The 288358-nt window shown below is 42.8% G+C and overlaps 13 protein-coding genes across 42 annotated transcripts in view; 9 read left to right on the top strand and 4 right to left on the bottom strand.

The window, feature by feature from the left end:
- The window catches only part of LOC139555730 (serine/threonine-protein kinase fray2-like), an 18683-nt gene extending 18276 nt beyond the window's left edge, over window positions 1-407 (top strand). For all 3 annotated transcript variants that reach the window (XR_011671013.1, XR_011671012.1, XR_011671014.1), the window contains one exon: window positions 32-407. The gene's annotated coding sequence lies outside the window, so the exon portion shown is untranslated. The remainder of the gene's footprint in view (window positions 1-31) is intronic.
- The window catches only part of LOC139555557 (SLIT-ROBO Rho GTPase-activating protein 2B-like), a 174511-nt gene extending 169952 nt beyond the window's left edge, over window positions 1-4559 (bottom strand). For 2 of the 4 annotated variants that reach the window (XM_071369177.1, XM_071369178.1), the window contains exons 1-2: window positions 4459-4559; window positions 1668-2144 (exon numbers count right to left, since the gene is read on the bottom strand). In XM_071369177.1, coding sequence (XP_071225278.1) covers window positions 1668-1734 — 67 coding nt within the window. In that variant the 5' untranslated portion in view covers window positions 1735-2144; window positions 4459-4559. The remainder of the gene's footprint in view (window positions 1-1667; window positions 2145-4458) is intronic. The other 2 variants (XM_071369173.1, XM_071369174.1) reach the window with 1 other exon arrangement.
- Window positions 4560-5403: 844 nt separating this feature from the next.
- LOC139555787 (protein FAM72A-like) lies at window positions 5404-10672 on the top strand. Of its 2 annotated transcripts, XM_071369192.1 has the most exons (4): window positions 5422-6480; window positions 6759-6836; window positions 7360-7484; window positions 8573-10672. In XM_071369192.1, exons 1-4 carry the CDS (start codon window positions 6335-6337, stop codon window positions 8665-8667), a joined length of 444 nt encoding a protein of 147 aa, XP_071225293.1. In that variant the 5' UTR covers window positions 5422-6334; the 3' UTR covers window positions 8668-10672. The 2 variants fall into 2 exon arrangements, with proteins under 2 accessions (XP_071225298.1, XP_071225293.1); XM_071369197.1 differs by lacking the exon at window positions 6759-6836 and having other exon boundaries at window positions 5404-6480.
- Window positions 10673-13876: 3204 nt separating this feature from the next.
- Window positions 13877-17630, top strand: LOC139555771 (coiled-coil domain-containing protein 63-like). The gene is made up of 5 exons (XM_071369191.1): window positions 13877-15057; window positions 15953-16116; window positions 16291-16394; window positions 16477-16567; window positions 16804-17630. The coding sequence occupies exons 1-5, from the start codon at window positions 14901-14903 to the stop codon at window positions 16894-16896; spliced, it is 609 nt and encodes a 202-aa protein (XP_071225292.1). The 5' UTR covers window positions 13877-14900; the 3' UTR covers window positions 16897-17630.
- A 1127-nt stretch (window positions 17631-18757) lies between these two features.
- Window positions 18758-22314, top strand: LOC139540600 (uncharacterized). Its single transcript, XM_071344423.1, has 2 exons — window positions 18758-18790; window positions 21055-22314. Exons 1-2 carry the CDS (start codon window positions 18758-18760, stop codon window positions 22312-22314), a joined length of 1293 nt encoding a protein of 430 aa, XP_071200524.1.
- Window positions 22315-34642: 12328 nt separating this feature from the next.
- On the top strand, window positions 34643-37510 carry LOC139555531 (prothymosin alpha-like). 2 transcript variants are annotated; one of them, XM_071369170.1, is made up of 5 exons: window positions 34643-34873; window positions 35566-35652; window positions 36055-36136; window positions 36250-36440; window positions 36572-37510. In XM_071369170.1, exons 1-5 carry the CDS (start codon window positions 34823-34825, stop codon window positions 36638-36640), a joined length of 480 nt encoding a protein of 159 aa, XP_071225271.1. In that variant the 5' UTR covers window positions 34643-34822; the 3' UTR covers window positions 36641-37510. The 2 variants fall into 2 exon arrangements, with proteins under 2 accessions (XP_071225271.1, XP_071225273.1); XM_071369172.1 differs by lacking the exon at window positions 35566-35652 and having other exon boundaries at window positions 34685-34873.
- Window positions 37511-38190: 680 nt separating this feature from the next.
- LOC139555475 (proton-associated sugar transporter A-like) lies at window positions 38191-47053 on the bottom strand. 5 transcript variants are annotated; one of them, XM_071369168.1, is made up of 10 exons: window positions 46889-47053; window positions 45411-45882; window positions 45149-45241; window positions 44803-45027; window positions 41345-42150; window positions 41097-41250; window positions 40747-40923; window positions 40364-40569; window positions 39963-40188; window positions 38191-39040 (listed from the first exon to the last, which is right to left on the bottom strand). In XM_071369168.1, the coding sequence occupies exons 2-10, from the start codon at window positions 45844-45846 to the stop codon at window positions 39015-39017; spliced, it is 2349 nt and encodes a 782-aa protein (XP_071225269.1). In that variant the 5' UTR covers window positions 45847-45882; window positions 46889-47053; the 3' UTR covers window positions 38191-39014. The 5 variants fall into 5 exon arrangements, with proteins under 5 accessions (XP_071225269.1, XP_071225268.1, XP_071225270.1 ...); XM_071369167.1 differs by having other exon boundaries at window positions 38885-39040; window positions 45411-45900; window positions 46889-47028; XM_071369169.1 differs by having other exon boundaries at window positions 38894-39040; window positions 40066-40188; window positions 45411-45900; window positions 46889-47028.
- A 36715-nt stretch (window positions 47054-83768) lies between these two features.
- LOC139555459 (membrane metallo-endopeptidase-like 1) lies at window positions 83769-107963 on the bottom strand. The gene is made up of 24 exons (XM_071369164.1): window positions 107694-107963; window positions 104864-105158; window positions 104302-104331; window positions 103902-103961; window positions 103577-103738; window positions 103325-103405; window positions 103100-103195; window positions 100455-100573; window positions 100269-100334; window positions 100034-100168; window positions 99661-99750; window positions 98907-99043; window positions 98381-98474; window positions 97950-98078; window positions 97697-97795; window positions 96995-97078; window positions 96756-96859; window positions 96587-96645; window positions 89395-89514; window positions 89116-89249; window positions 88900-88965; window positions 88661-88756; window positions 86688-86764; window positions 83769-86594 (listed from the first exon to the last, which is right to left on the bottom strand). The coding sequence occupies exons 2-24, from the start codon at window positions 105018-105020 to the stop codon at window positions 86495-86497; spliced, it is 2295 nt and encodes a 764-aa protein (XP_071225265.1). The 5' UTR covers window positions 105021-105158; window positions 107694-107963; the 3' UTR covers window positions 83769-86494.
- A 27513-nt stretch (window positions 107964-135476) lies between these two features.
- LOC139555397 (tumor necrosis factor receptor superfamily member 8) lies at window positions 135477-156964 on the top strand. 4 transcript variants are annotated; one of them, XM_071369160.1, is made up of 10 exons: window positions 135477-135588; window positions 148631-148676; window positions 153465-153569; window positions 153788-153968; window positions 154219-154433; window positions 154673-154798; window positions 154986-155141; window positions 155396-155415; window positions 155519-155771; window positions 156544-156964. In XM_071369160.1, the coding sequence occupies exons 1-10, from the start codon at window positions 135556-135558 to the stop codon at window positions 156771-156773; spliced, it is 1365 nt and encodes a 454-aa protein (XP_071225261.1). In that variant the 5' UTR covers window positions 135477-135555; the 3' UTR covers window positions 156774-156964. The 4 variants fall into 4 exon arrangements, with proteins under 4 accessions (XP_071225261.1, XP_071225256.1, XP_071225260.1 ...); XM_071369155.1 differs by having other exon boundaries at window positions 154598-154798; XM_071369159.1 differs by lacking the exon at window positions 135477-135588 and adding an exon at window positions 147213-147378.
- Window positions 156965-158179: 1215 nt separating this feature from the next.
- LOC139555433 (tumor necrosis factor receptor superfamily member 1B-like) lies at window positions 158180-187890 on the top strand. Of its 2 annotated transcripts, none has more exons than XM_071369162.1 (9): window positions 158180-158427; window positions 181148-181253; window positions 181621-181746; window positions 184985-185140; window positions 185292-185385; window positions 185542-185729; window positions 186154-186228; window positions 186345-186409; window positions 186584-187890. In XM_071369162.1, exons 1-9 carry the CDS (start codon window positions 158350-158352, stop codon window positions 187061-187063), a joined length of 1368 nt encoding a protein of 455 aa, XP_071225263.1. In that variant the 5' UTR covers window positions 158180-158349; the 3' UTR covers window positions 187064-187890. The 2 variants fall into 2 exon arrangements, with proteins under 2 accessions (XP_071225263.1, XP_071225264.1); XM_071369163.1 differs by lacking the exon at window positions 158180-158427 and adding an exon at window positions 158566-158586.
- Window positions 187891-210503: 22613 nt separating this feature from the next.
- LOC139555362 (E3 ubiquitin-protein ligase TRIM62-like) lies at window positions 210504-255845 on the top strand. 5 transcript variants are annotated; one of them, XM_071369102.1, is made up of 6 exons: window positions 210504-210876; window positions 211742-212327; window positions 239783-239878; window positions 246379-246704; window positions 249853-249968; window positions 253378-255845. In XM_071369102.1, exons 2-6 carry the CDS (start codon window positions 211920-211922, stop codon window positions 253929-253931), a joined length of 1500 nt encoding a protein of 499 aa, XP_071225203.1. In that variant the 5' UTR covers window positions 210504-210876; window positions 211742-211919; the 3' UTR covers window positions 253932-255845. The 5 variants fall into 5 exon arrangements, with proteins under 5 accessions (XP_071225203.1, XP_071225224.1, XP_071225192.1 ...); XM_071369123.1 differs by having other exon boundaries at window positions 210504-210997; window positions 246379-246635; XM_071369091.1 differs by having other exon boundaries at window positions 210504-210997.
- A 3376-nt stretch (window positions 255846-259221) lies between these two features.
- LOC139555289 (uncharacterized) lies at window positions 259222-265976 on the bottom strand. 6 transcript variants are annotated; one of them, XM_071368993.1, is made up of 3 exons: window positions 265857-265976; window positions 262577-262632; window positions 259222-261181 (listed from the first exon to the last, which is right to left on the bottom strand). In XM_071368993.1, the coding sequence occupies exons 1-3, from the start codon at window positions 265913-265915 to the stop codon at window positions 260079-260081; spliced, it is 1218 nt and encodes a 405-aa protein (XP_071225094.1). In that variant the 5' UTR covers window positions 265916-265976; the 3' UTR covers window positions 259222-260078. The 6 variants fall into 6 exon arrangements, with proteins under 6 accessions (XP_071225094.1, XP_071225101.1, XP_071225076.1 ...); XM_071369000.1 differs by having other exon boundaries at window positions 259222-261154; XM_071368975.1 differs by having other exon boundaries at window positions 262577-262726; window positions 265857-265934.
- On the top strand, window positions 265852-283724 carry LOC139555261 (zinc finger protein 362-like). 6 transcript variants are annotated; one of them, XM_071368931.1, is made up of 10 exons: window positions 265852-265985; window positions 267118-267234; window positions 271326-271389; window positions 271923-272175; window positions 272495-272620; window positions 276014-276320; window positions 276430-276654; window positions 277688-277766; window positions 280656-280814; window positions 281030-283724. In XM_071368931.1, exons 3-10 carry the CDS (start codon window positions 271327-271329, stop codon window positions 281144-281146), a joined length of 1329 nt encoding a protein of 442 aa, XP_071225032.1. In that variant the 5' UTR covers window positions 265852-265985; window positions 267118-267234; window position 271326; the 3' UTR covers window positions 281147-283724. The 6 variants fall into 6 exon arrangements, with proteins under 6 accessions (XP_071225032.1, XP_071225050.1, XP_071225025.1 ...); XM_071368949.1 differs by lacking the exon at window positions 267118-267234 and having other exon boundaries at window positions 265871-265985; XM_071368924.1 differs by lacking the exon at window positions 265852-265985 and having other exon boundaries at window positions 266856-267234.
- Window positions 283725-288358: the final 4634 nt, after the last annotated feature.

The raw sequence follows: 288358 nt of genomic DNA, 5'->3' as shown, positions 1-288358 counted from the left end.
CGCTTTCCTTTTTCATTCCTACTCAACACAGACCCCGTGCAGCAGCCTAAGACACTTGGCCAGGCATGAAACCCATGTCACAGTCACCGTCAGAACACAGGGGAACAAGTCATTGCCAGCATCTCAGATCCTACACATCATGGCTTCGTTAAGATGCTGCTTAGCAATAAAGAGCCAAACTATTTGTGAAAACAACTGCCCTGCTTTCGTGTTCTATTCCTTGTGTGTGGGGAGAGAGACAAAAAAGAAAGGAAGAGAGAGAGAACATGGCTTCTACTTCCCAGTCTCCTCCTCATTGGACCAACCAGCCTCTCTTTCTACCCCTCTCATCCCTTCTGTGAAGCAGGGATCAGTCCTTACTGGTTTGTCACTTTCACAAACACACAGAATAAAGTTAATACAATGTTTCCTCGCCTCCTCTCCTGTTCTTCCTGTCTGTTCTGTTCACGGTTTAAAACCTGTCCTGTCTCCTATATGAATGGATGGTGGCATAGTTATAGCAGGGGTTGTCATGGAAATTAGGTAAAGAGGGGAGAAAGTCCGCTATTTCAGACTGTTGGGATGCAGCTACCCTGACTAGTTTATGATGAAGTGTTGTCTGTCCCTTTTCCTCCATCCTTCCCAAACCCATGACAGAGAGGAGAGGGAGAAGATGAGGGTAAAGGGATCTTATCACTTCCTCTCCGGTGGCTGTGGTGCTGTTCATTAGGAGGGTAATATCCTGTCCTCACTCTACAGTTTCCTCTCCAAGCTCTATTACCGCTACATTTCCCCAGCTCAGATGTAAATATAACATGACTGACTCCCTCACCATGAAAATACCATGATCACCCTTACAACAAACGTCGATAAACCATCAGCGAATGAAGAGTTAACCCGCTAAACACCACCCCAACCCACCTTTCTCCCCACTCTCCCGTGAAAAATACTCCGACAAAACCACTGGTGCTCCCGTCGACCGGTTCGTGGCGACATCCGTGAACCTCGGACAGACACTCTCACGTGAGGCGATAGGCCATTAATTCACAATTTGGTCCTATTCCTAACGTTTGTCTGAATGCCCGATGTCTGTCTCTCGCACACGAAACACGGAAGACGCCGGGAAATGAATTGCTCTAAAACAGAACCACACCAGCATGCAGGGAGAGAAAACGCCCTGCGTTGTTCCACAGGCATGTCGAATCTAAACCCTGCGAGCAGGCTACACACATAATACTCAACCTGGAGAGCAAAATCCCATGTCGTATTAATGCGGTATATGAACGCACCAATACCGCATAATTCAAACATAAGGCTCTCAGATGTATTTTTATTATCTGCGGACCTATGATGGTTTGGTAAGCTAGTCTCTATAAAATGTTGTTATCAAGATGTTCTTATCAATAGAACGCTTTGATTTGACACCGCAGTAGGCTATGGTGACAATTAAACAACAATAATCTGCCTACTAAACCCATCAAAGTACCCACACTTTTTTAACCTTTGGTAAAAGTAATAAGCTATTAGTTTGAATATTTGGGTATGCTAAACAGGGATAAATGATCCTATCCACGTTGACGTATCCACGAACAGGAAAATAAATGCGACAAGCCTTTGTGGAAAGGATAGCCTACATGAGCGCAAGGAGCAGCATGTTTAACAATATTAACTTGGTATAAAAGTATTACCTTTAACTTGAGTTTCATATTCGGCTACGATCTCCTTGTCCTTTCGGAATTTGGCCGGAGACGTCATGGCTGGTTCTTCTACTCAAAAACACTAGACTTCGCAATACTGGGTTAAAGACGTAATCAGGAAAAAAAAGAGTAACTATAATATTTCGTCTGGAAGAATAACCCACTGAAAGATTGTAGCGAGTAACCCCACAGCCCGTGGAATGGTATTGTGTTCTGCCCCTTCACTCTGCCCGCATTGTGAGAGTTTGGCGCTGCCGCATTCCCATTCGTTTGGATCCTTTCCTTAATGTGTCCTCAAAACCAGTTATAGAGCAAACGAAGGATATATGCATTCCCTCCAAACCAACAATAACCAACCAGTCAGCAAGGTCGGATGAGGAGACTCCCAAAAAGTTTAGTCCTTCAGTAAGTGGCTGTCACCACGACGGTCAGAGGCTGGGCTGGCTCCGTGGCTCTATGCTCTTCCCCCTAGAGTGAGAGTGGGGTACATAGATGAGCTGGGAAGCCAATATGCAGGCACTGAGACAGATATACACTATGCATGTGTCACATTCATTTGGTTGATACATAAATGACATTGCTTGACCATACATATTCATTATCACATGTAATACTGTGTAGGCCTATGTATGGATAAAATACTCTGGCCTTTATACATTCAATCAAATGTATTTATAATCAAATGTATTTATAAAGCCCGTTTACATCAGCCGATGTCATAAAATGTTATACAGAAACCCAGCATAAAAAAAACAAAAAGCAAGCAATGCAGATGTAGAAGCACAGAGGCTTGGAAAAAAACCCTAGAAAGGCAGGAACCTAGAAAGAAACCTAGAGGAACCAGGCTCTGAGGGGTGGCCAGTCAGTCCTCTTCTGGCTGTGCCAGGTGGAGATTATAATAGTACATGGCCAAGATGTTCAAACGTCCATAGATGAACAGCAGGGTGAAATAATAATAATCACAGTGGTTGTAGAGGGTGCAGTGGTTCTCATAAAACATAATTCAAATTTACATTAACGGACACCTTTATTGGTACTGCAGTGATAGGGTCAGAAACTGGGTTTTGCAATGTGTCTGGGGTGGGTGTAGGACTGACAGGGTTGGGAGGGCAGTCAGATCAAATCCAACTGTGGTTCTCATAATAGACAGTGATGCTCAGAGTTGGTGAATGGACCATTGCCTACATACTACACTGTAATAACAAATAGGGGTAATCTGACTATACTTAATTGTTGTATGGCTACTGACAAATTACCTGATAGAAATGGAATAGATTGTTTCATGCTGGGCCCATTAATAGTAATATTGGAAAAAGCCCAGAGAACATAAAGGTAAAAATATGTCAGTCCAATGTGGTCCATGACATTGACAATATAATTTTCCTGAGAACAGTTTTCAACTTTGGTGCCTTGAGAACAGCAAACACTCAGAAAACATCATAACACTGGACTACCTTTATTAAAGACATGCTCCGGAACTCAGATGATAGCACATGGTACCTTTATTAAAGACATGCTCCGGAACTCAGATGATAGCACATGGTACCTTTATTAAAGAAATGCTCCGGAACTCAGATGATAGCACATGGTACCTTTATTAAAGACATGTCCTGTGGGCTCAGTTGGTAGAGCATGGCGTTTAAAATGCCAGGGTTGTGGGTTTGATTCCCATGGGGGACCAGTATGAAAAAGTACAACAAATGTATGCACTCATTAGTACTACAGTAAGTCGCTCTAGATAAGAGCATCTGCTAAATTACTAACATGTACATATTGGCGACTAGTTAGGCTTAAGAAATACTCCCATATTGGGCTGGGTGTCAATGTATAGCTCATACATGCATAATCTATGATAAGAAGTAATGTTTTGCCACAAAATCCCTAGTTTGAAAGCGTCCGTTTTCTGGAATATGTGCGGAGTTTTCCTTACACTTTCCCCCACGTGGGTCAGCCCCCTAGCAATTCGAGTTCCAGCCAATGAGCTTCAGCCACTAGCCATTTGAGTGACAGCTAGTAAGATCCACACAAAGCAGAGCAAGAGAGAGGCCAATGGCATGGTGCACATATCTGCACAGGTGACATAGTATGCCATTGTCAGGGACCACTTTTGGCTCGAGTGCTATTTTCAGAACTACTGGCTAAAAAGTATAAAAAGGTACGGGAGAATCTCTTTAAGGGTTTGTATATAAGCAGACTAAAGCCGTTACTAAGTGTTAATTAGTTTAACATAAACCCCATTACTGTTCTAAAATAGGCCTATCTCATTGGTTTAAACTGAATGATAGTCATTACGGGGCTTTGCAAAACATAGGCATATTACAATGTCAACCAATGAGTTATGGATAAAAGCGTCTGCTTAATGGCATATTAGTTATAACGGTTCTACTAAACTAACTTTGCAAATGAGAAACAACACCTTTAGAGGGCTGCAACATTGAATTGTAGGATAAAAACGAGGTACATTTCTATAAAGAATGAGTCTTTTTTACAGACACCCTGTAGATAAGTGAAGTTTAAAGAATGGTGAACTTAGCGATCAGTCTAGAATGAGGCATTTCGCCATTTTTAGCCATAGGAAATCTCGGTACTAGAGTAAGGCTAACGAGCTAGCCAAGTCTTTGGGATACCGTTACCTAGCTAGCTAACTTACGTTAGCTACTAGAATTTATTGTCCAAACGTATGAGTTGCAAAATGTTACACTTTTCTGTGTGTGTGCAATAAACATACAGCATTGCACATGTTTTACAATGCAAGTTGCTTAAAGCATGCACCACATTTTACCTCTTATGTCGATTTCGATGACAAATACGAGCTTTCCTATTTCATTTCCGTCCCATATGAAGCGTTTTGGGGTGTTTTTCTCACAAATTCTCCAAAATAACCCCGCCTCTTTTCATGGAACAAGAGGAGAGTTTTCCATCTTTCGATTGGTTGAATTGATTAGGATTGGCATAAAATCCTTCAAATCGACAATCAAGGAGCGGAGTCAGTTATGCTGAGCTTTTTTGGGGGGGGAATAAAATAAACAGACGTCATTGAGTTCAAGAATTGACAAGACATGAAAGACAAATAAAACAAAAACAGAAAAATGTGTTATGACAGCATAAGAGAATAAGACAATGACACTTATTCAGAATATAATCATAATATTGGACTGTAGACAAGCTTTTCTTATTATTTAGTCATTTCAGAGACTCAATTAACAACATAAAGGGTATTAAAACAAACACTTAATTTAAAATATTTGGTTTTGTGGATATATACAATTTACCAACCAAAATCATGACATTAGTTACCCATTTCAAAGTGTTCAGAGTACTGTCTAAAAATTTTATAACATTTAATATCAACAGAGTGACCAGTTTTACTCAGTATGTACTCTTCCATATCGCTCCAAAAACTAATAGTGTACAACCAACTATAAAATAAATGTGTCAGCGTTTCAGGTCCATCATTGCAGAAGGTACACTTGTCTGTAAACAATGTCTGTAAACCTTGAGACCATTGTGTTTGAGGGGTACATATTGTGCAAATTATTTAGGTGCAACTCTCTTATTTGATTAGAAATACAAATGTAAAGGGACAAAGCCAAACCCTTCGCCATTGAATGGCTGATAGTTGTGAATTCGATTATGCTGAGCCGCGGGGCAACGCGTCATATTTCCCATACACTATATTTTGAATATTCAGTTTTCATTGGCAGATAAAGCGTTTTTTATCAAAAGCAATCAATTTTGCATGTGAAACACAGAATCCTACTAATTACTCCACGTGCTTAATTACGTCGCTTTTGTTTTGAGACGATTTCGCCTTGGGCTTTGAACGGTGCACCTGGCTCACGCCCGGGAGGCCGCCCGCTTCCGAAACCATTGCAAACTTTCACACGGTGCAACACACGGGCCAGATTAATTGAATCCCCTCATTATTACTTAGCCACGGTCTTGATATATTTGTACCCAATCAGCTTTGTAGTTGTGCGATTATATTACCCAATGGTATATATTTTTTGTCCTCGAGAGCCAATCGAAATTCGACATAGTGCTGTTTTTAAAAATGTTTCAGGAAGTATCGGTAGTTACCAGGAAGTTGTAAACAATAAACACAACAGCGAAGCTAGCTGGCTATTACTTTGTACTGAATCTGTGACCGCAACGAATTAACGTTAGTTACTGAACAAAGAATCTGGGAAATTGTTTCGTTGAAGAGCAGGTTGAAGATAAATTGAAAATGGCAAGAGCTATTCTGAACATCTGATGATGCTGTGTTATTATGGTCACTCTCGTGACGTTAGCTTGTGGCTCTGTTTTGACAAGTAGATAGCTACTGTAGATTGCTATCAACCACATTACTCGCTATCAACAAGGATCGATAACTATCTAGCTAAACCTCCAATATAACATTAGACGTGGAAACGTCTAATTTGTGGCTTCTCTTTTATAATTCACCTGCTGCTAACTTCAAGCTAACTGTTGATAGCTAGTCAACGAACTAGCTAGCTATTTAGTAACAATAATAGTGAATAGTTAGCTAGCTAAATAGCGTTTTAAATAACATTAGCGTCAGATCAGCTACCATTGCTACATTGATTGATCTGTTCTGACACACATTTCCTCTGGACATTGGGATTCGAAAGCTAGAAGAACAGTATTTAAAGAGCATGTCTACCTCCAACTTCAAAAACAAATGTGTCACTCAAGTGAATTGTATATACTGTGAGAGTCTACTCTGCACAAGAGGAATGAAGGCAGTGCTTCTCGCAGACACAGAAATTGAGCTGTTCTCTACTGACATACCGCCCAACAGGTAAGCAATACAATCACTATGTTATGAAATGATCACTGAATGTGTGGAATGAGTTGTGACAAATGAGCTAATGACGGTTATGGTTTCTATGAGGATCTCTCGTCACTGTCTGTTTTTTGGAGGGGTTCATAACTTCATATGTTGAGTGTTTGTGACACTGTGAAATATATGAAATATAATGGATAAGTTCTTATCCATTATCTCCCTCTATGGCTAGAATGTTATGGTGCCCCTTTGTTCTTTAACAATCCCCATAACAACCCCACCCCCTCTTCTAGAAGTGTTGACTTTGTGGCCAGCTGCTACTCTACAGAGAGCTGCAAATGCAAACTGAGAGACATAGCCTGTCTGAAATGGTATGTATGTAACATTATTGTAAACACAGATTTGTCTGCTCACATTACACTAACCAGTTTGCATTCATTATATATGTGCTTTGTGGTTACACAATAGCATTACTAGACAGACAATAGTTGTGGCTGCTTTAGTAAGTCGCTCTGGATAAGAGCGTCTGCTAAATGACTTAAATGTAAATGTTAAATGTAAAATGCAAATGTTAATGTCTGCAAATGTCCATGTCTAGTGTTGTGCGTCAGTTGGAAAGTTGTTCATCCAGCAGTTTGTTGGGTACAGTGAGGCTTTTGTCAGGCCCCTTTTGTATCCCCAGGGCTTCGTTGTTGTACACAGAAACACATCGGTCAGTTAATAGACACCTACTGATAGTTAGCACTTTCACAGGTGCTCGCTATAAAACGCTGACATTTAAAAAAAATATATATCTTTCCCTCCCTCCATATCTCTCTTTCTCCCTCTCCCTTTTCTCTATCTATTTCCCTCTTACTCTTTACTTCCCCTTTCTCTCTCGATCCCCCTCTCCAGTGGTAATTTTGTGGGGTATCACGTGGTAGCCCCATGTAAGCCCTGCCTGCTGTCCTGTAACAATGGCCATTTCTGGATGTTTAACAGTGATGCTGTGTCCACCCTTAACAGATTGGATGCTACAGGTTAGAACTCCAAGCTCACAGACCTCTGGGTAAATCCATTTGAATGTAATCACTTTTTGACAGAACCCCTTTTGATTTGAACAAAACCTTCCATACATAGTTGCCCATTGTAGAATTGCTCATAAAGTGACTTTTTGGACCTGAGTGCCAAACATTCAAGAGATAAAGGTGCTCAAAGTTGACTCAAAAGATAGACGGTTGAGATGGATATAATTTAAAAGCTGACAAACATGGTTGTCCAACTATTTTTATAATCTCTGGAAAATAGAGCATGCTGTGTTTCCTCCGATGGCAGGCACAACACATAAGCCAAAGATTATGTGAAATAGGCTCTAAGCTACAACATATGCAAAAATGCAAATGCATTTTTAGATAATTGACGTTAAACCTTTAAAAAATGTATATAATAATATAATTTTGTTTTTCAATAGTTTGACCACTGTAAGCTTTTAAATGATAGCAAACTCAGCCATTTATATTTGTCAGTGATGAAGACATGGATGTCTCATGGTATGGTGGGGTATGCAAAATGGGTCAACTTTGAGCACCTTTATCTCCTGAAAGGTTTTGTTATTGAGGTCCAAAAAGGCACTTTATGACCACTTCTTCCATGGCCAAACATATATGGAAAGTTATTTTTTTTTTTATATCAAAAGGGATGCTGTCAAAAAGTGACAGAATTCAAATGGATTTACCCCTCTTACCTATTGATGAACAATAGACTGTATTCCGAGAGGACTGTCCTAAAACCATAGTTAGTCAAAGTAATATACATGTAAAGAAGAATTACCCTAAATGCACAGTTTGTGACAAGATACCGATACCCCCTAAGGCTAAGCAACACTGACTGACTGACACAACACATTGCAACATGTGTGGCATTATGTGTTGACTCTTCTGATCTCCACTACCACATGACTTAGCACTCATAGAAACGCAGAAGTTGAATTATTCGGAGAGATTGTGCGAAGCATGAATGCCAGCCTGTTTCTACTTCAGCCAATTTGTTATTGACTTAGCTTGTCGGCAAGGAAAGACTGTTCCTTAAACTGTCCCTGCACACACAAACGCTGCGTCTTCTGTTGCAGGTTTGAACCTATTGCTGTGGGGAGACCTTCCCGAGCTGGAGGACAGCGAGAACGAGGGATCAGACACCCCATCGGAGGAGGAGTGCATCAGGTAGAGAGAGATGGATGACCGATGGAAGAGAAACAGAAGAGAGGCCTTACCCTGTGACCATACCCCCCCCCCCCCTTTCCAAAAGCACACAATCCCCACGCATTCTACGCATTCACGCATTTCGGTTACGCGTTGGACAAGTAACCGAAAGGTTGCAACATCGAATCCTCGAGCTGACAAGGTAAAAATCTCTTGTTCTGCCCCTGAACAAGGCAGTTAACCTGCTGTTTCTAGGCCTTCATTGAAAATAAGAATTTGTTCTTAACTGACTTGCCTAGTTAAATAAAGGTTAAAAAAATAAATAATAATAATCTTATATATCGCTCTCTCTGTGGGGGGAATCAATGTTAGAACTGGACTGTTGGAACTGCCTTCTCTCTTTCAACTCACCACTGAATCCCCACTCAAACAAACTCATTAGCTTTCTGTTCCACTGGCGGATGGATGTCTTAACATTTCGCATGGCTGTTTTATACCCTTTGGGTAGCCTATTGCCATTGGACGCTGGATTAAACTTTGTACGCTGTATTTTAGGTTTTCTTCAGTCCTTTGTTTGTGCTTGAACAATCGATTACAATGATGTTGCGTTTAGGTTTTAGAAACTGACATTGTTGACCTTAAGTATTTGCCAGTTTATCTTGCGTTGGTCTTTCATGAGGAGGGCCAGTGTCACCAACAGATGGTACTAGTACATAAAGTATAGGCACGTGTTTGGTTCTAGGGCTCCTCAGTGATGGGATAGAGGGTACTCAATGAAAATAGAGTAGGCCCAATTACACACATGGTAAAGGAGCTGGAAAGAAAATACATGATCATGAAAGGAAAGTCAATGTCCACTCACTCTTACATTGTTGATATAGTAAAAACATTGCAGCAAAAACAGTGAAAGAAAATGTAACTTATATTCCGAGCAGATATCCTAACCCTGTATGATTGAACGCTGAACTGTTGTGTGCTTGAAAGAGCACAATGAATGAGTATATAGATCTGTGTATCTGAGTATATGAGTCACTTGTGTTTAGAGCTGACCTTTCCATTGCTGCAGAAGCGTTTGCTTCAGACAACGTTCTAGACTTGTATTCTAATGGCCTTGGATCTGATTTTGTGAAGAACTGTGGGCTCACTGTTATTGTAGTTCACGCTTACCCTCTCACTGGAAGTAAATGTTTCAGCTTTCGGCTTTGTTGTGATGCTTCGGTGCCCAGCAAGTACTGTCACAATGAGTGACATATCTTAAATTAGCATTTAATATACCTCCCAGTTCAAACAGCCAAGCTATGCCTGTATTAATAAGGATATGTTGAAGCTCCAATTGAAAAGTATTTGTTTTGTGGTCAAAACTGACAGTATGAAAGATGGACGTACACACCAAATACCTGAGATGGCAGTCACCAATTAAGATTCCTGTCTTTGTAGCAATTATTTATTTAAGTTATGTTCTAAGCTCTGTCTAAGTTTATTACATCTTGTGATATGATATACAAAATTAATAGCCAATTATGATGAAAATCATACAGACCAAATATTTTTTACCACTTATTTTCATTTTGTTTACAATAGTTTTTTTTTATTTACAAAATAAATATTTTGTAGTGTGCTGTATATTTTTTCTGTTTCTATTTTACATTTCTCTTGCATTTGAGTGTTTTACGTTTGGAGGCTGATAGGTTTTTTTGTTTTGTTTTTGTTTTACCTTAGTGAAGGTAGCTAGTGATCAGCTGAGAGCTTCTTATGGCATAGACCATATTTGGGAGATATTCAACGACTATCAAAACAGTGATTTTTTTAAAACAATTTTTATCTGACTTTAATATGATTCATTTAAGTAGTGTATTTTTATTTATCGATTTGTATTTATTTATTAACAAACATATTGCTGTCTTTATACTGATGTTATTTGCCCTGCTGAAAAAATATATTTTGAAATGCCACTGATCCTGAATTGGTCGTTTGAAACATTACCTTTTTTTTAATGCTTATTGTATTGATAATACACCTTTTCCAAAATATCCATTGTGTTTTGTGAACTTTTTGGTAACCAAAAATCTGCAGGTAACACAGCTAGTGTACTTAAGCAAAGTATATTCCTAACTGTGTATGTGTAATAGCCGTGGAAGTGATGTTGGATTTTTGCTTTGACCGGTCAGCCATGGCATCTCTTATTGAGTAGTAGCACAGAGCTGCCTGTCCTGCAAAATACAATACAGCACAGCCATGGTAAGAGTCCATCTGCACTCAGCAAACACCACTGTTTGTGTGTCTGTCTAGGGTACCCCAATCCCATCACAATTTTAACCCTGTACTCTAGGACTGACTTTTGAAAAAGAACAGAATAATTTAAAGTCATACCAAAGGTTTTTATAAATAAAACTAAAGCTAAATAAATAGCTTTTCTATACAATTTGTGGTTCTCTAATAGTAAGCATGATCACTCTCCCACTTGTGTAGAGCGATCTCCAGTGGTATAAAAAATGTCAGCAGGTCCCTGTCCCTTTACCGCCCTCTGTGGTTGTTCTCATGTCATAATGTCCTCCTAGAAACGGTTGCTAACAACACTGTAGAAAGAGGGGAGCAGACAAACGCGTCGACATTGAAAGTGGTATCAGTGGCTAATTGCGCGAACTACATTTTTTTTCAGTTCCTGCAGGTAAATGACTCACCCTGTAGTGTATTAGTCAATTAGCTTACAACATTTGACATACTTTTTTACTTTTTTGGAAGCTGTAATTAAGTCAGAGATTACCTATCTTTAAACCGGGCTGAGTGTCTAGCTAGCTACCAAGCTTAAGTGGTGGTGCCACTGTTTTGGCAAACTAGATATCTAACGTTCGCTAGCTAGCTGCAAATGTTTTGCATGTTCCTTTGTGCTTCCTTTTCACATGTGAAATGGTCAATCGGGAGGGATAGAAAAATGCCCTTATCATTGTTTGAAGTAGCTAGGATAACATAGATGTGCCGCAAACAAAGTGCAACCACTGATTTGTCTAGCTAATTGTTTACTGTTCCCAGAGTACAATTTAAACCATGCCTCGAGGAAGATCAGCCACCAGTGTCCACTCTGACGGCAGTGACATGGATATTGATGGAATAGGTATAGTATGTGTTTTGTATGACCAGCATAAGGGTTAGCTAATTATTTCACCAACTAACTTGTTCTCAGAAATGTCAACATTTGCATTTGGTGTACTGTGCTCCAGCGGAAACAGAGATGGGAAAACTGCAAAGACAGTTCCGGATCATGGGGGGAGACCGGCTGGCCTACAGCATCCAGTCTCAAGATCACATACGCAGACAGCGGTGAGTCCACCGGTACACCACACATCACCTTCACAGTGTCTGTGTGTGAAATACACTGTATGAATGTGTATGCTCAGCGTGTCTGTTTTTGTTTGTGTATGTGTAATATGTAGGCAGGAGATAGAGAAGCTTGAGAAGGAACAGGAGGAGCTACAGCGTAGTCTCTGTGTGTCTGAGAGCCTATCCCAGCGGCAGCGGGACAGTGAGGATGCCCAGACCCTGCGCTCCATGCTGGAACAGAGGGACGAGGTGGGGGACGAGGTGGAGAGGGAGAGGCAGAGTCAGGCAGAGCTGGAGCAGGAGGTACAGGAGGTTCACACACACGCACAGCCACACACACACAGAACCTTCACCCTCTTAGTGAGCTGAAGATGCCATGTCTATGTGCTGGGGCCAGATCTCCAGCATGGAGAGAAAGCTGACAGAGCTGAGGAGAGGCGAGGTCACTGCTACTCTCAGCCAAAAGTCCCAGTCCCGACAAACTCAGAAGGCGTCACGCACCCTGGAGAACAAACTGGATAGAGTGAGTAGCATGTCTTGTCACACTCAGGCCAACACAGAATTGGATAGCACTGTTAAACCCAGTACCACACAGTACTGTAGTACAGCCTGCTGCCTAATCTTGTCAGACACTGTCAATGATCCGTTCACTGTTATTATTTTCACATCGCTTAGACCTGTCTACTATTACTGTTGCAGGCCCTCATTCGCTTCAACGAGCAGCTGACTAAAAACAGCCACCTGAGAGAGGACCTGGAGACTCTGCGTGTGGAGCGGGTCCGGTTCCAGCAGCTCCATCGCAGACTGGACAAGGTCAGGGGTCACACTGAGACCAATCAAATCCAGGGACAGAGAGAGGTCACATGACTCCTGTTAAACCCTGCTTCCTGTTCTAGGAGCTGCAGGAGATCCGGAAAGACATCGGAGATATGGTCAGCCTCTCCACTGCTGCATATGATGTCAGGTGAGATATGAGAGTTGAATGTGTCTGGCCTGCTTAATGTGTGTAAGAATCCTTACTTACATATTTCAAGTGGAGGCTACTGTATTTGTTGCAACCAGTTTGTGAGTGTGCGTTTATCTATGGGTTTGCACATGCACTTATGTTTCATATGGTAAATATCTATGGCTCCATCTGTCTCTCTGTGCCAGGGTGGAGGCCCAGTCTAAGATGATCATGATGAGGGAGAAGGCAGTAAAGGACCTGTCTCAGTACAGCGCTGAAATGAAGGAGCTGGAGAGGGTGATCGCACACGAACGCCGCCTCAAAGAGTTCATGACCACCAAGTGCAGTGAGAGGAGTGGCCAGGATGAGGGGCAAGAACTGGGCCGCAGGCATGGTATGACTGAGCGTTAGAACACACACACAGTGACGCACGCATGCTTGTGATGTTTCATATTGGAGTTTGCTATAACATACATGTGACTTGGGGAGTGATATGTGACTTAAGAGTGATAGAAAAATACTAGAATGAAAGTGAGGATAATGATGAAAAAGATGTTACGACAGATGATGAAGATAATGGTGATGAGGAGGAGGAGGGTGATGAGTATGATGATGACTGTGTGTTTCAGCGTCAGAGTTGAAGGAACAGAGGAGGATGGACTCTGGGGAGGAGTCAGTGGACACACTGGAGGAAGTCTTCCACGGGATCCAGAATATCACAGGAGAGGAAGACCTGGACATGCTGGTCACCAGGTTCATCCAAGGTCAGTCCTGACCTTCACACACACATATTAATACAATGCAAACTCTGTCTGTTATTACCTCTGTGTGCTGTTGATATGTGTTAATGCTCCTCTTGTGGTTCTATTGCTGTGTAGTCGAGGATCAGAACTTTGCCCTCTTCAACTATGTGAATGAGCAAAACAACGAGGCTGAAGCTTTGAGGGACCAAATTAACCAGGTCAGTATGAGGTTGCTTACCTTGAATGCACAGTTCAGTCCTCCATGTATTCTGATTGTGTGCACACTTGCTTTAGTGATGCGCGGGTTGACTCAACCTGCAGTCACCGCAGTTATATCTGCAGGGCAGGTGGGTTTAGGGTCATAAAATATTGTGTGGATGGGTGGCGGGCGGGTTGAATAAAGACAAAACAATGCATAAAGAATGTATTAATTTATCATTCTTGTGCAATTCATATCTATAGGCTACATTGAGGTTTTTCTTTCATCATTTTGATCTGGTGTTCGTGCGTAGCCTAAGCTTCAGGGCCTAACTGTAGCGCCACAAATACACGGCAATCACCAAATGCTTTCGAGAACTTGGGCAGAAAAAGTTCATATCAATCCACTGAGGCAAAAAGGACAACGTCAGAGTTGAATTCAATAAGAGAGAAGCTGCGAAATGGAGAGTTGAAAATAAATAACAGGGAGGGACAGAAAAGTTATGTAATGTTTGGGAAATATTTGGTGAAGAGATGGAGAGGATGATAGCAGTGCCGGTCCCTAAACGTCTTTGCTGCGCGAGAGAAGCAGAGAGGAAAGAGAAAAACAGACATTACCCATGTCAACTAGATAGAAGCATTCATTCTATTGATTTGTGACATTATTCCTGCTAGCAAGGGTTTATTTAGTCTTCCAGGGAAACAAATAATGACAGAAGAGAAGCTGCATCCCACTGGGCACACACTGGTTGAATCAATGTTGTTTCTACGTCATCTCAATGAAATTACGTTGGACCAACGTCGAAAGACGTTGAATTGACATCTGTGCCCAGTGGGATGTACAGTATCTTGTTATAGACAAGTTGAATATCAAATAGCCTACCAAAATGTCTGAAATTATAAGCAGGTATATAGGCCTATCTAAAAAGGCTTTTCACTTTATCACATATAGTCGGGCGGTTGCGGATGGGCTATTAGCAATTACGGGCGGGAGCGGGTGAAAACCAGCTGATCCGCACATCACTAACGTGTGTGTGTCAGACCCAGAGGGAGATGGAGCAGTTTAATGTGACGGGGCAGCAGCAGAAGCAGGAGCACCATGCTTTGTTGAGAGACATTGATCAGCAACAGAGAGACACAGAGTCTCAGGCACACGAGAATGAAGTCCTGGCCAGCGCTGTGAGCAAGATCCTGGACCAGATAAAGACAGGTACTCTAAACCTCTCTCTCTCTCTTTCTCTCTCATTCTCTCTGTCTCTCTCTTTGTCTCTCTCTCTTTGTCTCTCTCTCTTCTCTCTCTCTCTCTCTCTCTCTGTCTCTCTGTCTCTCTGTCTCTGTCTCTTTCTCTGTGTGTCTCTCTGTCTCTTTCTCCTGTCACTCTCTTTGTCTCTCTCTCTTGCTCGCTCGCTCACACAAACACACACACACACACACACACACACACACACACACACACACACACACACACACGTACAGAGCTAAACATACTTACTTTCATACATCACATGTACTGTGACATGTTAGATTTACACTGAGTGTACAAAACATTAAGAACATCTGCTCTTTCCATGACATAGACTGACCAGGTGAAAGCTATGATCCCTTATTGATGTCACTTGTTAAATCCACTTCAATCAGTGTAGATGAAGGGGAGCAGGTAAAGGTAAAAAAAAGTATTTTTAAGTCATGAGACAATTGAGACATGGCTTGTGTATGTGTGCCATTCAGAGGGTGAATGGGCAAAATATTTAGGTGCCTTTGAACGGGGTATGGTAGTAGGTGCCAGGTACGCCGGTTTGTGTCAAGAACTACAACGCTGCTTGGTTTTTCACGCTCAACAGTTTCCTGTGTGTATCAAGAATGGTCCACCACCCAAAGGACATCAAGCCAACTTGACACAACTGTGGAGTCAACATGGGCCAGCATCCCGGTGGAATGCTTTTGACACCTTGTACAGTCCATGCCCCTGACTAATCGAGGCTGTTCTCAATATTAGGAAGATGTTCCGAGTGTTTGGTATACTCACTGTATGATGAAATGAAAAATTGGCCTTTATACTGAAGTCATAATGTTCTATGTTTGCCTGACTGTTTGTGATGGGGTAGGAGTGAACAGTGTGTTCCATAAGATGGACTGTGATCGCTCAGTGGTGGAGGACTTGCTGGGCTCGTCCTCTGGCATCCGGGAGAACAACATCATGACCTACCTGGGTCTGGTGGAGCAGAGGACCAACCAGCTGCTCACCATGCAGGCCTTCCTCAACTCCAGGGTAGCTAACATGCACACCCAGAATCACTCCTATTGGCCCATATCAGTCTAGCCTGGTCCCAGATCTATTGGCAAGACGGCACAAACAGATCTGGGATCAGTCTACTATCCATCTGTATGTGCACGCATATCACAGACTGTACCATGTATGTATCCCTCTCTCTGTTTCTCACAGGATCTCGATAAGGAGTATGACCCAAAAGACCTTGCCCGATTTCTACTAGGTCAGAACCCTGAGGTTCCCAGACAAAATATCATCATACAGCCTCCTGTCACTGGGTTGGTACTTTTGTGTTATGATTTGAGCTTATTTAACCTGTGTGGCTGTGTCTTACCTGGTGTGTGTGATTGTGCTCCTCAGGGATGACTATGACACAGAGGAGTCTCCTCTCACTGATGAGGAAGAGCGGCCTCTCTCCCAGGGAGAACTACGCCAGAGAATCATGAAAGGGGTGAGCTATGACAAATATTCACATTCACTTACATCTTAACACACAGACTTCCTTTAAATATCCTTGTACTATAGGATATTTCTGCTGCGAAATATTTTCTTAATTTTTTCTTCATCTTGATCACCTACGTAACTAATAAGGCTGTCAGTGAAGTTGAAACCATTATGACGTAATGCACTGTACTTTCAACATCAATGCTTTCTCCTATGTGCCTGTTATATGTACATTTTACACAGGTCCTGCTAAAGGAGGGATCAGTGCGTCACGCAGGAGCAAGGAGAAAGATGAGTGTTCCGTCCAACAGCCATCCGCGCTCCCTAGAGGCCTGAGAGGAGCGGCACACAAGGAGACAGATATATCCAGATGGTTTTGTCTAGAAGAGATACAGCTTGGTCAAAATGTACGCAGCCGTTTAGGAGAATTCATGCAGCAGTTTAGGAGAATTAATGCAGGAGTTTAGGATAATTCATGTAGCAGTTTAGGAGAATTAATGCAGGAGTTTAGGAGAATTAATGCAGGAGTTTAGGAGAATTAATGTAGCAGTTTAGGAGAATTAATGCAGGAGTTTAGGAGAATTAATGCAGGAGTTTAGGAGAATTAATGCAGGAGTTTAGGAGAATGAATGTAGCAGGTTAGGAGAATTCATGTGGCAGGTTAGGAGAATTAATGTAACAGGTTAGAAGAATTAGGTTACGGTTAGGATAAGGGTTAGTATTAGGATTAGCCAAAAAATAAATCTACTTTTGATGTCAATTTGATAAAAGCTATATCCCATCTAGATGTGACCTTTCTAGCCACCCCCACCCGATGAAGGACCTCATCCTAGGAAGAATAGCAGATTTAGTTTTCTAGTGTTATCACCTGAATTTCAACCATGATCAAATGACCAAATGTCACCATTTTAGTTCTGATTTAATATATGGTAGATAGTATTACTTGTACTTCTATATCTCCTTTTTAATAATATGATGCTGCATCATTACGGTCTGTTACAATATAAGTGTGATTTGTTTAGCTTGAACTAATTAGGTTAGGAGATATAAAGACTTCTCTCAGTCTGGCAGCCAGCTGGTCTTTTGATGTGTCATATGCCATCTGGCTTTGATTATTCAAGTCTGGTCTCAATACATCCCCTGCTGCCCTGCTCTCAGAGGCTGAAGTTCTCCAACTGAACACAAGGGGGCACTGCTTTTCCAATCATTGAAACTTGTTTAACCATTTTCATATCTACAAGTTTGATCATCAATATTTGTAGGATATGTTTTCTCCCTTTTTCAAATAGATTAGGAACTATATATAACATTTTCCTGTGATCCAAAGATAAAATTCCAAACACTTTGTTTTAATCTTTATATTTAAACACCATGTCTCTGCAGCCACTTATTCCATACAATAGGACAATTAGGAAAGGAATAGATTTATTTTAAGAAACTTTTTGTCTGAGGTTATCCAACATAATCAAGAGTCAACAAAGAGTGTTACTTTAGTTAGGCTAGCTTTGAAAGGTCTCCATGGAATGGTCTCACATGGATTACACATGACTTACATTTTTTATTTTATTTTATTTTATTTAACTAGGCAAGTCAGTTAAGAACAAATTCTTATTTTCAATGACGGCCTGGGAAAAGTGGGTTAACTGCCTTGTTCAGGGGCAGAACGACAGATTTGTACCTTGTCAGCTCGGGGATTGGAACTTGCAACCTTTCGGTTACTAGTCCAACGCTCTAACCACTAGGCTACCATGCCGCTCCATGCTGACCAGACCGCTTGCATGCGTCCGCCATCGCACGCATGCTGATTTTGTTCACCCACACCAGATGCGATCAGGACAAGCAGGTTGAAATATCATAACGAACTCTGAACCAACTATATTAATTTGGGGACAGGTTGAAAAGCATTAGACATTCATGGCAATTTAGCTAGCTAGCTTGCTGTTGCTAGCTAATTTGTCCTGGGATATAAACATTGGCTTATTATTTTAACTGAAATGCACAAGGTCCTCTACTACGACAATTAATCCACAGGTAAAAGGGTAAACCGAGTTAGTTTTTAGTAATCTCTCCTCTTTCAGGCTCTTCTTTTTCTTTGGACTTTATATGGCGGTTGGCAACCAACTTTAAGGTGCATTACCACTACCAACTGGACTGGAGTGTGGACCTCAGTTCATCTTTCAATCACCCATGTGGGTACATGTTCCTAAAAACCAATGAGGAAATGAGACAGGTGGGACATGCAGCACGTCAAGCCTCACAAATAGAACCGAGTTCTATTTTAGCGCCTGGCTACACAGACTCTCGCGAGCAGTGTGGGTGCAATAATTAATTAACATGTAACTACATTTATTTTGCAACACGAACAGTGTGGTCAGCATGTTATATGCATCTTTCTACTTTTAGGGACATCCTTGTATAAGTGAACGGGGAGGAGACATGTTAAGTCAATGTACAGAAGGTTTACATAGAGACAGATCTGATGTATACAGTACCAGTCAAACTGTAGACACACCTACTCATTCAGGGTTTTTCTTTATTTGTACTATTTTCTACATTGTAGAATAATAGTGAAGACATCAAAACTATGAAATAACAAAAAAGTGTTAAACAAATCAAAATATAGATTCTTCAAAGTAGCCACCCTTTGCCTTGATTGACAGCTTTGCACACTCTTGGCATTCTCTCAACCAGATTCATGAGGAATGCTTTTCCAGCAGTCTTGAAGGAGTTCCCACATATGCTGAGCACTTGTTGGCTGCTTTTCCTTCACTCTCCTTGGTCAAATAGCCCTTACACAGCCTGGGGGTGTGTTTTGGGTCATTGTTCTGTTGAAAAACAAATGATAGTCCCACTAAGAGCAAACCAGATGGAATGGCGTATCGCTACAGAATGCTGTGGTAGCCATGCTGGTTAAGTATGCCTTGAATTCTAAATAAATCACAAACAGTGTCTCCAGCAAAGCACCATCACACCTCCTCCATGCTTCACGGTCAGAACCACACATGCGGAGATCATCCGTTCACCTACTCTGCATCTCACAAAGACATGGCGGTTGAAACCATAAATCTCAAATTTGGACTCATCAGACCAAAGGACAGATTTCCACCGGTCTAATATTCATTGCTCGTGTTTCTTGATCCAAGCAAGTCTCTTCTTATTATTGGTTTCTGTGCAGCAATTCGACCATGAAGGCCTGATTCCTCTAAACAGTTGATGTTGAGATGTGTCTGAACTCTATGAAACATTTATTTGGGTTGAAAACTGAGGCTGGTAACTCTAATGAACATATCCTCTGCAGCAGAGGTAACTGTGTCTACCTTTTCTGTGTTGATCCTCATGTGAGCCAGTTTCATCATAGAGCTTGATGGTTTTTGCGACTGGACTTGAAGAAACATTCAAAGTTCTTGAAATGTTCTGCATTGACTGACCTTCATGTCTTAAAGTAATGATGGACTGTCATTTCTCCTTGCTTATTTGAGCTGCTTTTGCCATAATATGCACTTAGTCTTTTACCACATAGGGATATCTTATGTATACCACCTTACAACACAATTGATTGGCTTAAACACATTAAGAAGGAAAGAAATTCCACATGTTAACTTTTAACAAGGCACACCTGTTAATTGAAATGCATTCCAGATGACTACCTCATGAAGCTGGTTGAGAGAATGCCAAGAGTGTGCAAAGCTGTCGTCAAGGCAAAGGGTGGCTGCTTTGAAGAATCTCAAATATAAAATATATTTTGGTTTAACACTTTTTTGGTTACTACATGATTCCATATGTGTTATTTCATAGTTTTGATGTATTCACTATTATTCTACAATGTAGAAAATAGTACAAATAAAGAAAAACCCCTGAATGAGTAGCTGTGTCCAAACTTTTGACTGCTACTGTATATCTATCACTGGAGTAAGTGTGGTTGCATGTGCATGATTCCATATGGAGAGATTGGACAGCACTTTGTAAGGAAGAGAGACTGTTACACAATTAGCATTTATGACTTGGTTTGCACAAAATAATCCACTCTGAAGCTCCACTGTGTGACTATGAAAACAGATTATCAAAGTTAAAAGAGGAGCTATGAAAAAAAAGGGAGGGCAAGAGAGATGAGATGGAGGCGGTTGTTTGCTTTGAAATCCAACTCTTACTGAGCCCCCTCCACTCCCAACTAAATTCTCTGTGCGAATGGCTCGCTTCATTGCCATAGAAACCTTCCCTTTAATCACAACGGAACCTAATTTCCTCCTCCTGGCAAATGCTCCAGAGGGGTATCCTACAAAGCAGGATTAATGAATTAGGCAGCTAACTCTGATAAACATCTACAAATAACTATTGATTTTCTAGTTCAACAAGAAAGCTACATTTGGATACGTGTTTTTGGTTGTTGGGTCAATTAGACCATTCCTATTTCAAGGTTATCTTTTTAAAACATAGAAAGTTTTTTCAAAATATTTCAGCAAGTTAGCTGGCTAACTCATTGATCCTGCTTTGTAGTATACCCCTCTGATTGCCCTGGGACACCACCTGCACCAGCCAGTCCCTGGCCCAGTCCCAAGGCCCACTTCCTACTCTCTACGCCCTACCTACCAGCAGACCAACATCGCACTCTCTACGCCCTACCTACCAGCAGGTCACCACCGCACTCTCTACGCCCTACCTACCAGCAGGTCACCACCGCACTCTCTACGCCCTACCTACCAGCAGGTCACCACCGCACTCTCTACGCCCTACCTACCAGCAGGCGACCGCCGCACTCTCTACGCCCTACCTACCAGCAGGTCACCACCGCACTCTCTACGCCCGACCTACCAGCAGGTCACCACTGCACTCTACGCCCTACCTACCAGCAGGCCAACACCACACTCTCTACGCCCTACCTACCAGCAGGTCACCACCGCACTCTCTACGCCCTACCTACCAGCAGGTCACCACCACACTCTACGCCCGACCTACCAGCAGGTCACCACCGCACTCTCTACGCCCTACCTACCAGCAGGCCAACACCGCACTCTCTACGCCCTACCTACCAGCAGGTCACCACCGCACTCTCTACGCCCTACCTACCAGCAGGTCACCACCGCACTCTCTACGCCCTACCTACCAGCAGGTCACCACCACACTCTCTACGCCCTACCTACCAGCAGGTCACCACCACACTCTCTACGCCCTACCTACCAGCAGGTCACCACCGCACTCTCTACGCCCTACCTACCAGCAGGTCACCACCACACTCTCTACGCCCTACCTACCAGCAGGTCACCACCACACTCTCTACACCCTACCTACCAGCAGGTCACCACCGCACTCTCTACGCCCTACCTACCAGCAGGTCACCACCGCACTCTCTACGCCCTACCTACCAGCAGGTCACCACCGCACTCTCTACGCCCTATCTACCAGCAGGCCACCACTGCACTCTCTACGCCCTACCTACCAGCAGGTCACCACCGCACTCTCTACGCCCTACCTACCAGCAGGTCACCACCGCACTCTCTACGCCCTACCTACCAGCAGGTCACCACCGCACTCTCTACGCCCTACCTACCAGCAGGTCACCACCACACTCTACGCCCTACCTACCAGCAGGCCACCACCACACTCTCTACGCCCTACCTACCAGCAGGCCACCACCGCACTCTCTACGCCCTACCTACCAGCAGGCCACCACCGCACTCTCTACGCCCTACCTACCAGCAGGTCACCACCACACTCTCTACGCCCTACCTACCAGCAGGTCACCACCGCATTCTCTAGGCCCTACCTACCAGCAGGCCACCACCGCACTCTCTACGCCCTACCTACCAGCAGGTCACCACCACACTCTCTACGCCCTACCTACCAGCAGGCCACCACTGCACTCTCTACGCCCTACCTACCAGCAGGTCACCACCACACTCTCTACGCCCTACCTACCAGCAGGTCACCACCACACTCTACGCCCTACCTACCAGCAGGCCACCACCACACTCTCTACGCCCTACCTACCAGCAGGCCACCACCGCACTCTCTACGCCCTACCTACCAGCAGGCCACCACCGCACTCCCTACTCTTCCTCTTCTCTTTTCACCATTTTCCCCTTCCCTATTTTCCTTGTGTTATTCCTCTCATGCTCTTTACATTTACTTATCTACCTTCTGCCCCACTAACTTTTTTTGTGGTCTCCTCTGGTTTAAGCTATTCTTCTTACCCTTCATACTTTTTTTGGTTATTTTAGTTCACATCAAAGATTGCGATTAGTCTCAGATAAGACATAAAGCAGCTAGTTGGGACTTTCTGAGAAACATTTATACACTCACCAGACCCACATCTATACACACACACACTATTTATCCCTCTCTTTCTCTCTCTCTAATCTAAGCTTTCCGAACTGGCTTGTATCCTGTTCATTTGTTACTTTTCTATCTCACCTTCTATTCCCTTATCGTCTGTAACAGTCAATGTCCCTTATCGTCTGTTACAGTCAATGTCCCTTATCGTCTGTTACAGTCAATGTCCCTTATCGTCTGTTACAGTCAATGTCCCTTATCGTCTGTTACAGTCAATGTTCCTTATCGTCTGTTACAGTCAATGTTCCATATCATCTGTTACAGTCAATGTCCTGTTTTCTACTCATTTGGTTCTCTTGTCACAATAGGTCTAGTCAAAATGGCACTTAATTTCTTTACATAATACTTGCATGCAATTTGTCTTTACTTTCCAAATACATTTAGCTAAGTGTATGCTACAACATCTTTTCATCTCACCTGGTAGGATTCAGTGTTTGTATCGCATGTTAACAACAAGAGAGTACAATGGCTTTTTATTGCTCAGATAAACCACCTCCCTTCACAAAAAAAAACAAAGATTGAGAGACCATTTATTTACAACAACTCTGTGATCTGCACTCTCCACCAGTACCTTAAAAGACTCTCAGCCTTTTCCCTTTTCCATCGCTCTCTCTTTCCTTCTCAGTTTGTTTATTTGGGCATTGTGCCAGGTATTTCCCTAGTCTGCCTGCTGCTCCAGAATGCTACCTCCCCCTTAAGAGCCCAGAGCCCTCCCCTCTCCCCCTCCAATTCACCTACCAGTATGTGTTGCCAGACAACCAGCCGACCAAGAGGTCTGGAGCAGTCACTCTCTCTGACCAATCAGGTTGCAGTGTTTATTTTCAAATAGTTGATTGAACGTTGTCCACAAGCACTGTGTCTTCAGATACCATTTTATTAATGTTCTGTTTAAAGTTTTATCCTCAAACTGAAGGGTCAGTTTTCCAGGCTTTCTGTATTTTGGGGGGGATTTTGCGATTACCGCTATCTATCCTTGTTCCACCCTTCATAGACTAAGAAGCACATACAGGCAGTCTACCACTGAGCGGCAGCACTAGCTTACAGCTGCACAGGTCACAGGTCACAAGAAAGAAAGGCTGCCGGGTAGCAGCTGCTAAGCAATCTAGCTCGTTTACCTGTGGCTCATTTGTGACCGACTTTGTGATTGACATAGGTGTCCGGTAATGTGATTATACGTTATATCATTATCAATGCCACTGTTCTGAGTACACTAAAGTCATGATAGTCATCACTTTTCAGTAGTACATGTTCTAAATGAAAAAGCAAGCAATGTTCATATGGTCTCTTTTATGTTCCATCGACCTATGAGAGGGCATACATTCATTCATTAAATACTTGTGTGCTCTGGTAGACTTAAAAACCCTCAGTTTGTGGTAAATGTTGAAATGACAAAGTCGGCTGGAAACAGATAAAGCCCTGGGTTAGGTTAAACATTAGTCTTGATCAGCCTTCTGAGTTTCAGTTCACTTCATGCTGTCGTGTACAGGAAGTTTCCTCATGAATGATTACAGCTGCCCTCCATTTCACAGGCTGCTAAGGGGGTCTCCATTTTGTGTGTCTGAGGAGCCATGTAATTCCCCTGAGCCCCAACTTGTTTATTTCACCATGTGCACTGGAGACCACTGCTTTGTATGAAGGGTCCGTATTCCCAGTTATTACAGATTCAAACGTGTATTCTCTTATTCCTCCTTGCATGGGTCCTTTTATTCCACTTGAGCCTCCCTATCTCTCGGCCAGCCCTGCTCCTTCCTCTATAATTTCTTCGTGCCCTCTCCTCTCGGCTCCCATCGGTTCCTCCCCCACCCTATCCTCTGTGTCCCTCCTCTTCTCTGCTCTCTGCTTGCTGTGCAGATGGTTCTTTGTTGGTGCTTCATAATAGGGCTGAGGTCAGTGTGGCCTAACATTAACACATGCATATTACTCTGTAGTACACCATCATTTCCCCTTCTATGTTTGCTTTTCTACAATGTCTCCGAAACTACTGCACCACCAACGTTTTAGAATAAACAGAATGTCAGTCTCTCCCTACCTTGGTGATGAGGAAGTAGCCTTATAAAACCTAGATAAAACTCTAGCCAGTAAGTCACCCCACATTTAAACTGTAATGGCTGTGACTAAAAGGAAGATCATGTCTGAGTTACCAATAGTCACAATTTACCTATTACATCAAAAGCTAGTCTAATTTAGACGAGTCGACACATTTCAATCTAGACATGGTAATAGGGGATGTTAAATCTGATCTTCTGGAGAAGGAAATGCGAATGAACCATCTGTTCTGGGATCCCAGTGCCTCACCATTGGTCATACTTATTGGTCACCATTATTGAGCCAGTAGCCACTGATTCATAGTTCAACATTATCCTGATTGAGAGAACAAATGGGAGAGTTATTTGCATTTTGCAAATTTCTCAGAAAGCTGTTCTGAGAAAAAGTGAAAAATACATTTGAGAGCAAACAAAATATGGTTTAAAAAAAAAAATTTTTTTAAGCTTTACAAAAGAACCCTCAAGGTAAGATTTATGAATGTAGTTGTAGGTTCTGAGGAAAAGGGAGGTGAGGTGGTCCACCAATGAAATGTCTCTGGGCAGGGATTACACAGACCAATAGGCCTCAGTAAAGTGCAGGTAGAGTGAAGGCGCGAAAGCTAAAGGGAGGAGTGCTTGGGAGCAACTCTGAATTAGTGGAAATTTCCACTTTCCTTGCAAGGCAGGGGTGTGGGTGGAGCTTGAGATGGAATAAGGTGGTGTTGTACAAACACAGGGCACATGGAGTCATTCCCAGTTCTCCTTACTTTAGCCATTAACCTTTTTCTCTACCACAATCTCTGTAATAAATCTCACTATCTATGTATAGGTTACTCCTTCTACCTGCCACAGACTTTTGCACTTGGGGAGCGTGACAAAACACCAAGAATAGAGTACTATCAGGTTTTTAAAATAGCGCTCAGCAGGTAGCCCTATTGGGTTGAAGTATGTTTTGTTTCTCTCCTTGCTCTTCCATCCAGTACTTTTGCCTCTCTCTCATTTACCTTTTCTGTCTCATCACAACTATTTTAGTAATAGCCTAAATAAAAGGCGGCATCGATTCTGCAAACTGGTCCACGCAGTACCTGTACTTGTCATTTCGTTCCTCTCTCCTTTAATGCTAATTTGACAAAACGAGAGATTAAATCGATTACATGCTTCAATGTACCTGACACCTTTTAAATATCCAGGACACCTCCATGTAAGGGCCAAAGGGACACATTCCAGGAGGTATCCAGCCATGAGTTTTTGTATGTTTACAGGCTTAAAGGGAAATGAAAAAAACAAAATCAACTTCATATTCACTATCTCCAGCACCACCCCAAGATCAGTATATGTGAAAGTGGCACGTTTTGTGGGAAAAAAGATAGAGGAAGATAAGCGTTTCCAATGACATCATCGGTGTGCATCATGTGATTTTATCCAATTATGAGTAGGCATTGCTTACTAATTGCCTATTAATTGTATACTAATTGGTTGATGAGGTCATTGGAAACACTTATCTTTCTCTATCTTTTTTACTACAAAACACAGAAAAGCGCCATTTTCACATATGTTGATGTTGGGCTGGTGCTGGAGATGCTCAAAATGAAATTGAACAATTTAGAAATTTTTCTTTAAAGGAATCCGAGAATACATCATGCAAGACAAATAACGTTGGTGAAGGTAGCAATCATAGGTCTTTTCATTATTGGACTGGCAGTGGTTCCGGATTTTCTGGAAACCCGATTTGCCGTTGCTAAAGATACAGAGATTTCTGCGCATGTGCATGATTTTTAGCTGCTGGCCAGTGCCCATTCCACTGCCTACGTAGCTGCTGCTCAGTGCTCCGCTGCCATTTCCCCCTCCTTGATCAGTGATGATTATTGCATGTATTCATGGAACTGTGTATGACCAACACCACTGTTGCCACTGATAGCAGAGACTGAGGGGTCCCCGCTGGCACATCCACTGTCTCGGAATTATTCAGAGGTTCTGTACACTCTGTCACAGTATAGAAGTTAATTTATATGTTGTCCTGATTCTCTATTGGATTTGCCTGGGATCCCTAGAAAGCCATTCAGAGTGTACGGGACACCGCTGTTCAGAAGAATAGAGCCCAGTTAGCCCCCGCCAATTCTTCCAATTATGGGGACCATTCCCCCTCCTAATCCTGACCTCTGCTCTTTGATGCCCCCACCCCTGCTCTCCCCTCAAGCACCGACATTCCATGGATCAGGTTACAGTCTTTTGTCTTCCTGTTTTTCAGGTGTGATTGCGAGCAACTCCTCTTTGTGTTTATTCAGATTTTTGTGAAAATCTGAAGAAGGTTGTGGTGGAGGGGATCCTTGTTGGCCAAACCACTCACTTTTGCCTCTCATTCTAAAACTAAAGATCAACTTCTTGAGCACAAAGACTATATGCTCTCTGGTCTAGACGGTTATAAAGATTATCTGTGGCACTGCATCAGTTCATAAATAATGTTCCATTATAGCTTTCCAAGTTGAGTAGCAACTGTGAAGAAAATACCCTCACTGTGTCAGAGTATGAAATGGAATACTGCCCATGATTATGAGACCTTCTCCTGCAAACCTAAAATGATGACAGCTCTCACAACAGTAAACAGCATACAGATGTTGCTCTCACTCTCTCTTCAGTCTCTGCTTGAACTCAGTCTTTTTAAGTGAACCTCTACCTCTAGTAACCTACAGGGACCAGCAGGAGGACATTTCTGGAAGAGGTCCAGTATCTATGGAAACAAGTTGAGGTGGTAGGCATACAAAAGAGAGAGAAAAATGACAGGAAATGATCTCACAAACACTCAAACACTCCCCCTCTCTGATTGCAGGGACTGACTGCTTTTATTAGGCAGTTAGACTGCTTCTTTTCTGGATCCGGACTACTACTGTGAAGAGACACTCTAACACACACTTTCTAAAACACACACTCTACTGTACACACACACATTATTCTTAGTAATGTAATGTAGTATTATAATATTGTAATGTAATGAAGGAGCAATGTAAATGTGTATAATGCACACTGTTTTGTTTGATAATGTTTTGTCTCTGGACCCCCAGGAAGAGTAGCTGCTGCCTTGGCAACAGCTAATGGAGATTCTAATAAACTACTAAATACACACAGAGTGGGATCGTTAGATTGCAGATGTCTGTTTCAGTGCTCTGTGGTCTCCACATGGTCTTCATTTCTAAAATGAAAGGAGCACTGGAACTATGTCAGCCTTCATTGAATGCATTTCCTTTGCTATCTTCAATTGATTAAAAAAACATTCATATTTATCAGTGCATTGAGGACCAAGAAATATTGGGAAGTATTTGATTAAACTATTAGTGTTAGTATTTACCAGTTAATTACTATGTCATTTATTTATGTTGGACACAATATTTGTCCTCTTATATTTGTTCCCAGACACAAACCCCAATGGACTGAGATAACCCAGCATCACTCTGACACAGCCCGTTGATCTCTCCATGTAATTATAGCTGCTTGACACCAGTCATAATTACATTTTAGTCAAACGTGGGATTTATGACTGAATGAGCACTCTGAGGCTAAATCAAATTAAGCTTTTGTATGCTGGTGAACCAGCCAGCCAGGCTATTTTACTCTTGTGAGTGCCCTAAAAATAAAGGCTGGGCCTTCATTTAACAATTGTTTGATATAGTTAATATCAAGAGTGCACATGCATGAGTCCCTATAATTTATACCTGAGAGTAGGAATATCCAAGCTATGGATATGAAAGATGTAGTAGTGTCAGCAAAAATCCAAATAATCTCATAAATTGTCGCTCTTGTTACTGTTACTATATCCTTTTAAAGGTTGTTTCAGCCTAATACAAAAGAGGGATGTTCAAGCACATTAATCTTTCGGAATAAAAATAATCCCCATTTTGGACCACCAAATCAAAGTTTATTAGTCGCAGGTGCAGAAAAACTCTTTATCAAATTTGAAGAATTCGCTATCGTATTAGATTCCAATTAAAGGAGGGCCATCTCTCAAATATATTGTGTGTACCTGAAGAGAAGCAAATGAAAATACCCAGACTTTGACACGAGCTGTTACAACACAATGTTAATAATCCCCCACTTTTTGTGGGCAGTTAAGCATGTTCAGTGGGATGGCTCTGGGCCTGTGATGCCATGTGTAGCCACTCCCAGTGAGATGAGTGAGAAATGGAACAGAAGTGCTGGGCTCACCTTAAATGACCCTGGAGAGAGGAAACAGGCGTGATCTGAGAAATTAAGTATTGCTTTCTATCATATTTGGTGCCCACCCTACCATTTTAGAGGGGGACAAATTCATAATAGTAAAAATAATTAAAACTGTTCTTAATACCATGATACTAATAAACAACATGTAACATTCAGTGCCTTGCAAAACTATTTTATTGTGTTACAAAGTGGGATTAAAATGTATTTAATTGTAATTTTTTGTCAACAATCTATAAAACATATGTAATGTTAAAGTGGAAGAAAAATTATATAAAAAAATGATAATAATCAAAAAGTTAAACTAAAATATATTTGTTACATAAGTATTCAGCTCCCTGAGTCAATACATGTTAGGAACACCTTGGGCATCGATTACAGCTATATGTCTTCTTGGGTAAGTGTATAAGAGCTTTGCACACCTGGATTGTGCAATATTTGCCCATTATTATTTTCTAAATTCTTTAAGCTCTTTCAAGTCTTGCCATAGATTTTCAAGCAGATTTTAAGTCAAAACTGTAACTTGGCCACTCAGGAACAGGAAGAAGCAGGTTTTCCTCTAGGATTTTGCCTGTGCCATCCCGTTTCTTTTTATGCTGGAAAACTCCCCAGTATTTTCCAATGCCAAGCATACCTATACCATGATGCAGCCACCACCATGCTTAAAAATAAGGAAGCAGTTACTCAGTGATGTGCTATGTTGGATTTGCTCCAAACATAAGGTTTCGCATTTAGGCCAAAAGTGTATTCCTTTGCAGTGTTTTTTTGCATATAAGATGCATGTTTTCAAATATTTGTATTCTTCTTTTCACTCTGTCATTTAAGTCATTATTGTGGAGTCACTACAATGTTGTTGATCCATCCTCTGTTTTCAATGAACTCTGTAAAATGTAAAATGTAAAACTAATGGCCTCATGGTAACATCCCTGAGCAGTTTCATTCCTGTCCTGCAGCTTAGTTCAGAAGGATGACTGTATCTTATGATGTGTCTGGGTGGTTTAATACATCATCCACAGCCTAATTATTAACTTGACCATGCTTAAAGAGATATTACATGTCTGATTTGTTATTGTTACCCATCTACCAATCACTGCCCTACTTTATGAGGCTTTCGAAAAGCTCCCTGGTCTTTGTAGTGGAATCTGTGCTTGAAATTCAATACTTGACTGGGGGAACTTACAGTTGTTTTATGTATGGGGGACAGAGGTAGGGTTAGTCATTCAAAAATAATATCAACCCCTATTATTTCACACAGAATAAGTCCACGTAACTTATTATGTGATTTGTTAAGCCACATTTGACTCCTGAATTAATTTAGGCTCGCCTAAACAAGGGGTCTGAATACTTATGCACTGACTATATTTTAGTTATGAATTTTTTATTTTGTGTCGATTGTTGACAAAAATGACAATTAGATCCATTTTAATCCCACTTTGCAACACAATAAAATTGGGGAAAATCCAAGGGGTCTGAACACTTTTGCAAGGGACTGTATCAGAGGCAAACTGGAGTTATTGTGTTTTAGATTAGAAGCATTGATTGCATGTCTGGGTCGGGGTAGAGGGGGTTGACAAACGTACTTTGCACTATGAGTGAGTCTGCATTATACTGGAACAGATGCTCAGTGTAGCACCATTTGCAACACAATAGCCCCCACACAACACGCTAAATGAAACAGTGGCCATAAACAACAAAGTGGCTTGGCGCGGTTTGTGCGAGTGTGTGCGCATGTATTTTTGTGTGTGTGGGTGCAGCGAGGTTTCACACACACAGACACACACATGCAGACAGAAGATGAATAAAATACACCTCAAATATGTCTAATTCTAATTCATAAAAGCATCCAGGTGTTACAAAGAATCAACTTTAAACATATGTATGAACCACAGGACGCTGCTGAGAGCATGTGTTTGATGTATTTGATATCATTCTACTAATTCCGCTCCAGCCATTACCACTAGCCAGATCTCCCCAATTAAGGTGCCACCAACCTCCATTGGTGTCACGCCCTGGCCTTAGTTATCTTTGTTTTCTTTATTATTTTAGTTAGGTCAGGGTGTGACATGGGGGATGTTTGTGTTTTTTTGTCTAGTCTAGGGTGTGTGTATTGTCTAGGGGGTTTTGGTAGAGTTCATAGGGTTGTGTTCAGTGTAGGTGTTTATGTAAGTCTATGGTTGCCTGGATTGGTTCTCAATTAGAGACAGCTGTCTATCGTTGTCTCTGATTGAGAGTCATATTTAGGCAGCCATAGGCGTTAGGTAGGTTGTGGGTAATTGTCTATGTGTAGTGTTTAGTGTCAGCACTATTTGTTTATATAGATTCACGGTTGTTTTGTTAGTTTGTAAAAGTGTTTGTTTCGTCTTCATTATAAAGAGAAGATATATCATTATCACGCTGCGCCTTGGTCCTCTCTTTCACCTAACCACGATCGTGACAATTGGTATGAACCTGAAAAGGACAAAAGACATTATGGCAGCTTCATTAAATAGTAAAACAGTCTTAACGTCAACAGTGAAGAGGCGACTCCAGGATGCTGGCCTTCTAGGCAGAGTACCTCTGTCTAGTGTCTGTGTTCTTTTGCCCATCTTCATCTTGTCTTTTTATTGGCCAGTATGGGATATGGCTTTTTCTTTACAACTCTGCCTAGAAGGCCAGCATCCCGGAGTCGCCTCTTCACGGTTGACATTGAGACGGGTGTTTGCGGGTAGTATTTAATTAAGCTGCCAGTTGAGGACTTGTGAGGCATCTGTTAGTCAAACTAGACACTCTAATGTACTTGTCCTCTTGCTCAGTTGTGCACCGGGGCCTCCCACTCCTCTTTCTATTCTGGTTAGAGCCAGTTTGCACTGTTCGGTGAAGGGAGTAGTACACAGCGTTGTACGAGATCTTCAGTTTCTTGGCAATTTCTCACAAGGAATAACCTTCATTTCTCAGAACAAGAATAGACTGACGAGTTTCAGAAGAACGTTATTTGTTTCTGGCCATTTTGAGTCTGTAATCGAACCCACAAATGATGATGCTCCAGATACTCAACTAGTCTAAAGAAGGCCAGTTTTATTGCTTCTTTAATTAGCACAGTCTTCAGCTGTGCTAACATAATTGCAAAGCGTTTTCTAATGATCAATTAGCCTTGATCAACTTGGATTTGCTAACACAACGTGCCATTGGAACACAGGAGTGATGGTTGCTGATAACGGGCCTCTGTACGCCTATGTAGATAATCCATTAAAAATCAGCCATTTCCAGCTACAATAGTCATTTACAACATTAACAATGTCTACACTGTATTTCTGTTCAATTTGATGTTATTTTAATGGACAAAAAAAATGATTTTCTTTCAAAAACAAGAACATTTCTAAGTGACCCCAAACTTTTTTTGAACGGTAGTGTACATATGAGATGAGTAATGCAAAATATGTAAACATTATTGAAGTGACCAGTGTTCCATTATTAAAGTAGCCAGTGATTCCAAGTCTATATATATATAAGGCAGCAGCCTCTAATGTGCTCGTGATGGCTATTTAACTGAATTTAATAGTCTGAATAGTCTGAAAGCTGTTTTTCAGTCTCTCTGTCCCAGCTTCGATACACCTGTACTGACCTAACCTTCTGGATGATAGCGGGGTGAAAGTGGCTCGGGTGGTTGTTGTCCTTGAGGATCTTTTTGGCCTTCCTGTGACATTGGATGCTGTAGGTATCCTGAAAGGCATGTAGTTTGCCACCGGTGATGTGTTGGGCAGACCGCACCACCCTCTGGAGAGCCCTGCGGTTGCGGGCGGTGCAGTTGCTGTACCAGGCGGTGATACAGCTCAACAGGATGCTGTCAATTGTGCATCTGTAAAAGTTTGTGAGGGTTTTAGGTGCCAAGACAAATTTCTTCAGCCTCCTGAGGTTGAAGAGGTGCTGTTGCGTCTTCTTCACCACACTGTCTGTGTGGGTGGATCATTTCAGTTTATCAGTGATATTCAATAGTTCTTCCCGGCTGTATGTAATAGCACAAAAACATTTATGGGATAATAATGTAAGAAATAACACATACAAAACGAAATACTGCAAATACTAAGTTTCCTAAGAGCTAGAAGTATGGCAGCCCTCTCTGTCGGCGCCATTTTCATTCAGAAAATATTTGTTTCTAAACAACTCAGAAAGTACTACATAGTTAATCCCATGATCACCGCCTGGTATGGCAACTGCAACTGGCAATTTGCAGTCAAAACATTATTTGTAATTATGTTTTGTCCCCTTGAACATCCGCTCAACAAAAAATCGGCCCACAGCTGAATCAATTTTATTTTTTTACATTTATTTAACTAGTATAAACCATACCATAGTATAAACCAACCATTCTGTATATTCTATTATGTCCATATTACTCATATTAGTTTTTATTACTCTTTTTTTCTTCTATCTTTTACTACTACTTGTTTTTTTAAATTGATATTGTTATTGTACTGCATTGTTGAGGAGTGTTAACTCATATTACTCATATTAGTTTTTATTACTCTTTTTTTCTTCTATCTTTTACTACTACTTGTTTTTTTAAATTGATATTGTTATTGTACTGCATTGTGGAGGAGTGTTAACAGGTGAGCATCTCCCTGTATGTGTGCACTTGATCAATAAACGTGTTATTTTATTTTGATTCCCCATCTAATAGAAATGTGCCTGTTTGTATCCCAAGCTTTACTCTGGACCAATAATTGCAATGGTTTATATTTAGATACATGGATCACTATGAGATATACATGAGTTATTTACAGCGCAGATATGACATAATACACAGTTACAGTGAATAAGTGTAGGTAGCCTACTGGCTGTGTGCTTGTTATAGGCTTACACATGTAGCTATTTTATTCAAATACAAAATGCGGCACTTTGTTCCTGACCTTTATGTTTAAATAGAGACGTCTAACCAGCCAAGAGGTGTGGTTTACTTAGTAACTGGTTTCACATTAGCGTCGTTGTGCTGTAATCTGATACTTCTCTCTCTGAAGAAAAAGAGCGCACTGAAGACAAAGGGGATATGGGGCTTTAACGGGGTTTTATGCTTCTAGATAGGCGAAATGAGGGACAACATGCTTCGAATACAAATACATTAGTCAAAATCAAAACAAAAAAATCAAGGGGCAACAGTAGGCTTTTCATGAGAAAAATATGTTGTTGAATGTAAGCAATGCTTGCAGTCACACAAAGGGACGGTATTCATCAAAGCCACTTGAAGCACTTGGCATAGGCTATTTCTTACACGAAACGCCATTAAAAATGTCAACATGTAATTAATGAGATTGAATAACAATGTTTCTAACACTAAGATAAATGACATATAAATCGACATCATGTAAAAACTTTCTTCACGCTGGTAACTTCACAGCGGAGTACACCCTTTAAATGTTTGACCATTAGGAGAAAGAAAACTGGGAGGAGCTTGATAGGCGGGACAAATTGCAAAGAGTGACAGCAATCTGTCCAATTAAAACCGCTAAAACATGTTGCTTAAATTTGGATTGCCCAATCACGTTTTCAATCGACCAGCTCCATTCTAACTAATGGATTACAGTCGAGCCTAACAAACAGATGTAACTGGTTTTCATCACTCTCTTCTCCTCTTCTCAGCCTCTCACAGAAATCACTGCCAGAAACATCGAGGCATCAAACACAGTATTTATTTCGGAAACATATCATACCCTTACATTCAACTAAATATGGCTGATACCGCAGTAGACACGACCACAACTACCGAGATTTCAGCAAAGGTGAGTTCATGAATTTGACTATACGTTAGTCCACGTTACTAGCTAACGTACTCTTCACTTTAGCCTGTGTGAACACCAACTAGCTAACTTTAGCTTTTATAGCCATGTAATAACCAAATAACTTAGGTTAATGTTAGTCATTGTCAATGACTGAAACATAGTAGTTAGCAATATTGTATGTTGTTCTCAAACGTTTAACTAGTTATTTAGTTGATAAACTTTTTCGATAGCTTCATTATTTGCTTGTGACTTTGCTAGCTATGTTAGCTAGCTGGCTGGTTTGCCGTTTAATTTGCAAGCTAAATGCTAAATGTATAGTTTATTGCTAGCTAAATAACGTTATCTAAACAATCCCTCAGAAAATAGAATGCGCTCGAGCTTCACGGTTGAGCGATGGCGGGAAGGGCTCGAGTCTTTCAGAGCGCGAGTGGAGTGTTCGCCCTAATCATGTCTGGTGAACGGCGACTCAAATTCCCGATGCCTTCCATTGTAGGCACTTTGGCAGTGGTCGGACACACTCCACTTGTAAAGATCGGTGATATAAATAGAACGCCTACTATAATTTTTTTAAACATAATCTGAACTAGAGAAGGGCTGCTTTCATTGGCAACGAGTATATAGACAAATCGTTTTGGACATGCGACAATTGTACCTATCAGTGAGCTAGCAAATCAAGTAAAACATATTTTCAGGAGCTCAAAGAGAAGAAAGAGGTTGTCGAGGAGGTGGAGGAGAAGGAGAATGGCAGCGGGGACGCACCAGCCAACGGCAATGGAACAGTGAGTTGAAGCTGAAGCTTATTCCCTCGCGAGCCTCATGGCCTTTTGTCTCGGCGCCCTCATCATGCAGGTGTTGTCAGACTCCGCCCCTACTATTTCCATGCATGCTATCCCACAGCTCTTTGTTTAGTTTGTGAAATGGCACAGATGTTTTCTCAAGAGATCGCAATTGGCCCTCATTGCGTTCCCTTCCCCTACTCTCTGGGGAATCAAGTATAAACTGGAGCATGTGCCCTGTTTTAACTCTGAAGCTTGTTGGCTGTGACTCATGGGCTATTATTTTAACTTTTTTCTGAAGACTATTCTAAATTAAATTACTTGGATGTCATTCTGCATACGATGTACCCACATTTATATGACATATTACAAAGTTACTCAAATTCTTTGTTTCCTTTCCTCCAGCACACAAATGGTGCAGAGACAAAGACAAATGGTGCAGATGATTCTGAAGAAACCCCTGTGGGTGAGAAGGAAGAAGAGGATGGTAAGTTCATGTTTCCTTTTGGACTTGCAGCTGGATTAAAAAAACATGTTTGTTTGATACTTGTGAAGTGTCTGAAGCCCTTGTTTTTGCTTCATGTATGAAATTGATTGCAGGAGAGGGACTGGATGCAGCTAAGGATGCAGAAGAAGTTGCTGGTGAGGAGGTTGACCACCCTGTGAAGTGCCCAGCTGATGAGGGTGTTGACCACCCTGTGAAGCGCCCAGCTGATGAGGAGGTTGACCACCCTGTGAAGCTCCCAGCTGATGAGGTTGACCACCCTGTGAAGCGCCCAGCTGATGAGGAGGTATGCTTTTGTCAGATGATTTTAAAACGCAGTCAATATAATAGATTCACTTTTACCATGAGACTATCTTTATGACTGTTGTATATCTGGTCACTAAGTTCCCACTTAAAACTTGTATTTTTTCCCTTCAGGACCAAGTGGAAACAAAAAAACAGAAAACAGAAAACGGTGAATCAAAGGAAGCTGAAGTGAAGGCATAGTGCACAGAGTATGTACCCCTCCGCAACGCTGTCTACATGGCACGTTCAACTTCACCTTGTAGAGCTTGTGCTTTATGTATGCTTTACAGATTTTGTTTGTCCCCAAGATATTACATTGCACTGGAGTCCTAAAACATAGAGGCCTCTCCTCTCTTTTTATAAACTGTTATTTATTGGTTTCTTAAGCAAACGTAAAAAAACAAAACAACCTGTGCAAATAGAATCCGTGCTATTTTATCAGTTTGGTTATTTTGTATTCGTATGAGTTAAGCACATTCTCTACATAGTTAACTGCTGACCAGCTGATTCAGAGACAGACAGCTGTAACCTTCTCCACATGTTCAGGGTGACTTCTCAGATTCACTGAAGACCAAAGATAAGTTTTAAGCAGGGGCTAATGGACTATTGTTAGCATTATTAATTCAGGCTTTTTTAATCCTTTTTGTTTACTGCTGCTAGTAGTTAATCCTTTGCCAGGCTGATCTGTTAACACAACAGATGGCACAAATGGAAGAACGCCTCCATGATAAAAGACGCTTGACCCTGTTTGGGGGGCTGGCTTCTGCAATGTTAATTACCCCCTCTTAAATCTTAAGGCTTTGGTCATGTTCTGTATGCATTTCACACAAGTTTGTACCATTTGTACCCAAGATACTGTTTGTTTTTTTGGTTTCATTTTAGGTTATTATGTTATGTCTGGGTGACCCAGAAATTGTGTCTACAACGGTCTTTATCAACATCATTCCCACCCTGGTGGGAATTCCCACTCTTCTTGTGCAGTTATATTTCATGATTGCTATTTGGTTGCTTCGACCACTGCTTTGTATATTCTGGTTCTTGATGATTAAATAAATCAGTCTTGTCTTTTTACCCATTTTTTAAATTTTGCATAGACTGATAGTTCAGTGTAGCTTTTCACGTCTGTTCTTAAATAAGATGCTGAATAGCTTTTTAGTGTTATAACCAAATTACAATTGTGATACTAGTGTTTGAACTGAAAGTATATCTTATTAAATTGTCCTAGCCATGTAAGCATTGATGTCAGTTGACCTCATTTAGTATAAGTCTGAATATGAATGGTTTAGTTTGAGAAACAGGAGTAATTCTCAAGCTGATCGTTGTTACTGGGAGAGGAAAGGATTCTCATAATCTTAGCATCTGGGTTTTTCAATTGAACTGTCTGTACACATCAATCCATTGAAGTCCTCCTGACATGATGCAGTTTACAGCTCCACCTAGTGGTACAAACTGGTATTGTGGGTTGACTCCAGGCAGGGTTGATTGGTGACAATCACTACTCTGATAGAACTGTTATCACATGGTTATGTGGATGTGGGTTTTCAGGTCAGTGACCAGTTATAAAGAGTGGTTACATAATAGTGTATGTCTGAATGCGAAATACATAACTGTAAATCTAATACCAACATTTTACAAGTAAACTGATCATAAAGGAAACTTATATTATACATAATTATCTGCATAGATAGAAAACCTATAAGATGCTTGAAATTCTATGCTAAAGTTAGTTTAATAAAAAACCGCAGACCCCAAAAAGTCAAAATGGTTATTTTAATTGAATTCTGCCCTGAGGTTAAGTAGCTGTTACAGTAACATAATATTGGAATTATGGATGAAAAAGAACCATCAGAAGACACATTTTATTGTAAAATACTAGAAATGTTATTTTGTTGATTTGAAGCAAGTTGGAACAGGATGATGGTCCTCCATACAGGTCCTGTTTCCTCACAAGAAACCAGTCAGACACATGACATCATCATGGCATGTGTCCAGTCTGTTAGGGAGGCTTTAGTGGGAGACCCTGATCAACATTCTGCTGAGCCATCATTTACTATAGGTGACTCATGCAGGCATGAGTTTTGACAATTCATTAAAAAAGTGTCAATTACATTGTGATGTCCAAGGCAAGCAATGCCAAGCAAGCTATTTTAGCCTGTCCCAGATATATATATATATTTTTTTTTAATTGAAAAGTAATTATGATTTCACCAATGTTTTCATTGGCTGCTTGGTGAACATGGAAGACGAACTGTTATTTCAGCTGTATAGAATCTAAATGAATGATTGAGTGTGGTGTGTGAGGAGACTGGATAACTATCCCAAATGTGAGAGGATCACTCCAGTGAGCCAGTTTGGGTATAGTGTGGTGAAACAAGCCTAAACACTAAAGCATGCGCCCTAGTGGTGAAAATAAGCACTTGCTGTTGGCAAAAATGAACCCAAAATTCTTCCCTCAAAGTTGTCCAGCTCCATCATCGATAGCATAGTTCACATGTATTTTCTTGAATTATTTCTTGCCACCAAACAACAGATTTGTTGTTCTTCTTTTTTGTTCGGTTTCTGATGGAATGCCGAATCACACCCCAGTTACAACTTCTCTTCCTGGTAATGACAAGAATCACTCATTACAACGGTCACACCAGTAGCTGAGTGACAGGTCAGATTGAAGTCCATGGCTTAGTAAAGGGTTTGTCTGTGTGTATGTTTGTGAACGCATTGGTGACTGTCAAGTCAAAATGGTAAATAATGACCATAATAATCTGGTTGACTGGTGAGAAAGATGTAAACCTGATCAGAGGGCACATGCTTGGCTCTAATGTTCACATAGTGCAAACCGAGTGAATGCAGTACTATATGGCGTGTGTGTGTTGTATCGTGTGTCTGTGTGTAGATGTACAGTAGATGTGTTACTGTGCTTTTACATGAATTTAGGGCTTCAAGCAAAGGTCATTGGTGACTCAGACAGTCCCTAAACCTGCCTACAGGGGGATGTGCTAACTCAGAGAAACAGGCAGGTATACATTCTCTTGGCCATGAGATGAAAACAGAAGGCATTGAGGCTACAGCGCAAGCAGATATTAGACAAGACCAAAACAATGAACCCTCAAACATAGTTTTCATTAATAATAGGGGATGTAGAGGCTATACGTATTTTATATTTGGTGGGCAGCAGCCTAAACCTAACATCAAAATCAAGAAGTAGTGATGAAGAAAAAGGCTACTGACAGCAGAATAATCAGGCATGCACACACAGACACGCCATCAACATCACATATTTTAGTGGAAATGAGCAGAAAGAAATGCATGGACACACTATCCAACATACTTATAACAGTGGCCAATGTGTCTGTCAGTCTAAGCTCTTGAGAGGAGCTATGCTGAGCAGTGTGAGAGAGTGACAGTGTGTAGACTATGCAGTGTGTGTTGTGACTGCAGTGCGAGAGTGTGTAGAGCAGTGTGGGAGGCAGTGAGGGGGGCTAAATGTGCACAAGTAGTGGCTGGGTCTCGCTTCCGGAAGGCTCACCCTCAGGGGGGGGCAGATGGTACACCACGCAGAGGGAGGAGTACAGACAGCCCACGAATGACATCACGCTGGAAAAGTACATCACTCCCTGGGCCCCACCTACCAGTGAGGTCAGAGGTCCCATCGACACGGACACTATGATCTGAGCCAGGAAGTACTGGCAGCTGAGCAGAGAGATGTCCACCCCCATTCCTCTCCTGGTGCCTTCCTCTGATGATCCACAGAACTACACACACAGCACAGACAGAGAGAGCACATGTATAAGGCCACATAATACCTTGCTATATCAAAATTCAACAGTTGGACAACACTGACCAACACCAGGATATAAAACACTATGTCACAGAAACCACAGTCTGAACAATATTATATTCAGTGTAATCCCATTTATCTTCACTAACCTGCGGGCTCTGGTAGTATTCACACAGCAGAGAGTAAGGTAGCGTGCATAGAGTGGAGAATAAAACCCCATAGGTGATACAGAGAAACAGCACCACATAAATGTTGGTGGTGAGCGTAGCAAGGCCTGTGCCAAGGCCAAACACCAGGTAGGCAAAGAAATAGAGAGAGCGGAGGGAGAAACGTTCCTCCAGCTTCTCCAACATGGCTATGAATAGAAACAAGAGGAAGAAAACAGAAAAAAAACTGTAAAACAAGTAAATGTGATAAAGAATCAAAATTATGGATGTTGTGTGAGGTATGTATTCTGGTTCTGTGTTCTGAGTGTCTGGATGTGTGTGTTTTCTTTTTAGTGTCTGGATGTGTGTGTGTGTGTAGGACTCACCTGAGTAAAAGGCAGCACTGAATGCATAGATGCACATGCCCCAGCAGCCCATGCTGACCCCAGCATTGTAGCGTTGGTAGGCCTCAGAGTCATGGGGTGCTTTGGGGTCTCCCTCAAACACTACCTCCCCCATGAAGTCAGTGTAGAACAGCAGCATACCCTCAAAGGACAGCCAACCTTTAGGATCAAGACAGGATGGCAGATAGCTAATATTTACGTAGACAAACTCACACAGCTTCCACTGGATCACAGACAGGTGTTGTGATATCAAAGCCAAAATCACTGGTGGCTTTAACCTTGGTAGGCATACAGACAATGAAACACAAGCACAAGAGTGACATGACTCTCACCCAAAAAATGGTTAGTGCAGAGGCTGCGCAGTGACGGAGGCATCCTGTAGATGGCGATACACAGCATCCTCATTGACATCTGTGAATCTGCTGTCTCCACATTTTCACTCAGGTCACTCTCATAGTGCACCCCATTCAGCAGAATATTTGCCACCTTCATTACAGGAAGAACAGGATTCAAAAAACAAATTCTCTCAACACGATGATCTGTAAACAAACTAATCAGAGGGATTCAATTCCAGGCCGACCTGCTGACTGAAGGTCACTGTTCTTCTGCGACCATTTTCCATCCCTCCACTCTGGGTCACCATGGACTCCTCCACTAGCGCAAGGCTCTGAGGGCGCTTCAAGATACTAGCGGATGAACCTCGATGGGACCCTCCCCCGATCTGAGCCTCCCCTGCCCCGGCCTGGGATCCTACCCCAGCCAGGGTCACTGTCACTGCTACAGACTGTGAACCTGTTCCATGCTGAGATCCCTGGAGAGGTGGGGTGTCCCCTGGAGGCAGGGGTCGGGCTGCAGTGTCTGGGTCAAGGGGCTGTGGCGATGGCTGTCCAGTGTAGCAGTCGATGAGCACACTGTCTATAAAGGAGGTTCCCAGGGATGAGGCAAACTCGTTAATGCCAGTGAGAGAGTTGCCCCGACTGATAAAGCTACCATATTTAGGAGTGAGGGGGCTGAGGGGGGAGATGGGGCTGGTGAGGCTGGCACAGAGGCGTGCGTTGGTGTCAGGGTTCGAGGGGCGGGGTTCAGAGAACTGGTAGCTATTGAGCCCAGTCACTTCATCTTCCTCCTCCAATCCCAGCCCTGCCCCCTGAGGGTTTGGGGGAGAGGGGGGTAGAGGGAGGCTGGGGCTCTTCAGAGAGCCCTTCTGAGGCTGTGTCTTTGGCAGGGGCCGCTCGGGGATGCTGTTGAGGGTCATGCATGTGGCAATGACCAAAGTGACACTGGTGAACATGTATATGACTCGAAGTTGACCTCCCATTGATCTCCCGAAATCAGTGTGGTCCCAGTTAATTCCACCCACGATGTACCCGAATCCACCACCCAGACCTGCATAGAGAGAGTGGGACATAATCATCGTAGAGCCGATCATCATATCAATGACACTGATTATGCTATCACATCTTAGATATACTGTATATGCTATCACATCTTAGATATACTGTATATGCTATCACATCTTAGATATACTGTATATGCTATCACATCTTAGATATACTGTATATGCTATCACATCTTAGATATACTGTATATGCTATCACATCTTAGATATACTGTATATACTATCACATCTTAGATATACTGTATATGCTATCACATCTTAGATATACTGTATATGCTATCACATCTTAGATATACTGTATATGCTATCACTATCACATCTTAGATATACTGTATATGCTATCACTATCACATCTTAGATATACTGTATATGCTATCACTATCACATCTTAGATATACTGTATATGCTATCACATCTTAGATATTTTTTAAATTTCATTTCACCTTTATTTATTTAACCAGGTAGGCAATTTGAGAACAAGTTCTCATTTACAATTGCAACCTGGCCAAGATAAAGCAAAGCAGTTCGACACATACAACAACACAGAGTTACACATGGAGTAAAACTAACATACAGTCAATAATACAGTAGAAAAATAAGTCTATATACAATGTGAGCAAATGAGGTGAGATAAGGGAGGTAAGGGCAAAAAAAAAGGCCACGGTGACAAAGTAAATACAATATAGCAAGTAAAACACTGGAATGGTAGATTTGCAGTGGAAGAATGTGCAAAGTAGAGATAGAAATAATGGGGTGCAAAGGAGCAAAATAAATAAATACAGTAGGGGGAGAGGTAGTTGTTTGGGCTAAATTATAGATGGGCTATGTACAGGTGCAGTAATCTGTGAGCTGCTCTGACAGCCGGTGCTTAAAGCTAGTGAGGGTGATAAGTGTTTCCAGTTTCAGAGATTTTTGTAGTTCATTCCAGTCATTGGCAGCAGAGAACTGGAAGGAGAGGCGGCCAAAGGAAGAATTGGTTTCGGGGGTGACCAGAGAGATATACCTGCTGGAGCGCGTGCTACAGGTGGGTGCTGCTATGGTGACCAGCGAGCTGAGATAAGGGGGGACTTTACCTAGCAGGGTCTTGTAGATGACCTGGAGCCAGTGGGTTTGGCGACGAGTATGAAGCGAGGGCCAGCCAACGAGAGCGTACAGGTCGCAGTGGTGGGTAGTATATGGGGCTTTGGTGACAAAACAGATGGCACTGTGATAGACTGCATCCAATTTATTGAGTAGGGTATTGGAGGCTATTTTGTAAATGACATCGCCGAAGTCGAGGATCGGTAGGATGGTCAGTTTTACAAGGGTATGTTTGACAGCATGAGTGAAGGATGCTTTGTTGCGAAATAGGAAGCCAATTCTAGATTTAACTTTGGATTGGAGATGTTTGATGTGAGTCTGGAAGGAGAGTTTACAGTCTAACCAGATACCTAGGTATTTGTAGTTGTCCACATATTCAGTCCAGAGTAGTGATGTTGGACGGGCGGGCAGGTGCAGGCAGCGATCGGTTGAAAAGCATGCATTTAGTTTTACTTGTATTTAAGAGCAATTGGAGGCCACGGAAGGAGAGTTGTGTGGCATTGAAGTTCATCTGGAGGGTTGTTAACACAGTGTGCAAAGAAGGGCCAGAAGTATACAGAATGGTGTATATACTGTATATGCTATCACTATCACATCTTAGATATACTGTATATGCTATCACATCTTAGATATACTGTATATGCTATCACTATCACATCTTAGATATACTGTATATGCTATCACATCTTAGATATACTGTATATGCTATCACATCTTAGATATACTGTATATGCTATCACATCTTAGATATACTGTATATACTATCACATCTTAGATATACTGTATATGCTATCACTATCACATCTTAGATATACTGTATATGCTATCACATCTTAGATATACTGTATATGCTATCACTATCACATCTTAGATATACTGTATATGCTATCACATCTTAGATATACTGTATATGCTATCACATCTTAGATATACTGTATATGCTATCACATCTTAGATATACTGTATATGCTATCACATCTTAGATATACTGTATATGCTATCACATCTTAGATATACTGTATATGCTATCACTATCACATCTTAGATATACTGTATATGCTATCACTATCACATCTTAGATATACTGTATATGCTATGTCTACATCGTCAGAAGTGGTTTATATGTACATTTTACTGTCTCACATACCAGTAGTGAGTGTTACAGCCTATTGGTATGTATCACGTTCTCGAACCAGCCAGTAGTGTACAACATTTCCCTGACAGACCAGTTGTAAGTGTATAGCTCTCTAACCTGCCAGTAGTATGTATACTCCCACTGGGCACAAACTGGTTGAATCAACATTGTTTCCATATTATTTTAACTCCAAAAAAGCTATGTGATGACGTTGAATCAACATGGAAAACCGATTGGGTGTGAAAAACGTTTAACCTAAATCTAATGACACGGTGACATGTTTTGTTGATTTCAAGTTAAATTAACGTTAGTTGACAACTCAACAAAAATGTAAATCAAAACTATACATTGAAGTTACGTCTGTGCCCAGTGGGCTGTGTATTCCCTGACTGACTAGCAGTTAGTGTATACAGTGCTCTCAAACCTGCCAGTAGTGCATGAATATTGAGGCCACGATCCTGGTCCTCTGGCAGGCACACATCCATCATGTAGGCATGGCTGGGGTTATCTGCCGAGTCCGCACTGAAGTCCATCAGAACCACTCCACAAATAGTCAGTATGATGCCCCACTTGTGATTGGTTGCTGTGTCTGCCAACGCAGCTCCAATGTCCCGCCCATTCAGCACCAGTGTTAAACCAAGCAGAGCTCCTACAAAGGTAAAACAGAGAACTCCATCACTTCAGGATTTCAATATTAGTTTAAAAACAGGAACCCAGTCGCACCAGAGGGGGGAGAGCCATGCAAGAAGTGGATAGTGAATATTCCTTACCTATAGCCAAGACCAAAATAAACGGTCTCCGCCGGCCAAAGCGGGATGTACAGCGGTCACTCCAAGCTCCCAGGAGAGGCTGGACAAGGAATCCTTAAAACCATGAAGAAAGGAGAAGGATTTAGGGGCACTCAATGGGAAATGCAGATGGGAACATCCATATAGTCTAACTATACTATTCAAAGTATAGTTAGGTATCATATGTCTTCCAATCAAACAGGACTTTCTGTATCTACTTCATCTCTCCCTGCCACTTCATTACCCAATATAGGACTGGTGAACCACACCAGGCTGTAGAACTGGTCTGGCAGACCCATCTGTAGCAGGACAGGGGTGACATAGGCCGTCTCCATGGCATAACTGAACTCGATGCCAAACAGGACGCAGCCATTGAAGAGCAGCTCTGGGAAGGTGCGGCGGGGGGGTAGCTCACTGAGGTCCAGCTGATCCAGAGGGCAGGGGGTATTGGGCGGTGGGGGCGGGGATGGTCTGATCAGCTTCCAACACTTCGGGGGTCTCTGGAAGTTGTTGGCACGGTGACTCAAGAGGCGAGTGGTAGACGATGGAAAGCTGGCCGTCTTGGGCATGGAGCTCCTCCAGAGGCCGTCATTAGTGGTACCCAATGGCCTCTCTGATGACCTCCCTCCTGGGCTGGTCAAGAGAGGGTCACTGGAGTTGCCCATTCCTGGAGAGGACATCACTCTGCTGGGTGAGCCCAGTTTACTCTGCACACACTAGGAGATGGTCATAAGCTAAAATGCAATCAAAGTTAGAAGACAAATACTTTTTACAAGGAGGAAGACAGTACAGTTAGGAGGCATGTCAATAACATCTGTGCAGTCATCATTACATCTATAAAGCATTGAATCATCAGATAAGCCTTGGCAAGCTAATTTTAGAGGACACTCAAGATCAAATCTGCTCATAAGGCTAGTACTGTAAAACAGGAGCTGAAGACACCAAGGTAACAGGCAGTATTAAAGGACACTGCCATCACCATGGATATGCCGCTAACAGGTGTTGTACCGAAAATCTCCCCCCTCCCCTACGCGTGAACTCACACACACTCAATTCTTCAATGCTGAATAATTTTGGTTGCTCATGTTGACCAGTAGTGTGTGTCACAGAAAGTATTTGACTCTGGTGACAACATTAAGGAAATTAGAAGGGGGGGAATCAGTGAAATGCAGGCTAAATTGACAACGGAGTGAATAGCAGAAATCTCAACTAGCATGCAAGTCGCAGCAATGAAGAATTGCGTGTGTGCGCGTTCACGCGAATTCTGCAGGGGGAGATTTTCGGCACAAGACCCGCACAACGCACTGCAAATAATGCACTTATTTATACTGATGTGCTAGTGTCCCTATGTACAGCATTGTGGCATGCGGCATCGCGTCTCACAGAGCCTGTTTCCATCTTTAATTTTTCATGGATGTATTTTTCCTTGTAAAAAATATATTCTGGTAGGACCTATATAAAAAATGTTATGACACGTTCGCCTCAAATAACACACGTTTTAAGATGCTAGGCTACACATTATATCGTTGTGAAACACGTCTTTAAACATGAAAAATATGTAAAACGTGACTGACTGGCTTGATAGGTCTGTTCTTTCCTTTCATTTTTGTCATTCAATTCCTTCCAAAATGTTTGTTTTCAAGGTGGTGATTATACAATTGAATTAACTCATGATCTTGCAGGACAAGGCGTGCATATTGAAACAACATGAAAGAAAATTACCTTATCAGTGTTTCTCTCTCATGTATTTCAGCGTTCTCTGTTGGTGAACAAGTCAATCATATTTATGCTTAAAATATTTACGTTGAATTAGATAATTCATGTTTTTTTTTCCTGAGATGCATTCATCTCGCTGCTTTAACCTTCGTCCCTATTCCTCTCCCTTCCTCTGTCCCTCACACGTGACGTCAGATAACCACTCCTGTTTCCCTGCGCTAGGTAGACATGCGGCATCAGCACCAACATGCCAGAGACTTTTCGTTTCCATTATCATGAACCATATTTAAAATGATTGTCAACAACACTGACCAAGAGTTAAAAATATTATATGGATGTGTCGACCATGGCTTATCGAATTTAACATAAAAACTCATTTATTTATTACCCAAACTTATTTACATAGTTTTTTGTGCTGTCCAAACAGGTTTACATAAATATTTACATAACAGGCAATACCTTTTCATAAAAATCTTTCTGGTAGAAGTACAGTTGCATAGTAGTTTTATTTTCATAAACCAACACGAGAAGCATGAAAGCAGATGCCATACTGTTTGAGCTCCTTTGATCTCACCAACACCTGTTCATCACTAGTTACCACAGCCACAAAGGGTGGCATTTCTAAAATGTATCTTCTTTAAAATCCGATTTTAAACCTAACCCTAACCACACTGCTATCTTATGCCTATGTAACAGTATAACTTTAAACCGTCCCCTCGCCCCGACACGGGCGCGAACCAGGGACCTTCTGCACACATCAACAACGGTCGCCCACGAAGCATCGTTACCCATCGCTCCACAAAGGCCACGGCCCTTGCAGAGCAAGGTGCAACACTACTTCTAGGTTTCAGAGCAAGTGACGTAACTGATTGAAACGCTAGTAGCGCGTACCCGCTAACTAGCTAGCCATTTCACATCCGTTACACTCACCCCCCTTTCAACCTCCTCCTTTTCCGCAGCAACCAGTGATCCGGGTCACGGCACCAATGTAACAGTATAACTTTAAACCGTCCCCTCGCCCAGACACGGGCGCGAACCAGGGACCTTCTGCACACATCAACAACGGTCGCCCACGAAGCATCGTTACCCATCGCTCCACAAAGGCCACGGCCCTTGCAGAGCAAGGTGCAACACTACTTCTAGGTTTCAGAGCAAGTGACGTAACTGATTGAAACGCTAGTAGCGCATACCCGCTAACTAGCTAGCCATTTCACATCCGTTACACCTAGCCCTAACCTTAAAACGGCAATCAGCACTTGAAACAATAACAAAGTTTAACCACTCTCAGTGGTTAAACTGAGAGAAATGTAACCACTCTCAGATTAATAGACATAGCTATATATGCAAGGACTGGCCATCCATGATATCAATGATATCAAAACTATAGTTTTAACCATATTTTGAGGCTATATACAGTTTGTCAGAGGAAGGCCCTAAAAATTGTCAAAGACTCTAGCCACCCTAGTCATAGATTGTTCTCTCTGCTACCACACAGGAAGCAGTACCGGAGCGCCAAGTCTAGGTCCAAGAGGCTTCTCAACAGCTTCTACCCCCAAACCATAAGACTCCTGAACAGCTAATCAAATGGCTACCCAGACTATTTGCATTGCTCCCCCCTCTATTTTACACTGCTGCTATTCTCTGTTTACTATCTATGCATAGTCACTTTAACTCTACCTACATCGACATATTACCTCAACTAACCGGTGCCCCCGCACATTGACTCTGTACCGGTACCCCCTGTATATAGCTTCGCTATTGTTATTTACTGCTGCTCTTTCATTATTTGTTACTTTTATTTCTTATTTTTTACTCATCAATTTTTTACTTACAGCATTTACAGCATTTAACTGTAAGCGTATGCGGCGATGGGACATACATTTTTATTTTATTTTATTTGTTTACATTTACTTTGTTTACAAATATTGGAGTAAAACAATCTTATATTTGGGGTTCTGATGGGGTACAAAAGTTGAACTAAGCTCATGTGGCATTTATAAGTTATATTCTTCAAGAATCAATGGGTTCATATAATTCATTTATAAGTCAAGAAATGGATGTGGCAACTGCAATAGGCGTGGTCGTTGTACAATCTAATAGTTTACTGCTGTAAGGTTCTGTATTTATTTTCTTAGTCAACCTTGTATTCTGTTTCGTTGTGTCCTTGAACGTAGCCCTGTTTCTTTGTGTTCTTGAACGTAGCCCTGTCTTTAATTTTTGTTCATTGATTTCACCTGTCTTAGTTACTCACCTGGTCTCATCATCACCTTATTTAGTTCAGTTCTTTCTATTTGTGCCTTTGTGAGGTATTGTTCGTTTTGACTCTACTAACCCTTTTCCTAGCTCGTTTGTGAGTACCAGTTATAGCCTTCAGTCCTAGTTTTGATTCACCTGCCTGTTTATGACCATTGCCTGCCTTTGACCACGATTCCTGCCTTCTGCTAAGGTGAAATAAACACCTGCCGTGCTCTGCATGTGAATCTACACCTTTTTCTCCCTGATTATTCATTACAACTGCCATGTCTGAGAAAATAGTTTTACTATCGAGTCTCCAGTCAATTCAGTGTAAATGGCAAAGATTGAACTAAATCAAGTTGGAATGAACTTGAGTGTTTCTGGAGAGGTATGTTAAAGCGTCAATGTGTGTGAGATGATGGTGGGTTAAGCTTACTAACTAGCTGACTTGGGATTTATAAATGCATAGGCTATTATATTAAGATCAGGGAGGACAATTTTTTAAATCTTTTTTTTATGAGCCTGGCCTTATTTCTATTACAGCATATTGGATGACTGTCATTCATATTCCATTTACCCAGTTCAATGTTACATCGAAAGTTTAGGCTACAACATGACACTAACATTTTCCCTGTACCCATCATGAGGTTGCTACAACCTAGCCTATGAAAAGTTTAGAACAGTAGGTTGAGAGACAAATTTGAGGTGACATTCAATACCGCCTTGCACACTCTTGCCTGCATCTAGCTGCTATAAGGTGTAATCATTAGTCCAACAGTTGCAAACAAGTTTCTATTGGACAAATTCAGGTATGTTAAGCCCTGTTTTGTTCTGTTTGCTTCCGTTTAAGAAATGTTTAACAGAATCAGTGGAATGAATACACCCTTGATCACGTGTAAACACAGTTCACTTTCATAGCAGCCACATTGTATTCCTTCTCCCATGCGCTCTCCTCTCACCTCTTTCCTTCGCTTGTGGACTTCAATGAACAACACATCAGCTGTATGTGACCAGGTGAGAGAAGCTTTCCAAGCCAAACTGCTACACACAGCCTACATCGTTGTCACCATATTTTCCAAGGTAAAGTCATAGTCATCATAGCTAATATAATATAATTAACTCGTTAGTAAACCCGTTACAATCATGCAGTAACGTTAGTGTACAGTCAGTAAGCAGTTACACCGGCGGGCCCCAGTGGCAATAAGTTGGTAAAACTAGAAGCTTACCTTGACTTGGAAGAGTTCCAGTGTTGTATAGTCATAGCCAGCTAGTTAACATACAGTAGCATCCCTCTGTTTGAGCAGGGTGTTTCATTAGGCTGAACTAGCTAGCTGCAATTGTCTGAAAACACAACAGCTAGCTGATCTGCACATGCTCTGAGGGTGTGGCTAGGGATGCCATTTAGGCCAGTAGCCTTGAAAGGGCTAATTAAATTACTCCTCTGTGGAGACAGTAAGCACACATAGACCTCAGGGTATCGCCTCGGCAGCTCAGAGTGTTTATGCTTGAAGTGTGAGAAAATGGTGTTTAGCTCGTTCAGTAGGGCGGCGTTGGTGTCCACCACTCGACTGGCTTTCGTTTTGTAATCCGTGATCTTTAGAAGCCCATACCACATTCACTTTGTGTCCGACCTGCTGAATTGCTACCACACTTTGTCCCTATACTTGTGCCTCGCCATCTTGCTCGATCTGCATAGGTAGTATTTGTACTGTTTAACCATACAATTGTCACATTGCCATGTTTATAAGCAGCATCTCTCTCCTTCAGTTTCCCGACAAGGCTGCCATCAAGTTGGCGAGTGCACTGTTAATTGCTGGCTTCCCCTAATGTAAATGGATGTTTTGCTAAAATGTGACTCCTGTGTAAATAAAGTAATTTAAAACACTTCACCAGAGAGCATGACTTAGCCACAGAGGATCAATAGCTTCTTAATGTTTTTATTGCTGTGGATTGTTTCAAATCCCAATTGTGTAGACCTATGTCTATTTGGGTAGCCTGCAATTTGGGCAGCATGCGTTGCAATAGGCCTAGCAGATTTGTAAATTGCAGTTGTCAGTGAAAAGCATCTAAAATATGTGTGAAGATAATGTGTCTTGAGTATAATTAAAAAATGTTGAGAGAAGAAGGTGAGGGGTGTGTTGTGAAGATATGGCGCATCTCTCTCCAGAATGTACAGTTGAAGTTGGAAGTTTACATACACCTTAGCCAAATACATTTAAACTCACTTTTTCACAATTCCTGACATTTAATCCTAGTAAAAATTCCCTGTCTTAGGTCAGTTAGGATCACCACTTTATTTTAAGAATGTGAGATGTCAGAATAATAGTAGAGACAATGATTTATTTCAGCTTTTATTTCTTTCATCACATTCCCAGTGGGTCAGAAGTTTACATACTCAATTAGTATTTGGTAGCATTGTTTAACTTGTGTCAAACGTTTTGGGTAGCCTTCCACAAGCGTCCCACAATAAGTTGGGTGAATTTTGGCCCATTCCTCCTGACAGAGCTGGTGTAACTGAGTCAGGTTTGTAGGCCTCCTTGCTCGCACACACTTTTTCAGTTCTGCCAACTAATTTTCTATGGGATTGAGGTCAGGGCTTTGTGATGGCCACTCCAATGCCTTGACTTTGTTGTCCTTAAGCCATTTTGCCACAACTTTGGAAATTTTCCTCCCTCATGACGCCATCTATTTGATCAAAAATGTATCACTAGCCACTTTAAACAATGCCACTTAATATAATGTATATACTGTACTCTATATCATCTACTGCATCTTGCCATCTTTATGTAATACATGTATCACTAGCTACTTTAAACTATGCACTTTTATGTTTACATACCCTACATTACTCATCTCATATGTATATACTGTACTCGATACCATCTACTGCATCTTGCCTATGCCGTTCTGTACCATCACTCATTCATATATCTTTATGTACATATTCTTTATCACTTTACACTTGTGTGTATAAGGTAGTAGTTGTGGAATTGTTAGATTACTCGTTGGTTATTACTGCATTGTCGGAACTAGAAGCACAAGCATTTCGTTACACTCGCATTAACATCTGCTAACCATGTGTATGTGACAAATACGATTTTATTTTGTGAAGTGCACCAGTCCCTCCTGCAGCGAAGCACCCACGCAACATGATGGTGTTTTTCGGCTTGCAAGCCTCCCCCTTTTTCCTCCAAACATAACGATGGTCATTATGGCCAAACAGTTCTATTTTTGTTTCATCAGACCAGACGATATTTCTACAAAAAGTACAATATTTGTCCCCATGTGCAGTTGCAAACCGTAGTCTGGCTTTTATGGCGGTTTTGGAGCAGTGGCTTCTTCCTTGCTGAGCGGCTCAGACTCGTTTTACTGTGGATATAGATACTTTTGTACCTGTTTCCTCCAGCATCTTCACAAGGTCCTTTGCTGTTCTGGGATTGATTTGCACTTTTCACACAAGTACGTTCATCTCTAGGAGAAAGAACGCGTCTCCTTTCTGAGCGGTATGACGGCTGCGTGGTCCAATGGTGTTTATACTTGTGTACTATTGTTTGTACAGATGAACGTGGTACCTTCAGGCGTTTGGAAATTGCTAACCAAGGATGAACCAGACTTGTGGAGGTCTACAATGTTTTTTCTGAGGTCTTGGCTGATTTATTTAGATTTTCCCATGGTGTCAAGCAAAGAGGCACTGAGTTTGAAGGTAGGCCTTGAAATACATCCACAGGTACACCTCCAATTGACTCAAATTATGTCAATTAGCCTATCAGAAGCTTCTAAAGCCATGACACCCTTTTCTGGAATTTTTCAAGCTGTTTAAAGGCACAGTCAACTTAGTGTATGTAAACTTCTGACCCACTGGAATTGTGAAATAGTCTGTAAACAATTGTTGGAAAAACGAATTGTATCATGCACAAAGTAGATGTCCTAACCGATTTGCCAAAACTATAGTTAACAAGAAATTTGTGGAGTGGTTGAAAAACACGTTTTTAATGACTCCAACCTAAGTGTATGTAAACTTCCGACTTCAACTGTAAGCACTCAGCCCTCCAGAATGTGGTCAGCTGTCTCCCGCCAACTCCCGCGAATTTATTGTGTGAATTGTTTGAACTTTGTTTATTTGTATCAATTCCCATATCCCCAGTAGGCCTAGTAAATGTACCATTAATCCTTGTTTCTGTTAATGCATGTATTAATTTAAGTAATTTACCATTCTCATTCTCAGAGAGGAAACATTGTTTGCAAAGTTCACAAACTGCTACACTTGTAAGAAACTAGTTTTTGTTTATTTCATAACTATACGTTTTGACAATTTTTTTGATTGTCTTTTGTTTGGAGTGCTCCATGTGAGCAATGACGTGTGTGGTTTCTCTGTCCTAATAACATTGAAGGAGTGCACTCGCTTGGCCTCTCAAGCAACTACAAATGTATTGACACACAACTGACTTGAAATGAAAGGCAATGGGATGGTACATATTTTATTTGAGCAAATATAGCATATAAAATATATATGAATAATTATTTTGCAAATAGTTTTATTTTATTTAGATTCATTGGAAGTGTTGTCAACCTTACAAAAGGAAGCTATGTATGTAGTGTTACAACCAGTGAGAGAGTGTGGCACAAGGAGCCGTAGTTTAATTAAAATAACTTTTTACACATTTTTCTCCCCAATTGGTAGTTGCAACTCCCGTACGGCTCTGGAGAGGCGAAGGTCGAGAGCCGTGCGTCCTCCAAAAAACGACCCTGCCAAGCCGCACTGCTTCTTGACACACTACCCGCTTAACCCAGAAGCCAGCTGCACCAATGGGTCAGAGGAAACACCGTACAAATGGCTACCGTATCAGCGAGCATGTGCTAGGCCTGCCACGGGAGTTGCTAGAGTCAATGGGACAAGGACATGCCGGCCAAACCCTCCCCTAACCCGGACGAAGCTGGGCCAATTGTACGTCGCCTCATGGGTCTCCTGGTCACGGATGGTTGCGACACAGCCCGGGATCGAACCCGGATTTGTAGTGCCTTAGACCGCTGCGCCACTCGGGAGGCCCACAAGGAGCCATAGTTACATAGTCATGGCCATTTCTTTAGAAAGCAATAAACTTTCCTCCCGGTGGTTTCACAGCTGACCTTCAATGCCCTGCCTTGAGTTCCATGGTATGTGGATCCTATCATAATCCTCCTGTCTTCTGGGGCAGATATTTACATTGATGAGAAAAAGCAATGCTACAAGGACATGGGCTTCAAAAGGTAAGCTGGGCCGTCTGTGTACACTACTTATCTATGTGTACTTGGAGTGCCAAGAAGAAAAATGTGTAACTTGTTTAGATCTAACACTTGTAATCTAATCTTACATTTGTAAAAAAGTACACAGCTCTGAATGTGGTTCCTGTAACACTGAGGAAGAAGATACACGAGAGACGACGACAAAGTTCACTTTGTTCAATAACATTGGTCGACGGGGGTTATGTTCAGTTGATACTGCATGTACAGCGCATTCTCAAAGTATTTAACTTTTTCCACATTTTGTTACTTTAGTCTTATTCAAAAATGTATTAGTTTTTTCCCATCAATCTACACAATACCCCATAATGACAAAGCAAAATAAAAAAGACGTTTTTGCAAATGTATAACAAAAACAAATCTTCTCAAGTTCTGTAAGGTTGGATAGGGAGCGTCGCTGCACAGCTATTTTCAGGTCTCTCCAGAGGTGTTCGATAGGTTTTAAGTCTGGGTTCTGACTGGGCCACTCAAGGACATTCAGAGACTTGTCCCGAAGCCACTCCTGTGTTGTCTTGGCTGTTGTCCCGTTGGAAGGTGAACATTCGCCCCAGTCTAAGGTCCTGAGTGCTCTGGAGCAGGTTTTCATCAAGGATCTCTCTGTACTTTGCTCCGTTCATATTTCTCTCGATCCTGACTAGTCTCCCAGTCACTGCCGCTGAAAAATAACCCCACATCCCTGCCACCACCATGCCAGGTTTCCTCCACACTTGACGCTTGGCATTCACGCCAAAGAGTTCAATCTTGGTTTCATCAGACCAGAGAATCTGAGTCCTTTAGTCGGCCGGTGATTGTTAATCAAATAACTGTTGGTCTCACGGTTAATTGACCTTTAATTTGTGATGTGAGGTTGGACCCAGGTGCAGAGAAGAGACCAGACGAGGAATCAGTGGTTAAGGCTAAACATAAATACTTTACTGCTAAACAGTAGCTGCAGGATCACAGTACACTGCAAAAAACAACATACTAAGTCTCAAACTCACTCAGGAAACAAACGCACACGGTAAACTATTCAAGTTTCTGCAAAGGAAACCAGAACACACCTCTTTTAACAGGGAAATTCTAATGAGTTATAGGACACACCTGAGCATCATCACACATTTAGCGTCTCCTGGCTTCCACACATAGCCTACAAGCCATTTTAAAAAGTTGAATAAATCCATGTAATATTAAAATGACAGCCTACTTGAACAGAGCAATACTAGGGCTGTGGCAGTCATGAAATTTCGTCAGCCGGTGATTGTCAAGTAAATATATTACCTCAAGGTAGTTGACCGTTAATTAACATAAACACATTTAGCATCTCCTGGCTTCCACACACACAGCCTACAAGCCACTGATGCGGACCTTTGGAACATCTACATTTTAAAAAGTCTAATAAATCCATGTAATATAGTCTACACCTTTACAATAAATCCATTATTTTAGACAGGTCTAAAGAAGCATGATATGAAGAAAATGTAGTCTATTTTAGAAGAACAGAATAGCATAGTCTGAGTTGTCTTTATGTTAGGTCCTGGTGTGGCTATGCCAAATGGCTGTGAGCTACACTAGTTCATTTAGCAGAGAATATTTACTTATTCTGTGGCATTATTTCAATTATTTCATAGTATGAAGAATACAATTGGACAAAGCTGAATAAAATAGAAAGGATATTTTTTCAAAACGATTTGAGGGAGTGCTGTTATGCCCTGACCATAGAGTGATTTTTATTCTCTATGTTGGTTAGGTCGGGGTGTGACCAGGGTGGGTCATCTAGGGGATTATGTTGGCCAGGTATGGTTCCCAATCAGAGGCAGCTGTTTGTCGTTGTCTCTGATTGGGGATCATATTTAGGCAGCCATTTCCCCTTTGTGTTTTGTGGGATCGTGACTATGGATAGTTGCCTGTTAGCACTATTGTTAGCTTCACGGTTCGTTTTGAGATGTATTGTTTTTTTTGTTTTGCTGTGAGTTTCACCTAGTAATAAAAAGATGTGGAACGCAGATCACGCAGCGCTTTGGTCCAGTTATTATGATGATCGTGACAAGTGTGGCTATTCTGTGTTGAGCGGTTAACAAAGAAATAGGTACTCCTATATGCTTAATTTATAGTTATTAATGTATCCTTAATTGTTCTACAAACATTGGGCTATATGTTTTGATTTTTAATACATTGTAAGGCAGCATGATGAGGCTCTAATGATGATTTGAAAAAAGTTGCTTGAAAGGCATGAGCTCTGCTTTGTTTTTGCGCAGGCTGTACACACTCCAATAGTCTTTCATTCACAATTTTCTCACAGGCTACAAGTGAAGACAGACGCATCCGGAACACAACTGCGCTAGTCCTTAGCCAATTCTGAGGTTCAGATATTGGAAGAACTGTCCACATTTACTTTTCGTCAGCCAACAAGATGAGTACGCCTAACGAACAGCAAAAGCACTAGCTTATGTCAATCTACTATCCCCCGAAGTACAAAAGTTGAACTATTCTGTGCAATAAATAAATATTCCAAACATAGTCTGGGACAGTTGTGCGATGCGATAGAGCCCAAATTAATGCAATCACTAGCATCAAAAAAGTTTTATTATGCTATGTGGCTGACACAACAGATCAGAAAGTTTAGCTTAAAATATGGATAAACTATTAGGCTAATTCTTCACATTATAAGCGCAACAATGTGCACATGGTAGTAGCCTAAAAGCTCAAATGTTCCATTAGCGGGAAAACACCATTATCAAAAGTGACCACAAATGTGATTATGCATGTAATGCTTTTGTTATAAAGATGCATTTTTATGGTGAAAATGATCTTCCCCAAACTTGAAACTCGCCCGCTGCTTATGTATGCCAGTTAGGCTTTACAACCCCCTGTAAATCGGATTAATGTGCTTAATTTTAAGAAGTTATTTGGCCACTTTAGTTGTGATATAAACCTTATTAAAACATATAGGCCTATGGACTAGGCTACATGTGTGCGACTATGATTAGAAAAAGTCGCAAAAAAAGACATTGTTTCTTATGCTGGGCATAATTCATAAGTGATAAGTGATAAACTAATATTGTCACCCATCAGACTATTCTTGATTTAATCTTGTTTTTACATATACTAAATAATATATGTGACATTTGTTTTTATTTAGAATGGACCATTATCATGCACCTGTCTCGAAACAGAAGCAGCAGGAAAAAATTTAATCTATGAACTTAAATAGCAAATGGAGGACGCTTTTCCTCGTGGTTTATTTTCATACCAGACAGATAGGCTATTCATACTCCTGTTGTAAATATAAGCAATGTGCTTAATATTAGGAAAGTTGAAATAAATACACTGCTCAAAAAAATAAAGGGAACACTTAAACAACACAATGTAACTCCAAGTCAATCACACTTCTGTGAAATCAAACTGTCCACTTAGGAAGCAACACTGATTGACAATACATTTCACATGCTGTTGTGCAAATGGAATAGACAAAAGGTGGAAATTATAGGCAATTAGCAAGACACCCCCAATAAAGGAGTGATTCTGCAGGTGGTGACCATAGACCACTTCTCAATTCCTATGCTTCCTGGCTGATGTTTTGGTCACTTTTGAATGCTGGCGGTGCTCTCACTCTAGTGGTAGCATGAGACGGAGTCTACAACCCACACAAGTGGCTCAGGTAGTGCAGCTCATCCAGGATGGCACATCAATGCGAGCTGTGGCAAGAAGGTTTGCTGTGTCTGTCAGCGTAGTGTCCAGAGCATGGAGGCACTACCAGGAGACATGCCAGTACATCAGGAGACGTGGAGGAGGCCGTAGGAGGGTAACACCCCAGCAGCAGGACCGCTACCTCCGCCTTTGTGCAAGGAGGAGCACTGCCAGAGCCCTGCAAAATGACCTCCAGCAGGCCACAAATGTGCATGTGTCAGCATATGGTCTCACAAGGGGTCTGAGGATCTCATCTCGGTACCTAATGGCAGTCAGGCTACCTCTGGCGAGCTCTGGGCCTACCTTTTGAGTCTCATAGCAAAGGGTCTGAATACTTATGTAAATAAGGTATTTCTGTCTTTGTGTTGTCATTATGGGGTATGAAGAAAAAAGTGTATTAATCAATTTTAGAATAAGGCTGTAACATAACAAAGTGGAAAAAGTAAAGGGGTCTGAATACTTTCCATGACCTCTTTTGTCTGCTGAGTCGAAGTGGAGTGTGTTTACATGGTTTGTCTTCTGTTCTACCCTCCAGGCCAAATATGTTTTTTTTTTACTGTCAAACACCGGATAGGTACAGTGAAATGTCTTGTTTTACAGGGTCAGCAATATAAGTACTGCAACCCTGGGGCAAATTAGGGTTAAGTCCCTTGCTCAAGGGCACATCGACAGATTTTTCACCTTGTCGGCTCGGTTATTCGAAACCAGCGACCTTTTGTTTACTGGCCAATGGTCAACCTCAAGGGACTCAGGGGAACTTCACTGGGGACCTCCTATAGACTGGAGGCATGCTCATCGTGGCCAAAGGTAGGCCCAGACAAAGATACAGGCGGGGAGAAAAGGTTGAAGCACATTCCAGATATACACCAGACTGAACCATATATAGCTCAGTAATACATTATACAGCTGTAAAAGGGTGTCAGGGGTTGGCCTGTATGGGTGGACATCTCACAGCTGTTGTGAGTAGACTCTCACACGGTCACACAGAGTATCTGTGTATATGCACAGGTGCGCTTCGCGCTGCTACAACATGATAGTTGCAGGACCCTTCATAGTCATTGCGGAAATTGACCCACTACTGCTGTTTACTTTGTGCATCTACGTAATCTTACCGAGTCTAACTTTAAGATCCTCAGGGGACCTTTTAAGAAGAACGCTTTGGTCACTTTTTGTGTGTTGGTATCAGTGATGTATACTGGTTAGTACTGCTGAAGACTCTCCACCAGAGGGCAGTGTGGGACCATGTCAATTGCCCCTGACCTGGTATTTGAGGTAGTTGGCATGCATCTCAGGCCCTGTCCACCCATGCTGTGTTTGTGTACTATACAGGTGGAGAAAAAGTCCTTTTGTACTTTTCTCAGGATTCACCTGGAGACTATAGGACATTTCCAAAGCTCTCGACATCAGCCAATGTACAGGCAGGGAAGAGACCACAGGTAAGAGGAGCTGATTGTGGACTTCAGGAGGACCCAGGCTGAACACGCCCCCCCCCCCATCCTCATCAACGGCGCAGCCGTGGAGATGGTCAATAACGTCAAATTCCTCAGAGTACACATCTCAGAGAAGTTGAAATGGTCTAACCACATGGACACTGTCCTTGTGGTCAACTGTTCTGCCTGCAGCTATGGAACCCTGACCTGTCACCGGACGTGCTACCTGTCCCAGACCTGCTGTTTCCAACTCTCTAGCGACAGCAGGAGCGGTAGAGATACTCTGAATGATCGGCTATGAAAAGCCAACTGACATTTACTCCTGAGGTGCTGACCTGTTGCACCCTCGACAACCACTGTGATTATTATTATCTGACCCTGCTGGTCATTAATGAACAATTGAACATCTTGGCCATGTTCTGTTATAATCTGTTATAATCCAGAAGAGTACTGGCCACCCGTCAGCCTGGTTCCTCTCTAGGTTTCTTCCTAGGTTCTGGCCTTTCTAGGGAGTTTTTCCTAGCCACCGTGCTTCTATACCTGCATTGCTTGCTGTTTCGGGTTTTAGGCTGGGTTTCTGTACAGCACTTTGTGACATCAGCTGATGTAAGAAGGGCTTTATAAATACATTTGATTTGATTTGACACCGTAGTGAAGAAGGCACGACAGCGTCTCTTCAACCTCAGGATGCTGAAGAAATTTGGCCTGTCACAGAGGGCCCTCAGTGTTCTACAAGAGCACCATCGAGCGCATACTGTCGGGCTGCATCACAGCCTGGTGTGGCAACTCCACCGAGGAAGGCTCTTCAGAGGTTGATACATGCAGCCGAACACACTATTGGGTGAACACTGCCTGCCCTTCAGGACACCTACATCACCAGGTGTCGCAGGAAGGCCAAGAACATCATCAGGGACCCCAGCCGCCCAAGCCATGCCCTGTTCTCTCTGCTTCAATCACTCAGACGCAGGCAGTACAGGAGCATCATGGCAAAAACTGAAAGGCTGGCCAATAGTTTCTACCCTCAGACCATCAGGCTGCTGAATAGCCACCACTAGTCAACTATCTGCACCCCCACTCCTCCCTGCTACTCCCCCCATGGACCCCCCCCCCCCCCCGCTACTCCCCCCATGGACCCCCCCCCCCCCCCCCCCCGCTACTCCCCCCATAGACATCCCACCTCCCACCACACCCTCAACTCTCACTTACCTTACCTGCTACTCCCCTTATGGACAACAGCCTTTACTCTTCCCCACCCCAATGACATTCATCACTGTTGCCGTTGTTAATATGTATATTATAACTTTTTTGTTTTTATTTCACCCAATGATCACGCTATTGCTCCCCCTATGGTCATTCCACCCCACCACCTCAACAGTCTTTACTCTGCCTCCACCCCACCACCTCAACAGTCTTTACTCTGCCTCCACCCCACCCCCTCAACAGTCTTTACTCTGCCTCCACCCCACCCCCTCAACAGTCTTTACTCTGCCTCCACCCCACCCCCTCAACAGTCTTTACTCTGCCTCCACCCCACCCCCTCAACAGTCTTTACTCTGCCTCCACCCCACCCCCTCAACAGTCTTTACTCTGCCTCCACCCCACCCCCTCAACAGTCTTTACTCTGCCTCCACCCCACCCCCTCAACAGTCTTTACTCTGCCTCCACCCCACCCCCTCAACAGTCTTTACTCTGCCTCCACCCCACCACCTCAACAGTCTTTACTCTGCCTCCACCCCACCCCCTCAACAGTCTTTACTCTGCCTCCACCCCACCCCCTCAACAGTCTTTACTCTGCCTCCACCCCACCCCCTCAACAGTCTTTACTCTGCCTCCACCCCACCACCTCAACAGTCTTTACTCTGCCTCCACCCCACCACCTCAACAGTCTTTCCTCTGCCTCCACCCCACCACCTCAACAGTCTTTACTCTGCCTCCACCCCACCCCCTCAACAGTCTTTACTCTGCCTCCACCCCACCCCCTCAACAGTCTTTACTCTGCCTCCACCCCACCCCCTCAACAGTCTTTACTCTGCCTCCACCCCACCCCCTCAACAGTCTTTACTCTGCCTCCACCCCACCCCCTCAACAGTCTTTACTCTGCCTCCACACCAATGGACATGTATTTATTCACTGCCACAGTTGTTATTATGTATATAGTGCTATTTCTATTGTTTTTATGACCATTTTCATTCTATTATTTCACTAAGTCCTGCATGTCTGAGCTCCAAGCCTAAGACTTTCACTGTACCCTGCAATCATACCTGCAACCCTGTACATGTGACTATTAAACACTCTGAATCTAAAACAAGAGAGAAGCTTTCAGCATGCATCTGCCATCGTCAGTGAGTGAGCTGAGCATCATTAGGTGAGTGAGCTGAGCATCATTGGGTGAGTGAGCTGAGCATCATTGGGTGAGTGAGCTGAGCATCATTGGGTGAGTGAGCTGAGCATCATTGGGTGAGTGAGCTGAGCATCATTGGGTGAGTCAGTGAAACTGGAAAGCTTTTTTAGGATTATAATTTCCTCATATTGTACAATATGTGTGTCTCCACACAACTAGGTCTAGGCTATTGATTGATTGAAGACAAGGTCGTTTTTATTGATCTCAGTGTCAAAGTAGCCTGTCATTTCGATCATTTGTGAGGTATTAAAAAATATTCAAGTCTCCAGTCATCTAAAATGATGTAGAATTGCATGAAATGCAATTATAAAGGCCAAATTTTTCCCAAACCCGAGGCTACTTTTGCAAGCGCCTCTACTCTACTACTCTTTGCCAGTAAGCAAAATCGATGACAATGCTTTATTATAAAGGAGATCTTTTTAATGTGTTCTGGTACCTCAGAGCACCCCGAGTCACCACCCCCGGGCTCCGTTTTTGTTCCGGCACATCTCAATGTACAATTGAAGCACTGGTGAGAGGTCCAGTAATTCTCTTTTGTCCAGGCAAATAATCAAATGGAACAGCACAATTACTGAACAATTTTACTTTCAACATTTTAAAACAAACATTTCCCCATTGTTTTTCTCCCCTTTCCTATTCTTTTCCTCCTGTTAGTTCTCAATAAACAGGGGGTCATACTTCAAGGCCACTTAGGGGCTGGTCACCCGGTGATTGTTAGGGATGTCTGCATGCCTAAGAGGCCTAGCATGTGGGACTCAACCACAGGCTGCCCCCTGGAAGGGCAATGTGCTGCTAACACTTCACGGTGCCAGAACAAGCAGATGTCCTCTCAGCAGCTTGGGATTCGTCGGGAACACAGCAGTCCTTTATGTTTTATTACAGGGTTGAAGAGGTGGGGGAAATCAGGCTACAGGCTCCAATGTCGGCACTACAATCACTGTAATGCTGCTGTAAAGCCTGGAAGGAGATACATTTTTTCAGATACCAGCCATGACAAGATGGCTATCATGAATTAAAAATGACAACATGAGTTAAAAAAGCATGTGGGTGTTTGATAATCACAGAAGCACAAGTTTAGACTTCCTCTGACAATGCAGAGAAATACAGACGGAAATCCAGAAAGGACCCCACCTCACCCGGGGTGGGTGTGTTTATATGCCAACATAGGTCCACTGACCTGGCCTGTCTGGCAGTAAACACAGTGTCACTCACAGGCTCTTATCTGTGTCTGGATCAGAGCTGGAAATCCTCCAGTTCTCCCAAGGGAATCACCTCAGGCACCGGTACCTCCGGCTCTGTGCCCCTGGCCAGGGGCCCCAGGGGTGAGGCACATTGTTCTATGTTTTCCCTCAGGAAGCCAGGAGGGTCCCCCTGTACAGGGCTTGGTGGACATTGCACAGGGCATTGTGAAGTGGTCCCTACATTTTGCACTACAGTTAAGCTTCTGTGCTGCACTTCAAAGAAGCCATGTGTTTCTCTTATTAGAAGATTGAATTTAGTTAATGTCATTGAACCTTCTGTGGCATGGGCCAGTTCCTGTGGCTCAAGGCCAAGCCCTGTTCTCAATGACGTATTAAAATGAAATGATTTGAGTCAACACTTAGCTGCCGTAGTTGGCTGTTAATTCCTGCCATTAGCTAGGTTTCCAGATTTTTATGCGATTATTAAAAAAATCTGCATAAAAACAATATGCGCATTTTCCCACCAGCGATTTTTTTTCTCTCCATTAAATTGACTTGATGCAGATAAAAGCTGTGTGTGATGACGTAATGCACATAAAAATTACTTTTGCAGTTAAATTCTCATACACCGAATTAAAAATACAATTATTTTTTATCTATTGCTTTTTCGAATCTACTGATCGTTTTGGCACAAAACAAATTGCCTTATATAGAGAATGTGCTCACTCTGGTCTTTGCACGTCTGCTCTAGCCAACAGCTCGCAGACAGTGTGGATAGATTACCTACATGATGAGATTCCTATTATGGACCCATTTGTATTTGTCAAACGGCAGCCAAGCATCGATCATCATGCCACTAAGACCCTCAATATTTATTGTAAAGCAGCATCAAGCTCATCAATCACCGTGCACTTTCTCCACCCTGTGAAATTCATCATTTATTTAATCTGTAGCCTAATAAACTGCATGCTTTACGGAGTTGTAGTGGGAAGACCACACAACATACACTACATGACCAAAAGTATGTAGAAACCTGCTCGTCGAACATCTCATTCCAAAATCATAGGCATAATAATATGGAGTTGGTCTCCCCTTTGCTGCTATAACATCCTCCACTCTTCTGGGAAGGCTTTCCACTAGATGTTGGAACATTGCTGCGGGGCTTGCTTCCATTCAGCCACAAGACGAGTCCGACGAGAAGGATATCCTGCTTTCACTGGAACAGGCCCAGATCCACGCCTTTTGCATGAAGATAAGACGCAGGAAAAGGGGCCGCAGATCGGGCAGCCTTCTGAGAATCCGTAGCCGAGCGAGTGAACTGCCATCCGTTCTTCTTGCTAATGTGCAATCATTGGAAAATAAAATTGATGACCTACGATTAAGATTATCCTACCAACGGGACATCAAAAACTGTAACATCTTATGTTTCACCGAGACGTGGCTGAACGACGAAATGGACAACATAGAGCTAGCGGGATTTTCTCTGCAGAACAGAGACGCTACCTCTGGTAAGATGAGGAGTGGAGGTGTGTGTCTATTTGTCAATAACAGCTGGTGCACGATGTCTAATATTAAAGAAGTCTCGAGGTATTGCTCGCCTGAGGTAGAGTACCTTATGATAAGCTGTAGACCACACTATCTACCAAGAGAGTTCTCATCTATATTATTCGTAGCCGTCTATTTACCATTACAGAACAAAGCTGGCACTAAGACCGCTCTCAACCAACTCTATAAGGTCATAAGCAAAAAAGAAAACGCTCACCCAGAAGCGGCGCCCCTAGTGGCCGGGGACTTTAATGCAGGCAAACTTAAATCAGTTTACCAAATTTTTACCAGCAGGTCCCGTGTGGCTCAGTTGGTAGAGCATGGCGCTTGCAACGCCAGGGTTGTGGGTTCAGTTCCCACGGGGGGACCAGGATGAATATGTATGAACTTTCCAATTTGTAAGTCGCTCTGGATAGCGAGCGTCTGCTAAATGACTTAAATGTAATGTAAATGTAATGTCACATGTGCAACCAGAGAAAAAAAATCCTAGACCACCTTTACTCCACACACAGAGATGCATACAAAGCTCTCCCCCGCCCTCCATTTGGCAAATCTGACCATAATTATATCCTCCTGATTCCTGCTTACAAGCAAAAACTAAAGCAGGAAGTACCAGTGACTCGCTCAATACGGAAGTGGTCAGATGACGCGGATGCAACACTACAGGACTGTTTTGTTCCGGGATTCATCTAATGGCATTGAGGAGTACACCACCTCAGTCATCGGCTTTATCAATAAGTGCATCGACGACGTCGTCCCTACAGTGACTGTACGTACATATTCCAACCAGAAGCAATGGATTACAGGCAACATCTGCATCGCGCTAAAGGCTAGAGCTGCCGCTTTCAAGGAGCGGGAGACTAATCCGGACTCTTATAAATAATCCTGCTATGCCCTCAGACGAACCATCAAACAAGCAAAGTGTCAATACAGGATTAAGATTGAATCATACTACACCAGCTCTGATGCTCGTTGGATGTGGCAGGGCTTGAAAACTATTACGGACTAAAAAGGGGAACCCAGACGCGAGCTGCCAGGTGACATGAGCCTATCAGATGAGCTAAATGCCTTTTATGCTCGCTTTGAGGCAAGCAACACTGAAGCATGCACGAGAGCACCAGCTGTTCTGGATGACTGTGTGATAACACTCTCGGTAGCCGATGTGAGCAAAACCATTAAAGAGGTCAACATTCACAAAGCCGCTGGGCCAAACGGATTACCAGGATGTCTACTCAAAGCATGCGCGGACCAAGTGTCTTCACTGACATTTTCAATCTCTCCCTGACTGAGTCTGTAATACCTACATGTTTCAAGCAGACCACCGTAGTCCCTGTGCCCGAGGAAGCGAAGGTAACCTGCCTAAATGATTACCGCCCCGTGGCACTCACGTCGGTAGCCATGAAATGCTTTGAAAGGCTGGTCATGGCTCACATCAACAGCTTCCTCCCGGACACCCTAGACCCACTCCAATTGGCATACCGCCCCAACAGACGCATACTGCCTCTTTGTGATGGCCACTCCAATACCTTGACTTTGTTGTCCTTAAGCCATTTTGCCACAACTTTGGAAGTATGCTTGGGGTCACAAGACCCATTTGCGACCAAGCTTCAACTTCCTGACTGATGTCTTAAAGTTGCTTCAATATATCCACATAATTTTCCTCCCACATGATGCAATCTATTTTGTGAAGGGCACTAGTCCCTCCTGCAGCAAAGCACCCCCAAAACATGATGCTGCCACCCCCGTGCTTCATGGTTGGGATGGTGTTCTTCGGCTTGCAAGCCTCCCCCTTTTTACTCCTAACATAACAATGGTCATTATGGCCAAACAGTTGTATTTTTGTTTCATCAGACCAGAGGACATTTCTCCAAAAAGTACGATCTTTGTCCCCATGTACAGTTGCAAACCGTAGTCTGGCTTTTTTTCTGGCGGTTTTGGAACAGTGGCTTCTTCCTTGCTGAGCGGCCTTTCAGGTTATGTCGATATAGGATTAGTTTTACTATGGATATAGATACTTTTGTACCTGTTTCCTCTAGCATCTTCACAAGGTCATTTGCTGCTGTTCTGGGATTGATTTGCACTTTTCGCACCAAGGTACGTTCATTTCTAGGAGACAGAACGCGTATCCTTCCTGAGCGGTATGATGGCTGCGTGGTCCCATGGTGTTTATACTTGCGTACTATTGTTTGTACAGATGAACTTGGTACCTTCAGACATTTGGAAATTGTTCCCAAGGATGAACCAGACTTGTGGAGGTCTACTAATCTTTTTTCTGAGGTCTTGGCTGATTTCTTTAGATTTTTCTATGATGTCAAGCAAAGAGGCACTGAGTTTGAAGGGAGGCCTTGAAATATATCCACAGGTACACCTCCAATTGACTCAAATTATGTCAATTAGCTTATCAGAAGCTTCTAAATCCATGACACCATTTTCTGGAATTTTCCAAGCTGTTTAAAGGCACAGTCAACTTAGTGTATGTAAACTTCTGACCCACTGGAATTGTGATACAGTGAATTATACGTGACATAATCTGTCTGTAAACAATTGCTGGAAAAACAAATTGTATCATGCACAAAGTAGATGTCCTAACCGACTTGCCAAAACTATAGTTTGTTAACAAGAAATTTGTGGAGTGGTTGAAAAACGAGTTTTTATGACTTCAACCTAAGTGTATGTAAACTTCCGACTTCAACTGTATGTGAGAATGCTGTTCATTGAGTACAGCTCAGCATTCAACACCATAGTGCTCACGTAGCTCATCACTAAGCCAAGAACTCTGGGACTAAACACCTCCCTCTGCAACTGGATCCTGGACTTCCAGACGGACCGTCCCCAGTTGGTAAGAGTAGGCAACAACACGTCTGCCACGCTGATCCTTAACACTGGGGCCCCTCAGGGGTGTGTACTTAGTCCCCTCCTGTACTCCCTGTTCACCCACGACTGTGTGGCCAAACACGACTCCAACACCATCATTAAGTTTGCAGACAACACAACAGTGGTAGGCCTGATCACCGACAACGACGAGACGGCCTATAGGGAGGAGGTCAGATAACTGGCAGTGTGGTGCCAGGACAACAACCTCTCCCTCAACGTGAGCAAGACAAAGGAGCTGATCGTGGACTACAGGAAAAGGCGGGCCGAACAGGCCCCCATTAACATCGATGGGGCTGTAGTGGATCGGATCGAGAGTTTCAAGTTCCTTCGTGTCCACATCACCAACGAACTATCATGGTCCAAACATACCAAGACGAGGAAGAGGGCACGACAAAACCTTTTCCCCTTCAGGAGACTGAAAAGATTTGGCATGGGTTCCCAGATCCTCAAAAGGTTCTACAGCTGCACCATCGAGAGCATCCTGACCGGTTGCATCACTGCCTGGTATGACAACTGCTCGGCATCTGACTGTAAGGAGCTACAGAGTGTAGTGCGAACGGCCCAGTACATCACTGGGGCCAAGCTCCCTACCATCCAGGAAAGCCCATAAAATTGTCTGAGACTCCAGTCACCCAAGTTATCGACTGTTTTCTCTGCTACCGTATGGCGAGCGGTACCAGAGCGTCAAGTCTAGGACCAAAAGGCTCCTCGACAGCTTCTACCCCCAAGCCATAAGGCTGTTGAACAATAAGCAAAATCACCACTGGACAATTTACATTTCACCCCCCTCCCTTTTGTACACTGCTGCTACTCGCTGTTATTTATCTATGCATAGTCACTTCACCCCCACCTACGTCCCCTGTATATAGCCTCATTATTATTATTCGTATTGTGTTACTTTTTATTATAACTTTATATTTTAGTCGACTTGGTAAATATTTTCTTAACTATTCTTGAACTGCACTGTTGGTTAAGGGCTTGTAAGTAAGCATTTCACGGTAAAGTCTATATTTGTATTTGGCGCATGTGACAAATAAAGTTTGATATGATTTGAAGAGCATTGGTGAGGTCGGGCACTGATGTTGGTGGATTAGGCATGGCTCGCAATCGGCGTTCCAATTCATCCCAAAGGTATTCGATGGGGTTGAGGTCAGGGCTCTGTGCAGGCCACCATTTTTGTATGGACCTCGCTTTGTGCACAGGAGCATTGTAATGCTGAAACAGGAAAGGTCCTTCCCCAAGTGCTTCATTTGTAAATTGAAATGTGCCGGAACAAAAATTGAGCCCGAGAGGGAGGTGACCCGGGTGCTCTGAGGCACCAGAACTCATTAAAAATATATATTTTATAGTAATGCATTGCTTGCATTATCATTGCTTTTGCTTACTGGCATAGAGCAGTATTGTAGAGGCGCTTGCAGAAGTTGCACAAATGAAGAATATTTTTTGTAGCCTAGGGTTTGGGGAAAATGTGGCCTTTATAAATGCCTTTCATGCAATTCTACATCATTTTAGATGGGGAGACACACATATTGTACAATATGAGGAGGAAATTATAGTCCTAAAAAGCTTTACATATTCGCTGACTCACACATTGATGCTCAGCTCAATCACTGGTGATGGCCGATGCTTGCTGTGCGTTCCAGACTGTAGGCATATAGTGATTGGGCTACACGGAATCCACAGCTAGGTAATTAAAAAAAATAAACTGTTCATCTGTGGCTAAATTGTAGGCCTACTCTTGGTGTAGTATACGGAATTATTTCATGTCTTTCTGAACAGACGGCAGTAATTATATAACTTTGGCAAATGTATTTCAATTTATGATGGGTGCTGCAGCTCCTCCAGAACCCTTCGCGTGGCTACGATTCTATAAGGAAATAAACGGTGAAGTCCAGCACTGGAGAGATGAGAGTAGCAGGCTCATGTCTATCAGTAGAGAGTGGGAGAGAGATCATAGAAAGTGAATCTCATTCTAGTTCTGTGAGATACATGCGTGCTTCTCTCTCTCACTACAGCAATGGCCACACTTTGGTCTATATAGGCTACAATGTTGTGCAAATCATAAACACAGGGCAGCTCAATTACCAGGCACGTTTTCACATTACGTTTTTAGGGGGCAGCCAGGGGGATTACAGAGGAGTCAACTTGAATTTGCTGATTGCTTTAATTATAATTTTTACATTACAAACAGTGAAACATTTTTTTTCATGCTATGAGAGGTACCGGATCCTGGCAAATGGGTTCAGAAACAAAACTGTCTAAAACTGAGAGGTGCCGGATCCTGTTCTGGCAGGATTCAGCTCACATTAAGCACTGGCCTTCCATAAACTGTTGCCACAAAGTTGGAAGCACATAATTGTCTAGAATGTCATTGTCTGCTGTAGTGTTAAGATTTCCCTTCACTGGAACTAAGGGGCCTAGCCCGAACCATGAAAAAGAGCACCAGACCATTACTCCTCCTCCACCAAACTTTACAGTTGGCACAATGCATTAGGGCAGGTAGCATTCTCTTGGCATCCACAAACCCAGATTTGTCCGTCGTCGGACAGCCAGATGGTGAAGCGTGAGTCATCACTCCAGAGACCTCGTTTCCACTGTTCCAGAGTCCAACGCGGCAAGCTTTACACCACTCCAGCCTACTCTTGGCATTGTGCATGGTGATCTTAGGCTTGTGTGCGGCTACTCGGCCATTTAAACCCATTTCATGAAGCTCCCGACGAACAGTTCTTGTGCTGACGTTGCTTCCAGAGGCAGTTTGGAACTCGGTAGTGAGTGTTGCAACTGAGGACAGATGATTTTTACACGCTTCAGCGCTCAGTGGTCCCGTTCTGTGAGCTTGTATGGCCTACCTCTTTGTGGCTGAGCCGTTGTTGCTCCTAGATGTTTCCACTTCACAATAACAGCACTTACAGTTGACCGGGGCAGCTCTAGCAGGGCAGAAATTTGACGAACTGACTTGTTGGAAAGGTGGCATCCTATAACGGTGCCAAATTGAAAGCCACTGAGCTCTTCAGTAAGGCCATTTTACTGACTATGTTTGTCTATGGAGATTACGTGGCTGTGTGCTTGATTTTATAAACACGTCAGCAATAGGTGTGGCTGAAATATCCAAATCCACTCACTTGAAGGGGTGTCCACATACTTTTGTATATCTAGTGTATCATTGCTTGACTCCAAGTTTATTTCAAGGACCAGTACGTCCTCAGAAATGCAGCATAGAACACGTACAACTCAGAAGGCACAAAGAAAGAGGAAATGAAAATACTGTCTTTGTCTGTAAAACAAAAAAGAGTAGATATACTGAAATCCACCTACAGTGGAAAACACATATATATATATATATATAGCAGCACTACGTACTAGCTATGGGAAAAACAGGATGTCTTCCCCTGGATTTGAGCCTACAGACACACTGACTGCCTACTGTTTGGTCTGGAATGACATCTCCAAACTGATTTTAACGTTTCCTCTCGACTGTATTTAGAACTAAAGGGATGTTCTAGAGCGCTGGCTTTCACCTGCTGATGAATGTGAGAGAGTTATAAATGTCCTACAACAATAGCTACTGTAGCAGGCAGAATATCAGAGAAAAACATGTGGCGGAAAAGCCTACTACTGTAATCTTGGAGCACTGTGCTTAATCATACTGTGTTACCCACAGTTTACTTACAGTACCTGTCCCAGTATTTGCTGAAAAAAACATGTTTGTGGGGGAAAACTAATTTTGATTGGCTGGGCCTGGCCCCCCAAGTGGGTGGGCTGCACCCCTTTCTAGTCATGTGAAATCCATAAATTAGGGCTGATTTAATTTATTTCAATTGACTGATTTCCTTATACGAACTGTAACTCAGTAAAATCTTTGAAATTGTTGTGTGTTGCATTTACATTCTTGTTCACTACTTTTGTATATATAGGGTATTACAGTTGCTAGTGAAAGTCTACACTCCTCTTGCACATTCTTCACATTTTGCTGCCTTCAAATTTGATCTAAAAAGGGATGAAATATGATTTCCTCCCCCCCTATTGATCTACACGACCTACGCCACGTTTTTAAAGTGAAATAAAAATAAGACATTTTCCAAATGACGAAGAAATACAAAATGAGGATGTCTTGATTGTGTATGTCTTCACACTCCAGAGTTAATACTTGGTGGAAGCACCGTTGGCAGCTGTGAATCATTTTGAATAAGAGTCTACTAACCTTGCACAATTTGTAGGGAAACATGTATCCATTGTTTTCATAAACATTGCATTAACCATTTGGCCTAAATTAAAAAATATATATTTTGTCAAATCGAATAGCACACAACACAGAATGAAACCCTCTGTATTTTCAAGTATTATGGTGGCAGCATCATGTTAAGTGTCATCGGCAGGGACTGGGGAGTTTGTCAGAATAAAAAAGAATATGAAAGGAGCAAAGCCCAGGTGAAAAGGTTAAGGAAAACATGCCTCATTCTTCTGAAAACCTAACCCTGGGGTAGAACTTCATTGGACTCTATGTAAACTGGAAACCATATATCCTGAGGCTGCATTTATTGTAGCAGGGGATTTTAACAAGGCTAATCGAAAAACAAGGCTCCCTGAATTTTATCAGCATATCGAATGCTATCTGGCAAAATCTGGCAAATCTGGATCATTCTGGATCATTGTTACTCTAACTTCCGCGACGCATACAAAGCCCTCCCTCGCCCTCCTTGCGGCAAATCTGACCACGACTCAATTTTGTTGCTCCCAGCCTATAGACAGAAACTAAAACAGGAAATGCCCATGCTCAGGTCTGTTCAACGCTGGTCCGACCAATCTGATTCCACGCTTCAAGATTGCTTCGATCACGTGGACTGGGATATGTTCAGGATAGGGTCGAACAACAACATTGATGTATACGCTGTATACGCTGATATACGCTGATGTTGTACCCACTGTGACTATTAAAGCCTTCCCCAACCAGAAACTGTGGATTGATGGCAGCATTCGCACAAAACTGAAAGCGCGAACAACTGCTTTTAATCAGGGCAAGGCGACCGGAAACATGACCGAATACAAACAGTGTAGCTATTCTCTCCACAAGGCAATCAAACAAGCTAAGCGTCAGTATAGAGACAAAGTAGAGTTGCAATTCAACGGCTCAGACACGAGAGGTATGTGGCAGGGTCTACAGTCAATCACGGACTACAAAAAGAAAACCAGCCCCGTCACGGACCCCGATGTCTTGCTCCCAGACAAACTAAACAACTTCTTTGCTCGCTTTGAGGACAATACAGTGCCACCGATACGGCCCACTATCAAAACCTGTGGGCTCTCCTTCACAGCAGCCAACGTGAGAAAAACAATTAAACGTGTTAACCCTCGCAAGGCTGCCGGCCCAGACGGCATCCCTAGCCGCGTCCTCAGAGCAAGCGCAGACCAGCTGGCTGGTGTGTTTACTGACTGTTACGTTCCCCAGTTTTCTGTGTTGTGGTATGTATTTGAGTGTGTGTTTCAGGAGATAGCTTCCTGAGTTTGCCATGGCTAATTGATAATTGGAGAGCTGACCACGCCCCCTCGTCAAGAAGCAGCTGACACTAATTACCTTTGCCACCTGAGGAATATAAAAGCCAGTGTTCTGTTCAGGAAAGGAGATCATGAGAGAGATTAAAGAAAGAGAGATTTGTTTTGGAGGGAGAGAAATCATATGAGAGAGATTAAAGAAAGAGAGATCTTTTTTGGAGGGAGAGAAATCATTAGAGAGAGAAGATTTTGGAAAGATTGGAGAGAGAGATCCTTGCTTGAGAATTTGATTGTGATAAAGTGTTGGTTGTTTTCTCAGAGATTTGGTATGTACTATATAAGTTGTTGCTGAGGGAGCTGATTGGTTATGTCTTATGTGTTATAGGACGCACTGTTTTGATTATTGAAATTGTTTGTTAATAATTGTTCTGTTTCATTTGTTCCCAGGGGGGAAGGAGAAGGCACTTTGGGAGTGCTTAGGCAAGAGGCCCGCGGGCATACATATACCCGTAGTATATTCATTGTCTAGGCACACTAGGTAAGACGTGGGCGGACCACCCCCTGTATTTTGGTTAGGGCACCAGGTGGTGCTAAGATAGGTAACTAGTGGGTAGGCAGGTTAGATAGGAAAGGGGGAAGTTTTGATATTTACTTTCTTTGCTTTGGTTCCGTCCAGCCCCTTTTCCCCATATTACCGTAAGGAAATAAATCCTAGTAACGGTAAAATCTGCCTTTGTCGTCCTTACTCACGCCTACAGTCCATACCTCTTACACTTCACAGGGAGTTGAGTTGCAGCAGGGAGTTGCGTTCCCTCTTCTCAGAGGCGTGCGTAACATAATGGGGGCTCATCCGGGATTCCATTAAACCCACCGGACCCTGCTGCACTGAACTCTCTGTGGTTAGTGATTGAGGTGTGATGGTAGGTTGTGAGTTTGGATGACTTGTTTAGTTTGTGTGTTCAGTAGATTGTTGTGTACAAGATGGCTGCCTCAGCCATCTCCAAGTTCATTGAAGCGCCCTCTATTGATTGTTTGTTGAGGTTTCGGAAAGTAGACCTCTTAGCTATAGCTGACCATTATGGACTTGTTGTCCCTGAGAAAGCCCTAAAGGCTGAGCTTTTGGTGCTAGTCAGGGAGGGATTAGTAAGAGAAAGAATTCTCTCATTGCAAGGAGAGGAGACGGGTAGACCTTCCGATGCCAAGTCGGAGGACAGGGCGGAGGAAGGGGTTGCTCGTACCCCCTTTACATTGCCTCGATTCGATCCTTTATCTTCTGCTTCAGGTCGTTCAGACGGGACCGCTAGGCTGAAGGTGAGGCTGGCCCGGTTAAAAATGGAGCAAAGATAAGGAGAGACAGATGCATTTTGAGCTTGAAATTAGGAAAATAGAAGCCGACAAGGAGGTGAGGATCCGACAACTGGAGCTAGAAGCTGGCTCCGGTACGACTACACAAGCTGCTCATCATCAAGCCCACTTCGATGTGAGTAAAAATATCGCTTTAGTCCCTCCATTCCGAGAGTCGGAAGTTGATTCCTATTTCTCTGCGTTTGAGCGTGTGGCCGCTGCGCTACATTGGCCACTTGAGGTTTGGCCGCTCCTGTTACAATGTAAATTGTCTGGGAAAGCCCAGGAAGTAGTAGCTGCTCTCTCGCTGGAAGACAGTTTACATTACGAAACAGTTAAAACTACCGTGTTGCGGGCTTATGAGTTGGTGCCTGAAGCTTATAGACAGCGCTTCAGGAACCACAAGAAACCCTCTCACCGTACTTTTGTTGAGTTTGCTAGGGACAAAGAGTCTCTGTTTAATCGATGGTGTTCAGCCAGCAAAGCTAACACATTTGCTGATATTCGGGAGTTGATGCTGTTGGAGGATTTTAAAAGCAACCTCCCTGATAGAATTGTAGTTCATTTAAATGAACAGAAAGTGGTGACTTTGGCCCAGGCAGCAGTGTTGGCAGATGAGTACGCTTTGACACACAAGACTGTCTTTGGTGCACCTCGTTTTGAAGGTAGACTGATTACGTCATCAGTGCCTCGTTCAGGTCGCTTTTCCTCTGACAAGCCTTTTCAAGAAATCCGTGAATGTTTTTACTGTCACCAAAAGGGTCACGTGATTGCGGACTGCCCAGTTTTGAAAAATAAACCGAAACAGTCCCCAAAAAGGAAAAGTTTGGGTTTAGTCAAGTCTTTGGCTCGTCCATTGGATCGAGTTCTTGATTCAGCATTTGAGAAACCGGATGCTGTCTATAATCCGTTCATCTCTACCGGTCGTGTTTCCTTAACTGGAGAACAAGCTGATAAAAAGCCCATTCAAATCTTACGAGACACCGGGGCGGCGCAGTCAGTAATCATTACTGATGCTTTACCCTGGTCTCCTGAAACATATTGTGGCTCGCATGTCATATTACAGGGGATAGAGACAAAAACAGTACCTGTACCACTACACTGGGTCCACTTAGTGTCAGACTTGGTATCAGGACGTTTCCGTGTTGGTGTAGTGTCTACGCTGCCAGTAAAAGGAGTCACATTGCTACTAGGGAATGATATTGCTGGTGGTAACGTTACTCCTGTGTTAGAGGTAGTAGACAACCCAGAAATCAGAACTACAGATGAGATATTGGTTCAAGCATTTCCACATGTTTTTCCTGCTTGTGTGTTAACGAGGGCACAATCTCGCAAGCTTGGAGATGTGGTGGATTTGGCTAGTTCCATTTTTGAGAATGTTGAAGTAGAAGACAATGCACCGAGTATTCCTTCTGCAAGTCCGACAGTTTTTACTCCTGTAAAAACTAAGGAAGGGGACTGCGAAATCGCGCCCCAATTACATGACATTCTTTTGTCTGTCACCCCTGAGAAGGTGATTGAATGTCAAAAAGGAGACGCCAGTCTTCGCAAGTGTTTTGCTTCGGTAATTTCCCTAGAGGAAGCTAAAACTAGAGAGACTGCCTACTTTATGGAAGCAGGAGTTTTGATGCGTAAATGGGCAGCTCATGACACCGTTAATGACTGGAGTGAAGTGTGTCAAGTGGTTGTTCCTACACCGTTCCGACAGCAGGTGCTGTCACTCGCCCATGACCAGGCGTGGTCTGGACATTTGGGGATTACAAAGACCTATAACCGAGTCCTTCGACATTTTTTCTGGCCAGGTTTGAAGTCTGATGTGGTCCAATTTTGTAAAACATGTCACATATGTCAACTCACTGGGAAAGCGAATCAAACAGTTCCTAGAGCACCGCTCTGCCCGATTCCTGTGGTGGGGGAACCGTTTGAAAGAGTGATAATTGATTGTGTAGGTCCAATGCCGAAAACCAGGTCAGGTAACCAGTTCTTACTAAATAATGTACAGAAAGCCTATGTGAAGGGCTCAGCGAATGTGGCTGCTGACGCTCTATCACGGGTTTACTAACTGGGGAAGCGTTGGGTTTTGTTATTACAAACAATGTTTGCAAATTTTGTGGTGGGCGTGTTACGTTCCCCAGTTTTCTGTGTTGTGGTATGTATTTGAGTGTGTGTTTCAGGAGATAGCTTCCTGAGTTTGCCATGGCTAATTGATAATTGGAGAGCTGACCACGCCCCCTCGTCAAGAAGCAGCTGACACTAATTACCTTTGCCACCTGAGGAATATAAAAGCCAGTGTTCTGTTCAGGAAAGGAGATCATGAGAGAGATTAAAGAAAGAGAGATTTGTTTTGGAGGGAGAGAAATCATATGAGAGAGATTAAAGAAAGAGAGATCTTTTTTGGAGGGAGAGAAATCATTAGAGAGAAGATTTTGGAAAGATTGGAGAGAGAGATCCTTGCTTGAGAATTTGATTGTGATAAAGTGTTGGTTGTTTTCTCAGAGATTTGGTATGTACTATATAAGTTGTTGCTGAGGGAGCTGATTGGTTATGTCTTATGTGTTATAGGACGCACTGTTTTGATTATTGAAATTGTTTGTTAATAATTGTTCTGTTTCATTTGTTCCCAGGGGGGAAGGAGAAGGCACTTTGGGAGTGCTTAGGCAAGAGGCCCGCGGGCATACATATACCCGTAGTATATTCATTGTCTAGGCACACTAGGTAAGACCTGGGCGGACCACCCCCTGTATTTTGGTTAGGGCACCAGGTGGTGCTAAGATAGGTAACTAGTGGGTAGGCAGGTTAGATAGGAAAGGGGGAAGTTTTGATATTTACTTTCTTTGCTTTGGTTCCGTCCAGCCCCTTTTCCCCATATTACCGTAAGGAAATAAATCCTAGTAACGGTAAAATCTGCCTTTGTCGTCCTTACTCACGCCTACAGTCCATACCTCTTACACTTCACAGGGAGTTGAGTTGCAGCAGGGAGTTGCGTTCCCTCTTCTCAGAGGCGTGCGTAACACTGACATATTCAATCAGTCTGCTGTTCCCACATGCTTCAAGAGGGCCACCATTGTTCCTGTTCCCAAGAAAGCTACGGTAAATGAGCTAAACGACTCTCGCCGCGTAGCACTCACTTCCGTCATCATGAAGTGCTTTGAGAGACTAGTCAAGGATCATATCACCTCCATCCTACCTGACACCCTAGACCCACTCCAATTTGCTTACTGCCCCAATAGGTCCACAGACTACGCAATCGCAATCACACTGCACACTGCCCTAACCCATCTGGACAAGAGGAATACCTATAAGAATGCTTTTCATCGACTACAGCTCAGCATTTAACACCATAGTACCCTTCAAACTCGTCATTAAGCTCGAGACCCTGGGTCTCGACCCTGCCCTGTGCAACTGGGTCCTGGACTTTTTGACGGGACGCCCCCAGGTGGTGAGGGTAGGAAACAACATCTCCATCCCGCTGATCCTCAACACTGGGGCCCCACAAGGGTGCGTTCTCAGTCCTCTCCTGTTCACCCATGACTGCGTGGCCATGCATGCCTCCAACTCAATCATCAAGTTTGCAGACGACACTACAGTGGTAGGCTTGATTACCAACAACGACGAGACGGCCTACAGGGAGGAGGTGAGGGCCCTCGGAGTGTGGCGTCAGGAAAATAACCTCACACTCAACGTCAACAAAACAAATGAGATGACCGTGGACTTCAGGAAACAGCAGAGGGAGCACCCCCCTATCCACATCGACGGTACAGTTGTGGAGAAGGTGGAAAGTTTTAAGTTCCTCGGCGTACACATCACGGACAAACTGAAATGGTCCAACCACACAGACAGCGTGGTGAAGAAGGCGCAACAGCGCCTCTTCAACCTCGGGAGGCTGAAGAATTTTGGCTTGTCACCAAAAACACTCACAAACTTTTACAGATGCACAATGAAGAGCATCCTGTCGGGTTGTATCACCGCCTGGTACAGCAACTGCTCCGCCCACAACCGTAAGGCTCTCCAGAGGGTAGTGAGGTCTGTACAACGCATCACTGGGGGCAAACTACCTGCCCTCCAGGACACCTACACCACAGGAAGGCCAAAAAGATCATCAAGGACAACAACCACCCGAGCCACTGCCTGTTCACCCCACTATCATCCAGAAGCCAAGGTCAGTACAGGTGCATCAAAGCTGGGACCGAGAGACTGAAAAACAGCTTCTATCTCAAGGCCATCAGACTGTTAAACAGCCATCACTAACATTGAGTGGCTGCTGCCACCATACTGACTCAAATCTCTAGCCACTTTAATAATACAAAATTGGATGTAATAAATGTATCACTAGTCTACATTACTCATCTCATATGTATATACTGTACTCTATACCATCTACTGCATCTTCCTAATGCCGTTCGGCCATAGCTCATCCATATATTTATATGTACATATTCTTATTCATTCCTTTACACTTGTGTGTAAAAGGTAGTTGTTGTGAAATTGTTAGATTACTTGTAAGATATTACTGCATGGTTGGAACTAGAAGCACAAGCATTTCGCTACACTCGCATTAACATCTGCTAACCATGTGTATGTGACCAATAGAATTTGATTTGATTAACACTTTTATGCCAAAGACACACCAGAATGGTTTTCCATCAGGTTTTGAGTTGTCCAGCCTCAGGTTTTGAGTTGTCCAGCCTCAGGTTTTGAGTTGTCCAGCCTCAGGTTTTGAGTTGTCCAGCCTCAGGTTTTGAGTTGTCCAGCCTCAGGTTTTGAGTTGTCCAGCCTCAGGTTTTGAGTTGTCCAGCCTCAGGTTTTGAGTTGTCCAGCCTCAGGTTTTGAGTTGTCCAGCCTCAGGTTTTGAGTTGTCCAGCCTCGGTCTTGACTTACATTTGCTTGAAAGGCAGAGACAAGGGTTGAATATTGCTGTGTGCCAATCATTCCCAACAAAATTTACTGAGCTTAAGCAATTGAAAAAAAATAACTATGGACATACAGTATGTTGTAGTCAGAGTTGGTAGAATATTATTCAAAATGATTCACAGCTGTAATGGCTGCCAACAGTGGGCTCCCAAGAGGCACAGTGGTCTAAGGTACTGCCTCTCAGGGCTAGAGGCGTCACTACAGACCCTGGTTCGATTCCAAGCTATATCACAACCGGCCGTGATAGGAAGTTCCATAGGGCGGCGTACAATTGGCCCAGCGTCGTTAGGGTTTGGCCGGGGAAGGCCGTCATTGTAAAAAAATTGTTCTTAACTGACTTGCCTAGTAAAATAAAGGTTAAATAAAAATAAAAAGTGCTTCCACCAAGTATTAACTCTGGGGTGTAAAGACATACACAATCAAAATAATTCTGGTTTTTATTTTATTCTTAATTTGGAAAATGTTATTTATTTATTGCACTTTGAAAATGTGTTGTGTAGCTCTGAAGGACAACAATGTGTAGACTGTGGAAGGGGTGTGTAGACTTTCACTAGGTACTGTATGTATAAGTTGTGCCACATTTAAATTAAACTAGCAATTTAGTGGCTTATGGGATTGTAATAAAGATTTAGAATCAACGACTGCACCCTGATGTTGTTGAGTGTTTTGCAGAGCTCTGTGAACACTGTAAACACTCCTTGTAAAATAAAAACATCTAGTTCAGTCATCAGATGTGTACAGAGCTGCCAGTTGTTGGTTATATAAGACCTTACAATAACCATATCAGTTTGGACATGGAGAGCTGAAACTCACATAAACAAGCCATCAACTCCTCATTTATATATTTTTTTTGCCCATCTGGAAGAAATAGGACCATTAGATTGACGTAGGTTTATCTAGGCACAAGTTTATCTACTCTATCTAGGCACAAGTTTATCTACTCTATGTAAAATGTGAATAAACAGCATTAGAATATCCAACCTGCCTTCCATAATAAACTCCAAACACTACATGTGATGCCTAGACAAGTTAATTTAATCAATTTTACTTCATATCTTCAATAATATAGCATTTGTTTTTACATCAAGATATACAGTGACATAATAAATTGCATATTACTAATGCAATGCTTATGCAATATGCAATTTATCACAAAACAGCACAAATTCAGAACATTGTGAAGTACCCATCATTTAATATAATCAAAAGTTTGAAAATTACTCACTAGTTTGAGAAGTAAGGATTTAGCTCAATAGCTCTATAATAATCACAATGAAACATTGAAAATGGAAACATCTCAGGTAAACGATCCACTGATAGCGCTAATAGGGGATTGTGAGTCACAAAAATAGCTGTTGGTCTAGATAATTATATAGCAGTATCAGCTTTCACCTGTGAATAACAGAGAAGCACACAGCAATGACAAGGTATCATTTTGTTGCTTCAGAAATGTATTTTCTGCGTGTTCCATTTTGGTTTAGAGTTATATCATAAGGTAGTTATGCAAGAAGAATGAACATCCAATACTAGAAAGTCTATCTGTATTATTTATTTATTTAATTATCATGGTCTAAGGAATACTATAGTGGGGAAATGTCCATCTATTATCACAGGTTAAAGGAGCAATACTATATATATATATAGTACAGCTTCTTTAACCTGTGATAATAGATGGACATTTCCCCACATCTATATATATATATATATATATATATAGTACCAGTCAAAAATTTGGACAAACCTACTCATTCAAGGGTTTTTCTTTATTTGTACTATTTTCTAAATTATAAAATACTAGTGAATATATCAAATCTGTGAAATAACACATATGGAATCATGTAGTAACCAAAAAAGTGTTAAACAAATCAAAATATATTTTGTATTTGAGATTTTACGAAGTAGCCACCATTTACCTTGATGACAGCTTTGCACACTCTTGGCATTCTCTCAACCAGCTTCATGAGGTAGTCACCTGGAATGCATTTCAATTAACAGGTGTGCCTTGTGAAAAGTTCAGTGGTGACATTTCTTTCCTTCTTAATGCGTTTCAGCCAATCAGTTGTGTTGTAACAAGGTAGTGGTGGTATACAGAAGATAGCCCTATTTGGTAAAAGACTAAGTCCATATTATGGCAAGAACAGCTCAAGCAAAGAGAAACGAAAGTCCATCATTACTTTAAGACATGAAGGTCAGTCAATGTGGAACATTTCAAGAACTTTGAACATTTCTTTAAGTGCAGTAGCAAAAACCATCAAGCGCAATGATGAAACTCTCTCTCATGAGGACCGCCACAGGAAAGGAAGACCCAGAGTTACCTCTGCTGCAGAGGATATGTTCATTAGAGTTACCAGCCTTGCAGCGCAAATAAATGTTTCACAGAGTTCAAGTAACAGAGACATCTCACCATCAACTGTTCAGAGGAGAATGCGTGAATCAGGCCTTCATGGTCAAATTGCTGTAAAGAAACCACTACTAAAAGGACACCAATAAGAAGAAGAGACTTGCTTGGGCCAAGAAACATGAGCAATGGACATTAGACCGGTGGAAATCTGTCCTTTGGTCTGATGAGTCCAAATTTGAGATTTTTGGTTCCAACCGTCGTTTCTTTGTGAGACGCAAAGTAGGTGAATGGATTATCTCTGCATGTGTGGTTCCCACCGTGAAGCATGGAGGAGGAGGTGTGATGGTGTGGAGGTGCTTTGCTGGTTACACTGTCTGTGATTTATTTAGAATTCAAGGCACACTTAACCAGCATAGCTACCACAGCATTCTACAGAGATACGCCATCCCATCTGGTTTGCGCTTAGTGAAACTATTATTTGTTTTTCAACAGTACAATTACCCAAAACACACCACCAGGCAGTGTTTTGGCTATTTGACCAAGGAGAGTGATGGAGTGCTGCATCAGATGACCTGGCCTCCACAATCACCTGACCTCAACCCAATTGAGATGGTTTGGGATGAGTTGGACCGTGAGTGAAGGAAAAGCAGCCAACAAGTGCTCAGCATATGTGGAAACTCGTTCAAAACTGTTGGAAAAGCATTCCTCATGAAGCTGGTGGAGAGAATGCTAAGAGTGTTTAAAACTGTCATCAAGGCAAAGGGTGGTGACTTTGAAGAATCTCAAATATAAAATACATTTTGATTTGTTTATCACTTTTTTGGTTACTACATGATTCCATATGTGTTATTTCATAGTTGTGATGTCTTCACTATTATTCACTAATATTCTATGTAGGAAACATTAAAAATAAAGAAAAACCCTTGAATGAGTAGGTGTGTCCAAACTTTTGACTGGTACTATATATGTGTGTGTGTGTTATGTTTTTATAGACAAAATGTGTATGAAGTACAAACCTCAAAATATTTTTTGTGCAGATGGTATTGACACCACTATACTGTGCCTTATAACAGTAGGCTGTTTAAATGTAAGTTACTATTTTTAAACTTTTTCCAGAGGAAAAACCAACAACAAATACAAGGGTACATCCCAAAGTATAGTGTGCCGTTTCAGACGCAGCTTTGTATGGTCACTGGTTCTTTTAATTCCTTGCAAACTATGGGGAGTCACTTTGACTGTGATTATACTACAACACCACTCACATCCTAGTCCCAAAGCTATTGGATTCCCCTGCACTGCACTGTACACCAGTCTACAGTAAGCCATTACAAGAAGAAAACAGGCAGTGGGAAGGTAGAAAAAGTTTCAAAGGCAGATACAGTATATCATGAACATTCAATAAATCAGTCTCTGATGAGACATAACAGTCATGTTCAATTGACCAAGGCATCCTGACTGTGTTGAGCTCTCCGCAATATCGGTGTGTTTGTTTTCCTCAGCAGCGCTTTAGAACCCTTTCTTGTAATATCAAGTGGAAATCACAATAAAAATAAATTAAATGAAAATAGTTTTTGGACAAATTGTGAACATGTGCTGTCTGTCCTGGAAACCGTTGTGGAACACCTCGTAGTAATCTCTGAAATGTTGGCATTTTAGACAGCCAAGTCAGACCATGAAAGATAATAGGCCATAAAAGGCACTGCTACACACAGTATCCCATTTTAGTAGAATACATTATTCTATTTCATTCCTCTATTTCTTGCACACCCAATATGGAAAGGGGGATCCAGATGGAAAAGTAACAGATGTTTTGTCTCTTTGTAGATTTTTTAAAATATATATAATGGAGGAAGGAGAAATGGAGGAAAGGGACATGATTCCCAAAACACTGCTGTTTAGGGCCCCATGTGTATGTAGAGGTTTCCTTCCTCAGAGAATGTCTTGTTTTACAGGTGGGACGTCATGCAGCTGAGGCATGACTACACATTCCTCATTAAGTCACTAGCTAGTCCAAACCCATGACTCTATTACGGGATGTTGGGAACAGTTTTCAGTTCTTTTTTTCTATGCAGAAAACATAGAGCTTTGTATACACTTAAAGACTTCTCTGTGCACCTTTTTGAAATGTACCTCTAAATGTTCCTTTCTGACCATATCCTCATAAGGCCCAATGCTCTGAAATAAGGAACACTGGTTGATCAAATGTTTATCTCTGAAATGTAACACAAGACATACAGTAATTAAAATCACTTAGTTTCAACTTACAGTTGTGACCGTGTATTGAGTATCTATCATAAATAAGATACTGATCACTCCGTGGCAGATCATCACTATAACTCTCAAAGAAAACAGTGCTAGCCTAGCAAGTCTTTTAAGCTACTTTCCAAGCAATTACATATTTGTAGATTTCACATTTATACACACTACCGTTCAAAAGTTTGGGGTCAATTGGAAATTTCCTTGTTTTTGAAAGAAAATTACATTTTTGGTCCATTAAAATAACATAAAATTAATCATAAATACAGGGTAGACATTGTTAATGTTGTAAATGACTATTGTAGCTGGAAACGGCAGATTTATTATGGAATATCTACATAGGCGTACAGAGGCCCATTATCAACCATCACTCCTGTGTTCCAATGGCACGTTGTGTTAGCTAATCAAAGTTGATCATTTTAAAAGGATAATTGATCATTAGAAAACCCTTTTGCAATTATGTTAGCACAGCTGAAAACTGCTGTTCTGATTAAAGAAGCAATAAAACTGGCCTGCTTTAGACTAGTTGAGTATCTGGAGCATCACTAATTGTGGGTTCGATTACAGGCTCAAAATGGCCAGAAACAAATAACTTCTAAAATTCATCAGTCTATGCTTGTTCTGAGAAATGAAGGCTATTCCATGCGAGAAATTGCCAAGAAACTGAAGAGCTCATACAACGCTGTGTACTACACAGCATTGGGGCGGCAGGTAGCCTAGTGGTTAGAGCGTTGGGCCAGTAACCGAAAGGTTGCTAGATCGAATCCCCAAGAACTGGGAGGCCCCGGTGCACAACTGAGCAAGTTGGGACTGAGATGCTGGCCTTCTAGGCAGAGTTCCAAAGAAAAAGCCATTTCTCAGACTGGCCAATAAAAAGAAAAGATGAAGATGGGCAAAAGAACACAGACACTGGACAGAGGAACTCTGCCTAGAAGGCCAGCATCCCGGAGTCGCCTCTTCACTGTTGACATCGAGACTGGTGTTTTGCGGGTACTATTTCATGAAGCTGCCAGTTGAGGACTTGTGAGGCATCTGTTTCTCAAAATAGACACTCTAATGTACTTGTCCTCTTGCTCAGTTGTGCACTGGGGCCTCCCACTACTCCTTCTATTCTAGTTAAAGCCAGTTTGCGCTGTTCTGTGATGGGAGTAGTACACAGCGTTGTACGAGATCTTCTGTTTCTTGGCAATTTCTCGAATGGAATAGCCTTCATTTCTCAGAACAAGAATAGACTGACGAGTTTCAGAAGAAAGTTTTTTTTTTTTTAAATCAGCTTTTTCCACCTACAATAGTCATTTACAGCATTAACAATGTCTACACTGTATTTCTGATCAATTTGATGTTTTTTTAATGGACAAAAAAATTGATTTTCTTTCAAAAACAAGGACATTTCTAAGTGACTCAACTTTTGAACGGTAGTGTATGTTTTAGCAAAAAATTTAAGCCATCCTTTTTAGATTTTCTAAATGTTCATATAAGATTAAAGCTGCAAATGTTTAACAGTCTGTCTTCAGGTAAATTGCTTTATTTCAAAGAGTGACGTAGCCAAGCCAGCTCTAGTTCACCGCTGCTCTACATTTTCTCACAGAGCCTTTATTCATTTCATAGTCAGACTGTAATGAGAAACTTCCCACTGGGCACAGACGTCAATTCAACATCTATTCCACGTTGGTTCCATGTAATTTCATCGTGGAAAAAACGTTGATTCAACTAGTGTGTTATTATTCACTTTACCTCTTGCTTCGTGGAAAAATGTCTTGAAAAACAAATGTTTCATATCAGACAGGATCGTACAAGGCAACACGGTGCCTAAAGATACTCGGTGCACATAGATTTAAGCCACTAAATATGTGGGCTTGAAAGCGCTGTGGATTTGCCACCTGAATGACTTGACAATAAAGCACAAAGAGTTGTTTAGGAAATTCTTCAAAAAGTCAGTTAAAGCATGGAAAGCCAGCTCGGCTGAAACCTATTCTACACAATCTTAGGAATGTCCTACATTTTCCCGACTATTCATGTATCAACTGACCACCCACAGTGGAGCTTCACATTCATACATGTACACTCTTAGAGAAAAAGGTTCTGGATAGAACCAATAAGGGTTCTATGCTTGCTTCATATATGGCACCCTTATTCTTATTCACTGAACTAAAATTGGTTCCATTTAGAACCCTATATGGATCCAATTTTGGTTCAGTGAAGAACAATCCCTAAAGGCTCTATATAGAACCTTTAGGGGTGCCATATATGAAGCAAGTATAGAAACCTTTTTTGGTTCTACCCAGAATATTTTTTCCTGAGAGTGTATACAACAAAACCACAAGTAAAACTGTTCACCCACAGACAACATCTTCAAGCTGAGTAGCCATATAAGCACATACTCCTTGCAAGTGTTTTTCCTGTCTAATCGTAGTTTTAATCTGCTTCAAGTGGTGATACTAAGGTGTAGTTTGGTCAGTCATCCAGTCCATATATAAACTGTATTCTGCATTTACACACTGTTAAAACACTTGTGTAAATATCTATGTTATCTTCTGCCATGTAAATCTATCAGACATACTCTAAGGCAGGATGCCTCTGTGGTTGTTAAGCATGTTCTTTTGTTCAGTTGCCCCAGTCAAGAAATAATTAACAAGAGTAGAAGAAGGCAGGAACTGGCTACCACACCCGACATTTTATCTCAGGGTTCATGGGAGTACCCGTTTTGCACTGGAATGCCTCTGAGAATGCTCCAAAATTCTGTAGGGAGCCAAGCACCCTGTGAGAGAAGATAGGTAAAGAGTGTTAACAGATTAATGACAGAAAATAGGTTGGAATAGCCAAACGCTACATTTTTACAGTTGGTCGTTACCTGTATTCCAGGGGACTGTGGGAGTCCGTTTTGATGGACTGGCTGGCATATTCAGGCCGATAGGCACCACACCATACCTGGAGGAGGAAGATGTATCACTAATTCATGAATTCAATTTTGACACAATAAAAGCAGATACAGTATTACTGTGCCCATAACACATTTATTTTCTCAACTACACCTGTTCATATTTTACAAGTGAAGATATTTTGGGACTGAATGTAAACCATAAAATGATGAGGAACATGATATGCCAGAGAGAACACCTTAAGGGGTACCAAGTCTTTTTTTCCAAGGCGCTGTTCGACAGCCCAACTGAATAATCCCAGCAGGGATTATGCTTGACTTTAGCTTTGACCTGGTTTTGGATGAAGACTGTCAAACACTAGTCTGGCTTTGCTCTGGCATTGTTTTCCCTGGCACAGTACCGCAGTGGTCTTTATTTTGGCAAAATATTCTGGACCCCTAGGTAGGTAGCTTGATATAATTATCTGGGGTAGTTTTAAACCCTTTGGTCCAACTGTTTATTTATTAAAACCCAAGTATTTAGGAAAATATACAGTTTTGGGGCTTCGTTGTCAGTGGTCTCTAGACCAGCGTTTCTCAATGGTCCGTGAACAGCAGTGGAGGAAGGGTGGTAATATACACTATATATACACACAACTATGTGGACACCCCTTCAAATTAGGGGATTTGGCTATTTCAGCCACACCCGTTGCTGACAGTTGTATAAAATTGAGCACACAGACATGCAATCTCCATAGGAAATGTTGGCAGTAGAATGGCCTTACTGAAGAGCTCAGTGACTTTCAACATGGCACGTCATAGGATACCACCTTTCCAACAAGTCAGTTTGTAAAATGTCTGCCCTGCTAGAGCTGCCCCGGTCAACTGTAAGTGGTGTTATTGTTAAGTGGAGACATCTAGGAGCAACAACGGCTCAGTCGCGAAGTGGTAGGCCACACAAGCTCACAGAACGGGACCGTCAAAAATCTTCTGTCCTCGGTTGCAACACTCACTAGTTCCAAACTGCCTCTTGAAATAACGTCAGCACAAGAACTGTTCGTCGGGAGCTTCATGAAATGGGTTTCAATGGCTGAGCAGCCGCACACAAGCCTAAGATCACCATGCCAATGTCGGCATTGGCTGGAGTGGTGTAAAGCTCGCCGCCATTGGACTCTGGAGCAGTAGAAACACGTTGTCTGGAGTGATGAATCACACTTCACCATCTGGCAGTCCGACGGACTAATCTGGGTTTGGCGGATGCCAGGAGAACGCTACCTGCCCCAATGCATATTGCCAACTGTAAAGTTTGGTGGAGGAGGAATAATGGACTGGTGCTGTTTTTCATGGTTTGGGCTAGGCCCCTTAGTTACAATGAAGGGAAATCTTAATGCTACAGCATATAATTACATTCTAGATGATTCTGTGCATCCAACTTTGTGGATCGCTGACTGCGAGTCAGGCCTAAATGCCCAACATCAGTGCCCGACCTCCCTAATGCTCTTGTGGCTGAATGGAAGAAAGTCCCCAGAAGAGTGGAGGCTGTTATAGCAGCAAATGGGGGGATCAACTCCATATTAATGCCCATGAGCTTTGAATGAGATGTTCGACGAGCAGTTGTCCACATACTTTTGGTCATGTAGTGTAAGTTTTATGCAATAAAGGTTGAGAAACAGTGGTCTACTCCAGACAACTACATTTATTAAAGGGATGCTTTGGGATTTTGTCAATGAGGCCCTTTATCTACTTCCCCAGATCCAGATGAACTCGTGGTTAACATTTTTATGCTAGTAGATACCCATAGACCTCCAGTCATTGTGCTAACGCTAGTAAGCATTGGCTCGCGAAACTACCTCTTACTTCCTTCTTACTGGACACAGATTCATAAAAATGGTATCAACAAGGGAAAGTAGATAAAGGGACTCATTGCCAAAATCCCGAAGTATCCCTTTAAAGTGGTGTTTACTCACTTGGGCAAAGTTAAGAAAGAAAAGTTGTTTGTGGTCCATGTCCAGACCAGGTAAACGATGCTCTTCACCTTCTCTCTCCATCCACTTCATGTAGGCCTGACCACAAATACACAAAAACATTCAAATGTCAAATATAAATGAGATACTATTTAAATCAGAAATCAATTTTTGTTAGAAAGTGGTTCATCGTGTTTTCATTGTGTTGTGGGGATTGAATGGGTTTTGTGAGGGTGTCACACCTTATAGGCTTGCCGAACTCCTCCGTTGTCAGCGATGTTCTCCCCCAAAGTGCTAATTCCACTGACCTGGGGTCACGCAGAGACAGTCATTAACACACTCACAAAAAATCATTCATCGTCAATAATCTTTTCTAGTGAAGCTAAAATGAAGTATTAGTCAGTACACCCAAATAAATGTTTGATTTTCCTATCCTTCTGCTACAATGGGAAACTCACATTTTGTCCGCCTGCGAGTTTCCAGTTGAAGTTGCCATATTGTTGCACCATGCATTGTGATTGGTCCTTGAAGTGCTCAGCAGAATAATTACTCCACCAGTTAAGCATGTTACCATCCTTATCAAAATTACGGCCTGTTTTGAAAGATAAAACGTGGAATTAATTGTGATGCAGTCTCATTTAAATTTCCCCATGAATTAATACTCTATACTAATCATCATTGTGCAACACATTGGACACAAACATGGACAGTGACTATAAATATGAGGACTGCCTCACCATTGTCATCAAATCCATGGGTGATCTCATGTCCAATGACCATCCCTATTCCTCCAAAGTTCAGGGCCTGGAGCTGCTGCTTACTGAAGAAAGGAGGCTGCAGGATACCTGCAGGGAATACTAGGATAAAGAACAGAGAGAAATGGACAGAGAACAGATCAGGCCAAATGAACAAAGAGAGTCTATCATTTTGCAACCTTAGGAGCAAGCCAATTAAACAGAATTTCAGCTTCATATCTGACTAATCATCACTGGACATTACCAGTCCATGTGTTTGCGGCATTGTCTGAGTGGAATTCATTGTGGCTTGCGCCCCAACCCCATCTCTTTTAGCCACAAAGCCTGTGTGCACTGGAGCCTGAAACTAGATCCATTCTATCAACAGCGGAAAGCATTACCGCCAGTCATTATTCTCAATGAGGTTAAAGTGGCAGTGAGACAGAACACCGGGGCACGCGGCAGAGAGGGCTCACATACAGAGAGGGCTCACATACAGAGAGGGCTCACATACAGAGAGGGCTCACATACAGAGAGGGCTCACATACAGAGAGGGCTCACATACAGAGAGGGCTCACATACAGAGAGGGCTCACATACAGAGAGGGCTCACATACAGAGAGGGCTCACACATACAGAGAGGGCTCACACATACAGAGAGGGCTCACACATACAGAGAGGGCTCACACATACAGAGAGGGCTCACATACAGAGAGGGCTCACACATACAGAGAGGGCTCACATACAGAGAGGGCTCACATACAGAGAGGGCTCATACCTACAGAGAGGGCTCACACATACAGAGAGGGCTCACATACAGAGAGGGCTCACATACAGAGAGGGCTCACACATACAGAGAGGGCTCATACCTACAGAGAGGGCTCACACATACAGAGAGGGCTCACACATACAGAGAGGACTCACACATACAGAGAGGGCTCACACATACAGAGAGGGCTCACATACAGAGAGGGCTCACATACAGAGAGGGCTCACATACAGAGCGGGCTCACACATACAGAGAGGGCTCACATACAGTGAGGGAAAAAAGTATTTGATCCCCTGCTGATTTTGTACGTTTGCCCACTGACAAAGAAATGATCAGTCTATAATTTTAATGGTAGGTTTATTTGAACAGTGAGAGACAGAATATCAACAAAAAAATCCAGAAAAACGCATGTAAAAAATGTTATGAATTGATTTGCATTTTAATGAGGGAAATAAGTATTTGACCCCTCTGCAAAACATGACTTAGTACTTGGTGGAAAAACCCTTGTTGGCAATCACAGAGGTCAGACGTTTCTTGTAGTTGGCCACCAGGTTTGCACACATCTCAGGAGGGATTTTGTCCCACTCCTCTTTGCAGATCTTCTTCAAGTCATTAATGTTTCGAGGCTGACGTTTGGCAACTCGAACCTTCAGCTCCCTCCACAGATTTTCTATGGGATTAAGGTCTGGAGACTGGCTAGGCCACTCCGGGACCTTAATGTGCTTCTTCTTGAGCCACTCCTTTGTTGCCTTGGCCGTGTGTTTTGGGTCATTGTCATGCTGGAGTAACCATCCACGACCCATTTTCAATACCCTGGCTGAGGGAAGGAGGTTTTCACCCAAGATTTGACGGTACATGGCCCCGTCCATCGTCCCTTTGATGCGGTGAAGTTGTCCTGTCCCCTAAGCAGAAAAACACCCCCAAAGCATAATGTTTCCACCTCCATGTTTGACGGTGGGGATGGTGTTCTTGGGGTCATAGGCAGCATTCCTCCTCCTCCAAACACGGCAAGTTGAGTTGATGCCAAAGAACTCCATTTTGGTCTCATCTGACCACAACACGTTCACCCAGTTGTCCTCTGAATCATTCAGATGTTCATTGGCAAACTTCAGACGGGCATGTATATGTGCTTTCTTGAGCAGGGGGACCTTGCGGACGCTGCAGGATTTCAGTCCTTCACGGCGTAGTGTGTTACCAATTGTTTTCTTGATGACTATGGTCCCAGCTGCCTTGAGATCATTGACAAGATCCTCCTGTGTAGTTCTGGGCTGATTCCTCACCGTTCTCATGATCATTGCAACTCCACGAGGTGAGATCTTGCATCGAGCCCCAGGCTGAGGGAGATTGACAGTTCTTTTGTGTTTCTTCCATTTGCGAATAATCGCAGAAACTGTTGTCACCTTCTCACCAAGCTGCTTGGCGATGGTCTTGTAGCCCATTCCAGCCTTGTGTAGGTCTACAATCTTGTCCCTGACATCCTTGGAGAGCTCTTTGGTCTTGGCCATGGTGGAGAGTTTGGAATCTGATTGATTGATTGCTTCTGTGGACAGGTATCTTTTATACAGGTAAGAAACTGAGATTAGGAGCACTCCCTTTAAGAGTGTGCTCCTAATCTCAGCTCGTTACCTGTATGAAAGACACCTGGGAGCCAGAAATCTTTCTGATTGAGAGGGGATCAAATACTTATTTCCCTCATTAAAATGCAAATCAATTTATAACATTTTTGACATGCGTTTTTCTGGATATTTTTGTTGTTATTCTGTCTCTCACTGTTCAAATAAACCTACCATTAAAATTATAGACTGATCATTTCTTTGTCAGTGGGCAAACGTACAAAATCAGCAGGGGATCAAATACTTTTTTCCCTCACTGTACAGAGAGGGCTCACACATACAGAGAGGGCTCACACATACAGAGAGGGCTCACACATACAGAGAGGGCTCACATACAGAGAGGGCTCACACATACAGAGAGGGCTCACATACAGAGAGGGCTCACACATACAGAGAGGGCTCACACATACAGAGAGGGCTCACACATACAGAGAGGGCTCATACCTACAGAGAGGGCTCACATACAGAGAGGGCTCACATACAGAGAGGGCTCACACATACAGAGAGGGCTCACATACAGAGAGAGCTCACATACAGAGAGGGCTCACATACAGAGAGGGCTCACACATACAGAGAGGGCTCATACCTACAGAGAGGGCTCACATACAGAGAGGGCTCACATACAGAGAGGGCTCACACATACAGAGAGGGCTCACATACAGAGAGGGCTCACATACAGAGAGGGCTCACATACAGAGAGGGCTCACACATACAGAGAGGGCTCACATACAGAGAGGGCTCACATACAGAGAGGGCTCACACATACAGAGCGGGCTCACATACAGAGAGGGCTCACACATACAGAGAGGGCTCACACATACAGAGAGGGCTCACATACAGAGAGGGCTCACACATACAGAGAGGGCTCACACATACAGAGAGGGCTCACACATACAGAGAGGGCTCACACATACAGAGAGGGCTCACACATACAGAGAGGGCTCACACATACAGAGAGGGCTCACACATACAGAGAGGGCTCATACCTACAGAGAGGGCTCATACCTACAGAGCGGGCTCACATACAGAGAGGGCTCACACATACAGAGAGGGCTCACATACAGAGAGGGCTCACATACAGAGAGGGCTCATACCTACAGAGAGGGCTCACATACAGAGAGGGCTCACATACAGAGAGGGCTCACATACAGAGAGGGCTCACATACAGAGAGGGCTCACACATACAGAGAGGGCTCATACCTACAGAGAGGGCTCACATACAGAGAGGGCTCACATACAGAGAGGGCTCACATACAGAGAGGGCTCACATACAGAGAGGGCTCACATACAGAGAGCGCTCACATACAGAGAGCGCTCACATACAGAGAGGGCTCACATACAGAGAGGGCTCACACATACAGAGAGGGCTCACACATACAGAGAGGGCTCACACATACAGAGAGGGCTCACGCATACAGAGAGGGCTCACACATACAGAGGGCTCATACCTACAGAGAGGGCTCATACCTACAGAGAGGGCTCACACATACAGAGAGGGCTCACACATACAGAGAGGGCTCACACATACAGAGAGGGCTCACACATACAGAGAGGGCTCACACATACAGAGAGGGCTCACACATACAGAGAGGGCTCACATACAGAGAGGGCTCACATACAGAGAGGGCTCACATACAGAGAGGGCTCACATACAGAGAGGGCTCACATACAGAGAGGGCTCACATACAGAGAGGGCTCACATACAGAGAGGGCTCACACATACAGAGAGGGCTCACATACAGAGAGGGCTCACATACAGAGAGGGCTCACACCTACAGAGAGGGCTCACATACAGAGAGGGCTCACACATACAGAGAGGGCTCACACATACAGAGAGGGCTCACACATACAGAGAGGGCTCACACATACAGAGAGGGCTCACACATACAGAGAGGGCTCACACCTACAGAGAGGGCTCACATACAGAGAGGGCTCACACATACAGAGAGGGCTCACATACAGAGAGGGCTCACACATACAGAGAGGGCTCACATACAGAGAGGGCTCACACATACAGAGAGGGCTCACATACAGAGAGGGCTCACATACAGAGAGGGCTCACACATACAGAGAGGGCTCACATACAGAGAGGGCTCACACATACAGAGAGGGCTCACACATACAGAGAGGGCTCACATACAGAGAGGGCTCACATACAGAGAGGGCTCACACATACAGAGAGGGCTCACATACAGAGAGGGCTCACATACAGAGAGGGCTCACATACAGAGAGGGCTCACATACAGAGAGGGCTCACATACAGAGAGGGCTCACACATACAGAGAGGGCTCACATACAGAGAGGGCTCACACATACAGAGAGGGCTCACATACAGAGAGGGCTCACATACAGAGAGGGCTCACACATACAGAGAGGGCTCACATACAGAGAGGGCTCACATACAGAGAGGGCTCACATACAGAGAGGGCTCACACATACAGAGCGGGCTCACATACAGAGAGGGCTCACACATACAGAGAGGGCTCACATACAGAGAGGGCTCACATACAGAGAGGGCTCACACCTACAGAGAGGGCTCACATACAGAGAGGGCTCACACATACAGAGAGGGCTCACATACAGAGAGGGCTCACACATACAGAGAGGGCTCACACATACAGAGAGGGCTCACATACAGAGAGGGCTCACACATACAGAGAGGGCTCACACATACAGAGAGGGCTCACATACAGAGAGGGCTCACATACAGAGAGGGCTCACACATACAGAGAGGGCTCACATACAGAGAGGGCTCACATACAGAGAGGGCTCACACATACAGAGAGGGCTCACACATACAGAGAGGGCTCACACATACAGAGAGGGCTCACATACAGAGAGGGCTCACATACAGAGAGGGCTCACATACAGAGAGGGCTCACATACAGAGAGGGCTCACATACAGAGAGGGCTCACACCTACAGAGAGGGCTCACATACAGAGAGGGCTCACATACAGAGAGGGCTCACATACAGAGAGGGCTCACACATACAGAGAGGGCTCACATACAGAGAGGGCTCACATACAGAGAGGGCTCACATACAGAGAGGGCTCACATACAGAGAGGGCTCACATACAGAGAGGGCTCACACATACAGAGAGGGCTCACACATACAGAGAGGGCTCACACATACAGAGAGGGCTCACACATACAGAGAGGGCTCACACATACAGAGAGGGCTCACACATACAGAGAGGGCTCACACATACAGAGAGGGCTCACACATACAGAGAGGGCTCACACATACAGAGAGGGCTCACACATACAGAGAGGGCTCACACATACAGAGAGGGCTCACACATACAGAGAGGGCTTACACCTACAGAGAGGGCTCACACATACAGAGAGGGCTCACACATACAGAGAGGGCTCACACATACAGAGAGGGCTCACACCTACAGAGAGGGCTCACACATACAGAGAGGGCTCACACATACAGAGAGGGCTCACACCTACAGAGAGGGCTCACACCTACAGAGAGGGCTCACACATACAGAGAGGGCTCACACCTACACAGAGGGCTCATACCTACACAGAGGGCTCATACCTACACAGAGGGCTCATACCTACACAGAGGGCTCATACCTACACAGAGGGCTCATACCTACACAGAGGGCTCATACCTACAGAGGGCTCACACATACAGAGAGGGCTCACACTTACAGAGAGGGCTCATACCTACACAGAGGGCTCATACCTACAGAGGGCTCATACCTACAGAGAGGGCTCATACCTACACAGAGGGCTCATACCTACAGAGGGCTCATACCTACAGAGAGGGCTCATACCTACACAGAGGGCTCATACCTACACAGAGGGCTCATACCTACAGAGGGCTCACACATACAGAGAGGGCTCACACCTACAGAGAAGGCACATACCTACAGAGAAGGCTCATACCTACAGAAAAGGCTCATACATATGGGCTCATAAGACTGTTAAATAGCTAACAGAATAGCTAAACAGACTATTTGAGACTATTTTTGCACTGTGTCTATACACACTCACAGGACTCTACACACTCAAACTGACATTCCAATGCACACATATAAACCCTACACACACACGCACTCACATACAGTCACCATTTACACTGCTGCTACTCTATTTCTCATATCCTGATGCCTAGTCACCTTACCCCTATACAATTATATGGTATTGGAACTGACTTCTTACTTTCTTGTGTTCTTCACATTTTAAATGTTTGATTTATTGTGTGTTTTTGACTACCTTGTTATTTTTAGTGGTATATTGATATTGATTACTGCATTGTTGGGTTTGGAGCGTGCAAGAAAGGCATTTCACTGTACTTCACTGTACTGCATGTGACATTAAAACTTGAAACTTCACACAGCATAGCACTCACATCAGAGCCAAACCATAATAGTCACCAGGTGGTCTGTCTGTCAGCTTTCAGTAAGACTACAAATAGACCCAAAGGAATGGCTTGAAGAGTTGTGTAATATTTCACGATGGTTCAGGGGAAGAAATGTTCAATGTAATGTTTCATGTTCTGTATGTAATGCAATATTATTACAACCAAATGCAAACGAGTCCATATTCAAAATTCCTTTGATTTTCTCCAGTTAGCTGCAAGCTGCATGCATTCACATCATTTCTTAAATCAGGAGTAGACTATTTTTCAATCATTCAAGAATTTGTAAGAAATAAATCCTTTGCTAGTATAGAAACAAATACTGTAGTCACAATTATTGTTAGTAAGGGATATCCTTAAGTCAGGATTGGCCGGCGATAGATAACTTCAGATGGATGACGAACGATGCAGCCAGTGTGTTGGCTGTTGTCATATTACCTATCTGGTTTCTGTTTGGTGAGTAGAAAGCATTGACCACAGCAGCACCAATGATCCACCTAGAAAAAAACACTAGAATATAGACCTCACCATTTAAGAGGGAATGTGGAATGTGTACATGTGTTTATGTTCACGTGTGTCTACGTGAGGCTAAATGGAGGTATCTTACATGTCCGGGTCGACCGGCTCTCTCAGCTTCTTCAAACTCTTGTGTGCTTCAGCCTGCAGGTTCTCAAGGACGTTCTCAAAGTAGTTCTCCTCACTGAAGTTCAGCTGCAGACAGAGACCAGATCATCAGAAACAATCTAGACAACAATTTGTACATCCATTTCACTCTGAAAAGGAGGATTTATCATAATCCTTTGAGGCCCAAAGGTGCTAATGTGTGGGCAGGTCTCACAGACATACGTGGGCATACTCCTGGTCAAGCTTCAGATTGCTCTCTTCCAGAATGTGGTCAGGATAGCCAATATGCTCCTTAATGGCCATGGCCTGTAACATAGAGCAGTAGAACACTCAGCTGGTCAGTTCTTTCTTTTACATATTCAAAACACTGATGATGTACAGGTAACTGCCAAAATAAAGGAAACACGTGAGTAAATGAGGGATACAAAGTGTATTGAAAGCAGGTGCTTCCACACAGGTGTGGTTTCCATTAGTTAATTAAAGCAATTAACATCATGCTTAGGGTCATGTATAAAAATGCTGTGCAGGCCATTATTTTGGCTACCATGGCCATGCCCCTATAGGATGATAATGTCCCCATCCACAAGGCACAAGTGGACACAATGGTTTGATGAGCATGAAAATGATGTAAACCTTATGCCATGGCCGTCTCAGCCACCAGATCTCAACCCAACTGAACACTTCTGGGAGACTCTGGAGCGGAGCCTGAGACAGTGTTTTCCACCACCATCAAATGATGGAATTTCTTGTGGAAGAAGGGTTTCGCATCCCTCCAATAGAGTTCCAGACACTTGTAGAATCTATGCCAAGGTGCCTTGAAGCTGGTGGTGGCCCAACATCCTATTAAGACACTTTATGAATTTGTTTCTATTATTTTGCAGCTAGCTGTACATTGTATGTTTGTTTGCAATACTATGTTTGTACCTTCTCTCTTGCTTTTTCCTTAGACTGGTCATCCATCCAGCTCAACTCCTCTAGCGTCTCCACGTACGCTTCCTGGATCTTACTGATGAGGTCACTAACCTGCCCACACAAAGAGATAGTATATTAATTTACAGGGAAAGCAAACACAAACACACACACAAAGTGCAGACTAAACTGCTGTAGTGACAGTGATTATAGAAGCCGGAGCAGATTTTCCTGTTTTGTCTGCATCCTGTCTACACGAGTGACTCACCATGCGTTTACTCTCGCCAGCAAAGGTCTCTCGCACATACAGAGCCCCCACTGCGTTCTCCATGCTGCCCTGGACGTAACGCACACAGTCTCTCCACCGCGCCTCCTCTATGGTCGTCCCATACAGGGCCTGACCACACAGACAGACCGTCAGTTGCCACACGTTTATACATGAATGAGCTTTTCAATGTGTTTGTTTCTAAGGGCTCATTAAATCTGTATCATTGAAGTGTTACAGATTGCGCAATATACATTTTAAGGTAATTTCCAATTGAGCCGACATAAGCATGCAGCGTTTACCGTGAATGAATTCTTCGCTGTCGCAGGAACATTGTCTTTAAATTTCACTCACAATGTAATGCTGAATTTCCACAATATGGATTGAATGGAGCCCTAAGGGTGCTCCTAGATGTGCTCATATCTCTGTCTCACCTTTTTATAGTGTGCCCTGGCATCTTTGAAGCGGCGACTAAGGCTGCTGACTCTCTCCATGACAACCTGCCAGGTGAGGTAGTTCTGCATGGTTCTGGAGGAGGAGACATTTCACCCAATAATGTCACTCAATCACTCAACCAATGGATATACTGTACGTAACACACAGCGCTAGATGATGCAACCACAAATCTACACTTAGAAAAATGGTTTCCAAAAGGGTTCTTCGGCTGTCCCCATAAGATAACCATTTTTGGTTCCAGGTAGAACTCTTTTGGTTTCTTTTTAGAACCCTCTGGGGAAAGGGTTTTACATGGAACCCAACAGAGTTCTGCCTGAAACCAAAAAGGTTTCTTCAATGGGTTCTCCTATGGGGACAGCCGAATAACCCTTTTGTTTTAGGTTCTAGATAGCACCTTTTTTTCTAAGAGTGTACCGTTCTGCATGACTCACATGATAAATCACAGTAGATAAAATATTGATAGAGGCAAATTTGAACTATGGTCTACACATCATCAGCTCTGACCTGACAGTGTGTTTGGAGAGCACTTTGTTCATCTTCTCCAGGTAAGGGGAGCTATAGACCACCACCTCCTCTTCCAGCTCTACCTTCACAGCCACGTTGGACAACACACCACGCACAAACCTTGTCCAGTTAAAACCCTGGAAGAAATAGCATTGTTTTTGTTAGTAATATTAGTCTGAGGCTTGCTCTGCAATCTACAAGTGCATTAACAAGTGCATAACCTAACAACTAGCGACCTCGTCAAGAAGCTCTGACCTCTTGGCGTAATGGCTAAGATGTTGGGTTGACAGTCGCTGGACCCAGGTTTGAGTCCCGGTCGAGGCAACCCCCCAAATTTACTACATTGGTGTCAGAAGTGGGATTGTGCCTGTGAGGCCATCGGAAAGGCGTGTACATGTGAGGGACTTGGTATAGCGAAGCGTGGGAACACGCTCTCCCGACGGAAGGGGGTAATGTAACAACCTTAATGTATGCACTACTGTAAGTCGCTCTGGATAAGAGCGTCTGCTAAATGACTCAAACGTAAACCAACACCTAGCAAGATCATCAAGGGGTTTGGACCTCTGAGCGTAATGGTTAAGGTGTTGGCTTGACAGTCGCTGGACACGGCCTCGAGTCCCAGTCGTGGCTACCCCCTGAATTCGCTACAATATATATATATAGTATAAGGCTTTCTCTACTTTATAAGGACAATGCCATTAGATTTAGGGCTCCAGTCGTATCCACTTGAAATCACTAGAGTTGAAGCACTTACGTTGAGATTGAAGGACTCCTGCAGCTCAGTCAGGGTCATCTTTTTGTAGAGAATCGTGACATCTTGACGATCCTCTGCGGGGGATGTGGCCTTTGACATGACAAGACAGAAAGCACAGGCCTACAGTCATGTCTGATGTATTGAAGTGTAAGGTGACAAACACTGTATTTAGCCATAATGTTGATCTATTCAAGTTTTTAACATGCAGATGACATGTAGTACAGTATAGTTGATTTCATCCGTCTCTATTAGAAGTTTCTTGTTGAAGACTAATTCATTTAATAAGAGGGGGTAAATCCACCTCATTTGTGTTCCTGTCTCTTTTTAACTTCTGTCACAGTTCCAGTTCCTGTTGTGGCAGGTTGACACTCACATTTGCGATATCTGTTTCCAGCTCCAGCACTTGCACCATCTCCTCCACCACACGATCATCTTCCTGGGTCAAGTTCCTGTCTTCCCGGGCAATCCTCACCATGGAAACCATGAACTGCAGGTAGGCCTCTCGAACCTAAAGAGCCACATGACACATACACGCAAAGATGACCTTGTCTTTTCCAGTGCAATGACATTAACAGTACATTAATACACAATACTGTTTATGAAAGTACCCTTTTGTAGTTTCCATCATTGAAGTAATACTCTCTGGATGGCATTCCTAGTCCTGGCTGGTCAATCTGTAAAATAAAAACAGACTTGTTAGTTTTCTTACCACCCAATCAGAATGGGGGAAGATTTAATAAAAAAACACAAGCACTAAACTTTTGGAACATTGCGTATTCAAACACTGTCCTTACGTAGATGATGTGGCGCCGGGAGTCACGGTCATCAGTCCACACATACATATCCAGCAGGACCTTCTTGTGGTAACGAGAGATGAGGGTGGCTAGAGTGTCCTCCAGGCTCCAGGACTCCTCTGGGATAATACAATTAAACAATTAAACATAAATACAGTACCAGTCAAAAGTTTGGATACAGCTACTCATTCAAGGGATTTTCTATTTCTACATTATAGAATAACAGTGAAGACATCAAAACTATGAAATAACACCTATGGAATCATGTAGTAACCAAAATAGTGTTAAACAAATCCAAATACACTACCAGTCAAAGGTTTTAGAACACCTACTCATTCAAGGGTTTTTCTTGATTTTTACTATTTTCTACATTGTAGAATAATAGTGAAGACATCAAAACTATGAAATAACAAATGGAAGCATTTAGTAACCAAAAAAGTGTTAAACAAATCAAAATATATTTTATATTTGAGATTCTTCAAATAGCCACCCTTTGCCTTGATGACAGCTTTGCACACTCTCCGTATTCTCCCAACCAGCTTCACCTGGAATGCTTTTCCAACAGTCTTGAAGGAGTTCCCTCATATGCTGAGCACTTGTTGGCTGCTTTTCCTTCACTCTGCGGTCCAACTCATCCCAAACCATCTCAATTGGGTTGAGGTCAGGTGATTGTGGAGGTCAGGTCATCTGATGCAGCACTCCATCACTCTCCTTCTTAGTCAAATAGCCCTTACACTGCCTGGAGATGTGTGGGTCATTGTCCTGTTGAAAAACAAATGATAGTGGGACTAAGTGAAAACCAGATGGGATAGTGTGTCGCTGCAGAATGCTGTGCTAGTCATGCTGGGTAATTTTACCTTGAATTCTAATAAAACACAGACAGTGTCACCAGAAAAGCACCCCCACACCATCACACCTCCTCCTCCATGCTTCACGGTGGGAACCGCACATGCGAAGATCATCCATTCACCTACTCTGCATCTCACAAAGACAGGGCGGATGGAACCAAAAATCTCAAATTTGGACTCATCAGAACAAAGGACAGATTCCCACCGGTCTATTGTCAATTGCTCGCGTTTCTTGGCCCAAGCAAGTCTCTTCTTATTATTAGTGTCCTTTAGTAGTGGTTTCTTTGCAGCAATTCGACCATGAAGACCTGATTCAGGCAGTCTCCTCTGAACAGTTGATGTTGAGATGTGTCTGTCAGTTGAACTCTGTGAAGCATTTATTTGGCTGCAATCTGAGGTGCCGTTAACTCTAATGAACTTATCCTCTGCAGCCAAGGTAACTCTGGGTCTTCCATTCCTGTGGCGGTCCTCATGAGAGCCAGTTTCATCATAGCACTTGATGGATTTTGCGACTGCACTTGAAGAAACTTTCAAAGTTCTTGAAATGTTCTGTATTGACTGACCTTCATGTCTTAAAGTAATGATGGACTGTTGTTTCTCTTTGCTTATTTGAACTGTTCTTGCCATAATATGGACTTGGTCCATATTAGGGCTATGTTCTGTATACCACCCCTACCTTATTGCAACACAACTGATTGGCTGAAATGCATTAAGAAGGAAAGACATTCCACAAATTAACTTTTAACAAGGCACACCTGTTAATTGAAATGCATTCCAGGTGATTACCTCATGAAGCTGGTTGAGAGAATTCCAAGGGTGTGCAAAGCTGTCATCAAGGCAAAGAGTGGCTACTTTGAAGAATCTCAAATATAAAATATATTTTGATTTGTTTAACACTTTTTTGGTTATTACATGATTCCATATGTGTTATTTCATAGTTTTGATGTCTTCAATATTATTCTACAATGTAAAAAAACAGTAAAAATCAAGAAAAACCCTTGAATGAGTAGGTGTTTACAAACTTTTGACTGGTTGTATACATTAAATCTACATTAAATCTAACATTCAACATCTGGTTGGCAGAGAGTAGACTGACTACCTCTCACACAGCCAAGTTTAGATGGCCACTGCCGCAGATTTACAGTGCAGTCATAAATCTGTCTGTGCAGATGCACCAGATGCACTTCCGCATTGTAAATTCTGTTTGAGAACCTACATTTGATTACACTGGCGACAGTCAGGTTTAGTGCAGAGAAAAACGGTCTATTTTAAGAATCAGTCACAGTCCTGATTGGGAAGCTGCCCACTCAACACATCCACCCCCCCCCGTCCCCCCCGTCCCCCCCCGTCGTCGTCACTACACCTGACTGCCCTTCAGTAGAGCCAGGGGGGCACGCCTGGATGACCATGTCACATGTCACTCACAATCATATCACTCATCATTTCAGTTGGTGGATGTGGGACTAGAAGTACCCACAACAATAGTAAACTAACAAATTTTGGACCAACTGGGGACTTTTTGTTAGACGGCACTTTTTGTTAGTCGCTATTTCTAGGGCGTTTAGAGTTAAGGTTAGAATTAGTGTTAGGGTTAGAATTACGTTTAGGAGCTAGGGTTAGTTTTAGGTTCAGGGTTAGGAGCTAGGGTTAGGTTTGGGGTTAGGGTTAAGGTTAGGTTTTGGGGTTACGGTTCGGGTTAGGGGTCAGAGAAAATAGGATTTTGAATGGGACTGAATTATGTGTCCCCACATGTGTCCCCACATGGTAAGTTATACAAGACTGTGTGTGTGTCAGTACCAGTAGTGCTGTTCCAGTCCTCCGAGGCAGCAGGCCAGTCTCCTATGCTGTCAATGAGATGCATGAGCGGCTGGGAGTCGCGCTGCTCTATGAGAGCTACAGAAGACAACATGACACTATTAGCAACACACTGTCAGTCAATCTTACATACAGTACTGTTAATGAATGTTACAGGGTATGCAGCTGATTCCGAGACCAAGTTTGGTTGAGAGGATCCCTACTCACTCTCATTCATGCAGGAGCTGTAGAGAGTTTTGGCCTTCTTGAAGGCGTCACGGTCCTGATCACTATCAGTCTCAAAAACTCCTGTGAGGAGACGACCGACAGAAACAAAAATGTACCTCATTCTGTCTAGTGATGTGATCTAACACAGAAAGTAGATTTGATCCTGCAAAAAACACCGTATCTGAGCATAGGTCTCTTTTCCCGCACAATGGCTGACCCTGAGGTTCCTATGGAAACATGTCGCTGTCTGACCTTTGAGTACAATCTCCAGCCTGTCTCTGAGGATGTCGAAGACACTGTGCCGGGAGCTGGTCTCTGGGATGACATGACGCTCCAGCCAGCCCCCACAAGCATATTGGTAGAAGTTCTGACACGGCTCCACCGTCGCATCCATGTTCTGCAAGAGACGAGCGGCTGTGGAGGGTAAAGTCAGCGGAGGATGGATAGGGGAGAATGTGAATAACATAGAAGGAAAGGGAATATTATGATGCAGTTATCTGTTAAGTTGATATAAAATTGAGTGATGAGTTTTGTTTTTGGAGGACGGACAACCCCATACGCAGGCGGAACTGCTCACCTGCTGTGACGCACTCAGGAGTTGTGCAAACATTGCTGGGGCCAGAACGATACTTCTGCCCTGAAAACATCAAAAAATAAATAATATTGTCATTCCTGGCAGAGAGTAGGAATTTATTAGCAGCAGCATCAAGGGATTTTAGATTTCTCTGGCAAATCATTGCTTGATACTGTCTGTCTGTCTGTCTGTCTGTCTGTCTGTCTGTCTGTCTGTCTGTCTGTCTGTTCGTTCTCTGAAATGGCTGCATCAGCAATGACTCTGTTCTCTCGCTTTTGTCCGACATTGCTGATGAAGCAGCAGAGGGAATTAAGAGGGGATCATCCTCTGTCCAGATTACATCGTACCGTATCCTATAACATATAAACACATACAGTATTTCAACTCAAGTGTCAAGACTCACCCTCAGTGACTGAGCTCCTATTGGACCGCTCTGCATTGGAGATGAAAAGACATTACAAACACTTGTTCAGAGCAGTTACTGTACCTAGTACACACAGGAGGCTGGTGGCACCTTCATTGGGGAGGACCGGCTCGTGGTAATGGCTGGAGCGGAATTAGTGGAATATTATCAAATACATCAAACACATGGTTTCCATGTGTTTGTTGCCATTCCATTTGCTCCGTTACGGCTATTATTATGAGCCGCTCCTCCCCTCAGCAGCCTCCACTGCTAGTACAGTAGACTAGAATGCGTTGCCTAATTGTTTTCTGAAAATTGGTTGCCTATAGATTTCACAAAACACTCTGGAATAGTTGTCAAAAGATGCTAATAACGTTTTCTGTTACTCTCCTATTTTAATAACCTACTGCTTGAATGTGCTTTCAAACAATACTAATCATAACATAAACACCTGAAACATCACACATGTTATGGTATTTCTTCACTCATTTCCAGTGAGGTGAGTGTAATTAGTGGAGGTCAAACTCTATTTATATTTTGATTGTAACTGGGTTGAGCCTACCTCTCAGAGCCGATGTGTAGAGGACTATCAGTCCAGCCAGGGCACAGCTGACCAGCAACAACAGCACAGACAGCCCAGTCTCTGCAACAGTCCAACGACGCTTCCCTGGTTTGGTAGATTTTTCCATGATATCCATTTGGCTTTCGGATTTGCCCATTCTCAGCTCTCCGGGCTCTCTGGAAAAGTAGTGTGGAGAGTGACAGGAACGGGGTACAGCCAGAGAGCGTGCGGTGCCTCCCTGTGGGTGAGTGGGCTGTGTAAACTGATGCAGTGCAACGCCAGTCGCTCAAGTGACCTAGAGCGAGTGAGAAAAACATAGTTGAACCTTTGATATATCTCTTCTCCATATGAAAGTGTCTCCTTTCTATGCTAATAGTCTCATCAATCACACATTTCCATGGTTCCATTACTGCGCAACATTGTAATGAAATGATTTTGCGTGTCAAATACATGGTGTTCCCTTGACTGCTGCTGTGATGTGGTATTGAACCAGCCTTAGCTGACACTGCATGACAAATTGTGATTTTGTGTGGGGTACTTCGCTATTTTCAGGAAATTACGAGGTTGGGACATAGCGTAATATTTGTTAAATTAGACTTGAGACATTTTTAGCCTTGCAAGTGGTCCTTTTAGGCCTATGTTAGATATAAAATGGGTTTCTTAAAGCATTTTTAATGTAATTATGCATTTGTGCATTTAGATTTAAAAAAAATTATAGACCTAACTGAATAGGTGTAATGTGGCCCTTTATAATTCTACAGTTGGCTGTACACTTCTCTACAACATGCTTCCAGAGCAATATTTCCTATTCATTGCAATGGTTTATTTGAACACAATATTGCAAATGAGCATTTCTGGGGAACAAACCCTCAATTACTAATACCTTTCGGCATCACTTTGCATCTATTCACTTATCGGCACCTGTTCCTCCCATACCAGCCTCCTCCCATACCAGCCTCCTCCAATACCAGCCTCCTCCAATACCAGCCTCCTCCCATACCAGCCTCCTCCGATACCAGCCTCCTCCGATACCAGCCTCCTCCAATACCAGCCTCCTCCCATACCAGCCTCCTCCAATACCAGCCTCCTCCCATACCAGCCTCCTCCAATACCAGCCTCCTCCAATACCAGCCTCCTCCCATACCAGCCTCCTCCCATACCAGCCTCCTCCAATACCAGCCTCCTCCCATACCAGCCTCCTCCCATACCAGCCTCCTCCCATACCAGCTTCCTCCAATACCAGCCTCCTCCCATACCAGCCTCCTCCAATACCAGCCTCCTCCCATACCAGCCTCCTCCCATACCAGCCTCCTCCCATACCAGCCTCCTCCAATACCAGCCTCCTCCCATACCAGCCTCCTCCCATACCAGCCTCCTCCAATACCAGCCTCCTCCAATACCAGCCTCCTCCAATACCAGCCTGTTGCACACTTTCTCTAGATTACCTCTATTAGGAGTGACAGGAGGCAGGGCTGTAAATAAGAGGTGCATGTCGCTGTGCCCCAGTAACTCCTCTTGATGAATACTCATGGGCACATGTCTGGCACTGCTGTGATGGATGACTGGGGGGAGGGGGGAGGATGGAGGACGAGGATGAAGAGGAGGGAGGATGGAGGGGAGGGAGGGAAGATGGAGGGGTAGAGGAGGGGAGGATGGATGGGGAGGATGGAGGGGAGGGCAGATGGAGGGGTAGAGGACAGGAGGATGGAGGGACAGGATGGAGGTGGGGGAGGATGGAGGGGGAGGGAGGATGGAGGGGTAGAGGAGGGGAGGGAAGATGGAGGGAGAGGATGGATGCAGGGGAGGGAGGATGGAGGGGGAGAATGTAGGAGTTGGAGGATGGAGGGGTAGAGGAGAGGAGGGGAGGGGGAGGATGGAGGGGAGGATGGGGGGGTGGAGGGCTAGATGAGGGGAGGATGGAGGGGTAGAGGAGGGCTAGATATTTAGATATTATATATTTAGATATTGCATATTTGATTTCTAATAGTGATTTGATTGTATTGTCATCATCAAGGACCTTTTTCTAAATCAGTTTTCTCACTAATGGTGGTGCTCATTTATGCATTCAATTCCGTTGATATAGGTATTACCCTCATACGTCTTGAAGAATAGATTAGATTTAGTAATCTAGAAAAGAGTCCTTCTATTTAGGCCATGAGCCATGAGACTTGAGCACCATGCGCAGCGTTTCACTTAGTGAGCAGTGTTATGGTGTGGATCTGTATGTGTCAAAAGGAAACCTTCGGGTGGGAAATGTAATGGATTAAAATGTTCCTTTCTCTAAAGATATTTTCTCATTAGTTTGGATGACATGTTCGGTGATTGGTACCGTAGCTACTTTTCTAAACTCTCAACTCTGTGCCAGTGATTAGTGCCTGTGTGTCAGGTCAACAGTGTGAACAGTGTATGAACAGTCTAACATACTCACGTCTACACATATTGCTTTGTTTATAACTGTATAAGTACATTGAAAATATAACATTGGAATATTTCTAGTAGTTTGCTAAAATGACATTTCAGGTGGCTTTGGAGGTATTTGTTGGATGCACAAACATAGCATTCATGGTCGAAATAATCCATATGGTAGTCGACACACATGATACAGTTTCATTCAAAATAGAACAGAAAAGTGTTATCTGACTGGGAGCAAAATGAGACATATATTTTGTAATCTAAATTAAATGACCAGCAAAGATCTTACAAATAAGACTCCAGTTTAAATCCTATGAAAAGCTGAAGCTATGAAGGTATACCTGTGTATGAACCTGTCCTGGTACAAGGTGTTCAGAGGTGTGTAGCGAGGGAGTGCCTGTGAGGCAGTGCTCCTTACCTGTATCTGGTCAGTAGAACTCCCTGAGACGTCCCTTACAGCAAGCTGTATTTCCCAGACACCCCTACTGAGCTGTCACCCAGAGCTGGTGTGTGGAGAAATGAGGCTGTGGAACTGGATCCTGGAGAGACTATCTGGTCTAGTTCGCAGCTCAGGGAGGGTGTGTGAGAGAGAGACAGAGTGAGAGAGTGAGAGAGGGAGTGGAGGGAGTGAGATAGAGATAGAGAGAGGGGGGGTGAAAGAGTGAGAGATGGAGGGAGGGGAGGGGTATAGGGAGAGATGATAGCAGGCTGCCAGTGAGATAGTGACAGTGATAATAAGAAATCCTGAGGAGAAGAAGGCTGTTGGGAGGGGGACAGAGAGAGAAAGAGAGAGACAGAGACAGAGAGAGAGAGAGAGAGAGAGAGAGACTCATCATTAGAGAGAGAAAGAGAGAGAGAGAGAGAGAGAGAGAGAGGAAGAGAGAGAGAGAGAGAGAGAGAGAGAGAGAGAAAGAGAGAGAGAGAAGCAGAAGAGGGGATAGGAAGATCGCAGTAGGCATCAGTTTCCTCCTCAGTGTTTCATTTTCTCACAGAGGTTTCTATTGAAGGTTCCCAGCTGCTGAGTGAATCAGTGAAAAGGACAAAGGGATGCTGAGAGACGGGAAGCTGCCTGGGAGAGCAACTGGAGAAAAGCATGGGCTTACAGGAATCTGCGGAGGGAGTGTAGGGAATGTAATATTGTCTCCTTCGTGTCCCAGGCCGAATGAGCAGGTTAAAACCATGTTTCCCCTCTCATGGCTCTACCCTCCAGCCCCAGCCTCAGGGAGGGCACTACTGCTTGTGGGAAGTTAGTTAGCTGCTGCCTGGTGTCGCTTCTGGCTGAGACATGAACCCTGCCCTGGTGTCAGATTGAAATGGCGTGGCGCCCAGGCTCATTATCAGGCTGATTAACCACAGTAATGAACTGATATTAGAGAGATAGTGGGAGACACTGTGACCAGCTAACATCCTTCTTCATTCACAAGGTGGCACTCAAAGAAATAGGCAACATAGTGCATATGGCTGGGGGAGTGTGAAACAGACAGAGGGCTATAGGAACTATATGTATCAGATCTCACAGCAATATTTGTATTCCATTCCACTAGAAATGGGTCCTTGTGTCAAATATTCTATAATTCTGGAATCATTTAGTTGGAGGGAATGTTGTTCCTATAACTTAGAAATCATTCAACCCCCAAATGACAGAACCATCTATAGCTACATTAATAAATATGATGTGCTCTATGCATTCAAGAATTTATTGAAATATGATGGTCTCTTTTCGCTGAGATTTCCTGAACAGTCTTGATTTCAGGTTCAGCGGGAAAGAAGGGGCCAGGAGTTGCTTTTAAGTTCCCCTGTTTTCATGCCCTGGGTAAGTGTCCCCATTTCCTAACTTCATAATTCCATATGGTAACTCAGTTAAACAATACAGTGTACATGTGTGTCACTGCTAACTTAATAGAGAGGACCGTCAACAGCAGCTCATTCATATGTACTCTATTGTATGTTGATAGTCGTCTTAGGGATAGCAAGCTGTTTACCAGACATGGCTTGTCATTCTTGTTAATCCTTATATGGCTGATTGTCTGATTGTCTGATTAGATTATTGTCTGGATGCTCTCTGTACTCCACCTGTGTATGAAGTGGAGACTGCTCCCAGTGCTCGGCAAAAGCGTGTGCTAATTTTATTCAAGTGCAGGAGCTCAAATTCAATCATTAGAGATTAATTCAAAGTGTTTAAGGCAGTGTATGTTTGTGCTTGCTCAGGCCGTAAGTAAATGCTTCACTGTCTAACTGATTAGGAACTTTGAAAAACAAGCTTTGAAAGCTTTTTAATTAGGCTATTAGGAATGAAGTCAAGTCATGTTTTTGATGGAGCAGCTAGCATGAGCTTGCTAAAAGCCTGCTGCACTAGTACTCTCATTTGATCTGAATTGTGTTGGGAATTGCAGATACTGTAGGTCTCTGGGGGAAATTGAAAGATTGGGACACCTGGATTGTAGTATAAATGACACTTGTTGTTTTTATCAAGAACATACTGGACATTTATGTCTCTTTAATATAACAAATCAAAATGATATAATTTTCAGTTCCATACAAAATGTCCTCCATTTTGCACATTTGTGATGACTGTTTTTTCCCCATCATTTATCTTCCAATTCTAGAAATGTATTTATTTATGTTTCACCATGTAATGTTCCATTTATTTTTCTGGAATGTTTTATTTCTTGCTGGAACATAACAGTATATTACATAAGCCTATGATAATGGTTGTAATCATCAGTTGCAGATTTCACATTTTATGCTATTTATTAATTATATCCCTGCAGAATTCTAAAGGATTATTGCTCTGAATGTCCCCAGCTAACACACCATATATGAGCTTATCATTGCATAACTTTAGAATTAGCATTGTTTTATGTGAATCCCATTAAGTCATGCTGTCACTAAATTGATACGATCCCATGTTAAAAAAAATACATTCAGTCCCGTGTCTGTCAAACACGATTTGTCTCTGTAGACAGGTCCAAACAAACGTGTGTTCTGGGGTAACGTAACAACGATTACCTCCATGGTTAAGAGCTGGGTAAAATAAACCCATTCATTATGGTTTGACAGGAGTGAATGTTGAGGCTGTCTGCCTGTCTGCCTGTCTATCTGTCTGTCTGGTGTGACAGCGTTAGTCCCTACAGACTTGCTGTCAGGGTGGTGTCAGGCTGTAGATTCATGGGCTGATGTTCTGTCCCCTGATGTTCTGGCTCTGCTGTGATTAACCACTAGGTTCTTCCTCTACAGATTTACTGCTGTCTAATACTATATAGAGACACATGGCTCTGCAGGTTTGTCAACTCACATAAAGCACTCTTAACAAGCCCTGGTCAACATACAGTTGAAGTCGGAAGTTTAAATATACTACGGTTGGAGTCATTAAAACTCGTTTTTCAACCACTCCACAAATTTCTTGTTAACAAACTATAGTTTTGGAAAGTCGGTTAGGACATCTACTTTGTGCTTGACACAAGTAATTTTTTCAACAATTGTTTACAGACAGATTATTTCACTTGTAATTCACTGTGTCACAATTCCAGTGGGTCAGAAGTTTGCATACACTAAGTTGACTGTGCCTTTAAACAGCTTGGAAAATTCCAGAAAATTATGTCATGGCTTTAGGAGCTTCTGATAGGCTAATTGACATAATTTTAGTCAATTGGAGGTGTACTTGTGGAGGTATTTCAAGGCCTACCTTCAAACTCAGTGCCTCTTTGTTTGACATCATGGGAAAATCAAAAGAAATCAGCCAAGACCTCAGAAAAAACATTGTTGACCTCCACAAGTCTGGTTCATCCTTGGGAGCAATTTCCAAACGCCTGAAGGTACCACGTTCATCTGTACAAACAATAGTACGCAAGTATAAACACCATGGGACCACGCAGCCGTCATACCGCTCAGGAAGGAGACGCGTTCTGTCTCATAGAGATGAACGTACTTTGGTGCGAAAAGTGCAAATCAATCCCAGAAAAACAGCAAAGGACCCTGTGAAGATGCTGGACGAAACAGGTGCAAAAGTATCGATATCCACAGTAAAACGAGTCCTATATCGACATAACCTGAAAGGCCGCTCAGCTAGGAAGAAGCCACTGCTCCAAAACCGCCATAAAAAAGCCAGACTACGGTTTGCAACTGCACATGGGGACAAAGATCGTACTTTTTGGAGAAATGTCCTCTGGTCTGATGAAACAAAAATACAACTGACCATCGTTATGTTTGGAGGAAAACGGGGGAGGCTTGCAAGCCAAAGAACACCATCCCAACCGTGAAGCACGGGGGTGGCAGTATCATGTTGTGGGGGTGCTGTGCTGCAGGAGGGACTGGTGCACTTCACAAAATAGATGGCATCATGAGGGAGGAAAATTATGTGGATATATTGAAGCAACATCTCAAGACATCAGTCAGGAAGTTAAAGCTTGGTTGCAAATGTGTCTTCCAAATGGACAATGACCCCAAGCAAACTTCCAAAGTTGTGACAAAATGGCTAAAGGACAACAAAGTCAAGGTATTGGAGTGGCCATCACAAAGCTCTGACATCAATCCTAATGAAAATTTGTAGGCAGAACTGAAAGTGTGTACGAGCAAGGAGGCCTACAAACCTGACTCAGTTACAACAGCTCTGTCAGGAGGAATGGGCCAAAATTCACCCAACTTATTGTGGGAAGCTTGTGGAAGGCTACCTGAAACGTTTGACCCAAGTTAAACAATTTAAAGGCAATGCTACCAAATACTAATTGAGTGTATGTAAATTTCTGACCCACTGGGAATGTGATGAAAGAAATAAAAGCTGAAATAAATTATTCTCTCTAGTATTATTCTGACATTTCACATTCTTAAAATAAAGTGGTGATCCTAACTGACCTAAGACAGGGATTTTTTACGAGGCTTGAATGTGAAATTGAGTTTAAATGTATTTGGCTAAGGTGTATGTAAACTTCCGACTTCAACTGTATCTCTCCAGGCCCACAACTACCTGATATGACTTTTCCTTCTCATCATGGTCTCTCCAGGCTTTCTCAACATCTCTCTCCTGGTTATGATTATTGAGTGTCTGTATGGGTGGTTGTACATTAGTATGCATTGCCTGTTGCCTGTTAGGTTGTCTTTCCTTTTACAAACGCTGTCTGAGCACTGAGCAGTCTTTAATGCCTCTCTCACTGAGGCGAAACCCTAGAGCATAATTACTTTGATGATAACCAGCCATTTGTGAAGAACGAGAGTTGTCCTCGTGAGGGTCATTGAGTAGCAAGGATAATGTTTGTCTAAGTGTGACTGTTCTTGTACGCGCATTTGTGTGTGTATGTGTTTGTGTGTGTGTGTGCGTGCGTGCAAACATGTGCATGTGTATATATTTTGTATTTGCCTGTGCTCTGCAGGTATTTGTTTCTATGTGTGTCTGTTGTATTCCAGTGGCAATAATTGATTTAAATATGCCATTAATCCATTACACTGGTGGGAATTGGCCTACAGTGGCTTGCGAAAGTGTTCATCCCCTTTGCATTTTCCCTATTTTGTTGCCTTACAACCTGGAATTAAAATAGATTTTTGGGGGGTTTGTATCATTTGATTTACACAACATGAAATAAGAAATAAGACAAAAAAATGGAAAACTTGAGCGTGCATAACTATTCACCCCCCAAAGTCAATACTTTGTAGAGCCACCTTTTTCAGCAATTACAGCTGCAAGTCTCTTGGGGTATGTCACTATAAGCTTGGTACATCTAGCCACTGGGATCTTTTCCCATTCTTCAGGGCAAAACTGCTCCAGCTCCTTCAAGTTGGATGGGTTCCGCTGGGTTACAGCAATCTTTAAGTCATACCACAGATTCTCAATTGGATTGAAGTCTGGGCTTTGACTAGGCCATTCCATGACATTTAAATGTTTCCCCTTAAACCACTCGAGTGTTACTTTAGCAGTTTAGCGCCATCCATCAGTCCTTAAATTCTGACCAGTTTCCCAGTCCCTGCCGATGAAACCGTTGGATGGTATTCTCAGGGTGATGAGAGGTGTTGGGTTTGCGCCAGACATAGCGTTTTTCTTGATGGCCAAAAAGCTACATTTTAGTCTCATCTGACCAGAGTACATTCTTCCATATGTTTGGGGAGTCTCCAACATGCCTTTTGGCGAACACCAAACGTGTTTGCTTATTTTTTTCTTTAAGCATTGTCTTTTTCTGGCCACTCTTCCGTAAAACCCAGCTCTGTGGAGAGTACGGCTTAAAGTAGTCCTATGGACAGGCATTCCAATGTCCGCTGTGGAGCATTGCAGCTCCTTCAGGGTTATCTTTGGTCTCTTTGTTGCCTCTCTGATTAATGCCCTCCTTGCCTGGTCCGTGAGTTTTGGTGGGCGGCCCTCTCTCTCTTGTTGTGGTGCCATATTCTTTCCATTTTTTAATAATGGATTTAATGGTGCTCCGTGGGATGTTCAAAGTTTTTGATATTTTTTTATAACCCAACCATGGTCTGTTCTTCTCCACAACTTTGTCCCTGACCTGTTTGGAGAGCTCCTTCGTCTTCATGGTGCCGCTTGCTTGGTGGTGCCCCTTGCTTAGTGGTGTTGCAGACTCTGGGGCATTTCAGAACGGGTGTATATATACTGAGATCATGCGACAGATCATGTGACACTTAGATTGCACACAGGTGGACTTTATTGAACTAATTATGTGACTTCTGAAGGTAATTGGTTGCACCAGATCTTATTTAGGGGCTTCATAGCAAAGGGGGTGAATACATATGAAATTACCACTTTTCTGTAGTTTTTTTAATATAATTTTTTGAAACAAGTAATTTTTTTCATTTCACTTCACCAATTTTGACTATTTTGTGTATGTCCATTACATGAAATCCAAATAAAATAAATTTAAATTACAAGTTTTAATGCAACAAAATAGGAAAAACGCCAAGGGGCATGAATACTTTGGAAGGCACTGTATATGGGCTAAATTAAAATGTTTCTTACAGAAGAAATATGAAAAGCATAAACATAGTAGCAATTGAAAGGGAACTGTTTGGAGTTTATGGGAAAATTATTAGACCAAAGATGAGGACACAACAGTTCATCTGACACAAGACTGAATCCAAACATTACACTGTTGATTGTATGTGCATTTTACATTTACTGTACTTTTCACTGCATTTGTTGATAACGAAATCTGAAAATACACTGGATACATTCAGTAACATGATAAGAATATTCCTGGAAAAGGTGGGGTAGATGCAACATAAGACAAATGACAAGGGTTTGAGTGAGAGGACTAACTGGTGTCTCCAAATGGCCAGACACCTTTCCAAAGTGTGCACAATTCCTAAGTCATTTCAATGCACTTTTATGACTCAAACAATAGTCTTCAACTGTAAGGTGCTGTTTTGAGCTCTCCTGTGCCGTTAAGAAACTAGAGAAAGCATACTTGTAGTTGTTTTGTTTGGAACACAATCCTACATCCCCACCATACAGTACCAGTCAAAAGTTTGGACACACCTATTCAAGGGTTTTTCTTTATTTTTGACTATTTTCTACATTGTAGAATAATAGTGAAGACATCAAAACTATGAAATAACACATATGGAATCATGTAGTAACCAAAAAAGTGCTAAACAAATCAAAATATATTTTATATATGAGATTCTTCAAAGTAGTCACCCTTTGCCTTGATGACAGCTTTGCACACTCTCTGTATTCTCTCAACCAGCTTCACCTGGAATGCTTTTCCAACCGTTTTGAACGAGTTCCCACATATGCTGAGCACTTGTTGGCTGCTTTTCCTTCACTCTGCGGTCCAACTCATCCTAAACCATCTCAATTGGGTTGAGGTCAGGTGATTGTGGAGGCCAGGTCATCTGATGCAGCACTCCATCACTCTCCTTTTTGGTCAAATATCCCTTACACTGCCTGGAGGTGTGTTTGGTCATTGTCCTGTTGAAAAAGAAATTATAGTCCCACTGTGCCTTGAATTCTAAATAAATCACAGACAGTGTCACCAGCAAAGCACCCCCACACCATCACACCTCCTCCTCCATGCTTCACGGTAGGAACCACACATGCAGAGATAATCCATTCACCTACTCTGCGTCTCACAAAGACACGGCGGATGGAACCAAAAATCTCAAATTTGGACTCATCAGACCAAAGGACAGATTTCCACCAGTCTAATGTCCATTGCTCGTGTTTCTTAGCCCAAGCAAGTCTCTTCTTCTTATTGTTGTCCTTTTAGTAGTGGTTTCTTTGCAGCAATTCGACCATGAAGACCTGATTCAGGCAGTCTCCTCTGAGCAGTTGATGTTGAGATGTGTCTGTCACTTGAACTTTGTGAAGCATTTATTTGGGCTGCAATTTCTGAGGCTGGTAACTCTAATGAACTTATCCTCTGCAGCAGAGGTAGCTCTGGGTCTTCCATTCCTGTAGCGGTCCTCGTGAGAGCCAGTTTCATCATAGCGCTTGATAGTTTTTGGGACTGCACTTGAAGAAACTATCAAAGTTCTTGAAATTTTCAGCGTTGACTGACCTTCATGTCTTAAAGTAATGATGGACTGTCATTTCTCTTTGCTTATTTGAGCTGTTCTTGCCATAATATGGACTTGGTCTTTTACCACCCCTACCTTGCCAAAACACAACTGATTGGCTTAAACGCATTAAGAAGGAAAGAAATTCCACAAATTGACATTTAACAAGGCACATCTGTTAATTGAAATGCATTCCAGGTGACTACCTCATGAAGCTGGTTGAGAGAATTCCAAGAGTGTGCAAAGCTGTCATCAAGGCAAAGGGTTGTTGTGGAAAAATTCTTCCACAGGGACACTCGAGGTCAATCTTAAATGAATAATTGTTTACTTGTCAGCGCGCTGGATAGGTTCCAACCAACTCAATGCACCATAGTACACATGTCAATCAGGAGCTCTGCTTGGGCAGACCCAGCAGTTGTCTTATATATGGCTATACACAAACAAGTTATATTTGCATGATTTAGCATAATGAATTAATCATTACTGTTTTGTTTCATTCACGTGACCGACCAATATTGTTTCATAACATGTGACAGACCAACACCTCACGAGGCTTCTCCTTTCTAAGCTGAGACCTTGAAACTGAGATATCGTTCGTTTTCAAAACAACGTCTGGCCGTACTGCCAAATTGCAGCTACTGATAGGTGTGATTTGTTCAGTCAACCACTTGCACGAACACAGAAATTAGTTTATAGAACAGCACATGAATAGAACACAGTAATTAGTTATAAGAAAAGCACAAACATTAAAATTCCCATTACAGGGTGGCTACTTTGAATAATTTATTTAGCACTTTTTTGGTTGCTACATGATTCCATATGTGTTATTTCATAGTTTTGATGTCTTCACTACTATTCTATAATGTAGAAAATAGTAAAAATAAAGAAAAACCCTTGAATGAGTAGGTTTGTCCAAACTTTTGACAGGTACTATACGTAAAATGTATGCACGCATGACTGTAAGTCTCTTTGGATAAAAGCATCTGCTAAATGGCATATATTATATATTATCACACAATTACTGTTATTGTTTACGCAGTATGCAAAAACGGGCCATTATAAATCCCAATCTGGGTCAGGCAGGCATCATTTGTACGTAAGCTTTCTTAGTGTCCAACAAGATTTCTCTGCCCTTAACCTTGTTCTGAACACCTCCAAAACAAAGGTCATGTGGTTTGGTAAGAAGAATGCCCCTCTCCCCACAGGTGTCATTACTACCTCTGAGGGTTTAGAGCTTGAGGTAGTCACCTCATACAAGTACTTGGGAGTATGTCTAGACAGTACACTCTCCTTCTCTCAGCACATATCAAAGCTGCAGGCTAAAGTTAAATCTAGACTTGGTTTCCTCTACTGTAATAGCTCCTCTTTCACCCCAGCTGCCAAACTAACCCTGATTCAGATGACCATCCTACCCATGCTAGATTACGGAGATGTAATTTATAGATCGGCAGGTAAGGGTGCTCTCGAGCGGCTAGATGTTCTTTACCTTTCGGCCATCAGAATTGCCACCAATGCTCCTTATAGGACACATCACTGCACTATACTCCTCTATAAACTGGTCATCTCTGTATACCTGTCGCAAAACCCACTGGTTGATGCTTATTTATAAAACCCTCTTACTCCCCCATATCTGAGATATCTACTGCAGCCCTCATCCTCCACATACAACACCCATTCTGCCAGTCACATTCTGTTAAAGGTCCCCAAAGCACACACATCCCTCGGTAGCTCGTCTTTTTAGTTCGCTGCAGCTAGCGACTGGAACGAGCTGCAACAAACACTCAAACTGGACAGTTTTATCTCAATCTCTTCATTCAAAGACTCAGTCATGGACACTCTTACTGACAGTTGTGGCTGCTTTGTATGACGTATTGTTGTCTCAACCTTCTTGCCCTTTGTGCTGTTGTCTGTTACCAATAATGTTTGTACCATGTTTTGTGCTGCTACCATGTTGTGTTGCTACCATGTTGTTGTCATGTTGTGTTGCTACCATTCTGTGTTGTCATGTGTTGCTGCCTTTCTATGTTGTTGTCTTAGGTCTCTCTTTATGTAGTGTTGTGGTGTCGTGATGTGTGTTTTGTCCTATATATTTATTTTATTTTTAATCCCAACCCCTGTCCCTGCAGGAGGCCTTTTGGTAGGCTGTCATTGTAAATAAGAATTTGTTCTTAACCGACTTGCCTAGTTAAATAAGGGTTAAATAATATAAATAAATAATTGAAAACGTGTTCTATTGCCAACATGACTACCTAAGTTATAAAATACGATCTTACAGGGTTTGGCTTTCACAAGGCAATTTAGAGAAACAGATCGCAATTTTGGTGTGCATCAAAAAGAGTCATGAGTGCATTCAGGTGTGTGTTCTGTGACAAATTTTCTTCAAATTAGACAAACAGGCTCATTCTGTTCAGAACAACACAAGGTTTGATGTCATGTCATCTCGCAGTTGTACATCAAACATAGTGATCATAAACGTTGACACTGTATATGACATAAGTTTTATGATATGGAAATGTGAAGTGCACATTTGGAATCGAGGGTATTTGGCTTGCTTTTATGACATCAAAGCTGTATTTATAATCATCGTCCTATCTTATCTTATATCCTCTTAATTTACATAATTTCAAAATATGCAGGAGTTGCACGATTAGCAGAGGGATGGGGGCAACTTCTTGTCATGCATGGTGCCCAATTTCAGAACGGCTGTCAGTCAAAACCCATACATTGTAGCTCAGAGCTTGAGCGCAGAGTTTGAGGTCTGACGTCATTGATAGCATGTTACTGTACATCCACGGCATTCCAATTAAACTACTTTCTATCACTAGATTTGAACATGTAATCTTTGGAACTAGAGGCAGATGCAGATGCTTACACCCATCCGCCATCCTTGTCCACAATACTTTGGCTAAACCGAAACCTACTTGAAGATATCAGTGCCCACTGTTGCCTCTAGTGGCCGGTTTCCACATCATCTCCTGACGTCCTCAGATATGGATGGACGTCGAATACTGACTTGTATCACGGGTGATCTGCCTGGATAGCATATGGGGAGATCCTTTCCTGGAATACCAAGGGTCTACAATGATTATACACAGATAAGCACTCCATTCCAGGAAAACCTTCATCGGTGCCCTGCACACCTAAATACTAGCTAAAGAGTGCTCCGTTGCCATGGTTGTTTTTCTCATTGTGCTCTTACCATAATCCCTCTCTGACACGCAGCGCTCTATAGAATGATAGATAATGCCAGTACCTGGATTTTTATGGAGGAAGACAAAACAATATTCCTTCCATCCTGAAATGGCTGCACATTTAGTTCTCCTCAGTTGATTAGAAGCATTTTTATTGTGTGGAGGAAAAAGGGAACTCAAAGAACACGTGTTTCTACAACCTAGGAAGGATTCTGTTTTGCCCTGACACTGTATAGGAAGGATTCTGTTTTGCCCTGACACTGTACAGTGTGGATTGTATACAGCCTTTAGTGTCTTTGATCACTTAATGCATTTGTGGTTCCTGTGTTGCTGCTGAAAGGTAGAGTATCTGCAAACCTATTTTGGAGACTGTGTCTCTGCATACCTCCTCTTGGACTCTGTCTCTCACCCAGTGTGATCTCTCCTGCTGTCCTGTCCATCAGAGCATGGCAGCCAGGACAGCCAGTACAGCCCTCTCCCTGTGCCAGGCCTAATCCTCTTTATCGTAATGGCATCCACCTGCTATCAGCAGGATGGTGGGAACAATCGACCCTCTGTGTCTCTTTATCAGCACGGCGACCTCCCCCTTCAATATCTCACTGCCACCTGCTGTGACAGGCATCCCCTCTCAGCCTGATCCTATCAGCCACCCTGACCCTTCACTGTCCATCACAATCTCCTCCATGGAGTATGTTGCCCAGTCCTGCTTACTGCTTATCAAACATGATTTCAAATGAATAATATAAGAGGTGTCACCATCAGGCAGTAGGCCTAGCCCACAGACAAAAGTTTAAATCAGAGTCAATATTTTAGAATCATATAGTTGAGATTAAATCATATCTTAAATTGAGAGGTAGCAGAGAGAGGGGGATTCCATCTCTTTTTGTGGCATTTACTTTGCCCTGGGCACCTTAAAAGAAAGAAGGTGGAAAGATTTAATGTCATGAAATTAGGAATGATGATGGTGATTGCAATAAAACCAACTGTAGAAATGATGGTATGTTCTGTATTAAATGGGAACCAATCTAGTCAGAGAACACCTTACGTGACTTATACAAACATTTGATGTATATTGACATTGGCTTTGGTTTATTTTTCTTTCCATGTACTGTAGCCTACTTGGACTGGTCTCCGTAGACACAGTGTGACGCCTGCAGCTCCACAGCAGGGGAGCCCACAGGGAATTTTAGTTCAGAGGAAATTAGAAAGAGCAATATCATATGGTAAAAACAAGGTTCCCATCTAGCAGTGAAGAACCCACAGTATTTCTACACCCTGTAAAACTATGATGAGATCAATACATTCAGCTACTCCAGATGGGATTTGAAATTAGTTTTAACATGGTTGGAGCACTTAACTCAGCCTCAGCATGAACACAGTGTCCTGGTTTACTTCTTGTGTAAGACATTTCCATTTGTTATTGACTTTTACAGTTCATTCTTATCTGAAATAGTTATTTTAAAGTCACACGACATCGCCCTCTACAGGGTATGAAATGGATCATATTAGAGACATGATATAGTTTACCACAGTATGAGTCTTAATACCCATAAAACCTAGCGGTCAAACATGGTCATTTTTCCTATAGGGGATTTTAGAAACACTTCTAATAAGGGCTGTGTTTCGTGTAGGCTAACCCTGGTGTGACGTTCTGATAAATCTCTCTCGGACAAAGTGGCTTTTATCAATATATTCACCTGTATTTGCTAATGCTAATTAGCTGCTAATGTGTCTATCATATAGACCAACAAATGCCTGTCTCAAGCTTCACGTCACTCACCAGGGCCATGATGATCTGGATGAGCCTGCCGAATCAAGGCAAAGCGAAAAATCTCTAGCTCATGGTTAGCTAATTAGCAACATTAGCCTTGCTAGATGGCTACATAAGCCATCTATTTGTCTAGCCATTTAAATGCATGAGAAATTCATGAAAACGAGTTTAGATTTCTTTGGCTTTTATAAGCCAACAGTCTAGCTTGATAGTTAACTAGCCAGCTAACTTTGATGGTGAAGCTAGGCATTCTTGATGATGTTTGTTTGTGTCTATGGGTGAGGGCTGGGGGGGTGGGTAGTCTGTATTTTTCAACCTACAGCTTGTTTTCCATCTTCTTTTTAAATAGTGAGTCAACATGTTTTCAGCACTTTTATTTCCATGACTGATCAAAACTCATTTTCTCATGGCTCTCTCTTGTCTCTTTGCGGCAGACATACACTGAGTGTACAAAACATTAAGAATACCTTCCTAATATTGAGTTGCGCTTTGGAACTCTCCATCTTATCTCTATGAACCCACCCTACCTTCACCCATTTCCCCTATGCTACTTCCTTCACTTGTTATTCTCCTGACTTGATAACATCTAGACTCAGTAACACGTTTAAAGATACTTACACACGGGCCGTGGTAAACGGCAATTGAACCATGAGAAAATCCGTCTACCGTGTGTAGAGAACAGCGTTCCTGGTTGTTGTCAGTTCAAATGTTGTCATTTAAACATAATCTTCGCCCGTCTGTAAGTGCATTAAAAGTGTTGTGGTGTACTGCTTTTGCTACCTTTTTCCGCCTGTGTAATGCTGTACTCCTCTTATTCTGGGGTTCAGACTGAATGCAGTGCTAAATGTGCTGCTCACAATTGACAGCAGCAACATGGACCTGTTAAATTGACAAGAAGTATATTGATAGAGCTGCATTTAGCCATGGCTTCCTAGTTTTGAGTCTTAAGTGTGTTTCTCATTCTGCTGGAATAGTATTTTATATTAAACCTACTTTAAGCATCCAGTTGTTTCTCCATTTGTAACTGACCCACCAAAAATTACAATATGTTGTTTTACGTGTTGTGTTATTTGTGCTGGTCTAATTCCTAACATGGAAAAGCGCTCTCGGTTATTAATAATGATTAATATGGTGCCCCTCAATGTCCCAGGTTTGAGGCATTAGTGAATAAAATGATTGAATCTTTACTTCAAGTCACATGTTTATATGTTATGTATAAAATGCATATTTTATGCATTGTTTACTATTTAAATGTATTTAAAAGAATGTAATTGTTGGAGTTCGTGTGCTTGACGTCATTGATGGGTGACTAGGTGCATTCTTGTCAAATAAATATGCTTATTCATTCATGATTCTGCAATCAATCTGGCTTTGAATCTGCAACAGAACATGTCAACAAGTTAGTTCTGAATTGTGTTAATATAGCAATGCATTCTGACACCATGAATTGAAATAGATTTCACCTGGTTCATATAGTTGGCAGACATTATAAGGGATTAAATATAGACTCCACCGGCTGAAGGAGAAGAGGATCTGGTAAAATAAGAGCATGTTGCTAATTTCATCTAGGTAGCTAGCTAGCTTTTTTTGCAAAACAATTGCCTACTATTCATGGCACAATGTAAATATCTGACTGCTACTAGGATAGTATTCTGTAGAAGACACAAGACCAAACCATAAATAAGCCAAACAAATATTAGTTAAATATGGAAAAGTAAATTAACATTTTCAATGTATCTTTTGTTTTGGATCAAGGTAGCTAAAAGCTAGCTAGCTGACAGCAAAGGTGCCGGAGCTTGCAGGGATTTATAGTCTTGCACAATGTCTACTTTGATGCTAATTAACATTTTCAAATCTGAGAGGAAATATCGCCGAATACATTAAAGTCACCTGGTTCGAGAGAGATTTACACAGTTATCAAAACGTCACACCAGGGAAAGTCTACATGAAACACAGACCTTGTTAGAAATGGTTCTAAAATCCCTTATGGGAAAAATGAATGGTGAAAAAATGATTGGAACCATTTCCAGGTTTGACCTCTACGTTTTATGGGTATTATGACACGTCCACTGTGGGGCTATTTCTCTAGTTCACCCTCTACCCTTTTAGTCCCCAAACAAGCTCCCAGAGCTCTGGTCCCATACGCACATTAAGAATTGTCAGAATTGCTTTACATTTATCCACGATTACCAATATCAAATGAACAAGGGCTTTTACAGTACCGAAGGTTCCCATTTATTAAATATTCTAATAATGATATGTTTGTAAATCTTGTGTAAGTCCCTATTTTTTTGTTTTGTTGTTGTGATGTCCGTTATCAGTGGTTAATGGACGATGAGGCATTCTGGCAGCAGGCAGTTGCCTAATTGCCTGGAGCACAACAGTGGGAGAGTAATTACAGGGACACAGAGGAGTATATGACTTCATGACTGGCACCATTTAATGATAATGGGGTGCAACTCACAGTAATGTGGTCAGCCAATCACACTGGACTGGCTGAGACACATCTCAATGCAAACGAGCCATGACTGGAATACAGAGTAGCAGCTCGCCCACACAGCTCAGCACCGCTCAACACGGGAGTATGCATATCATTATGACTGTGACCCCCCCTCCTCCACCCCCCGCCACCTGCAGTGCCATGATTATGTCACCACGGATGGACAGGTTTAATTCTAGATAAACTAATCTCCTCCTGCTAGTAAGCAGTGGATGAATACTCAGAAATATATTTTACAAGCACAGATTGTCCTTTATGATGGCACAATGAAAAACTTTGCATTGACCTTGTCTAAATTTCACAAGTACCAGTATTCATAAACTAATTAGGAATATGCCCATTATATTAGACAGTTATTGCACATCATATAGACAATCGGTAAAGGGGATTATATACTGGTCTGGGGTATGTGTTATGTCACTCCTTATCATTTGAATTAAAAATAGAATACTGACTTCCTGACAAATTACAGAGTTTTGAAACCTAAATGTACACTGAGTGTACAAACACCTTCCTAATATTGAGTTGCACCTCTTTTGCCTTCAGAACAGACTAATTTTTTCAGGGCATGGACTCTACAAGGTGTCGAATGTGTTCCACATGATGCTGGCCCATGTTGACTCCAATGCTTCCCAAGGTTGGGTCAAGTTGGCTGAATGTCCTTTGGGTGGTGGACCATTCTTGATACACACAGAAACTGCTGAGTGTGAAAAACCCATCGGAGTTGCAGTTCTTGATACACTCAAACTGCTGCGCCTGGCACCTACAACCATACCTTGTTCAAAGGCACTTAAATATTTTGTCTTGCCCATTATCCCTCTGAATGGCAAACATACAGAATCCATGTCTCAATTGTCTCAAGGCGACAAACTGACACGTTTTCATTTTGGTCAAAAACAACTTTATATCGAAGAAATGCCTTTGATTTCGATGCGAGAAGACCATTAGACCCAAGATCGCATGAGCTTAGCTAGCCAAGATCGCCATGTGATCGGGGATTTCTATTGGAGAATCAGTTTTAGCCTATCTTCATACTGTAATGTCTTTGGTTAAGGTTAAGGTTATTTTAAAATCTGATTTTAAAAGAAGATCAATTGAAGAAATAGGCAGGTTTATGACTTTGTGGCTATGGTAACTAGTGATGACCTGCATTATGGGTAACTAACATCACAACAGTAGCTAATCAAATGTGTTGTACCGTGATGCGTTGTTATGGAGGTAAAGTCAAGCTGAAAACATAAGAGAAACTGATCAAACTTGCATTAGGTTTGCATATAAATGATTATAGCTACATCGATTTAAAACTTGTATGAACTAGCTAGCCAGCAAATTTGCCAAATATCTTGAACAATGATATCGTCTTCAGAATTTACCAACACTGGCTCTAACTTTTGGTTAGCTAGCCAGTTAACATTAAGATCAAGTTGCTTGCTCTTCTCGTCTGAATAAATGAGCGCCTTGGGAGAGCACAACAAAGACTTATTGATGCAGTTGAGGCACCAAACCAGAAGAGTATTGACTATCCAAGGCAGCTTGGAGACTGACTCGGATGGGAAGACAACAAAAAACCGAGGTCAAACTAAAGAAAACAGACCCCCTGCAAAGACCATGGTGACCTCGGTACTGCCAGGTCTGCTCTCAGCAAACCTACTGTACAGTTCAAGGAGAGAGACAACACTGAGACACAGGCCACAGCCCCACAGAGAACTGGATGTAGATAGCAAGCTAGCTAGCTATGTCAGTTGAATGCAAAATAACTGATGCCAGAGTATTTTTACATGCAAACTAATAATTCAATATTTAAACTGATTATGTCAGATGGCAGAGTATGGCATTAGTCATGTAAACAGCTTACTCTGCTTGCAGTGGCGGTCGGTGACGTTTAATTAAGATGAGGGAGGACTCCATTTTTTTTATGAGCATGGCCTTATTTCTATTACGGCATATTGGATGACTCTCATTCATATTCCATTCACCCAGCTCAATGTAACATCGATAGGTTTAGGTTATTACATTATACTTGAGTTTTCCCCTGTACCCATCATAAGGTTGCTACATCCTAGGCTATGAATGAAAGTTTACAACGTAGATTTTTATTTTTTAATTTCACTTTTATTTAACCAGGTAGGCTAGTTGAGAACAAGTTCTCATTTACAACTGCGACCTGGCCAAGATAAAGCATAGCAGGGGGAACAGACAACAACACAGAGTTACACATGGAGTAAACAATAACAACAGTAAACAGTAGATGCACAGGTTGAGACACAATTTTTTGTAATCAAGGTGACAGACAGTGACACATTCAATTCCACCTTGCACCTTGCAATTCCACCCTGCATCTAGATGATCTAGGGTGTAATCATTAGTCCAAGCGTCGCAAACTAGAGTTTCTATTGGAGAAATACAGGTATGTTTCTCCCCGTTTCGTTCCGTTTTCTTCCGTTTAAGAAATATTTTTCAACATAATCGTCGGAATGAATACACTCCTGATCAAATGGCCACCGGACTATTTACATTGACACCCAACCCCCTCCATTTGTTTTGTAAACTGCTGCTACTCGCTGTTTATTATCTATGCATAGTCACTTCACCCCTACCTACATGTACAAATTACCTCTACTAACTTGTACCCCCGCACATTGACTCTGTACCGGTACCCCCTGTATATAGACTCGTTATTGTTATTTTATTGTGTTACTTTTTATTATTTTTTACTTTAGTTTATTTGGTAAATATTTTCTTAACTCTTCTTGAACTGCACTGTTGGTTAAGGGCTTGTAAGTAAGCATTTCACGGTAAGGTCTACACTTGTTGTATTCTGCACATATGACAAATAAAGTTTGATTTGATTTGAAACACAGTTCACTTTCATAGGAGCCACATACAGCATGATCACTTTGCTCGTTAATTCCTTCTCGCATCTACATGCTCTCCTCTTCTCACCTTTTCCCTTCACTTTTGGACTTCAGCGCACAACACATCAGCTGTCTGTGACCAGTCGAAAAAACCTTTCCAAGCCAAACCCTCATATCATAACCGCTAATCGCTAACCGCTACACACAGCCTACATCATTGTCACTATATTAGCTAACGTCATAGTCAATATTGCTACTAGAGCTAACGCGCTAGTAAACCCGCTACAATATTGCAGTACAGTGTATAGTCAGCAAGCAGTGAAGTGAGTTTGGAAAAACTTTAAGTATGCATCTTATAAATAGTTTTCACATACAAACGTTATATGTCCGAACTCAGAATAAAAAAGTATTCGCAAAAATAACATGGTCATTGCCGATTTTCTGCATTCATCAAAAGTCCCATCAGAATCCTGACTTCAGATGTTTCCATGTAAACAAGATTATTAGGGAAATCGTTCTTCTTGCAAAGCATGTAAATGTTTTAAACAAACTATTATATTAACCTTATTATCCACAATAATCATGTAACTGTGCTCTAGACTAATGTTGGCATATCAGTCACATCATAAGATTTCCATAGAAAATAATGCTGAACCCGTTTTCCTCAGGTGAGGCAGAGGAATCTGTGAAAGTCCACCATCCCTTATCACAGGACACAAGCTCAAACCAGGCTAAGCTGCAGAACACACTACTGTTTACACAGGACACAAGCTCAAACCAGGCTAAGCTGCAGAACACACTACTGTTTACACAGGACACAAGCTCAAACCAGGCCAAGCTGCAGAACACACTACTGTTTACACAGGACACAAGCTCAAACCAGGCTAAGCTGCAGAACACACTACTGTTTACACAGGACACAAGCTCAAAACAGGCCAAGCTGCAGAACACACTACTGTTTACACAGGACACAAGCTCAAACCAGGCCAAGCTGCAGAACACACTACTGTTTACACAGGACACAAGCTCAAACCAGGCCAAGCTGCAGAACACACTACTGTTTACACAGGACTTTTTCAAGATCGAGCCAACGGCTGTCTTGCAAGTCTGGTCAGATCACTGGATATTAGGAGGGCCTTTACAAGGCCCATTCTCTATAATCAGGAGAGTGAACGGGTGATTTTGTTATTACAGAAGTGGTGTATGGACAGTTCTGTTCAACTCCATTACTATGGAATTAAAAAGCAACGACTAGGCTAATTTCCAATGAAGGTCTAATTTGTTAGTCCTAATACAAAGTTGTTACTAGTAGAAAGAGGAGGAAGGGAAGCGCTACTAAGGTACACTATAGTATATTTTGGTAGATAGAAGGTGCTCTTTGGTAAAAGGTGTAAATTGGTCATCAAAAAGAAAGGAGGACCAAGGCACTCTTCATATAATTAATTAAAATGCCTTTATTAGTATGGCATGTTCAATAGAAACAAAGTTGTTTTAAAAACCGACGCGTTTCGGCTGCATGGCCTTCGTCAGGGAGTACTCCCTGACGAAGGCCATGCAGCCGAAACGCGTCGGTTTTTAAATGGTCTATGACAACTTTATTTCTATTGAACATGCCATACTAATAAAGGCATTTTAATTAATTATATGAAGAGTGCCTTGGTCCTCCTTTCTTTTTGATGACAAAGTTGTTACTGTTGCAATTACTCTGTTACTACTATCATAGACCATTTAAAGAAAGACAGGTATATCTTCTCCCACTAGATGACACTGTATCATCAAAGTGGAGCAATACAACTGCTTGATCCCACTGAACTCACTGCTGTGTTTTTATTGAGCAGCACATTTCACCTTTTATAGTCTCATTAAAAATGTTTCCCTCTTCTTGTGTCCATAGAGGGAGGTGGGTAACGACACATTCCAATCCCCTGGACAGGAGCAGACGTCAGCCTCAGAGAGACAGCAGCCTTTACTTGGCTATGATTGGATAGCAGAAATGAATTCTACACAGAAATAAAGCTAACCCAACCAATTTAGTTGGGTAGCAGCTGAAATGTTTATCTGTTTGAAATTGATACACTGTTTTCCCTCCTCCCTTAGGGATTGTGGATGCGTAGAGCTCCATGACAGAGTGAGCTGCACACTTCCACAGGTCAACAAGCAGGCTAAGTGCATTTACTTAATCGAATATATTTTTCTTGAGCTGTGAATATGATTTGGGGTTCAAATATTTTTAACCAAAAGAATATGAGGGCTATGACTGAAATAGCAAAGTATTATTATTTGATCAATGACTGTTGATATACCCTCCTTACAGATGATCTGAAGAGGACCTCTCACCTCCCTCACTGTCAATAAAGAAGGAAAACCCCCAGTACACCATGGGCATTCACCAAGTGTATGAGTAACTGTAGCAGGTTTTTGGATTAGACCTACATAATGTCACTATTGCTGACTGAAGAAGAGACCCTGAATAACTGTCCTGTCTGAATCTGTTTCTCCTTGTTGTTTAAGTACGTTCTGTTACAGGATCAGCAGCCGACTGTTCCCAACCATGTTGGATTTGTATTTATTAAGGATCCCCATTAGCTGCTGCCAAGGCAACAGCTACTTGTCCTGGGGTCCAAAAATATTAAAGCACTTACATTACATATAAAACATATTAAAACACTTACATTACATATAAAACATATTAAAACACTTACATTACATATAAAACATATTAAAGCACTTACATTACATATAAAACATATTAAAACACTTACATTACATATAAAACATATTAAAACACTTACATTACATATAAAACATATTAAAACACTTACATTACATATAAAACAAAAGATAAAACAGTACATCATATAACATTATTATATCACTACATGTCTACAATACAAAATGTTTAATACCACCATACAACAATGTCACAATGCATGATGGTGCATTTGTCTGTATCTTTGTGTGTGTTTCTTCACAGTCCCCGTTGTTCCATAAGGTGTATTTTTACCTGTTTTTTTTATTTTTTATTATACTGCTTGCATCAGTTACCTGATGTGGAATAGAGTTCCATGTAGTCATGGCTCTGTGTAGTACTGCGCACCTCCCATAGTCTGTTTTGGACTTAGGGACTGTGAAGAGACCTCTGATGGCATGTCTTGTGGGGTGCATGGGTGTCTATGTGCAAGTATTTTAAACAGACAGCTCGGTACATTCAGCTTGTCAACACCTCTTACAAAAACAAGTAGTGATGAAGTCAATCTCTCTTCCACTTTGAGCCATGAGAGATTGACATGCATGTCATTAATATTAGCTCTCTGTGTACTTTTAAGGGCCAGCCGTGCTGCCCTGTTTTGAGCCAACTGCAATTTTCCTAAGTCCCTCTTTGTGGCACCTGACCACACTACAGTAGTCTAGGTGTGACAAAAATAGGGCCTTAGGACCTGACTTGTTGATAGTGTTGTTAAGAAGGCAGAGCAGCGCTTTATTATAGACAGACTTCTCCCCATTTCAGCTACTGTTGTATCAATATGTTTTGACCAGTTTACAATCCAGGGTTACTCCAAGCAGTTTAGTCACCTCAACTTGATCCATTTCCACATGATTCATTACGAGATCTAGTTGAGGTTTAGGGTTTAATGCATGATTCATCCCAAATACAATGCTTTTAGTTTTGGAAATAATAAGGACTAACTTATTCCTTGCTACACATTATGGAACTAACTGCAGCTCTTTGTTAAGTGTTGCAGCGATTTCAGTTGCTGTAGTAGCTGACGTGTATAGTGTTGAGGCATATATAGACACAACGCAACACAGAGTGCCTGGATACAGCCCTTAGCCGTGGTATATTGGCCATGTACCACAACCCCCTGAGGTGCCTTATTGCTATTATAAACTGGTTACCAACGTAATTAGAACAGTAAAAAGTAGTGTTGTTGTTGTCATACCCATGGTTTACAGTATGATATACCCCGGCTTTCAGCCAATCAGCATTCAGGGCTCGAACCACCCGGTTTATAATCTCTGTTATTTGTCAATTGCTCATTCTCATTGCTTACCTGGCCAATAGTTCAACCACAAGTTTTAGTTCCCATCACAAGCCTTTGATGCTCCCTACAGCATTGTCTGTCAGGCTGGTCCAACACAGTCCCCAGCACTGTGCCCCAGCTCAGCAGCCTGGATCTGAGGAGCTGTGGATACGACGGCAGCATCCCTGGATTCCCCTTTACACAGCCACAGTCTAAGGAGCAGCAGGTGAGCCATTGCAAGATGTAAGAACAGATATCACAAGTCTTGGTGTTCATGGCAAAGCTTTGTGTGTCTTATGTTAGCATGTGTTTGTTTGGCATACTGGTATGGAGTGTGTCTGGTTAATATATATATATATTTTTTTCTCAGGATATCTGTGTCCAGAGTGTCTGGCAGCCAGCGCTCAACATGTCTCGTTTTTCCCCTACTGTTTCCAGGGCCTGCCTCCCAATCGCAAACCACACAGGCCGTCCTAACCTGTGTTCTTACAACCTAACAGCACTGTAAAATCTGTGTAGTTGGATGATTTCATATTATTACCCGACTGAAATCTTTAATAATGATGACAAATTGAACCTCAGCAGTTTTTAAGTAGGATTCTGATTGACACTGTGCCTATTGAATCATTTAAAAAAAAATAATTCAACCTTTATTTAACTAGGCAAGTCAGTTAAGAACAAATTCTTATTTACAATGACGGCCTAAACCGGCCAAACCCAGACGGCGCTGGGTCAATTGTGCACCGCCCTATGGGACGCCCAATCACGGCCGGTTGTGATACAGCCTGGATTCGAACCAGGGTGTCTGTAGTGACGCCTCTAGCACTGAGATGCAGTGCCTTAGACCGCTGCGACACTCGGGAGTCCACTCGGCAGCCATTAATGTATCTACATTTGTAAAATAAGTTTATATTATGTGTTAAGTGCATTTGATTTTCATGTTCGCAATACTGAGCAACTGATTTTCAAGGGTTTTTCTTTCTTTCTTTTTTTTACTATTTTCTACATTGTAGAATAATAGTGAAGACATCAAAACTATGAAATAACACACGGGGAATCATGTAGTAACCAAAAAAGTGTTAAACAAATCAAAATATATTTTAGATTTTAGATTCTTCAAAGTAGCCACCCTTTACTTTGATGACAGCTTTGCATTCTCTTGGCATATCTCAAGAAGATCTAAATGCATGTCTCCATGAAACTGATTAAGATCAAATGGTTGGTATGCAGATGCTGCATGGACGTTTCACTAGGTCAAATCGGAAGATTGATCATTCACGATTTACAGTGAGAAATATGAAGGGACGGTGATCAAATGTGTGCGTAAATGAAAGAAACACATGCGCAGAACGTGATTCAGATCTTCAGCTCTGGGGAAAAGGGATCCAGGGGGGCGAGACAGGGAGATTACCTACACATCCGCAGCCTCTGCCACGTTAGAAAGCATTGGATTGGTGTAAACATGGGCAAGAGAGTTTCATTCCACCATATTCTTTGCACCAGTCTCCACGCTATTTCTTTTAAATCCAACTCACATTGAGATTGACTTTATAATTCTAACCTGACCCATTACCTAATGTATTACGGCCCTCACTGCAAGAAGTTACATTCCAAAAAACACACACAAAAACTATACAACACAAATGGCTCCTAGCCATGTATTCTTTCTGTCCCGAACATTAAAACTGAAACTAAATAATATAAAAATGAAAGAAATATTTTAACGCAAGTAAAATTAACTTGTAAATCCAATTTGAAAACTAACTGAAACTAAACTAGAATATTTTGAGGAAAAAATAACATTAAAACACAAAACTATAATAACCTTGGTGTAATTACTTCTGTCGAGATGCCCTCAATTTCATTAATTTTATTTGTCAGGCCTGACAATGTTCATAATTAATGAATGTGTTTTTGATAATCCCAAATGAAATTAGCTTTCACCTAAAAACGTTTTAAATAAAGGTATGTTGATGTCTTTGTGGTGATGATGGTTTATTGGGTTTCAAGAGAGACAAATATAGCTGACATTTGTGTAAGTGTTTTGCATACCTTAGAGGCAATTTGACTTGACTTATTATAACAGGGGTTTTCAAACTGGGGTCTGCAAATTATTATTCTAACAATACATTTTTTTATTTTTTGGTGCCCTGACTTCCTAGTTAATTAAAGTTTACATGATTAGTTTAATGACGTAATAATTACACAGAATTAATTTGATAAAACAAGTCATCACATTTAATGATAGTCCAGACACGACACTGGGGAAGTAGATAAATGGCTTCATTGACAAAATCTCGATCTATCCCTTTAATAAGGCGAAAATTACAGTCATTGGAACGAATTACAGGTTTTTTACTGTATAGAAAATTCTCAAGCTGGCCATCAAAGTGGTAATTTTCAGGATGGAAAAACAGTTAGTGCCAACTTAAATGACCAAAACCAGATAGAAAGCATGCACAGCAGATGTTGAACTATATCTATTCTTAAAGCGGCAGGTAGCCTAGTGGTTAGAGCATTGGGCCAGTAACCGTAGGGTTGAAATATCGAATCCCCGAACTGACAAGGTAAAAATCTGTCGTTCTGCCCCTGAACAAGGCAGTTAACCCACTGTTCCTAGGCCATCGTTGAAAATAAGAATTTGTTCTTAACTGACTTGCCTAGTTAAGTAAAATTTAAAAAAGCTGCAAGATTTAACTTTTTGGGGACCCAACCAAATTCACAAAGAAATGTGAGTTAAGGTGCATTCGGAAAGTATTCAGACCCCTTGACCTTTTCCACATTTTGTTACGTTACAGCATTATTCTAAAATGGATTAAATAGTTTTGTTTCTCTCATCAATCTACACACAATACCCCATAAAGACAAAGCAAAAACAGGTTTAGAGATATTTGCACATGTATATAAAAAAAACATGAAATATTAAATTTACATAAGTATTCAGACCCTTTATTCAGAACTTTGTTGAAGCACCTTTGGCAGCGATTACAGCCTTGGGTCTTCTTGGGTATCATGCTACAAGATTGGCACACCTATACTCAAGTAAAAGTCACCCAGTAAAATACTACTGTAGTAAAAGTATCTGGTTTTAAATATACTTAAGAATCAAAAGTAATAGTACATGCTAAATTATACTGAAGTATCTAAAGTGAAAGTAAATGCAAAAAAGTCATGTTAACAACGGCCGTTATGGTCGCTCGTCACTAAAGCGCTGCATATTTTATTACATTATTTTAAAAAGGAACTCTTAAACAACAAACCCAAGACTGACTAACAATGCCGAGTACCCAAGGAGGTAAGGTAAACGGCGCTTCTCAGACTTCTTCCCCCACAGTTAAGTGTCAGAAGACCGCCCTCAGCACTGAAACTAAGGCCTTCATAGCTGGCGCAATTTCTGAGGCGTTAGCCAAGCAACAGAACTCTCTCAAGGATATGCTACAACGGGTGTTAGCTGAGGCGGTGGAACCACTCAACAGAAAACATCAAGAGACTTTCGCGGCTGTTGAAGCTATTACAATCGACGTTGAGAGGATGAAAGTGATTGACAATCTGCCTACTAAAGTGGACAATCTGCAAGGTGAAAATAGGGAAAGCAAACGGAAAATCAACGACTGTTCTTCACAACTGGAGAAGATGCAGCTCAAGATGGCAGAAAAGGGCGGACTGCTCACGTCGCTCAAATGTAAGATTAATTTATTCAAAAGAAGGAGACGAGACTGACGATCCCATTGAATTCCTACAGATCCCTAAATGGATCCCATCAATATCTCACAAAGTTGAAATAGAAAGAGCCCATCGCATCTACTCGGGACCTGGAACTAGTAATGCTTCAGACAGACCCGAGGACACTGATCTTCAAGGTCCACCGATACAACGACCACCAAGCCATTCTACAAGGAGCCAGAGCAGCAGAGTTCATTCACCATGACGGTACGGTTCTGCGGTTTTTCTACAGCACACACACCTCTCAACGCTGCAAATTCTTCAACGAGGTCGGGAACAAACTCAGACTGAGAGGCATCCAGTCATTCCTCACCTATCCAGCAACGCTCCGGGCCACACACAGGGGAGAGTGTCTGTCATTCACCACAGCACAAGACGTCGAGGAGTTTGTGGCATCACTGGGCGAGGACAACCACGAGCACTGCAGTGAGCACCACGCCACTGGTCCTGTTGTGAGGAGGAAGACTCAACAACGGGGCCATGCAAGCACCGGGGAACCTATGGATTAAGTGAACTGGTCAATATACTTTTTCCACAACTCCAAGGAGTTTTGAGGAACATTTGATCTAATTAACTTTACTTGTGATCATTATGAACTTCGACAACGGAGCACCAGCAAGCTAGCTAGCGAGATAACTAGCTTTCCAGCTAGCTGGGTGATTGGGAAAGTAACGTTACAGCTAATAACGTTAGCAGCTAGCTAAGTAAGTCATCATCACAACTGTTAGCTAGCTAACCAATTATCTCTTCAGTAGTGTTCAGTATAACCTACATGTTGTTGAAAGTTTATTTAGCTTCTATAAACTAAAATTGTATTTTACAACTTAGTTACGTTTACAATGTCGTGTGATAACTTTGTCTGGTGGTAGCTGGCTAGCTAACTCGTCTCATGTTGCTATGACAACAACTGCGTAGCTAGAGAAGTCAACTATCGCCACTGAATTATTTAGCAAGTTAACGTAAACTCACTCACTTTTGTACATTGCCTTGGTCCGTACAATTGACCTTATTTTAGCGCCCCAAAAACGTAATACTTCCTGATCAACTGTAATGTCAATACCATTGTAAAGCACAATTTCTTCCCTTTCCAACAGAATTCATGCCGAGACCTCCACGCTGCCCGTTTCTGCATGATTGAAGAAGGCAATGAGCTCCTTCGGGTCTTTTTGAAAATGGCGGGTGGGGAAGCGAAACTAATGCGTGGTAGTGAGAAGGAGAGGAGATGTGTGGGAAAACGTCTTTTTTTCACTCAAACTGTCCAACTTATCACCTTATCGCCTCTAAAATGTAAATAAAACACTATAAAGAGTTTATATAATGTGTCATTACATACCTATTTGAAGGTTTGTGTCGAATTTGAATCGGGTTTTTAGGGCGGTGCTAAAGTGATCTTCAGAAGTAGACAGCGGCTTTGAGAGTGACGATCGACGATCGCTTACAGTGATGATGCAAAAAAATAACTAGGTATCCCCCCCCTTAACTCATGAGAGAAGTGCTACACCTGGTAGAGAGAGATTGTAAGATAGAAATAGTTGCTTTATGCGTGCTGTACGTTACGACATGACACGTCACGATGTAACGGAGGGTCCGTTTTTTCAACTTTTTTCCAATACTATAGAGCCATTACCATGTCGATCAACGCTTGAATAGAAACGTAGTTCACACCCCAGATTTGGAAGTCAACACAGCCGCTACAGTCCCATTAGTTTTCTTTGCAGCCTCGTTTGAATGTCGCGTGTGCGCACATTTGTACGGAATGCGGTGAGTTTACGTTAGTTCTCCATGTTTGTGCTACGTTAAGACTTAATCATTCAGTCAATTGAGCATTTCTTGTCATTCTCATATCTCCATGTGCCAGTTAATGCAAGATATTTAGGAAATGGAGTGAGAAATTCTGGGGAGGGTTTTAGTGATAGACACCGTTGCGTTCAGTCACAGGTCTAACATTGAGTGGAGAGGGCAGACTGTTGTGTCCTAACCTGTCAGGGAGGGGAGGGATTTTTTGTTTCAATTTTTCTGATACATTTTGCAGGGTTATTGGGGTGGAATGGCAATTTGAAGGGTTTTGTAATTTTATCAAACAATGGATATGTTTATGTTTTTTTCTGGAATATCTGGTTTGCAATTATTTAGTTGACAAGTGAATAGTCATTTTCTAGCTATCATAAGTTACTTTTCTCCCCTTTTATCCATCAAACGGGTATTCAAATCACCACAGATGGATCATGGCAAATTTAGTGGTAATGTCCTGTAATCTGAAGGGTTCTAGTTAGCCAAATTAGATAATTAAATGTCTTGACGTATTACATAGGAATAAAGTCGACATTGCTCTATTGCAAAATACATATTTTAGAGGGTGATGTCCATAAAAATAATCAAAATCTAAAGGGGTGCTTTTTTTTTTTACATAAACGCAATCTACCCCGTACAATTGAAAAACAATGATAAACAGGGCAGATTTACTTACATATGTTCCACTCTGTACGGAAGGAAAATAGCAGTTGTATCTATTTATGCTCCTAACTCATGACAAAGATTTTCTCCCTTCTGTAACCAGTAGCCTGATCAATTTATCGGATTATATGCTTATTATTGGAACTGACATGAATGCTATTATTGATTATAAGATTATCTGGACCTTCTCATAGCTCATCACAAGTGAATGCTTCCAATGCACTTAAACCATTTCTTAAAGATCTTAATGACTGCTGGAGATTTCATAATCCCACAACTAAGGACTATACATGCTTTTCTGCTAGATTTAAGACTTTCTCGAGAATTGACTATGTTTTAACATCTACTGATATTACAGGTATGGAATTTATAAAAACATTATCGTCCATTCTCTGATCATAATCCCATTCAAGATGCCGTCGCCTCGCTTCAAGTCCTTAGGAAACTATGCAGTCATTTTTAAAAATATATTATTTCTTACATTGTTAGCCAAGAAAATCTTAAGTGTTATTACATATGGCCGGGAAGAACTATTGGATATAAGAGCGACATCAACTTATCAACATTACGACCAGGAATACGACTTTCCCGAAGCGGATCCTTTGTTCGGACCTCCACCCTGAACATTGGATCTAATCCCAGAGGCCGACCCAAAACAACGTCGTCGCCACAGGAGAGGCAGACGGAGCGGCCTACTGGTCAGACTCAGAAGGCGAGCACACCACCCACCACTTCCGAGCAAATTAGTTGCCAATGTCCAGTCTCTAGACAACAAAGTGGACGAAATTAGAGCACAAGTTGCCTTCCAGAGAGACAGAGATTGTAACATTCTCTGTTTCACGGAAACATGGCTCACTCGGGATATGTTGTCAGAGTCGGTACAGCCCCCGGGTTTCTTCATGCGTCGCCCTGACAGAAACAAACATCTCTCTGGTAAGAAGAAGGGCGGGGGTGTATGCCTCATGATTAACGACTCTTGGTGTAATAATGACAACATACAGGAACTCAAGTCCTTTTGTTCACCTGACCTAGAATTCCTGACAATCAAATGCCGACCGCATTATCTCCCAAGAGAATTCTCTTCGATTATAGTCACAGCTGTGTATCCCCCCCCCCCCCAAGCAGATACCTCGACGGCCCTGAAATAACTTCACTGGACTCTATGTAAACTAGAAACCACATATCCTAGGCTGCATTTATTGTAGCTGGGGATTGTAACAAAGCTAATGGAGTCGCAATTCAACGGCCCAGACACGAGACGTATGTGGCAGGGTCTACAGGCAATTACAGACTACAAAAAGCAAACCAGCCACGTCACGAACACCGACGTCTTGCTTCCAGACAAGCTAAACACCTTTGTTGCCCGCTCTGAGGATAATACAGTGCCACCGATGCAGCCCGCTACTAAGGACTGTGGGACCCCCCTCTCCTTCTACGTGGCCGATGTGAGTAAGACATTTAAAACGTGTTAACCCTCGCAAGGCTGCTGGTCCAGACGGCATCCCTAGCCGTAGCGTCCCTAGCGTTCTCAGAGCATGCGCAGACCAGCTGGCTGGTGTGTTTACGGACATATTCAATCGCTCCCTATCCCAGTCTGCTGTCCCCACATGCTTCAAGATGGCCACCATTGTCCCTGTACCAAAGAAGGCAAAGATAACTGAACTAAATGACTATCATCCCGAAGCAACCACTTCTGTCATCATGAAGTGCTTTGAGAGACTAGTCAAGGATCATATTGTCCACAGACGATGCAATTCGCCATCACACTGCACATGGCCCATGTAAGAATGCTGTTCATTGACTACAGCTCAGCATTCAACACCATGGTACCCTCCAAGCTCATCATTAAGCTTAAGGCTCTGGGTCTCAACCTCGCAAACTAACTGCCCTCCAGGACACCTACAGCACCCAATGTCACAGGAAGGCCAAAAAGATCATCAAGGACAACAACCACCGAGCCACTGCCTGTTCACCCCGCTATCATCCAGAAGGCGAGGTCAGTACAGGTGCATCAAAGCTGGGACCGAGAGACTGAATAACAGCTTCTATCTCTAGGCCATCAGACTGTTAAACAGCCATCACTAACATAGAGAGGCTGCTGCCAACATACAGACCCAAATCACTGGCCACTTTAATAAAGGTATCACTAGTCACTTTAACAACTTCTTATGGCTGCAATCCCGTTAACGGGATGATATGACAACAGCCAGTGAAAGTGCAGGGCGCCAAATTCAAACATCAGAAATATCATAATTAAAATTCCTCAAACATACATGTATCTTATACCATTTTAAAGGTAATCTTGTTGTTAATCCCACCAAAGTGTCCGATTTCAAATAGGCTTTACAGCGAAAGCACCACAAACAATTATGTTAGGTCACCGCAAAATCACAGAAAAACACAGCTATTTTTCCAGCCAAAGACAGGAGTCACAAAAATCAGAAATAGAGATAAAATTCATCACTAACCTTTGATGATCTTCATCAGATGACACTCATAGGACTTCATGTTACACAATACATATATGTTTTGTTCGATTAAGTTCCTATTTATATCCAAAAACCTCAGTTTACATTGGCGCCATGTTCAGAACTGCCTCCAAAATATCCAGAGAAATTGCAGAGACCCACGTCAAATAACATAAATACTCATCATAAACTTTGAAAGATACATGTTTTACATAGAATTAAAGATACACTTGTTCCTAATGCAACCGCTGTGTCAGATTTCAAAAATCTTTATGGCAAAAGCACAATATTCAATAATCTGAGAACAGCGTTCAGCCACAAAAGGAAGCCATACAGTTACCCGCCAAATTGTGCAGTCAACAAAACTCATAAAAAGCATTATAAATCTTCACTTACCTTTGCTGATCTTCGTCGGAATGCACTCCCAGGAATCCCACTTCCACAAGAAATGTTCGTTTTGTTCGGTAATGTCCAAATAGCTACTTTTGTTAGCGCGTTTAGTACACAAATCCAAACGCTCGTGCAGGTCCAGGCAAACGTCGGACGAAAACTTCAAAAAGTTATATTACAGGTCGAATAAACTTGTCAAACTAAGTATAGAATTAATCTTTCGGATGTTGTTATCATAAATATTCAATAACGTTCCAACCGGAGAATTCCTTTGTGTCTATAGGAGTAATGGAACGCAAGTCGATATCATGTGGAATGCGCGTGACCAGGACCTGGCTCTCTGCCATACCACTGACTCAAACAGCTCCCATCCGGCTCAACATCACAGTAGAAGCTTCATTCAACATTCTACAGACTGTTGACATCTAGTGAAAGCCGTAGGAAGTGCATACAGATCCATATCCCACTGGGATTTCAATAGGCGATGATTTGAAAATTGACCAACCTCAGATGTCTCACTTCCTGATTGGATTTCTTCTCAGGTTTTTGCCTGCCATATGAGTTCTGTTATACTCACAGACATAATTCAAACAGTTTTAGAAACTTCAGATTGTTTTATATCCAATACTAATAATAATATGCATATATTAGCAACTATGACTGAGGAGCAGGCCATTTACTCTGGGCACCTCTGTGCACCTTTCATCCAAGCTACTCAATACTGCCCCTGCAGCCATAAGAAGTTAAATAATGCCACTTTAACCATGTTTACATATCCTACATTACTCATCTCATATGTACAGTTGAAGTTGGAAGTTTACATACACTTAGATTGGAGTCATTAAAACTTGTTTTTCAACCACTCCACAACTTTCTTGTTAACAAACTATAGTTTTGGAAAGTCGGTTAGGACATCTACTTTGTGCTTGACACAAGAAATTTTACCAACAATTGTTTACAGACAGATTATTTCACTTATAGTTCCCTGTATCACAATACCAGTGGGTCAGAAGTTAACATACACTAAGTTGACTGTACCTTTAAACAGCTTGGAAAATTCCAGAAAATTATGTCACGGCTTTAGAAGCTTCTGATAGGCTAATTGACATAATTTGAGTCAATTGGAGGTGTACCTGTGGATGTATTTCAAGGCCTACCTTCAAACTCAGTGCCTCTTTGTTTGACATCATGGGAAAATCAAAAGAATTCAGCCAAGACCTCAGAAAAATATTTTTAGACCTCCACAAGTCTGGTTCATCCTTGGGAGTAATTTCCAAACAACTGAAGGTACCACGTTCATCTGTACAAACAATAGTACGCAAGTATAAACACCATGGGACCACGCAGCCGTCATATCGCTCAGGAAGGAGACGCATTCTGTCTCCTAGAGATGAACGTACTTTTATGCGAAAAGTGCAAATCAATCCCAGAACAACAGCAAAGGACCCTGTGAAGATGCTGGAAGAAACGGGTACAAAAGTATCTATATCCACAGTAAAACATGTCCTATATCGACATAACCAGAAAGGCCGCTCAGCAAGGAAGAAGCCATTGCTCCAAAACCGCCATAAAAAAGCCAGACTACGGTTTGCAACTGCACATGGGGACAAAGATTGTACTTTTTGGAGAAATGTCCTCTGGTCTGATGAAACAAAAATACAACTGCTTGGCCATAATGACCATCGTTATGTTCGGAGGAAAAAGCGGGAGGCTTGCAAGCCAAAGAACACTATTCCAACCGTGAAGCACGGAGGTGGCAGCATCATGTTGTGGGGGTGCTGTGCTGCAGGAGGGACTGGTGCACTTCACAAAATAGATGGCATCTTGAGGAAGGAAAATTATGAGGATATATTGAAGCAACATCTCAATACATCAGTCAGGAAGTTAAAGCTTGGTCGCAAATGGTTCTTCCAAATGGACAACGACCCCAAGCATACTTCCAAATTTGTGGCAAAATGACTTAAGGAAAATAAAATCATGGTATTGGAGTGGCCATCACAAAGCCCTGACCTCAATCCTATAGAAAATTTGTAGGCAGAACTGAAAAAGAGTGTGCGAGCAAGGAGGCCTAGAAACCTGACTCAGTTACAACAGCTCTGTCAGGAGGAATGGGCCAAAATTCACCAAACTTATTCTGGGAAGCTTGTGGAAAGCTACCCGAAACGTTTGACCCAAGTTAAACAATTTAAAGGCAATGCTACCAAATACTAATTGAGTGTATGTAAACTTCTGACCCACTGGGAATGTGATGAAATAAATAAAAGCTGAAATAAATGATTCTCTCTAGTATTATTCTGACATTTCACATTCTTAAAATAAAGTGGTGATCCTAACTAACCTAAGACAGGGCATTTTTACTAGGATTAAATGTCAGGAATTGTGAAAAACTGAGTTTAAATGTATTTGGCTAAGGCGTTTGTAAACTTCCGACTTCAAATGTATTTCATACCATCTATTGCATCTTGCCTATGCGGCACGGCCATCGCTCATCCATATATTTATATGTATATATTCTTATTCCATCCCTTTATTACATTTGTGTGTACAATGTAGTTGTTGTGAATTTGTTAGATTACTTGTTAGATATTACTGCACTGTCAGAACTAGAAGCACAAGCATTTCACAACACTCGCATTTACATCCGCTAACCATGTGTATGTGACAAATACAATTTTATTTGATTTCTTTATACATTTCAAATCTTCCCAATGAAAAAGCGTGCACTGAGATGGAGGTTGTCACGCCCTGGCCTTAGTTATCTTTGTTTTCTTTATTATTTTAGTTAGGTCAGGGTGTGACATGGGGGATGTATGTGTTTTGTATTGTCTAGGGTTTTTTTATGTTTATGGGGCAGTGTCTAGTCTAGGGGATTGTATGTCTATGGTTGCCTAGATTGGTTCTCAATTAGAGACAGCTGTCTATCGTTGTCTCTGATTGGGAGCCATATTTAGGCAGCCATAGTCATTAGGTAATTTGTGGGTGATTGTCTATGTCTATGTGTAAATTGCCAGTGTCTGCACTTATTTGTTTTGTATAGCTTCACGTTTGTTGTTTTGTAGTTTTGTTTAAGTGTTCTTCAGTACGTCGCTTAAATAAATAGATTATGTATTCACTTCACGCTGCGCCTTGGTCCTCTTCTCTTTCACGTTACGACGATCGTGACAGAGGTTTAATAATACTTTCCTACACAACTCTGACTTCATCTTTCAGTTTAGATCCAATGTAAAATAGTTTTGAGAAATAAGGAGGACTCAACTATGGTATGGTTAGCTGTTAAAGGTTTCATAAGAGGAAACACTACACATTTTTCCTCTAATTTACAGAAAATCAGTGAATTGGAAAATCATTGTAAAATGCAGGAAGACTCTCTTAAAAATAACTATTCAACAGAGAGAGAAATTGAGCTAAGAACAATTACACAGGAACTTAATGACCTGTTGCGACGTAGAGCAGAATTCATTATGTAAAGGGTGCGACAAAAACACTATTTTCAAGGGAATAGTTGAGCCACTTACTGTCACTTCAGATTAAACATGCTGAAACAAGATTAATACAGTTGATCAGATCTACTAGGGGATTGAAATCTGGATCCTACAGAAATAAATACAACTTTTAGAGCATATTATTCAGATTTATATAGTTCATCACACAGCTTTGATACTTCTGCTTGTCGGCAGTTCCTGGAGAACCTTACGTTGCCCAAACATTCTCAAGAATAAATCATTTTAATAGAGGAACCTGTCACTTTATCTGAACTGAAAGCTGCTCTTTTAAATAAGATAGATAAAAATTGCCTGGTATTGATGGAATACCTCCTGAACTCATTCTCAACTGTTGGGATGAGCTAGGAGCAGTTATTCTTCAATCTCTTAACATTGCTATTGAAAAAAGACAATTCCACAGAAACATCAATACAGCTATTATATCCCTAAGAAAGGAAAAGACCTCACAAATTGTGCTAATTTTCGGCCAATCAGTTTAATGGGAACATAAATGAAGATGTATGCCAAAGTTCTAGTCAAGAGATAGTTATTAACAAGCTCATACATCCTGAACAAACAGGGTTTATTAAGGATCGTCAGGCAGCCGATAACGTGTGCTGCCTGATTCATGTGCTTGCTGAGGCTTCCTATCTGGATACCCCGTGTGCTGTGCTATCATTAGATGCAGAGAAGCCTTTGACTGCTTAGAGTGGGAATATCTATGGCTTGTTCTGGAACATTTTGGTTTTGGGACCAGATTTATACAAATGTTTCGCACCATGTATCTGAATCATTATTCTATTATATCTACTGGCACTACCCATTCTAATCCATTTATCATACAACGACGACGTAAACAAGGCTGTCCCGCCTCCACTATGCTATTTGCTCACTCTTGAACCGCTGGCACAAAGCATACGTCAACATTAGGATTCCTCACATATCAAAATCAAACAAACTGAACAAGCAATTTCTCTGTATGCAGATGACATACTGCTCTACGTCGCAAACGCTCAGAAATCCCTCCAGCCAATAATGTCTATTTTCAGATCAACTGGTCTAAATCAGCTCTACTACCTCTTAACTCAGCTATGGGAAGCGTGCAACTACCACCCATGATCCCAGTGAAGAAACAAATCACATACTTAGGCATTACCATATCCCCATCTATTCACACTACTAGCAGGAAGAACTACTTAGAAACCTTTCAAAAGATCCAAAAATACATAAAAAGATGGTCTGATATGGCCACTTCTTTGCATGCTAGAATCTCAATTATCAAAATGAATGTCCTTCCTCATATCAATTTTATGAGTTCTATGTTACCACTGCCTTCTCCTATAGACCATTGGTCTAAACTTTACTCTGTCATAAAGAAGTTCATTTGGGGGAGAAAGTGACCACAGATTAAATATGCAACACTACAGAGAACAAAAGCATTAGGTGGACTTTCAGTTCCAAATAATTTTCTTCTATCATTCCAAATTCATTTCCTGAAAACCTGGATAAACCCAGAGGCTTTCGTTCCTTGGCGTGCTATTGGCGTCAATAGTTTCACCAATTACATTACAAGATGTATTATTTTCTGGATTGACTCCTAGAAAATGTGCATTATTGTTTGGAATGGTTTTCTCACAGACACGGGAGAGAAGCTTACCATTGAGAGCGTAGGCATCGAGAGGTGAATTAAGTGGAACAGTGTCCAGGCCCAACTGGTTGACAACACCTCGGTCCAAAAAGCTCTCGTCGGCACCTGAATCTATAAGAGCAGCGAGAGGAAAAGCATGACTCTGCCACACAAGGTTGGCCTCAAACAGTGGTCTGGGAGAAGATGGGCAGGCGATTTGACCCAATAGTATTTTCCCCATATCGCCTGAGCCTCTTCTAACTGGATGCAGGGAACAAGTGGAAACCAGGTGACCAACCTGGCCACAGTATAGACAGCTCCTAGTATCGACACGCCGCTGCCTCTCCTCCGGAGATAGACGGGTCATGCCGAGCTGCATGGGTTCCGGTTCAGAACATGCCTGGGGTTGGGATACAGTCAGAGGAAAATAACTAGGCACTGAAGCAGATGTTAAGGAACTTGCAACCTTAACTACTCTCTCCCTCCGCCGCTCCCGGAGATGGTTGTCAATGCGGATAGTGAGAGAAATTAGTTAATCGAGATCAAGCTCCTCCCTGGACACCAACTCGTCCTTTAGGGTCTCAGTGAGTGAGTTCCGGAATGCTCCTTGAAGAGCCTCCTCATCCCAGCCGCTCCCTGCTGCGAGGGTGCTGAATTCACATGCCATTTCAGCAACACTCTGGGAGCCTTGATGGAGGGACAGGAGTCGTTTAGCAGCGTACTTTCCACAAACCGTGTGGTCTAAAACCTTTCTCATCTCCTCCGCGAATCTACTATAGGAGAAGCAAATGGGTGACTGTCTCTCCCACACAGCAGTGACCCAGGAAAGTGCTGCTCCACAGAGGCAACTAGTCAAAAACTAAATCTTGGCTCATTCACGAGAATAATACTAGTGAACATTGTACCAAAAAGGCTCTGCAGGTTCCGAGATTACCATCGTAGCGCTCTGGAGTAGGAACAAACGGCTCCCGGGGCGGAGAGGAGGGACAGGTTGTGAGCTTTGGGCGAAGGTTTGACTCTGTAGGACAGACAGGTTCCGTGAAAACTCATTGATAGTCTCCAGAAGGGTTTTAAGAGCTTGGTCATGTTGATTGAGGGTAAACAGGTCTGGAGGGGAATCCAAGGGAGTGGTGGTATGGTGAGTCCAGAACAGGGTAGCACGGTGGTGAGATGTGGAACAGGAGACAGGAGCCAGAGTCAGGGCGGCAAAACTGCAGTGAGGATAAACAGCGTCAAGCAGGGAAACAGACACAGCAGGGTAACAGGGTCTTGAATAATAATAATGGCTAGAAGCATAAACTAACTGAGCAGAGATTACGATCTGGCAGAGTGGAAGAACTGAGTATTTGTAGAGGTCTTGATAATGGAACGAGTTGTAGCTGGTAGGGATCTGCTCTGACTCCAGCACACCTGTCTCCAACCACACAATCACACACAAACAGAAAGGGGGGGGGGGGGGGGGGGGGTGGCAGGAGCAGATGTGACAGGACCAAGGTGTCCACTCTGGACACATGGAAAAAAGCAACAGTTGACATTTCTGAACACTTAACCAACGGGCCTTTACATCCATGAATGTGTATCAGTAATTTGTGACTATTTCTGAGGCTATATGATATATTGTTCAGCAGATTTACTATGTAATGTTAATTTATTTGTTTTTATCCCATGATTTATTTTACATGCTATCAGATTGCCGGTGAGGGGTGGGAGGGATTTTATACATTATAAATTAATCATGTGTATGAATCCTATGAATTGAAATAATAAAAACTAGAAAGTAAATGCTATAAATAATTTCAAATTCCTTATATTATGCAAACCAGATGGCACAATTGTCTTGTTTTTAAAATTTATGGATAGGTATGGGCACACTCCAACACTCAGACATAATTTACAAACAAAGCATTAGTGTTTAGTGAGTCCACCAGATTAGAGGCAGTAGAGATGACCAGTGTTGGCTTGATAAGTGCATGAATTGGACCATTTTCCTGTCCTGCTAAGCAGTCAAAATGTAACTAGTACTTTTGGGTGTCAGGGAAAATGTATGGGAGTAGAAAGTATATATTTTCTTGAGGAATGTAGTGGAGTAAAAGTAGGCTTGAAAGTTGTCAAAAATATAAATAGTAAAATAAAGTACAGATACTCAAAAAAACGATTTAAGTAGTACTTCAAATTATTTTCGCTTAGTTTCTTTATACCACTGACTGTGGGAAGGTCAACATTTTTAAATGGTAATTACTTCTACTTGACATTATCATTCACCTGAAGACAGGACAAGACGTGATTTTGTTTTTTGCTAACATATGATGGGGGTTCCCTGGGTCGCCGGTTTGCCTGAGCGGGGATCCATGAGCAAGAAAAGTTTTAAAAAATCCCTGCATTATAACATGAATAAATCAACAGAGAGGAAGACCCTGTTTGAATACTCTTAAAAAGCAGGCCTCATCACTCCTTTCCTTTATCTGAAATAAGGATGGGTCGAAGCTATAGAGGTATGGCTCGGGAAAATGTCCCCTTTATCACACAATATGAAATGTCTATACTAAAATCAACATTCAAGATCTTCAAGTTTATATCAGAAAGTTGGTTTTAGGGATGCAGTCAGCCTCTAGTAACGTGTCTGGGTACCAGTCTTTTTTGCTAACATTCTGATATGTGACAAAAGACAGGAGCGGCAGGGAGTGTAACGTAATAAATGAACAGATGGCAACCAGGCTAAGCCTCTAGCGCTGTAAATTCTTCACCACAGGTGTGATCTGGGAAAACCAGAATTTAAATGTCGCGTAAATTCTTCAAATTCTGCATTACCTGTTATGTTACCCGAGTAGGTCCACGAGCGATTACCACAGATGGAAGTGGCCAACACCCGCGCTATGTTAATCTGCTTCTTTATTGGACAACCCACTGACGACATAACCCCGCCAAACTCGAACATGAACAAAACCTCCACTGCATCTATTTGAGCACCTTGATCAGAGAGAGATTCAATCAGGCATGGCAAATCAACACGTTTCGGCTTGTTTCTTTTGAATGACGACATTTTTTACAACTAGCATCTCAGTAGTTTGAAATGGATTATCAGCGCTGTATTACCTCATGTCCTTTGATAATACTTTGCCTTTTTAATCTGGTGAGTAGCCTAGCCAACCGTATGTTTTACTGATGCGATTGGGTTTAGTTTATGTAGACCTACTGTAATTGTATTTTTAATGAGGAGGATGATGAGACCTAGACAATTATGATGACTTCATGTTTATGATTATTGTTTTAGACGATGATGGTGGTTTATTATCATTTGTTATTATGATTATTGTTTTAGACGATGATGGTGGTTTATTATCATTTGTTATTATGATTGTTGTTATTGGTGTTTTTATTTGTGTTTAAAATAAATATTTTATAGTTACAATTACAGTAGTCTGTCACATTTGACATTGTTATAAATTGCAGTGTAACCATTATTCTTAAATGTAACACTAGTCTCTCTTGGTTGATACATGTTTTAATAATGGAAAATAGCCTGCAGGTAAGTGAACAAGAAAGAAATGACTAGGTAGCCACTGCTCTTACAGGAACAGAAACCTTTTTAACCATAACCCCAGCGAGGCCTGATGGTAATTGGTCCTATACTGCCAGTAAAAAGTCATTCTGGTATTGTACATAGTTATATGTAGAGCAGGTCATCCACTGCAATCAAGAATCCTCTCATAACATGTTAGTTAACATGAGGGGGTTAGTTTATTGACTGTTTATAAAGCTTATCAATCTGAAAGAACTGTTCATATAAGAGTTTAGATTGTTAAGCACAAAATAACAACGACACAAACAACTTAACTTATGACAGCACTATTATTGATTTGGCCTAATGTTGTTTTGATTGCCAGTAGCCTACAGCCATAATAAGCTTAATATGTGACAACATGAACTTGAATGTGGAGCTCAAGTTGACCCTTTGGAATTTGTCCACTTAGTCAAACAATCTTTCCCAATAGGGAGATAATACTATACTATTACTACAAATAATAATAATAACTAGTATTATAATACTATTCATTTTTTTGTTTTGTATAATTGTTTTTACCAATAATTTGTTGGTTTGTTTGTGTGGGTGGTTTTGCCAGGTATTTGTTGGTACATTCTGTCACATTGGTCACTGTTTTCTGAACTGGATACTGCTCTGTGGTTTTGAGAGGAACTGTAGGTGTCCTGTAGATAAGTGTGAGGTGGCCTTGGCATTTCCATCGTGCAATCGTGCATGCAATGTTCGTCATAGCTGACGTTCACTCTGGGAACTGAAATATCCTGTTGTTGCGAAATAAAATAATGATTATTCTAATGAAAAATATTCTCCCTCTCTCTCTCTCTCTCTCTCTCTCTCTCAGGTTTGCTCTGTGTTGTTGTCTAGCTGTCCTCGTACCTGTGACTCAGGTAAAGTAATCAGCTTCCCCCCTGATCTAGAGTGTAAAAATGTGGTGAAAGATTATACTTGTCTCACAGTAGTTACGTGTCCATCTAATTGGCAACATATCTTCATGCGAATATTCTGAAATCCACATAAAAACAACATGCGCATTTTCCCACCTGAGATGTTTCCATCAAATTGACCAGTTGCGGATAAAAGGCTGTGCGTGATGACGCGATGCATATAAACATTACTTTTGTGGTTAAATTCTCATGTACCAAATAAAGAATACAAGTTAAATGGGTTTCCATCGAATTTTCAACTCTACTATTGGTTTTGTAAAAATAAATGACTGATGGTTTTGTTAAAAAAAATTTTTTGCCTTATATTGCAAATATATAGGCCTAAAACCGAGACAATAAAAATACACAGTGGCAGAATAAATTCAACCACACATTTGTTTCCTTCCAAAACCGGAAAGTCCACAAAACAAATTGCATGTACAAACAGTTACATGACCTGCAGCATGGTCAATCAATGTAATGTTTCAAGCATTTTCGGAATACTAAGGAACTATTGATTTAGAACCACCGAGTTCAGTCGCAAAGAAAACAGGAGCTGCCTCCACTATTCCAGAACCATTTCAACTTCAACATTTCAACGTCATCTAATTACCAATGCTTAGTCTAATACAGTGAAAACTAAAACATACCAAAAACGATTTAGTCCAATCAACGTAAGATTCATATGATGTGGCTGTCCATGGTACTGATTTCTGTGTGCAAATATGTGTGTGCGTGCAAGTAGAAAAAAACATGTTGACTCACTCTACTTGTAGAGAAACGCCAACGCCATCCTTCTCTTTCATGTTGACTAAACGGTCTATGACTCTGTCATACAGTACACGCGTTTTAGTTTTGTTGTCCTAGGCTACCTGGCTAAAATACTTGCTCGCCTAACTTACTTTCATAGGAAAGATAAGCCAGGCCAGGTAGTTATTAACATTAGCATACTACATCCACTGTAACTACATGTTGAACTTCCATCCTCTCAGTCCAGGGGCACAATGTATGAATTTATGGTTGGATCAGAATCGCCATTATAATCATTTGATAAGTACAGCCACAAGTCCACAGAAGAACAAATCATTGTGTGACTCCTAAGTTTACTTCCATATGATGGTTATGCACGTTACTCGCATAAAAAGGTTGGATGGAAACGTGGTTACTGATACATGGTGAATTTACTTCATGCTTTCATTATGTAAAATCTTTTTTAACCATTCAGTAATTGAAAATTGATTCAACACTGTCAGAAACTGCCACTTCAGAGCCTGTGATGAAACGTCATGGCACAGGAAGTAGCTGAGCACATGCAGGTAACTGCCAAAATAAAGGAAACACCAACATAAAGCGTTTTAAGGGTGTTGGGCCACCACCAGCCCCAAGACAGCTTCAATCTACCTTGGCATAGATTTTAAAAGGGTCTGGAACTCTATTGGAAGGATGCGACACCATTCTTCCACGAGAAATTCCATAATTTGGTGTTTTGTTGATGGGGGTGTAAAACGCTGTCTCATCCCATAATCAAATCAAATTTTATTGGTCACATACACATATTTAGCAGATATTATTGAAGGTGTAGCGAAATGCTTGCGTTTCTAGCTCCTGCAGTGCAGTAATATCTAACAATTCACAACAATACACACAGATCTAAAAGTAAAATAATGGAATTAAGAAATATATAAAAATTAGGACGAGCAATGTCGGAGTCCGGAGTATAAATATATATATATGATGTGATGGAATGTATATTATGGACAGTATGTGGAAATAATATTTTGTGTATCTGTAGAATACGTAGAGTAGAATAGTACATACAGCAATAGTTGAATAGGATGGCATTGACTAGAATACAGTATATAAACACATATGAAATTAGTAATACAGCATGTAAACATTATTAAAGTGACCAGTGATTCCATGTCTATGTACATAGGGCAGCAGCCTCTAAGGTGCAGGGTTGAGTAACCGGGTGGTTGCCGGCAAGTGACTAAGTTCAGAGCAGGGTACTGTGTGGAGGCCGGCTAGTGAAGCCTATTTAACAGTCTGGTGGCCTTGAGATTGAAAAAACCCCGCTTCTGTCTCTTGGTCCCAGTTTTGATGCAAGTAAACCCCCTATGCTCCTTTGAGACCCCGCTTTCAAAGTCACTGAGATCTCTTCTTCTAGCCATGGTAGCCAAAATAATGGTCAACTGGGCATTTTTATACATGACCCTAAGCATGATGGGATGTTAACTGATTAATTAACTCAGGAACCACACCTGTGTGGAAGCACCTGCTTTCAATACACTTTGTATCCCTCATTTACTCAAGTGTTTCCTTTATTTTAGCAGTTACCTGTAGTTTTCTGTGGTTTTCGTGGCATGTCATACTCTTTTTGGTCAGATGTGTGAATGTTTTATATACTGTATACACTAGATGACTGACATTGGTTTGGATGTTGGAATAATTTTGGATAAACTTGCAAAGGTAACCAACTTTTCTGTCGCCGGCCCTGTTTGTTTACTGTCTAACAGAGACCAATTTAAGTACTTACTCTTCAACTTCCTTTTTCGTCCTATGTTGTTGCACAAACCATAAAACACTCCCTTATGACACAGCTGCAATATGTAACTTTTTGGGCGACCACAACAAATTCACATAGAGTGTGAGTTATAGATCTGTCATTCTCATTGACAGCAAGTCTAAGAAGAGCTGGTCATGGGTGCACCTCAGCCACGCTCAAGGTACTAAATGATATCATAACCGCCATCGATAAAAGACAGTACTGTGCAGCCGTCTTCATCGACCTGGCCAATGCTTTCGACTCTGTCAATCACTGTATTCTTATCGGCAGATTCAATAGCCTTTGTTTCTCAAATGACTGCCTCGCCTGGTTCACCAACTACTTCGCAGACAGAGTTCAGTGTGTCAAATCTGAGGGCCTGTTGTCCGGACCTCTGGCAGTCTCTATGGGGGTACCACAGGGTTCAATTCTCGGGCCGACTCTTTTCTCTGTATATATCAATGATGTCGCTCTTGCTGCGGGTGATTCCCTGATCCACCTCTATGCAGACGACACCATTCTGTATACTTCTGGCCCTTCTTTGGACACTGTGTTAACTAACCTCCAAACGAGCTTCAATGCCATACAACACTCCTTCCGTGGCCTCCAACTGCTCTTAAACGCTAGTAAAACCAAATGCATGCTTTTCAACCGTTCGCTGCCCGCACCCACCCGCCGACTAGCATCACTACTCTGGACGGTTCTGACCTAGAATACGTGGACAACTACAAATACCTAGGTGTCTGGCTAGACGGTAAACTCTCCTTCCAGACTCATCAAACATCTCCAATCCAAAATCAAATCTAGAATCAGATTTGTATTTCGCAACAAAGCCTCCTTCACTCAAACTTACTCTAGTAAAACTGACTATCCTACCGATCCTCGACTTCGTATCCAGTCATCTACAAAATAGCTTCCAATACTCTACTCAGCAAACTGGATGCAGTCTATCACAGTGCCATCCGTTTTGTTACCAAAGCCCCTTATACCACCCACCACTGCGACCTGTATGCTCTAGTCGGATGGCCCTCGCTACATATTCGTTGCCAGACCCACTGGCTCCAGGTCATCTATAAGTCTATGCTAGGTAAAGCTCCGCCTTATCTCAGCTCACTGGTCACGATAACAACACCCATCCGTAGCACGAGCTCCAGCAGGTATATCTCACTGGTCATCCCCAAAGCCGCCAACACCTCCTTTGGCCGCCTTTCCTTCCAGTTCTCTGCTGCCAGTCACTGGAACGAATTGCAAAAATCGCTGAAGCTGGAGACCTACATTGCCCTCACTAACTTTAAACATCAGCTATCTGAGCAGCTAACCGATCGCTGCAGCTGTACATAGTCCATCTGTAAATAGCCCACCCAATCTACCTACCTCATCCCCATATTGTTTTTATTTACTTTTTTGCTCTTTTGCACACAAGTATTTCTACTTGCACATCATCATCTGCTCATCTATCCCTCCAGTGTTAATCTGCTAAATTGTAATTACTTTGCTACTATGGCCTATTTATTGCCTTACCTCCTCACGCCATTTGCACACACTGTATATAGACTTTCTTTTTTTTCTATTGTGTTATTGACTGTACGTTTGTTTATTCCATGTGTAACTCTGTGCTGTTGTTTGTGTCACACTGCTTTGCTTTATCTTGGCCAGGTCGCAGTTGTAAATGAGAACTTGTTCTCAACTAGCTTACCTGGTCAAATAAAGGTGAAATAAAAGTGGTAGATCTGTTCTATCTACGCCATTTCTATGCTTCCCGTTATTAAGTTTTGTTTTTGCGTCTTTTACTTTCGGTATTGTACACCAGCTTCAAACAGATAAAAATACAATATTTTGGGTTATTGAAAATATATTTCACAGCGGTTTAGATGGTACAATGATTCTCTACACTTTACTTGATTGTTTTGTCACAAACTGAAATTAGGCAAACTATTATAATTTTAGCAACCAGGAACTGGAAGAGCGATGTCTGCATATTGCATCTTTAAAAGGAAAGATTGGTTGTGGTTTGCAGGCAACTTCACATTCAGAACAGTCTTTGGGGAATAATTTATCTTCCATTCCTGGATCTTAACATCAGTGAACCCATTGTACTTACTAAAGTGACAATGCATTGAGAGAGAGAAAGAGTTAGGGAAGGAATGAGTGTGTAATCAGGATGCTGATACATTATGTGAACACCTCTCTGTCATTTGTGTTTGTAGGCTTCATCATTAACAAGTGTAAGTGTGTCCCTTGTCCCGATGGCTACTACTGGTACAAGCTTAATGGCCGTCCTAAGTGTGACTTCTGTACTGAAGCCTGCTCAGGTAACTTTTAGAGTTAGGCATTACCTTGTGTTAGTTCATTCCTCTACACAATAGACATCATAACCATAATTTGTAGTTTAACTCAAGGTAACAATAGTTTCATATAAAATGCTGTCGTTATTTTACTTTAGTTGAATAGAGTGGATAAACATATTCAGAGCAAATGTCTCATTGATAATTTGTGTGTTTGTGTGTCTTGTCTTTGTTGGTGGGCAAAGTTGATCGGCACTTGACACAGGTGAAGGAATGCCACCGGGACTCAAACCGTGAGTGCCACTGTGACAGGGGCTTTTTCTGTGCCAGCACTGCCCAATATACCTGCAGGAGGTGTAAACCGTGCGTGTCTGGCACCTTCTCCAACACAGCAAACCTAGCCATGTCCTGCAAACCCCACACAGTGTGAGTCCACAGCTACAGAACACTGGTACTGGGCACCACATGCACTGTACTGATTCACATGTTGTCTACCTATAAATATCTCAAATATGATGCTGTAGCTCCTTTTACTGGATTTGAGTCATTTGAAACTAACAATTGTAACCAAGGCCTACTTTTACAGTAAATGAAATGATTATTAGTACTAGTAGTATCGAACACTGTACTTTCTCATTTATATAAACAAGTTATCTCCTGGCTTCTCTCCTACCAGTTGTGGCCATAAGGGAATGACCATGGTAACAGAGGGCACTGCCTCTCAGGATCGTGTGTGTGCCCAGACTTCCCCCGCCTCCCCTACAACTACTGCACCTCCACCTGCTCATAGCTCAAAGATGTCCCTTCGTTCTGCTATATCCAGTGGGGTCAGCACCAACAGAGAACTCCTCATCACGAGATCCGCATCTCAACTGGTTTTGTCTCCTGAGGGTATGGCTCTTAGAAAAGCTTTCTCATACTTGAGTGAAATCCAAGCATTTCCTGCTCTGTCCCCTGGAGCGTTTTAACAAGCTTCACCAGTCAAGTACTAGAGGTCTTGTTGTCCCGTGACGTCACCCTGCCATTTAATCACACATGTTGTCTATTTATTCCAGACTATCCTACAGCCCCAATGTACAAATCTGTAGACCGTTCATCAGCCGTTCTCATCAGGTCCTCTCTGTTCCAAGCCAGGAGAGACCCCTCCATCTCCCTCCCAACAAAGCTCACCACCAGGAGAAAGCCCTGCAAGGTGGACAGTGACACCTCACCTGCAGAGTCTGCCTCTGCACCCCCCCTTACCACAAAAGACAATGGTATAGTTCTCAAAAGACTAGAGTATCCCCTATCTCAATTTCTACTAGATGTGACAATTCATCATTCTTTCAGAAATTAATTTGTAGTTGGTGTAGTCCCTTAAATGATCTGTTATATTCAGTGAAAGTAACATAACACTGACAGGTTCACCACTACAGCCTGCTTCTGTCTCTCTGTTCACCCCAGACTCACCTCATCTCCCAGTCCCAGCCTCTAGACAGAGCCCTCCCAGTCTCCCTTTGCTGCTGCTGATAGTTGGGCTCCTAGGGGTCACTCTGCTGCTGGTTGGTTACTTTGTGGGGTGTAGGAGGAGGTCACTGGAGTCCATGCACAAGTGGAAAGGTGAGAGAGTAAAGTGGTTAGATAACAAACACATATGCAGTGGTGCATGGAATTTTTATATAAGACACAGTAAGTAAATAAATACACTAGCAACAATTATTGACAAAGCGAACACTAACACCACCTATACTCCCCTGCAGGGGGAGACAGTGAAACATTGTGTGTATACATACGTGGAAAAACAATGTATTTTGATTACTATTATACTCAGTCTAAGACTTGACCACTTATAAAGATAATTTTGATTCCTTTAGGTCCAATATTTGGGAAATATGTGAGTACAGTACTTATTCTCTATTTGCATAAAGTTTAAATCAAACTACTGTCTATTGTTGCTAGAAGTATAAATGTTGACTTCTCTACCTTGGGACGACCAGATTTGTAAGGAAAGTCTAAGAGGGAGCTATAAAGCGTGGGAGTGCCAGCCTTGTCCTGCTGCCCTACAGACGGCTTCCTATAAGCAGGCCAAGCTGCCACAGGAGAGAATCCCACACCTGGAGGCCCAGAATCTTCTGGGGAGGGAGACTGGGGGAGATCCTAGACGGGAGGCTACAGGGTCGCAACCTCCAGGGGGCATGCAGAATGTCTCAGTAGACCCCTCTGGAGGAGAAAACATTAGCAACATAGTGGGTAGGTGTAGTGCATCACTCTGCACTGTTACTGATTTATTAAATGCATGAATGTCATATTATTACACTGTATCTTATGTTTGTGTGATGTGCAGACACATTTGGAGAGACATATTTTCTGCTACATTGTCCAATAACTAGGGCCTAGAGCCCTCAAACTCAACTCTGGACCTCAAAACGCTGGAACTTTTTTTCATAGTTGCCCTTTAATCAGGGATTGATTTAGACCTGAGACACCAGGTGGATGCAATTCATTATCAGGTAGAATAGAAAACCAGCAGGCTCGGACCTCGTAGGGTAAGAGTTGATTACCCCTGGCCTATAGGGCCGGGAAAACTCAGGTCTGGAAAAATGTGACTCCATGTTCTGCGCAAGGAAGTGAGTTTTTTTTCCACATGCGTCCGAGTTCACATTACCCTTTCCAGTTATTTTCTTTGGGCGTGAGTTGAGACATACTTCTTCTAGTTTGAACTTCCTGTTAATGTTTCCCTGCCAAGAAACAGTAGCACCAGTGCAGTGCATACTTTAAATCAAGGTCAGAGGTTAATTTAGTGAGGATACAGGAAGCCAGAATCATGCATACAAAAACAGAAGCATATGCTGCTGAGTGATGCCAGCTTTTCACTTCCTCTCTGTCATATTGTTAATTTATTACACTACTAAGTCCACCAGGTTTTACATCAGCATTTACTGTGCATAATATATATGAATTTGTGTCACCTGTTTCAATAGTTTAATCTAATAATGTTTGTGCTTGTTGGTGTTTGATTCAGGGTCCATATACATCTACTCTCCAGGGACAGTTGTCCTGGGATCCAACAAATCAGAGAGGGAGGGGGATCAAGGGGAGAGTAGAGGAGAGGGCTGTCCCCTCACCAGCAAGCCCCAGCAGGAGTCCTCCTACCCCCTCCCTTGGGGCTCCGCTCTGGGGCCAGAGAGAATGAGTACGCCGAAAGATACCTGCAAAGAGCTGAGCTACCCTGTCCCAGCCACCAGCAATTGAAAACTAGAAAAAAATGGAAATTGAGGATTCATTTAGGGAAGAGTGTGAGGGGGAGGAAGTTCAGTCAATATCATACGATCTCTGGGAGAGTGGAGACTGAATATTATTTGCTACTGTAAAGACAGACTGAATTGCAAAATCCACAGGGGTCTATGGGCCTTCTATTATTAAAGAGTGACAACTTGTTTGAACTGTATGTTATGGTCTTACTTCACAGCAGCAGTACTGGGACAGTACCTAAGAGAGGAATGTGTGTTCTGTTTGATATGCGGTGATGACGCTGTGAGTTGGAGTTTCCCATGCTAGGGTACATGTTCACAATGGCGCCAGACAGTGTGAGAGCTGCCCTCAGCGTTCTGCTCAAATTAAACTGTATCAACCACAGAAACCATAAAGACAAGCACTTCATACGAGGTGTGAAGTAACTTCAATAACCATGATAGTTGGGGTGTAAAGAGCATACCATTTTCATTGTGAAGTTATACATGGACTGTCTGGGCAATTTATACTCAAACATAGCCATGTTCAGCATAGGGCATATTTTCATTTTAATCATTTTAATGACAGCATCACATGATGACAATTCTACAAGGCTACTGCCTTAATGTCCTCTTACAGGGATGAGCAATAATCATACAATTCTCTTTCAAATAAAATTATCCACATTTGCAGACATGAAGCCGCATATAATTGCTATGTTATCAGTAGCCTACATCTGGTCACAAGCATTGTTCTGTGAATTTATGTTCAAGACATTGCTAAACAGTAAACTACATGTATGATCTCCAGTCTGTTCCTTGACAGAAATAGGAGAATATCAAATTAGGTGTCAAATGAAAGCTAAGGGTCTATATTTTTGGTAAATGAAGGCATAGATACATTTTTCAACCATTTCCATCTTAAAAGCTAGGCATAAGTAAAGGAATTGATTTCTGGACAAACCAATGGAAAGGGGGTCTTAGAAAACATATACAAGAAAAAGTCTTAAAAGGTATAGGAAATGCATCAAAACACAAAATTGTTTCCTTCTGTAAATTTAAGAAATATTGTCTTGTGCCTTGTAATTCCGTTACCCAAAACCCACATACTGTGTCGTTAAGATATTTTCTAATTTCTCTCCCTCATGAGGATGGAGGATAATTAAAGTTCCTAGAAGTAACAAGTATGTATTTCCCGTGTCACTACTTATATTTTAATTGTATCTTTATCTTTAACTCTGCATTGTTGGAAAAATACCGATATGTAAGCATTTCACTGTTAATCTACACCTGTGGTTTACGAAGCATCTGACAAATACATCGATTTGATGGTAGACCTACCAATAAGTTTGAGATTTTGTTTAGGAATTATTACGTGTTTAGAAGTCGTAATTCCGTTACTAAATGGATAACTGCTGAAAGTAGAAAGACGCCCTCTGTTTCCTCAAACACTCAGCATTTCAAGGAAACGCTCACTTATCTTCCCGTCGGGGCGGTAATTCGAGCATTCTTCTGTAGGCTAGGCAATCTATGCGGTTTCAGTATTATATGGACTATTTCCTCAAGATCTTAAAGGGGCAATAATAATTGTATCAATCATGATACTAAGCACTGTAAGTGGCATCCTTACAGTAAGGATTCTTCTCGCGATCATGGTTCAGCCTGTTGAGAACACGGTAAGTGTCCTGCGGACTTTAAGGAAAGTTGAGTTGAGCGACCAAAAGAAGCGAGACAATGGTGTAATGGGGGAGGGGGCGGGGTAATGCAAAACGCTACAAAAAAAACTTTACTCCAAACGGAAAATGCAAACGACAGTTTTTATAGGACAAATGCAGGTAGGTTCAGTGTTAACAGAGGCGTGTATTCAAATAAATTGACCAAACAAAATATGAAATAATGTATCTTTCGTGTCTCTGTGTTTCATAATGTTCTTTCATTTCGCAAGAGGCTGAATGTATCTCACAGGAGGAAGCGAACGAAACAGCGCCCCTGTGTAGGCCATCTATCTGATGCTGTCTGGTCCAAACGAAACGGGTATTACATTGTTGCCGCCATAGCATTGTAGGCAAGGGATGCCAGCGAGCATTTCGCCTCCCTTGATAATAAAATTATACAAAACGAGCTCAACTGTGAATGGTCCTGGCACACCAAAAAAAATGTGTCCAGGGAAGCCAGCTTGGATTTTGGCATCACTCCTATCATATCCCATTGAGAGCATACATCACTGACAGAAAAACTTTAATTGTTGCATCTCGTTCTGTTGTTGTCCTCCAGTGGATAGCCAGCTAGCTAGCTACAATTGTCCCTTTCCTAAATTAGCCATGGATGGAGTTAGGGATTTGGACTTGTGGTTTAACCTAATTCTCTGTACTGGCCAATGATTATAATTGCGATTTTGATCCAACCATTAATTCATCAATTGTTGTCCCCCTGGCCAAAGAGGATGGAAGTTCAATATGTAGCTAGATGTAGAAGGCTAATGTTAACAAGCTAATGTTGCCCTTGAATGGAAGTTAGGCTAGCGAGCAAGCATTTTAGCCAGGTAGCCTAGGACAACAAAAAATTAAAAGTGTACTGTATGACAGAGTGATAGACCGTTTTGTCAACATGAAAGAGAGGAGGATGGCATTGGCGTTTCTCTACAAGTAGGGTGAGTAAACATGTTTTTCTACTTGCACAACATACACACACAAATCAAAACCATGGACAGCCACATCATATTTAGCTTACCTTGATTGGAGTAAATAGTTTTTGGTATCTTTCAGTTGTCACTATATTACAATAAGAAGAGGTGATTTGATGATGTTAAAATGGTGGAGGTGTAACAGTATAACTTTAAACCGTCCCCTCGCCCCGACACGGGCGCGAACCAGTGACCTTCTGCACACATCAACAACGGTCGCCCACGAAGCATCGTTACCCATCGCTCCACAAAAGCCGCGGCCCTTGCAGAGCAAGGGGAAACCCTACTTCAGGTCTCAGAGCAAGTGACGTAACCGATTGAAATGCTATTAGCGCGTACCCGCTAACTAGCTAGCCATTTCACATCCGTTACACTCACCCCCCTTTCAACCTCCTCCTTTTCCGCAGCAACCAGTGATCCGGGTCAACAGCATCAATGTAACAGTATAACTTTACGTCGTCCCCTCGACACGGGCGCGAACCAGGGACCCTCTGCACACATCAACAACGGTCGCCCACGAAGCATCGTTACCCATCGCTCCACAAAGGCCACGGCCCTTGCAGAGCAAGGGGAAACCCTACTTAAGTCTCAGAGCAAGTGACGTAACTGATTGAAATGCTAGTAGCGCGTACCCGCTAACTAGCTAGCCATTTCACATCCGTTACAGAGGCAGCTCCTGTTTTCTTTGCGACTTCGTTAATAGTTTTTTATTTCATTTGATATTATATTTAACTAGGCAATTCAGTTAAGAACAAATTCTTATTTACAATGACGGCCTACCCGGCCTAACCCAGACCACACTGGGCCAATTGTGCGCCGCCACTATGGGACTTTGTTGTGATACAGCCTGGAATCAAACCAGGGTCTGTAGTGACGCCTCTAGCACTGAGATGCAGTGCCTTAGACCGCTGTGCCACCCCGGAGTCCTAAATGAATAGTTGTTTAGTGGTCCGAAAATGTCGGAAACATATACTTGTAGGTCATGTAACTAACAGTCTGTTACTGAACAGAATCCGGTACCTCTCAGTTTTGGTTTCGTTCCTGAACCCATTTACCAGGATCCGGTATCTCTCCTGGCATTAAAAATACTTTTCACTGTTTGCAATGTAAAAATTATAATAAAAGCAATCAAAGTTAGGCTAATTCAATTTGGCTCCTCTGTAATTCACCTGGCTGCCCTCTAAAAAACGTAATGTGAAAACGTGCATGATAATTGATTCTTGTTGTGCGGGCCTGGGTTTATGATTTGCGCAACATTGTAGCCTATATAGAACATCGTGTAGCCATTGCTGTGGAAAGAGAGAAGCGCGTTGTATCTCGCAGAGAACTAGAATGAGATTCACTTTCTACGATCTCTCCCTCTCTCTACTCTGATAGACATGAGCCTGCTACTCTCATCTCTCCAGCGTTGCACTTCATAATTTATTTCCTTATAGAATCATAGCAGAACGAAGGGGTTCTGGAGGTGCTGCAGCACCCAAGATACATTGAAAAATACATTTGCCCGAGTTATAGATTACTGTTGTCTGTTAAGAAATAAATTAAATAAATCCGAATACCACACCAGGAGCAGGCCTACAATTTAGCCCCAGATGGTCAATAGTTAATTTTTTAAATTACCTAGCTGTGGATCAGTAGCGGATTTAGGTATAGGCGTTATGGGCAGCCGCCCAAGGGGGCATCTTGCCGGGGGCGTCACGGGGAGCCCGCGCAAAAAAAATCAGAATGATGTCATTTGCGCAATCGGTTTTCTATTGCTCATTTGCACTTCACGACAATGATATCATGTCACCGTTGTTTGAATGTTAAATGACGAGACAGAGGCATTGATGCGAGTAACCAGTCTTGATCAGTACATTACAATACATCCGGGTATCTCAAGCACACCGGTAAAAACACTGGAGTTGCAGTAATGAACATTTACCAACAGATGGCATCACTGTGCCATTTTACACCCATAACATATTCCTTTTGAAAAATAGGACAGGAGCTGTCAATTCACAAATAAAACAAACCTAGTAATAATTTCCAACATGAACCGTTTCGTTTTTTTCCCCCTCAGGTAACAACTTAACACATTTTGATACTTGCTTTACTTTTATCTCTGTCTGTCAACAATCCATAATGGGAAACCTACAGATTAAGTCTTTTTGGTGGCTGGGACAGACGCCCGCAGCGTGAAAAGACAGGGGCTTGTCTACGAGGACTGCGTGTTCCCGGCACCTGACTGTCTAAGCGGAGTATTGATGGGCGAGGGAGCGGCCGACCTGTGATCCCCTGGCTCTTCGCCTAGTGCCTCAGGCCCCATGGGACTTCGCTGGGGTTCCTTCTTTTGTCATGCGACCCCTATGAACATCATGGTTCTGAGTAGGTGCTGGCTCAGCAATCCGAAGGTCAACCCTGTTATGATGGTACAGTGATCCATTCATTTCGACCAAGTAGGAGCGTGGTGCCACTTTCTGTACACAGGATCCGAGTCTCCAGAGGCCCGTCCAGTCCCCTGGTAGTGGCTTCATTCGCACCGTTTTGAGCTCAGGTAAGTCTTTTGCTGATTTGTCGTAGATGAACTTGGAGACCTGTCTTCTGTGACGTAACTTCACCAGCACGTCTGTCACCACACATGGCTCCAGGAGAGTGCTGGCTACTGGCAGAGCTGCTTTTAAGCGGCGTGCCATGAGGCGCTGAGCCGGCTGCTATCCATGCTTTCTGTCGGGGTATTGCGCCACTGCAGGATTGCTTTCCAGGCATCTTTGCCCTCTCGCAGAGCTTTTTTGCAGAGGTTCTTTGCGATTTTGACTGCCGACTCCGCCTTCCCATTCGCTTTTGGGTGTCATGGTGATGAGGTGACATGCTCGAATTCCCATTCTGCAGCAAATTTTCGGAACTCAAATCCGGATAATTGGAGTTCATTATCTGAAATTACCCTATCTGGCTGACCATAGCGGGCAAACTGAGCCTTGCAGCGTTTGATCGTTGTCTCTGCTGAGAGGTCGGGGAGGAGGTCAATCTCCCAGAAGTCTGAATAATGATCGACTACCAGCAGAAAGTCTTTGCCACTGTGCTGGAAGAGATCTAGTCTTACTATCTGCCAGGGGCGCATCGGTAGCTTGTGGGACATCATCGTCTCTCTCTGTTGCTCAATGGCATATTCATTGCAGATTGTGCATTTACTGACATAGTCTTTGATTTCACTCTGCATTCCTGGCCAATACAGTGTGTCACGTGTTTGTCTGTAACAGGCCTCACCTCCTATGTGACTTGAGTGCACTCGCGCCAACATCTCAGGGTGCAGAGACCGGGGAATAATGACTCTCTGACCCTTGAATATTACTCCGTTTTGAACACTGAGCTCCTCTTTGACTGGCCAATATTCTCTGACGGCTAAAGCAGTTTCTTCCTTGCAGTCGGGCCAGCCCATCAGAATCACAGACCTCAATGCCTGGAGTTGCTCATCCCTGTCTGTGTGCTGTCTGATTTGTATAAGGTGCTGGTCCGTAACATTGAGGTAGTCAGCCTGGTTGATGTGTTCAACATCCACTTGCTCTGTTTGTAAGCTGCACGCTGCTGTTGTTCATGCATGGAGCGTGTGTGTGTGCCTGATGCAGTAGCCCTGCTGAGCGTGTCACTCACATACATCTCTGGCTCTGGCTTATACACCGCCTTGAGGTTATAGTTTTGTAGGGCCAGTAGCATGCTCTGCAGTCGTTTGGGGCATTCAGAAGAGGCTTGCTGAATATAGCAATAAGGGGCTTGTGATATGTCTCTGCGGTAATATTGTCGTGCCCCTACAGGTAGTGGTGGAAGCGTTGGCATGCAAACGCAATGCTGAGGCACTCCTTCTCTATCTGGGCATAGTTCTGCTCTGTTGGAGTGAGTGCCCTAGAGGCGAATGCCACAGGCTGGCCCTCCTGCATGAGGCAACAGCCAAGTCCATACTGGCTCAAATCACTCTGAATCGTGACAGGTTTTGACACATCGTAGTATCGTAGTACTGGTGTCTGGGTGACCAGTTGTTTTATTTCCCTCACCGCTGCGTCGTGTTTTGGGAGCCAATGCCAGATGGTGTCCTTGTCCATGAGCCTCCTTAGTGGCTCACACACTTAAGAGAGCCGCGGTAGGAACTTGGCCAGGTAAGTGACGAATCCGATGAAGCGCTGCACCGCCTTCACGTCAGATGGGGGGGGTGGGCATTTCCAAGACAGCCTTCACTTTTTCAGGATCCGCCTTCAATCCGGTGGAGGACAAGATGTTCCCATGAAAGCGGACCTCTGGCACTTTAAACTGAAGATTTTTTATGTTTAGCCTTGGCTTAACCTGTATGCATCTGACCATCAGGGCCAGCAGCTTGGCGTCATGGTCACATTCTGCCTCCTCATCACTGTCTCCACAGCCCACTACGAGGATGTCATCTGCTATGGGCTCCACGCCACTGAGTTCCATCAACAGCTCGTGCTGTTTCCGCTGATACACCTCTGGAGCCACGGAGACACCAAACGGGAGCTTCAACCACTTCTTCCTGCCCCAGGGTGTCCAAAAGGTGGTCATGTAGCTGCTGGGCTCGTCGAGCTTGCACTGCAGGAAGGCATCTCTGGCGTCCACGAGCGTGAAGACTCTGGCCTTCGGGAGCTTGTAAAGAACATCCTCCAACGTGGGCATAATGTAATGTGAACATCGCAGAGCCCGGTTGAAGTGTTTAGGATCAATGGATATTCGTAGCTTGTCTGGTTTCTTGATGATAACCATATTACTTATCCAGTCTGTAGGCTCGGTGACGGATATGATGTGGCCATCTGCTTCATATTTGTCAAGCTGAGCCGTCGTAGCTGCTTTCATGGCCACTGGTACATTGTGGGGTGCACACTGGACAGGCTGGATTGCTGCGTCCAACTCAAACTTTTATTATTAAGTAACAAAACCTGAACAGTCTTTCACATTTTTATAGTGATAAGGTACAGTACATGACCAAAAGTATGTGGACACCTGCTCGTAGAACATCTCATGCCAAAATCACGGTCATTAAAATGGAGTTGGTCCCCCCTTTGCTGCTATAACAGCCTCCGCTTTTCTGGGAAGGCTTTCTAATAGATGTTGGAACATTGCTGTGGGGACTTGCTTCCTTCCATTCAGCCACAAGAGCATTAGTGAGGTCAGGCACTGATGTTGGGTGATTAGGCCTGGCTTGCAGTCAGCGTTCCAATTAATCCCAAATGTGTTCGATGGAGGTTGAGGTCAGGGCTCTGTGCAGGCCAGTCAAGTTCTCACACACCAATCTCGAAAAAACATTTCTGTATGGACCTCGCTTTGTGCACAGGAGCATTGTCATGCTAAAACAGGAAAGGGCCATCCCCGACTGTTGCCACAAAGTTGGAAGCACAGAATCGTCTAGAATGTCATTGTATGTGTGGCTGAAAAATCCAGCTCTTTGGTCATTTTCCAGTACCCATGTTGGAGAGTCTCCGTTCGCCTAGTAATTTTCCAGTGCCCATACTATTTCCTTTGGAAGTAGGAAGAAGAAGCAGTATAACATTAGACATATGTAAACAGAATAAAGGTCGAAACCATATGGAAGTGCAGGAGTGGTCCAACACAGAGTTAAGCATTAGACATAAAGAAACAGAACTACAGTTGAAGTCGGAAGTTTACATACACCTTAGCCAAATACATTTAAACTCAGTTTTTCACAATTCCTGACATTCAATCCGAGTAAAAATTCCCTGTCTTAGGTCAGTAAGGATCACCACTTTATTTTAAGAATGTGAAATGTCAGAATAATAGTAGAGAGAATGATTTATTTCAGCTTTTATTTCTTTCATCACATTCCCAGTTGGTCAGAAGTTTACATACACTCAATTAGTATTTGGTAGCATTGCCTTTAAATTGTTTAACTTGCCTCAAACGTTTTGGGTAGCCTTCCACAAGCTTCCCACAATAAGTTGGGTGAATTTTGGCCCATTCCTCCTGACAGAGCTAGTGTAACTGAGTCAGGTTTCTAGGCCTCCTTGCTCACACACGCTTTTTCAGTTCTGCCCACAACTTTTATATAGGATTGAGGTCAGGGCTTTGTGATGGCCACTCCAGTACCTTGACTTTGTTGTCCTTAAGCCATTTTGCCCAAACTTTGGAAGTATGCTTGGGGTCATTGTCCATTTGGAAGACACATTTGCAACCAAGCTTTAACTTCCTGACTGATGTATTGAGATGCTGCTTCAATGTATCCACATAATTTTCCTCCCTCATGAGGCCATCTATTTTGTGAAGTGCACCAGTCCCTCCTGCAGCAAAGCACCCTCACAACATGATGCTGCCACACCCGTGCTTCACGGTTGGGATGGTGTTCTTCGGCTTGCAAGCCTCCCCCTTTTTCCTCCAAACATAATGATGGTCATTATGGCCAAACAGTTGTATTTTTGTTTCATCAGACCAGAGGACATTTCTCCAAAAAGTACGATATTTGTCCCAATGTACAGTTGCAAACCGTAGTCTAGCTTTTTTATGGTGGTTTTGGAGCAGTGGCTTCTTCTTTGCTGAGTGGCCTTTCAGGTTATGTCGATATAGGACTCGTTTTACTGTGGATATAGTTACTTTTGTACCCGTTTCCTCCAGCTTCTTCACAAGGTCCTTTGAGGTTGTTCTGGGATTGAATTGTGCTTTTCACACAAGTACGTTTATCTTTAGGAGACAGAATGAGCCTCCTTCCTGAGCGGTATGACGGCTGCGTGGTCCCATGGTGTTTATACTTGCGTACTATTGTTTGTACAGATGAACGTGGTACCTTCAGGCGTTTCGAAATTGCTCCCAAGGATGAATCAGACTTGTGGAGGTCTACAATTTCTTTTCTGAGGTCTTGGCTGATTTCTTTTGATTTCCCCATGATGTCAAGCAAAGAGGCACTGAGTTTGAAGGTAGGCCTTGAAATACATCCACAGGTACACCTCCAATTGACTCAAATGATATCAATTGTGATACAGTGAATTATAAGTGAAATAATATGTCTGTAAACAGTTGTTGGAAAAATGACTTGTGTCAAGCACAAAGTAGATGTCCTAACCGACTTGCCAAAACTATAGTTTGTTAACAAGAAAATTGTGGAGTGGTTGAAAAACGAGTTTTAATGACTCTAACCTAAGTGTATGTGTAACGGATGTGAAATGGCTAGCTAGTTAGCGGTGGTGCGCGCTAATAGCCTTTCAATCGGTGACGTCACCTGCTCTGAGACCTTGAAGTAGTGGTTCCCCTTGCTCTGCAAGGGCCGCGGCTTTTGTGGAGCGATGGGTAACGATGCTTCGTGGGTGACTGTTGTCTGTGTGCAGAGGGTCCCTGGTTCGCGCCCGGGTCGGGGCGAGGGGACAGACTAAAGTAATATTGTTACATTGGTGCCGTGACCCGGATTACTGGTTGCTGCGGAAAAAGGAGGAGGTTGAAAGGGGGGTGAGTGTAACGGATGTGAAATGGCTAGCTAGTTAGCGGTGGTGCGCGCTAATAGCCTTTCAATCGGTGACGTCACTTGCTCTGAGACCTTGAAGTAGTGGTTCCCCTTGCTCTGCAAGGGCCGCGGCTTTTGTGGAGCGATGGGTAACGATGCTTTGTGGGTGACTGTTGTTGATGTGTGCAGAGGGTCCCTGGTTCGCGCCCGGGTCGGGGCGAGGGGACGGAGTAAAGTTAAACTGTTACATATGTAAACTTCCGACTTCAACTGTAAGTGGTATCTATGTGAATAAGCTAAGTTGAGCCAACAACGACCAGACTGTTTGGAGCCACATAGAATCTAGTCAAGGCAACTGCAGGGTACATAGGTTAGTCATTTCCAAGTGACACAGATCTGAACTGGTGTGGGACAGTGACTATGCATTTTTACCAACCAATACAGAAGTCACAAACTATGTATATGTATTGGGAAGACATGGTTGTGTTCATTAAAATCTATTATCTATCTGAAATGTACTTATAATGGGAACATATATATGTAATAAATGTATAATTTTTTTATAGACCTGTGGTTGCGCCATAAATATAATCTAACCTGAGCCAGATGTGGGCGTACACAAGCCAGAATTAAGTCATAAAGATAATGGCGGCTCACGGCCAAGGGTAATTAATCATCTACATAGGAAGGAGGGCACATGTCTGATGGAAATGTGTAAATACTGATGTTCTGAACAGGAAGAGTCATTCAGTCATTCCATGGAATTGCTTGGCTTCTGTTACTCCTGTAGTAAAGTATTTTTTAAATTTACAAGTTCCGGTATCTGAGAAATATTTGATTCAATATTTCCACGACATATGCTGTAGCGCTAAGTTTTCCCTTTACTGGAACTAAGGGGGTAGACGGAACCATGAAAAACAACACCAGACCATTATTCCTCTGCAATCAAACTTTACAGTTGGCACTATGCGTTCCCTGGCATCAACCAAACCCAGATCTGTCCGTCTGATTGCCAGATGGTGAAATGTAATTAAGCACTCCAGAGAACGCGTTTCCACTGCTCCAGAGTCCGATGGTGGCTTGGCATAGCACATGGTGATCTTAGGCTTGTGTGCAGCTGCTCGGCCATGGAAACCCATTTCATGAAGCTCCCGACGAATAGTTATTGTGCTGACATTGCTTCCAGAGGCAGTTTGGAACTCGGTAGTGAGTGTTGCAACCGAGGACAGATGATTTTTACGCGCTGCGCGCTTCAGCACTGAGCGGTCCCGTTCTGTGCGCTTGTGTGGCCTACCACTTTGCGGCTGAGGCATTGTTGCTACTAGACCTTTCCACTTCACAATAACATAACTTACAGTTGACTGGGGCATACATTTGACAAACTGACTTGTTGGAAAGGTGGCATCCTATGACGGTGCCACGATTTTATACACCTGTCAGCAACGGGTGTGGCTGAAATAGTCAAATTCACTAATTTGAAGGGGTGTCCACATAATTTTGTATTTATACACAGTACCAGTCAAAAGTTTATTTTTTTAAACTATTTTCTACATTGTAGAATAACAGTGAAGACATCAAAACTATGAAATAACACATATGAAATCATGTAGTAACCAAAAATGGTCAAATAGCCTTTACACTGCCTGGAGGTCTGTTTTGGGTCATTGTCCTGTTGAAAAACAAGTGATAGTCCCACTAAGCGCAAACCAGATGGGATGGCGTATCGCTGTAGAATGCTGTGGTAGCCATGCTGGTTAAGTGTGCCTTGAATTCTAAATAAATCACTGACAGTGTCACCGGCAAATCACCCCCACACCTCTTCGTATGCTTCACGGTGGGAACCACACATGCAGAGAGCATCCATTCACCTACTTTGTGTCTCGAAGACACGGAGGTTGGAACCAAAAATCTCAAATTTGGACTAATCAGACCAAAGGACAGATTTCCCCCGGTCTAATGTCCATTGCTCGTGTTTCTTGGCCCAAGCAAGTCTCTTTTTCTTATTGATGTCCTTTAGTCGTGTTTTTTTTGCAGCAATTCGACCATAAAGTCCTGATTCACGCAGTCTTCTATGAACAGTTGATGTTGAGATATGTCTGTTACTTGAACTCTGTGCTGCAATCTGAGGTGCAGTTAACTCTAATGAACTTACCTCTGCTGCAGAGGAACCTGGGTCTTCCGTTCCTGTGGCGGTCCTCATGAGAGCCAGTTTCATCATAGCGCATGATGGTTTTTGCGACTGCACTTGAAGCAACTTTAAAAGTTCTTAGTTTTCCGCATTGACTGACTTAAAGTAATTTTGGACTGTTCTTGCATATGGTCTTTTACCAAATAGGGATGTCTTCTGTATACCACCCTTACCTTGTCACAACACAACTGATTGGCTCAAACACATTAAGGAAAGAAATTCCACAAATGAACTTAAGGCACATGTGTTAATTGAAATGCATTCCAGGTGACTACCTCATGAAGCTGGTTGAGAGAATGCTAAGAGTGTGCAAATCTGTCAAGGCAAAGCGTGACTACTTTGAAGAACACTTTTTTGGTTACTACATGATTCCATATGTGTTATTTCATAGTTTTGATGTCTGCAATATTATTTTAAAATTGTAGAAAATAGTAAAAAATAAGAAAAACCCTGGAATGAGTAGGTGTGTCCAAACTTTTGACTGGTACACAGTGTATTTATCATATTATTCTTAAAAATCAACAGATGTGGCATTATATTTCATATTCATGTAAAAAATACAGGCAATGACTGCTAATGTTAGCAATAGTACTCATACACAACTTGTACAAAACGTCAGCCCAGGGATCAATGCAATCCAGTCATCCTTTATGCTAATGTCCCGGCCTGAGTCTTTATTCTCAGATGGTACATGGCATGGAAGGTTGTTGATATGATTTGAATCACTGTATTGTTGAGTCATGATATGAATGACAGTTGAAAGTTCAGTTGGCATTAGTCTGATTCTGGTCTTGATTGACTTTGGTTAGGATTGGCCAGCCTGTGGGTAATGTAGTATGCATGTATGGTTTTCTGCAGGGACACAGAAAAAGCTAATTATAACAAGCAATAATGTTAGTACATGAATGCATAATTAGGTTATCAAATGCTATAATTGTAAAACATTGCGCTATGAATAGCATTATTAAACATATCAATAGCAATTTGCAAAAAACATATTCATGATTAAGCTATACAAACATAGCAACAGCATAGCAAGAGCACAATGGGAATGGCAAAAGTGGGATGCTGTCACGTCATTCGTAATAATGAAGGTCGGACCAAGGCGCAGCGTATGTTGAGTTCCACATATTTTAATGAAAGTGAAACTTAAGTAAATACAAAAACAAATAAAGAATAAACGAACCGTGATGACAATTCAGTGCGAACAGGCAACTAAACATAAACAATATCCCAGAACCCACAGGTGGAAAAAATGCAACTTAAGTATGATCCCCAATTAGAGACAACGATTACCAGCTGCCTCTAATTGGGAATCACACACAAACACCAACATAGAAAAATAAACCTAGAACCCCACATAGAAATAATAAACTAGACTAAACACCCCTAGTCACGCCCTGACCACTCTACCATAGAAAATACAGGCTTTCTATGGTCAGGACGTGACATATGCAATAACATGTGTGGTAGGCCAAAGCTAGCCCTTGATCATGACAAGGGCTGGGAAATATGGCCTAACAATCTAATAAAAGAAAACATATGGGTGATTCACGATATACATTTCAATTTTAATATTTTCTCTAAATAAGCGTTGTACAATTTAAAGGTAAAATACACTGCATTTCAAATATTCAGCAATAATCGAAGGAGTTCAGGGCTTGTGACAGGCTAAATAGAAGCCTTCCACAACCATAAGACCCACTAATCATTTAATGATTTTTTTCTAAATAGTTTAACCTGCTTTTTGCAATCATCCTGATCTGGCTTTTGAAAACGCACTTTGCAAGTTTAACTAAACTCAGCAAAAAAAGAAACGTCCCTTTTTCAGGACCCTGTCTTTCAGAGATAATTAATAAAAATCCAAATAACTTCACAGATCTTCATTGTAAAGGGTTTAAACACTGTTTCCCTTGTTCAATGAACCATAAACAATTAATGAACATGCACCTGTGGAACGGTCGTTAAGACACAAACAGCTTACAGACGGTAGGCAATTAAGGTCACAGTTATGAAAACTTAGGACACTAAAGAGACCTTTCTACTGACTCTGGAAAAACACCAAAAGAAAGATGCCCAGGGTCCCTGCTCATCTGCGTGAACGTGCCTTAGGCATGCTGCAAGGAGGCATGAGGACTGCAGATGTGGCCAGGGCAATACATTGCAATGTCAGTACTGTGAGACGCCTAAGCGCTACAGGGAGACAGGACGGCCAGCTGATCGTCCTCGCAGTGGCAGACCATGTGTAACAACACCCGCACAGGATCGGTACATCTGAACATCACACCTGCGGGACAGGTACAGGATGGCAACAACAACTGCCTGAGTTACACCAGGAACGCACAATCTCTCCATCAGTGCTCAGACTGCCCGCAATAGGCTGGACTGAGGGCTTGTATGCCTGCTGTAAGGCAAGTTCTCACCAGACATCACCGGCAACAACGTTGCCTATGGGCACAAACCCACCGTCTCTGGACCAGAAAAGACTGTCAAAAAGTGCTCTTCACTGACGAGTCGCGATTTTGTCTCACCAAGGGAGATGGTCGGATTCGTGTTTATCGTCGAAGGAATGAGTGTTACACCGAGGCCTGTACTCTGGAGCGGGATCGATTTGGAGGTGGAGGGTCCGTTATGGTCGGGGGCGGTGTGTCACAGCATCATCGGACTGAGCTTGTTGTCATTGCAGGCAATCTCAACGCTGTGCATTACAGGGAAGACATCTTCCTCCCTCATGTGGTACCCTTCATGCAGGCTCATCCTGACATGACCCTCCAGCAATGCCACCAGCCATACTGCTTGTTTTGTGCGTGATTTCCTGCAAGACCGGAATGTCAGTGTTCTGCCATGGCCAGCAAAGAGCCCAGATCTCAATCCCATTGAGCACGTCTGGGACCTGTTGGATCAGAGGGTGAGGGCTAGGGCCATTCCCCCTAGAAATGTCCAGGAACTTGCAGGTGCCTTGGTGGAAGAGTGGGGTAACATCTCACAGCAAGAACTGGCACATCTGGTGCAGTCCATGAGGAGGAGATGCACTGCAAAACTTAATGCAGCTGGTGGCCACACCAGATACCGACTGTTACTTTTGATTTTGAACCCCCCTTTGTTCAGGGACACATTATTCCATTTCTGTTAGTCACGTCTGTGGAACTTGTTCAGTTTATGTCTCAGTTGTTGAATCTTGTTCTGTTCATACAAATATTCACGCATGTTAAGGTTGCTGACAATAAACGCAGTTGACAGTGAGAGGACGTTCATTTTTTTAGAACCATGCATAATGAACAATCACTAATAATGACTAACTTCTTGTAGCAGGCATTAGGCTATAGAAAATGAACAATCTCAAGCCCATGCGCTAGTGATTAGCCAACTAATCTTTATATTTCAGGTTTAGCCAACTTGGATCTATTTGCTAGCTAACAAGGCTTAACACAGTTGAATTGTTATGAACACACCCGTGTCTGTCTCCAAGTGTTTGAAAAGCATATTAGCCTGTCCACTTTGTTCAGATGTTGACATCAAGTGACCTACCTTATTTCTCAGAATGAGAACGAGTTGCCAATTCCTTATACAATTGTGTTTTATGCTTATTGCACATTTATATATAAAACAAATACAGACTGAACAGCTAATAACAATCTTCAGCTAAAATGCTGCTTGCGGTACCCCAATGTCAGTATCGTTAAAAAAAGTTACATTTCTGTAAAATAATGTCTCAATGTGTTTTGATGTACGTATGACCGATTTATGTTGGACTTGGACCAAACCTCAAATGCAAATAGCGAGTTGAAACCGCTTGTCAGAGGGGAAGATGTGATCTCTCAACTTTGTGAGAGGCAGGGAAGGGGCTTGGTGTGTGTGTAAACCATAGAGAAAGAGGTGAAGCGAAAGGTTTCACTCTGGCATTAATAAGCCCAATGCATTTCTAGGGGCTTATTTGGGACCTAAACTTGTCGCCTGCCTTCCCGTGTTCGGGACAACGACTCCCATTGTTAAGGCATCTAGTCATTATTTACAGATCTCTGGTGTAAATGGGGGGTGCAGACAGGACAGAAGGATCGAAAGCGACAAGACTAAAAATATAACACGAGAACAAGCTGACATTTTTATTTAACTAGGCAAGTCAGTTAAGAACAAATTCCTATTTTACAATGACGCCCTACCCTGGCCAAACCCTCCCCTAACCCGGACGACGCTGGGCCAATTGTGCGCCGCCCTATGGGACTCCCGATCACGGCCAGTTGTGATACAGCCGGGGTCGAACCAGGGTCTAATAGGACATAGACGCTCATAAAAATTAAAAACAACATAATCTTGATTCTTGCGATACAGGCATTTGACATAATGTGCAAAAACATACATTTGAATTAATTCGATAATCATAACTCTCAATTCCATTACATTACACATAAGAGTCATTGGACGAAGAAGTCTTCTCTACGGTTAGTTTTGTAGAGAGCCAGATGATTGGTCGCTTGCGGTACGGTTTTGGAAGCATAGGGACCTTCTTTCAGCAAGAAATAATAAAAACATTTAAGGTTAAATTGATACAGACCATTTGTAGAGTTAGTTTTCCACACAGCCATATCTGCATGTTATAGTGCTTGTTTACGGAAAACAGATGGAAGACAGAGGTGACCACCTGTGCTAATTAGCTATCTAGCGCACACCGAACACCTGTGTGTTCTCGGGATGTGTAGCAGAAGTGTAGTTATGGCGGATGGAGGCACCCATAGCTGTATGGATCTATGTAAAATTGCTACAGTAAGCATTTTTATTTGAAGGATTCTTTCTCGCTGATGAAAGATACGGGCCATATGTTTCGAAAGCCATATTGCAAGCAATGATTGAGGGTTCAAAATGGTAAAACAGTGTCGGGATTGTAGTTCACATGAGCCAGTTGTGGACGAAGCTGACAGCTGAAAACTGTAGGGAGAAGAAGAATCCCGCTTAGTGTTTTTAAGACCTAGGCCAAAGCTAGAGCAAGCTAAACTGGAAGTGGCTATTTAGTGTACCATATAGCATGTGGGGTATATATCAAACAGTAGATAAAACTAGTAGGCAAACCAGCCAGCAGTAGTAACTAAAAGCAGGCCTTGTGTACTCACATTTTCATTGACACACACACACTTTCTTGGATTGTTTTGGAGAGTTTAATCTGAGTGTTTGGTGTGCTCTTAACTGTCTGAGTTTGTGAATGACCCAAATCCCAGGGAGGCACCTGCAAACTTGCCTAGTTTTATACTTTACCATAGAGTTTGCTAGAGGGCACACCTGCCACAAATTCCCTCTCTCCACCTCCATGCCTCAGCCTGGGGGAACAGTACAGCAGCACAATGATTGAAGTTCACATTTTGCGTTTAATATAAACATTTTTCTTCTGATATGAAGGTATGAACAAATAAATGTGGAATTTAAAAAAAAAACTTGCTCCCTAGGTCCTATTCAGACTTGAGATAAGTGGAAACATGAAACAATTTTTTTGTAAAAATGTTATTGAGTCCATGTTGTCTACTTATCTCAAGTCTGAACCAGGCCCCATATACTCAGTGTAACAAGGGTGGTTTAGCACAACTGTTTAGTCCTGAAGACTGGCTGTGGACTAAGGAAGTGTTTTGACAAGCAGGAGACCCGGATTCACGTCCACCTTCTCACATGAATAACAGTGATGAAGGCCCACTTTAGATTAGATTAGATTAAACTTTATTGTCATTGAACAAGTACAGTACAACAAAATGCAGTTAGCATCTGACCAGAAGTACAAATAAAAGAGTACAAAAAATGTACATGTGAAACAATTAAGTACAATGTATGTTATTAAGTGGGATGTATAAATGTGCAATGAAGGCAAATGGCAAGTACAAATTGCAAGTCTAAATGTGCAATGAAGGCAAATTGAAAGTGCAAGGAGGCATGCATCTGAAATTCAGGGAGAGCATCAATGAGGTTACCGAGGTAAACATGTACATGTACAACTGAATTATGTCCTTAATCAGGTTTTGCAAAGCAATGTCAGAGTCCAGTAGTACCGTGAAGAGTGCAAAGAGAGTAGTGCAACAAGGTTCCTGAGAGGCAGTACTAAGCGGTGGGCGGGTGGATATGGCTAGTGCCGTGTCACAGAGTTCAGCAGGGTTATAGTAGCTGGAAAAAAACTGTTCTTGAGCCTTCTAGTGCGGGAATGTAGAAACCTGTACCGCCTGCCTGATGGTAGGAGGGAAAACAGTTTGTGGCATGGATGTGGCAAACAGTTTGTGGCATCATCACTTCCTGATCGTGGGGGTGAGTGCAACAGGTCATTCAGGCTTGATGCGGTCGACTACTTCGGCACTGGCACAATGGTTGCAGTCTTAAAGCACGTGGGGTTGCGGTCTTAAAGCACGTGGGGACAACTGCCTGGGCCAGTGACAGGTTGAAAATGTCAGTGAAGACCTTATCCAGCTGCCCAGCACATGCTCTGAGCACACGACCGGGGATGCCATCAGGACCAGCAGCCTTGCATGCATTCACCCTGCTCAGTGCAGAAAACTCATCTGCGATCGATAGTCTGAGGGGGAGGTCGTCTTGGGGGAGCTCAGCTTTGATGGCTGGATCTTTGTTGTCCCTGTCGAAGTAAGCATAGAGCCTGTTTAACTCGATGGAGCGATGGAGACGTCGCTGGCTGTGGGGTAGGGTTTTTTGGCCAGTAGTCTGTGATGGCTTGGATGTCCTGCCACATGCTTCGAGGGTCGGAGTTGTTGTTGAAGTGCTCCTCAATCTGCAGTTTGTGGTAATGTTTAGCCATCTTGATGCCCTTTTTCAGGTTGGCCCTGGATGATCTGTAGGCTTCCGCATCGCCAGATCTGAAAGCAGCGTTGCGTGCCTTTAGCAGTAGTCGGACCTCTCTGTTCATCCAAGGCTTCTGGTTGGGGAAGGTCTTTATTAGTTTATGGGTGATGACATTGTTGATGCAGATGTTGATGTAATCCAGAATGGAAGAAGCATATGTTTCAATGTCCGTATGGGAGTCAAGGGTGGCCTGAGTGGCAACCAATCTCTAGTCTGTGTGTTAAAACTGGTGCTGTAGTAATACGTCTGATCCCTCTGGCCACACTTTGACTGGCCTCACTGATGGTTTCACGTGTTTAATGAGGGGTAATAATGAGGGGTAAATACTTGGGGAGTAGGAAGAGTGAAAGGTGATCAGACTGTCCCGCGTGGGGAGGAGAATGGTTTTGTAAGCCTCCGGAATGTTTGTATACACGTGGTCTAGTGTATTGTCTCCTCCAGTGGGGCAGGAGACATTTTGGTGGAATTTGGGAAACAGTTTTCAGATTTGAGTGGTAACTTTACATGTTACCTCATGTTACCTCTGCTATAACATACATAACCCTAAACATTTTGATTGTAACATTATTTATAATCTCACAAAGTTGCCTGTAATTAGTGCCAAAGTCTACTCTAGGAAAAATATTACAATCCCAGTGTCTTCTTTAAAATGTGTAAAAATTCAAACGGATCACTAGAAAAAGCTCAAACCAAGTGTATTCACCCAGTGGGTCATACAGCTGCAAAGACAGCATGATTACACAATTGCATATATTTATAACCTCCTACTCCTTACACATCTAGACAGCCAATACATCTCTGTTGCTAGGCAGGAACTTAATTGGTTCCTCTCACTGGTGTAGTCATGGCCCTGCCTGATGCTAGAACCTTTGTGGGTGTGGAAGTGTATGTGTGTGAGATAGGACTGTAGTAAGAGGGTCGTTGTGGTGGACCCCTCTGGCCCCCCTCCCAAGGGTTTCTTTTCACGTCATCTGTTGACTTGACCTCAAGCCGAATTCCTCGCTCCTCCCTAGTCCCACAGCTGGCCTGCCTTATCGGAGACTAACTATTACCCTTCACCTCCCTCCTTAGAAACATGGAACAGAATATGAACTTCCTGCACTTCCCCTTGTCTCGCTCAGTAACTTTCCATAAACCAAGTTCCTATCCACCCTTCATTGACACCAACATATATATTCCTTATACATGTAAGGTAATCAATAAGTCCTAGTATGGTAACATGAATAAGTATATTTCAAGCTAGAATCCAACAGTCCCTCCTTTTTGAATAGTAGCTCCATACTGTTCAACATTATATAAACTTTGAAATGAATACATGATTAATATTCTCAGTTGATTTGTATGTTTACACCTCAGAGACGTATGGTCTCTGACTATGTAATCTGCTTCCATGGCATAAAGCCCTGGCCTCAAATTTATAATCACACTATACATACTCTATCTGCCATTACCTCTCCTGTTGTACAACTGATAATGCCATTTCAGCTGGAGCTTTTCACTTTCTCCTCCTTCTTTGGGTTCCTAAGAGAGTGATAGCAAAAGACTTGAAAAGAAAAAGAAACTCAAAATATGACAAGTATTAATAATGCGTTAAGCTATGCATAATCATATATGGCAAAAACCGAAGTTTAACATGACGATTCCCACTCTCCCTTAGCCTGACTCTAGACCTTTGGGATACTGTACCCAAGAAGGCAAAGATATGCTGGCGCTTGACACAATTGCTTTTTTAAACTCTACAAACAATTGTTCACAATATTAACTCCACTCTAATTTCTCGCGAGGACACCTCTTCCCTTTTCTCAATTCTGTAAAGCTATTTCAGAATAAGATGGAATAAAGTGTCTCACGAAATTTAAACCCCTAATTATTATTAAACCCCTAAAAATTATCTAAACTCAAAATTGGTTCTACCCCAGCTACCATAAAGAATGAGCCCGGTATTATTACTGGACCTATTGTAAACAGCATGGGTAGTAATTGCATAGCTTTAGATTCTGTCCCTGTTACCCCACTAAATGTAATACTTTTTCCTGTCGCAAATTTAGCCAATTTGACGACCGCACAGATGCCAAATACCCCTATGCGTTACTCCCAACTCCAGACACTTTCAGGAGTGCTTGCTGTTGCTCACTAGTCAGTGAAGAAAATGTCTGCACAGCTGCACTTACCCCGGAATGAGCCGGTGCAGAGGCTCCAATTTCCTCTATATTAAAGTGATAGTTCGAAATTTTGGCAATGAAGACCGTTATTTACTTTCCCAGAGTCGGATGAACAAGAACTGCTAGCATGCTAACTGTTCCTGCAGATTTCCAGTCATTGAGCTAAGTTTCATTGGCCATGTTCTGTTATAATCTCCACCCGGCACAGCCAGAAGAGGACTGGCCCCCCCTCATAGCCTGGTTCCTCTCTAGGTTTCTTCCTAGGTTTTGGCCTTTCTAGGGAGTTCTTCCCAGCCACCGTGCTTCTACACCTGCATTGCTTGCTGTTTGGGGTTTTAGGCTGGGTTTCTGTACAGCACTTCGAGATATTAGCTGATGTACGAAGGGCTATATAAAATAAACTTGATTTGATGATTTCAAGTTTCAAGTAGAAAGTCATATTGCAACCAATGTGTTGTGATACGTGCGTTGTTTGCTCTTTAACCTGTTCATTCATTTGCTTTGCGACTGTGATATATAGGCCTTAAGGCTGAGACAATAAGAAGACACAGTGACAGAATAAGTTCAACCACACCTTTGTTTTATCATACAACTGGATGTCAACCTCTGTCCGGTGAAGTCCACAAAGCGCCGCCTCCACTATTCTAGCACCAATCAACGTAAGCTAAATATGATGTGGCTGTCCATGGTTCTGGTTTCTGTGTGTGTGTGTGTGTGTGTGTGTGTGTGTGTGTGTGTGTGTGTGTGTGTGTGTGTGTGTGTGTGTGTGTGTGTGTGTGTGTGTGTGTGTGTGTGTGTGTGTGTGTGTGTGTGTGTGTGTGTGTGTGTCTGCGTTCACGTTCATGCAAGTAGAAAAACATGTTTACTCACCCTACTTGTAGAGAAATGCCAATGCCATCCTCCTCTCTTTCATGTTGACAAAACGGTCTATCACTCTGTCATACAGTACACTTTTAGTTTTGTTGTTGTCCTAGGCTACCTGGCTAAAATGCTTGCTCGCTAGTCTAACTTCCATTCATGGGCAACGTTAGCTAGTTAACATTAGCCTTCTACATCTAGCTACATATTGAACTTCCATCCTCTTTGGCCAGGGGCACAACAATGTATGAATTAATGGTTGGATCAGAATCGCCGTTATAATCATTGGCCAGTACGGAGAATTAAATACAACCACAAGTCCAATTCCCTATACATGACTAATTTCGGAAAGTGCCAATTTTAGCTAGCTAGCCACCGGAGGACAACAACACAACGAGATGCAACAATTCGCTCAATGCGGTTTGATTAGAGTGATGCCAAAATTCAAGCTGGCTTCTCTTGACACTTTCTTTTGAGTGTGCCAGGACCATTCACAATTGAGCTCAACTCAGTTTAGCTCAACGCTGATTGGCAAATTTTTTATACTTTTTCTATCAAGGGAGGCCAAATGCTTGCTGGCTTCCCTTGCAATCAATGCTACGGGCGGCAACAATGTCATACTCATTTGGACCAGACATCATCAAATAGATGGCTTACACATAGAGAGACAGAGGGGCGCAGTTTCACTCGGTTGGATGCTTTCTCCTGTGAGAGATACATTCAGCCTCTTGCGAATTCAAGGAAAATTATGAAACAGAGAGACGAAAGATAAATTGGTCAATTTTTGGGGGGAAGCCTGGCTTCCCTTGGCAGCCATGATTACACGCCACTGTGCACATATCCAACGAATTGCCATTACTGTGTTGTTGATGATTCCTTATACATTACTAATTGTGCATTTTTATTGTTTCTCTCTTGTTAAATCCACATCTTTATAACTACATGTATCAAGGCACAAGGCGAGACCCAGATGCAGACACAGGAGGCAGATGGTTGGAGTCTTACAATGTTTAATAATCCAAAGGGTTAGGCAAGAGAATGGTCGTGGACAGGCAAAAAGGTCAAAACCAGATCAGAGACCAGGAGGTACAGAGTGGCAGACAGGCTTGTGGTCAAGGCAGGCAGAATGGTCGGGCAGGCGGGTACAGAGTCCAGAAACAGGCAAGGGTCAAAACCGGGAGGACTAGAAAAAGGAGTACGGGAAAAACACACTGGTTGACTTGACTAAACATACAAGATGAACTGGCACAGAAAGACAGGAAACACAGGGATAAATACACTGGGGAAAATAAGCCACACCTGGAGGGGGTGGAGACAATCACAGGAACAGGTGAAAGAACAGGGCGTGACAACATGTTTAGAACTATTCCCACCATTCTTCTGGCTACTATTGGAATTAACGTGTTCACAGTGAATGATCGGCTTGCATCGTCTTTTGAACCAAAGACACAGGGACTAGGGTCGCATTCCCAGTGCATCATGTACATAGTATTCTACACATATTGTCTGTGCTGAAGGGCATCAAAGAATGAAGCACTGTCATCAGTTCAAGGACATTTATATGAATGTGGCAGAGCTATGGGTACCACAATCTTTTATTTCTCTTCCCTCGTGTAACTGCTCCCCACCCTGTGAGTGACGCCTCTGTAGTCACCACCTTCCTCAATGACACTAGCCCTAGGGGAGTGCCAGAGAAAAAGATTGAGGGTTTCCTCCAGTCAATAAAACTCCAGATTCACTTTTCCTGATTTGTTATGTGTTTGTTTTGGGTGGCTGCCATATGTGAAAAGGAAATGGCTGTTAAAGGCATTCTGTCCTAAAGGCTGCGAGGGAGGATGATAGTGTGAGGTCTTGGCAGTGGTATAGCTGTATTGTTCAGTCAGACCACGTAGCCAGTCCTGGCAGCTTATCAAAAGTCTCTCTCTCTCAATCTCTCTCTCTCCTGTCTCCTCCTACCACTTCATGTCATACACGAGATACTGGAGACACACATGTTTTTAAAATGTGTTTTACTGTCAGTACATTGTGTGTTTTACATGCCCTGTGTCTACTGGCAAATAATGACTAGACCACAAATGTTTCAGTGTATATTCCCTAGTCTCCAACAGATAGAATATAATAGGTCTTCTTCGGCCACAATATCCAACCCTTGGGTTGTACTAGAAGTTTAAATAGAAGAAAAAGGAAAATATTGGTGGACATGTTACTCATCATTCCTCCTTCTGATCAGGTGCACTTCATGGTCTCTTTTTCCCTACAGGTGTACACTCTGCCATACACACCAGACTCTGCTGAAGCCTGTCGCAACAACGCAGTTGAATACTATAACACACCTATAAACCTGTGCTGCAGCAAGTGTGCTCCTGGTAAGGGATGACCATCAACATTAATTAAACTGTTTCCGTACATAATATGAAAGTCAGGATTTCAGGGATAGAAAGATGTACAGTGTACATGTACTGAGATGATTACTGTAAGTTATGCATTGTTATAAACTGTGGTTCGAGCCCTGAATGCTGATTGGCTGACATCCGTGGTATATCAGACAGTATGCCATGTGTATGACAAAACATTTATTTTTACTGCTCTAATTACGTTGGTAACCAGTTTATAATAGCAATAAGGCACCTCGGGGGTTGCACGTTGCGTCATGCCTAAGAATAGCCCTTAGCGGTGGTATATTGGCCATATACCACACCCTCCTCGTGCCTTATTGCTTAAATGTCATGACAGGGACACGCCTGAAGAATGAATGCAGCACTACCTCAGACACAGTGTGTGAACCATGTCCCAGTAGCCAATACAGTGGGACCTTCAATTACTTCACAAAATGCTTCAGATGTCCCAAGTGTTCAGAAGGTGAGTGGATTATATTGCAGTAAATGATTGGTCATGTTATATACAGTGCCTTCAGAAAGTATTCATACATTTCAACAAACATGAATGACATCGCATTTGCTCAGACACACGTTCCCACCGTATCCATACCCAATGTTGTTTCCCATGCCTGTAAGACTCTGCCCCATATGACTTCAGAATGTTATGTTGTTTCCCATGCCTGTAAGACTCTGCCCCATATGACTTCAGAATGTTATGTTGTTTCCCATGCCTGTAAGACTCTGCCCCATATGACTTCAGAATGTTATGTTGTTTCTGTCTGTAGACAGATTTTTTTCATTATTTAAAAAATAAAGCATTTGATTCACTAATATATCTTGATTAGATAAGTATTCAACATGTCAATACATGTTAGAATCACATTTGGGAGCGATTACAGCTGTGAGTCTTTTTGGGTAACCCACTGGGCACAGACTTTTCCATGTTAGGTCAAATTAATTCCATCGAAATTACCTGGAAACAACATTGATTCAATCAGTGTGTACCAGTGGGAAGTTGCTAAGAGTTCTGCACACCTGGTTTGTACAATATTTGTCCATGATTATTTTTTCAACTCTTCAAGCTCTTTCAAGTTGGTTGTTAAACATTGCTGGACAACCATTTTCAAGTCCTGCCATTGATTTTCAAGCTGATTTAAGTCAAAACTGTAACTAAGCCACTCGAGAACATTCGAAGTAACCAATCACATCATCTGTTGGAGACAGACAGGTTGAGTGGCAAATGAAGTGAGCCCTTTGCCTCCATAAATGGAGCCACTCGCCCACCAACTGGTCATTCTCGCCTATCTTCGTTGTGGAAGTGACAGCTTTCACAAAGCTCTCCTCAGCACGACTACATTTCTGGTTTCCTACTGAACCGTTCTCAAGCGAACAGTGTGATTAATGCAGCCAAACGTCGTACTTCAGCCCCTGTATTGTGGAGTAACTTCAGCCCCTGTATTGTGGAGTAACTTCAGCCCCTGTATTGTGGAGTAACTTCAGCCCCTGTATTGTGGAGTAACTTCAGCTCCTGTATTGTGGAGTAACTTCAGCCCCTGTATTGTGGAGTAACTTCAGCCCCTGTATTGTGGAGTAACTTCAGCTCCTGTATTGTGGAGTAACTTCAGCCCCTGTATTGTGGAGTAACTTCAGCTCCTGTATTGTGGAGTAACTTCAGCCCCTGTATTGTGGAGTAACGTCAGCCCCTGTATTGTGGAGTAACTTCAGCCCCTGTATTGTGGAGTAACTTCAGCCCCTGTATTGTGGAGTAACTTCAGCTCCTGTATTGTGGAGTAACTTCAGCCCCTGTATTGTGGAGTAACTTCAGCCCCTGTATTGTGGAGTAACTTCAGCCCCTGTATTGTGGAGTAACTTCAGCTCCTGTATTGTGGAGTAACTTCAGCCCCTGTATTGTGGAGTAACTTCAGCTCCTGTACTGTGGAGTAACTTCAGCCCCTGTATTGTGGAGTAACTTCAGCTCCTGTACTGTGGAGTAACTTCAGCCCCTGTATTGTGGAGTAACTTCAGCTCCTGTACTGTGGAGTAACTTCAGCCCCTGTATTGTGGAGTAACTTCAGCCCCTGTATTGTGGAGTAACTTCAGCTCCTGTATTGTGGAGTAACTTCAGCCCCTGTATTGTGGAGTAACTTCAGCCTCTGTATTGTGGAGTAACTTCAGCCCCTGTATTGTGGAGTAACTTCAGCCCCTGTATTGTGGAGTAACTTCAGCTCCTGTATTGTGGAGTAACTTCAGCCCCTGTATTGTGGAGTAACTTCAGCTCCTGTATTGTGGAGTAACTTCAGCTCCTGTATTGTGGAGTAACTTCAGCTCCTGTATTGTGGAGTAACTTCAGCTCCTGTATTATGGAGTAACTTCAGCTCCTGTATTGTGGAGTAACTTCAGCCCCTGTATTGTGGAGTAACTTCAGCCCCTGTATTGTGGAGTAACTTCAGCTCCTGTATTGTGGAGTAACTTCAGCTCCTGTATTGTGGAGTAACTTCAGCTCCTGTATTGTGGAGTAACTTCAGCTCCTGTATTGTGGAGTAACTTCAGCCCCTGTATTGTGGAGTAACTTCAGCCCCTGTATTGTGGAGTAACTTCAGCTCCTGTATTGTGGAGTAACTTCAGCTCCTGTATTGTGGAGTAACTTCAGCCCCTGTATTGTGGAGTAACTTCAGCCCCTGTATTGTGGAGTAACTTCAGCTCCTGTATTGTGGAGTAACTTCAGCTCCTGTATTGTGGAGTAACTTCAGCCCCTGTATTGTGGAGTAACTTCAGCTCCTGTATTGTGGAGTAACTTCAGCCCCTGTATTGTGGAGTAACTTCAGCTCCTGTATTGTGGAGTAACTTCAGCCTCTGTATTGTGGAGTAACTTCAGCCCCTGTATTGTGGAGTAACTTCAGCTCCTGTGTTGTGGAGTAACTTCAGCTCCTGTATTGTGGAGTAACGTCAGCCCCTGTATTGTGGAGTAACGTCAGCTCCTGTATTGTGGAGTAACTTCAGCTCCTGTATTGTGGAGTAACTTCAGCCCCTGTATTGTGGAGTAACTTCAGCCCCTGTATTGTGGAGTAACGTCAGCTCCTGTATTGTGGAGTAACCATCCAAAGTGTAATTAATAACTTCACCATGCTCAAAGGGATATTCAATGTCTGCTTTTTTTTTTACCCATCTACCAATAGGTGCCCTTCTTTGCTGGGCATTGGAAAACCTCCCTGGTCTTTGAGGTTGAATCTGTTCTTAAAATTCACTACCTGACTGAGGGACCTTACAAATAATTGTATGTGTGGGGTACAGATATGGGGTAGTCATTCAAAAATCATGTTAACCACTATTATTGCACACAGAGGGAGTCCATGCAACTTATTATATGACTTGTTAAGCACAAAGGGGTTGAATACTTATTTACTCAAAACATTTCACATGTTTATTTTTGATTAATTAGTAAAAATGTCTGTATACTTTCTGAAGGCACTGTAACAGTGATTTAGATTTGTTGTATTTATTCCTTAGGATTACGTTGTGTGCGTGTGTGTGTGTGTGTGTGTGTGTGTGTGTGTGTGTGTGTGTGTGTGTGTGTGTGTGTGTGTGTGTGTGTGTGTGTGTGTGTGTGTGTGTGTGTGTGTGTGTGTGTGTGTGTGTGTGTGTGTGTGTGTGTGTGTGTGTGTGTGTGTGTGTTGATACATCTAATCTGTAATGAGCATCTTATTTATTTATGTGAGAAGACAAAGGCCTGGAGTATGCCCAGAATTGCTCCAGCACCACCAAAACCCAGTGTATGTGCCAGACTGGGATGTTCTGCATAATGGAACAACACCCAAACTGTAAGGAGTGTGTCAGTTATACACACTGCCAGCCTGGCCATGGTGTTGCCATAGAAGGTACTATTGCTAGACAGGAGTTCGGCCTGACCGTATTTCTCACAAATTCAACATGTTTCTGTCCTCATTTCTGTCCTCAAATTATACTGAAAGTTGAAAGTTTGAATATGACTGTTCACTGTAAATGTGTTTGTGTTGGTGAATGTTTCAGGGACAACATATTCAGATGTGAACTGTGCACCATGCCCTGATGGAACATTCTCTGACCAGCACTCCTACAGCCAGACTTGCCAGCACCACACAGAGTAAGTGACACACACACACACACACACACACACACACACACACACACACACACACACACACACACACACACACACACACACACACACACACACACACACACACACACACACACACATATTAACTTTATTATGATAACAATGACACTGTATCCTCAGCTGTGTGTCGCAGAGAAGGGGTGTACTGACTTATGGTAACACCACCTCAAATTCGGTGTGTGGACCTAAGGTTAGACCACCGACCAGCCCATCGACCACAATTCCGACCTCTGGTACAGGGCATACCACACCAAGTCTACAGAGCCTGCATACAGAGGCCAAATCACCAGACTTTGACCTTCGTATAGGTAAATATAGGCAGCTAAATACAGATGTAGGATCTTAAATTGAGAAAGTTTGCTACAGCAAGAAAATAATCCTGCAGCAAGAGGAAATGTGAATTATTATGTGGATTACAATTAATGGAAATATTTTGTAGGGGTTGATACATTTTTTGTTATGGAAAATCAAGTCTGGCATTTTAAAGTGGAAATGACAAACTTTAGAAGTCTTTTTAAACCTAGAATACATTACACGTTTGCATTTCGTGCTGTGCAGGAGAATTTTCAGCAAATAAAGAGTGATCAAATTAAGATTCTACAACTGTACAGCAGTCCATGTGTCAGAGATATGAAGTTGTTGGACCACACTCAGGATTTTTACATTTCTTTGCTTCCATATCTCCTATGTGTGGATACCGCTTTGTTGTACCTCTGCTCCTGTGTCTATTAGTTTCAGGTGTTATCGGAGGTGTTATCGGAGGTATTATCCTGCTGCTGATCATAGGCACAATCATTTACAAGAAAGGTAAAGCATTAGAGACTAAGCACTTGATTAGGGTAATAACAATATAATTGACCGACTGTAAGGATAGAAATGCGTATACCAACATTTTAGTGTAGGTTTACTATGTTCTCTTACAGTCTTCACAGGGTCCAGGCTTGTATCTTCTACAGAAGATAGAAATGGAAATTGGGAGGCCATTAAAGTGAGTTTTTTTGTTGCCATTTGACCTAAGTAAAGCATATGTTGGAGACAAGAACATTTCAACAGCTTCAACTCAATCTTAAACATATCACATATCTCTCTCTCTCTCTCGCTCTCGCTCTCTCTCTCTCTCTCTCTCTCTCTCTCTCTCTCTCTCTCTCTCTCTCTCTCTCAGTTTGATAGTGCCGGACCAATGGTTCTTCAGAACAGTTCATTCATCCACAGCTATCGGGAACAGCAGCAATGTTTGCTGGGAAAGGGAAACTGCAGCAATCCCAGTCAGGCAGAGAACCAGCAGGATACTAGAAGGACCTGGGTGTCAGGGTGCTCCAACAGCCTGGACGGCCTGTCAATAGGCCCCCTCCAGTCCACTCCTCCACAGCCCAGCACCCAGCCTAGCCCTCAACCCACCAGCCCCCAGCCTACCAGTCCCCTGCCATCTAGTCCCCTAGTTAATGTCAACATCACTGTTAACTACCCTGTGACCATAGGAAATGGGTCATGCTCCAAACCTACCAGCACCCACATAGACTCATCCCAGGCTGACCCTGAGCTCCCTCTATCAAGGGAGGAGGAGGTGTATGTCAACATGCCACAGCAAGAGGGCGGAAAAGAGGCACTTACGGCAATACAGGAGAGTGGAAATGATGTTTGAGGACTGGCAGCAGATAGGACAGCACCAGACAATAGATTTTGTTTCAATTATGTTTTTTCACACTGGTTGTTGTCTCTGTTTTTATATGAATGCTACTACTGTTGCTGACTGAATTGGTGGCGAGAGACTGCACAGAATGACTGTTCATGTGTCTTAGGCATGGACTTGTCATAATGTGCTGTGCTGGAAAGCCTTGAGCACCTGATTAGATTGTCAATGACTGTTCAAATAATGATTGATATGTGAATAATGTATGTAATTACTGTGAATGTTGTAAATATACACTGAAAAAAAATAGGAAATCAGTCAATTGGAATAAATGAATTGGGCCTTAATCTATGGATTTCATGACTGGGCAGGGGCGCAGCCATGGGTGGGCATGGGATGGCATAGGCCCACCCACTTGGGAGCCAGGCCCAGCCAATCAGAATGAGTTTTCCCACACAAAATGTCACACCCTGATCTGTTTCACCTGTCTTTGTGCTTGTCTCAACCCCCCCCAGGTGTCGCCCATCTTCCCCATTGTCCCCAGTGTATTTATACCTGTGTTCTCTGTTTGTCTGTTGCCAGTTCGTCTTGTCAAGCTTACCAGCATGTTTTTCCGTGCTCCTCTTTTTCCTAGTCTCTGCTTTCTATCCCTCCCGCTTCCGACCTGTTTTGCCTACCCTGACACTGAGCCCGCCTGCCTGATCATTCAGCCTGCCCTGACCTCGAGCCTGCCTGCCTCCCTGTACCTTTTGGACTCTGACCTGGTTAATGAACATCTGCCTGTCCTCGGCCTGCCTATTGCCTGCCCCTTGTATTTTAATAAATATCAGAGACTCAAACCATCTGCCTCCTGTGTCTGCATCTGGGTCTCGCCCTGTGTCGTTATACAAAAGGGCTTTATTACAGACAGAAATACTCCTCAGTTCCATCAGCTGTCCGGGTGGCTGGTCTCAGACGATCCCGCAGGTAAAGATGCCAGATGTGGAGGTCCTGGGCTGGCGTGGTTACACGTGGTGTGCGGTTGTGAGGCCGGTTGGACGTACTGACAACTTCTCTAAAACGATACTGGAGGTGGCTAATGGTAGAGAAATGAACATTACATTCTCTGGCAACAGTTATGTTGGACATTCCTGCAGTCAGCATGCCAATTGCTCGCTCCCTCAAAACTTGAGACATCTGTGGCATTGTGTTGTGTGACAAAATTGCACATTTTAGAAGGGCCTTTTATTGTCCCCAGCAAAAGGTGCACCTGTGTAGTCAAATCTAATTTTATTTGTCACATTTGCCTAATACAACAGGTGTAGACCTTACAGTGAAATGCTTCCTTAAGCCCTTAACTCAATTTTCTTAAAACTGCATTGTTGGTTAATAAGAAAATATTTACTAAATAAACTAAAGTTTAAAAAAAAGAATCCCACAATAAAATAACAATAATGAGGCTATATAGAGAGGGTACCGGTACTGAGTCAATGTGCGGGGTTACAGGTTAGTCGAGGTAATTTGTACATGTAGGTAGGGGTAAAGTGACTACGCACTGATAATAAACAGCAAGTAGCAGCAGGTTAAAAACAAAGGGTGGGGTCAATGCAAATAGTCCAGGTGGCCATTTGATGAACTGTTCAGCAGTCTTATGGCTTGGGGGTAGAAGCTGTTAAGGAGCCTATTGGACCTAGACTTGGCGCTCCGTTACTGCTTGCCGTGCGGTAGCAGAGAGAACAGTCTTTGACTTGGGTGACTGGAGTCTTTTACCATTTTTGGGGCCTTCCGCTGACACGCCTAGGGGTCTGAAAGTATTCAGACCCCTTGACTTTCTCCACATTTTGTTATGTTAAAACCTTATTTTAAAATTGATTAAATAAATAAAAAATCCTCAGCAATCTACACACAATACCCCATAATGACAAAGCAAAAACTTTTGACTTGAAATTGAGCTCAGGTGCATCCTGATTCCATTGATTATCCTTGAGATGTTTCTACAAATTGATTGGAGTCCACCTGTGGTAAATTCAAATTGATTGGACAAGATTTGGAAAGGCACAAACCTGTCGATATAAGGTCCGACAGTGCATGTCAGAGCAAAAACCAAGCCATGGGGTCAAAGGAATTATCCACAGAGCTCTGACACAGGATTGTGTCAGGGCACAGATCTGGGGAAGGGTACCAAAAAATTCTGCAGCGTTGAAGGTCCCCAAGAACACAGTGGCCTCCATCATTCTAAAATGGAAAAAGTTTGGAACCACCAAGACTCTTCCTAGATCTGGTCACTCGGCCAAACTGAGCAATCGGGGGAGAAGGACCTTGGTCAGGGAGGTGACCAAGAACCCGATGGTCACTCTGACAGAGCTTTACAGTTCCTCTGTGGAGATGGGAAAACCTTCCAGAAGGACAACCATCTCTGGAGCACTCCACCAATCAGGCCTTCATTGGCCAGATGGTAGACACTCCTCAGTAAAAGGCACATGACAGCCCGCTTAGTGTTTGCCAAAAGGCACCTAAAGACTCTCAGACCATGAGAAACAAGATTCTCTGGTCTGATGAAACCAAGATTGAACTCTTTGACCTGAATGCCTACAGTGAAGCATGGTGGTGGCAACATCATGCAGTGTGGATGTTTTTCAGACTAGTCAGGATCGAGACACCATCCCTACAGTGAAGCATGGTGGTGGCAGCATCATGCTGTGGGGATGTTTTTCAGCGGCAGGGATTGGGAGACTAGTCAGGATCAAGGGAAAGATGAACGTAGCAAAGTACAGAGAGATCCTTGATGAAAACCTGCTCCAAAGCGCTCTGGACCTCAGACTGGGGCGAAGGTTCACATACCAACAGGACAACGACCCTAAGCACAAAGCCAAGATAGAGCAGAAGTGACTTCGGGAAGAGAAGTGACTTCAGGAATTAGGAGGATAGAGTTGTGGTCGGATTTACCAAATGAAGGGCGAGGGAGAGCTTTGTACGTGTCTCTGTGTGTGGATTACAGGTGTTCTAGAATTTCTTTCCCTCTGGTTGCACATTTAACATGTTGATGGAAATTTGGTAGAACTGATTTAAGTTTCCTTGCATTAAAGTCTCCATCCACTAGGAGCGCCGCCTCTGGGTGATTGGTTTCCTGTTTGCTTATTTCCTTATACAGCTGACTGAGTGCTGTGTTAGTGCCAGCATCTGTCTGTGATAAACAGCCACGAAAAGTATAGCTGAAAACTCTCTAGGCAAGTAGTGTGGCCTGCAATTTATCACAATATACTCTACTTGCCAAAGAACACATAAGCAACCTGCCTAAATGACTTGGTAATGGCTCACATCAAAACCATTATCCCAGAAACCCTAGACCCACTCCAATTTGCATACCGCCCAAACAGATCCACAGATGATGCCATCTCTATTGCACTCCACACTGACCTTTCCCTCCTGGACAAAAGGAACACTTATGTGAGAATGTTATCCATTGACTACAGCTCAGTGTTCAACACCATAGTACCCTCAAAGCTCATCACTAAGCTAAGGATCCTGGGACTAAACACCTCCCTCTGCAACTGGATCCTGGACTTCCTGACGGGCCGCCCCCAGGTGGTGAGGGTAGGTAGCAACACATCTGCCACGCTGATCCTCAACACTGGAGCTCCCCAGGGGTGCGTGCTCAGTCCCCTACTGTACTCCCTGTTCACCCACGACTGCATGGCCATGCACGACTCCAGCACCATCATTAAGTTGCAGACGACACAACAGTGGTAGGCCTGATTACCGACAATGACGAGACAGCCTATAGGGGGGAGCTCAGAGACCTGGCCGGGTGGTGCCAGAATAACAACCTATCCCTCAACGTAACCAAGACTAAGGAGATGATTGTGGACTACAGGAAAAGGAGGCCCGAGCACTCCACCATTCTCATCGACAGGGCTGTAGAGGAGCAGGTTGAGAGCTTCAAGTTCCTTGGTGTCCACATCAACAACAAACTAGAATGGTCCAAACACACCAAGACAGTCGTAAAGAGGGCACGACAAAGCCTATTCCCCCTCAGGAAACTAAAAAGATTTGGCATGGGTCCTGAGATCCTCAAAAGGTTCTACAGCTGCAACATTGAGAGCATCCTGACTGGTTGCATTACTGCCTGGTACGACAATTGCTCGGCCTCTGACCGCAAGGACATCTACACCATGCGGTGCCAGAGGAAGGCCCTAAAAATTGTCAAAGACCCGAGCCACCCTAGTCATAGACTGTTCTCTCTACTACCGCATGGCAAGCGGTACTGGAGTGCCAAGTCTAGGACAAAAAGGGTTCTCAACGGTTTTTACCCCAAGCCATAAGACTCCAGAACAGGTAATCAAATGGCTACCTGGACTATTTGCATTGTGTGCCCCCCCAACCCTTATTTTTACGCTGATGCTACTCTCTGTTTATCATATATGCATAGTCACTTTAACTATACATTCATGTACATACAACCTCAATTGGGCCGACCAACCAGTGCTCCCGCACATTGGCTAACCGGGCTATCCGCATTGTGTCCCGCCACCCGCCACCCACCACCCGCCAACCCCTCTTTTACGCTACTGCTACTCTCTCTTCATCATATATGCATAGTCACTTTAACCATATCTACATGTACATACTACCTCAATCAGCCTGACTAACCGGTGTCTGTATGTAGCCTCGCTACTTTTATAGCCTCGCTACTGTATATAGCCTGTCTTTTTACTGTTGTTTTATTTCTTTACTTACCTATTGTTCACCTATTACCTATTACTTTTTTTGTTGTTGGAGTGAGGGTTTTAGTCCGATGGCAATATCTGGGAGATCCGTTTGACGTCCCGATGAATATCATAGATGTGTTGGATAAGGTTGCGTCAGTGAAGATAACAAGAAGTGGGCTTATTTATTTATTTTTTGTGTTTCCAAGGAGCAGAGGGAGAGTGCAATGCAACCAAAAAGGATATCGGATTGGAATGTGTTGCGTGTGAATCTGCGTAGCAAAGCGCCTATCAAGTTGGTTGTCTTTGGAGTTGCGCTAAGTGAGTACAAAGGATGTAACTGAAGAAGTATGATGAACAAAAATATAAACGCAACATGTAAAGTACTGGTCTCATGTTTCATGAGCACGAAAAGCCTATTTCTCTCAAATTTTGTGCAGAAATTTGTTTACATCTCTGTTAGTGAGCATTTTATCTCTTGTCAAGACAATCCAGCCACCTGACAGGTGTGGCATATCAAGACGCTGATTAAACAGCATGATCATTACACAGGTGCACCTTGTGCTAGGGACAATAAAAGGCCACCCTAAAGTGTGCAGTTTTGTCACGGTGCCAAAGATGTCTCAAGTTTTGAGGGAGAGTGCAATTGGCATGCTGACTGCAGGAATGTCCACCAGAGGTGTTGCCAGAGAAATTAATGTTAATTTCTCTACCAATGTCATTTTTGAGAATTTGTCAGTACATCCAACCGGCCTCACAACTGCAGACCACGTGTAGCCATGCCAGCCCAGGACCTCCACATCCGGCTTCTTCACCTGCGGGATCGTCTGAGACCAGCCACCCGGAAGGCTGATGAAACTGTGGGTTTGCACAACCAAAGAATTTCTTCACAAACTTTCAGAAACCGTCTCAGGGAATCTCATCTGTGTGCTCATCGTCCTCACCAGGGTCTTGACCTTCGATTGCCACTGGCACACTGGATAATTGTGCTCTTTACGGATCAATCCCGGTTTCAACTGTACTGGTCAGATGGCAGAAAGCATGTATGGTGTTGTGTGGGTGAGCAGTTTGCTGATGTCAACGTTGTGAACAGAGTGCCCCATGGTGGCAGTGGGGTTATTTTTTGCATAAGCTATGGACAAAAAACACAATTGCATTTTATTGATGGCAATTTGAATGCACAGAGATCCCATGACAAGATCCTGAGGCACATTGTCGTGCCATTCATCCGCCACCATCACCTCATGTTTCAGCATGATAATGGACAGCCCCATGTCTCAAGAATCTGTACACAATTCCTGGAAGATGTCCCAGTTCTTCCATGGCCTGCATACTCACCAGACATGTCACCCATTGAGCATGTTTCGGATGCTCTGGATCGACGTGTACGACAGCGTGTTCCAGTTCCCGCCAATATCCAGCAACTTCGCACAGCCATTGAAGAGTAGTGGGACAACATTCCACAGGCCACAATCAACAGCCTGAGCAACGAAGGAGATGTGTTGCGCTGTGTGATGCAAATTGTGGTCACACCAAATACTGACTGGTTTTCTGATCCATGCCCCTACCTTTTTTTAAGGTATCTGTGACCAACAGATGCATATCTGTATTCCCAGTCATGTGAAATCCATAGTTTAGGATCTAATTTATTTATTTCAATTGACTGATTCCTTATATGAACTGTAACTCTTTGAAATTGTTGCATGTTGCGTTTTTATTTTTGTTCAGTGTAGCTAGCTAGCTAGTACACAGTGTCCTTCACCCTGCCTGTTGAACACCTGCCTTCGCCGCGATTAAAGCGGGAAAGCAGTGCTTGTCAAGAGGGGGTGAAGGACAGTCTACTAGCTAGCTACCGATCCCGCCTGCTGTGTACCAGAGTCCTTGCTAGCTAGCACCCAGTGTCCTTTGCTAATACCTGCTGAACACCTGCCCTTCTTCTGTGGGGTTTATCGGCAATTGGCATCCTATGTAATAGTTCATCCTATGCAGCCCAGCCTCCCGGCTGTGTACCGGAGTCATAGCTTAAAAATGTACCAATAGAAGTGTAAAGACGGGTTCCTTTGTGCCGCAATTGCACCCTTCTCTGCTGACAGCGTTCCCCAACCAAAACCCTTAGTAGTGTTTGAAAAAAGTTAATGTTTCTGGTTTACACAGATACAGTATCATCAACCTAACTTCCATTTCCCCTGAAATCCCCCTGCATCTTTCAACTCCACTAGGGAAACACTCTTTTCACGCCACTTTGATACCGAAGTGACTTTTTCATCGCAGGTTAGGATAATTAATGTAGCAGGTTGGGAGACTAAGGTTAAGGATAGGAAAAGAGTTAGGGTTACGAAAATGCTCTGCTAACCTTTCTTGATATCAAGTAAAAACCTATTTATGCTTGCCAGTGGTCCATGGCCATTTATTTTGCATCGGGAACAACAGTTGTTGACAACTGTAGCATTGTAGCTAAGCCTAACCCTTTTCCTAACCTTAATCTCAGTCTCTTAACCTGCCACACTAATTCACCAAACCTGCCACGCTAATTCACCTAACCTGCCACGCTAATTCACCTAACCTGCCACAATAGTTATCCTAACCTGCTATGTAAACAAGTAATCTGTAACGAGAGACCCTCAGTCTCATAACACCAGAACTGACCAATGGCAGGTAACAGTGGCTGTTCCCTGATAACAGTGATAGGAGAAAACTGAGGATGGGTCAACAACATTGTAGTTACTCTACAAAACTAACCTAATTGACAGAGTGAAAAGACGGAAGCCTGTACAGAATAAAAATATTCCAAAACATGCATCCTGTTTGCATAAGGCAGTAAAGTAAAACTGCAAAATATGTGTCCAATAAATTAACTCTTTGTCCTGAATACAAAGCGTTGTTTGGGGAAAATCCAACACAACACATCACTAAGTACCACTCTTCATATTTTCAAGCATGGTGGTGGCTGCATCATGTTATGGGTATGCTCGTCATCAGCAAGAACTAGGGAGTTTTTAGGATACAAAAATTGGATAGAGCTAAGCACATGCAAAATCCTAGAGGAAAGCCTGTTTCAAACACTGGGAGACAAATTAATCTTTCAGCAGGACAATAACCAAAAAAACAAGGCAAAATATACACTGGAGTTGCTTACCAAGGCAACATTGAATGTTCCTGAGTGGCCTAGTTACAGTTTTGACTCAAATCAGCTTGAAAATCTATAGCAAGACTTGAAAATGGCTGCCTAGCAATGATCAACAACCACCTTGACAAAGGTTGAAGAATTCTTTAAAGAATAATGTGCAAATATTGTACAATCCAGGTGTGCAAAGCTCTGAGAGACTTAACCAGAAAGACTCATATCTGTAATCTCTGCCAACGGTGCTTCTATACAGTATTGACTCGGGGGTGTGAATACTTATGTTAAATTAGATATTTCTGTATTTTATTTTCAATAAATAAAAAATGTCTAAAAACACGTTTTCACTTTGTCATTATTGGGTATTGTGTGTAAATGAGTGAGAGAGAAAAAATATATTCAATGCATTTTGAATTAAGGCAACAATTTTTGGGGGAATAAGTCAAGGGGCATGAATACTTTCTGAAGACACTGTAGATAACATTAGTTTGGGTTAGGTTGCTTGCTATCTAGCAACCTTGCTAGCTAGCTAACTGTCTATGTATTGAGTGCCTTTCCTAGCCACCGTACTTCTACACCTGCATTGCTTGCTGTTTGGGGTTTTAGGCTGGGTTTCTGTACAGCACTTTGAGATATCAGCTGATGTAAGAAGGGCTATATAAATACATTTGATTTGAAATTTGATTTATACAGTTACTGTTAGCTAGCTAGAGCTGTCTAGCTAACGTTAGTGATTACATTACCTTCAATAATGCCTGGGTATAAAAGTAATGTTAATCCAGACTAAAAATTAAATGGTGTAGCTAACGTTACCTAGCTAGCTAACTTGCACGATATGGAGGACAGTTTTGAAGTAGGCTAACATTATGTGGTGCAGTGAGTTTGTTCTTGGGAAAATTGTAGGTTGGAAATTAACGTTAATTAAGGCACAAAACATTAGCTGCTAGCTGACCTGTAGGTACACATTTTAATTAAGCCAAATGCAGATTATGTAACATTATAGGCACCAAAGATGTTAACAAAATTAGTAGCTAATACATAAAAGACAATAAATACAAATGGATTCATTATGGCCTGGGGGATAAGGTTCCACAAGGAGCCAACTAGTGACTGGCTATGACTTGGCCTCAATCGAATCCTAGAGCTGACAAGGTAAAAATCTGTCGTTCTGCCCCTGAACAAGGCAGTTAACCCACTGTTCCTAGGCCGTCATTGAAAATAAGAATTTGTTCTTAACTGACTTGCCTAGTTAAATAAAGGTAAAATAATAATAAATAAATAATAATTAAAAAAAAAAGTTACTGGCCTGAAAGATTATGGTCTTGTTGAGTTTGAACCTGTTAGTTTTGTGGATTTTGTTGTTACTGTATGTCATTTGGCAATGTGGTGCTTCCTGAGTTTGGAGTAGATGTCGGTGATGAGTGTGATGATTAGTGTGTAATGGTGGTTGTCAATGCCAATTTGGGTTTCAGTAATATGTTGCTTTAACATAAAGATGATGGGGGGCGGCAAGTAGCTTAGCGGTTAGGGCGTTGGGCAAGTAATCAAAAGTTCATTGGTTTGAATCCCCGAGGTGACTAGGGGATAAATCTGCTGATGTGCCCTTGAACAAGGCACCTATTAGCGCGTTCATCTGTGGTGGTGGCGACAGTGACCAGGCCAGGCTCGTTGGTAAAGGGAGACTCTACTTCCTTGTCCCCAGTGGCTGGTGTCATTGCTCTATCGGAGGCCACACGGACGAAGTCAGTGGAGTCCTGGCCGACCACATTGCCTGTTATCCTTGCCTTCACCCCACACCTTGCAAGAAGGCGGCGGAATGCAGCCTGGAACTTCCCTGTGTTCGGGTTGTTTTTCCAGCCTCCTGTAAAGACAGATGATGGTGTCAGCCTGAGACAAGGCAAGGTAGTTCAAAACTTACCGGATCTCCTCACTGCATTGAAGAACAGCTCCAGATGGTCTTGGCTGAATGTATATGTGAGGACATACTTCTGTAGTTGCAGGAGAGCAGGGAGGATCCTGATGAGGGAATCTATGTTGACCACCCATTTGGTGACTGCAGTGTGTCTGGGAGAAAAAGCTTTGAATTGTAACGAATTGTGGAATTTTAGTTCAAGGTTAAATACAGTTGTAGTTTGGATTCTTATAGGTGGTATGGGTCTGCACTTCATTCAGAAAGAAATAACTAGGTTTTTGTTTCTTCTAACCCTATCTGATAACAGGACTTCAGAGGAGGCATCAATGGACACATGCTGAGAAACAGCTTCAGGTATTGTTGTGCTTTTTAAGTCACGGTTTTGTTGTGCATTAAACAATAATATCAGGTCACCCTTTTCCTGGTGTATAGAGTCTTGTCCCCCGTGTTTTAAGTTGAGCAGGTACCTCCATGCTTCTGTCAGGAATGCAACAATTTGGTGCAGATTGTCAGTGTTGATGGCAGCCTTTGAGCCGAGGCCTCCTTGTGCTCCTTGTGTTGAAGACGTCAAACAGCTTGTCTATGATCTGTAACATAACAAGAAATAGCTTGGTTTGCATTTCAGATGTCATTCCCTGAGATAAATATGTGAGATAAGATATACGAATACGAAATTATTACCTCACAGAACCTGACTGTAAGCATGCAATCTTAAAACTTGTGTTCCTCACACAGGTACAGCATTTTTAGGGCCTGGGCAACAGAGCGGCTGAGGGTTGCTGTTGTCCAAAATCGACACGCCTCCTTGGTCGACAATGTGATCACCTCATCCTCGCTTTTGAGGCATTTGTAGCAGTGCAGTGAGTTCCTAACAAGCTTGAGCATGTCAAATCAAATCAAATTTTATTTGTCACATACACATGGTTAGCAGATGTTAATGCGAGTGTAGCGAAATGCTTGTGCTTCTAGTTCCGACAATGCAGTAATAACCAACGAGTAATCTAACAATTCCACAACTACTACCTTATACACACAAGTGTAAAGTGATAAAGAATATGTACATAAAGATATATGAATGAGTGATGGTACAGAACGGCATAGGCAAGATGCAGTAGATGGTATAGAGTACAGTATATACATATGAGATGAGTAATGTAGGGTATGTAAACATAAAGTGGCATAGTTTAAAGTGGCTAGTGATACATGTATTACATAAAGATGGCAAGATGCAGTAGATGATATAGAGTACAGTATATACATATACATATGAGATGAGTAATGTAGGGTATGTAAACATTATATTAAGTGGCATTGTTTAAAGTGGCTAGTGGTACATTTTTAAATAATTTCCATCAATTCCCATTATTAAAGTGGCTGGAGTTGAGTCAGTATGTTGGCAGCGGCCACTAAATGTTAGTGGTGGCTGTTTAACAGTCTGATGGCCTTGAGATAGAAGCTGTTTTTCAGTCTCTCGGTCCCTGCTTTGATGCACCTGTACTGACCTCACCTTCTGGATGATAGCGGGGTGAACAGGCAGTGGCTTGGGTGGTTGTTGTCCTTGATGATCTTTATGGCCTTCCTGTGACATCGGGTGGTGTAGGTGTCCTGGAGGGCAGGTAGTTTGCCCCCGGTGATGCGTTGTGCAGACCTCACTACCCTCTGGAGAGCCTTACGGTTGTGGGCGGAGCAGTTGCCGTACCAGGCGGTGATACAGCCTGACAGGATGCTCTCGATTGTGCATCTGTAGAAGTTTGTGAGTGCTTTTGGTGACAAGCCGAATTTCTTCAGCCTCCTGAGGTTGAAGAGGCGCTGCTGCGCCATCTTCACAACGCTGTCTGTGTGGGTGGACCAATTCAGTTTGTCCGTGATGTGTACACCGAGGAACTTAAAACGTTCCACCTTCTCCACTACTGTCCCGTCGATGTGGATAGGGGGGTGCTCCCTCTGCTGTTTCCTGAAGTCCACAATCATCTCCTTTGTTTTGTTGACGTTGAGTGTGAGGTTATGTGGGATATATCTAAAAAAATATGTATCGGCTTGTCAACCCCAGATGGTGTAAAGGACGTTACGGTGGTCTCTTGGGTCTTAAGGTCGAACTGAAATCCAAAAAGACGAGACATTGTTGTGTTCGATGCATGCCTATCCATGGTCAGCGCCTCCAGATGTACTGTATATTGATGTCGTTGAGGGTAGCAATGATGTGCTCTGTTAATGTTTTTTGGACCTCCCCAGTAAGTGTCCGTGTGAATAAGTAGGCCACTGGGGCCTTCCAATAGCCATGAAGGCCCACTATCATAAACACCTAGGCTTCAACTGCTTCCCTCTTACTGCCCTTGTCATCTGTCATGTCAACAAGGCCCACATTGTCATCTGATGCCAAGTTATACAGGACATTCTGACGTATGCTCATCCCATTCAACATCAGACATTACCTGCATGGATGTGGTTATGATTAGAGGAAACCATGTAGGATATTGGTTTGTGTTTAAGCAATTTCCTGATTAGTTCATCCCTGTGCTGCTCTGTTTGATACAGATTCCTTTTGAAAGCCTCTGCACTTTCAGAAGGGTAGCTATGATCTCCATGTTTACAAGAAAAAATGTTTTATTTAAAAATGGTATGTTTTATTTATCAATGTGTTGTGTTTACATTAATTATATTAAGTCAATAAGCAGGGATGTACTATGACAGTGGATCAACTTATTATTGAGTACTTCAGGAGTACAGAAAATGTGATTTGGGTAAAATAACCCCCAAAAAGTTGAAAACCACTGTAGAATAGAATGCTTACACTATAGACTGGCTTTTGGGAAGCTGATGCTGTTGGTCTTGCGTGCTGAACCTCCTGAATATCAAGGAACACTATTTAAATCTATTGTAATCGTCAAAAGTTATGTTTTGTCAGTGTTCTATTATATGCTTTCTATTCTGTGTTAGTGTCTTTTCAACAACTCTTTATATGGTGCCACAGTAGGTGAGAAGCTAGTACAGTAAACCTGTGTTATGACGAATCATGCCATTCCTACACTTGTCAGCTAAACCTATAATTTCCATAACTAAAACAATTCCTTTCCTAATTTCCTATCACTGTATGTCCTATGCTCCACAATGTCAGCACCCTGCTGAAATAGCTCTCCACAGATCTTAATTTTTGTATGTGTACAGTAGAGTATGTCTATGGAGTGCTTACAGGGAATGCATTTCCTGTGGAAGTTGATGGTATGGGAGTTGGAATAGGGTTTTGCAGGTCAAGGGTAGGATCTTGCAAGTCGAACAAAACAAACAAAAAGAGACCTATAAGCAGTTGTTACAACAACAAGAAAATAGTTTCACGTGTTTTGTCCAAATACTCGTGGATTCTACTAATAAATGAATGAACGACCTGACCAGAGAGGTCCAGGACCTGAAGAACAGTTTGCAGTTCTCCCAGGGTCAGCTCGATGAGTTTAAACAGGAGAACAGCAAGATGACAGCAATCTGTAAGTCATTGAGAGAGGACATCAGTTCTGTGTGTGAATCCATGATAACAATGACAGATTAATCAGACTATCTCGAGGGACAATTAAGGCGAAACATGGTTGTGGACGGAATTGCAGGATCTCCGCATGAGACCTGGATGGAGTCTGAGGACAAAGTGAGGGAAATGATCTCTGAGAAATTGAAGTTGGACCACAGGAAGATTGAGCTGGAGCGGCCCACAGGATTGAAAAACCCACCATCGGCCCAGGTGACAGGCCCAGGCCGGTAGTGGTCAAGTTCCATTGATTAATGGACTGCTGAATGTATATTCTTTTCTCTTGCTTTGTCTGCTCTTTTCAATATTATGTCTATCTCTGATAAGCTACCCAGGAAAGGGATGAAAATAGCCCATATTAATATATGTAGCCTTAGAAATAAGGTTCATGAAATCAATAGCTGCTAACATCAGATAGCATTTTTATATTTGCCATTTCTGAGACTCACTTAGATAATTCATTTGATGATACATCAGTAGCAATACAAGGATATAACATTTATAGAAGAGACAGAAATGCTTATGGGTGAGGAGTTGCTGTATATACTCAGAGCCATATCCCTGTAATGCTTAGAGAATATCTTATGTCAAGTGTTATTGAAGTGTAGTGGTTGCAGGTTCACTTGGCACATTTAAAGCCTTTTCTTTTGGGGTGTTGCTATAGGCCACCAAGTGCTAACAGTCAGTATCTAAATAATATGTGTGAAATGCTTGATAGTGTATATGAGGTAAACAAAGAGGTCTACTTTCTTGGGGACCTGAATATTGACTGGTTTTCATCAAGCTGCCCGCTTAACTGGAAGCTTCTTACTGTAACCAGTGCCTGTAATCTGGTTCAGGTTATTCAACCTACCAGGGTGTTCACAAACACTACAGGAACAAGATCATCCACATGTATTGATCACATTTTTACTAATGCTGTAGAACTTTGTTCCCATTGGATGCAGTGATCACAATATAGTGGCTATATCCAGGAAAGCCAAAGTTCCAACAGCTGGGCCTAAAATAGTGTATAAGAGATCATACAAAAGATTTTGCTGTGACTCTTATGTGGATGATGTTAGAAATATGTGTTGGTCTGATGTGATTAATGAGGAGCATCCAGACGCTGCACTTGATGAATTTATGAAATTGCTTCTTCCAATTATTGATAAACATGCACCTGTTAAGAAACTGACTGTTAGAACTGTTAAGGCTTCATGGATTGATGAGGAATTGAAAAACTGTATGGTTGAAAGAGATGGGGCAAAGGAGTGGCTAATAAGTCTGGCTGTACATCTGACTGGCTTACTTACTGTAAATTGAGAAATTATGTGACTAAACTCAACAAAAAGAAGAAGAAACTTTATTATGAAGCCAAGATCAATAATATAAAGAAAAACAACTTTGGAGTACTTTAAATGAAATAATGGGCAGAAAGACAAATTCAACTCCATCTTTCATCGAATCAGATGGCGTATTCATCACAAAACCATTTGATTTTGCAAATTATTTTAATGATTATTTCATTGGCAAAGTGGGCAAACTTAGGCAGGAAATGCCCATGACAAACAGTGAGCAATTATATTAATACATAAAAAAACTAATAATGAAAGAAAAGCAGTGCAAGTTTGAATTTTGTAAAGTTAGTGTGGGAGAGGTGGAATTAACGATCAATAATGACAAGCCTCCTGGCATTGACAACTTAGATGGAAAGCTACTGAGGATGGTGGCTGACTCTATAGCCACTCCTATCTGTCATATTTTTAATATGAGCCTAGAGGAAAGTCTTTGTCCTAAGGCCTGGAGGGAAGCCAAAGTAATTCCACTACCCAAGAGTGGTAAAGCAGGCTTTACTGGATCTAACAGCAGACCTATAAGCTTGCTGTCAGTTCTTAGCAAACTGTTGGAAAAAACTGTGTTTGACCAAATACAATGCTATTTCTCTGTAAACAAATTAACAACAGACTTCCAGCATGCTAAGAAGATTGTGGGAGCTGTACTGTTAGATTTCAGTGCAGCCTTTGATATTAATGACCATAACCTGTTGTTGAAAAAACTGAAGTGCTATGGCTTTTCAACCTCTGCCATATCGTAGATTCAGAGCTATCTATCTAATAGAACTCAAAGGGTTTTCTTTAATTGAAGCGTTTCTAATGTCAAACATGTAAAGTGTGGTGTACCGCAGGGCAGTTCTCTAGGCCCTTTACTCTTTTCTATTTTTACCAATGACCTGCCACTGGCATTAAACAAAGCATGTGTCCATGTATGATGATGATTCAACCATATACGCATCAGCTAATGAAGTCACTGAAACCCTTAACAAAGAGTTGCAGTCTGTTTTGGGATGGGTGTCCAGTAATAAACTGGTCCTGAACATCTCTAAAGCTAAGAGTATTGTATTTGGTAAAAATCATTCCTTAAATGCTAGAAGTCAGCTGAATGTGCTAATGAATGGTGTGGCTGTTGAACAAGTTGAGGAGACTAAATGACTTGCCATTACCTTAGATTGTAAACTGTCAAACATATAACGGTCAAAACATATAGATTCAATGGTTACAAAGATGGGGAGAGATCTGGCCGTAATAAAGATATGCTCTGCTTTTTTGACACCACACTCCAAAAAGCAAGTTCTGCAGACTTTCGTTTGATCTTATCGTTATAATTGCCCAGTCGTGTTCCAGGGCGGCAAGGAAAGACCTAGTTAAGCTGCAGCTGGCCCAGAACAGAGTGGCACGTTTTGCTCTTAATTGTAATCAGAGGGCTGATATAAATACTATGCATGCCAGTCTCTCTTGGCTAAGAGTTGAGGAGAGACTGACTGCATCACTTCTTCTTTTTATAAGAAACATTAATGTGTTGAAAATACCAAATTGTTTGCATAGTCAACTTACACACAGCTCTGACACACACACTTATCCCACCAGACATGCCACTAAGGGTCTTTTCATAGTCCCCAAATCCAGAACAAATTCAAGAAAACGTACAGTATTGTATAGAGCCCTTATTGCATGGAACTTCCTTACATCTCATATTGCTCAAATAAACAGCAAACCTGGTTTCAAAAAACAGATAAAGCAACACTTTGCGGCACAACGCCTCTCCCCTATTTTACCTAGATAGTTTGTGTGTATGCATTGATATGTAGGCTACGTGTGCCTTTTTAAAAATGTATGTAGTTTTGTCCTTGAGCTGTTCTTGTCTAAGGATGTTCTGTATTATGTCATTCTGTATTACAGTTGAAGTCGGAAGTTTACGTACACTTAGGTTGGAGTCATTAAAACTCGTTTTTCAACCACTCCACAAATTTCTTGTTAACAAACTATAGTTTTGGAAAGTCGGTTAGGACATCTACTTTGTGCTTGACACAAGTCATTTTCCCAACAATTGTTTACAGACAGATTATTTCACTTATAATTCACTGTATCACAATTCCAGTGAGTCAGAAGTTTACATACACTAAGTTGACAGTACCTTTAAACTGCTTGGAAAATTTCAGAAAATTATGTCATGGCTTTAGAAGCTTCTGATAGACAAAATTTGAGTCAATTGGAGGTATATCTGTGGATGTATTTCAAGGCCTACCTTCAAACTCCTATTTGCTTGACATTATGGGAAAATCAAAAGAAATCAGCCAAGACCTCAGAAAAGAAATTGTAGACCTCCACAAGTCTGGTTCATCCTTGGGAGCAATTTCCAAACGCCTGAAGGTACCACGTTCATCTGTACAAACAATAGTACGCAAGTATAAACACCATGGGATCACGCAGCCGTCATACCGCTCAGGAAGGAGACACGTTCTGTCTTCTAGAGATGAACGTACTTTGGTGCGAATGGTGCAAATCAATCCCAGAACAACAGCAAATTACCTTGTGAAGATGCTGGAGGAAACGGGTACAAAATGATCTATATCCACAGTAAAACAAGTCATATATCAACATAACCTGATAGGCCGCTCAGCAAGGAAGAAGCCCCTGCTCCAAAACTGCCATAAAAAAGCCAGACTACGGTTTGCAACTCCACATGGGGACAAAGATCGTATTTTTGGGAAAAATGTCCTCTGGTCTGATGAAACAAAAATACTGTTTGGCCATAATGACCATCGTTATGTTTGGAGGAAAAAGGGGGAGGCTTGCAAGCCCGAAGAACACCATCCCAACCGTGAAGCACGGGGGTGGCAGCATCATGTTGTGGGGGTGCTTTGCTGCAGGAGGGACTGGGGAACTTCACAAAATAGATGATACCATGAGGGAGGAAAATGACGTGGCTATATTGAAGGAATATCTCAAGACATCAGTCAGGAAGTTAAAGCTTGGTCGCAAATGTGTCTTCCAAATGGACAATGACCCCAAGCATACTTCCAAACTTATTGTGGGAAGCTTGTGGAAGGCTACCTGAAATGTTTGACCAAAGTTAAACAATTTAAAGGCAATGCTACCAAATACTAATTGAGTAAACTTCTGACCCACTGGGAATGTAATGAAAGAAATAAAAGCTGAAATAAATAATTCTCTCTACTATTATTCTGACATTTCACATTCTTAAAATAAATTGGTCCTAACTGACCTAAGACAGGGATTTTTTACTAGGATTAAATGTCAGGAATTGTGAAAAACTGAGTTTAAATGTATTTGGCTAAGGTGTATGTAAACCTCCGACTTCAACTGTATGTTTCATGTTTTGTGTGGATCCCAGGAAGAGTAGCTGCTGCTTTTGCAACAGCTAATGGTGATCCTAATAAAATACCAAATACCAAATAAGTAGTGACACTGCCTTGGAATATAAGTCAAATATATTCTCCGATTCTCATTACAGGTGGGATCCTTTGGGAACCTAAAACATCTTTCATAAATAACACATTTAATTTGAATGCGCCTTCAGTTTTGATTAGGAATGTATGTGTTACTCATATAAATAGAATTTCTTTGCATTTCTTCACCCTTTATTATTACTATCCTCATGAAGAAATCATTGTTATTTATAGATTAATAGTTATTAATAGTTATTCGATAATTAATTGCATGCATCTGGCATACATCACCTATAATTGGCACGCCCTGACCATAGTAAGCTGTTTTTTCTCTGTGTTGGTTGGGGCGTGATAGTGACTTTGGTGGGTCATCTAGGTGTCTTTGTATTTCTATGGTGGCCTGATATGGTTCCCAATCAGAGGCAGCTGTTTATAGTTGTCTCTGATTGGGGATCATATTCAGGTAGCCATTTCCTCATTTGTGTTTGTGGGATCTTGACTATGTGTAGTTGCCTGTCAGCACTATTTTGTATAGCTTCACGTTTCGTTTGTTCATTTTGTTGGTTTGTTCGGTGTTCATTCATTAAAAGAGAATGTACGCATACCACGCTGCGCCTTGGTCTCATTCTAACGACGGACGTGACAGTAATCAATGCCATATTTTACCAATAAAGAGCACTCTAATACAACAAGTTCCAAACTTGATTTTTTTTTTTACTCTACATGAAAAACACAGAAAGACTTTTTGTCCTGTCACTGTCTGAAGGATTTACAAAAATGCAGAAGAAAATATCCTTTAGCAAGTTTAGCTAGTTAATGTTAACATTGTCAAGGTGAGTAAATATTTACAGATTGCATGATAATGATTTATTTAATCATGCTGGCTATCTTACCTACTCAGCTAGCTATGTTTTTAGCATTTAGCTTGGTAAATCAATGACCCAATCAGTCAGCTAACGTTAGCTAGCTACAGTATCTTCATAGCCTAACCAAATATATTTATAACCAACCCCAAGATAATGAATCTGTGTCGTTTACAGTGGGAGTAAGAAATAGGGGTAGGGTTGTAGAGAATCAAAGGACCATGAATGTGATAAGAAACCTTAGGTGTTGGCTTCAGGCCTGTAGCAACCACTACAGAATGTCCGGTCAGAACAAGGATGAGGCGGATGTCCAGGTTAAGGGGAGTTTAAGGGATGAAGATGTCCACATGCACACACACATCTGACCACTCATGGTTCAGATAACTGAGAATCATGTCCAGTGAGAACTGACAATAACTATGTGGTCATTTAGATGAATGCACAATTAAACATTATACAGGGATTCAGTCCACAGGAGGAAAAGTTCAGCAGGAGGGCAGTGCACATGTGCACAAACTCAATTTGACCTTGCACTCCTTCTAAACAACAATTTTTTGTTTTACTTTTTCAAAGCATCAAGTCTATAGAACTTAGTGCGCTGTGTTCGTAACTTATTCTAGTTTTGGGAACAGAAACATTTATTGAGATCAGATGTTTCATCGATAAGAACATTAGCAGAATATCGGCCCAGTTTCATCCTCACCCACTACATGCGACTGGACTACCATATTTGGTGGTGAGAAAAGGTTCTAAACGGATGCTTCAGCTTTATAGCCTCTGTGACGTGTCTGGCTTAACCCTTCTGTCTGTAGTCTAACGGTCGTATTTTTATGAAATTCGGTGGTCTTCAATTTATGTTGAAGTGCAACTATTCTCCAGCAAAATTAGCCATCAAACTGTCCAAATTTCATGAACAAGCCCCTTTAGCCTGGAAACTATGTTATGTCCACAACTTCTCCCCACACAAAACACTTATGTGGAACAACAGAGATGTTGTTAAAAACAAGTCTTTATTCTTCCCTAAGTATTTTGAAAGAAATATTATATTTGTGCTTAATTTATTTGATAAAGAAGGAAATATACTCTCTTATAGAAAGTAATTCTTAACATATAACTTCCCAATACATTATAAACATTTAATTATATTGGCAAAGCAATACCTAGTGGTTAGAGTGTTGGACTAGTAACCGAAAGGTTGCAAGTTCAAATCCCCGAGCTGACAAGGTACAAATCTGTCGTTCTGCCCTTGAACAGGCAGTTAACCCACTGTTCCTAGGCCGTCATTGAAAATAAGAATTTGTTCTTAACTAACTTGCCTAGTTAAATAAAGGTAAAAAAAAAAAGTGTTTTGGAGAACATGCCAAGATAGATGCACAATTTATGTTAGAAGGTTGCCCCCTGCTGGATAAAAAATGTAATAATACATTCTTAAGATATCTCTTTCACTCCAAGAACAAGATCTCCCTTAGAGGGAATTTTTTCTGGAATGCATATATTACTGAAAGATATTACACAAATGTTTTATATAAAATTAAGTAAAATAAATTAATTTTAAAAACCATGCACAAAATATACCCCTTGCAATATCTTGTTGTCTAAATTCATGGACTTAGAGGACATATGCCTTTTCTGGGATAAATAAGGGGAAGCTACTACGTATACACATTTTTTAAAGTGTGACTCTGAGAAGTTATTTTGGAGTGAGTTAAGTAATTACATTTAGAATTTAATTAATAAGACCCATCTATTTACAATGAAAGATGCAATATGTTATTTTCTAAACGAAAACAAAACTACTGAATTAGTCGTTAAGTTCTTCATTCTCTCTGGTAAATTGTATATACACAAAAACAAATATTTGAAATCTGTCTCCAAATGCAATATATGTTTTACATGAAATCCAATATTTCATTAAATCTTTAGAATTTGTCAATAACAAAATAGAAAATATACATGTAGTGATGTCCTATGTTTTTTGTTGTTATTGTATTCTAATATGAAAATAAAAATAATTATAAGTCTAACGGTCGTCTCGCGCCAAACTGCGCATATGCAGGCCGTCAAAACAAAGGCACTCCTTCGATATAAAGTTGTTTTTGACAAAAATGAGTCACTTAGTCACTTTCACAGAGTATTTGTAGTAATAAAATGTTGACATTGGCTCTTCTTCGATGAGGTTTAATGGCGGTTGGCATCCAATAAATGTTGCATTACTGCCACCTACTAGACTGGAGTATAAGTCCCTTATACCATCTAACACTACACTCTCAAAAAAGTAAATAAAACACCCTACTCCACTATTTAAATATATTTAGTCCTACTTCAGGCCAACAGCCTGAAAGGATGGGACACCACCACTTAACACACCCTGTAACTCTTCTGACGTCAAGTCTCGCACACTCAAATACCTCTCTGCAGCTGCCACCACAACCTCAAATCTCTGCGACTTAAGTTCCATCCCTGCAGTACAGTTGATAACCATTGCTATAAATGCTAAAAATCCAATCTTACTGAAATATATATCACTTGTTGGTTTATCCCTCTGTACTGGTGCAGAGCTACTACTCACACACAACTCCTCTCAGGATCCCTCCCTCTTGACCCATCTTCCACTACTTTATTCACTGCTTCAGCATATGACAACGTCTGCACTACTCTAACACTGGAAACTCAACCTGCCTCTCTCACACGGGACACTTCTGATCCCCAGCCCCCTGGGCACCCCTACAATTAATACATATCACTACTTTCCCTAATGCTACACATTCCTTTGTGTCATGCCTGTCTGCACACTTCTCACACCTAGGAACCTCCCTCCTACACACCGCTGCCAAATGCCCATAAGCTTGACACTTGTTACAACGTAATGTATTCGGCACAAAAGCTTGTACAGGATAACTTATATATCCTAACATCACTTTGTTCGGCAAAGACTTAACATCAAAACTCAAAAGAACAGACAACGTCTCTTCTGTTTCAACACTCATGCCACCCTGTCTGTGTCGCACTAAACGACGAGCATCACAAACACCAGGAATCTTTTCCTTCAGTTGGTCAACTTTCACATTTACTGCTACCCCAGTAATCACTCATTTCAATGGCACCCTTTTCTTGAGAGCAAAACAATTCACATTTCTTGACCACCATTAATTTAACGTGGAGCGCCTGCTCGCTCTGACCAGCAGAATCACAAACAATTATCACAAGATCACTTCTGGTTACCCTCACCAATTCCACAGCACCCAACTCTGTTTTCACTCACCATGAAACCACAAATGGATTAGCCAAAAAGCAAGGGTCCACTTTTTCCAAAAACTTCACTCCTACTGTCACAGACTCATCTTTATCCTGACCCTCGGTCCAAGCCTCAGGCTCAGAGAACTTCACCACACCTACCACCTCTGATACTTTGCCCTCATTCACTTCCATTTCTCCTCCTGTCTTCAGCTCACTCTGCTTACACTTTCTATCATTCTTCTTTAACAAACCATCTCCCTTTTTCCGCCATTTTTAACTGACTCAAGCTCACCCTCTTCAAATCAAATCAAATCAACCCGTATTTGTCACAAGTGCCGAATACAACAGGTGTACACCTTACAGTGAAATGCTTACTTACAAACCCTCAACCAACAATGCAGTTTTAAGAAAAATAAGTGTTAAGTAAAAAATAGATAAGTGAAAAATTAAAATAAAAAATAATTAAAGAGCACAGTAAAATAACAGTAGCGAGGCTATATACAGGAGGTACCGGTACAGAGTCAATGTGCGGGGGCACAAGTTAGTTGAGGTAATTGAGGTAATATGTACATGTAGGTAGATTTAAAGTGACTATGCATAGATAATAAACAGAGAGTATCAGCAGCTTAAAGGGGGGTGGGGCAATGCAAAGAGTCTGGGTAGCCATTTGATTAGCTGTTCAGGAGTCTTATGGCTTGGGGGTAGAAGCTGTTAAGAAGCCTTTTGGACTTAGACTTGGCGCTCCGGTACCGCTTGCCGTGCGATAGCAGAGAGAACAGTCTATGACTAGGGTGGCTGGAGTCTTTGACAATTTTTAGGGCCTTCCTCCGACACCGCCTGGTATAGAGGTCCTCGATGGCAGAAAGCTTGGCCCCAGTGATGTACTGGGCCTACCCTCTGTAGTGCTATGCGGTCGGAGGCAGAGCAGTTGCCGTACCAGGCAGTGATACAACCAGTCAGGATGCTCTCAATGGTGCAGCTGTATAACTTTTTGAGGATCTGAGGACACATGCCAAATATTTTCAGTCTTCCTCCCCCTCTCTCTTAGACCTCATCTGCTTCTGTTTTTCCCTCCATTCCTCCTCCCTATTCCAAGTATACATCTCCTTGTGAATATGCTGCACTTCTCATGACATACATCTTGTTCTTGCATTCTCAAGGGACACCATTTAACCGGCTGTCACAATCAAAGTACAATCAGCACAAACCCCTCGGCAGACATTGGCTCGAATCTAGGTTGTGCCTTTAGATTTCTAGAAAATGAAGAATCGTTCACTTCTCTCATTGCCTTCTCAAACCACAGCCTGGTCTGCTTGGTCTGTTTCATAAGCGTTCCCGGAAGTCTCGCAATGTTGCGCCTCTGGGTTTAGAAACTCTGTGACTTTAATGTCTTTGACGTTAGTGCTGCTGTGCTAGTGGAACTAATCTTTGTCTTTCAGCTGAGCGCGTGGAAGTTTGCGCGGTTCCATTCGTTTATAGGGGTACAACATTTATCTCCAGTAGTAGCCAATGTTTTTCCTCCGTCTATGTACTTGTATGTACGTAATCATTTATGCGTTTTACATTTTAACTCAAGCAAACAACATGTGTATGTGAATCCGCAACCACAGATTGAACGAAGAGTTTTGATGTGTCAGTGTGACACCCATCGTTCGCGCAGGTGGAGGCGTTGGTTTGTTTCTATTGCCGTGTTTCATTCCTTTCTGAAGGAGAGTGAGATCGACTGAGCAGCAGTGGATGTCAGTTTGGGTGCTGTGAATGCTTGTGAGTGAGGTTGTCTGAAATTATTAACTTGATCTGGTGCGGTCTGATATTTGGAAAATATCAGACAGGGTTGCGTTTAAAGCACAATAATTTAAAGTAACATTTAAGGAGATTTGCTATGGTAAGTTGATCGCCTCTCTTTCCTATGGAGGAGGCAGATAGCGATGTTTAAGTCTAACTGGCCAGCAAGGCAACTAACGTTTGCTAGCTATCGAATTAGACAGCTAACGTTGTCAGTTTTGCAATTGAAAATATTAGCTGACAAGCGAAACAAAATGCAGAAATAGCCAGGTAACAAACGCGAGTTAAATAAGTTGTATGGCAAATGAAGGGAGCTTGTTATCTCACTTATTTTTTATATTTTTTATAGACATGTCGATTCTTAGCCGGGGGTCATTATTGGACATATAAGTTAGCTAGCTACTAAGCGTAGCTAGCTAACTTGCTAGCTTATGACATTAATTCGGCCAGTGTCCAAAGGAGGACAGGTCAAAATACTGCTGTTGCTGTGTTGAGCGACTCCATCGTCGTAGAAGACAATGATAATGTAACCATGCTGTTAAAAAAAGAAAGCTCAATATTTTTGCTTTACCACGTATGCTATTCAAAAGCCATAGAATTGACCGTGGTTCAAATTTCCTAGCTAACAAGTGGTAAAATCATAACTTCCAGCGACCACAGCCTCTCCTTGCTGGCTATTGTTCACCAAGAGATGAATGCCAAAGATGGCTGGTTTACTGCTTAAACCCTTTATCAGATTTACTTTGATGTATATATTTTTGCATAACGTTACACACGTGTGAATTGCTGCTTTCTGTGTATTAGATTGCTCCATGGTGGCTATGTCTGTGTTTTGTCATTGCAGAAAGATCAAAGAATAGTGGCCAAGATTCTGAAGTGGGTGTCATTGAACTGACTGACAGTCAAGAACCAAACCCTGATGTGATCTCTCAGGCCAGAACACTGTATTGAAAAATATAACCAGGTGCATTCTGCTCCCAAGCAATGTGCAGTCAGATGCATCTCAACCTCTATGTTTGCAAATGGCTTGCTGTCTGAAGGACGAGCTTTTGTGTTCCATTTGCCTGAGTATCTACCAGGACCCTGTCAGTTTTGGCTGTGAGCACTATTTCTGCCGTAAGTGTATAACTGAGCACTGGAGCAGGCAGGAACCCCACGGTGCCCGAGACTGTCCTGAGTGTAGGAGGACCTTCGCAGACCCTCTTCTCTCCCCAAGCCTCAAGCTGTCCAACATCGTGGAGCGCTACTCAGCCTTCCCGCTGGACGCCATCCTCAACGCGCAGAGGAGCTCCTATCCCTGCAAGGACCATGAGAAGGTCAAGCTCTTCTGCCTCAGCGACAAGAGCCTGGTATGCTTCTTCTGTGACGAGCCAGCCTTACACGAGCAACACCAGGTCACCACTATTGATGAGGCCTACGAGGAGATACAGGTCAGTTCCACTGGATGTCCTTTCTCCTCGTCTAGTACCCTGGGGTGTCCAGAATTCTAAGTGTTAGTCATAGCCAGGGCTCAGGGGTTGAATTAGGGGGGAATGAAAGCCTTTTGAAACTGAGCTCCATTTTTCTATTTGAATTTAATTTAATTTCACTTTTATTTAACCAGGTAGGCCAGTTGAGAACAAGTTCTCATTTACAACTGCGACCTGGCCAATATAAAGCAAAGCAGTGTGAAACAAACAACACAGAGTTACACATGGAATAAACAGACATACAGTCAATAATACAATAGAGAAAGTCTATGTACAGTGTGTGCAAATGAGGTAGGATAAGGGGGGTGAGGCAAGAAATAGGCCATATTGGCGAAATTATTACAGTATGGAAAATTAAACACTGGGGTGATAGATGTGCAGAAGATGAGTGTGCAAGTAGCGGTACTGGGGTGCAAAGAAGAAAAATAAATAACAATATGGTGATGAGGTTCGTTCATCACTGGAAGGAAAGGCGGCCGAAGGAGGAATTGGCTTTGGGGGTGACCAGTGACGTATACCTGCTGGAGCGCGTGCTGCTATGGTGACCAGTGAGCTGAGATAAGGTGGGGTTTTACCTAGCAATGACTTAGATGACCTAGAGCCAGTGGGTTTGGCGATGGATATGAAGCGAGGGCCAGCCAACGAGAGCATACAGGTCGCAGTGGTGAGTAGTATATGGGGCTTTGGTGACAAAACGGATGGCACTGTGATAGACTGCATCCAATTTGCTGAGTAGAGTGTTGGAGGCTATTTTGTAAATGACATCGCCGAAGTCAAGGATCGGTAGGATAGTCAGTTAACAACCTGACTATTGATCTCTGTTCCCTTTTCTGAGAGGGGGACTTGATGTATTGTCCTTGTTGTTTACCTCAAAAGATTAACAACACCAGCTATTGTCAGTCAAGACAATTGTTTTACTATAATTTAGGCTAAACAAACGTCTTCTGCCAAGGGGTGGAGGACCAACCGTTGATTCGCAAATGAACACACCATCTTTGCCCTTCTGGCAGAGTAAACAGAGGTTGAATAAGCACATAATGAATAATTATGTAATAAGCACATGACTTTCCATCACATTTCCATCGCTACAATTGTCCTTCATTTGGACTCACAAAGAATAACGATTCAGCTGATTTAGTTACATCATGGCATTACACATGTAGTCTGAAATAATGAATAGCATCTCCATGTAGACTAATGCTAGAGTATGTAGAGCAACAATCTAATTCAATATATTTCCCTTTGATATTCCCAATATTACCACAAACTCAGTCAATGAATATCGTCAGCCTTTTCTTCCGTACTTTGATTAGTCCCGCAGAGACACAGTCCCATAACTCTGGCATTGTAGCTAATCCTGTTCTCTTCTCTTTGCACTCCATTGTTATAGTATGTATAACAGTCCAATCCCATTTGTTTTGTGTATTAAACCCTTAATTCCGTCAACACTCAAGGCAGCTATAGATGCACTCTCTGTCCCGAGCCACTGTTGGACCAGAGCAGAGGTGTGATACTGGAGCACTTGATTAACGCTGTGGTTGGTCAGCACCAGGGAGGGAGCTCTGAAAAAGGACCGGACTTGTGCCCTTTGAAATTATTTCCTCAATCCCTCTTCTGTCCAACAGGCATTAGGCTAGGCTGTCTGGGATGGCTGCAGGCTCTGAATGTTCCTTATGTTATCCCCTCATTGCATACTGAACTTATGTTTTCCTTGACTCAGGAGGAGAGAGAACCTCTCTTTTAATGTTAAGTACCTGACAATCAAAGGCTTAGTAGACTATTTCGCATGTCCTTCCCTCTAGTTCAATTGGGTCTACTTGCTGCTGAGCTCTAGGAGCCTTGAAACTGTCCATCTTGGTGCATCTAGGCTGCCTTGGAGCATTCAAAAGGTCAGGGCAGTGTAATCTCAATAGATAATTCATTAGTACAACATGCTGTTCTCCTTGGACAGTTTCTCTCTCTCTCCTTGGAGCCTTTTCCAATGGGTTCTGTTGTCACATTTAGTATTAACTTTACAGCAGGAGGTTAAAAAGCTGCCCCGATCTATAGGACCTCGAGAGAAGAGACGGAAACAAACATGTCCCCTATAAGTGTGACTTCAAATACGAGTCATTGTATTTTCTGAGAGTCGTAATTTTTCAAGTAATTTCTTGTTTAGCTCAGTGAAATGACGTGAACAGAATTGTTGCTCTTTGAGGATGTTATTGGTTAACATTTTGGGTCTTTCAGTTCCATAAAAAAAAGTGAATGCTTTTATCAGACAAACACCAGTTGGGCGGTTTAAAGAAACATACTGTGCAAAGCTTTTGCCTTTTGGTAGAAGTTCCCTTTGAGCAGCATACCCTGGTAATGCTGAGTTAAGTGTCATGGTGTGATGAACAAAGGTTTCTAAAAGCAATGTTCAACTCAGAAGACAGTGTTCAGAAGGCACTTGTGGTGCCAGGTGGGATGTCTCTGTTGAATGGGATTCATCTTGGGTTTTGTCAGGTGAGACTGAGGGGTATTTGTTGCTGGGTGGGATGGAATTTGGTGGACACACACACATCTTTCTCCCTTTTGTTCTCTCTCTGGCTGTAATGACACTGCAGCTCCCTGAGGAGGTTCTCAGTCAGACAGAGGAGGAGGAGAAAATGTCTCTAGGCTGACGGACTCCTCCACCAGGTCTACTGCCCTGGGTTAAAACATTACTTTTCAATTCACATCTCAATGCAGTAGTTTGTCCAAGGAAGCTTGCTTTTAGGTTACAGCATGCTGTAGCTGTATTGCCCATTCACCTAATGGAAGACTCGGGGGATAGAGCAAAATGTCTCTGGCTACCTTGCTGTTTACGCATAAACATTTTGGTTTTGTATTGAGTGCCTTAAAGATGATGAAATGCCCTGGCTGTTGCCACATATGTTGAGCAAGATAAGGGATGTGGTTGACAGTCTGTTGGCCTGGCTCTGCCCACAGATGAACCCAGCGAGGGCTTTAGTTGTCGTGTGGCTGCCAGGCAGGGCAGGAGCTACTCTTTGGGCTGAGAGTGAGAGACGGTGTAATCTCCTTAGCTTGGCATGTCACTCCTCTGCTCTGACCACAGGCATGCAGGTTGTTGTCAGGGGGCTTTTGCTCCTGCCGATTGTCATCCTTACCCCTGTGGATCCATGCTGCAGTCAAATCTATAATGCGCTAGCTAGCATGTCCTCCACTTCAGCTCGGTGACACACACGCTGCTGTCCGCACGTACACACACCGTCTGCGCACATGCTTTTCAATGTGAAGGATATTAAGGTGGTATTGGGAAGGATTTGTTGGCAGCTCTGCCATTTGCTTGAGGAAGCAGAGATTCAGAGGGGAAAAGGCTCCTGCACTCTGCCTAGGAGGGCTATATGCCTCTGTTCATAAAGGCTGGCATGGACAGCACAACGCCTGTACACAAATGGAAATAATGTTTAGTTGGTTATTGGTTTAGCCTTATTTAAACATTCATTTAATTTGCTTGCCTATTAGTCTGAAGTGTTGTGGGTAAATGGACAGCTTTGTTTGATGCAATAATGGTGACCTCTCTGGTTTTGTTTTCCATGTTGTCATCTAAAAACAGGCTGGGAGAGTGCTGTTTCAACGGCATCTTTCACCACACAGCTTATCAGACCTGTACGGACGCTGTGAATGTGTGCTTTATTCTCAGCATATTTAGCTTTGCTCCATATAGACAAATTGGAGTCACTAAGGCCAGTCCCTTAATTGTAATGTGGTCTGTCAGTGTGCAGAGCAGCATGGGTACTGGGACAGGAGTAAATGGGGTTAGAGAGAGCCTTTGCCTGCTTTCTAGTGGCCCCAGGGACATGGGGCCACTTTCTGCTCTGCTTGTCATCAGTCAGCAGTGATGGGAAACCCAGACAAGAGGAGAAGGGTTCTGTAGCCCTGGTTATCCATGCATACAGGGATTTGGGGACTGAGCTTCAGACACTTTGTTTTGAGGGATAGGCTGGAGGCTGTGGTAGGGGTGCAGCACATCTGTTTGCTTTAGCAAAGTCTCCAATGGCCCCCCGATTTGCTCTACTGCTATGAGGTCTATGGGAGCACTGTAGTGTCGAACCTCTCCAACATGGTCTTTCAGTTAAAGGGAGCTCCTGTACACCATTCTCCATTAGACCTCCCCAGTTATTAGACCTCCCCAGTTATTATTTCATCCTTATCCGGTCCAGAACACATAGGTTAAGGATGAGGTGTTAACATTTTCCCCTTACCTGCTCCACTGTAACACTGTGTGGTATTTGAAGCAGGGGAAAGAGAGGTGCGTATGGGCCTTTGAAGTGTCCCTTCAGTGGTTAACCAGGGCTCTCTCACTTTCGCTCACTCTCTCACACGGCACTCTCTGAGACCCCTTCCACATGCATGGCCATTGCTGCAGTAATGAGTCAGGCAATTTCAAGGGCACCCGTGGCTCTCTCCTGAGGCCTGTCCCAGTCCGCTCCAGCTCCCCCTCTCTTTCCTCACTCTCGTTTACTTTCTTGTTCTCTCTATCCCATCCTTAATCTTCCTCCTCATTCCCTATTCTTCTGAGAGGTGGTTCCCAGAACCAGGCAGAGTGAAAAAATGGTTAAATAACTCGCTAATGTTTGAACAGTTCAGCGGTCAGTCAGGGTGGCATTGCAGAGAGAGAGAGAGACAGCGTTTGCATTTGTGCGGAAACCGAGCCATGGGGAATGGCAGAACAGGCATGTTCTGTTAGACGTGTCCAGACATAATGTCCTCAGACATGAAGATGCAGTAACTACTTCACTTGTTACTGCGGCTACCACTGAAGCTGCATGTTACTGCGGCTACCACTGAAGCTGCTTGTTACTGCGGCTACCACTGAAGCTGCTTGTTACTGCGGCTACCACTGAAGCTGCTTGTTACTGCGGCTACCACTGAAGCTGCTTGTTACTGCGGCTACCACTGAAGCTGCTTGTTACTGCGGCTACCACTGAAGCTGCTTGTTACTGCGGCTACCACTGGAGCTGCTTGTTACTGCGGCTACCACTGGAGCTGCTTGTTACTGCGGCTACCACTGGAGCTGCTTGTTACTGCGGCTACCACTGGAGCTGCTTGTTACTGCGGCTACCACTGGAGCTGCTTGTTACTGCGGCTACCACTGGAGCTGCTTGTTACTGCGGCTACCACTGGAGCTGCTTGTTACTGCGGCTACCACTGGAGCTGCTTGTTACTGCGGCTACCACTGGAGCTGCTTGTTACTGCGGCTACCACTGGAGCTGCTTGTTACTGCGGCTACCACTGGAGCTGCTTGTTACTGCGGCTACCTGAAGCTGCTTGTTACTGCGGCTACCACTGGAGCTGCTTGTTACTGCGGCTACCACTGGAGCTGGGTGGGGGTGCCGGTACAGATTCCATGTGCGGGGGCACCGGTTAGTTGAGGTAGTATGTACATGTAGGTTATTAAAGTGACTATGCATAGATGACAACAGAGAGTGGCAGTGGTGTGGGGGTGGGGCAATGCAATTAGTCTGGGTAGCCATTTGACTAGATGTTCAGGAGTCTTATGGCTTGGGGGTAGAAGCTGTTTAGAAGCCTCTTGGACCGAGACTTGGCGCTCCGGTACCGCTTGCCGTGCGGTAGCAGAGAGAACAGTCTATGACTAGGGTGGCTGGAGTCTTTGACACTCTGACACCGCCTGGTATAGAGGTCCTGGATGGCAGGAAGCTTGGCCCCAGTGATGTACTGGGCTGTTCGCACTACCCTCTGTCGCGCCTTGCAGTCAGAAGCCGAGCAGTTGTCATACCAGGCAGTGATGCAACCAGTCAGGATGCTCTCGATGGTGCAGCTGTAGAACCTTTTTGAGGATCTGAGGACCCATGCCAAATCTTTTCAGTCTTCTGACCTCCTCCCTATAGGCTGTCTCGTAGTTTGTCGGTGATCAGGCCTACCACTGTTGTGTCATCAGCAAATTTAATGATGGTGTTGGAGTCTTGCCTGGCCGTGCAGTCATGCGTGAACAGGGAGTACATGATGGGGCTGAGCACGCACCCCTGTGTTGAGGATGTGTTGTTACCTACAGTTGAAGTCGGAAGTTTACATATACCTTGGCTTGTCACCAAAAGCACTCACAAACTTCTACAGATGCACAATCGAGAGTATCCTGTCTGGCTGTATCACCGCCTGGTACGGCAACTGCTCAGACCACAACCGTAAGGCTCTACAGAGGGTAGTGAGATCTGCACAACGCATCACCGGGTGCAAACTACCTGCCCTCCAGGACACCTACACCACCCGATGTCACAGGAAGGCCATAAAGATCATCAAGGACAACAACCACCCGAGCCACTGCCTGTTCACCCCGCTATCATCCAGAAGGCGAGGTCAGTACAGGTGCATCAAAGCAGGGACCGAGAGACTGAAAAACAGCTTCTATCTCAAGGCCATCAGACTGTTAAACAGCCACCACTAACATTTAGTGGCTGCTGCCAATATACTGACTCAACTCCAGCCACTTTAATAATGGGAATTGATGGAAATTTATGTAAAAATGTATCACTAGCCACTTTAAACAATGCCACTTAATATAATGTTTACATACCCTACATTACTCATCTCATATGTATATGTATATACTGTACTCTATATCATCTACTGCATCTTGCCTATGCCGTTCTGTACCATCACTCATTCATATATCTTTATGTACATATTCTTTATACCTTTACACTTGTGTGTGTATAATGTAGTAGTTGTGGAATTGTTAGGTTAGATTACTCGTTGGTTATTACTGCATTGTCGGAACTAGAAGCACAAGCATTTCGCTACACTCGCATTAACATCTGCTAACCATGTGTATGTGACAAATAAAATTTGATGTGATTTTGATTTGACCTTAGCCAAATACATTTAAATTCCTAACATTTAAGCCTAGTAAAAATTCCCTGTTTTAGGTCAGTTAGGAGCACCTAGCACATTTTTTTTTTATATATGTGAAATGACAGAATAATAGTAGAGAATTATTTATTTAAGCTTGTATTTCTTTCATCACATTCCGAGTGGGTCAGAAGTTTACATCAATCAATCAAATGTATTTATAAAGCCCTTCTTACATCAGCTGATGTCAAAGGGCTATATAGAAACCCAGCCTAAAACCCCAAACAGCAAGCAATGCAGGTGTAGAAGCACAGTGGCTAGGAAAAACTCCCTAGAAAGGCCAGAACCTAGGAAGAAACCTAGAGGAACCAGGCTGAGGGGTGGCCAGTCCTCTTCTGGCTGTGCCGGGTGGAGATTATAACAGAACATGGCCAAGATGTTCAAATGTTCATAGATGACCAGCAGGGTCAAATAATGATAATCACAGAGGTTGCAACATGTCAGCACATCAGGGGTAAATGTCAGTTGGCTTTTCATAGCCTATCATTCAGAGTATCTCTACCGCTCCTGCTGTCTCTAGAGAGTTGAAAACAACAGGTCTGGGACAGGTAGCACGTCCGGTGAACAGGTCAGGGTTCCATAGCCGCAGGCAGAACAGTTGAAACTGGAGCAGCAGCACGGCCAGGTGGACTGGGGACCGCAAGGAGTCATCAGGCTAGGTAGTCCTGAGGCATGGTCCTAGGGCTCAGGTCCTCCAAGAGAGAGAGAATTAAAGAGAGCATACTTAAATTCACACAGGACACCGGATAAAACAGGATAAATACTCCAGATTAGAGGTCAACCGATTTATGATTTTTTTTAACGCCGATACCGAATATTGGAGGACCAAAAAAAGCCGATACCGATGATTCTGCCAATTAAAAAAAATGAACATTTTTATATATACACTGCTCAAAAAAATAAAGGGAACACTTAAACAACACAATGTAACTTCAAGTCAATCACACTTCTATGAAATCTAACTGTCCACTTAGGAAGCAACACTAATTGACAATAAATTTCACATGCTGTTGTGCAAATGGAATAGACAAAAGGTGGAAATTATAGGCAATTAGCAAGACACCCCCAATAAAGTAGTGGTTCTGCAGGTGGTGACCACAGACCACTTCTCAGTTCCTATGCTTCCTGGCTGATGTTTTGGTCACTTTTGAATGCTGGCGGTGCTTTCACTATAGTGGTAGCATGAGACGGAGTCTACAACCCACACAAGTGGCTCAGGTAGTGCAGCTCATCCAGGAAGGCACATCAATGCGAGCTGTGGCAAGAAGGTTTGCTGTGTCTGTCAGCGTAGTGTCCAGAGCATGGAGGCGCTACCAGGAAACAGGCCAGTACATCAGGAGACGTGGAGGAGGCCGTAGGAGGGCAACAACCCAGCAGCAGGACCGCTGCCTTTGTGCAAGGAGGAGCAGGTGGAGCACTGCCAGAGCCCTGCAAAATGACCTCCAGCAGGCCACAAATGTGCATGTGTCTGCTCAAACGGTCAGAAACAGACTCCATGCGGGCCCGACGTCCACAGGTGGGGGTTGTGCTTACAGCCCAACACCGTGCAGGACGTTTGGCATTTGCCAGAGAACACCAAGATTGGCAAATTCGCCACTGGCGCCCTGTGCTCTTCACAGATGAAAGCAGGTTCACACTGAGCACATGAGCACATGTGACAGACGTGACAGAGTCTGGAGACGCCGTGGAGAACGTTCTGCTGCCTGCAACATCCAACAGCATGACCGGTTTGGCGGTGGGTCAGTCATGGTGTGGGGTGGCATTTCTTTGGGGGGCCGCACAGCCCTCCATGTGCTCGCCAGAGGTAGCCTGACTGCCATTAGGTACCGAGATGAGGTCCTCAGACCCCTTGTGAGACCATATGCTGGTGCGGTTGGCCCTGGGTTCCTCCTAATGCAAGACGATGCTAGACCTCATGTGGCTGGAGTGTCAGCAGTTCCTGCAAGAGGAAGGCATTGATGCTATGGACTGGACCGTCCGTTCCCCAGACCTGAATCCAATTGAGCACATCTGGGACATCATGTCTCGCTCCATCCACCAACGCCACGTTGCACCACAGACTGTCCAGGAGTTGGCGGATGCTTTAGTCCAGGTCTGGGAGGAGATCCCTCAGGAGACCATCCGCCACCTAATCAGGAGCATGCCCAGGCGTTGTAGGGAGGTCATACAGGCACGTGGAGGCCACACACACACTACTGAGCCTCATTTTGACTTGTTTTAAGGACATTACATGTGTGGTTTTCCACTTTAATTTTGAGTGTGACTCCAAATCCAGACCTCCATGGGTTGATAAATTTGATTTACATTGATCATTTTTGTGTGATTTTGTTGTCAGCACATTCAACTATGTAAAGAAAAAAGTATTTAATAAGAATATTTCATTCATTCAAATCTAGGATGTGTTATTTTAGTGTTCCCTTTATTTTTTTGAGCAGTGTATATGTGTGTGTGTATGTGTGTGTGTGTGTATATATATATACATAGTGGGGCAAAAAAGTATTTAGTCAGCCACCAATTGTGCAAGTTCTCCCACTTAAAAAGATGAGAGGCCTGTAATATTCATCATATGTACACTTCAACTATGACAGACAAAATGAGAAAAAAAATCCAGAAAATCACATTGTAGGATTTTTAATGAATTTATTTGCAAATATGGTGGAAAAAAGTATTTGGTCAATAACAAAAGTTTATCTCAATACTTGTTGAGATAACTTGTTATATACCCTTTGTTGGCAATGACAGAGGTCAAACGTTTTCTGTAAGTCTTCACAAGGTTTTCACACACTGTTGCTGGTATTTTGGCCCATTCCTCCATGCAGATCTCCTCTAGAGCAGTGATGTTTTGGGGCTGTTGCTGAGCAACACGGACTTTCAACTCCCTCCAAAGATTTTCTATGGGGTTGAGATCTGGAGACTGGCTAGGCCACTTCAGGACCTTGAAATGCTTCTTACGAAGCCACTCCTTCGTTGCCCCAGCGGTGTGTTTGGGATCATTGTCATGCTGAAAGACCCAGCCACGTTTCATCTTCAATGCCCTTGCTGATGGAGGGAGGTTTTCACTCAAAATCTCACGATACGTGGCCCCATTCATTCTTTCCTTTACACGGATCAGTCGTCCTGGTACCTTTGCAAAAAAAGTCCCAAAGCATGATGTTTCCACCCCCATGCTTCACAGTAGGTATGGTGTTCTTTGGATGCAACTCAGCATTCTTTGTCCTCCAAACACGACGAGTTGAGTTTTTACCAAAATATAACTATAATTTTGGTTTCATCTGACCATATGACATTCTCCCAATCTTCTTCTGGATCATCCAAATGCTCTCTAGCAAACTTCGGACGGGCCTGGACATGTACTGGCTTAAGCAGGGGGACACGTCTGGCACTGCAGGATTTGAGTCCCTGGCGGCGTAGTGTGTTACTGATGGTAGGCTTTGTTACTTTGGTCCCAGCTCTCTGCAGGTCATTCACTAGGTCCCCCCGTGTGGTTCTGGGATTTTTGCTCACCGTTCTTGTGATCATTTTGACCCCACGGGGTGAGATCTTGTGTGGAGCCCCAGATCGTGTGAGATTCAGTGGTCTTGTATGTCTTCCATTTCCTAATAATTGCTCCCACAGTTGATTTCTTCAAACCAAGCTGCTTACCTATTGCAGATTCAGTCTTCCCAGCCTGGTGCAGGTCTACAATTTTGTTTCTGGTGTCCTTTGACAGCTCTTTGGTCTTGGCCATAGTGGAGTTTGGAGTGTGACTGTTTGAGGTTGTGGACAGGTGTCTTTTATACTGATAACAAGTTCAAACAGGTGCCATTAATACAGGTAACGAGTGGAGGACAGAGGAGCCTCTTAAAGAAGAAGTTACAGGTCTGTGAGAGCCAGAAATCTTGCTTGTTTGTAGGTGACCAAATACTTATTTTCCACCATAAATTGCAAATAAATTCATTAAAAATCCTACAATGTGATTTTCTGGATTTTTTTTTCTCATTTTGTCTGTCATAGTTGAAGTGTACATATGATGAAAATTACAGGCCTCTCATCTTTTTAAGTGGGAGAACTTGCACAATTGGTGGCTGACTAAATACTTTTTTGCCCCACTGTATATATGTAATAATGACCATTACAACAATTTTTTTATTTATTTTTATTTTACCGTTATTTTACCAGGTAAGTTGACTGAGAACACGTTCTCATTTGCAGCAACGACCTGGGGAATAGTTACAGGGGAGAGGAGGGGGATGAATGAGCCAATTGTAAACTGGGGATTATTAGGTGACCGTGATGGTTGAGGGCCAGATTGGGAATTTAGCCAGGACACCGGGGTTAACACCCCTACTCTTACGATAAGTGCCATGGGATCTTTAATGACCTCAGAGAGTCAGGACACCCGTTTAACGTCCCATCCGAAAGACGGCACCCTACACAGAGCAGTGTCCCCAATCACTGCCCTGGGGCATTGGGATCTTTGTTTAGACCAGAGGAAAGAGTGCCTCCTACTGGCCCTCCAACACCACTTCCAGCAGCACCTGGTCTCCCATCCAGGGACTGACCAGGACCAACCCTGCTTAGCTTCAGAAGCAAGCCAGCAGTGGTATGCAGGGTGGTATGCTGCTGGCCAACAATACTGAATGAACAGTTATTTTAACATAATACATCAATAAAATCAATTTAGTTTAAAATAAATAATGATCAATTTGGTTTAAATAATGCAAAAACAAAGTGTTGGAGGAGAAAGTAAAAGTGCAATATTTTAAGTGCCATGCTCAGGACATGAGAACATATGAAAGCTGGTGGTTCCTTTTAGCATGAGTCTTCAATATTCCCAGGTAAGAAGTTTTAGGTTGTAGGAATTATAGGACTATTTCTCTCTATACCGTTTGTATTTCATATACCTTTTGACTATTGGATGTTCTTATAGGCACTATAGTATTGCCAGCCTAATCTCGGGAGTTGATAGGCTTGAAGTCATGGACAGCGCAATGCTTGAAGCACAGCGAAGAGCTGCTGGCAAATGCAGGAAAGTGCTGTTTGAGATGAATGCTTACGAGCCTGCTGCTGCCTACCACCGCACAGTCAGACTGCTCTATTAAATATCAAATCATAGACTTAATTATAATATAACACATTAATACGAGCCTTAGGTCATTAATATGGTCACATCCGGAAACTATAATTTCGAAAACAAAACGTTTATTCTTTCAGTGAAATACGGAACCGATACGTATTTTCTCTAACGGGTGGCATCCCTAAGTCTAAATATTGCTGTTACATTGCACAACCTTCAACGTTATGTCATAATTATGTACAATTCCGGCAAATTAATTACGGTCTTTGTTAGGAAGAAATGGTCTTCACACACTTCGCTACGAGCCAGGCAGCCCAAACTGCTGCATATACCCTGACTGCTTCCACAGAACGCAAGAGAAGTGACACAATTTCCCTAGTTAAAATAAATTCATGTTAGCAGGCAATATTAACTAAATATGCAGGTTTAAAATATATACATGTGTATTGATTTTAAGAAAGGCATTGATGTTTATGGTTACGTACACATTGGTGCAATGACAGTGCTTTTTTTTTCTCGCAAATGCGCTTGTTAAATCATCACCCGTTTGGCGAAGTAGGCTGTGATTCAATGATAAATTAACAGGTACCATATTGATTATATGCAACGCAGGACAAGCTAGATAATCACTAGTTAACAATATTAATAGTTTATGTTAAGATGTATTGTTTTTTATAAGATAAGTTTAATGCTAGCTAGCAACTAGGTAGTCAGCCTGCCACGCAGTCTCCTCGTGGAGTGCAATGTAATCGGCCATAATCGGTGTCCAAAAATGCCGATTACCGGTTGTTATGAACACTTGGCCATTACGATTAATCGGTCGACCTCCACTCCAGATATAACATACTGACCCTAGCCCCCCGACACACAAAGTACTGCAGCATAAATACTAGAGGCTGAGACAGGAGGGGTCGGGAGACACTGTGGCCCCGTCCGACGATACCCCCGGACAGGGCCAAACAGGCAGAATATAACCCCACCCACTTTGCCAAAGCACAGCCCCCACACCACTAGAGGGATATCTTCAACCACCAACTTAGCATCCTGAGACAAGGCCGAGTATAGCCCACAAAGATCTCCGCCACTGCACAACCCAAGGGGGAGGGCGCCAACCCGGACAGGAAGATCACGTCAGTGACTCAACCCACTCAAGTGACGCACCCCTCCTAGGGACGACATGGAAGAGCACCAGTAAGCCAGTGACTCAGCCCCCGTAATAGGGTTAGAGGCAGAGAAGGGAACCGGCCAGGCAGAGACAGCAAGAGCGGTTTGTTGCTCCAGTGCCTTTCCGTTCACCTTCACACTCTTGGGCCAGACTACACTCAATCATAGGACCTACTGAAGAGATGAGTCTTCAATAAAGACTTAAAGGTTGAGACCGAGTCTGTGTCTCTCACATGGGTAGGCAGACCATTCCATAAAAATGGAGCTCTATAGGAGAAAGCCCTGCCTCCATATGTTTGCTTAGAAATTCTAGGGACAGTAAGGAGGCCTGCGTCTTGTGACCGTAGCGTACGTGTAGGTTTGTACGGCAGGACCAAATCGGAAAGATAGGTAGGAGCAAGCCCATGTAATGCTTTGTAGGTTAGCAGTAAAACCTTGAAATCAGCCCTTGCCTTAACAGGAAGCCAGTGTAGAGAGGCTAGCACTGGAGTAATATGATCATATTTTTTGGTTCTAGTCAAGATTCTAGCAGCTGTGTTTAGCACTAACTGAAGTTTATTTAGTGCTTTATTTATACATACACTCAATTAGTATTTGGTAGCATTGCCTTTAAATTGTTAAACTTTTGGGTAGCCTTCCACAAGCTTCCCACAATAAGTTGGGTGAATTTTGGCCCATTCGTCCTGACAGAGCTGGTGTAACTGAGTCAGGTTTGTAGGCCTCCTTGCTCACACACACTTTTTCAGTCTCTCCAATACCTTGACTTTGTTGTCCTTAAGACGTTTTGCCATAACTTTGGAAGTATGCTTGGGGTCATTGTCCATTTGAAAGACCCATTTACGACCAAGCTTTAACTTCCTGACTGATATCTTGAGATGTTGCTTCAATATATCCACATAATTTTTCTCCCTCATGAGACCATCTATTTTGTGAAGCGCACCAGTCCCTCCTGCTGCAAAGCACCCTCACAACATGATGCTGCCACCCCCGTGCTTCACGGTTGGGATGGTCTTCTTCGTTTTCCAATCCTCCCCCTTTTTCCTCCAAACATAACAATGGTCATTATGGCCAAACAGTTCTATTTTTGTTTCATCAGACCAGACGACATTTCTCCAAAAAGTATGATATTTGTCCCCATGTGCAGTTGCAAACCGTAGTCTGGCTTGTTTATGGTGGTTTTGGAGCAGTGGCTTCTTCCTTGCTGACCGGCCTATCAGGTTATGTCGATTTATAGCACTCATTTTACTGTGGATATAGATACTTTTGTACCGGTTTCCTCCAGCATCTTCACAAGGTCCTTTGCTGCTGTTCTGGGATTGATTTGCACTTTTCACACAAGTACGTTCATCTCTAGGAGACAGAACGCGTCTCCTTCCTGAGCGGTATGACGGCTGCGTGGTCCCATGGTGTTTATACTTGTGTACTATTGTTTGTGCAGATGAACGTGGTACCTTCAGGCGTTTGGAAATTGCTCCCAATGATGAACCAGACTTGTGGAGGTCTACATTTTGTTTTCTGAGGTCTTGGCTGATTTCTTTAGATTTTCCCATGATGTCAAGCAAAGAGACACTGAGTTTGAAGGTAGGCCTTGAAATACATCCACAGGTACACCTCCAATTGACTCAAATGATGTCAATTAGCCTATCAGAAGCTTCTAAAGCCATGACATTTTCTGGAATTTTCCAAGCTGTTTAAAGGCACAGTCAACTTAGTGTATGTAAACTTCTGATACAGTGAATTATACGTGAAATAATCTGTCTGTAAACAACTGTTGGAAAAATTACGTGTCATGCACAAAGTAGATGTCCTAACCGACTTGCCAAAACTAGTTTGTTAACAAGAAATTTGTAGAGTTGTTGAAAAATGAGTTTTAATGACTCCAACCTAAGTGTATGTAAACTTCCGATTTCAACTGTACACTTACACAATCATTGGTTTTTGTTGGGCATACATACTTTAAAGTGAAAAATCTTGAGTCTTGCGCCATTCTGTTACCAGGCATGTAGGGAAGTCCCCCATATCCTGTTCCTTATTGCGCTCTAGTCTGACACCTGGTCTTGTTGTTCATATAGTGTCAAAGGAACCTACAGGGAGCCCTCCAGTTCCTTTAAATTCCTTGCTAGATTATTAATGAGGTGTAAAGCCAAGCTGAATATTAAAGCAGCTCTGGATGGAGATGGGGTGGTGGAAACTGAGTGTGCATGCTGGTTGTCCTTAAACCTGACCAAGATTTTGGTCCTGTTGTTGGTCTTGGCCAGGTATGGTATTAATCACCTCCTCTCATCTCTCACAACTACAGTCTCTGCCCCCCAGCCATAGACGGGACACTACACAACTGCATTTTCTGCCCCCCCCTCCCCAGGCCACAGCAATTACTTTGAATCCAGTGGCCACTTTGACCTGTTTTTGTTTAGTCTATGTTTCAAGCTGAAATCAGGGTAGTGGTACCTTTGTCCCTTGTCCAATACCTCTAGCTTTGTGTTAGGTCCTGGTTCACCCCTGTGTTTATTGACTTGATGGAAAGTGAAAGGATGGACTGGGAGCTACAGCATATATCTGGTCTGACCTCAACTCTGACAGAGTGTGTCTGCAAGTGTTTATTTTTTTTGTATGTGTGCATAATTCTAATGGGTCAAATAAAGTAGAAATGCTTGCAAGCAATAAAATGGCAAAGCCAGCCACAGGAAGACAACGCTACAGAGAGCACAACTGTGTCCAGGGCAGCCAAGATGGAGAAGGCAAACTAAAGTGTCTTAACGCTGTGGTCTCTGCATGCAATGACAGGATGTTCTCCATGGAGATTTGTGTGTCTTACACATTCTGCATACATCTATTTTTTTTTAACTTAACACTTATCTTTGCTTGACTTCTTAATGCATTGTTGGTTACGGGCTTGTAAGAACCTCAGCTTGTCCTCTTCATAAATCACATTTTATTGGTCACCTACACATATTACTCATTTGTTTTGTGTAATTCTTTTTGCATGGGTGGGTGGAACAGAACGCACATTTATCTGAGTCACTATTAGTAACTGATTTATGAGCACCACTAATGCATTTCAGTTATGTAATGTCTAAAATACAAAGCTAATTTGCGCTACACTATAGTTTTTTTTCTCTGCCTTTATCAGCGCAAGAGATTATATATTGGCCAATCTCAAATCAATCCCCAGCCCTAGATACGTCTTGATGCCCCCTCCCCTGCACCTCTTTGTTTCAGAGGGGTTGGGTGAAATGCGGAAGACACATTTCGGTTCAATGCATTCAGTTGTGAAACTGACTAGGTATCCCTTTTCCCATTCTTGTAGATCTGTAAGACCTGTTTAGGTATGATAACAGAAGTCTCACAAGCTGAGTCTGTGGAACAACTGACTAGAATATGGGTAAAGGTGGCGACTGAGGGAACACAGCAGTGGTCAGTTGTAAATAGCCGGTGGGGTGTGCTGACGTACAGAACATTGGTCCACAGACACGGTATGTAGGTTACAGTACATCAGGGTAAGTAATGGCTTCAACACAGCAGACCCAACCTAGTCAGCAGATTGGCCTGGATAACACAGGGACAAATGACACAATCCACCCCACCAGCTAGCAGGCTGGAATTGACACAGTCCACCCAACCAACTAGCTAGCAGGCTGGAATTGACGCAGTCCACCCCTACCAGCTAGCTAGCAAGCTGGAATTGACGCAGTCCACCCCACCAGCTAGCTAGCAGGCTGGAATTGACGCCGTCCACCTCACCAGCTAGCTAGCAGGCTGGAATTGACGCAGTCCACCCCACCAGCTAGCTAGCAGGCTGGAATTGACGCCGTCCACCCCACCAGCTAGCTAGCAGGCTGGAATTGACACAGTCCACCCCACCAGCTAGCTAGCAGGCTGGAATTGACGCAGTCCACCCCACCAGCTAGCTAGCAGGCAGGAATTGATGCAGTCCACCCAACCAACTAGCTAGCAGGCTGGAATTGACGCAGTCCACCCCTACCAGCTAGCTAGCAAGCTGGAATTGACGCAGTCCACCCCACCAGCTAGCTAGCAAGCTGGAATTGACGCAGTCCACCCCACCAGCTAACTAGCAGGCTGGAATTGACGCAGTCCACCCCACCAGCTAGCTAGCAGGCTGGAATTGACGCAGTCCACCCCACCAGCTAGCTAGCAGGCTGGAATTGACGCAGTCCACCCCACCAGCTAGCTAGCAGGCTGGAATTGACGCAGTCCACCCCACCAGCTAGCTAGCAGGCTGGAATTGACGCAGTCCACCCCACCAGCTAGCTAGCAGGCTGGAATTGCCATGCCTTCATGGAGCACGACCCTTCTACTGATCCCAACACAAGCACAAATAGGGCTGTGATGTGTTAACATTTTTCCATGACTAAAATTAAAACACACAGCAGACCGTACTTTTTGGTCATTTAAAAACCTGCTGTACTTACAATATAGTGTGCTATAGTTTGGAGAATGAATGAATATGACTCTGGATGACATAATAATGTTTGTTAGGGCTGTTTTTCTAAAGAAGATGAATCCACTTTGTTTTGTTTCCTTGCCACGATACTAACGAGTATTGCGATACTGGTATCGTCCTGGCCGCAATGACAAAGGAAGCCCAGCCCCTGGCAGAGTAACTGACAAGACTTGAGGAGGAGACCATTCCAGGCTATCAGTTTTACAACCAGTCAGTCGCATTAATATGTTCTTGTGATATGAGCTCCATTTTTCCATGACTCTAAGGAAAGGAATGCTTTTTTTGTTTTCTTTATTCCTGAATGATTATTCTTAGGAACAGTCAAGAAGGCTAGCTGCGTGCATTCCAATCCCCCACACTGATTGGAATGCAGTCCAGTCAGTGTGGGGGGGGGGGACATTTTAATAACAAGCTAGCCAAACCAAATCATAAAAATATGAAGTGTTTTTATTCATGATTTGTAAGTAGCTAATAAAAATAGTAAATCTGATACCAGAAAACAATAGTGATGTTAATAAACTACACTGATCTTAGCAGCCTCATGCCAACAGCGCCTCGGTTGTGTGTCTGTCTGGCTGCTGCTTATACACTGCCACTGCCACTGGGGTAAGCAGTCAGGGAAAATATCATCACAAACAACTCTCAGCAACAGAAATGCTGCGTCAGACCACAGCGGTTTTCAGAAACAGAAATGCTGCGTCAGACCACAGCGGTTTTCAGAAACAGAAATGCTGCGTCAGACCACAGTGGTTTTCAGAAACAGAAATGCTGCGTCAGACCACAGCGGTTTTCAGAAACAGAAATGCTGCGTCAGACCACAGCGGTTTTCAGAAACAGAAATGCTGCGTCAGACCACAGCGGTTTTCAGAAACAGAAATGCTGCGTCAGACCACAGCGGTTTTCAGAAACAGAAATGCTGCGTCAGACCACAGCGGTTTTCAGAAACAGAAATGCTGCGTCAGACCACAGCGGTTTTCAGAAACAGAAATGCTGCGTCAGACCACAGCGGTTTTCAGAAACAGAAATGCTGCGTCAGACCACAGCGGTTTTCAGAAACAGAAATGCTGCGTCAGACCACAGCGGTTTTCAGAAACAGAAATGCTGCGTCAGACCACAGCGGTTTTCAGAAACAGAAATGCTGCGTCAGACCACAGCGGTTTTCAGAAACAGAAATGCTGCGTCAGACCACAGCGGTTTTCAGAAACAGAAATGCTGCGTCAGACCACAGCGGTTTTCAGAAACATCCAAATGTGCTCAAGCTGTGCTTTAAATCCCAGCCACTAATTTTCTACTCACATCAGCAGAGCCTGCATCCTCTCTGGGGGAGGCCCTGTCCCTGCAGTGTGAACAGCACCAGCAGGCTACAGCAGACCAAGGAGACAGACTGAAGCTGGAGGTAACATCCACCCCATGTAACCTACTGTCTTTGATGAACATACAGCCAGCCCTGTCTGTCATTGTATACGACTGTGACTAGGCAATGCTGAGATGGCGATAGCGACTGTATCACACACGCAGACACTGGACATTCCTCCTCCCCCTCTGACCTCATCCTCACAGAGGATACAGAGAAGGTGGAGGGCCCAGTGAGTGGTCTGACAATTGCTAGCAGACAGATTGGAGAGAGAGCCAGGCTGACTGTGTCTGAGGAGTCATTCTGTGGCTGCTGCGACAGGCTCCCTGGCCCTGGCTGCCTAGTTCTTGTTACTAGATTATAGGCCCTCTAACGAGATTACCACCAGACAATGGAGCCCCAACACAAGTGGCTTGCCGAACAACACACACACACACACACACACCTGCCTACCCGACCATGGCCAATTACACAAAAGCTGGTCTAACTCCTTGGAAACTTTGGGTGTTTTCACATATGAAATTCGGTACCCTGGTTCGGTTTCCTGGAGCATTTTGTGAGGATTCTACAAAATACGTTTTGCATTCACAAGACCTGGAAACAACAGTTTCAGGGTGCGATTAGCAAGACGTATATTCTACATGACGTTAGCGAGTTAGCGTGTTTATAATGGGCAGAAAAAGTTCCACACGACTCACCATGTCCCATTACATGGTACTCTGGTCCTGGATCTTGGACCATGAACTCACGCAGGTGAGTTGGATCACACTGGATCAGTGTACCAAACGTTTCCGGATCAAAAGGGAATATGTGAAAGCACCCTTTTGAAAGTTGTGGCTATGTAGAGTTCAAAGGAAAAGAGGAAGCTGTGATGCTTTCTTTCTCCAGTGGTTAGAATGTAGGTCAAGTCATGTGAATGATGAATGTTCCCAGCCTGCTTTACTTGAGTGAGCTGAGACCGAGGAGAGCATGCACATCTATCCTACCTTCTCCAACTAGAAGAAACACATGAGGGTAGTTTAGAACCTTACCAGGGATTCCCACAAGTTTTCCCTTTTCAGAAACTAACTCATAATTCTGAATCGGCTAATGTACATCTTGATGGAAAGAGAACAGTGTTGTTTGAACAGTGGCTTATTGTTTGAACAGGGGAGCAGTTCAGAGATGCAGTGTGAGGACAGCGGAATTTAAAGAGGGCTATTAGTGAGGTCTCCAGGAATCAGTGTTATAGAGCTGTATATTAATGATCACAGAGTGTGACATGGTAGGGCAAGGCAGTGGGGAACCTGTCTTCTTGGCAGAGGGCTGGAGAATAGATCTGGGGTGTTGGCAAACCTTGAGTGGCCTGCTGCTTCAGCAGAGAGCTGCCAGACAGTCCAGCCAGCCGTGTCAATGATATACAGACTCTTTCTCCAACAACGGGCTAAAACTACCTGCATCTTCCTGCCTAAACTGATCAAAACGATCGTTTAAACTATCAATCTAGACTCTATTCAAATGCACTCAAATCAGGGTTATGATACTACAATGGCAGTGTACAAAAATTGAAATTTTTCTGTCATTTAGATTGTGCCAACATTTCCAGAGGTGTGAGACGAGGTGCAGAAATCAATAGTTTTCAGTCTGACACACTTTCTGTCTTCCTGTGTACAAACCCTCTTTCACAGTGGAAGCTTCTATCTTCCTTTCTGGAAGATCTAAGCTGATAACCCATGACTCATAGTTTGTCATCACCCCTGTGACTCAACTGTTCTAGGCATCTATATACAGTGCCTTCAGAAAGTATTCATACCCCTTGGCATATTCCACATTTTGTTGTGTTACAGCCTGAATTCCAAGTTTGGGCTTTGGTTAGGCAAAGCCCGGACTTGAATTCTGTGCAAAGACTTGAAGATTCCCTGTCTAACGTAACAGAGCTTGAGAAACAATATTTCAGGAAGAAAAGGAGAGAATCCCCAAAGCTGTTATAGACATACCCAAGACGACTCAAAGCTGTAATCGCTGCCAAAGGTGCTTCTACAAAGTATTGACTCGGGAGTGAATACTTATGTAAATGAGATATTTCTGCGTTTCATTTTCAATACATTTGCAAACATTTATAAAAACATGTTTTCACTTTGATTATATTTAATCAATTTTGAATTCCGGCTGTAACACAACAAAATGTGGAATAAGTCAAGGGGTGTGAATAATTTCTGAGGCACTGTATGTGTCTGCCTGTGTAACTGGGTCTGAGAGCAGACTCGGTGTAGACTAGGCGGCAGGTTTGTGTTCTTGTTCACACTGATTTACACACCACGGCTCATGCCGTAGACCGCTGTACCGGCTACCAGTTCAGAGCAGTGTGTTTAGCCTTCATGTCTGCTGCCTGACAGAATTATGACCCAGGCTTGAGCAAGTTTTTTGGGCTTTGCTTTAGTGAATGGAATCAGAACAAACCAGCCTTTAGTTTTCTTTAGTATATGGAATCAGAAGTGTATGTTTGTGTGTGTATATGTGTATGTGTGTGTGTATATGTACAGTCATGGCCAAAGGTTTTGAGAATGACACAAATATGAATTTTTACAAAGTCTGCTGCTTCAGTGTCTTTAGATAATATATTTTTGATGGCAGCCCATTCATGCATAATCAACGCTTGGAGTTTGTCAGAATATGTGGGTTTTTGTTTGTCCACCCGCCTCTTGAGTATTAGCCACAAGTTCTCAATGGGATTAAGGTCTGGGGAGTTTCCTGGCCATGGACCCAAAAAATCTATGTTTTGTTCGCTGAGCCACTTAGTTATCACTTTTGCCTTATGGCAAGGTGCACCATCATGCTGGAAAAGGCATTGTTCGTCACCAAACTGTTCCTGGATGGTTGGGAGAAGTTGCTCTCGGAGGATGTGTTGGTACCATTCTTTATTCATGGCTGTGTTCTTAGGCAAAATTGTGAGTGAGCCCACTCCCTTGGCTGAGAAGCAACCCCACACATGAATGGTCTCAGGATGCATTACTGTTGGCATGACACAGGACTGATGGTAGCACTCACCTTCTCTTCTCCGGACAAGCTTGTTTCCGGATGCCCCAAACAATCGGAAAGGGGATTCATCAGAGAAAATGACTTTACCCCAGTCCTCACTAGTCCAATCCCTGTACCTTTTGCAGAATATCAGTCTGTCCCTGATGATTTTCCTGGAGAGAAGTGGCTTCTTTGCTGCCCTTCTTGACACCAGGCCATCCTCAAAGTCTTCGCCTCACTCTGCGTGCAGATGCACTCACACCTGCCTGCTGCCATTCCTGAGCAAGCTCTGTACTGGTGGTGCCCCGATCCCGCAGCTGAATCAACTTTAGGAGACGGTCCTGGCGCTTGCTAGACTTTCTTGGGCGCCCTGAAGCCTTCTTCACAACAATTGAACCGCTCTCCTTGAAGTTCAGATAGCATTTTCCCTTAATAAATAAAATCATCACTTAAAAACTGCATTTTGTGTTAACCCAAGTAATCTTTGTGTAATATTTAAATTTATTTTATCTGAAACATTTAAGTGTCACGTGCAACAAAAAAAAAAGAAATCAGGAAAGGGCAAATACTTTTTCACAGCACACATGTGTATGTATGTATATATGTATGTGTATATATACACTGCTCAAAAAAATAAAGGGAACACTAAAATAACACATCCTAGATCTGAATGAATGAAATATTCTTATTAAATACTTTTTTCTTTACATAGTTGAATGTGCTGACAACAAAATCACACACAAATTATCAATGGAAATCAAATTTATCAACCCATGGAGGTCTGGATTTGGAGTCACACTCAAAATTAAAGTGGAAAACCACACTACAGGCTGATCCAACTTTGATGTAATGTCCTTAAAACAAGTCAAAATGAGGCTCAGTAGTGTGTGTGGCCTCCACGTGCCTGTATGACCTCCCTACAACGCCTGGGCATGCTCCTGATTAGGTGGCGGATGGTCTCCTGAGGGATCTCCTCCCAGACCTGGACTAAAGCATCCGCCAACTCCTGGACAGTCTGTGGTGCAACGTGGCGTTGGTGGATGGAGCGAGACATGATGTCCCAGATGTGCTCAATTGGATTCAGGTCTGGGGAACGGGCGGGCCAGTCCATAGCATCAATGCCTTCCTCTTGCAGGAACTGCTGACACACTCCAGCCACATGAGGTCTAGCATTGTCTTGCATTAGGAGGAACCCAGGGCCAACCGCACCAGCATATGATCTCACAAGGGGTCTGAGGATCTCATCTCGGTACCTAATGGCAGTCAGGCTACCTCTTGCGAGCACATGGAGTCTGTTTGATTGAGTGGAGAACAGGAGGGCTTCTTAAAGAAAAACTAACAGGTCTGTGAGAGCCGGAATTCTTACTGGTTGGTAGGTGATCAAATACTTATGTCATGCAATAAAATGCAAATGAATTACTTAAAAATCATACAATGTGATTTTCTGGATTTTTGTTTTAGATTCCGTCTCTCACAGTTGAAGTGTACCTATGATAAAAATTACAGCCCTCTACATGCTTTGTAAGTAGGAAAACCTGCAAAATCGGCAGTGTGTCAAATACTTGTTCTCCCCACTGTATATATCATACACACACACACACATTTTTGTAAAATGACAATTGCAACAATACTGAATGAACAATGAACACTTTTATTTTAACTTAATATAATACAAAAATACACACACACACACACACACAGCTCTGAAGTGACAATGATACTGAAGAGTCTGCTTAGGAGACAAATACTCTCAACTGTTTGAATAAAAATAGAGTTTAAGTTGCCTGTGATGAATGTTGAAAACAAAAACTGTAATTTCTATATGCAGGAAATCCTATTTTAATAATGGGCATGGTAAGAATTGACGACCAAAGTGCGAGTCATAATTCCCATGACACCTAGCAAAATCTGAAAAGCGGTTCCTTCATTTATTCCATAGGATATTTTTTAGATTCACTTAAAATAAGGTCTGTGTTTCGTGTAGGCTTACACCACCTTGCCAATTTTATAACTGTGTAGATATCCATAGGACAAGGTAACTGATCAATATTGGCTAAATATAAGCGAAGATAAAAACATTTGTAGAGTGGATTTATGAAAATATGTTGACAAACGTTACCTTATCCTAGTGAGATTTACACGGGTATCAAAACGCCGAGGCGGTTTAAGCCTGCACGAAACACAGACCTTATTTGAAGTAGATCAAGACATTCTCTATGGAAGACATGAACGGTAAAATAACGAAGGAACCCCTTTCAAGTTCAGCCGTAAGTTATTACAGGAATTATAACGCGTCAACTATTTCTCTCTAAACCATATACCTTTGACTAATCCGGAAACTATCACCTCGAAAACAAAACGTTTATTCCATTCCGTATTTTATCTAACGGGTGGCATCCATGAGTCTAAATATTCCTGTTATATTGCACAACCTTCAATGTTATGTCATAATTACGTAAAATTCTGGCAAATTAGTTCGCAAAGAGCCAGGCGGCCCAAACTGTTGCATATACCCTGACTCTGCGTGCAATGAACGCAAGAGAAATGACACAATTTCACCTGGTTAATATTGCCTGCTAACCTGGATTTTCTTTTAGCTAAATATGCATGTTTCAAAATATATACTTGTGTATTGATTTTAAGAAAGGCATTGATGTTTATGGTTAAGTACACATTGGAGGATTGACAGTCATTGATTGTTTTTTATAAGATAAGTTTAATGCTAGCTAGCAACTTACCATAGCTTACTGCATTTGCGTAACAGGCAGGCTCCTCGTGGAGTGCAATGTAATCAGGTGTTAAAGCATTGGACTAGTTAACTGCAAGGTTGCAAGATTGGATCCCCCGAGCTGACAAGGTTAAGGCCGTCATTGAAAATAAGAATGTGTTCTTAACTGACTTGCCTAGTTAAATAAAGATTAAATAAAGGTGTTAAAAAATTTTTTTTAAACGGCACCCAAAAATACCGATTTACGATTGTTATGAAAACTTGAAATCGGACCCGATTAATCGGCCATTCCGATTTAATCGGTCGACCTCTAATAAACACCATGCGACCACGCAGCCGTAATACTGCTCACGAAGGAGATGCGTTCTGTCTCCTAGAGATGAATGTACTTTGGAGCGAAAAGTGCAAATCAATCCCAGAACAACATCAAAGGACCTTGTGAAGATGCTGGAGGAAACGGGTAGAAAAGCATCTATATCCACAGTAAAACGTGTCCTATATTGACATAACCTGAAATGCAGCTCAGCAAGGAAGAAGCCACTGCTCCAAAACCGCCATTAAAAAAGGCAGACTACGGTTTGCAACTGCACATGGGGACAAATATTGTAATTTTTGGAGAAATGTCCTCTGGTCTGATGAAACAAAAATAGAACAGTTTGGCCATAATGACCATCATTATGTTTGGAGGAAAAAGGGGGAGGCTTGCAAGCTGAAGAACACCACCCAAACCGTAAAGAACGGGGGTGGCAGCATCATGTTCAGGGGGTGCTTTGCTGCAGGAAGGACTGGTGCACTTCACAAAATAGATCTCATCATGAGGAAGATAAATTATGTAGATATATTGAAGCAACATCTCAAGACATCAGTCAGGAAGTTAAAGCTTGGTTGCAAATGGGTCTTCCAAATGGTCAATGACCCCAAGCATACTTCCAAAGTTGTGGCAAAATGGCTTAAGGACAACAAAGTCAAGGTATTGGTGTGGCCATCACAAAGCCCTGACCTCAATCCCAGAGGAAATTTGTGGGCAGAACTGAAAAAGCGTGTGCGAGCAAGGAGGCCTACAAACCTGACTCAGTTCCACCAGCTCTGTCAGGAGGAATGGGCCAGACTTCCTGTATTAGGAAGGCCTGCAGCTGGCAGGAACGTTTGGGGAAAATATTTTGCCCCTGTGCGTGTTTAGGAAATGTGAGGCAATGATCTCATTTTCTAAGATGTAGCCTGGAGCTGTTAATGTGAGAGAAAAGGGGGAGGGGTGTGTGTGTGAGAAATTAGTTAGGTTTATAATCAGCCAACCAACCGTGACCCTGTTCCCTGCTTCTCGTCATCCTGGGGGAAATATAATATCAGACTTTGGTCCGCCTGCTGAGATGGTCAGGGGGAGGAGTCTAGGGCTGCCTTTTTAGCTTTGTTTTCCTTAGGGTGCTTTTTATTCAGTTTTTATTGTTATTTTTAGTTTTTTTTATCCTCTTTGTTTTGTAGTAAATATTGAAGTTTTAATTTTAATTCGTTTTTTTCCTGTGAAGCACATTGTTGCATTCTGTCTGAAAAGGTGCTGTATAAATACAGCTTGATTTGATTTGACTCCGTAAAGCAGACAGACTGCAGTTTCAAATGGCATGGGACAGTGTTGCCCCTCTCTCGGTTAGTATCTTGAAGCAAGATTATTCTTAATTTTTCGATGCTATAGGCCAATACAAAGATCTGCTTACTATTGCATACAACAACCAGTCAGACAACAGAGTGAGGTCCCTGGCAGTGCAGAAGCCCGTGTAAACGGTGCTCTTCTCTTCGGATTGGTCCATAGCCTGTAAGAGGAGAGTGCCTTCTGACCTATTGCAGGCTGGAGCTGGCCCTGAGAGAAATAGAACCCGCTGATCCTACTGCAGTCTTCCTGTCGTTAAAATGTAAAGCCACATTCCGTCTCAGCACTGGGAGATTGTTTTACTTAGTCCATGTCCTTGAAAAGGCTCATTCAAAGCTGTATAGAAAGAAACTACCCACATGTGTCTGTACCACATCTATTTTGTAGCCAATATTATAACCAATGAAATGGGCTTCTTCCGTCAGCACATCGTAAACCAAAGTACATTGAACGACTGCCTGGCCTGTTTCTGTGCCAAAGAGCGGAGAACTGAATTTGAAGACTGTTGGCTTGAATATTTGATAGTCAACAGGAAGAAATGTTCCATTGCTGCATTGATATTCCTCTCAGTACTTTCCACAGCAGCAGCTAAATGACCCCTTCTGTCCTTCTTTACTGACATTCCCATGTAGACTTCTGTTATCCCTCTGGACTATTGGAACTGGAGGAGAGCTTAGCAATGATCTTCACTGACAGCATGACATTGAACACATTCTCAAGCCCTACACCTGAAGTCCCCCTGCTCCACTTCTGACACTTAGCAATTCCAGTCATATGAGCCTGTGCCTCTAAGTGGATTATGTTGCTTTTAGAATTCAAGTCACTGTGTGTGCAGCGGATTGGGCTCGGGGGACCTCTGTCTAGACTGGGCTCGGGGGACCTCTGTCTAGACTGGGCTCGGGGGACCTCTGTCTAGACTGGGCCCAGGGGACAGCAGCACAGAGACCCACTTTCTCTCTGATGGAACCCTCTCTGGAAACCTCTGTTCCTCAGACCCAGTACCCAGTTCATTTTGGCTCTCTTTTGCGCTCGCTCTCTTTCGTTCTAGCTCGCTCTCTTTCGTTCTCGCTCGCTCTCTTTCGCGCTTGCTAATATATTGTCTGATATGTTCTGTTGCAGAGGGAGATGAAGGAGCAACTGGCCACTCTGCAGGACAGTGAGAAGGGACACACAGAGGCCCTGCAGCTACTGCAGAGACAACTCACTGAGACCAAGGTAACACACCAAGCACTACTCACTGAGACCAAGGTAACACACCAAGCACAAACATTCACTTAGACCAAGCAAGGTAACTTAGAGCCTTTTTACCCATTAGAGACCAAGTTAATGGTCGAGTGGTTTCTGTCTGTCTCTCATCCTATCTCTATCTCACCCTCCACCTAAGTCTGTACTGAACTGATTGGTTTATTGAGCATCTCTTTAATCTATACACCCTGTTTTAATCAGCGGAACAAGAGCAGCAGCCAATCAATACAACAGATATTCCTCAGTCACCTTTTCTGTCTCATCTCTTCCCCCTTTGATGACTTTGAGATTCACAAAGGCAAAGCTGTCTGACAGAGAGAGTGTGGGCCGTCAGCGGTATTTGTCATTTGGAAGGGTGTCGTTCTTTCTGCTGGTTACATGCTGGCTGTTCCCTGGCACGCCAGCACAGCCCGCGCCCTCCCGTCTTCCTGTCCTGTCCGCAGGACTTTACTGTACCCTGGCTCTGGCCCAGCGAGGCAGACCTGCCTGCTTCCACTGCCATCCTGCCGTCACCTTCAGCTGACTGCCAGTTGGAGCTCTTCTAGCCCCTCCATTATAAATCAGCCCATCTCATTAGGTTTGCATCCATTTGTCTGAAGAGATGTGCGTTGCCTGGAAGAGGGCCATAGAGGAACTAAATCGATCTCTCTGCCTCTCCAATACATTTAGGTTGCTGACAATGAAATGCTCTGTTCTCCTGCTCTTCCTGCTTGACCACACACAGAAACCAAAGAAGAATGGATTTGTAGGATCTGATCAAAGCACCCACAAATGATGTTATGTAATCCTGAAATGGGAGACTGCCCACCTCAAACACCCATAATCCTCTCTATCCCCCCGGCAACATGAAGGTGTTGAAACTGAATCTTTGATTAGGGTGGTGTGAGGCTGCCATTACCCTTGTTTTGGTATGACTTAAATGTCCCCTAACACTGCTGTTTGTCACTTAATTGGTTTATATTGGTTCTGGTGCTCTAGTTTAGTTCCAGTCCTGGGCCCATGTGTTCAGGGGCATCCCCTTCCCTGTCTGAAGAGCAGACGTTGTGTCTGATTCTCTGGCCATGGGGGTTTGTCTGATTTAACGTGCTGCTTCTCTGAGACCCAGCCTCCTCTTCCTGTAGGTTTAATATGGGCTTTAAATATCCACCCTGCCATAGCCATAACACCCTGCTGGAGAAGACTGGCACATGGTTACTGCATTGCTGCCGGCCTCATCAGTCCTGTCCTCCTCTCACTGTCACACTCACATCCCACTCCTGCCCTGCTCTGTATTGGAGATAAATGATCTTAATAGGCTTAAAGTTCCCAGCAGCACAGAGAGAATATCTGCCTGCTTCTAGGTTCCTACAGGAACAGGCATGCTGCTGGAGGGAAATTCATTTATGGCAGGCAGTAGCAATAAAACCCAGATTCTGATGCTGCTACCCCTGCTCCCTGGTGTTCCCCTGTGATGGAGAGGAGTAGAGACTACTAGAACAGAGCGAATGTTTCCTTTGTACAGACACACAGAAGCCCTGCGTGAGAAGCTGCTCCCTCTCCAGTTGTTACTGGACTGAGCCTCTTGGATCTCCTCTCTTTGTTCTTTGTCTCTGCTGCTACTGTTGCTGTTAGCATTGGAGATGATTAATTTCCTCTTCAAGTCCAGCGCCCTCCTTGATTTCCCCATGACTACAAATCAATTCACCCCACTCTCTCCTCAGCTTCTGCTCCTTTTCCCCTCATCAACAGCACGGCTCTTCCCATAATAGCATCCTTTTCACTGACTATCCACTGGCCTTGTAAATGTTGCCTTCAACACACAGCTTGTCTGTCCCCAGCCGACCCCACAGCATCAGCCTTTTAAACATGCTTTCGATCTCACAAGCAGTACCACTATTAAAACAGCACAATGTGACTAACTGTGCTCTAGGGCCTCTTCCACTGTCCCAACCTTCCAGTGAGGCTGAGCTTTGCCCTATTCTACTCCTAATGCTCTCTATATAGGCCGTTCTTATGATAGCACATTTTGTATTGATTTAATGTTAGATGATCTGTAACAGCAGATGGGGATTGTCCCTAGAAGCCCTGCATTTGACTTAGACAGATTTTTTTCAGTCAATGAATTTACATAATATTTAGGTGCTAAAAAGGTTTTTATAAACCGAGTGGTTCGAGCCCTGAATGCTGATTGGCTGAAGGCTGTGGTATATCAGACTGTATACCACAGGTATGACCAAAAAATGTTTTTGCTGTTCTAATTACCATGGTTACCAGTTTATAATAACAATAAGGCACCTCAGGAGTTTCTAGTATATGACCAATATACAACGGCTAAGGGCTGTATCCAGACACTTTGCGTTGCGTCGTACATAAGAACAGTCCACAGCTGTGGTATATTAGCCATATACCACACCCCTTCTTGTGCCTTATTGTTTAAGTAAGCCATGGGGTTACTGACTCTTGTCAAGTGGCAGGCAGTAGCTTAAGAGTGCAGAGGCAGAGTGACAGAGGCACTTGATTAGACATAAGTTTTCTATTTAAGCAATAAGGCCCGAGGGGGTGTGGTATCTGGCCAACATACCACAGCTAAGGGCTGTTCTTAAGCATGACGCAATGCGGAGTGCCTGGATACAGCCCTTAGCTGTGGTATATTGGCCATATACCACCAACCCCCGAGGTGCCTTATTGATATTATAAACTGGTTACCAATGTAATTAGAGCAGTAAAAAATAAATGTTTTGTCAGACCCGTGGTATACAAATATACCACGGCTTTCAGCCAATCACCATTCAGGGCTCAAACCCCCCAGTTCTTAAGATGGAGCCGAAGATGATGGCTGACGTTTTACATGCTCGTAACCAATTGTGCAATTTTCTATTTTATTTTAATTTATTTTAAACATAATGTTGCTGCTACTGTCTCATATGACTGAAAATAACTTCTGGACATCAGATCTGGGATTACTCACCACGGACTGGAAGAAGCTTTTTCCTTTAACGAGTCTGACGAGAAAGATATACTGCTCTCCCAGGAACAGGCCCATATCCCCGTCATTTGCGTGAAGAAAAGACGGAGGAAAAGGGGACGCAGATCAGGCTGCCTTTTGAGAATCTGTAGGAGCCTCCCGGGTGGCGCAGTGGTCTAGAGCACTGCATCGCAGTGCTAACTGCGCCACCAGAGTCTCTGGGTTCGCGCCTAGGCTCTGTCGCAGCCGGCCGCGACCGGGAGGTCCGTGGGGCGACGCACAATTGGCATAGCGTCGTCCGGGTTAGGGAGGGTTTGGCCGGTAGGGATATCCTTGTCTCATCGCGCTCCAGCGACTCCTGTGGCGGGCCGGGCGCAGTGCGCGCTAACCAAGGGGGCCAGGTACACGGTGTTTCCTCCGACACATTGGTGCGGCTGGCTTCCGGGTTGGAGGCGCGCTGTGTTAAGAAGCAGTGCGGCTTGGTTGGGTTGTGCTTCGGAGGACGCATGGCTTTCGACCTTCGTCTCTCCCGAGCCCGTACGGGAGTTGTAGCGATGAGACAAGATAGTAATTACTAGCGATTGGATACCACGAAAATTGGGGAGAAAATGGGATAAAATTTACAAAAAAAAAGAGAATCTGTAGGAGAGCCAGTAAAGTCCCACTGCCATCAATTCTACTTGCTAACATGAAATCATTGGAAAATAAAATTGATTACTTATGAATTATCCTACCGACGGGACATTAAGAATTGTAATATCTTATGTTTCACCGAGTCGTGGCTGAACTACGACACGGATAATTTAGAGCTGGAGGGATTTTCAATGCAACGTCAGAGCAGAGAAGCTACGTCTGGTAAGACGAGGGGTGGGGGTGTGTCTTTTTGTCTAACAGCTGGTGCGTGATGTCTAATATTAAAGAAGTCTCGAGGTATTGCTCGCCTGAGGTATTGCTCGCCTGAGTACCTTATAAGTTGTAGACCACACTATTTACCAGGAGAGTTGTCATCTATATTATTCGTAGCCGTCTATTTACCACCACAGAACGAAGCTGGCACTAAGACCGCACTCAACCAACTCTATAAGGCCAAAAGCAAACAAGAAAATGCTTACCCAGAGGCGGCGCTCCTAGTGGCCGGGGACTTTAATGCAGGCAAACTTAAATCACTTCTACCAAATTTTTACCAAGAAAACTCTAGACCGCCTTTACTCCACACACAGATGCATACAAAACTCTCTCCTGCTCTCCATTTGGGAAATCTGACCATAATTCTATCCTCCTGATTCCTGCTCACAAGCAAAAACTAAAGCAGGAAGTACCAGTGACTCGCTCAATACGGAAGTGGTCAGATGACGCGGATGCTACACTACAGGACTGTTTTGCTAGCACAGACTGGAATATGTTCCGGGATTCATCCAATGGCATTGAGGAGTATACCACATCAGTCACTGGCTTCATCAATAAGTGCATCGACAACGTCGTCCCCACAGTTGATCGTCCGTACATATCCCAACCATTAGCCATGGATTACAGGTGACATCCGCATCGAGCTAAAGGCTAGAGCTGCCGCTTTCAAGGAGCGGAACACTGATCCGGACACCTATAAGAAATCCCGCTATACCCTCAGATGAATAATCAAACAAGCGAAGCGTCAATACAGGATTAAGATTGAATCCTACTACACTGGCTCTGACGCTCGTCGGCTGTGGCAGGGCTTGAAAACTATTACGGACTACAAAGGGAAACCCAGACGCAAGCTGCCCAGTGACGTGCGCCTACCAGACAAGCTAAATGCCTTTTATGCTCGCTTCAAGGCAAGCAGCACTGAAGAATGCACGAGAGCACCAGCTGTTCTGGATGACTGTGTGATAACAAACTCAGTAGCCGAGTAAGACCTTTTAAACAGGTCAACATTCACAAAGCTGTGGGGCCAGATGTATTACCAGAACGTGTAGTCAAAGCATGTGTGGACCAACTGGTAAGTGTCTTCACTGACATTTTCAACCTCTCCCTGACTGAGTCTGTAATACCTACATGTTTCAAGCAGAACACCATAGTCCCTGTGCCCAAGGAAGCGAAGGTAACCTGCCTAAATGATTACCGCCCCGTAGCACTCACATTGGTAGCCATGAAATGCTTTGAAAGGCTGGTCAAGGCTCACATCAACAGCATCCTCCCGGATACCCTAGACCCACTCCAATTCGCATACCGCCCCAACAGATCCACAGATGACGGTGGTCAGGTGGTAAGGGTAGGCAACAACACGTCTGCCACATTGATCCTAAACACTGGGGCCCCTCAGGGGTATGTACTTAGTCCCCTCTTGTACTCGCTGTTCACCCACGCCTGCGTGGACAAATACGACTCCAACACCATTATGTTTGCTGACGACACAACAGTGGTAGGCATGATCACCGACAACGATTTGACAGCCTATAGGGAGGAGGTCAGAGAACTGGCAGTGTGGTGCCAGGAAAACAACCTCTCCCTCAATGTGAGCAAGACAAAGGAGTTGATCATGGACTACAGGGAAAGGCGGGCCGAACAGGCCCCCGTTAACATCAACGGGGCTGTAGTTGAGCGGGTCGAGAGTTTCAAGTTTCTTGGTGTCCACATCACCAAAAATCTATCATGGTCCAAACACACCAAGGCACTCATGAAGAGGGCACGACAAAACCTTTTCCCTCTCAGGAGACTGAAAAGATTTGGCATGGGTCCCCAGATCCTCAAAAGGTTCTACAGCTGCATCATCGAGAGCATCCTGACCGGTTGCATCACCGCGTGGTATGGCAACTGCTCGGCATCTGACCGTAAGGTGCGACAGCGGGTAGTGCGAACGGCCCAGTACGTCACTGGGGCCAAGCTTCCTGCCATTCAGGACCTATATAATAGGCGGTGTCAGAGGAAAGAACATAAAATTGCCAGACTCCAGTCACACAAGTCATAGACAGTTTTTTTCCCTGCTACTGCATGGCAAGTGGTACCGGAGCGTCAAGTCTATGACCAAAAGGCTCCTTTTAAAAGCTTCTACCCCCCCCAAGCCATAAGACTGCTGAACAATTAACCGAATGGCCACCGGACTATTACATTGACTCCCCATTTGTTTTGTACACTCCTACTACTCGCTGTTTGTTTATTATCTATGCATAGTCACTTCACCCCTACCTACATGTACAAATTACCTATAACCTGTATCCCCGCACACTGACTCGGTACCGGTACCCCCTGTATATAGCCTTGTTATTGTGTTTTATTATTTTTACTTTAGTTTATTTGGTAAATATTTTCTTAACCAACACTTCAAGAAGAGTTAAGGGCTTGTAAGTAAGCATTTCAAGGTAAGGTCTACACTTGTATTTGGCGCATGTGACAAATGGTTAGATTCGATTTTTGATTTGATAATGATGTTTAATGGTTGTAGCATAACCTGTACTTTCATTGTAAATAAATAACCTCTCATCCCTCTCTCCTCTTTCTCATCTCTCTCTTGTCCCCGTCTCCTCTCGCCCTCTCTCTCTCGTTCCAGTCGTCGGCCAAGGGCCTTCGTGCGACCATCGGCGAGGTGTTTGAGCATCTGCAGCGGTTTCTGCGCGAGCGCCAGAAAGCCATGTTGGAGGAGCTGGAGACTGATACGGCGCGCACGCTCTCCGACATCGAGCACAAGATCCAGCGCTTCAGCCAGCAGCTGCGTGACGTCAAGGAGGGCATCGGCATCCTGCAGGAGCGCCTCAACGAGCCGGGCCGCCATGACTTCCTGGAGGGCGTTGCCCTCACCTCCGAGAGGTGCTCTGCTTACTGTCTGACTGACCATGGATCAGCTGTTCTTCCAAACAGCCACAGTCCTAAACTTTTGTAAGATAGTACGCTGTCTGAGGTTATGCTATACTACCCTCCTAACATAACACCATCCCCTGAATGTAATCCATTCTGCTCATCGTCAGGATAGTGATATTGATATCTTGGAGTGAAAGTGCAGAGTTAGGCAATGAGGCTTATCCCAGGTCTCTGATAGATAGCTTAACAGGCCAGATATACAGGGCTCATTATTTGAAATCTGTGAAAGAGTGGGCTCGGGGATAGCGTTGAAGTATTTAAGATCTTAGAGTGATTGATAAGGTAGACTGAGGAAGTTGTTGCATCAGTAGGCATTCTAACAACCAGTCCAGAGGGCATTGACAGGAATGAGTGAAGAATGAACTGATATACAGGTTCGCCATCTCACATTTTCCAATACTTCTTTTTAACTTTGTGAGAAACAGGCTTGACAAGGTTGTGGTTTCTCCTCAGGCTAACAGTCACTTAAACGCACTGCAGGTGAATGGTTAGCCTTGCCTCACCGAACACCCTGCTCTTTCTTTTTGTTTCAATGTTCCTCAAGATGATCAGTGTTTAGCTGTGCAGCCCTAGCTTTCCCAGGCAGGGTTGAGAAGGGCTTCAAAGTGGTAAATAGGAAGGTAACGATTCAGATACACATGTTTAAGATACAAGTGCCATCGGTCTACGGACCCCAAACCAATCCAATCCAAAAGTAGTATGCGTCGGTCAGAAAATCTACAGTTGAAGTTGGAAGTTTACATACACTTAGGTTGGAGTCATTAAAACTCGTTTTTCAACCACTCCACAAATTTCTTGTTAACAATCTATAGTTTTGGCAAGTTGGTTAGGACATCTACTTTGTGCATGACACAAGTAATTTTTCCAACAATTGTTTACAGACAGATTATTTCACTAATAATTCACTGTATCACAATTCCAGTGGGTCAGATGTTTACATACACTAAGTTGACTGTGCCTCTTAAACAGCTTGGAAAATTCCAGAAAATGATGTCATGGCTTTAGAAGCTTCTGATAGGCTAATTGACATAATTTGAGTCAATTGGAGTTGTACCTGTGGATGTATTTCAAGGCCTACCTTCAAACTCCGTGCATCTTTGCTTCACATTACGGGAAAATCAATAGAAATCTGCCAAGACCTCAGAAAAACAATTGTAGACCTCCACAAGTCTGGTTCAACATCATCTGTACAAACAATAGTACGCAAGTATAAACACCATGGGACCACGCAGCCGTCATACCGCTCAGGAAGGAGACGCGTTCTGTCTCCTAGAGATTAATCCCAGAACAACAGCAAAGGACCTTGTGAAGATGCTGGAGGAAACGGGTACAAAAGTATCTATATCCACAGTAAAACGAGTCCTATATCGACATAACCTGAAAGGCCATTCAGCAAGGAAGAAGCCACTGCTCCAAAACTGCCATAAAGCCAGACTACAGTTTGCAACTGCACATGGGGACAAAGATCGTACTTTTTGGAGAAATGTCCTCTGGTCTGATGAAACAAAAATAGAACTGTTAGGCCATAATGACCATCATTATGTTTGGAGGAAAAGGAGGGATGCTTGCAAGCCAAAGAACACCATCCCAACCGTGAAGCACGAGGGTGGCAGCATCATGTTGAGGGGGTGCTTTGCTGCAGGAGGGACTGGTGCACTTCACAAAATAGATGGCATCATGAGGGAGAAATTATGTGGATATATTGAAGCAACAGCTCAATACATCAGTCAGGAAGTTAAAGCTTGGTCGCAAATGGGTCTTCCAAATGAACAATGACCCCAAGCATACTTCCAAAGTTGTGGCAAAATGGCTTAAGGACAACAAAGTCAAGGTATTGGTGTGGCCATCACAAAGCCCTGACCTCAATCCCAGAGACAATTTGTGGGCAGAACTGAAAAGTGTGTGCGAGCAAGGAGGCCTACAAACCTGACTCAGTTCCACCAGCTCTGCCAGGAGGAATGGGCCACAATTCACCCAACTTATTGTGGGAAGCTTGCGGAAGGCTACCCGACGCATTTGACCCATGTTAAACAATTTAAAGGCAGTGCTACCAAATACTAATTGAGTGTATGTAAACTTCTGACCCACTGGGAATGTGATGAAATAAATAAAAGCTGAAATAAATCATTGTCTCTACTATTATTCTGACATTTCACATTCTTAAAATAAAGTGGTGATCCTAACTGACCTAAAACGGAATTTTTACTAGGATTAAATGTCAGGAATTGTGAATAAACTCAGTTTAAATGTATTTGGCAAAGATGTATGTAAACTTCAGACTTCAACTGTATATAGTACACAGTACATACATACATACATACAGTGGGGAGAACAAGTATTTGATACACTGCCAATTTTTGCAGGTTTTCCTACTTACAAAGCATGTAGAGGTCTGTAATTTTTAATAAATAAAATAAATAATAAAATAAAATGCATATGAATTACTTAAAAATCATACAATGTGATTTTCTGGATTTTTGTTTTAGATTCCGTCTCTCACAGTTGAAGTGTACCTATGATACAAAGCATGTAGAGGTCTGTAATTTTTAAGTAGGAAAACCTGCAAAATCGGCAGTGTATCAAATACTTGTTCTCCCCACTGTACATACACACACGTCAGCTCCGACAGATCCAGCTCAGGGAAGACCAGCTCACGAGCTCCATCAGCAGCAAATTTTAATTTAGAATGGAAAATTGTGTTTATGCAACACATGTTAGTGCATTGAATCACATTGAACTGAATCGCATTGATTCGTAATCAAACTGAAACCTTTTGTTCCTGTATCGGAGCCCAGGCATCTAGATGCATCTTTCCCTTTCAAGAAGATTCGATATGTATGTGGGAGTGATGAAAATGACTAATGTGGGGGTTGACACAGTAATAGCATTACAGCTGAACCCCCCCCTCACCCATGTCAATCTACACTGCTGTAGAACATTAAGCCTTGGGGCATCCAGAGTCTGACGGATGCTTTTATCAACAACATACAGAGAAAATGGTGCAGTTACTAGAGACGTCTCACAGAGGGCGCAAAGACGGTCACTCGAGACATCTCACAGAGGGCGCAAAGACGGTCACTCGAGACATCTCACAGAGGGCGCAAAGAGATGTGAATGTAAGAGTAGATTATTGACAATGACATTGATCGTCCTTCTTCCCCCACAGGATAAAAGGAAAGATACATGAGACCAATTTAACATATGAAGATTTCCCGACCTCCAAGTACATGGGGCCCCTGCAGTACACAATATGGAAGTCTCTATTTCAGGATATTTCACCAGGTATGCACCACCTATGGTTACTGTTAACCCTCACCCAATTAAACTGTGTAACAGCATGGGCTTCAACAGGAGCCGCTTATGAATTGTTAGATACTCCCAAATACCTCAACACGTCAATCAGTAATGATACAAATCGTTGTCTTCCACCATGGAAGGGTAGCATAGATTGAGGTTTAAATTGGGCTTTAAATTGATGCCTTGTACGGAACAAGGAAATAATAGTAACCTTGGAACAGACTCACACAGTGGGAGCTAATCCTGCATTAAAATAGATGGAATGTTTGAGCTTTAGGAACTGCGTGATGAGAAAATGGTGGCTGGAGGGTTGAGATGCCCTTCTCTGTTAGGAGAGCTGATGTTGAGCTATTCTCTCTCCCCCTCTCCTCATATTCTCCCTAAGCCCCCAGCCATCACTCACTCTTAGAGAAGGTTATTTAAAATAATGCACCAAGGAATATTTCACTCCTTCAATAGATTCACCCATTTTGGCCTGTAGCTGGTGAGAAGGCAGGGTGGTTTCTTGGCCTCCCTTGACTGCGTGCCAAATGGAACAATTGGTTCCAATCCATCACCACTGGCTGCCACGGTGACAGCACAACGCCTTTCGATCCCATCAGATGATAGTTTAGGGGAATAATAAGTCTATCTCTTCTATCAAACCCGTGCCTTTTTTAAATCTATGTTCCCAATTAGAAAAATAGCATGTGAGTGTGTGAGAGAGCGGGTATGAATGCATTTGTTTGTATGTGTGCAAGAGAGTGGCATTGTAATGGATTGATTTAAACACACTGCCTGGCAATGTCATTGTGTGGTAAATACATTGTCCTGCCTGCTGGCTACTGGCCTGGCCTCCTGTTTATACTGTAAGATATAACTACCGAGGAACAAGGGGGCGATTTGGCAAGTTCCCCTCTGTCTGTTTTATTCTAAACCACCTCTAATAATGGGAGTGAGTGAGGAGAACAAGCTGCCATTGTTCCTCTAGTTCAGTTTTCCATAATGACTGAACAAAAAAACTCAAGGTAGTGGAGCAGGCAGGGGTGGAGTGCTATAGCCAAACTCCCTCGTTAACCCACAGAACTACATGTAGCTGGCAGCCTCCAGCCATGCCAACACAGAGTTGTAGACTCATACTATATAAGGTCTATCTATAATGACTGCTTCCCACCTCCCACCACAGCTCTATTTCCATACCTTTGCATGACACAACATCGATGAGTACAACATCAAACAGTGGAGGCCAAGGTACTTTGAATGTAGGGTAACATGGGGTAAGATGCCCCCCCCCCCCCCCCCATTCTTAAGATCAATGTCTAACTGTTGACAAGCAGCACAAAGAAAGGCTGAGTCGGCTACAGTCCTGGAGGACAAGTCAAAAAACTAAGAAGAAAGCAAAGGTAACAAACTATAAAGGAAAAAGATGGCTACAGTTGATTTATTTTTATCAAATGTGTTTTTTAGGAAAGCGGCATTTTTCCCCATCTACCGAGGTAACATGATTTTGGAACCTGGAACAACCTTTTTCAGTGGCGCCACAGCTTTCTCCAGTGTCACCGGGTTTTCCAGTGTCACCGGGTTTTCCAGTGTCACCGGGTTTTCTAGTGTCACCGGGTTTTCTAGTGTCACCGGGTTTTCTAGTGTCACCGGGTTTTCCAGTGTCACCGGGTTTTCCAGTGTCACCGGGTTTTCTAGTGTCACCGGGTTTTCTAGTGTCACCGGGTTTTCCAGTGTCACCGGGTTTTCCAGTGTCACCGGGTTTTCCAGTGTCACCGGGTTTTCCAGTGTCAGTTTTTTTTTCTCCCTTTGCTTTCTTCTCTTAGTTTTTTGACTTGTCCTCCAGGACTGTAGCCGACTCAGCCTTTCTTTGCCTAGGCCTCGCCTCCTGTATCCTTGGCCTGGGGGACAACTCCAATATGACCTTTGCTGCTGTTTGTTGTAGTAGAACTAGTACTTTAAACAAAAACAAACAAATAAACAACTCATGAGTATTGGTTCAATAAACACTTATTTCTAATCACACTATATGCTACTTTATATTTCCTAAAATGAGTGCTGACGTTCAGAGCAAGGTCACTGGAGACCTGTGGGTGCTGGGTAGACTTTGTTGTGGTGGATGTGGCAGAGGTTGATGTTGTGGGATATGGATGGATAATTCTTTGTGCTGCTTCATGAAACCATAAAACCAGTCTATGCCTGCCAGTCTAACCCTGGCCCTTATTCTAACTTTGACCCCTAACCCTAATCCTGCTAACTGGGGGTTAGCTAGCTATGCTAGCAGACATTGGCTTATGCTAACGAGTTGGTAAGCGTTTATTTCACCTCAGACTTTCGGCTAGTGAGGTTGTTGGTTAGCTAACTGGGCTAGCCAGTGCCTAAATTACAGCTAGAAACAAATGATCAATCATAAAGCATCTCGCCCCCAACATACTAACCTAACATATTACTACTTTACTCAAAAACTATCTATTTTTCTCTCTAAACAAGTGGATGATTTATCTTAAGGTTTCCCTTCATGTATATAAAAGAAGAAGAATCATTGGATCTAAATGACCCAAAAAATGTATGAAACAGAAAATTTGTAGTTGATCGTGACTAGTGGCAGCCAGAGGAATTGTTGAGAGAAATTTGTGACATCTTGTGGTTTTTGTGAGAATTACAGGGGGATTTTCAGTTTTTAGCATTGTCAGTGTTTGAACCAACAGTCCCAAACATGGCTGATACAAATATTTTTTCATGATTTCTTTATTTCCTGAAATATGATAACAGTAGATGCAGGGTGTATTACAAGAGTGGATTATTAGGCTACCCATGAGTCATCCCAACACCATTGACAGTTCCTTATTCTGTTCCTGATATGGTCCTTCAGCGGCATCAGCTCATTTTTGCTAGAGCAGAAACACCAGCTTGAAGCTACAGTCAGTCAACCTACAGTGACCATTGCAGACAGAGACTGTGCCATTGACACAGCTCAGCTCCTCCCTCCAAACGGAATGTCCTTGGTCCTCTCCCATCCATCTGATGTATCACTTTTTAAATATAACGTTTTGGAGATCAATTTGTATGCACTTGACGTCAGGACCCCTCTCCAGTTCAGGGACTGGCTGAAATGGGATGCCAGGATATTTTCACTGCCTCAGCATAGAACTCAGACAGTACAGTGTTGATAGTGAAAATGGAGTGCACCAAATGACACCGCAGTTCTGGAGCTAGTGTCTGTCAGAGAGGGAGCGTCCTCATAACATATTTTATACGTGTTTTTCTCTCTTGGCAAACAGTATTTCAAGAAGATGTCTTTATCTGTATCCTGTAACTGTATTTATCTGGGCTAGCCCTGTCTGCTTGTCTCTGGTATGTCTCCACGTTAACCCTGTATCTCCATACATATTGTGTCCCTTCTCTCTCTCCGTAGTGCCAGCAGCTTTGACCTTAGACCCCGTCACAGCCCACCAGAGACTCATCCTATCAGATGACTGCACCATCGTAGCCTATGGTAACCTGCACCCCCAGCCGCTGCAGGACTCACCGCGACGCTTCGACGTGGAGGTGTCTGTGCTGGGGGCCGAGGGCTTCGGCTCCGGGGTGCACTACTGGGAGGTGATGGTGTCTGAGAAGACCCAGTGGATGATCGGCGTGGCCAACGAGACGGTCAGCCGCAAGGGCAGCATCCAGATCCAGCCCAGCCGCGGCTTCTACTGCATTGTCATGCACGACGGCAACCAGTACAGCGCCTGCACCGAGCCCTGGACCCGCCTCAACGTCAAGAGCAAGCTGGAGAAGGTGGGCGTGTACCTGGACTACCCCAAGGGCCTGCTGGTGTTCTACAATGCTGACGACATGTCCTGGCTGTACACCTACAGGGAGAAGACGTTCCCGGCCAAGCTCTGCCCCTACTTCAGCCCCGGGCAGAGCCACGCCAACGGCAAGAATGTCCAGCCGCTGAGAATCAACACCGTGCGTCTATAAGAGCTACACACAGTGTCACTAGACAGATCACTCACCTCAACCCTAACCTGACAATAGGATGATGATGATGATATAACTAAGATCCTAAAGACAACTAGTTTTAAAATGAAGGAATATGAGAAAAAGAACAGGGTGTATGACTATGGAATGTTTATTTCTTTCTGTCTGGTTTGCGGGGGACAGGAAGTTTTCATGTCCTGCTCTTTTTGCCTGTCGGTGTGGGTCCTCACTATTCTCACCTGGGAAAGACTATTGGAACGCTGCTCCAGCAGCATCGCTCCAACTGGAGCCCTGGTTAGCTTCTTCACTGGTGTAAGGAGAGACTCTGTCTGCATAGATGTCATCCCACAATGGTTTAGTGGGTGGATCTCTGTGTGCTGTTGCTGTCTGAGGACCACCTTGCACAAGCCCAAGGGCTCTGCTCTCCTTACAAGTATCCAGACTGACAGATGGCTGCTCTCTCTCTCAGCAGCCAGACATTTGACTCTGGTCTCCTTTCTTCCTCTGTGCAGTTGGCTTAACCGTGTTTGTGGAATGTGTCTGACACCCCTATGGTCCTTTTTCTTTGGCATAGTTAGCAGTTGTGAGTGGTGGCAGTGAGTGCTGGTCCATGTCCCTCCATGTACCTGTACCCTTTACTGATGAAAATGATGTCGCAGCTCTTGATTATTTTCCCTCAGGTCACACGTGCACTTTTCCATCGTTGACAATGTCAGTCAGTCCAAGACGTGCTGGAACGGCAGAATCATGGTCCGTGTGGTCTAGTGATCGTCACTGTAGTAGTATCCTCACCGCTCCTTCCTTTCCCCACGAGTCATGCTTTGTTGGTTTATTCACCTCCAGCATGCAAGCGCTCTACTCTAGCTGTCCTGTACCTGTGGTTATTTATTCACTTAGTGTTAACACTCGTACATTCCTGATTCCATCTCCCTGCCTCCTCCCTCCCATGACATCTCTTTATCGCATTGTAGTTGTCAAAGGGCAATCTCAATAAATTAATCTTGACTACTGCTGATTTACACTTGGCCTATGGGGCAGAGAACACTTACGACTCGAGCAGCATGACGCTGCAATTAATGAGCTCTAGAATGTTTTTAATCAGTCATTCTGTCTCTTTCATTTTTTTCTTCAAATATGTTGAAACTAGTAAATGCTGTGGATACAATGTTTTTAATATATTTATAGATTGTCTAAATAGTTGAAAGACTTTAAGGATATACAAATGGCCAAGGAGAACAATATTACAGTACATTATTATACTGCCCTGGCCTATCATTCTTTTAACATCCATTTAGTTCCATATGGCTGTTGCAGCGTAAACAGAATACACTGATATGTTTTGAGGCTCAGTTCATGTTGGCTCCTGCCCCATATGCCTCAAGTGCTCTTGTGATCCCCTGGTTTAAGGCCAGTCCTCTAGATTGTTAAGGGACAAGAGCTTGTTATTATACAAAGTCCAGCACGGAGAGAGCCAGGGGGGTGAGTGTGTGTGTGTTTATGTCTGTATGTTAGTGTGTGTGCATGTTCTGGCCTCCTCGTCTGTGAGGTGAAGTGATAAAATATCACATCTGTACCCCCTATGTCCCTGCCTCGTGTGTTTGTTCACTTTGAAGAACTGGGGCAGTTCCCTACATTGTTGGTACAGTATGCGCAGTATGATGCAGAACCATGTGGAGTGTATTTGAAGCAAGACTGCTGTCCTGTGATATGGACACCAAACAGGAGATGATTATTGTGGGGTGGTGGTGGGGGTCATAATAATGACCATTATATGAACACTTTTTAATGAGGATTGTGTCTTTTGGATGATGGCCGCTGTGCACCCATCGTTGTGCAAACATACTCTGGTGTGCTTCTGCTGCTAGAGGTCCATGACAAATGTTTTCATGTACAATTAAAGACAGGTAAAACCAACGTCTCATTGACTTTGTCCTTTAGAAACACACTGACACACATACTGGTACATTAACATGAAGCTCTAATACATTTGTTGAGTCCTTTGACAATATGCAAGTGAAATGCTTACACAGAATGTCTAACAGAACTCCACTTGAGAGCAGCTATAAGATATCAGTATGAGAGAAATTGCCTGTGCAAGCAAATGCTTGTTGGCATACATTCTGTGTCAAGGTGCATATTTCAGCTGAGATGTGCCAACTCCCAGCCCTGTGAATGCCTCCCCGACACGGCAAGCCAGAGACTATGTACTCCCTTTGTTCTCTGTTCCTCTCGTTCACATGCTGAGGCATTTCTCAACTAGATGAATAGAAATCTGCGAGTAACCCCGTGATGGATCACACTGTCTAATCTGAACACAATACAACCTCACCGCACGGAAGAGCCTTACTGTGTTGTCTGCCCGGGAATTATCCCTCACGCACTGTCTCCCTGTCTGCTGTCTGTCCCCTGTAGCTGGGGAGAATGCCTGGAGATCTCAGAATGCCTTCTAAAAAAAGGGAGATTTGATTTATAATTTTTATAAAACTGTTTAAAGTGAACATCGGAAGTAAGAAGCAACGGTTAGCCAGATATTTGACATCAATGCTGTTGTTGGAGGCCACTTTATGATGGCAGAGCTGCCTGTAGTTTGATGGCCTCATGCATAATTATTCATGCTATTTTGGGGCAGGTTGATACCAGTTGCATCATTATTACAGGGGAACTGTGGACCTGGCAACGGAGCAGTCAACAACAGAGAGCCTTTGTTCATGTCAGTCAGACCACCAGGACATCTCAGTAACATTTTCATCTATATTTCTGTTTTCTACCTTCAGTTACACTCCTGTAATGAATCTAACTTCACATCAGGGGAAGTTGTCCATTTAAACTGAAAGATATTTTCCCATGGGGAGATCCTCGTTATGAAACCCTCACCATATAGGTAACGTGGCTCATGTGGGAGTGTTGTGTGTCACTGTCCCCTACTAGGGAATGGGGATGCGAAGGATAAAGTTGGGCTGTTCTCTCACAGGTACCATAACTGTAGTGACTGAGCTGGAGAGAGCGCCTTCACTCAAAATTATGCCATAGACATTATTAGTAGACCAGATAGTGTTGGCCAGAGTTCAGATCAGGGAGTACGTAAACACAGTGACCTTGAGAAAGATGACGAATGGAACTCTGCTCACAATGATAATATTTTGTTGAGCGTAATCAGCATGCTCTTATAGTTTGAACAAAGGCACAGCCTGAACAGAAGCTAATTATTCAGATGATTATTGGAATTAACGTAGCCTCTGAAGGGCATTTTCAGTCCTTTTACAGGAGCAATGGTTGTGTGAGATGTTTTCCGTGGGAGTGATTCTGCCTTAGAGGGGAACATTTGAGAAGGCAGTGTATTGAGAATGAACCACCCAGAGAAGTATATGTCAATAACATCCCTAATAGCAGTGTTGTGCATTTCCACATTAACTTGGAAGTTGGCGTACTGTCAAATGAAAGCTGCATTTCCCACCTGTAATACCTTACTTCATTCTGTGAACTTCATTGTCCATATAAGCTTTTTGATTTGACATTCATTTCAATACGTAATTTATGACACAGTATTGTTATTCTGTTCGGCTAGTGTAGAAATGAAAAGAATCACTGAAATCTTGAGTCAAACTGCCCTGTGTTAACAGTATGTCAGAGCCACATACACTCACAAGTACATACACTGCTCAAAAAAATAAAGGGAACACTTAAACAACACAATGTAACTCCAAGTCAATCACACTTCTGTGAAATCAAACTGTCTACTTAGGAAGCAACACTGACAATAAATTCCACATGCTGTTGTGCAAATGGAATAGACAAAAGGTGGAAATTATAGGCAATTAGCAAGACACCCCCAATAAAGGAGTGGTTCTGCAGGTGGTGACCACAAACCACTTCGCAGTTCATATGCTTCCTGGCTGATGTTTTGGTCACTTTTGAATGCTGGCGGTGCTTTCACTCTAGTGGTAGCATGAGACGGAGTCTACAACCCACACAAGTGGCTCAGGTAGTGCAGCTCATCCAGGAAGGCACATCAATGCAAGCTGTGGCAAGAAGGTTTGCTGTGTCTGTCAGCGTAGTGTCCAGAGCATGGAGGCGCTACCAGGAGACAGGCCAGTACATCAGGAGACGTGGAGGAGGCCGTAGGAGGGCAACAACCCAGCAGCAGGACCGCTACCTCCGCCTTTGTGCAAGGAGGAGCACTGCCAGAGCCCTGCAAAATGACCTCCAGCAGGCCACAAATGTGCATGTGTCAGCATATGGTCTCACAAGGGGTCTGATGATCTCATCTCGGTACCTAATGGCAGTCAGGCTACCTCTGGCGAGCACATGGAGGGCTGTGCGGCCCCACAAAGAAATGCCACCCCACACCATGACTGACCCACCGCCAAACCGGTCATGCTGGAGGATGTTGCAGGCAGCAGAACGTTCTCCATGGCGTCTCCAGACTCTGTCACATCTGTCACATGTTCTCATGTGCTCAGTGTGAACCTGCTTTCATCTGTGAAGAGCACAGGGCGCCAGTGGCGAATTTGCCAATCTTGGAGTTCTCTGGCAAATGCCAAACGTCCTGCACGGTGTTGGCCTGTAAGCACAACCCCCACCTGTGGACATCGGGCCCTCATACCACCCTCATGGAGTCTGTTTCTGACCGTTTGAGCAGACACATGCACATTTGTGGCCTGCTGGAGGTCATTTTGCAGGGCTCTGGCAGTGCTCCTCCTTGCACAAAGGCGGAGGTAGCGGTCCTGCTGCTGGGTTGTTGCCCTCCTACGGCCTCCTCCTCTCCTGATGTACTGGCCTGTCTCCTGGTAGCGCCTCCATGCTCTGGACACTACGCTGACAGACACAGCAAACCTTTTTGCCACAGCTCGCATTGATGTGCCATCCTGGATGAGCTGCACTCCCTGAGCCACTTGTGTGGGTTGTAGACTCCGTCTCATGCTACCACTAGAGTGAAAGCACCGCCAGCATTCAAAAGTGACCAAAACATCAGCCAGGAAGCATAGGAACTGAGAAGTGGTCTGTGGTCACCACCTGCAGAATCACTCCTTTATTGGGGGTGTCTTGCTAATTGCCTATAATTTCCACCTTTTGTCTATTCCATTTGCACAACAGCATGTACAATTTATTGTCAATCAGTGTTGCTTCCTAAGTGGACAGTTTGATTTCACAGAAGTGTGATTGACTTGGAGTTACATTGTGTTGTTTAAGTGTTCCCTTTATTTTTTTGAGCAGTGTATATAGTATAATAGTTATATATTTATGTATTATATTACACACACGGTAGCAGTCAAAAGTTTGGACACACCTACTCATTCAAGGGTTTTTCTTTATTTTTACTATTTTCTACATTGTAGATTCTTCAAAGTAGCCACCCTTTGCCTTGATGACAGCTTTGCACACTCTTGGCATTTTCTCAACCAGCTTCATGAGGTAGTCACCTGGAATGCATTTCAATTAACAGGTGTGCCTTGTTAAAAGTTAATTTGTAGAATTTCTTAATGTGTTTGAGCCAATCAGTTGTGTTGTGACAAGGTAGGGTTGGTATACAGAATATACAAATAGGGTATACAGCCCTATTTGGTAAAAGACCAAGTCCATATTATGGCAAGAACAGCTCAAATAAGCAAAGAGAAACCACAGTCCATCATTACTTTAAGACATGAAGGTCAGTCAATCCAAAACTATGAAATAATGTTTGGAATACTCCGTGTATACTCAGTCAGTGTATATAATATTGAGTTGCACCCGCCTTTGCCATTCCCAAGCCACACCTCATTATCTAACACTATCACCATCCAGATTTATTGTCCAGTACACTGACTTTATGCCGGTGTTACGTTGACTGAGAGACCCCTCTGTTTGGCTTCTTTGGGTGCAGCCAGTTAAATCGAGGACAGGCTAACTGAATGAACAACAGAGACAAAGTGCAATATGAAAATGTGTAAAAATAGTTTTGGGGATAGTCACACCAGATGATATGATGGCAGTTTGCCATCCCTGTGGGGGGGGGCAACTTGCATCGAGACCCTCCTGCTGGGAGAAAATAGTTTGAAAATAGCTACCAACTATCCCATAGAGAAGAAACAATATGATATATTATGCTTCGTGGATGAAGATAAAGTGAGCAAGCCTTTCAGACCTTAATGATTGAATTTACATTATCAACTACATTAAGATCTTCAAACTCCACTCCAGCATTGTCTCTGTATGGCTGATTAGTAGGATATTCACACTGAGGTTTAGACGTAACACACAGACAGTGAGCAGACACATTAACCCTGTCATTATATTCACCCCCAGGCAGGGAAATCGCCCGAGCCCATGCCTGCTTCTGTCTGTGTGTTCCTCCACAATACCAGTGAGAGGTATGTCTCCTAGTCCTTTTTTCTTTTTGTGTCCCTCTAGTCTGTCTGCTGACAAAAACTCCAGGGATAAGAGGACAGCATTTCCATGGTGACCCAGTGACAGCTCCATGTTGTTCCCAGAACATGGGCTGTGAACGGAGCATCTGGACCATGTTGTCTCTGTGTCAACAAACCGTGGGGCTGACGCCACTGGCATCACAGGTTTCATAGCCGTGCGTGGTGCAGGGAGTGTTTGAACGGGCAGTTGAATGTCAGTACCATGTTCCTCCTTGTGTGTCTGTGTGGTTGTGGGTGTGTGTGGGTCCGTCTCTGTGTGGGCCAGGTGTCGTCTGAGAAAGCCCCAGCCCACCGTCAGCACCAGCAGGAGAGCCAAGGTCACAGTGGCCAAGCCCCAGCTGGGCTCATCCAGAGCAAGCAGGACGGTGTTGGGGAGGCTAGGGAGACACAGAGTGAGGGAGCTGGTCCTCTCCAGGCAGACCTCCACCCACAGCACCTCCAGTCTCCAGCCCTGACCCCCACAGATGCCACAGACAGCCCACACCAGCAGACAGCAGAAGAAGCCAAGGATGTGGGACAGACAACTTCCCTGGTCCTGGTCCTCTCTCCCTCCTCTCTGGGTGTCTGTGTCCCTGCTCTGCCAGTTCTCTACCACCAGTGTCACACCGTCGTGAGATGCAGGATTTTTACTCTGTTTGTCCACGTCTCCATCCACTGCTCCGCCACCACAGACTTGGGGCCACTGCAACCTCATGGCGGTCTCCACAGCAACCAGAGGTGTGGTCATCAGCAGCACTGCCCAGTAGATGTAGCTGAGGAAGAGCAGGAAGCGCAGGGCGATGACATCAGTGGACATGGAAAATTGAGGTAGCCAGGGCTCTGTAAACCAGAGGACAACCAGGAAGGCTGGGGGACAACAAAGACCAATCAATCAAATGGAGAAATGTGGAGGATGGGACTGGCAGCATTAGGACACTGAAATAGCCTATAGATATTTTATATTGAAGTAATTTAGCTCTTATCCAGAGCAACTTACAGTAGTGAATGCATACATTTTCATACTGATCCCCTGTGGGAATTGAACCCACAACCCTGGTGTTGCAAGCACCATGCTCTACCAACTGAGCCACACAGGACACTATAGAAGTGTAATGGGAAAATGTAAGATCACAAAAGTTCATATTTAGTTTAGAGTGATTAACAGAATGTTTAGCATGTTAATATATTTGCCCTTTCTGTAATACATGACGTCCAGTGTTTGTGACACTCAAGGTGCCGGTTGATGGCCATTAGACTTCATCCTGAATCTTATGGATTATTCTCATATCTGTTGATAGTAGTTGACACCAGACTGGATGTACAAGAACCGAGGACACTGATTATTCACTGTTGTATTGTATTGATGACATCCTGTGAACACTGTGTGATTCTGCAACAATTGACAAGGTCACTCACTGCCTTTTGTTTTGACTTCCTACAAAGGGCATGTTTCCAATGGCATTTTCTCTGCTTCTGTGCTGGGTACGCAGGGTGCTTCTGTGCTGGGTACGCAGGGTGCTTCTGTGCTGGGTACGCAGGGTGCTTCTGTTCCCTGTTGCAACTTGTAATATACCGGCTTGGTGCCATTTAAGTAACAGGGTTGAGGTTTTCATCTTAAATCAGCCATAAATCCCCTTGACAGGGAGAATCGAAGCTTGTTGTGTGCAACAGATGGGGAAATTGAATGCAAGCTTCGCAAAAAAAATGTATTGTTAAAATATTTCTAGGCTGTCTATCTACGGGTAACAGGGTTGACGTGTTATGCTCGACCCACTCAGTTTTCCACCACAAAACACCAGAAAATGGCCGAAAAGAACCAGCTCACCTGCTTTTACACTATCTGATCAATGTTTCTTTAAAAACAATATTTTTAAAAGGAACAACTTCACCATATTAAAACAAGAGTTGACATTAGAATGAGGGACATAAATGTATCACTTCTCACATCCAGGTTGTATCACAACCGGCCGTGATTGGGAGTCCCATAGTGCAGCGCACAATTGGCAAAGCGTCGTCTGGGTTTGGCCGGAGTAGGCTGTCATTGTAAATAAGAATCTGTTCTTAACTGACTTGCCTAGTTAAATAAAGGTTAAATAAAAAAAAATAAAAAAAGTACTTTATTCATGGAACGACCTATTGATTTTTGATTGACACAAAGTCTGCTCTCCTTTTTGTTCAACTGGAAATTCCTATTGCAAGGAGTAACAGGTAGTTGTAGCTCTGATGTACACAGCAAAAATAGGGTTAGAGATGGACACTTACTTGTGACTACGAGGTCTGTGAAGAGCAGCAGGCAGTTGCAGCAGAAGCTGACTGCACTGAGAGAAGCAGTGACCATGGGCAGGAAGAGAAGACTGCAGGTCAGTTTACACACACACACCACAGCTGCTCCCTCTAACACACCATCCATGGCTAAGACAAAACAACACAGACAGAGGACTATATTACAAACCATTATTGGATTATGAATGGATTATTACTCTGACTCTTCCCCTTGGAACATACTGTTGAAGTCGGAAGTTTACATACACCTTAGCCAAATACATTTAAACTCAGTTTTTCACAATTCCTGACATTTAATCCTAGTAAAAATTCCCTGTTTTAGGTCAGTTAGGATCATCACTTTATTTTAAGAATGTGAAATGTCAGAATAATAGTTGAGAGAATGATTTATTTAAACTTTTATTTCTTTCATCACATTCCCAGTGGGTCAGAAGTTTACATACACTTGGGTCAAACGTTTCGGGTAGCCTTCCACAAGCTTCCCACAATAAGTTGGGGGAAATTTTGGCCCATTCCTCCTGACAGAGCTGGTGTAACCGAGTCAGGTTTGGGGTTCTCCTTGCTCGTACACGCTTTTTCAGTTCTGCCCACACATTTTCTATGGGATTGAGGTCAGGGCATTGTGATGGCCACTCCAATACCTTGACTTTGTTGTCCTTAAGCCATTTTACCACAACTTTGGAAGTATGCTTGGGGTCATTGTCCATTTGGAAGACCCATTTGCGACCAAGCTTTAACTTCCTGACTGATTGCAGCTGTTTTTATCTCATTATTAAATCATATCTGGGTAACAATTTAGTACTTAAGTTAGTTTTCCATTAAAATTGTCAAAAATAAACAAAAATATTTTCCTTGCAAAAAACTATTTCTCAAGCAAGAATTTAGCTAGGTGCAATTTTCCCTCAAAATGTTTATAACTGGGCAAATGTTGAGGTCTGCTGAGTGCAAACTTGAACATTGTGAACATTTAAGTTACAGTTTTAACAGTGGCCATGTAGGGTACTGTGGCTATTTCATCATAATGTACTAGGCCTACCAGAGTGGCCTACCATCAAAAACAATGGAGAAAATACATCCCATAACATTTTAACATGGACATACAGAGGCTGTTCTATCATTCAGCCTACAGTAGCAGCCAATGTGTGGTGTTCAATGTATGCCTCCTGTACATTCCATGAGACTTTTGAGAGAGAAAAAACACGCAGGGCTTGACATTAACCTGTTTATCCACTTGTCTGAAAATGTGACTGAAAATGTTGTTGTGTTGTTTGATGCAAGAAACCACTTTACAAAATGAAATCCATTATTAGTCACATACCATTGTTACTGAGAATCAGACAAATTATGCTACCCTCTGCCTGTTGGCTATTTAGCTTATTCAAGCCTGTCTCAAAATACAACACTGCCCCTTTAAGACAAAAAAAAGCTCTTCATCTGACTCGCTTTTAAAATATGTCTATAAGTGTACACATGTTGTGCTCTTGTAGGAAGCAATCCCTCCCCTATTGCTGGCTACAAATGATCTATAACTGGTCTAATAACTCACTAACTAGCAAAAGATATGAACAAAATGTGCTCACGTGGCTACATGCAGCTCTCGCTTTGATCTCAAAACAAGCGCATCTACGCATGACAGCTCATACAGTAAAAAAAAAATCCAGTTAAAAGTAAATGTTACAGATCCATATATGGCAATAATTAATTTGCATATAGGCCTACTGCAGCTCTGATTGGTTATGCCGCACCAGTTTGTCTAGCGTATGGGCAGATTAGTGTGTCAATCACAGGAGGTTGGTGGCACTTTAATTGGGGAGGATGGGCTCGTGGTAATGGCTGGAGCAGAATTGGTGGAATGGTATCAAATACATCAAACACTTGTTTGATGCAAATTCCATTTGCTACGTTCCAGCCATTATTATGAGCCGTCCTCCCCTCAGCAGCCTCCACTGGTGTCAATGCAATAGAATCATACTCCGATGCGTTCTTCCTACAACAAAATCTCTTGAATAGTTCGTTTTGTTTCGGTATGTTGCCTGTTACGTTACTGCAGGCACAGTCGTCTGAGCAATGCGATTGGCCATCGGTAACCTTATAGTGCACTTGATTTGCTCTCTGGGCTCGCCGGGAAGGCATTTTTGTACCTTCAGACACATGAAACGGTTCAAAATGGAAACTGAATCGGGTGCACCTACCGTCAACAGCCCGAAACGAATACAAATAAATAGGAAAACAATGCTTTATTGTTGGGTTTTTTACAGAAATGTTTGGCGATCGACTAGGAATGCCTTCGAGATCACCAGTGGATCGCGATCGACCGGTTGGTGACCACTGCTCTAGAAAGTTGAGTGAAGTTCAATCTCGAGTTTCTCTCTGTGGGCCAGTATTTCTGCGCCGCAGTCCCGGGGAGGCTGCGCGGCAGTTTCGAGGGGAGGGTAGAGGAAAACTGAAAACTGAAAACGATCTTTTATTGGCAGAGGTTTGGAACTTTCTTTGTTATTGGTCTATTAAAACTGATTCTACCTGGCGATGCAACCAGGCAAACTAAAACTCCACCCATGCAAAACCTGCTGATTAGTAGATTGTATTTTTTTGTGTAGATTGTATTTTTCAACGAGCAACTATCAGAAAATAATACTAATCCCTTTTTTCACACTTTTACAGTGTTAGTTTCATCAGCTGTTGTACTGCAATATGATACAAAACACAGGGAATTTGAATTTTGACTGCACTTGGCCTTTAAACTAACTCAAGGCCCATCATGTGAAATACTGTAGCAGATATGCTGTATTATGCAAGCAATACTTTTAAGATAGTAATATATCTAAATTATGTTTATCAATATATCTCTTTGTGTACATATTGGACCACGGCCTTCTCAGCCACCCATTACTGTTTTTAGTCACTGAAATGTCAATAGAGAGAAATTAGATCATTGTCTGATTTTTGGGGTATTTTGTTAGCCTTTCAACTTTTGAGAAACATAACAAACTTAAAGCATTATCATCCACCATGCAAATGTCATGAGAACTCTTGCACACAAACTGGCACTCCTCTCTCATGTCTGACTTGTTTGGAGTTATGCTTCACTGCCAGTTTCTGTCTTCATGCAAACTAACACTCAAGCCTCCACCGCCCTACTGTAAATCCTGATAACAACAGAACAGATCTAATTTACAGCCCACGGCATGGTCAATGAGACCATTTCAATCAAGGAGTGAGTTTATGTTAAATAGTTGTGAAGTTTGAGTTAGCGTCTTACCTGTGCACACAAGAGCCTCCAGCAGCACAGCACGTCGGTGTGAGCCAAACAGCTCTCATCCTTCCTGTACACCTCCCCTCACCTCCCCCCGTGGGATGTTTTCAGGCACTCTCTCCTCATCTGGCCTGGGTAAGTTTGGGGGCACGTGTGCATTTAGATAGAGGGTGTGGCAATGTTTGCACAGACAACATGGAAACCAGTTTGACAACCTCTGTAATTGGGGGGGGGGGGTCTTTATTTCTGTGTATCTGTATGTGTGTTCGTGTGTCTCTGCATCTGTTTGTCTAGTGTCAACTGGCACCATGGGTGTCCTTTATAGATGGATGTGTTCTGTTGGGAAATTACAGCGTGTTGTTGGGCAACATTGCCATTGATAGTAGGCTACTGTCTGTATCAGAAGTTCATCACTCAGATGGTCTTATCTAATAGTGCAGTGCTGCCATCTCTTACTAAAGCATGCACAGAGGATTCAAGTTACCCTACATCTCTATAGCCCCCAGTGTTAGTTGGAAAATATAGTTTTAAGAGTTAGTCTACCATATCTTGTGCTTGACCAGCTTTAGGGAGTTTATGGAATGAAAAATGGCTAAATGTATGGTTGACCAGAAAAAGTGATTACAGCACAGAAACTAATAGTAATATCATGGTATAATACTTATATTATATATATATTTAGGCCTGTTCAACATTTAAAAAATACATTATCATGGTATAATTATTATTGTTTCAAGGTAAAACACCAAATAGGCTACTCTGTGCTATAGGGGTAACATGAACAGTATAACAGAGACCCCCATTTTCAAACCTTATCCGAAAAATCCTTTACATTTGAGAAGTAGCCTATTGATGAGAGATTTTTTTTAAACACCATGTGAGCGTCAAGCAATGAGGATGTTTGCTACCTGAAACGTCCAATGACTGATTTTGTTTTCCAGTCACAAAGACCAATACGATATGCGAACCCCCTGACGCTTGCCTTCAAAGAGCAGGACCTGTACAATTTACAATGTATACATCTGCGAGAATTCAGGGCATTGTTTGTTGAGAATTGTTTAATTGTATCCATTAAATGCAGCTTATTTTTTTCCACTCCTGATCACATACTGTAAATCTGTGCCTTGAAATTATGGTACAGACAGTTGACTTCCTGCCACACCAAAGGCTTGTCAATTATGTCACTACAATTACGCATAATCTGCTGAACCACGTTTATATCGCGCAAATATTCAAAATTAACATATCTATATTTGTACTTTTGTAGGCCTATTTCTGAAAATCTGCTTAAAACGGACCGTTTCAGTGAAAGCAATTCATAGCTTGCAGCACCCAGAAGTGAACAGATGGCGACCCGGAAGGTCTGAAGTAACTCCGACTGAAGGCAAGCAAAAATAACCTTTTATCAAATATAATAAAATCTACAATCGAGGTGTCAGGTTTGTATACATTTGTTTCCCGATTATATTCTGCGTGGCATTCTAAAAACGTTCGGCTGCCTCAATGCTATTTTGAAAGCAGTTATTGCTACCATTTGAGTCGTCAAAAAGTTACAAAAATAAATAATACTTGTGTATTACCAATCCATTTTTGAAAATGGCAACATTCTAGTTCTATTGTGAATGTAGCACAAAGAATGCGGCAGATAAAATGCAGCTATGCTTGCTACTTCGGGAATAAATTGTGGATTTGGATAGCGAGCAGTTATTTTGCAATGCATGCTTTGTTGTGGGAAGTGTCTTATTTTTTTTATTCCTCGAGCCGGGCTATTCAAACCTGTACATCTAAGTAAACAATCATTCGAACACTTAATACAAATAAATGGATGGCAAATTTGCATGCATCGAGACTCGTCTAGTTTTTAAATGTGGGATCTGCAGAATATGGCGTCCCGACCTTATAAAAATATGACAGGCTGCCATTTTTGTTTTCCTTTTGTCTGAAATGTTTTAATAAAACTGTCTGAGAATGTGGGAGGCATTGGAGCGAGGCACCAGCTAGGGGGGGTTAGAGTTGCTCTGCAGTCAAAGTGCACCTTATTGGATGTTTTTATGTGTTTGCATTTTAGGTTCTAAATGTCTTTTTTTTTGTCTGGAAATAAACGCTGATTTACGGATAGAATAAAGGACAAGTTAAGTAACTTTTGTTTTAGTCTACAAGTCTGGACCATCCTCAAGTGATTTGTCATCCCTTGTTATATCCTAATAATAGATCACTTTGTTTTTGAGAAAATTATTTAGAGAGCAAATAATAGCCTATATTATTTTACTGCAAATGTGATGTTGGGCTAATGTTGCACGATTTATTTACTAGTTTGCCGCTAATTGTCTGAAGATTGATAGCCTGCAGCCTATTCTTTTTAATGTCCTTAAAAACACGACCAGCCCTATACCAGCCGTTTATATAGGCTACAGTGGTCGAATTGTTTTCTTAGTACATCTGACTGTCTAGACAGCAATAGACAAAATGTTGAGTGCGAAACAGGAGTATTTGCGGTTTTACTGCGTCACAACGATACATTCAGATTTATTTCATCAGTGTTGCGGGTTTATTATAGACACATTTATTTCAGACGGCGGTTCTCAATCTCACCAGATGTTTTCAGCATGCAGCCATTTCTGCTATGACTCAAATAGTTTATAAACTGATCCACCGTAGCTATTTCACTAATGCAAAATATTGTAATATTTCAATTGAAGACATTGCTTCCTCAATACAATTGAAATGTTTCAACATTGCATACTGTAAAAAAATAATAATAAATTGAACCACGGTCTGTATGATTAGTTACGAGACTTCAAACAAAAGAAAAAGTAATATTGCTCTATTTGAATGGCAACTTAAGCACTACTTATACATAATATAAATCAAGTGATATTTGCATGTGAAAAGGTCATGGGAAACATTTGCTCCATTGTTGTTAAACATTTTGTTGTTCCACACTTTGATGATAGGCATAACTTCAAGTGGCTCAGTCAATAACAGGAGTGAAGTGTGTTTAATTTCCCAAAGGGCTATGTTGGATTTTACTCCAGCTGAGTATCAATTAGAAACATAGTAAATCAGATTGGCAACCTACCATCAGAAAAACACTCGTAATCACCTATCCTCTCTGCAGGTTTAGTTACCTGGAATAGTTAAGATAATCAATTGGATGAAATCTTACTGTCTTGCTAATGGAAATTGGTTTGAACTTTAGATTGCATACACAGTAGGTCCCCAGGACATTCTAAGGACTGACTACTTTTTATAGATCTTGCATCTGGATTAGATCTAGGGCTCGGTTCTCCACCATGCCCCTGTTATCCCTGAAATAACCTCAGAAAGTCAGTTTAGTGTCCAATGACGGGATCAACTATCATACTGTACATAAGAGGAACTGATGTAGACAAAGTCAAGTTACAAAATATGTTGGTAATACCATGATAATACAGTCTTCAAGGGGTAGCCATGGCAAAGAGAGATTTTTTCCCCAGTCTGGTCAGATAGTTGAATATAGCAGTTATGCCTGTTGTAGGGTGAATGTCCATTGAGCCAATGGTTTACAAAAGAATGGCTGAGAAGAATCCCCAAGGACTCTCTACTTTAATATAGTTTGACACTACTCTCTGTCGCTGGAGAAGATGGTTGGTTGTCATCACCAACGTCAAACATGGCATATCAAAGACTGAGCTTTCATATGGTGGAGATAATCAACTCAAGTTTATATTCAGCTGAAGCTCAGGAGACTCAGAGTAACTCCAGGAAGTGAAACAGACACCCGTCGGCATCAATTGGGGAAATATTTTCTTGGTTTAGGTACGCTTGGAGATATCATTTTTGTTTCTTTTGGCTCATGCAAATTGACTGTGCTACACTGCTGCTAAGTCAAACAGACATCAGAATGGTGGTCTGTGCCAAAGCACGCAATATGTCATGAAACAATTCATAAGGCTTGAAATAAGAAGCAATGGAAAGAAAGACCTCCACAGATCTCAGACAGCTATGAGTGAGCAGCAGGCTCTACCATGGGACAAAGAGAAGCAATGCTCTTTCCCCCAAATTGGACCTTTGCATATAGAGATATTGGAATGAAAATCAATGACATACACTCTAAATGGAACATCAGGTAGCGGGGATGGGGGATATTTTGTCCCCTGTGAAAATATCGACATTCTCATAGTCAAATAGTCATAGTCAGTAGGCTACAGAAAGACCATATCTTTTTCAAACGTCTCAACTATTTATGCAATTCTATCTTCAATCACAGAATGTTATAGGCAACTGCCAATATGCCTCTATATAGTTTTTGGACTAGCTCATATAAGACTGTATGAAAAACATATTATGCAACCTGTCTGACTCCATCTAGACTCGTGCCTCCCATCACAAATGCTGGCTGTCATAAAGTAAACTAATTTCTTTGGCTGACCTGTCATCATTTGAGATATCATTCATGTCCTGTTCATGATGTATTTGGAGGAGAGACAAAGTGCCTATCCTGTTTCCCATGAGACTAGATGATGACCCCATGGTTGGGTTAGAGGAGGATGGACAGTAGAAGTTCAGCTCTGAGCTGCTTACTGTCTCTGTATTTTAATAAACATTTCTGCTTTCTCAGATAGCAGCTTTCAAGTGTTCCTTAACAAGCTATAGCTTAACATGTTATGTGATTGTGTTTTCTTCGGGGAGATGTCCATCATTCAGTGTGGTGGTTAAAGACCCTGCTGACGAGCTGACAGAGGGAGAATAAAGGCCTCCTGGGTATTTCCATTCCTAGGAGACGATCCCTGTGACTCACAAGCTTTCTCTTCTTTGAATCATTTCTTGCTGAATTGAATCCTCTGCAACTTTTCAGCTGTCTGTGGGCAACTTTAGAAAGTTGTGACTCAGAACAGTGTGAGGAGGAAGTTCTATACTTAGCAACAGTGCATGTGGAAACAAACTTTTGTCATGGATATGGTGAAGGAAGAGAATGGGAGAAAGTTAGAAAGTAGTTCCATTTACTTTGAAATCGGGAGGCTAGAATACAATACATTTACAAACATAAGCTCAGTATTTAGCTTGTGGCTAAATGGCAAGTATTTACTATATAAGTCTATTGCAGATTTATAAACTATTTATAAACTCATATGCTGAAAACATTTGCATTAATTGCATTAATTGCACGGCAGGTAGCCTAGTGGCAGGTAGCTTAGCGGCAGGTATCCTAGTTGCAAGCTAGTGGCAGGTATCCTAGTGGCAGGTAGTCTAGTTGCAGGAAGCTTAGCGGTTAGAGCGTTGGGCCAATAACCGAAAGGTCGCTGGTTTGAATACCGTAAGCCGACAAAGTGAAAAATCTGTCTGTGCCCTTGAGCAAGGCACTTAGCCCTAATTTTCTCCAGGGGCGCCATACTACTACGACTGACCTTGTAAAACCACACATTTCACTGCACAATAAAAACATGTAATTTTTTTGTGCAGAATATAATTTTTTATTTGGTTTGTTTTTCATAGAATGGTTGAACCTCGTTTTAACAATCCCTACTTCTGGCCTCCACCCCCCACCATGCCTGGGCAGGTGAGTACTAACTGTAGACTTTACCCTCTAACATTCAACAACAGGATTGTTAGTATACAAGAGGACGAAGAAGATGACAGTGGGCAGTAGATTGGGAAGATTTAAAATTATTATTCTAGGCAGTGTAACATTGAGACCCATGAGCAATGAGAGGTATTTTGCCTGCTTGTCATGCACATTTCCATGTAAAGTACACACTATTTTTACAGTTCACCTGTAGAGGACATAAATTATTGTCAATGTACTTAGGTTACATTGTTCAAGTAATTTCCCTTTGAGTCCATTGGAGGGAGCCAAAGCAGCACAATTGTAAGCCCACTCAAAGATGTTAGAGGAACTGAACCGAAAAACCAACTTCTCTGGTTGTGAACGGCCTATGTGGCCGTAGCAGTCATAAACATCAATTATAGTCCCTAAATTGACTGACAAGCGTAAGTAGGATAACTTTGGTCACAGTCAGTATTTTCCAAAATGAGAATGTCTGAGATTTAACTGACTGTTCTCTTATCTCTGTGTTGTCTACCTGCTGTCAGATGGACAATATTGTGTTGATCAACAAGATCAAGGAACAGCTGATGGCTGAGAAGATCAGACCACCCCACCTGCCGCCTTCCACAGTTCCCTCCCAACAGCAACTACTGGGGAATCCTACACAGACAGAAGGTGGGCAGCAAGTCCAGATGTCAGTTCAGAAACTGCAGCAGATGCAACAAGGTCTCCATGTCCACAGCTCGTCCCAGCCAGACATTGCCCTGCACACCCGGATGGCCTCCAGCTCAGTCGCAGGTACCCTGATCGCACCTCACTCAGTGATGTGCAAGAAATTCACCCATTCTCAGAGGTGGTTCACATCAGAATGCATCTCTACTGTATGTCATGCGATCACTCTCCATCCCATTTTCCTCAGGCTCATCAAATTATTGGCACACATCCCATTTACTTTTTGTAAATTGTCTCTTGTAATTACTGTAATACTTATATTTTTCTACCCTTGATAGATGGATAGATAAGGAACATTGTTATTGAGTCTTATGAGCCAAGGCTTTATATTTCCTGTAAAAGCATTTCTGGTAAATTATGTGCATTTTCTGCACATCTCTAACAGGACGTATTCTTGGTGATGTAAATTTGAATCTGGACGATAAGACGGCTATAAAAGCAAGAGGATTGTGGGAAGACTGGCATTTGTGTCAAATCATTGACCAAACTTCTAGAATGAATCACCTATCAGGTAATGACATTGTTTTGACATTTGTGCCTCCTGGCACATACACGGAAAGAGAGGCAGACTTCCACAGCCTTTTTCCAGAATCCTGTACTGTTGGCCCGTAGACTAATCCAGGCCTCTCAAAATGTGACATGACTTTTGGCATATCGGTGTGATTTCAAACTACTTCAGCCAAGGAGTAGGCACAAAGAGTATTCCTATCTTGAGCGACCAAATAAAAGGGAACATGTCAATATATAATTTTCAGCATTGTCTCTGAAAAAGTCTGCGTAATTAAAAAAGTATGTGGACACCTGCTGGTCCAACTTTCTAGAATCATGGGCATTAATATGGAGTTGGTCATCCTTTGCTGCTATAAAACAGCCTCCACTCCTCTGGGAAGGCTTTCCAAATTATGTTGGAACATTTCTGCGGGGACTTGTTTCCATTCAGCCAAAAGAGCATTAGTGAGGTTGGGCGATTAGGCCTGGCTCGCAGTCAGTGTTCCAATTCATCCCAAAGGTGTTCGATGGGGTTGAGGTCAGGGCTCTGTGCAGGCCAGTCAGTTTCTTCCACACCGATCTCGACAAATCATTTCTGTATGGACCGCACTTTGTGCACGAAAGCATTGCCATGCTGAAACAAGAAAGAGCCTTCCCCAAACTGTTGCCACAAAGTTGGAAGCACAGAATCATCTAGTATGTCATTGTTTTTTATTTATTTCACCTTTATTTAACCAGGTAGGCCAGTTGAGAACAAGTTCTCATTTACAACTGCAACCTGGCCAAGATAAAGCAAAGCAGTGCAACAAAAAACAACAACACAGAGTTACACGTGGAATAAACAAAAGTACAGTATAAAACAATATAAAAATCTATATACAGTGTGTGCAAATGGAGTAAGGAGGTAAGGCAATAAATAGGCCATAGTAGCGAAGTAATTACAATTTAGCAAATTAACACTGGAGTGATAGATGTGCAGATGATGATGTGCAAGTAGAAATACTGGTGTGCAAAAAAAGTAAAAAACAATATGGGGATGAGGTAGGTAGTTGAGTGTGCTATTTACAGATGGGCTGTGTACAGCTACACCGATCGGTAAGCTGCTCAGATAGCTGATGCTTAAAGTTAGTGAGGGAGATAGAAGTCTCCAACTTCAGCGATTTTTGCAATTCATTCCAGTCATTGGCAGCAGAGAACTGGAAGGAAAGGCTGCCAAAGTGGGTGTTGGCTTTGGAGATGACCAGTGATCATGCTACGGGTGGGTGTTGTTATGGTAACCAGTGAGCTGAGATAAGGCGGAGCTTTACCTAGCAAAGACTTATAGATGACCTGGAGCCAGTGGGTTTGGCGAGGAATATGATATGGCGAGGGCCAGCCGACGAGAGCATACAGGTCGCAGTGGTGGGTGATATATGGGGCTTTGGTGACAAAACGGATGGCACTGTGATAGACTGTATCCAGTTTGCTGAGTAGAGTCTTGGAGGCTATTTTGTAAATGACATCGCTGAAGTCGAGGATCGGTAGGATAGTCAGTTTTACGAGGCTATGTTTGGCAGTGTGAGTGAAGGAGGCTTTTTTGCGAAATAGGAAGCCGATTCTAGATTCAATTTTGGATTGGAGATGCTTAATATGAGTTTGGAAGGAGAGTTTACAGTCTAGACAGACGCCTAGGTATTTGTAGTTGTCCACATATTCTAAGTCAGAACCGTCCAGTGATGCTAGTCGGGCGGGCGGGTGCGGGCAGCTATCGGTTGAAGAGCATGCATTTAGTTTTACTAGCATTTAAGAGCAGTTGGAGGCCACGGAAGGAGTGTTGTATGGCATTGAAGCTCGTTTGGAGGTTTGTTAACAGTGTCCAAAGAAGGGCCAGATGTATACAGAGAGTAGGGGTGTTAACCCCGGTGTCCTGGCTAAATTCCCAATCTGGCCCTCAACCATCACGGTCACCTAATAATCCCCAGTTTACAATTGGCTCATTCATCCCCCTCCTCTCCCCTGTAACTATTCCCCAGGTCGTTGCTGCAAATGAGAACGTGTTCTCAGTCAACTTACCTGGTAAAATAACGGTAAAATAAAAAAATAAATAAATACAGAATGGTGTCGTCTGCGTAGAGGTGGATCAGAGTCACCAGCAGCAAGAGCGACATCGTTGATATATTAAGAGAAAAGAGTCGGCCAGAGAATTGAACCCTATGGTACCCCCATAGAGACTGCCAGAGGTCCGGACAACAGGCCCTCCGATTTGACACACTGAACTCTATCTGAGAAGTAGTTGGTGAACCAGGCGAGGCAGTCATTTGAGAAACCAAGGCTGTTGAGTCTGCCGATAAGAAAGCAGTGATTGACAGAGTCGAAAGCCTTGGCCAGGTCGATGAAGACGGCTGCACAGTACTGTCTTTTATCGATGGCGGTTATGATATCGTTTAGGACCTTGAGCGTGGCTGAAGTGCACCCGTGACCAGCTCGGAAACCGGATTGCACAGCGGAGAAGGTATGGTGGGATTGGAAATGGTCTGTGATCTGTTTGTTAACTTGGCCATTGTATGCTGTCAGGCTAAGTTTTCCCTTCACTGGAACTAAGGGGCCTAGCCCAAACCATGAAAACAGCCCCAGACCATTATTTCTCCTCCACCAAACTTTACAGTTGGCACTTTGCATTGGGGCAGGTAGCGTTCTCCTGGCATCTGCCATAATAATCCGCCAGATTCGTCCGTCCGACTGCCAGATGGTGAAGCGTGATTCATCACTCCAGAGAATGCATTTTCACTGCTCCAGAGTCCAATGGCGGCGAGCTTTACACCACTCCAGCCGACGCTTGGCATTGCGCATTGTTGATCTTAGGCTTGTGTGCGGCTGCTCTGCCATGGAAACCCATTACATGAAGCTCCCAACGAACACTTCTTGTGCTGACATTGCTTCCAGAAGCAGTTTGGAACTCGGTAGTGAGTGTTGGAACCGAGGACAGACAATTGTTAGGCGATACGCGCTTTAGCACTCGGCGGTTCCCTTCTGTGAGCTTGTGTAGCTTACCACTTCGCGGCTGAGCTGTTGTTGCTGTTAGACGTTTCCACTTCACAATAACAGCACTTACAGTTGACAGAGGCAGCTCTAGCAGGCTGAAATTTGACGAACTGACTTGTTGGAAAGGTGACATCCTATGACGGTGCCCCATTGAAAGTCACTGAGCTCTTCAGTAAGGCCAACATACTGCCAATGTTTGTCCATGGAGATAGCATGGCTGTGTGCTCGATTTTTATACAACTGTCAGCAACTGGTGTGGCTGAAATAGCCGAATATATTAATTTGAAGGGGTGTCCACATACTTGTGTGTATATATAGTGTATATATTCAGTCTTTCATTACAGTTTTCTGTTAAATCTAGTTTGTAAGTCATTTTCACCTCTTGACTTGCCAGGTCTGGCACTTTCCTCTCAAACTGGCAACCATAACACCTCCATCACTCTGACCACACCCACCTCCAACAGCCAGAGCCGGCTAGGGGGAGCCCTCTCGCCTCATCATGTCCTCTCCAGCTTGGCCAGTGGCCCTTGGATGGAGCAAATCAAAAGTAACGGGGGCCTTGCTGGACTGCTGGGACGAGGGCGTAAGAAGATAAAAGCCGAGAACAGTGGTGGCCCTCTGTTGGTGCCTTACCCAATCCTCGCTTCAGGCAACGACCAATCCTTCCACACCATCATCCCCAAAGAGGGCAAATGCTATAGGCATGAGCACACATTACACTTTTACAGACTGCTACATGTTGATTTCACTCCAAATGTCTTACTGTCATATTGATTGCTTACGGTGTCTTTCGCATGTGTGTTTGCACAGGTGTAAATTGTGCCCACTGACCTTCTTCTCCAAGTCAGACATGCAGATCCACTCCAAGTCCCACACAGAGGTCAAGCCACACAAGTGTCCCCACTGCTCCAAATCTTTCGCCAACACATCCTACCTGGCCCAGCACCTCCGTATACACCTGGGCGTCAAACCTTATTACTGCTCCTACTGCGAGAAATGCTTCTGCCAGCTCTCCCACCTGCAGCAGCACACCAGGTCAAATCTATGGACTTATTTGATCACAAGTTTGATTGTGTTTTCATGTACCCTATAAAGATCTTTATAGGTGCTCTACCAGGAACACCAAAAAGGAAAATAAGTCGTATAGTGTGGTGATGATGTATCTTTCCCAGAACCCTAACGCTTGAAGGGATAGATTCTATCTACCTGACACCTGCAGTTGTTTTGGCGGTGTCGGAGGTGGAACTGTGTTAGAGCTGTCATGCACAGAGTCGCATGAAGATAAATCCTATGCAGTCTTGATTATAAGATGGCACAGGAATGTGACTTGTAATCTAAACCTCTAAGGCTAATGGAAACCACCATTGTTTTCTTTAATGATTTTCAATTGGAACGTCATTATTTCTATATTGCCTACACTTTCTCATTCTGAACAAACGTGAGTGGGACTCACCGATTTGACAGCTCCAACACAGTTACAGCTCCGACACGCCAAATCATCAGCTACGGCCGGGTAATGGCTTGCTCTGATTGAATCTAGGCCTACGTTTATTTACCCTTGTGTTATTTGCCTTTATAGATTATATCAAAAAGGAAGTGATGTGTCTTTCAGAGAGAGAGAGAGAGACAAGAGAGAGACAGAGAGACACAGACAGAGAGAGACACACAGAGAGAGACACACAGACACAGAGAGAGAGACACACAGAGAGAGAGACACATACAGACACAGAGAGAGAGAGACAGACAGACACAGAGAGAGAGAGACACAGAGAGAGAGACACAGACAGACACAGAGAGAGAGACACAGACAGACACAGAGAGAGAGACACAGACAGACAGAGAGACACAGAGAGAGAGACACACACACAGACACAGAGAGAGAGAGACACAGACAGACACAGAGAGACACAGACACAGAGAGAGAGACACAGACAGACACAGAGAGAGAGACACACACACAGACACAGAGAGAGAGACACAAATCAAATCCGGCCTACTGCCCTATGTTGACATGTGTGCCGGATGCTGCAGCCTCATTTACTATATATACACACTATATCTTTTACAGAATTCACACTGGGGATCGGCCCTATAAATGTGCCCATCCAGGTTGTGAAAAAGCCTTCACCCAGCTCTCCAATCTGCAGGTATTTTCAGTTAAACTCATGCTCAGGTTCTAGTTTTGAAGCATTGATGCTGGGTTCTTTACCGCTGTGGTTGGCATAAAATGTCTCCTATAGTACAAGTTTCAACTTTGTCACAATTGGTTTTACAGTAGAGGAGCACATAACATATCAAATCCACAGTCAAGGACAACAATGCTATTCATTCCTCATATATTTCACACACATGCTATTATACCTGAATTATTGACAACCTTTGTAAATAATGTTATTTTTACTGTAGTATGTTTTAGATTTTGAACATTACATATTCAGCATGATTTTCCTCCATTTTGGTCAGATGATGGCCTGGTTTGACAGGAAGTGTTTTCCCACCCTGAATGTCTAGACAAATATAGTACCAGTCAAAAGTTTGGACACCTACTCATTCCAGGGTTTTTCTTTATTTTTACTATTTTATACATTGTAGAATAATAGTGAAGACATCAAAACTATGAAATAACACAAACGGAATCATGTAGTAACCAAAAAAGTGTTAAACAAATCAAAATCTATTTTATATTTATCATGGCTCAGGCTAAGACCCAGATGCAGACACAAGAGGCAGATTATAATAAGTTCTGAGACTAGTACTAACTCAGCAAAAAAAGAAACATCCCTTTTTCAGGACCCTGTCTTTCAAAGATAATTTGTAAAAATCCAAATAACTTCACAGATCTTCATTGTAAAGGGTTTAAACACTGTTTCCCATGTTTGTTCAATGAACAGTTAATGAACATGCACCTGTGGAACGGTCGTTAAGACACAAACAGCTTACGGTAGGCAATTAAGGTCACAGTTATGAAAACTTAGGATACTAAAGAGGCCTTTCTACTGACTCTATAAAACACCCAAAGAAAGATGCCCAGCGTCCCTGCTCATCTGCGTGAACGTGCCTTAGGCATGCTGCAAGGAGGCATGAGGACTGTAGATGTGGCCAAGGCAATAAATTGCAATGTCCGTACTGTGAGATGCCTAAGACAGCGCTACAGTGAGACAGGACGAACAGCTGATCGTCCTCGCAGTGGCAGACCATATGTAGCAACACCTGCACAGGATCGGTACATCCGAAAATCACACCTGCGGGACAGGTACAGGATGGCAACAACAACTGCCCGAGTTACACCAGGAACACAAAATCCCTCCATCAGTGCTCAGACTGTCCGCAATAGGCTGAGAGAGGCTGGACTGAGGGCTTGTAGGCCTGTTGTAAGGCAGGTCCTCACCAGACATCACCGGCAACAATGTCACCTATCAGCACAAACCCACCGTCGCTGGACCAGACAGGACTGGCAAAAAGTACTCTTCACTGACGAGTCACGGTTTTGTCTCACCAGGGGTGATGGTCGGATTTGCGTTTATCGTCGAAGGAATGAGCGTTACACCGAGGCCTGAACTCTGGTGCAGGATCCATTTGGAGGTGGAGGGTCCGTCAAGGTCACACCGCCCCATTGGACTGAGCTTGGTGCCATTGCAGGCAATCTGAATGCTGTGCGTTACAGGGAAGACATCCTCCTCCCTCATGTGGTACCCTTCCTGCAGGCTCATCCTGACATGACCCTCCAGCATGACAATGCCACCAGCCATACTGCTCGTTCTGTGCTTGATTTCCTGCAAGACAGGAATGTCAGTGTTCTGCCATGGTCAGCGAAGAGCCCAGATCTCAATCCCATTGAGCACGCCTGGGACCCGTTGGATCGGAGGGTGAGGGTGGGCCATTCCCCAAAGAAATGTCCGGGAACTTGCAGGTGTCTTGGTGGAAGAGTGGAGTAACATCTCACAGCAAGAACTGGCAAATCTGGTGCAGTCCATGAGGAGAAGATGCACTGCAGTACTTAATACAGCTGGTGGCCACACCAGATACTGACTATTACTTTTGATTTTGACCCCCCCTTTGTTCAGGGACACATTATTCAATTTGTTAGTCACATGTCTGTGGAACTTGTTCAGTTTATGACTCAGTTGTTGAATCTTGTTATGTTCATAAAAATATTTACACATATTAAGGTTGCTGAAAATAAACACAGTTGACAGTGAGAGGACGTTTCTTTTTTTGCTGAGTTTAGTTCAAGGGGCAGGCAAAAGGTAAGTCAAGGTAGGCAAAGGGTCGTAACCCAAATCAGAGTCAGGCAGGTACAGGACGGCGTGCAGGATCAGGGTCAGGACAGGCAGAAAGGTCAGAACTGGGAAGACTAAGAAAAACTAGAGCACAGGAAACACGGGAACACGCTGGTAGGACTTAACGGGACAAGATGAATTGGCAACAGACAAAACAGAAAATGCAGGTATAAATACACAGGTGATAATCAGGGGAGATGGGAGACATCTGGTGTGGCGTGGAGACAAGCACAAAGACAGGTGAAACAGATCAGGGTGTGACAATATTTGAGATTCTTCAAAGTAGCCATTCTTTGCCTTGATGACAGCTTTGCACACTCTTGGCATTCTCTCAACCAGCTTCATGAGGTAGTCACCTGGAATGCATTTAAATTAACAGGTATGCCTTGTTAAAAGTACATTTGTGGAATTCTTTCCTTAATGTGTTAGAGCCAATCAGTTGTGTTGTGACAAGGTAGGGGTGGTATGCAGAAGATAGCCCTATTTGGTAAAAGACCCAAGTCCATATTATAGCACTTTAAAGAAGCTAAAACCTAAAATATATTTTGATTTGTTCAACACTTTTTTGGTTACTACAAGATTACATGTTTTCTTTCATAGTTTTGATGTCTTCATTATTATTCTACAGTGTAGAAAATAGTAAAAAATAAAGAAAACCCTTGAATGAGTAGGTGTGTCCAAACCTTTGACTGGTACTGTAGGTCGGTGAATAATTGTATTAGGTAATCTCTGTGTACGTCTCTTTCCCTGCCACAGTCTCACCAGAGACAACACAACAAAGACAAGCCCTACAAGTGTCCAAACTGCTACCGTGCCTACTCGGACTCAGCCTCATTGCAGATTCACTTGTCTGTGCATGCCATCAAAAACGCCAAGGCCTACTGCTGCAGCATGTGTGGCAGAGCCTACACCTCAGTGAGTAGGCTATAGTGCAGCATGAGCTGATGTTTTTATAGGATGTGGGAAACCATGCAACGCTGTTTGCAATTGACCATTTTTTGTTTCCTCATTCTCAGGCAATAAGAACAAATGTCAGATCATCACTCAACAATGTCACTTTAGTGAAGCATGTAGACCTCTTTGTCTACTGAGCCTCGGTGTTGACTGAACCATTCTTTGTTTGTCTTCAGGAGACCTACCTTATGAAGCACATGTCTAAACACATGGTGGTGGAGCACCTGGTGAGCCATCACTCTCCACAGAGGACAGAGTTTCCCAATATCCCCATACGGATCTCCCTCATCTGAGCAATTCACCCTGACACCCTACCCCTGACCCTCATGGAGGAACCTCCTGTAAGGTCACCCCTCCACTTAAGCGTAATCAATCCTAGACATTGGCTTTTACTTGTTTGTTTTCCCCTATGCGGGTTCCAAAAATGTTCCAGGCTGTATTTGTACCTTATCAAAAGATGCCAGACTCTTTTTATTTATTTTTTGTATTTTGTCATCTGTGGTTGGGGAATGTTTTGGACATCCAAAAATGATTTTACAGTACTTCCAGGCCTCATGGTAGAGTAAAAACCTTTTTGGCCTATGCTAAGACGATAAAAAGTATTGCTCCAGGCAGCTAAAAACATTTACCCTAGGTGTTATAAAGCATTACATGACCACTTTTTATATTGTTATTCTCCCTTAACTCTTTGCAAAAGTATATTTGCATTGGGAACTTTGTCTTCCTTTTAGTTAGGCCAAGAAGATGAATAGCTAAATTATTTATTCAAGCTATTTTTTGTACCACTCCTAATGTCAATGTTTGCATCATTTTGTTACTTAAAAAGAAAATATTCTCAAGTAAGCTTTATCACATTTAAGTATGTCTTTTAGACAACAATGCACACAAAATACTTTCCAATTGGAGGGTCAATACCTATGTTTTATTGTTGTAGTTGTATTTTTCATCTTGTTATTGTCCATAGTATTAAAAAGGAAACTGTTCAAGGCTATCCTGAAGAGCACAAAAATATATATTTTGAATCTGATGCTGGTATTTGTAGAAACTTAAATGTTTTGGTTTGCTGAATTGATAAGCACTGCCATGTATTGAAGAAATGAAACGGTCCATTATGGAACTGACATACAGTGCATTCGGAAAGTATTCAGACCCCTTCCCCTTCTCCACATTTTGTTACGTTACAGCCATTTCTAAAATTGATTCAATAAAATCTACACACAATACCCCATAATGACAAAGCGGGAAAAGGCTTTTAGAAATTTTAGCAACTGTATTACAAATAATAATTATTCAGACCCTTTGCTATGAGACTCGAAATTGAGCTCAGGTGCATCCTGTTTCCATTGATCATCTTTGATGTTTCTACAACTTGATTGGAGTACACCTGTGGTAAATTCAATTGATTGGACATGATTTGGAAAGGCACACACCTGAATATAAGGTCCCACAGTTAACAGTGCATGTCAGAGCAAAAACCAAGCCATGAGGTCGAAGGAATTGTCCGTAGAGCGCCGAGACAGGATTGTGTTGAGGCACCGATCTGGTAGAGAGTACCAAAAAATGTCTGCAGCATTGAAGATCCCCAAGAACACAGTGACCTCCATCATTGTTAAATGGAAGGTGTTTGGAACCACCAAGACTCTTCCTAGAGCTGGCTGCCCGGCCAAACTGAGCAATCGGGGGAGAAGGGCCTTGTTCAGGGAGGTGACCAAGAACCCGATGGTCACTAACACAACTTCAGACTTCCTCTGTGGAAATGGGAGAACCTTCCAGAATGACAACCATCTCTGCAGCACTCCACCAATCAGGCCTTTATGGTAGAGTTGCCAGACAGAAGCCACTCCTCAGTAAAAGGCACATGACAGCCCGCTTAGAGTTAGACTCAGACCATGAGAAACAAGATTCCTCTGGTCTAATGAAACCAAGATTTAACTATTTGGCCTGAATGCCAAGCGTCACGTATGGAGGAAACCTGGCACCATCCCTACAGTGAAGCATGGTGGTGGCAGCATCATGCTGTGGGGATGTTTTTCAGTGGCACGGATTGGGAGACTAGTCAGGATCAAGGGAAAGATGAACAGAGCAAAGTACAGAAACATCCTTGATGAAAACCTGCTGGGGGGGGAAATCAAGTGATTATTTTTTACATTTATTTTGCAGCTATGTCCGGCAGGATAGTTTATGCCCTTTATTAATGTATACATAGAAAATGAGTAAATTCCTGTTTTGGGTGTCCACATGAAATATGTGTAGATATCTTTATGTACAGAAATACCTCCTTGTTTCTTGTAATCCTTTTGCTCTCATGTCTAAATATTAATGATTAACATTTTGTTATTTGTAAAACGCATTTAAGCCTTAACTTTATTGTATCATCACATTGTATTTGTTCCATATTGATGCTTCTCTTATGCATTTTGATTTTATAGCATGGAATAATATACTGTAAACTATATTAACCGTTAACCCCTTTTCTATAGTAAATTATTATAAAGGTCTGGCTATTATTACAACAATAACACAAATCCTTTGTCCTGCACTGTGGTACCATATACAAGGTTATATTGGCTGAATTACACGCAGTCAAGACTAAGAGAGAATGGACTTTGTAAGAATGAGCAAAAAGTACAATTCTAAAAATGTTCCAATAGTTTTGGATTATTTTTATTGGCCAATATGTCCTTACATAATAATCAAATCAAATTTATTTATATAGTCCTTCGTACATCAGCTGATATCTCAAAGGGCTGTACAGAAACCCAGCCTAAAACCCCAAACAGCAAGCAATGCAGGTGTAGAAGCATGTATAAATAATGTAATGTATAATTTTATGTATAAATTAAACTTCAAAACCTGTAGAGGCTCTTATTATCAACTGTTGTTTTTTGGCAAACATTTATTTCAAATAGGCCTATGATGCTAGAGATACCATACTTTTCAGTTACCTGTGGAAAGTTAACTGCAGTAAGGTGTGGTCACCTCATACACCTGCATGAAAATATTCCCAAATGCCTTTTCATGCCCCAAACGGACTGGTATAAGACCATTGTATTACCTTTGGATGCCAATAAGCACTTGAAATTGGTCTATGATACACACCTGGTGATGTTCACCACTGCGCTTTGGTCTTTTTATATCTCACAAGCAGGTTTTGCATGTTGCTGTTAATTTTCCTTTTGTTCTTTGTATATGGCGTCATAATCTCAAAAGCCATCTCGCAAATCAACGTTTATTGTCATGAGTCTTGTCCTGGAGGCAGAACTGAGCGCTCTCCACTTTAGATAGGCCAGCTGCAAAGTAAAAAATTGCTATATTTAAATGTTCATGAAAACAAAATAGCTTTTAGTTTTTTTTATTTAATATTAGGGTTAGCATTGTGGTTAAGTTTAAAATCAGATTTTTTGACTTTGTGGCTGTGTCGGCAAGTGACCACTCTGCAGAGCTGCCCCCAGAACAAGATTAATTATGAAAAACGCTAACCAGTAAAATGAGTTCACGACAAACCGACGCATGATCAGATGGTGTCAACAAAACAAAGGAGATGATTGTGGACTTCAGGAAACAGCAGAGGGAGCACCCCCCTATCCACATCGACGGGACAGTAGTGGAGAGGGTAGTAAGTTTTAAGTTCCTCGGCGTACACATCACGGACAAACTGAATTGGTCCACCCACACAGACAGCGTGGTGAAGAAGGCGCAGCAGCCTCAGGAGGCTGAAGAAATTTGGTTTGTCACCAAAAGCACTCACAAACATCTACAGATGCACAATCGGGAGCATCCTGTCGGGCTGTATCACCGCCTGGTACGGCAACTGCTCCGTCCACAACCGTAAGGCTCTCCAGAGGGTAGTGAGGTCTGCACAACGCATCACTGGGGGCAAACTACCTACCCTCCAGGACACCTACACCACCCGATGTCACAGGAAGGCCATAAAGATCATCAAGGACAACAACCACCGAGCCACTGCCTGTTCACCCCGCTATCATCCAGAAGGCGAGGTCAGTACAGGTGCATCAAAGCAGGGACAGAGAGACTGAAAAACAGCTTCTATCTCAAGGCCATCAGACTGTTAAACAGCCACCACTAACATCGAGTGGCTGCTGCCAACATACTGACTCAACTCCAGCTCACTTTAATAATGAGAATTGATGGAAATTGATCAAAAATGTATCACTAGCCACTTTAAACAATGCCACTTAATATAATGTATATGTATATACTGTACTCCATATCATCTACTGCATCTTGCCATCTTTATGTAATACATGTATCACTAGCTACTTTAAACTATGCACTTTTATGTTTACATACCCTACATTACTCATCTCATATGTACAGTGGGGCAAAAAAGTATTTAGTCAGCCACCAATTGTGCAAGTTCTCCCACTTAAAAAGATGAGAGAGGCCTGTAATTTTCATCATAGGTACACTTCAACTATGACAGACAAAATGAGAAAAAAAATCCAGAAAATCACATTGTAGGATTTTTTATGAATTTATTTGCAAATTATGGTGGAAAATAAGTATTTGGTCAATAACAAAAGTTTATCTCAATACTTTGTTATATACCCTTTGTTGGCAATGACAGAGGTCAAACGTTTTCTGTAAGTCTTCACAAGGTTTTCACACACTGTTGCTGGTATTTTGGCCCATTCCTCCATTCAGATCTCCTCTAGAGCAGTGATGTTTTGGGGCTGTTGCTGGGCAACACGGACTTTCAACTCCCTCCAAAGATTTTCTATAGGGTTGAGATCTGGAGACTGGCTAGGCCACTCCAGGACCTTGAAATGCTTCTTACGAAGGCACTCCTTCGTTGCCCGGGCGGTGTGTTTGGGATCAGTGTCATGCTGAAAGACCCAGCCACGTTTCATCTTCAATGCCCTTGCTGATGGAAGGAGGTTTTCACTCAAAATCTCACGATACATGGCCCCATTCATTCTTTCCTTTACACGGATCAGTCGTCCTGGTCCCTTTGCAGAAAAACAGCCTCAAAGCATGATGTTTCCACCCCCATGCTTCACAGTAGGTATGGTGTTCTTTGGATGCAACTCAGCATTCTTTGTCCTCCAAACACGACGAGTTGAGTTTACCAAAAAGTTATATTTTGGTTTCATCTGACCATATGACATTCTCCCAATCTTCTTCTGGATCATCCAAATGCTCTCTAGCAAACTTCAGACGGGCCTGAACATGTACTGGCTTAAGCAGGGGGACACGTCTGGCACTGCAGGATTTGAGTCCCTGGCGGCGTAGTGTGTTACTGATGGTAGGCTTTGTTACTTTGGTCCCAGCACTCTGCAGGTCATTCACTAGGTCCCCCCGTGTGGTTCTGGGATTTTTGCTCACCCTTCTTGTGATCATTTTGACACCACGGGGTGAGATCTTGCGTGGAGCCCCAGATCGAGGGAGATTATCAGTGGTCTTGTATGTCTTCCATTTCCTAATAATTGCTCCCACAGTTGATTTCTTCAAACCAAGCTGCTTACCTATTGCAGATTCAGTCTTCCCAGCCTGGTGCAGGTCTACAATTTTGTTTCTGGTGTCCTTTGACAGCTCTTTGGTCTTGGCCATAGTGGAGTTTGGAGTGTGACTGTTTGAGGTTGTGGACAGGTGTCTTTTATACTAATAACAAGTTCAAACAGGTGCCATTAATACAGGTAACGAGTGGAGGACAGAGGAGCCTCTTAAAGAAGAAGTTACAGGTCTGTGAGAGCCAGAAATCTTGCTTGTTTGTAGGTGACCAAATACTTATTTTCCACCATCATTTGCAAATAAATTCATAAAAAATCCTACAATGTGATTTTCTGGATTTTTTTTTCTCATTTTGTCTGTCATAGTTGAAGTGTACCTATGATGAAAATTACAGGCCTCTCTCATCTTTTTAAGTGGGAGAACTTGCACAATTGGTGGCTGACTAAATACTTTTTTGCCCCACTGTATATACTGTACTCGATACCATCTACTGCATCTTGCCTATGCCGTTCTGTACCATCACTCATTCATATATCTTTATGTACATATTCTTTATCACTTTACACTTGTGTGTATAAGGTAGTAGTTGTGGGATTGTTAGGTTAGATTACTCGTTGGTTATTACTGCATTGTCGGAACTAGAAGCACAAGCATTTCGCTACACTCGCATTAACATCTGCTAACCATGTGTATGTGACAAATCAAATTTGATGTTGGGTTGATTCTCTCCTTCCATGTTTTGGGTGTAAATAATTCCCTCCTTGCAATATACAGGAAACTACTTCTGTTGAGATTAAGTGTTTATAGACGCGTCAACCAGCTAGGTGTTCTAACAAGCAAAGCAGGTAGGCGACAACATTTCCACCTACACCTGAGGACATTGTTGCTGTTTTGAATTTGTGTTAAAGCTGTCTAATTTATATGTTCGTGATATTAGTGCCTTACAGACAGTTTGCAGTCCATTGCATTTGATTTAATATTACCCTACTGTATTTAGGCTACTTTAGAATCACAGATGTATGATAATTGAATGGCCTAAATGTAATTATCTTTATGATGAGCTGTACATCATTGTCAGAATAACATCAGTTTGGTATTCACCTTAACAATGTACATTTAATTCCCTCAGCATATTCATTTCACTCAGTTTCACCATCTGAAACAGACTTCGTAAAAAAAGTTCCAGGCACGCAATGAGGTATGGCTTCTGTGATGATGCAATGTCATCAATGTTAATAGACTCATTTTAACATAAAGGAAATTACCAGTTATTTATATTCATTTATTTTTACTTCATTTTGGGGTATTAAAAAAAGAAAAGAAAAAACACCTTGACTGGAACTATGCTAATCCAAACTCATATATTAGGCCTTAATGTTAACAAACATGTTTCATGAGGTTTATTTTATTATTATTACTCCTCTGTTCCTCAGGTGATGTGGAGGTTAACCCAGGCCCTGTGTGTCCCCAGGCGCTCTCATTTGTTGATTTCTGTAACCGTAAAAGCCTTGGTTTCATGCATATTAACATCAGAAGCCTCCTCCCTAAGTTTGTTTTACTCACTGCTTTAGCACATTCCACCAACCCTGATGTCCTTGCCGTGTCTAATCCTGGCTTAGGAAGGCTACCAAAAATTCCAAGATTTCCATCCTCAACTACAACATTTTCCATCAAGATAGAACTGCCAAAGTGGGAGGAGTTGCAATCTACTGCAGAGATAGCCTGCAAAGTTCTGTCATACTTACCAGGTCTATGCCCAAACAGGTATAGCTTTTAATTAAAAAAAGTAATGTTATAGACCCCCCTCAGCTCCCAGCTGTGCCCTGGACACCATATGTAAATTGATTGCCCCCCATCTATCTTCAGAATTCGTTCTGTTAGGTGACCTAAACTGGAATATGCTTAACACCCCGGCAGTCCTACAATCTAAGCTAGATGCCCTCAATCTCACAAAAATGATCAAGGAACCCACCAGGTACAACCCTAAATCCGTAAACATGGGCACCCTCATAGATATTATTCTGACCATCTTG

The sequence above is a fragment of the Salvelinus alpinus genome, chromosome 2, assembly GCF_045679555.1.
Source record: "Salvelinus alpinus chromosome 2, SLU_Salpinus.1, whole genome shotgun sequence".
Classification (NCBI taxonomy): Eukaryota; Metazoa; Chordata; class Actinopteri; order Salmoniformes; family Salmonidae; genus Salvelinus; species Salvelinus alpinus.
Note: the sequence above shows the minus strand (reverse complement) of the source record. Positions and strands in the feature narration are given on the sequence as shown.

Coding starts and splice junctions, on each gene's coding strand:
- LOC139555787 (XM_071369192.1), top strand. CDS start 6,335: ATGTCTACCTCCAACTTCAAAAACAAATGTGTCACTCAAGTGAATTGT. Junction 6,837..7,359: donor GACATAGCCTGTCTGAAATG/GTATGTATGTAA, acceptor CCCCCTCTCCAG/TGGTAATTTTGTGGGGTATC. Junction 7,485..8,572: donor TAACAGATTGGATGCTACAG/GTTAGAACTCCA, acceptor CTTCTGTTGCAG/GTTTGAACCTATTGCTGTGG.
- LOC139555771 (XM_071369191.1), top strand. CDS start 14,901: ATGGAGCAGTTTAATGTGACGGGGCAGCAGCAGAAGCAGGAGCACCAT. Junction 16,117..16,290: donor AGGCCTTCCTCAACTCCAGG/GTAGCTAACATG, acceptor TGTTTCTCACAG/GATCTCGATAAGGAGTATGA. Junction 16,395..16,476: donor ATACAGCCTCCTGTCACTGG/GTTGGTACTTTT, acceptor TGTGCTCCTCAG/GGATGACTATGACACAGAGG.
- LOC139540600 (XM_071344423.1), top strand. CDS start 18,758: ATGTTCCTAAAAACCAATGAGGAAATGAGACAG. Junction 18,791..21,054: donor CCAATGAGGAAATGAGACAG/GTGGGACATGCA, acceptor CCTGCTTTGTAG/TATACCCCTCTGATTGCCCT.
- LOC139555531 (XM_071369170.1), top strand. CDS start 34,823: ATGGCTGATACCGCAGTAGACACGACCACAACTACCGAGATTTCAGCA. Junction 35,653..36,054: donor CAGCCAACGGCAATGGAACA/GTGAGTTGAAGC, acceptor CCTTTCCTCCAG/CACACAAATGGTGCAGAGAC. Junction 36,441..36,571: donor AGCGCCCAGCTGATGAGGAG/GTATGCTTTTGT, acceptor TTTTCCCTTCAG/GACCAAGTGGAAACAAAAAA.
- LOC139555475 (XM_071369165.1), bottom strand. CDS start 45,846: ATGTCCTCTCCAGGAATGGGCAACTCCAGTGACCCTCTCTTGACCAGC. Junction 42,151..44,802: donor TATTCATGCACTACTGGCAG/GTTTGAGAGCAC, acceptor CTCTCTATGCAG/GTCTGGGTGGTGGATTCGGG. Junction 41,251..41,344: donor CAGTGACCTTCAGTCAGCAG/GTCGGCCTGGAA, acceptor CCTGTAATGAAG/GTGGCAAATATTCTGCTGAA.
- LOC139555459 (XM_071369164.1), bottom strand. CDS start 105,020: ATGGGCAAATCCGAAAGCCAAATGGATATCATGGAAAAATCTACCAAA. Junction 97,796..97,949: donor CTGGCGAGAGTAAACGCATG/GTGAGTCACTCG, acceptor TTGTGTGGGCAG/GTTAGTGACCTCATCAGTAA. Junction 96,646..96,755: donor GAGCCGGTCGACCCGGACAT/GTAAGATACCTC, acceptor GTTTTTTTCTAG/GTGGATCATTGGTGCTGCTG.
- LOC139555397 (XM_071369148.1), top strand. CDS start 147,319: ATGGATTATCAGCGCTGTATTACCTCATGTCCTTTGATAATACTTTGC. Junction 153,969..154,218: donor TCCTGCAAACCCCACACAGT/GTGAGTCCACAG, acceptor CTCTCCTACCAG/TTGTGGCCATAAGGGAATGA. Junction 154,434..154,597: donor ACTGGTTTTGTCTCCTGAGG/GTATGGCTCTTA, acceptor TATTTATTCCAG/ACTATCCTACAGCCCCAATG.
- LOC139555433 (XM_071369162.1), top strand. CDS start 158,350: ATGATACTAAGCACTGTAAGTGGCATCCTTACAGTAAGGATTCTTCTC. Junction 181,254..181,620: donor CTGCAGCAAGTGTGCTCCTG/GTAAGGGATGAC, acceptor ATGTCATGACAG/GGACACGCCTGAAGAATGAA. Junction 186,229..186,344: donor CACAATCATTTACAAGAAAG/GTAAAGCATTAG, acceptor GTTCTCTTACAG/TCTTCACAGGGTCCAGGCTT.
- LOC139555362 (XM_071369102.1), top strand. CDS start 211,920: ATGGCTTGCTGTCTGAAGGACGAGCTTTTGTGTTCCATTTGCCTGAGT. Junction 212,328..239,782: donor AGGCCTACGAGGAGATACAG/GTCAGTTCCACT, acceptor GTTCTGTTGCAG/AGGGAGATGAAGGAGCAACT. Junction 249,969..253,377: donor ATTTCAGGATATTTCACCAG/GTATGCACCACC, acceptor CTCTCTCCGTAG/TGCCAGCAGCTTTGACCTTA.
- LOC139555289 (XM_071368975.1), bottom strand. CDS start 262,724: ATGGATGGTGTGTTAGAGGGAGCAGCTGTGGTGTGTGTGTGTAAACTG. Junction 261,182..262,576: donor CACAGACCTCGTAGTCACAA/GTAAGTGTCCAT, acceptor GTTGTCCCCCAG/CCTTCCTGGTTGTCCTCTGG.
- LOC139555261 (XM_071368931.1), top strand. CDS start 271,327: ATGGTTGAACCTCGTTTTAACAATCCCTACTTCTGGCCTCCACCCCCC. Junction 272,621..276,013: donor TAGAATGAATCACCTATCAG/GTAATGACATTG, acceptor TTGACTTGCCAG/GTCTGGCACTTTCCTCTCAA. Junction 276,321..276,429: donor AAAGAGGGCAAATGCTATAG/GCATGAGCACAC, acceptor GTGTTTGCACAG/GTGTAAATTGTGCCCACTGA.